The sequence below is a fragment of the Pongo pygmaeus genome, chromosome 1 (assembly GCF_028885625.2).
Source record: "Pongo pygmaeus isolate AG05252 chromosome 1, NHGRI_mPonPyg2-v2.0_pri, whole genome shotgun sequence".
In the NCBI taxonomy this organism is placed as follows: domain Eukaryota; kingdom Metazoa; phylum Chordata; class Mammalia; order Primates; family Hominidae; genus Pongo; species Pongo pygmaeus.
In genome coordinates this window covers 58,834,846-59,121,057 of record NC_072373.2, presented here as the reverse complement: position 1 = coordinate 59,121,057, position 286,212 = coordinate 58,834,846, and the positions used below count along the sequence as shown (strand labels likewise).

General features: G+C 34.2%; 1 long non-coding RNA gene across 1 annotated transcript; it reads left to right on the top strand.

The window, feature by feature from the left end:
* The first annotated feature begins 51,906 nt into the window (after positions 1-51,906).
* On the top strand, positions 51,907-217,172 carry LOC129021290 (uncharacterized). The gene is made up of 5 exons (XR_008496020.1): positions 51,907-52,054; positions 156,286-156,358; positions 207,986-208,035; positions 209,973-210,063; positions 215,333-217,172. It is a non-coding gene; the product is annotated as an uncharacterized LOC129021290 (long non-coding RNA).
* Positions 217,173-286,212: the final 69,040 nt, after the last annotated feature.

Genomic DNA, 286,212 nt, shown 5'->3' with positions numbered 1-286,212 from the left:
CATCTGCAATAATTGAGACAAATTGTGTCAGTTTGTCAAATCCGCATAGCTAATAAGTATTTGATGGATTTTAACTTAGAAATCTCAGCTTCATATCCTATTATTTTACCTAAACCTACACATCAACTGTTTTTATCAAGAGCAAGTTGGCTTTACAATTCTATTCTTAACAGTTTAATCTTCCTAAAATAAACTATTGGAGTAGATGTTTTAAAAAATATATTTTATTAATGGAATTATTTTTTATTAAATATTTTTAAAGCCACCAAAAATTATACCTATGTCAGGAAAAAATACCTGGATTGCAAAATAATTTGGATATATTGTTTGATTTTTAAAGGAAAGAATGCCTAGGTTACTTGCTCAGATGTGGCTGTTTTCTTTTAATTTCTGAATTCTGGTGAAATAGCCACCTAACTGCTGGACTTTTTACTGTACCAAGAATTCATGCTGATTATAACAGCCAAGCTATAGATGTGTGGAGTGAGAGAGGAAAGATCTGCTAAACTCAATCAGAATCGATTTCTGAAAAATACTCAACAGTAAGTGATAAAATTATTGAAACTACTTAGTTATAAGGTGTAGTACCTAACTAGTGGATGGTTTACCCAGATATGTTTTTCCTTGCCCATTTCTTAGTGTGACCATCCCCTATTTCTAGATGTAATGCTACAGCAGTAGTTCTGGGAAGCCTAGATAGCAAAATACAGATCCAAGGGAGGCATAACAGGTCCAGAGACCAGGTTCCCATGTACACTGCGCCAATCTGTGTCCTCTGCTTGGAATTTGTATGTTGGAATGTGAACATTTAGCCTCAGAATAGCTAGTTTCTTGAGTGGAAGAAATGTAAATTTGCAAGATGTTGGAGGCTACTTTTCAACATGTATTCTTGGAAACAGAGATATCAGTCTGCAGCAAAACAAGGAATTATTGTTTTCAGTTTCATTTTCTATTGTTATCACAGTATCCACTGTGGTCTCTCTATGTCCTTGCCCTTGTATTATGCTTAAACACTTGTATAATTATAAAGCTTCCTTTTTTTGATCAAGCTGGAGTTGGTTTCTGTTAATGTAAACTATGATGCCAAACTCTTATATTAATACTGTAGCTTTCAGGGAACAACAAGCTGTTCATGATCAACTATATCAGAAATAAAGTTGGAATGTGAATTTTAAAACTTTCAGAAAGATCAAACCCCTGTATTCTTTGGGATGTAAGGAATTAAGAAGAATCATAAAGATTAATGCTTATGCAAGGCATTTATAGGAACTGAAATTGTAAAAAAAATTAAAGTCTGTTCTGATAATAGGAAACACTGGTTTATTAAAATTACATTGTTCTTCCATGTGTGGAAAAGCCCCTGAAATTACATTCATACTCTGTATTAGGCAAATGAATAAGTAATGGATCCCATGAGAGAAGTCATGTTCTATCAAATATTAGGAAGAGTTATAGAAAGTGTAATGTACAGGTTTTGAGAGATATATTTTTATGTTATTTTGGATTCACCACTGAGATAAGCCTAAAAAGTCTTTGAAACTGAAAAGTAAAGAGGTTGATGGAAAACATCTGAAATTACGACCTTTATCTGATCACATCTGACACAATGGCATAATGTGAGATTGTCCTCAAATTGTCAAATGGACTAGTATCTGTGAGTGATTTCACAGTAACATTGATTTTTAATTTTTTTGGGTACATAGTAGGTGGATATATTAATGGGTTACATAAGACATTTTGATACAGACATGCAATGCATGATAATCACATCAGAATAAATGGGGTATCCATCACTTCAAGCATTTATCTTTTGTGTTATGAAAAAATCCAATTATACTCTTATAGTTATTTAAAAATGTATGATTAAATCATTTTTGACTATAGTCATCCTGTTGTGCTGGCAAATACTAGGTCTTACTCATTCTTTCTATTTTTTGTACACATTAACCAGTTCGATGAGTGAAAGAAACAATTTTGTAAAATTCTTGACCTTGTATTGAAAGGGAAAATATTGTTGCAAATATAACATCAAAAGTTATAATTAACTATAGGAAAATAAAGGAAGTTTGAATGGATATATATATATATATATAGTCTATGTTAAGCGTGCATGCACGTGTGTGTATGTCTATGTGTGTCCTTGTGTGTGCTTAAGTATATATATACACATATATATACTTATATATATATGTATGTGTTTGTGTGTGTGTGTGTGTGTGTGTGTGTGTGTTGGTTTGAACAATGGCTTGCAACAGTGTTCCAAAAGTAGTTGAAAGATGTACCAATTGAAAAGGGAACACTGTTGATTTGCAGGTGGAAGGTAATTGTGAGCAGAATCCTGATATTTAGTAAAACAAAACTGATGATAAAATGCCAATTTTCTGGGCATGATGAGAAGCTGGATTTAATTAGTTCCATATATGCCTGGTAGGATTGAGAAAATGATTGGTGGTTGAATAATGAAATTCTTGTTCCCGTGACTAGGGTAATTTGGGGTGAGCACTCTCTCATCTTAAAATGAGCAGGTAGAACTGGAAAATCTGTGGAATATTAGCTTGGCAAAGCTCCAAACTCCATCTGAATCAGGTTAAGAATTGGTGAAAGTGTAATACTCATACCCTGTAAGTCACAGAATAACTATGATAGGCAAAAAAGATTCACCAGAGAGTAAAAGAACCATATACATTTGCAGCCAGTCTGAGATTTGAATTCGGATTAAGACATTTGAATTAAAAGCCTATGTAAAAGATGTAAACATGATCACTTAATCTTACCTGAAACTAATTTTTGAAGTTGTTACTGTGAATTAAAAAAGGAATCTCATTTCTTAGTCACCAAAGAGTTTGTGAAGATTTTTCTTAACTCAATTGGACCTCATATTTCTCACACTGAACACTTTAGAGGTGAAATAAGACACTATGAGAGGGACTATTACCCAGAATGCAAGGGTGAGGGCATTGCCCCTCATAAACAGACCTATACACATTACTCTTGGCTTTCCAGAGAGAGCATAATTCATGTGTATTAATGTTGATTCCATTGTAGAAACCACTGTCTATAAAGGATCATCATTGTGAGAGACATAGCCCGATATTACAGCTGGATACTGTTTTGGAAACCATTTTTCGAACACTCATTTCAGAAAATAATTTGTACATCATAATCTTTGCTAAGCCTGCAAAAATTTCACTAGGAGAAGAGAAAAGCAACATAGGAGAAAAAAATGCTTTTCCTAAACAGGAAAAGACAACCTGCTATTGCATCTGTATCTGTACTGTTGTTAATTGGCAGATTTTTATCATAGGAGTATAACTACACTTTTGCTAGAATAATGTACATTAGGCAGTTAGGTAAGAAAGTAAAAGTCCAGGAATAATTTGTGTATTAGTCAGGGCTTTCTAGAGGAGCAGGACTAATAGGACAGAGGTATATACGAAAGGGAGTTTATTAAGGAGTATTGATTCACATGATCATGCGCTGAAGTCCCACAATAGGCCGTCTGCAAGCTGAGGAGCAAGGAAACCAGCTCCAGCCCCAAAACCTCAAAAGTAGAGAAGTCGGCGGTACAGCCTTCAGTCTATGGCTGAAGGCCTGAGAGCCCTGGCAAACCACTGGTAGAAGTCCAAGAGTCCAAAAGTTGAAGGACTTGGAGTCCGTTGTTCCAGGGTAGGAAGCATCCAGCGCAGGAGAAAGATGAAGGCTGGAAAACTCAGCCAATCTAGTTTTTCCATGTTCTTCTGCCTGCTTTTATTCTAGCTGTGCTGGCAGCTAACTAGATGCCCCCCTAGATTGAGGGTGGATCTTCCTTTCCCAGTCTGGCAGCATCCTCACAGACACACCCAGAAACAATACTTTACATCCTGCAATCCAATCAAATTGACATTCAGTATTAACCATCACAGTTGGTATGTAAGAAATAGAAGGATAAATAATTGTTCTATTAGAAATATAAAATGATAGTAATTGTAATTAGTTCAACCTTGGGATGCTACTGAAAAGAGAGTGGAGGTTGAAGGCCAAGATCTTGGGAAAGAAAAGAGTTACCTGGATGACACTCAAGAAGACAGCGTTGCAAAGGGCCTATGGTGAGAGAGCCACAAGTATGAGTCTCAGGGCCTGGTATTGTATTAATATTCAGTACTACGCTTAATCATGTTGACTAATCTTACCTTTGAGTTAAGGGTGGAGCTTAATTACGTGTGAATGAAACATATTCTGCTTTATATGCCACAGTGACCATTGTGAAGTTCTTTCAGTGATGCTGAAATAACTTGATCATCTATTGGCGTACACCAAAATGTCATGTTTGGATATTCTTTGATAATATAGAAAAAACTCTGAATGGTAGCATAAATGATGAATTAAGAAAGAATTTTATAATTTCTAATACTTAATTCATTTATGCATTTTGTCAACCAGTAAATAAATGAGTGATAAAAATAAACTTTATTTTCAATGTTAATCAACCTGATTTTAAATTCATAAGGACATAGATTATTACATTAGTGTATATTATTTAATCAAAGATTTACAGTTTCACAAAAATATCTAAGAATATTTAAAGATTATATAATAAGTGTCTGACTAATCAAAATTCAGAAACTAATATGAGTCACATGGAAAATAATGTAAATGAAAAATGTAATATAAACTTGAGTCTACAAATGAATAAAATATGAAGAAAACAATTAACTATAACTTTTTAAAATGTGAGAGTTAAAAATCAAAATGAAAATATACCCAGTAGAAATGTTGAGAAAGGGAAGTAATTTACATTGGGGAAGGAATTTGAAAGCAGAATCATACACAATAGAATACTATTCAGCCATAAAAATGAAGAAAATTCTATCACTTTTCACAGTGTGGATGAACCTGGAGGACATTACAGCAAGTGAAATAAGTCAGGCACGAAAGATAAATGTCACATAATCCCACTTGTATGTGGAATCTTAAAAAGTTAAATATAAAGAAGTAGCAAATAGAATAGTGGTTACCATCGTCTAGGGGAATGGGGGATGGGAAGTTGTTGGTCAAAGGGTACAGAATTTCAGTTAGACAGGAGTAATAAGTTTTGAGATCTATTGCACAACATGGTGACTATATTTAAAAAGAAACTACTATATATTTAAAAATAACTAAAATAGTTATGCCTTACCACAAAAAATGATAATGAGGTAGTGAATATATTAATTTGCTTTAATCATTCCACGTTGTATACATATATCAAATCATACATTGTACCCAATAAATATAATTATAATTTTTCAATTAAAATAATATTAATAAATTTTTTAAAAGAAAAAGGAGAGATGGTAAAATGTATAAAACTAAAGATTATCATCTTATGTCCTCAAAACACTTTATTATTTTAAAAAAATTTTTGAGTTTCTTTAATAAAAATTTTTTTTTTTTTTTTTTTTTTGAGATGGAGTCTCGCTCTGTCGCCCAGGCTGGAGTGCAGTGGCGCGATCTTGGCTCGCTGCAAGCTCCGCCTCCCGGGTTCACGCCATTCTCCTGCCTCAGCCTCCCGAGTAGCTGGGACTAAAGCGCCCGGCTAATTTTTTTTTGTATTTTTTAGTAAAGACGGGGTTTCATCGTATTAGCCATGATGGTCTCGATCTCCTGACCTCGTGATCCGACGGCCTTGGCCTCCCAAAGTGCTGGGAGTACAATTCACATATTCATGGGGTATGTGTGATATTTTGTTACATGTCTAGAGTGTGTAATGATCAAGTCACGGTATTTGGGAAATTAATAACCTCGAATATTATTTTTCATGTGTTGGAAACAATTCAAGTCCTCTCTTCTAGCAATTTTAAAACGTATAGTACATTGTTGTTAACTATAGTCACCCTACTCTGCTTTCAGACAGTACAGCGTATATCTTCTAACTGTACATTTGTAATCATTAACAGTCTCTCTTTATCCCTCACTCCTACTCACACAGCCTTCCCAGCCTTAAGTATCTATCCTTCTTTAACTTCATGAGATCAACGTTTTTAGTTCCTTCATATGAGTGAGAACATGCGGTATTTGTCATTCTGTGCCTGATTTATTTCACTTAACATTATGACCTTCAGTTCTATCCATGTTGCTGCAAATAACATAATTTCATTCATTTTATGGCTGAATATTATTCTATTGTGTATATGTAACACATTTTCTTCATTCATCTGTTGATGTACACTTAGGCTGATTCTATGTCTTTGCTATTGTGAATAGTGCTGCAATAAACATGTGAGTGCAGGTATCCCTTTGATATACTTATTGTTTTTTCCTTTGGGTAAATATCTAGTAGTGGGATTGCTGGGTCATATGGTAGTTGTATTTTTAGTTTTTTGAGAAATACCATAGCGTTTTCTAGAATGGCTATACTAATTTACATTCTCATCAACAGTATATAATAGTATTCTTTTCTCCTCATCCTTGCCAGCATCTGTTATGTATTTTTGTCTTTTTAATACAATCTGAAAAGAAACCAGAGTATTGTCTTTTTAATGTCATTATTATTATTATTATGGCTACTAGGTTGTGAATTGCTTAATTCATCCATACATATTTACCACATACTTTAATTGCAAGTTTTGAATAACAATTACAAAATGCAAAAAACCTGGGGATATAATCATCCTTCCTATTGTATTAAAGAAAAAATATGAATACAGCAGTAGAATGTCTTGTTTATCTTAGATTGATTTCTGCTTCTAAATAAAAATCTTATTCATAAGTCTTCCTTAATAAAATATGATTAAACTTCACATAATAGTTGTTTGTATTAATCCTATTTGGGCTTTCTTTTCTTTCGAATTTGATTCTGAAATGCTCAACTTTTAATTCTAACACTGAGATTTGTCTTCTAGCCATCTAACATTTTCGTATTTATGTGTGTTTTATTAAGGTTATTATAGTTGAAAAACAAAAGAGAGTAAAAAGGGGAAGACTTTCCATTCAGAAATTACTTTACATGTGGTTTGTGATAGCTCTTTGTATAAAAAGATGAATAATAATAATAATAATAAACACATCAAATTCAGCTATGTGGGAGCAATTAAAAGACATAACCACTATAAAAATTTGTGCCTCTCTCTTTGGTATTATCTTCAGAAATGTTCTTATAAAAACTTACATATAATATCTGAAGATAGACAATAACAGTATTATTTAAGTTAATTTAACTTTGAACTGAAATCTATAATTTCAGCAAACTTTAGCATATTCCAGGTGCTTTTCTGTATGCATACAGGATACAAATATGTAAATAAAAGTTTTACCTTCTAAAAGATCACTTTAAAAACTAGTAAACTGCCATAGAAATACTCATTAATACATTTAATTAAAAATAATATTAATACTAATACATATATTTGTGATACATTTGAACTGAAGCATTTAAAACAATATAGTTGAAAATTTTCTTCTTGTTCCAATGCCCTATGTACATACAAGTGTCAGCTGTTATTGTAGAGATCACTCATTTTTTAAAGGATATATTATCTTTGTGTAATAATTTATTTTAGAAAATTATCAGTTTGATTAACTTAATACAATTCATTTTCAGACATGAATAATTTATAACAATTTCACTGACTGGATAGAGTTCATTAAATTATATTGATCCTGTGGCATAATTGTATATGGCATGATTAATGCATGAAGTTAAATTATCAGTTATTAAACAAAGACTACTGACATCATGTCTTTCATAATTAAGAGAGTGCTCCAATACATAATGTGGGGGTAAATGATGAGAATAACTAGATAATTGAAAGCTAACTATTATTAGAAACTGTACAGTAATTGAGAGTTAATAGTTCAATACACAATGGTTTCCAATTATGTTCTTATTTCTATTTTATTCACTCTCTTGGCCAGCTGATCTAAGTTAGTGCTAATTAATTGGAAAGAATCCTTTATTTTGAAATCAGTTGCATAAGGCATTGAAAGAAAAGAAACAAACCCTTAGTGATTATTTATCTGAATGAAAACAATATGATCACATATAACATCTAACATATGATGGCATTTAATGAGAAATACTTTTTTTCTTTGTTTCTGTTTCATTGTTATGGATTTGTGCTTACGTGACAAGAAAGAATAAGGAATTTGAAAATAAAGTATTTCCTATTACAAAAAATATATTGTTTATTACTGTGAGGAAAATTTGATCAAGTAAAGCATTGCTAATATCTTTATGTTGCTCTTTCTGTAGTTCCACATTCTAACTATAAATTATTTGATATAAAACTACAAAGTCATATTTATCTTTGTAACTTCATAGCCTAAGAAAAAGTGCTTTTAACAAAAGTAAGCAATAAATAAAAATTTGAATAAAATAATAAAATAGCAAGAGGAAGAATGTATAAATAAATGAATGACCTATGAAATATGTATTTTGGCTTAAGTGAATAAATTGTAATCATTTTAAATGCACGAAAATATTTATTTCAAAAAGTAGTTTACTTTCAAATCTAGATTGAATGTGAGAAAATTTAAGGATAAATTTATTTCAAACCTGGAGTAAAAATGACATCAATAATAGCTCACGTTTTTTGAATGCTTGCCATGTACCAGTTACTCTTTTAAGAGCCTAATGCATAATCAGGTTTAATTCTGGATATGAATCTATAAGGAAAATGCAAATTTAATTTAGCTTTATGCTAATATTAAAATTTACAGATTCTTCAAACACACATCTAAGCTTTGCTTACCTCCTTCATTCCTACGATTATTTAGTTACTATGCCAATAAATTTCACTTTAGCTATCTAATACTCTACTTTTAGTTATTTTAGTAGATATTACAAAGTTTTTAAAACAGATGGAATGGCAACAATCTACCAAGTAAGCACACCAAATAAACATCTAATTTAAGTTGAGTGATTTGGGCATAGAAAACATTTTGCTTTGTATATAAAATACCAGTAAGTTCTTTTATTATATTTATTATATTCATTCTTTTTTTTTTGTAAAGTCAGTACTTAAATGAAACCAAGATATAAATTTCAAGGTTTTGTACTCAAAAGACTTCCTAAATATTCTTGCATCTATTGGAACGTTTGTATATTTGACCTGAAATAATTCATAGCAATTTATTTTATTTTATGGACATTTCATTAAGTTTGAGTAGAACATTCTGGTCTTTGCTTAGCAGATTGCTCTCCCAAGCCCTTCTTTGCCAAAGTATTCACATTGATTAATTCTGTTTTGTAAATGACATGCTAAAGTTCTTTTGTGATTATATAACCTGGGTTCAGCTTAAGAAAGGTAAAAACTAGTTTATCAGTCTGTGTTTTAGAAATTTCCTTTACAGAAAATTGCTTCATCGCTTCTCGACCTGCATTGAAAAGAAACCATATACCATGCCAGCTTTTACTGTTTAGAAAGTAAATATGTAATGGTGTAAAATTACAATGAAAAAGTTACGAGTTTGTACTGGACAGAATGATCTTTCATAGAAATACTGTATTTTCTGGTATTGCCAATCTTCCTTCCTAGGTAAGAAAATAGTTTAGCTAATGAAAAATAAGCAATTCCATCTGCTTCAGATGAAATGGCTTAGGGGAGTAATGCTGGAGAGAATGAAGCTTGCATGTGTTTGTGTATATAAGGAACAGGAGCTGAGGGAGACGCTCTTAAGAATACGGATTACAATGCAATATATGGGGGTCACCATGTAATTTTGCTTGTTTAGTTGATGTTTTGAGACCCAACATAAAGTCCCACTGCACATCTCCAGTAATAATAAGCAGAAAAATGGACGCCTGGAAAGAATAAATTCTAAGTACAGAAGGGGTCATGATTAATCTCTCCTTAGCTACACTCATGCTGATGAAGTTTGCATAGATTTTGAGACTCTTTTGTCTTGAAATAAGGGAATGGGTTTTGTTTCCATTTGTAAGTGTCTTCAAAAAAAATGCTTTCTTCAATTGAACTATATTAATGGAAGAGTTAAAATTGAAATTGGCTGACATTATTTAAGTTAATCCAGAAACTACTCACAACTTCTATGTATGTATGCATCCATATGTATGTCTGCACATGCATCTACCTCCACTCCTATGCCTATATGTATACTGTTGTATGTATACATTTACGTACACATGTATCTGTATTAGGCTATTCTCACATTGCTATAAAGGAATACCTGAGACTGGGTACTTTATTAAAAAAAAAGATGTTTAATTGGCTCACAGTTCAGAAAGCTTTACAGAAAACACAGTATCAATGTCTACTTGGCTTCTGGGTAGGCTTCAGGAAACTTACAGTCATGGCAAAAAGCAAAGGGAGGGGGCAGGCACATCACATGGCAAAAGCAGGAGCAAGGAAGGGGCACGGGGAGGTGTTACACACTTTGAAATGACCAGATCTCAGGAGAACTCATTATCATAATAGTACCAAGAGGAACAGTGCTAAACATTCATGAGAAATTCATGATCCAGTCACCTTCCATCAGACCCCACCTCCAACACTGGGGATTACATTTCAACATGAGACTTGGGTGAGACATCCAAATCATATCATTATCTATTGGTCTGCTTATATATCTATCTAGCATCATATTTTTTTTGTATTGGGAAATGCAGTGTAAAATTTTTCAACTTTTCATTACTGTAATTAGACTAAGACTTTAGTTGCTCCGAAAGAGACTGAAAAAAATGCATATACAAACAAATAAAATTTAAGCAAAGTGAACTCATAATGCTTGGTTAGTCTGCTGAAATCATCAAATATCTCTTATAGGACAATAGTGTGTTTTAATCCTTTAGTGTTTTGATTATTTAATGTATTGAATGGGTCAACTAATCTACCAAAATGGCAGCTTACTGAGCTTGAGGAAGAAATGTATCATCCTTCTGTTGATCCTTTGTCCCCTAGACAAATTGTCTTCTATTATGGTTTTGAGTACATCAAAGAGTGTTTTAAATATTATTCTTGGGATAAAATAAAGAAACAAAGCACTGGGTACAACATTGGTCTTTCAGTATTATCCAGCCTTTTTGGTCCTGGAATAAGACCATGCGGAAAGGCAAGCCCAGTTTAATGCCTATGTGACGTAGTTGAATTTCTACTGGGCTCTAACTTTGCTTATCTTTAAAAAACAGGAAGGCATGCAGACAGAACTTCTTCCTCAGGAGAACCAGGTAAAAACTGGTTAGAACTAAGATGATTGACTGAATGGCCTCAAATTGACCTCAGATTTCATTATATCCTAAATTTCATGCTAAATGACCCTTCCTTTAATGTCATCACAGTTGACAATCACCATGATAAGGACTGGAGGAAACCATAAACGGGCAAAAGGAAGGCAGTACTCTGGTTCTGAGAAGTTTGCTGCCCATTCCCAGAAAGGACATGAATATTTCCCTTGTTTTTAATGTGCAACCCTTTCATTAGAAGAAAAAAAAACTCTTTTTTTAAAACAGGCAATGACTAATATGGGAATTCTGTTCTTACAATAAATAAAATGGAAAGGTAAAGAGAAGTGGAACAGTACCCTTTGGAGGAGGACAAAGACGCCCAAACCTGAACACAAAAACCAACTCCTGGATTCTGTACGCTTTGGATTCTCAGCAGCCATTCCTATTTCCCCAGGATGAGGGAACCTAAGGCAGGCAGTAAGTGGTGCACACAGCCCCTCACCCTCAGAATGTCTATAGCCTTGAGGAGGGAATAAGAGTTTGAGTTCTCAGGAATGACCACCTGAGGCCAGGGAATCCTTTGTGAGGGCAAAACCAGCTGGTGACAGGCTCCAATGGGCTTCAAGACAGATCAAGGGTTTGCAGATGTCATTTCTGAGCTCTACTTTTACCTCTGGTCCCACACACCTGCCAAATACAAGTCTCTGCACCTGGGACATTTTCCAGAAGCCTCTTTATCTGAGGACTTCTACTCTCAGTCCCCTTCATCTTTGGCTTCCCCAGATAATCTGTTCCTGAAGACTCTACTGCTGACTGCTAATTCTTCTGAAGCTACCACATCTAGTTTGGTGATGGGCTCTAAACTTCCTTCCTCTTTTATGGAATCATAAATGGGCTTGGAGCCAGACCCCACCCCACCCCGGCCCCGGAAAGCTCCCTCCCCAAGCTTGCATCTTCATGGAGGTGCATAAGGGCGTGACCAGGTTGCCAGGACTGCCCAGCTTGGGCAGGCCCTGGATTCTGCATGCTTCCAGTGGGTTTTGCAAATTTCTTCGAACCAGAAGCCAGAGTCACTTGGGCCATGGGGCTCAGGGCCTGGTAGAGCCTAAGTGTCCTTACCAAGTGCCTGAGTTGGCACTAAGTGGCACACGGTGGCCTAGAGGGGTCTCAGAGGGAGACAGAGCTGCCTCACATCCACCAACACACAGTTTCTTGGAATGTTGAAATTTGGGTTTTCCCACGCACATTCAAAAAGGCACTACAAGTTCCTCCTGTTGCTCAAAAGACACTGCTCCCTCCTCCCAGGTCCTGCTGAAGTGGCATCGTTGTCTGGGGTAAATGCCCAAGGTTCGTCGTCTCATGCCAAGGAAACTGAGTACATGGACACACAAGAAGTGGGTTTAAGAGCAGAGGTTTGATAGGCAAAAGAAAGAGAAAGGAGAATAGCTCTCTCTCTTTTGAGAGAGAGGGGTGCCCAAGTGGGACTTCAGGGTTCTGGGGGAATGCATCAGGTTTCATAGACTGGCTTGAGGAGGCGGTGTCTAATTTACATGGGACCCAAACATTGGTTGGACCAGGTGTGATGTTTATATAGCATGCAAAGAAGCTGGTCATCCCTCCCTAATCTTATTATGCAAATGGTTTTCTACTTGGACGGTAACCATGTCCTGTGCTCCTTACTGTACATGTGGTTGGCAAGGAAAAGAGAAAATGGAGCCACCATGTTGAACATGCCTTGCCCCAGGTAGCCTTTTCCTATTGGCTCAGCTGCGATCATTCACCCATGCAAGCTTCTAGCTTGCCTTTCTATGTCTTCAGCTCAATATAGGCTGCTCTTTGTTAGAAAAGAAAATGATTTGGGGGCTGTTTTTCATTGAAAGGAAAACCTTACTGAGGACTTCCTTACCCTCACTATCTGCCTAAATAATTTCTTTTAAACTCCCATATCGCTACAAGTAAAAATCTTACATTTGAACCCAATCACCTCTCACAGAACAAAAAGTTGGTTTGTGAACCACACTTCTACTCCTCCATTCTCTGGTCATTGAATAAAGCCACAGTTCTTGCCCCTCATTTTCAGTTTTATGTGTTGGCTTCATGACACTGGACTGAAAAGAATCCCATCTTTGGGGAGAAAAACGACTCAGTCAGTGAAATAACCGGCATCCTAGATGGGACCCTGGACTACATAGTCCACCTCCTTGTTTGGAAAGCCTTCTTACCTCTGTGGAGACTTGGCAGCTGGCATTTGACGGCATTAGCAAGCAAAGGATGCACATTCCTTTTGATTCTCAGTGTCAGCGATCAACTTTGGGAAAGGTAACCTCTTGTTATTGTCAGATCATAAGTACGCAGGCAAAGGATTGTGCTGGAAAGGACCCCTTGTGCTACGGATGGTGGAGACGCTTGCCAAAAATGACGATTGTAATGAGGATGCTTGGCACTGGATCACAGTCTCTTCCTCAGTAAAGAGCAGCTACCTACAAGAGTGCTTGAAAGTGTGAGAGAGGGACCAGCAGTTCTGTCCTGAGTAGAGCGTCCATTGGAAGTCTTTGAAAGAGGGAGAAAGGAACGAAATGACTTACAGTCTGGACCGCAGGATCAGGAGACTCCCTACTGCTAAATGTGTGCATGTGTCCTTCCCTGTTTATTCCTCGTAGTGTGTGTCTTCTTATGCCAGTAAAAACCTCCTCTGTGCCAATTTTCTTGCACCAGAGGAGCTTGAGTTTCTCTCTTCTCAAAAATAACCCCTCCTGCCTCTACCTCTGTTCCCTGCCAAAGATCAAAATGGCCTTGGCTGCTCTTCCAAGAAGAGAATAATCCAGAGACTGTGGGGCTTAAGGAACCACTTTTGTTTTGGGGGACTGGATGAAATCTCCATCATGAAGTTAAGGCACGTAGAGGAGACTGTCAGAGACAGGGTTCCGGGGACTCCTGGCTGGCCTTCAGGAAGGCATTGGGACATCTGGGTGTGACAATCAGTATTGGTTTTATGCACCGTAAGGACAATGCACAGTTCAAATGGTTAATTTGCTACTATAGAATTAAGTAGAGTTGTCTAAAGCCCTCTATCTTCCTCTCTTTTCTTCTCTGCCTGGTTTGAATCTGTTGTTACCAAGCTGCTGGTGCTGAGGTAAGACTTATTAGAATTATTATTTATGGTTTACCTGAAATGTACACACTGGAAACTTGTTTGAAACTGAAGAAAAAGTAAAGAAACGCTTTTAAAAACTGAACTACCATACTGACTGCTGTACCCAAACTTTGGTCAAAAGCCTTCCTTGGATTATCTGTTGAGGCAAACAAAGTTTAACCATGTGAATAGGTTCCAGTTTTGTCAGAAAAATAATTTAGATCTAGATATATTTTATAAAATGGTGAGTTTTATTGCTATATCATGTCTAAAATCAAAGATCAAAGTTACTGGATTATAGTTTGTGTGTATATACATGTTTAGATGTATTTATGTGCACGTACGTGCATCATGCTATGTTGTTTCTAGCATGCTACCAAATTGGAGTATAAGTAAATGAGCACTCATAAGTTAAGCCCAAATGCTTTTCAAATTCATGTGAATTTAGTAATCTTTGGCAAATAAAATAGCTTTACAGTTATTGGTAAAATAAAACTAAAAATGTCTTCATAATTGTTAGCATACTTTTTTTCTGGGCTTACTGATTATTTTATATTTGCTTTTGCTAGATATTTTAAGGTGTGAGGATTTGGCTTGAAGATTATAAGATTCTAAACCAAGCCAAAAACAAAATAATCTTTAGGCTTTTTATTTTTTGACAAATAAGACTAATAATATTGCTGGTTCAATAAAAAACAACTTAATCTTCTGGGTTAGTGGTAAAGATACCTAACTGTTTAACTTTAAGGTCTTACTTAGGTTAACACTTGAAGTTCACAGGCTATAAGGAATAGTAAATAGAAAAATAACTTGAAATGATGACTAGCTTTGTGTAATATTTCAGTTTTCAGAAGTAATGTAGATAAACTGTTAAAAATAGAAGAATTGTATAAAGATAAATGGGATAAATTCTTGTAGGTAATTTTTTGTGTAATTTAAAATCTTAAAATTATTTTGAATTAATTAATAGATCCTAGTTAGATTTCCAACTAAAAAGCAAATGTGATATGGAAAACCATGTTTCTAAAAACTATAGAAGGATTTCATCTACAAAATACTAATATGCAGTAAACAGTTCAAGATTTTTTACTTCTGAGGTTTTCACTAAAATTTAAGGTTACTAAGAATAATAATTCTAGTGAATATATAATTCAGTAAGTTATGTTTTAATTAAAAAATTAAAAATTATATGTAGTTTGAAGGTTATTTAAAAGTTATTTATAAAACAATGTAGAATAAACACTAAGTAGGAGACAGAAAGACAAAGAAAGTTATGGATATAAAGATATGCTTTGGGCAAGAAAAGTTATGAAGAAAAGAGAATAATTTTGCATGAGAAAGGATCTCATATGGTAAACTGTTGTTCCGAACCCAAATGACTGGTATTTAGAAAACAGGTAGTATCAGACCAGTTAAAAAGTTCAAATATGTTGTAAATAGTCTGTGTAAATTGTGATAAGTTTCAAGACAAATTTTCAGCGGGGCATGGTGGCTTATGCCTATAATCCCAGCACTTTGGGAGGCCGAGGTGGGTGGATCTCTTGAGGCCAGGAGTGTGAGACCAGCCTTGACAGCACTGTGAAACTCCATCGCTACCAAAAAATACAAAAATTAGTTGGGTATGGTGGCATGCTCCTGTAGACCCAGCTGCTCAGGAGGCTGAGGCAGAAGAATTGCTCGAACCTAGGAGGTGGAGGTTGCAGTGAATCAAGATCATGCCACTACATTGCAGGCTGGGTGACAGAGTGAGATCCTATTTCAAAAAAAAAAAAAAAAAAAAGAAAGAAATTTTGTACGTAATCAGGTTGGCCATAATTGAAAGAAAATTATAATAGTCTTTCTAAATTTTGTTCCTCTGTGTTAGAACAAGGTTTACTTCAGATATTGATTTGCTCTTAACAAAATTATAAGAGGATTTCACCAATTTTTAAATTCCATAACCTTTTACATACAGCTCCCTTATCTCCAATAACCTCTGCTATCAACACACTCTCTCCCTGCCAATCACTCTCAGACTCCTCAGAGGAAATCAGTCTGGACAATACCTGGGGCAGAATATCTTACCAGCCTTCCTCTTTGATGCTCCACCAGTAGGTTCCCAATGGGGAAAGAGGAATGGTTACTGTACATGTTCCCTTTGCAACTTCAGATCTTTATAACCGGAAACCTCATTCTAAAGAACAGAAAGAGAACCTGAGGAGTTTCAAAACCTCATTCAGACCCAAGACCCCCACTGGGAAGACATTCATTTCCATTTGAATATTTGAACATTCTCCTCCCTAGAACAGAAAGAAATCTCTGTTATGAGAAGGAATAGGGAAGAAGCAAACCAAGCCCATAGGTACAAGGGAAACAATCCTGCTGAGAGTGCAGGGAATGAGGCTGTGACAGACCTTGACCCCCTTTGGGACTCTAACATAGGGATGGGGAAGGCAAGACTCAGGCACTATCAACCGCTATTGTTAAAGAGAATAGAGGCTACAGGGAAAAGACCCACTAACTGGCATAAACTAAAAGAGATTAACTGAGGACCCCAGGAAAGACCGTCTATTTTCCTAGAAAGATTGAGGAAAAATATAAGGATGTATACTCCTCTTAATTCTGATTCAGAAGACGAAGAGGCAATTCTAAAATCTGATTTTTTCTTTCAGAGCATATCAGACATTAGACCTAAACTCCAAAAAATAGATTTAGAGCTTGATGCTCCCATCTCCACACTAGAAGACTTGGCCATAAGGTGTTTAACAACTGATATAAGGAAGAAGAATGTAAAGACAAAAAGGCCAAGCAGAAAGCCCACAAACTGGCTGCTGCCCTCTAGTGCCAATCAGATAACTCACGGGATATCTATTTATGAAGAACCACAGCTCTGCTGAGAGACCCTCAGCTCCCCTAGCCAACAGAAATGATCTCAAAGACCTAAGAGACTAGGATCAAATGAATGTTCCCTCTGTAGGAAGAAAGGTCACTGGAAAAGGGACTATATCCTACACCTCCACAGGGAGGAAAAAGTGGGATTTTACCACCCAGGGACTTCACAGTGCAGATAATCTGAGTAGAAGAAAAAGTTGATGGGGCCTGGAGGCTTCTCAATTTGCCTTCTAGGCACCCCCATGAAGCCCTGGCTGACACAGGACACAGGGGATAAGTCTGTTGTTGACTTCTTGGTCAACACACGGGCCACACACTCAGTTTTGAACACCTCCAGGGGTAAACTTACCCACAAAAAATGCAGGATTATAGGAGTATTGAGAAAGGCATAAAATAGCCCCTTTACTGAGCCCCTAAAATTAAACTAGCTCAAATGAAAGCCACTAAAAGTGGTAACCCCAATGATTAATGAGATTAGAAATCAAGGACTCCTGAGGGCCTGCCAATCTTCCTGTAACACCCCCATTCTTTCTATTGAAAAGCCACATGGGGAGTAGGGGATAGTGCAGGATCTCCGGATGGTCAATGATGCCATGGAGGATGTTCACGTCGTAGTGCCCAATCCATACACTCTACTGGCTACTATACTGCCAGGTAGAATCTGGTATACTGTACTACATTTAAAAGATACCTTTTTCTGCATTCCTCTGGTGCCTGAGTCACAGGAGATTTTTGCCTTTGAATGGCGTGATGGTGGTACACAACAGAAACAGCAGATCTGTTGAATAGTACTGCCACAAGATCTCAAAAAAGTCCCCATCTTGTTTGGCGGAGCATTACTGGGAAACCTTCAGGACATAACATTGATCAGGAATCTTTGTTAAAATATGTTGATGACATTCTTCTTGCTAGACTGTCTTAGGAGCTGTCAGACTTATAATACATACTCAAATTACTTTAAGTCACTTGGCTTCAAGAGGCCACCTGGTTTCAAGAACAATGCTGAAATCTCTAAAATTAGGGTTGCTTATTGGATTACAGGATTCACAATTTAAAAAAATGGAAGGAGGAATTTACCCAAAAAGATAATGGAGGCTATGCTTAGCCCAGTTCCTCTCCCATCAGAGGCAGCTACAGAATTTTCTGGGCATGGCAGAATTCTGCCATATCTGGATATCCAATTTGGGGGTTATAGATAAGCCCCAATATAAGCAACTAAAAGGGAAAGATAATAATTCCTTTAAATGGACTGAGATATTGCCATAGGCCTTCACAGGCTGCTTCCTGTACCTTCCCTGAGATAGCTAGACTTTTCTAGGTCTTTCCACCTTCCAGGAAAAGCAGAGGACAGCTCTAGGTGTGCTCACACAACACATAGTCTCCAGGGAAATCAAAGTTTTTAAATAATTTCCTATCCTCCTGTCACCTGAGAAATAAATGGGTGACTTGGCTTATCCCAGTTGGCATTGAGATAGTAGGTGGTCTCCTAGCCCCCTGCAGAGGGTTTGCCTACCTTAAGGTTGTTCTCCAAAATTTCAAAACAGTTATAGAAACTTTAACCTATAAGACTGGTGATGCCCTTACCCACCTCAAAGTCTTTCTGCACTCATTAGCCAATATCATGCTTCATAACCATCTGGTTCCTTTGGCCCATAGTTAACATTATCTCTTTATTTCCTCTTCTAGAGATATCAGCCTCTTCATTGTTCTTAATGGAAGTCTAACCTGAATGCCAGAGAAAACTGGTATGTCCAACTTGACAACATTGGGAAGAAGTATGTAAAAAAGGAAATACAATAAAAGGCTGAACTCTGCCTACTTAGAAGACCTCTGGCTGGGTGCAGTGGCTCACGCCTGTAATCCCACCACTTTGGAAGGCCGAGGCCAGTGGATCACAAGGTCAGGAACTTGAGACTAGCCTGGCCAACATAGTGAAACCCCGTCTCTACTAAAAATACAAAAATTAGCCAGGTGTGGTGGTGGGAGCCTGTCGTCCCAGCTACTCAGGAGGATGAGGCAGAAGAATCGCTTGAACCTGGGAGGCAGAGATTGCAGTGAGCTGAGATCACACCACTGCACTCCAGCCAGGGTGACAGAGCAAGACTCCATCTCAAAAAGAAAAAAGACCCCCTCGTTTTTTCTTAGCAGATCTTATGTGGTAATGGTTTAAAACATCATCTAAAAATCCCCATGCTTTTTGTAGTTTGCTCATGGAATAAAGCAAATCTGAATAAATAAATAAGAACCATATTCTGCCATGAGAAGAGTAGACTTGCATCCTATTATGTTCTTCTGAAAATAACTTTTTAAATGTACTTAATGGTTTGCAACTGTCACCTTATGAAGCAATGATGTGAAATCAACTACAGCTCTCTGAAAGCAAACTGACATGTTAGTTTGTATTTCTAATAGTAACAAGAAATGTATTTAGAGGATCATTTATACATGATAGTAAATAATATGCTACTCAATGCAAACTATAGAAATGTAGCTAATCAAACATAGAAATTTTGTTCCCCAGAGAGAAAGAGGGAAATAAAGACAAAAGAGATTTATAGATTTATAACTAAATATTTTATTTCTGGTGGTGTTGTAAATTATGTTTTTGCTTTTTAAATTTTGAATGCTAATTATTCATTGCTAATATATAAACATCCAAATGATTTTACATATTGACTGTATCCTGCAATTGTGGTAAACTCATATAGTTCTAGGAGTCTTTTGTAGGTTCTTCAGAATTTCCTCCATAAACAATAATGCAACCTATGATTGGAGGCATTTTTGTTTCTTCTTTTCAAATATATAAGCCTCTTCTTTTATTTATTGCTGCATGGGCTAGGACTTCCATATGCTAAATAGGAATAATGAAAGTAGATATCTTAGCATTTTACTCAATCTTACAGGGAAATAATTTAGCTTTTCACCTGCAGATGTGATGTTAGCTATGGTTTTAGGTAGCTTTTTGTTTATAAGGTTCAGAAAGTTCCCTTTTATTCCTAGTTTGCGGAGTGTCCTATTGAAATGACTATATTGCTTTTCTGTCTTATTACACTAAAATGATAAATTTTATTAATTTTCAAATGTTGAATCAGCCTTCCACTTATGGAATGAACTATACCCCAAAATGATGTATTGTTATTTTTATTTATTATAGTACTTTAATTGCTAAATTATGTTGAAGATTTTTACATCTATATTCATAAGAGATATTTGTCAGTAATTCCTTCTTTTAATATATTTGTCTGGTTTGTAACTGAGTAATGCTAGCTTCATAAATGAGTTGAATAGCCATCTATCCTATTTTCTGGAAGAAATTGAATGTAATTGGTATTATTTTTTATCTAAATAATTGGTAGAATTCTTCACTTAAACCAGCTAGAACTGGAATTTTGTTATTAAATAGGTTTTGACTAAGAATATAAGTTTTCTAATAGATATAGGACTATTGACACTATCTAATTCTTCATTAGTCAATTTTGGTAGTTTGCATGTTACAAGGAATTGGTCTATTTCATTTAAATTAGTGTTATTCTTGCCTGCTTCTTAATTTAAGAATTTTGTTTTTAATCCAGTAGGTTCCAGGTGTTATTTCTGAACCCTCCCACATGGTTCTGGTTCTTTTCTCCCAGAAAATAACCACAATTGTTACTTCACAGGATTCTTTCCACCTTTTCTGTGAGTTCTCAATGCAGATTGTGGAAAAGCAGCCTTAACGAGCACAGGGACACCACATTTTTTCTCCATGCCTCCCCCTAATTATTCTCTGTTATTCTTCCAGCCAGAACATGGCTATCACCAGTTAGTCAACTATTCTAGATGGATACCTCTTTTTGCTGTTGTTTCTTTATACAAAATGAGCATGGTCCTTTCTCAATGACTTCATTTCCTTAATTAGTTTGGAAAAGTAATGAATTTGAAATTAATCTGACTGCTTTTCATGGAGAAGAAAGGAGCAACACTCCTTCTATCTCCTTACTTCCTAGAGTAGAAGCTAGATCCGAAAATACTCTTAAACTATTAAAAATCAACATAATGATTTCAAAGTAAATGCAGAAAATTTATCCAATATATTTTTTAAATCTCCTCATATAAGCAGAAAAATATTTTTTCACAATATCTTATAAACATTTGTTTCTACCCTTAATATAAGTCTTGGAGACTAACCACAAAAATTTAGCAAAGATATGCTAGAACATTAGGCTAGAAAGAAGATACTTTCTGCTAATTTTGGAAGATGTCTGTTGCTGTCTTTGGACTTTCATGACTCCACTACATAAGAGAACAGATGAAGTCACAGAATAGTCACTTCTCTGTCTAGAGAATCATGTACAGATGCTATCAGTACAGAACAATGAGGAGAAATGTATATTTTATAAACATAACCTGCCTAAGTTGGGGCATAGGAGAATAAGAGAGTGAGCTATGTTTTCCTCTTTGATTATTTTTAACTGATAAATAAAATTAATATTAACATCTTGATGATAACATTTAATTGGTTAGCTCTAAATAAGTGAGGGAGAGAATTTAGTTCATTACCAGAATTGAGCCTTATTCTGAACCAAACATCAGCAGAAGTTATGGCCCTCTTAGGTGAGCACCACTGAGAGCAGATGTATGCATTAAAACCATAAGGTTAGGGAAAGCCTCATTAAGGTACATGAGTCCCCAAACCAAGACTGAGGCAAGGCATCAGATAACCCTGGATTTCTTCAGAATCATTCACTCTCTACCTCTTATTATTCTGGCTTATTCTAGACTCAATTTTCCATCTACAGAATTAACACAAAACAATGCCTCTTCCTTCCTCTAGAAAACTCACCTGAAGTAAATCTCAAACAATACTGAAATCCTTTCTGGAAACTGTTTAAGAGACAAGATTTTATAAACAAAGGTTGATTTAAAGAAAATATAATTTCACAAACGTAAGCTAAAGCCTATCAAGATGAAAACCAAGCTCAGAGAAAGAGTCATTTTATAAGTTTACAATTGATAAAATGATCAGAAAAAAATTGAGGGGAGAAACTCAGACCTGAAATTATAATATAGTAGTAATCTGCAACTGCTTTGTCCTGGAGAAGATACAATGAAAACAAGAAGATTATTGACTTCTTAATAAGAAGGTTTAAATTCAAGTTTATGATTCCATATGAAGGAAATACACATGTTCTTTAAAACAGAGAGCTTTGTATCTTCCCTGCTCCCTACCCACCATCCAACAAGGAACCATCCATGTAGATCCATTATTGTTCTTTCTACTCCAAGAAGAAAATCTCCAGGAACTTCATCATACAGGATGTCCTTGCTTCTGGCTTTCAGTTTTCTTTGACTGATGTGAGGCACTGGCAATAGATGTGGATGTAGTAGACAGAAGTATGGCTTTGCATCTACCCTTCTTCCTTGATTGGTTGTGGGTCTGGCACGGCCTGTGTTCTACAGTCAAAACTCCTCTTGGGTAGTTCCTTGTCTACATTTTCAGCCTTCACTGGGTGCAGGTAGCAGCTAACTTGGGGCCCTCTACTTTCTCCTTTGGAATTGCAGTGATAACTGCTTTGCACTGTTGCTCATCCTCAGGTGCCTTTCCATCTTTCTTCATCAACCTTGCCTACATCTCTGAAAATAACCATTTCTTTATAATATTTTCAGTTAAACCCTTTGGAGCATACTTTATGATTCTTTTTGGGAACTGGGCTGAAACAGCCATCAAGTGTCAGAGCCTGAATTCAAACCCAAGTTGTGTGGCTAGAGAGCTTGTTCTCTTAAGGATAGCTATGTAAGCACAGGAGATGCCATTTTACTTTAACTTGAGGCCCAATGGACTCAGTCTCTAACATGTGTGTTTGAATTTTTTTCTTCTCTTTAGTGTGTTTATCACTTGATTTCTCAGAGAACACTTTCTGCTTACAATATTTCTTAATGTAAGTGCCAATTGATGCTGCAATTCTCTATCTTTTTATCTCACCCATCTTACCCAAGAACTCTGGATATACGTTATTGCCAGAGCCAGCTTACTCTGGTGATGGGAGTGTCATTTAAAATCTTTTGATTGTAAGAATAAATTTTCTTCCTGGAGTGTAAATAACAATGGATTTCCCATTGTACACTGGGTAATGTGCTTTCATATCCCCTGGAAGCAGCAGTTCCCAATTTTTAACCAACAGGCTACAGGATCGGAAGCCTTTACAGTCAGCTTTAAACAACATTTGTTCTTGATCTAACAGGTATATTTTTAGCTCTCTGCTCATAACTCAGGAAGAGGAGTTAAATTTCTGCTTTAAAATTGCTGGTAGTAAATTTAAGCACACTAAACTTTCCATGACACCTCTGATTTTTATGTCACCATTATCTTTATAGCCTGGCCTTTGAAGGGACTGATAACTCTAAGAGACTTTGCCCTCTTTTGCCAGAGCATATGCTTAAAGAGATATGAGGTGAGGTGTTTTAAAATAAAAATATAAACTCTATTACAATGTGTATAGATATTTATGGTATAAACTATACTATAACAACATTGTTAAATTCATATTTTATAAACATACACATATGTATAAACAGGACTCTCTTCAAAATTGGGAAAATAATCAGCCAATATAATAAGGTTAAAGGATACACTTAGTATTTTGAAACTACTGTAAATGGGTTAAGTTTGAAGTTTGGGTGCTAGAGAATGCTGTTACTTCTATGAGACTGTGAATGCATGGATCATGTCTTAATGCTGACACCTACTACTGCCACACAATTTAGATAATGATAGCAAAAAGAAGATAACTTGCAAATTCATTATGCCTGCTCAAATATTCTTGTCAGCTTTAGGTTTCAAGACTAATGATGGCTGGGCACGGTGGCTCACGCCTGTAATCTAGCACTTTGGGAGGCCTAGGCGGGCAGATTGCCTGAGGTTGAGAGTTCAAGAACAGCCTGGCCAGCATGGTGAAACCCCCTCTGTTCTTTTTTATTTATTTATTTTATTTATTTTTTAATTTAATTTTATTATTATTATACTTTAAGTTTTAGGGTACATGTGCACAATGTGCAGGTTAGTTACATATGTATATGTGTGCCATGCTGGTGTGCTGCACCATTAACTCATCATTTAGCATTATGTATATCTCCTAATGCTATCCCTCCCTCCTCCCCCCACCCCACAACAGTCCCCATAGTGTGATGTTCCCCTTCCTGTGTCCATGTGTTCTCATTGTTCAATTCCCATCTATGAGTGAGAACATGCGGTGTTTGGTTTTTTGTTCTTGCGATAGTTTACTGAGAATGATGATTTCCAATTTCATCCATGTCCCTACAAAGGACATGAACTCATCATTTTTTATGGCTGCATAGTATTCCATGGTGTATATGTGCCACATCTTCTTAATCCAGTCTATCATTGTTGGACATTTGGGTTGGTTCCAAGTCTTTGCTATTGTGAATAGTGCCACAATAAACATATGTGTGCATGTGTCTTTATAGCAGCATGATTTATAGTCCTTTGGGTATATACCCAGTAATGGGATGGCTGGGTCAAATGGTATTTCTAGTTCTAGATCCTTGAGGAATCGCCACACTGACTTCCACAATGGTTGAACTAGTTTACAGTCCCATCAACAGTGTAAAAGTTTTCCTATTTCTCCACATCGTTTCCAGCACCTGTTGTTTCCTGACTTTTTTAATGATCACCATTCTAACTGGTGTGAGATGGTATCTCATTGTGGTTTTGATTTGTATTTCTCTGATGGCCAGTGATGGTGAGCATTTTTTCATGTGTTTTTTGGCTGCATAAATGTCTTCTTTTGAGAAATGTCTGTTCATGTCCTTCGCCCACTTTTTGATGGGGTTGTTTGTTTTTTTCTTGTAAATTTGTTTGAGTTCATTGTAGATTCTGGATATTAGCCCTTTGAAATCCCGTCTGTTCTAAAAATAGAAAAATTAGCCGGGTGTTGTGGCCGGTGCCTGTAATCCCAGCTACTCGGGAAGCTGAGGCAGGAGAATTGCTTGAACCCAGGAGGCAGAGGTTGCAGTGAGCAGAGAATGGGCCATTGCACTCCAGCCTGGGCAACAGAGTGAGACTCCAACTCCATCTCAAAAAAAAAAAAAATTTAAAAAGACTAAGGATGGCCCTTTACTCTGTCCTCAGTGCTGCCCCAGGTTCATGTTTCCCTGCATTTTATAGATTGCTAACGTTGAGAGGGGTGGTATGGCCTTGAGGAGGCCTTACGACATAGCATTATAATTTTTCTTTTAGAACAAGTAATATCACTCAATTATAAATGCCACCTAATCAAAACATAAGTTCTGACAATTCAGATTCTAACCTCTCCACCACTGGTGTAGATTTACTGAGTGGAAGGGAATATGCTAACAAAGAGTTAGTTCCAGGTCTCCAAACAAAGAGAAACTGTTCTCCTCTTAATACATTCATTTCGACTAGTTAACAACATAAAGAGCTGAATGTTCCACCACAAAACTTGGGTTGTTTTATGGAACTTCAATAAAAATGTTTCAGGAAGCATTTCTCTAGGGGGGGAAAAAAAGCAGTCTGGTTATTGTAGGCATAGATTAAGAAATGTGTAGTTTGTTATTTTATGTTTTTTGTAGTTTCTATGTAAAATTTGTTTTCTTGACAATAAATTTGGAAAGCATCGTGAATTATATAAATAATTTACATAATATTACTGTCTGAAATTTGAAAATCAAAATCACTTCTAATTTTTATTTTAAAGCTAGACTTATATTAATCATAGCAACTATTTGTGTTTGCGGAATAATCCTTAACTATTATTGAATTGTGAGATGTATTTATAAGTTATGCCATTAAGCTGAATCTAAGCTGAAAGTTTTTTTCTGACACAGAGCAAGTAGTATGATAATATGTTTAAAATTGTGACTTGAGAAGGGTTGTGTGTGTGTGTGTAGTAGGGGGGAGAGAGAGAAGAAAGATAATTTTTACTAAGAAAATGATAAAAATAATGTCAGACAGTAGAATAAACATGATTTGACAATGATATCAGAAGCTACAAGGGACATCAATAAAGAAAAAGAGAATGTCCATGATGAAGATACTGTGAGTTGCCACTCTCCCCACTATTTCAATTTAGCACTTTGGAATAAAACTCTTCTCCTTACCTGAGATTCATAAGAAATATTTTACCCAAACAAAAATGACATTTAATGGAAAATGTTTATGAGCATTAAAATACAAACTATTTATAATATCAGAGATTATATTAAAATAATTACAATTATCAACCTTTATTATTTTAAGTAATTATGGATATTTTTTATTTTATATATATATAAAATATTAAGTGTATTATTATTGTAATTTTAAAGACAGTCTTTATGTAATTACAAACTAGCATGCTATGCCAAACACTGTGAAATTAATTACTGAATGAAATATTTATAAACATCCCCAAATTATTAGTATATTTCAATAATTTATACTTCATGAAATTTTCCATATATTGCTTTGTACTTATCATAACAACTGTGTTAGCTATTCAAAACAGAAAGACAGTCTTTAGAAGGTTCATTGAGTTTTCCAATATCTCACAGCTTGAGGATGATTTGGCTAATATCCCAACCTCTGTCACCTACTTTAATGGCACATGATACTGCATCACACCATATGACAAAACATATATATTTAGTGATAGTATCACTAAGCACACATCATTTAGGACACAAGAAAAGTGATGGTGCTTAATGATGCGATGCAAATTCAACAAATCCACATGAAAAAATAGCATAATTTCAGGCATCATTTTATTATCAGGATTTACATTCAGAAAATACTTATGAAGGAACTTACTACATGTTGGCTCCATTGCAGTTATTAGAAATGCCATAAAACAAATCAAATACACAAGTATCTGCCTTATAGAATGCATATTTTATTGGAAGAAAAAGGCACCGGAGGAAAGATAAGTCAACGTATTATACTGGATAGTTGTACGTGATAAGAATAAATCATAATAAAGCAGGGAACAGGAAGCTTAAATATAACAGAGTGACCAGGACCTTGCTAAAAGGTTTGAGTGAACACTCGAAGGGATGACACCTGATGAATGAATCAGTATTCAACTGGAGAAAAATTACCAGTAGGTGAAAAATATTGAGATACTTATTGCAAGATATTGGGTTATGAACTGTGAGGGCTGGCTAAGAAAACCTGGAATAAATAGAGCAGGCCATCAGGAAGGGCATTGCAGAACTCTTGGGTATGAGAGCTACACTTGTTATCCAAAGACCAAATTTATTTTTCTGGGAAGCCTCCATTCTGTTCTTAAAGTGTTTCAACTTGTTAAATCAGACCACTTAGATTATTGAGGATAATCTCTCTTATTTGAAGTCAGCATGTTATGGGCTTTAATCACATTTAGAAAATATATTCACAGCAACCTTAGATTAGTGTTTGATTGGGTAACTGGGAACTGTAGTCTCACCACGTTGATGGACAATATTGACCATCACACTGGGGGAAAAATTTCTAGGCTGAGGAATGGGTTAGTGACAAAATTCTGAAGGAAGACGTCTAGCTTATTCCTGGAACAAGAGGGCCATGTGTTTTGGATGATGTTTTAGTAAGTCCATGCTGCTACAACAAAATATTATAGATTGGGTTCTTTATAAACATCGTAAAAAATGAAATTTACTCCTCACAGTTCTGGAGGCTGGTTGGAGTCTGGTGAGAACCTATTTCCAAGTTGCAGACTGATGATTTCTTGTTGTACCCTCATGTGGCACAAAGAGAATGAGAGAGCTCTCTGGGGCCCCTTTTATAGGGGCACTAATCCTATTCTTGAGAGATCCACTCTCCTGACCTAATCACCTCCCAAAGTTTCTACCTCCTAATACCATCACACTGTGGCTTGGATTTCAACATGAATTTTGTGGAGACACAAACCTTCAGTACATTGCAGATCAAATGAGTGACATGGAGAATGGTGGGAAATTAAGTAAGAGGGAAAACTAAATGGCTCGATGAATGTAGGGTCTTGTGAGTTATAGTAAGAAGTTGGGTTTACGCTCTCAGGTTAGACATTGCAGGGTGCTGAGAAGAACTGATATGATCTGAATTATACTTTATGTTCTCATGCTGGCTTTGCTGTTCAGATTAGACAAGGACAAATGCATTGGGAGGCTAGACAATAACTCATGATAGCAGTGAGAGTGATGTGGAGTTTAAATATTCAAATTGTATTTTGAAAGCAGAGCCATAAATATTTGCTGATGGGCTGCATAAGAAATATGAGAAAAGTGTAAAAATAAAAGTCATTCCAATATTTTGGCTATAGTAACCATTAGCAAAGAAGGGCAAGACTTTATGAACTTTATTTAGCAAAAGTCAGAAGCTCAGTTTTGCGTTTGTAGCATGTCAGATGCCTATTAACTATCTAAATTAAGATGCTAGATTGGTGGTTGTATATATAGGTCTGGAGTTCAAAGACTGTATCCCAGTTGAGATTCATCAGCTTATAAATAGGGTTTAAAGTTGTCAGTGTGAATGAGAAAACAGTAAGAAAAGTAAGACATTAATGTATATATTTTAGATTTTTAACTTGTCCTATTTTTTAAACCTTTTATGGCTTCTAATTGATTTTCAAGGTATCATACACACATAGTAATTTGAAATGCTCTATATTGTATAAAATGACATAAAAATCACTCATAATCTCACCACTCAGGTCATGAATAATATTAAATTTTGACATGGTTTCTTACAAATTCTCTCTATACATTTTATTTCTTCAATGCCTTGAGATCATAGAATATATGAATTTTTCTAATAATTATTATTTTGCTTAAAATTACATTTAAATATTACCTTTAATAGCTGTATAATACTCTATTGTATGTAATAGTTAACTCTTCAATGTTTTTATTTACTTTTTTATTTCTTCTGTGAAATGAATATAGTTGCAATGATTATTCATTCATAGCTATAAAAGTTTAATTATAGTTATATAGTATAATGGATTGTTATATAAATTTAGTCACAATTTTCACCTACTCAGTAACTGACAGAAGAGTTTGATAGTCTATTTTACGGTCTTGTTAATCTGAAATTCTAGTTTATAAATGAAGATCAATATTTTAAAGGTGTGTTAAGTAACAAAAGCACACACAAACCAGAAATGTGTGTGTTGTAAATGAAAAGAAATAATCTCTTTTCAGCAAAACTAGGCAATCGAAAGTGATTAGAATAGCCTGTTCACTGCAGCAGAATGATAGAGACTCTGTGTAATTTAGATGGCCTACTTCCTAGAAATAAATGAGAAAAGCTGGTTAAATATGTGTGTCACCTAAGATAGGGGAAATGATGTTTAGACACTTTTTTATCTTCCTATTTCATGAGAAGAAAGGTTCTCAAACATCCTCAAACCTATTCTCACTAGACATGCATCTAAGGCCTAATTCTCAAAATACCAATTTCTGAGCTTTAACCTACCAAAGAATCTTCCATCCCTAGTGAGCAATTTCTACTTTTGCAAAATGGCAGAAAATGTCACATTTGACAACTACTTACAAAACTTAGTTTCACTCAAAAGAGGGCTATTTGTGGAAGAAATTCAAACACATACTGCGACCTGTTAAAGTCTAAAATGAGATTGAAAACAAGTCTTTTTGAGCTGCTTGAGATCTTTTCACTCTATTGCCCTTTGGTTTCCTACATCATTATTGTTTTGGTTTTGCTGAATACTATTTCTTTCCTCATCTAATGCTGGTTCCTGCCACTTTGATCCTTGCATAAAAGCATCCAGTCTATGATGAGTCAGTTTAATTTGGTACTTTATCCAGGAAATCCTTTTTTTCAAATTTTAAATTGTATTTTAGAGTCTTACTTATATGATGGCATTGGTATTTTCTCATCAACTTGTGGGATTGTTTTAATGGGGCTGTTGCTGAATAAGTGGCAGGTGAGCAAATAATTGCTTCCAAAATAATTTCCTATAATCTACCTATACATAAGGGGTATGATATTTCCTTGATGATACCAACTGTTCTGAAAATAAACAAATGCAAACAAATGTGAACATTATTAATATCTAATTGCAAATAATACATATCAAAACTAAAGCCTGGGAAGTCATTTTAATGCAAATATCAGTAAAGCCAAAAAATCAAGACTCATGGATTTAAATAAGAAATCAGTTTAGAGAGATATATATTCTCTAGCAAAATTTTCTTCAGGAGAAAATGAAATACTTATGTTAGATACCATACATGTTAGCTCTCTTATTAGTTTATCTACACTGTTAGCAATACAATCTGGTTTAAAATGAGAAAACTTCTAAATCTGTCATTTGGTAAAACCACCTCAATTTCAACTGAAATACTCTCAAAAAGCTAAGGTGAAAACCAGAAAAGACCAAAATAAGGCCAATTATCCCAGCAAACAAGGTAGGTACACAGACTAAGTTAAATTTTCATGGGCTTGGATGATAGTTGATTCATAATATTAGTATAATTTAATTCATCTAGTATAGTACAGTGCTACATAAGACTCATATTTTATGGGGAAAAATGCTAGGTTTTTTAAGAAAAATCTTTTTGTTTCAAAAATGAAAACTTTTTTTTTATTAAAATAGGCTTGTCTCCTTTGAAGACGCAAATCTTAACAGGAGAACCTAGAGTTTATTGATAATGTTATTAAAAGCAGAACAAGGAACGGTTCATGAAAGAGAAAGACAGAAGCTAGCTATAAGAAAGGAAATAGCAGATTCAAGGGTCTGAATTTAGTTTATAAATTTGAATGAATTTTTTACATCAGCTGGTCAAATTTGTATTACTTTTAAATGGGGGAATTAGATTTGATACCTTCTAAGTCTTTACAGTTCTCAGGTTTAGTAATTCCATGAAAACTGGTAGATGTTTGATATGATATGGATCTGTGTGCCTGCCCAAATCTCATTTCAAATTGCAATTCCCAGTGTTGGGGCTGGGACATGGTAGGAGGTGATTGGATCATGGAGCCAGTTTCTCATGAATAGTTTAACACCACTCTCCTTTGTGCTGTTCTCCTGATGGTGAATTAGTTCTCATAAGATCTGGTTGCTGAAAAATATGTAGCCCACCCCCCACTCTATTCCTCTTGATCTGGCCCTGTGAAGTCCCGGCTTTCCCTTTGCCTTCTGCCATCATTGTAAGTTCCTGAGGCCTCCCAGAAGCAGAAGCCCATATGCTTCCTATACAGCCTGCAGAACCATGAGCCAATTACACCTTTTTTCTCTTTAAATTACCCAGTCTCAGGTATGTCTTTATAGCAATATGAGAACAGGCCAATACAATCCTGTGTTATTCAAATATCCAATGAAGAGGGGGTGAGATAGAGATGATGATGGTGGGTATTAAAGAGCTGGGATGTAGGTCAAGGAGCAGTGTTCCTTTCATGGAATCTGCCTTATATATTAACAAGCCAATCTATTGCTAGTGTTCTGAATATTGTAACCCACTATGTAAATGGCAGTTATTAGCAGAGCATTTAGTCATCTTTGGAGTCTAAAATTATATATACATATATGTGTGTATATATATGTGTGTATATATATGTATATGTGTATATATATATATATTTTTTTGAGATGGAGTTTTGCTCTTGTTCCCCAACCTGGAGTGCAATGGTGCAATCTCAGCTCACTGCAACTGCTGCCTCCTGGGTTCAAGTGATTCTCCTGCTTCAGCCTCCCAAGTAGCTGGGATTACAGGTACCCGCCACCTCGCTTAGTTATTTTTTTGTCTTTTTAGTAGAGACGGGGTTTCACCATGTTGGCTAGGCTGGTCGGGAACTCCTGACCTCAGGTGATCCACCTGCCTCGGCCTCCCTAAGTGCTGGCATTACACATGTAAGCCACTGTGCCGTGATTAAAATTATGTTTTTATTGCTTAAAAGTGCTTTGAACTTATTATTTCTGTGGTATTTAAACATCAAGGATTATAGCCATTGAGAAAGAAAGTTCAAACTAGAACCAAGCTAAGTACAGATAAATAAAAGAATTGAAGTTCAAATACTGGTTCTGATGATTAGTAAACATAAAATCTTCAGCAAATTACTTTCTCTTTGTAGACCTCATTATCCTCACCTATAAAATAGGAATAATAAGATTTGTATTAGAGAAGTACTGTGAAACTCACATGAGATATTTATGAAAACATTTTCACAAGTGCATATAGATGCATGCTTCTTAAATTCTCTTAAATTCTCAACTTTCCTCTGACCTTCACCATCTTGTCCATTTGTCATAGATATCTGTTAAATCTACTTCACAAATATCTCTCACATCTCATCTTTTTCTTCGCCATAGTTTAGTTTGAGCCTTCATTATTTATTTTAAACTGAGAATGTAAACTAACAACATTATATACCCACTTCTGGGTATATATCCAAGAGAAATAAAATTACTATCTTGAGGAGATATTTGTACTTCCATATTCACTGCAGCATTATTTACAGTAGCCAAGATATGGAAACAGCCAAAGTTTCCATTGATGGATATATTTGTGTGTGTATGTGTGTGTGTGTGTATTTATGCACATATGCATACATGCATACATATAGATGCACATGCATACATCATAATTTCTTTATCCATTTTACATATTGTGGTACATATGTAATGGAATACTATTCAGTCTATAAGAAGAAAGAGATTCTGCTGTTTGCAACAACATAGAACTGGTAGTACACTGTGCTAAGTGAAATAAGCCAGAATCAGAAAGGCAAATACTGTATGATTTCACTTACATGTAGAATTTTTTCAAAAAAGACTGGGTGTAGTGGCTCATGCCTAGAATCTCAGCACTTTCGGAGAGTAAAACAGGAGGATCGCTTGAGTACAGGAGTAAACAACATCAGGAGACCTCCCCCTGACATTGAGACATATTTGTAGACTCTCTATGAAGTGAGTATCATTCTCACAGAAATTTGTGAAAAATTAAAGACATGAAAGTTATGTAAGTTGTCCATAGTCCTTTAGGTTAGAGAAAACAATGAAATTTAGAGCATGCATTTTGTTTTACCTTTGAAAATATTTATCATCTTGTATATAAATTTCAGTAGAACTTCAGTAAAGTTCATCATTAGTATGTGAGATCAAAATCTTACATGAAGAACAGCTTACTATTAAAATACTTTGGTTTTATTTAACATTAGAGATGGGGAAATATCTAAGAAGCTACTGTATGCTTTTTTTGCTTCCACTGGTTGCTCTTGAGTATTTGCCAGATTTTCAAAACGATCATCAAAAGTTAGCATTACTTTTTTTTTAGAGTAAAACTTTTATTTAACTACTGACTACTGATTTTCAAGTTTCTGTTAGTTTCCATATAACTACATGCACAGTTGTCAGATGTTTAAAGCAATCGAACCTAAATTGATGAGACTTTAAAAATATTTGAACATGCTGACTACTGTGGTTATTTCATGTCAAAAAAAAAAAAAAAAAAAAAGAAAGAAATCTGCCCAATCTAGTCAAAGGAGAGAGAAAAGCAAAAGCAAGAAGATATTTTGATATTTCTCCAAAATAATGAGGGTGAAAATGAACACCTACTTCAAAACAAGAAGTATATTTTTAAATTAAACCTTATCGCTTCAGCACAACCATATTGGCTACTGACTTTAGAGCAAATAGTTTATTTATATATTAGAGCTGTAATGTAAAAAAGATAAGAATAAAAATCGGAAGACATAATAATCCTAGCCTCTGCATGCTCTAAAGAATTAGCCAGCCAGGCGCGGTGGCTCACGCCTGTAATCCCAGCACTTTGGGAGGCTGAGGCGGGTGAATGACAAGGTCAGGAGATTGAGACCATCCTAGCTAACACGGTGAAACCCCGTCTCTACAAAAAAATACAAAAAATTAGCCGGGCGTGGTGGCGGGCGGTAGTCCCAGCTACTGCTCAGTCCCAGCAGGCTGAGGCAGGAGAATGTCTTGATCCCGGGAGGCAGAGCTTGCAGTGAGCCAAGATGGCGCCACTGCACTCCAGCCAGGGTGACAGAGAGAGACTCCGTCTCAAAAAAAAAAAAAAAAAAAAAATTGTCCATTACCTAGTAGGAGATGGAGATACTCACAAATATATTCTTTATTGTTAAATCATGAGAAAACTAAAACAAAATATTACCAAAAAGATTAAATTAAGCTTCTAGAAAATTCCTTAGATTATACATCTAATACAGTTTTAGTTTACATAAATAGAGCTGAACTTATTTTTACATGTAAATATTATATTACTGTAACTAAGAAGAGAAGTCATTAAACAAAGTTGTAATTTCTGATGAAATTCCAGTTGCAAACTCATCACTCAGGAAACTCTGAATCATAAATTAGACCCCATAGTGTCCTACCTAGAGGAAAAGGACCTGGGTTTTATAATCCCAAAACTGTCAGTAATTGTCTATAATCACTCTTGGAGAAATAAATATGGGTACAAGATTTTCTAAGCATTTTTGGGTTTTCATACGTAGGCAGTTCCAGTGCTCAAAGGCATTCATGTAAAGAAATGTATAAGTGCAAGCTCTTAGCTTAAAGCACACAGAAGCTTGCAGAGGGGCCCTGAGCTGAGAAAGTGATCCAAGGGGAATGGGGGTGGAGGAAGAGGGCACAAAAAATGGTCACTGTAGAAATGTTCCATTAAAACACTTTTTTCTATAACAACCCTATTACTAATCATAGGTGACTGAAAGAGCATTTTTAAATATTGCATTGGAAGAAAAAAGATATTTAACCTACATAAGATATTTAACCCAAGGTTAAAATATCCTCCATAATCAAGGATTGAAATATACATTATTTACTTACTTTAAGTGCAAATTCTGTCAATGAAGTTCCTGGATACTGCATATAGATTGGCCTGAACAACTACTGGAAAATCATTGAAGACACAGTTAATGTGGACGAGGATCTATGTGGCACTTCTAACAAAGGCATTTAGAGTATTCTTGAAGGCACTCTATGTAAAGTTGACCATGATAAATTTGTGATGTTATGTTTTTCAGAAATTATTCTAGTCAGCCAGGCACTGTGGCTCATGCCTGTAATTCTAGCACTTTGGGAGGCCGAGGTGGGTGGATTACTTGAGGTCAGGAGTTTAAGACAAGCCTGGCCAACATGGTGAAACCTCATCTCTACTAAAAATATAAAACAATTAGGCAAATCTGGTGCTGCATGCCTGTAATCCCAGCTACTTGGGAGGCTGCAGTGAAAGGATTACTTCAACCTGGGAGGAGGATGTTGCAGTCAAGATCGCACCAGTGCACTCCAGCCTGGGTGACAGAGTGAGACTCTGTTTCAAAAAAAAACAAATTTTTTTCTGGTCGTCAGAAATACGGACCTTGCTTGATTTAAAGGAAAAAAAATACATGATTTTAGTAACTTCATACAAACTATTCTAATTATGGCTTTTCTGATAATGTAACATGAAAGCAATTTGAAGTAGCAGTCCATGATTTTCATTACTAGCAGATGAACCATGATTATATTTTTCTTAGAGAAGGTATGAAATCATTTATTTATTCATCAAATAATTCATAAATGCAAAACATGTATTAAGCAACTTGCTAGGTCTGCAATTTCATGCTACTTTTTAGTTTTGCTATTTTTTTTGCTATGTGTAAGATTTTTAGTTTGATGTAGTTTTACATTTATTTTTGATTCTGTTGCTTGTGCTTTTGCTGTCATATCCCAAGAAGTTATTGTCTGTACTTAGGGACTAATGTCAAAGAGATTTTCCCTATATTTTCTTTTATTTGAAGACTGGGCAGCAAACAGACACATGAAAAAATACACATAATCACTGGCCATCACAGAAATGCAAATCAAAACCACAATGAGATGCCATCTCACCCCAGTTAGAATGACGATCATTAAAAAGTCGGGAAACAACAGGTGCTGGAGAGGATGTGGAGAAATAGGAACACTTTTACATTGTTGGTGGGACTGTAAACTAGTTCAACCATTGTGGAAGACAGTGTGTTGATTCCTCAAGGATCTAGAACTAGAAATACCATTTAACCCAGCCTTCCCATTACTGAGTATATACCCAAAGGATTATAAATCATGCTGGTATAAAGACACATGCACATGTATGTTTATTGCGGCACTATTCACAATAGCAAAGACTTGGAACCAACCCAAATGTCCATCAATGATAGACTGGATTAAGAAAATGTGGCACATATATACCATGGGATACTATGCAGCCATAAAAAAGGATGAGTTCATGTCCTTTGTAGGGACATGGATGAAGCTGGAAACCATCATTCTGAGCAAACTATCGTGAAGACGGAAAACCAAACACTGCATGTTCTCACTCATAGGTGGGAATTGAACAATGAAAACACTTGGACACAGGGTGGGGAATATCACACACTGGGACCTGTCGTCGGGTAGGGGGAGGGGGGAGGGATAGCATTAGGAGATATACCTAACGTAAATGACGAGTTAATGGGTGCAGCACACAAACATGTCACATGTATACATATGTAACTAACCTGCACGTTGTGCAAATGTACCCTAGAACTTAAAGTATAATAATAATAATAATAATAATAATAATAAAACCGAAGTGTTTTTGTTTTTTTAAAGACAAAATTGAAAAGTCTTTGGTTAGGCTAACCATGAGACAAAAAAGAGAACTCCAATAAATAAAATGATAAATAAATAAAACAGGAGCCATTGTAAGAGATACCACAGAAATGTAAGGGATTATAAGAAACTATTATAAACAACTAAATGTCAACATATTAGACAACTTAGAAGAAATGAATAAATTCATTGAAATGTACAAGCTACCAAGACTGACTGATGAAGAATCAGCACATTTTAACCAATGATAAGTAAAGTGATTGAATCTTAAATCAAATACCTCCCAACAATAAAAAGCCCAGGACCAGATGCCTTCACTGGTGAATTCTACCAACTGTTTAAAGAAGAATTAATGCCAATCCTTCTCAAAAACTTTCACAATCCTGAAGAGGAAAAAATGCTTCCAAACTCACCTCATGAAAGGTATTTACGTCATGAAGGCTCCTCTCTCATGAATGGATTAATGCCCAATATAAAAAAGCTGGAGGCTTACTCTCTCTCGTGAGCTCTCTCATCAAGAAATGCCTGCTGCCACATTATGATGCAGCAAGAAGGTCCTCACCAGATGTGGCCCCTCAATCTTGGATGTCCCAGCCTCTGAAACTGTGAATCAAATGAACTTCTACTGTTTTTATATTACACAATCTCCAGTTTTCTGGTACCGCTGCAAAAAAATGAATTATGACACATATGTCTGTCAAAAACCCATGTCTCTGCTGCTGTCACTGCCACAGAAATGAACTCATTTTACTTCTGCTTTCTAAAATTATCTAAGTACCTTTCATTGGCAGAATTTGAATAACATATAGAAACACAAAGGTAACATAGAATGGAGTAAAATCAGATCACAAATAAACACTATGCAGCAAAGGGGAAAGAAACTTTAGAGAAGTCAAGAAGTCGGAGGATTTATCTAGAGATTTAGGATCTAGGCCATTGGTGACACTAGCCACAACAATTTCAGGATGGATGAGTGAAGAAATCACATTTCAGTGGTGAATTGAAGGTGATAACAGACTCACAGAGAATAGATGCTTACGTCAGGAGACTTTGCCCTAATGAGAAATAGAGGAGATATTTAATAATTAGTATTACAAATGGGACATGAAATTGAGTGACGTGTGTTCCCCTACTTTATTCATTATTTCTCTCTCCCTGACTTTCTCTCTTCTCTCTTTCTCTCTGTCACCCTCTCATAAGTTAGCAAGAATGTGCAAAAATATTTATTAAGTAAAATAAATCATATCTAGTGGGAAAAGAGGGAAGTTCAAGAGACTCTGGAAGAAAGGGATGAAAGATAGGGCAATATCCCTGAACAATTTAGAAGATAAAAATTAATGGTGAAATTGGCCAGTAGAGAAAACTACTCTTGGCTTTTTTTTTTTTTTTTCTCCTTAGCAATGCTACTAATCTCTCCTACCTCACTCTGCCTGTAAGCATTGCTTACTTTGTTGAATTCTGTTAGTGGAAAGAGTTCTGGCTCATTTTACATTTTAATACAGAAGTATTTTCGATCGATTTTCTTCTGAAAAAAGCCTCAATATTCTGTAGAATTTAGTGTATTATATGGGAGTCCTGTGTTTAATTATTGATCATCCCACTTTTCCCCCGTTTTAAAAATCACATGGCTCCCTCTGATACTGAAAATGGTCTCTTTTTTTGTTTGTTAATTGTTTTTCTATTTTGTTTCTACTATTTGTAGATTAAAATAGTATACTAGTTCTATGCAACTGCTATAATGAAGACTATATTTCAGAAATATAACTATTTCTTTCAATCAATACCTAAATCCTAATCCCTTTAAAAAGGAGTTTTCTGGTAGATTCCTGTCACCTACCAAAAATTTAGAAGTTTGGTTTTACAATTACATTAAAAAGAGTATTAATCCAGTCTTTCTCTTCACCTTATGGAAATACACTAGATAAATAGTAATAGTTATTGGCACGTATCTTCTTTTGTAGTATGTATTCTTATGAACTTTATATTTTATTTCTACATAGGCTTTTTCAGTGTCATGATTCCAGAAATATTTATGTAGCTTTAATTTCTTAATGAAAATATAGTTTGGAGTATGGAAAGCCATCTGACTTAGCATGAGAAATCATAGTCCTTGATGCACCTATAACTACATCTATGACTTCAAACATATCGCTTTATTTCTATGGAATTCAGTTTTTCACTATTTAAATGATAATAATACTTACTTGATTTTTCTTAAAAGTTGGTTATTTCTATGGACAGTAGATGAAATTTGTGATTGAGGACCCTAGCAAAACTCTCTGTTAATTCCACCCATGTAGAAGAAAATTAAACAAGCATCATCAGGTCATGGGCTGAATGAAACATCTTTCTGGGTTACTGAAGAGATGAGGAAGACATATTGTCTTGTGACACCCAGGGACAGGCTTTACTTTCTCTCTGAATGAGAATGTAGCCTTGCTGATATTACACTGGTTTCAGAGAAAGGAAAGCCAGATATTTGAAAATGCTTAAATGAAAATAACATATTTTCCCAACATTTCTTCTGATAAAGTGTTGTAAGCCCATATTTACAAGATATGACACTGTGTAAGAAATATTATGTTGTTTTATCAACTCTGATAATTTCTCTCCATGGAGAAATGATCACATAGTTAGGGAAAATGGCTACCAGGAAGAAGGAACTTCAGTTATATCTTCTCCTCTATGTCATCACCATACTAGCTTTATTTATTTTTTAATCTGTGGCTTAATAAGTTGGCTGTAACTGTATTTGTTTTCTTTCTGCCAAAGCATAAATTGCTTGAAATGCTGCAGCCAGAAGTGATATAATAGAAATAGACTTTGAAAAATTAAAAATGTTTGGTACACATTCAAAGCAAAGCATATACTCTTAGGGCTGGAAGATATTCAAGAAGATTCAAGAGTGAGGTGGGGGCACTGGGGAGATGTTGGTCAATGAACACACAATTTCAGTTGGGCAGGAGTGATAAGTTCAAGGTATCTATTGTGCATCATGATGACCACAGTTAATAACAATACATTGTACACTTTAAAAATTGCTAAGTGGGTAGATTTGAAGTGTTCTCACCATGAAAAAACGGTAAGTATGTAAGGTAATTTATATGTCAAGCAACTTAATTTAGCCATTTCACAATATCCATATACCAAAACATCATGTTGTTCACCATGAATACATATAATACTTGTCAATTAAAAAATAAATAAAAATAAAAAATTTGAGATATCAGTTTTTTAGTATTTTTGCATGGCATTGATATTTGGAAATTCATCTAGATACGTCATATTTTGAAAAACGGTACTTACTGTATCAGTAATGAAAACATAATATTGTAAAGAAAAATGTTTTTAGCTGAGATTTACATTCCAACTAAAAAATTCCTTTTATATAGAAAGGCACATCAAGATGTGCCTTTTAAACTGTTATCTGGTAAGCCTCTGTTTCTCCCCTGCAGATAAAACTCAATAAATACAATTGAGAATGTCACTTGTGGGTGTACATGTTGAGAATTAATGGTGTAATGATAGGGCAGTGGATTGAATTTGCTCATATGCATTAAGAAAATCTAAGATTCAATCCTCAGAGGCCATTGGGATGGATCCATAGGGATGCGATGAATTACCGCCTGGTCTGAATATTTTTATTTTCTCACTGGTGTTCTGGATTCCCAAAGATTTCACGGTCCTAGAAAAATCAGCATGTTCTACTAGCACCTCAAACTAAAAGTCTCTGTAGAAAATCTAGGCATTGACATGCCATTCTGTAAATAGAAGGTACAGGTCCATTTGAAGAAGTTGCCAAAGCACTCATGTCAGGGATAAGAATAGGATTTGTCAGCAGAGATAAATTTGAAGCAGAACTTTTATTGCAGCTTTGGAGTATACTCTAGGAGAGTTAAGAATTTTGTGACAGATTTGAGAATATGGGAACTTCTAAATTCAAAATAGAATGTCGAACTGAAATTAGCTCCATATACTATTGAGTGTTAAAAATGCTTGTCACAGGAAATTGTTCAAGTTAATGTGATGATAGTTTAGACATGTCCATTAGCCTACCCACACCACTGGTTCAGCTATGATTTGAATTAAAATGCTCCTGTGTGAATACATACACAGAACATTTGAAAGCAATATTTCCCTATTTTTTCTTTACTTCTGCAAAAATTCTGAATATGATTTTAGAATGGCTGTGTTCCCTAAGGGTGTCAAAATGCAACAGAGTACTTTATGGCTTATGTTTATTTTTTCTTTCTTTATGATAAATTATAGAATTACATTATTGAATTCATTAGCAAATTTGTCTAGATATAGAATATAAAGTGTGCTTTTGTCAACATTAAACCAATATATTATTGGCAATAATATGCATTAATATTGCTGTGAACTTACGCAATTAGAATGAGTCAAGTTACTCTACACATATTAACTATGTACTATAAATGTTCTATGCTATATCTATTTTATTTTAATAGAAGCTGAACTCAATAAAAAAGATATTACATGAATTTCTAAGGGAAGACCAAATTAATTTTTCTTCTTTTTTTTTTTTTCAGAGACACAGTCTCATTCTCATGTAGGCTGGAGTGCAGTGTCCCCATCATAGTTCACCACAGCCTCAAACTCCTGGGCTCAAGTGGTCTTCCCGCCTTAGCTTCTAAAGTAGATAGGACTACAAGCCCATGCCACCACACGTGGCTAACTTCAGGAATTATTTGTAGAGATGAAGTATCACTATGTTGCTCAGGCTGATCTTGAACTCTTGGCCTCAAGTGGTCCTCCTGTCTCGGCCTCCCAAAGCACTAGGAATACAGGTGTGAATCACTCCTCCTGGCTTGATTTTTGATTTGGAAATTAAACTGTTCTAGAACTTTTAGGAGTAGTTGTTCTTGCTTTTTAAAAATACATATTTTTGAGTTTTCTAAACACATTGTTATGTTAAATCAATTTTTATATTTGGCATTATTTTAGAAGTACTTAAAAAAACAGACCATATTTACACACAAATTAATATTTACAAGAACGTATGCTCCATGAATGTGGAGTGTATAAGTTTAAATCAAACCTTTGACCCTGAACTTAAACTGTCTGTCACAGTTTTCTCCTCCTTAAAATGGGATTAATCAAATACACACATAATATTTTTGTGAAGATTAATTTATATGTTAGTCTGTTTTCATGCTGCTAATAAAGACATACCCAAGATGTGCCAATTTACAAAGAAAGAGGCTGAATTAGACTTAAAGTTCCATGTGGCTGCAGAGGCCTCACAATCATGGCAGAAGGCAAGGAGGAGCAAGTCACATCTTATGTGGAAGGTGCCAGGGCCAAAAAAGAGAGCTTGTTCAGGGAAACTTCTCCTTGTAAAACCATCAGATCTCGTGAGACTTATTCACTATTAGGATAACAGCATGGGAAAAACCTGCCCCCATGATTCAGTTACTTCCCACTGGGTCCCTCCTACAGCATGTGGGAATTCAAGATGATGTTAGGGTTGGGATACAGACAAACTGTATCATTCCATCCCTGGCCCCTCCCAAACCCCATGTCCTTAACATCTTAAAACCAATCATGCCTTCCCAGAAGTCCCCCAAAAGCCTTAACTCATTTCAGCATTCACTCAAAAGTCCACAGTCCAAAGTCTCATCTGAGACAAAGGCAAGTCTCTTTTGCCTATGAGCCTGTAAAACCAAAACCAAGCTAGTTACTTCTGAAATACAATGAGGGTACAGACATTGGGTAAACAGAGCCATTCCAAACTGGAGAAATTGACCAAAACAAAGGGACTGTAGGCCCCATGCAAGTCCGAAATCCAGCAGGGCAGTCAAATCTTAAAGTTCCGAAATGATCCCCATTGACTCCACATCGCACATCCATGTCATTCTGATACAAGAGGTAGGTTCCCATGGTCTTGGGCAGCTCTGCTTCTGTGGCTTTGCGGGGTACAGCCTCCCTCCTGGCTGCCTTCACATGCTGCCCTTTAGTGTCTGCGGCGTTTCCAGGTGCATGGTGCAAGCTGTCAGTGGATCTACAATTCTGGGGTCTAGAAGGCAATGGCCCTCTTCTCACAGTGCCACTAGGTGGTGTCCCAGTTGAGACTCTGTGTGGGAGCTCCAACCCCACATTTCCCTTCTGCAGTGCCCTAGCAGAGATTCTCCATGAGGGCCCCACCCCTGCAACAAACTTTTGCCTGGGGAATCTAGGCATTTCCATACATCTTCTGAAATCTAGGCAGACGGTCCCAAACCTCAATTCTTGACTTCTGTGCACCCGCAGGCTCAACAACACATGGAAGCTGCCAAGGCTTTGGACTTCCACCATCTGAAGCAACAGCCTGAACTGTACCATGGTCACTTTTAGTCATGGCTGGAGTGGCTGGGACACAGGGCACCAAGTTCTTAGAATGCACACAGCACAGGGACCCTGGGCCTGGTTAATAAAACCATTTTCTCCTAGGCTTCTGGACCTGTGATGGGAGAGGCTGCCATGAAGACCTCTGACATGCCCATTTTCCCCATTGTCATGGGAATTAACATTTGGCTCCTTCTTACTTATGCAAATTTCTGCAGCTGGCTTCAATTTCTTCTCAGATTTTTTTTTTTTTTTTTCCCTACCACATTGTCAGGCTGCAAATATTCTGAACTTTTATGCTCTTCTTCCCTTATAAAACTGAATGCCTTTAACAGCTCTCAAGTCACCTCTTGAATGCCTTGCTGCTTAGAAATTTCTTCCTCCAGATACTAAATCATCTCTCCCAAGTTCAAAGTTCCACAATTCTCTAGGGCAGGGGCAAAATGCTGCCAGTCTCTTTGCTAAAACATAGCAAGAGCCATCTTTGCTCCAGTTCCCAACAAGTTCCTCATCTCCATCTGAGACCACCTCAGCGTGGACCTTTGTTTTCAGGATGCTTATAAAGGCATACCCGAGACTTGGCAATTTATAAAATAAAGAGGTTTAATTGGACTTACACTTCCACATGGCTGGGGAAGGCTCATAATCATGTCAGAAGGCAAGCAGGATTCAGTCACATCTTATGTGGAAGGTGGCAGGCAAAAAAAAAAAAAAAAAAAGAGAGCTTATGCAAGGAAACTCCTCTTTATAGAACCATCAGATCTCATGAGACTTATTCACTATCACAGTAACAGCACAGGAAAGACCTGCGTCCATGATTCAATTACCTCTCACCAGGTCCCTCTCACCACATGTGGGATTCAAGATGAGATTTGGGTGGGGACGCAGAAAAACCATATCAACTTAGTTTCGAAAAAAAATGTTTACCCAGTACTTAGTATATAGTACGTGTTTTAAAAAGTTGTTAATCTTAAAAACAGGAAGAGTGTATGGCATATAATTTTTATTTAGTATTTATTTGTTGAGAAATATTTAGGTTGGTGCAAAAGTAATTGCAGATTTGGTTCCTGAATTTTACATCATTATCACTAGGCTGAGGCAAATCTTTATTAATCAAAATAGGAAATATGATAATCAACATAATTTTTGCCAGAGAGAAATAAATTTGTTTAATCCTGTAGCGTAAAATTCATGCTTTGAGATTCAACAAACGTTTGGAAAGCATTTTCTGCATCTTGCTGGTTGTGGAAGTGTTTTCCATGCAAAAAGTGGAGATGTTTGAAGAAGTGATAGTTGGTTGGCGAACAGCCAGGTGAATATGGCAGATAAGGCAAAACTTCTTAGCTCAATTCATTCAACTTTTGAAGCACTGGTTGTGCAACGTGCAGTCAGGCGTTGTTATGGAGAAGACTTAGGCCCTTTCTGTTGACCCGGCCTTGCAGTTTGCGTTGCATATCATCAATTTGCTGAGTGTACTTCTCAGATGGTTTCACCAGAACTCAGAAAGCTGTAGTGGACCAGATTGGCAACAGACCACCAAACAGTGACCATGACCTTTTTTTTAGTGCAAGTTTGTCTTTGGGAGGTGCTTTGCAGCTTCTTCTCAGTCCAACTATTAACCTGGTCATTGCTGGTTGTCATATAAAGTCCACTTTTCATCATGCATCACAATTCGATCGAGCAATGGTTCATTGTTGTATAGAATAAGAGAAGATGACACTACAAAACGACATTTTTTCTTTTCTTTTTTTTTTTTTACTCAGCTCACGAGGCATCCATTTATCAAGTTTTTTTACCTTTCCAATTTGCTTCAAATGCCAAATGACCGTAGAATGGCCTACATTTATTTCTTAGGCAATTTCGTATAGTCGTAAGAGGATCAGCGTTGATTATTGTTCTCAATTGGTCCTTGTCAACTTCCAATGGCCGGCCACTACGTTCCTCATCTTCAAGGCTCTTGTCTCCTTTGCAAAACTTCCTGAAGCACCACTGCACTGTAGGTTCCTTAGTAGTTCTTGGGCCAAATGTGATGTTGATGTTGTGAGGTGTCTCTGCTGCTTTACAACCCATTTTAAACTCGAATAAGAAAATCGCTCAAATTTGCTTTTTGTCTAACGTTATTTCCTTAGTCTAAAATAAACATGAAGTAAACAGCAAGTAATAGTAATGTCATTAGCAAAAAAACCATGAAGCAAGAAATGCACATTAAAAGGATGTATAACATAATCACATTTATTTAAGAATGTATTCCAATATCAAATGGCAAATTCCAACAGAAAAACCACAATTACTTTTGTACCAACCTAATAATAAACAAACTACCATTATATTAGATTTTTATCTATTTCAGAAATATCAGATCATAAATATTCTGTAGCACAAATGGTTAATAGAATCTAATTATATCTGTTGAACTTACATTTCCCGATGAATTAAACTTTATTATTCTGTTTTAATATTTTTATTAGGAATATATATATATATGTGTATATATATATATGCGTAATCAAACGTTTTTCAGGTGAGCTGACTGCTCACCTGTCCTTGCATCTGTGTCTTTGCTATGGGCCCATAATGGATGTGTTTTCACCACCTCTTCGACGTAGGGCTTGGTCATATGACTTGCTTCGGCGATGGCATATGGGCAAAGTGAGAGGAGGCGTCAACTCTTAAGTGTTTCAGCTTTCCATGAAAAAACACAGCCTGTGCAGCCTGATGATCTAAGGATTAAGAAAAGCATGTGAAGCAGAGCTGCCCCAGCTGCCCACTAATCTAGAAGATACAGTAGAAGACACCAGTCTTCATTGCCCAAATGTCCCCTGGGTCAGGCCTGTCCTAACTGAGCCCTGCTGACCCATACATTCATTAGAAGAAACTTTTTTTTTTTTTTAATATATCAAGCTTTGGGGAGGTTTTTTACTTGGTGAGGTGTCTTACTTGGTATTGATAAAAATGTTTTCTAAATCTTATGTTCATAGGAAAAACATGATTAAATTGTAGTCTATAAAACACATTTTGTTTTCATACCTTCAAATGTCTGGCAAAATTTTTAAAGATGAAATAAATTGATTACAAAAAAGGGTGTGTCATAAAAATCAATGCACACTTAGAAAATTAAGTACTTTGTAGTTTAAAATAGATTTATTTATCACGAATGTGTTTTTTTTTTCTAACCAACATTTAACAGATAAGAACTTCTAGGCCATCTTTATACATTAAATATCTAGATAGAATTAATATATTCATTGGAACATGAGCTCCTTTAAAATATACTGAAAGCTTAGGAACTCACAGAGATGCCTCTCAGAGTATCAAGTAGAAAATACAGAACTTGAATAAGTTAAATAGAGGTAAGCTTCACCAGGGAAAATACTGCATGTATTTGACGCTCAGATGCTGCTTCTTTATAAAGAGGATGAAAACACATTATCTAACTTATCTTCTTTTTTAAATCTGAGAAGTTGGAAAGGATCTACCCTGTAGTCCACTTCTCTTCTGAACCTGAAAGAAGAAAGAAGTTTTCTTAATAACTGAAATAGATAAGGGTTGATACAAAAGCTAAATCTGGAATGTTACAAGTGTGTAGGATTCTTACAGTCATTTTTCTGCATCTACATTTACATTCTTACATTCTTGGGTGGTAAAAAGGAAGCATGAAAGGCCACTGCCAGTTAATAAACTTGGCTTGAATGTTTACCCTGTCGATCTCAAAGGAGTTTTGTGAGAATCAAAGATCATGTATGTAATTTTTTTAAAATGTATTTAACTGAAGGAAGAAGAATTCTTCAATTGGACATTTATCATATTTTCATCAAAACACAAAAGTCATGTTATTTTGAAAATAATTTCAGGTCTAAAATACCAATGTAATGTTTAGAGCCACCTTCATCAAAACCATTTATTGAACTATTTTACCTTAATGCATAACATGTAATGCATATGCCTAATAAGATTGTGATTGCTAGGAAGATCTTTATATTTTCTCAATGCTCTAGAATATCTTAGATTATGTCAAATCACTTACTAAAATTCAAAGAATGAAATGAATATGTTTATTTACCTAAAATGTAAAAGTTGTCTATAAAATTTCTCAGTAGGTAATGTGTGGAGGGCAGTGTGCAACAGAAAGAGGAGGCCATGAGGTGAGCCTCGGGGCAGGGCACAGCTGAGATGCTGTTGCTGGTCTAGTGCTTGCTATCTCTGTGATACTGGCACAGTAGCTAAAGACTCGTCTTTATTTTTTATTTATTTTTTATTTTTATTTTTTTCCTTTTATTATTATTATTATTATTATACTTTAGGCTCTATGTTACATGTGCGCAATGTGCAGGTTAGTTACATATGTATACATGTGCCATGCTGGTGCGCTGCACCCACCAACTCGTCATCTAGCATTAGGTATATCTCCCAATGCCATCCCTCCCCCCTCCCCCCACCCCACAACAGTCCCCGAAGTGTGATGTTCCCCTTCCTGTGTCCATGTGTTCTCATTGTTCAAGACTCATCTTTAATGAGAATAAAAATGTCATTACCTCACACAGATGTGAGGTATAGGTGAGGTAATTGAATTTAAGCCTAGCATTGCTTAACAAGTGTTATTTGCATTTCTCAATAAAACAGTAAACGCCAATACAGTATTAAAATACTTGAAAATCTCTGGAAACATAGGTAGTAGAAACTCTTTAGGCCTTTTGCATTTGGTGTTCTCCCGTCTACTGTAAAACCTTTTCCCCAGGTGGTCATATGGCTTCCTACTTTTCATCAGTGAAGCTTGTGTTTAAATATGATTGTTGATTAATAGAGTCCTTTCCTGAGCAAACTTCAAGATAACTGTTGCCTGGGCTCAGTGGCTCATGCCTGTAATCCCAACGTTTTGGGAGGCTGAGGGAGGAGGATACCTTAATACCAGCAAATGGAGATAAACATTGCAACATGGTGAAACCATGGTGCAATTTGATAGTGAAATCCAGTGTCTATCAAAAATTAAAAAAAAAAAAATTAGCCAGGCACGGTGATCCGTGCCTGTGGCTCCAGCTATTTAGGAGGCTGAGGCTGGAGAATCGCTTGAACTTGAGGTCAAGGCTGCAGTAAGCCTTGTTCACTCCAGCCTAGGTGACACAGTGAGAACCTGTCACAAAAAACAAACAAACAAAACAAAACAAAACAAAAAATCGTTCTCTTCTTAGAACTATTCTCTAGTTAACTATCACCTCTCATATTCCTCTTAGAATTAATCACCATGTGAATCAATTTCCTTGGTTAGCATTTATTGTAGTATATATACTTAGCTGTATGTATGTAATATATATTATGTATATATGTAGCTACATTCTCGCTAAAATATCTTTTTAAGAAATTGTTTATGGATCACATTTGATAAAGAGGATCAAAATATTACATTAAATTGCTATTTTAACTTAAGGCAAAATATTTTCATGACTTTTTTTGTAAGATTGTCTTAGCTAGGGCTGCCATCACAAAATACCATAGACTGGGTGACTTAAACAGCAGAGATTTATTTCTCACAATTTTGGAGGCTGGAAGTCTAGTCAATGTGCCACCGGATTCAGTGCCTGGTGAAGGCTCTTCCTGGCTTGCAGATGTCCAACTTCTTGCTATGTCCTCACATTTCCTTTTCTCACTAGGTGCACTGAGCAAGGGGAAGGTCTTGGGGGAGAGAGGGTAGGGGAGAGAGAGAGAAAGAGAAAGAGAGATCTCTTCCACTTAGTAAGCCACGAGTCCCATTATGTGGGTCCCACCTCCATGACCTCATCTAACTCTAACCACCTCCTAAAGCCCCCATCTCCAAACACCATCACGCTGGGGGTGAGGGGTTCAACATATGAATTTGAAGAAGACACAATCTTTCAGTCCATAACAAAGATGAAAATATTTTCACAAGTTATTTTGTGTGTGTGTGTGTGTGTATATAAAAGCAATATACCTTCACAAGTTTTTTGGGTAAAACCTCAGTCACTAGTGCATTAAATACTACTTTAATTTCTACTGTTATATACTGCAATTTTCAATGTCTATGATTTTGCCAACTATTAATTCTAGAGTTTTAATTGAAGGGACATTTAAAACATTAAAATAATTTAAATTTTATTTTTATTGCATTGGCATTTCCTGGATGGTAATAATTTTATATTTTAAAAATTGGGAGAAACTATTTATTATAGAGCTGACAGTCCACAGGTGGACAATTCATAGGAATTATAAAAGACTCAACTATCCACTTGATTTATTTTATTCTTAAACACTTAATCAGACTTTTGTAACTAGAATGAAACGCTAAGGAAAATTAAACTCCATTAATTATTTCAAGACCAATTTAGTGATCACTTCTACTAAAGAATTATCTCAAGAGCATACAAAACAGTCAGATAAGTGTAATTCAAATTTTTATAAAATTTATCTAGAGATCATCTTTCAAAATAAAAATAAACATGATTTATAATTTTGAATGCATAAAATAAAATTCAATATATTAACAATATTAATGTCATTTATTTGATGAAAAATTAAGACACTGGTTTTCACAATATTCTGTTTAATTGAAATTCCATTTGTTCTTATAATCCCATATTTTTGCAAATTCTCATAAAACTTAAATTTCAATTTTACAAAATCAGACAATTGTAATGACAAAATTGTACAATAGAAAATATATGAAAAGAATAGAGTCTATGGGCCGGACGTGGTGGCTAACACTTGTAATCCCAGCACTTGGGGATGCCAAGGTGGACGGATCACATGAGGCCATGAGTTCGAGACCAGCCTGGACAACATGGTGAAACCTCGTCTCTACTAAAAATACATGAAAATAGCCCAGTGTGGTGGCAGGCGCCTGTAATCCCAGCTACTTGGGAGGCTGAGGCAGGAGAATCACTTGAGCCCATTAGGCGGAGGTGTCAGTGAGCTGAGATCGTCAGTGAACTGAGATCGTGCCACTGCACTCCAGCCTGGGTTACAAGAGTGAAACTCTGTCTCAACAGGCCCTGGTGTGTGATGTTCCCCTTCCTGTGTCCATGTGTTCTCATTGTTGTGGGGTAGGGGGAGGGGGAAGGGATAGCATTTGGAGATATACCTAATGTTAAATGACGAGTTACTGGGTGCAGCACACCAACATATCATATGTATACACATGTAACTAACCTGCACATTGTGCACATGTACCCTAAAACTTAAAGTATAATAAAAAATTTAAAAAAACTCTCAAAATAAAATAAAATAAAATAATAGAGTCCATGACACATCCTATGCTAGACAAGTGACATCCAATATCATTTGTAAAAAAATCTAAAAAAGGAATTTCAGCTTTTTAAAGATATAATTGAACAGAAAGTAAATTCTTAATATAAAATCATTAGAGGTACAAAATTGTCATATATACAGAATTGTTGAATGAATGAGAGAAAAGAAAGAGAAGCCTGGTTTTATTTTCTCTTAGAAAGACTTGAGGTGTAATTAAAACACAGCAAAATTCAGATAAGGTATCTGAATTAATTAACGACATAGGGAATCAAGTAGGAAATATATTGAATATAAGGTCAGGAGGGATCCAAAATCCTTATTTTTAAAATTCTTGAATAGTATAAATGAATTAAAATGTGGCTCTGGATCTATTTTCTCTTTTAGGATCACAGAGAAGAGCGTATTTCCTCATAATCCTATGTCTAAGAAAGCTTTTTTTTTTTTTTTAGACGGAATCTCACTGTCGGGCTGGAGTTCAACGGCACAATCTCAGCTCACTGAAACCTCTGCCTCCCAGGTGCAAGCAATTCTCTTGCCTCAGACCTCAGGCTCCTGAGTAGATGGGATTTCAGGCACCTGCCACCATGCCTGGTTAATTTTGTAATTTTAGTAGAGACAGGTTTTCACCATGTTGGCCAGGCTGGTCTCAAACTTCTGGCCTCAAGTGATCCGCCTGCCTCGGCCTCCCAAAGTGCTGGGATTACAGACGTGAGCCACCACGCCCGACCTAAAGCATATTTTAAAAGGTTATTTGAAAATAATGTTTAATATACAAAAAAATGGCAAAAATAAATAATGCAAAGAGCACCTGTGTCCTCTTACTCAGATTTACCCAATGTTAACATTTGGACGAGTTGCTAAGTTAACATTTATGCTCTCTCACTCTTCTTTTCTATCCTAGCATGTGTCTTTTATTTCTCTTTATCCAAAATGAACCTTTGAGAATGAGTCGCAGGTAACATGTTTCTCTAAATATTTTCATATGTATTTCCTAAGAATAAACACATTCAGTTGCATAATTACAGAATAGTTATCAACTTCAGTATGTTTACTATTGGTATAGTACTGTAATCTGCCATTACATTCTAATTTTGTTAGCTTGTCCATTAATAGCTTTTTCTCCCCTCCAGTGCAATGTCCAGGCTAGATTACATATGACATTAAGTTGTCATATATCTCAAGTGTATTTTAACCTGAAGTATTTCCAAGGCCATTTTATCGACAATGACATTTTCAGTTATAGTTCTCCAAATCCACTCCCCCTTATTTAATAATAAAAACAAATCTTCAATTTGATTTTGTTTGATACAATCTCATGATTTAAACAAGTTTATATATTTTCAGCCAGAATACTATAAAAGGTATGTTGTGTGCTTTTCAGAACATCACTTCATGAAGCATGTGATGTCTGCCTGTTGCTCATCAGTGATATTAATTTCAGTTGCTTGTTTTTCTTTTGTAGTTACTGTTCGTTTCCTTGTAGTCTGTGGAAACACACTTTAAGTTCATGCAAATATCTCCCGCTCTCTTTCTTTTTTTTTTTTTTTTTTTGCTCAGAACTTCCCTCCCCAAGTTTTTAACCATTCGTGACTATACTTCTTTCACCAGCCTTTAATTTGCCAAAAAAACAAATAATTTTATTAATATCAAAACCTGCAATTAGGTTTGCACCAACCTAATATTTAAATGGCATCACTTAATCTGCATTTATCAAGAAGCACTCAGCATTTCAAGGTAAGAAATAGTATTCCTGTCTCATTTATGCATGTATATATTTAGGATTTCTGAAGATTTAAGAATTCTTTTTTACTCAAGTGTTTACAATTGATTGCTGTCTTTATTTTCATGCTCAAATTGTCCCATGTCTGTACTTTAGGACTAGCTATTATCCTTAGGACAGGTAATATCATTTCTTTTAGTATTTTCTTACTTTTGGACATATTTCAAGTTTTTTTTGGTCTCTACTCTACTCTGACTGGAATCTACCACTCTTTGTGGAGCCGTGGTTTCTTTTTAAAAATGATATTAAGGCCGGGCACAGTGGCTCATACCTGTAATCCCAGCACTTTGGGAGGCCGAGGCGGGCGATCGCCTGAGGTCAGGACTTCGAGGCCATCCTGGTAAACATGGTGAAACCCCGTCTCTACTAAAAATATAGAAATTAGGCTGGTGTGGTGCCACATGCCTGTAGTCCCAGCCACTCAAGAGGCTGAAGCAGGAGAATTGCTTGAACACGGGAGCAGAGGTTTCAGTGAGCCGAGATTGCACCGTTGCACTCTAGTCGGGGTAACAAGAGTAAGACTTCCTCTCAAAAAAAAAAAAATAAAAAGATATTAGAAAATAAGACCTGAGCATATGCTCCCATTGTTACTGGAGTGTCTTAGCATCTAGGCTTTTTACCAGATAGTAGAAGAAAATGTGTGCATATACTTTTATATATATGTACATAAACATACATACATATGTGCATAGAGACACATAAATAACTATAAATGCATGTACACATATATATGGATATTTTAGAATCATGAGTTCACGCCTATCCCACCAATTTCAGTCTATCCCCATGGAGTTCTTGTTGCCTTTCTCTATTTCATGTGTGTATATCTCTTCTTTCTCGGTGAAAACCCAACTTTAGACAAAATCAACACATTTACTTGTTAGATCAATTTGATAAGACATCTGAAATGTTTTCAGAGCTGTTTCATTCATATGAATACAAACATATATATATATATACATATATATACACACACAAATTAGAGATTTGTCATCTCCTGATTACCTAAGACTGAAGGCATATAGTTAAATATTTTATTCATAGATTAAAGTACTTTTTCTTATTTCCTTTTTCTTTTTTTTCCGTCTGTTACTTTTTTCAGTGTAGCTATTCTTTTTGAAATATAATTACAGTGTTTGTTCCAGCTTATTTTTTCCCTTCTCATTCTAGTTGATTTAATTTTCCTTTAAAAATACATACGACATAATTTAAAAGTCAAAACATGGAAAAAGTTTAACCCAAAAAATTGTTACTCTTTCTCATATATCGTTCACCCTTATTTTCAACCTTTGCAGGTATTTGACTTCATTGTTTTCTGGTTTTTCCTTCCTGTGTATCCTTTTGTAATGGTCATAAAGGTATGTATGGATGGGTGTATGCACATATGTGTATGTTTATGTAAGTGTGTGTGAATATGTGTGGATGTTTATCTTCATATATAACTATATATTTCCCCCCATTTTCTGACAGAATATTTAGTACACTGTACATGTCCTTTGCATTTTGGACTTAACAATATCTCCTAAAACTCACTCCAAATCATTCACGGAGATCTTCTTTCTTCTTTTTCATAGCCAGGCTGAACTCTACACTTAATACACTACAATAGATTCTAGTGATTTTCTATACCTGGACATTTACATAGTTTCACATATTTTGTGATTACTTGTAAATGATGCTTCAGTGACTATCTTGTCCGTATCTAATTTTCATCATTAGAGATGTTTTCCAGGGTAAATTATTGGAAGTGGAGTAGGTGGGATGAAAAGTAGCTGTCTACCTCTTATGGGCTAAATTGTTACTCTGCAAAGTTTATATGCGGGAGCACAACCCCAAGTACCTCAGAATATGACTATATTAGGGCTTTCAAAGAGGTGATAAAGTTAACATGGGGCCCTTAGAGTGGAGCACAGAGTAACACAAAAAGTGTACACACAGAGAGAAATGACCACTTGGGACACAGTGAGAAGATGGCCACCTTCTAGCCAAAAAAGAGAGGACTCAGAGAAACTAAATCGCTGACACCTTGATCTTGGACTTGTAGCTTACAGAACAGTAATAGAAGAATTTTTTGTTGATTAAGCTATCCACTCTGCAATATTTTGTTATGGTGTCCCAGCAGATTAATACATTACCTATGCAGATATGTTAAGTAATATTAAATTGCCTTCCACAGGAGTTATACTATTTTGCATTTCCACAAACTTTAAATGAGATTATTTCTTTTCCTTCGACTTCACTAAACAGTGGATTGTCAAGATTTTCACTTTTGCCCATCTAATGAGTAGGAAATAGTACTCTAGGCAGTGTTAATTTGCATTTATCTTATTAATAAAGTTGAAAGTCTTTTTATATGTTTGAGTCAGTCTTATATTATTTGTTAGAATTGTTTGTAACCTTTGTTGATATTGCTACATATTTATTCTTTTTACCCTTTGATGTTTAAAAATTCTTTTAATATTATGGATATTAGCCTTTACCTGTGCAAAAAGTCACAAATATTTTCTCATAGTTCATCATTTGTCTTTGAAATCACTTGTGCTGTTTTTGCTTTGCGAAAGTTTTCTTTTGTATTTATATAATCAAATATATCAATAGTTTCTTTTATTACATCTGAATTTACCATCATAGTTAGAAGGTCTTTTCCCAGATTGTAGAAAAATTAGCCAATAATTATTTTTAGTATTTTTATAAACTTATTTTTCTTTTAAGATCTCTGATAAACACATTTGGAGTTTACTCCTTCATTTTTTTTGTGACGTGGGATGAATCATATTTCATCTTTTTCCAGACATTTATGCACTTATATCCCAATATCATGTATTAAGAAGACTATCTCTGCTTTAGTAATTTGGTATATCAGCTTTATAATGCACATAGATTTTTATATGTTGTTCTAGAATTTCTATTATATATATTTTTTTAAATTTTACTTTTAATTTTTTTGGTGCCTAGTAGGTATATATTTTTATGGGGTACATGGGATATTTTGATACAGGCATACAATGTGTAATAATCATGTTAGGGTAAACAGGGTATCCAATACCTCAAGCAATTATTCTTTATATTACTAACAATCTAATTGTACTCTTAGTTACTTAAAAGTATATGATAGTATTATTGACTATATTCACTTTATTGTGCTATCAAATAGTAGATCTTATTCATTCTTTCTGTTTTTTTAGTACCCCTTACCCATATCCACATCCCCTGACCCCATACTACACTTCCCAGCCATTGTAAACCACCATATTCCTCTCATTGTCTATGAGTTCAATTGTTTTCATTTTAGGTCCCACAAATAAATGAGAACATGCATAGTTTGTGTTTCTGTGCTTGCTTTATTTTACCTAACATAATGGCTTCCATTCTATCCATGTTGTTGCAAATGACAGGATTTAATTCTTTTTTATGGTGAGTAGTACTGCATTGTGTGTATGTATCACATTTTCTTTATCCATTCATCTGTTGATGGAAACTTAGGTCACTTCTAAATTTTAGCTATTGTGAAGAGGGTTACCAGCATTTGTTACTGTCTGTTTTCTTGGATAAAAGCCATTTTAACTGGAGTGAGATGCTATCTCATGGTAGTTATGATTGGCATTTCTCTGATGATAAACGATGATAAGCACCTTTTCATATACCTGTTTATCATTTGTATGTCATTTGAGAAGTGTCTATTCAGATATTTTGCCCAGTTTAAAAATCAGATTATTAGATTTTTTCTAATAGAGTTGTTTGAGTTCTTCATATATTCTGGTTATTAATCTCTTGTCATATGGGTAGTTTGGAAATACTCCCATTCTGTGGGTTGTCTCTTCACTTTGTTGACTGTATCTTTTGCTATGTAGAAGCTTTTTTAACTTGATGTGATTCAATTTGTCCATTTTTGCTTTGGCTACCTGTGCATGTGGGATATTACTCAAGAAGTCCTTGCCCACTCCAATGTAATGAAGAATTTACTCAATGTTTTATTTTACGTTCATAGTTTGAGATCTTAGATTTAAGTCTTTAAACTATTTTACTTAGACTTCTGGATATGGTGAGAAACACGGATTTAGTTTCATTCTTCTGCATATATATATATCAATCTTTTTCCAGGGGCATTTATTGAAGACACCGTCATTTTCCCATTGTATATTCCTGACACCATTGTCTAACATGAGTTCACTGTAGATGTATGGGTTTGTTTCTGGGTATTGTTTTCTGTTGCATTGATCTATGTGTCTGTTTTTATGCCAGTACCATGCTGTTTTGGTTACTATAGCTCTGTAGTGTAATTTGAAGTCATGTAATGTGATTTCCCCAGTTTTGTTGCTTTTGCCCATTATAACTTTGGTTATTCTGGGTCTTTTATGGTTACATATAAATTTTACAATGTTATTTCTACTTTATTGAAGAATGTCATTGGTATTCTGATAGGGATTAAAGTGAATCTGCAGATTGCTTGGGTGGTATGGACATTTTTAACAATATTGATTCTTTCAATCCATGAACATAGAATACCTCTCCATTTTTTTTTTTTTTTGCGTTCACTTTAACTTCTCTCGCCAATGTTTCAGTTTTCACTATAGGAATCTTTAAATTCTTTGATTAAGTTGATCTCTAGGTATTTAATTGTATTTTCAGCTATTATAAATGCTATTACTTTCTTGATTTCCTTCTCAGATTGTTTTCTATCGGCATATAGAAATGCTACTGACTTTATATGTTAATTTTGTACCCTTCAACCTTACTGAATTTGCTTATCAGTTCTAATAGTTTTTTCGTGGATTATTTAGGTTTTTCCAAGTATAAAATCATATAATCTGAAAACAAGGATACTTTGACTTTTTCCTTTTCAATTGGGATGCCCTTTATCTCTTTCTCTTACGTGATTGCTCTGTCTAGAACTTTCAGTGCTATGTTGAATAACAGTGATGAAAGTGGACATAATTGTCATGTTTCAAATCTTAGAAGAAAGCCTTTCAGTTTTCCTCATTCAGTATGATACTAGCTTTGGGTCTGTCAGGTATGGCTTTTATTATGTTGAGGTATGTGTTCATTCTCTACTGTAAAAAAACCCAGGTTTTTTTACAGTTTTTTAAATATATATTTTTATTATATTTTAAGTTCTAGAGTTTTTATCATGATAGGATGTTTAACTTTATCAAATAATTTTTCAACATCAATTAAAATGATCATATTGTTTTCTGTCCTTTATTCTGTTGATATAATATATCACACAGATTGATACGCCTATGTTGAACTATCCTTGCATCCTTGGGATAATTCCAACTTGGTCATGATGAAGAATCTTTTAATGTATTTTTGAATTTTGTTTGCTAGTATTTTGTTAAGGATTTTTGCATAAACGTTCAACAGAGATATTGGCCTATAGTTTTTTGTTTTATGTGTCCTTGTCTAGTTTTGATATCAGGGTAATACTGGCATCATAGAATGGGTTTGAAAGTATTCCTTCTGCCTCTATTTTTTGGAATAGTTTGTGTAGGATTGGCATATGTTATTTAAATATTTGATAAAATTCAGCAGTGAAACCATTGGGTCCTTGCCTTTTATTTGCTGGAGTCGTTTTATTATGGATTTGATCTCACTACTTGTCATTGGATTGTTCAGGTTTGGATTTCTTCACAGTTCACTTGTATGTGTCGAGGAATTTATCCATTTCCTCTTTAGAGACTAATTTGAGCAACGGTATGCCAATTTATTGGCATATAGTGTAGCCTCTAATGATCACTTGAAATTTTGCACTAACAGCACTAATGTCTGTTTTCATCTCTTATTTATTTGGGTCTTTTCTCTCTCTCTCTCTCTCTCTCTCATTTATTTTCTTCTTAAAAAGATGAGTTTTCAATTAGTTGATCTTTGGTATTTTTCTTTGTTTCAATGTTATTTATGTCCACTTGGTTCTTTATTATTTCTTTTCTTCAACTAACTTGGCATTTGGTTTGCTCTTGCTTTTCTGGTTCTTTCAGATGAACGTTAGGTTGGCTATTAGGTTTTTTCTTTTTTCTTTTTTTTTTTTTTTTTTGGTGTAGGCACTTATAAACTTCCCTCTTTCTACTGCTTTAGTGGTATCCCATGTATTTTGGTACGTAGTGTTTTCATTATAATTTTTTTTAGACATTTAAAAAATTTTTCTTCTTAATCTGTTCATTGACCCACTGGTCATTTAGGTTTATACCATTTAATTTTCTTGTGTTTTATAGTTTCCAAAATTTTTCTTGTTGTTAATTTCTAGTTTTATTCCATTGTGGTCAGAGAAAATACTTGATGTTATTTCAATATTTTTGAATATCTTAAGACGTGTTTTATGGTTGAAAATATCACCTATCATTGAAAATTAGCCATGTGATGAGGAGAAGAATGTTTATTCTGTAGCCATTTGATGAAATATTCTGTAAATATCTACTAAGTCCATTTGGCCTACAGTGCACATTAAGTCTGATGATTTTCTGTCCAGATGATCTGTCCAATACTGAAAGTGGGATGCTGAAGTCTCCAAATATTATTGTATTTGGATCTTTCTCTCTCTTTAGCTCTAATGATATTTGCTTTGTATGCCTAGGTGTTCCAAGTGTTGGTTGCACATAGATTTACCATTGTTATATCATCTTGTTGTATTGATCCCTTTATCATTATATAATAGCCTTCATAGTTTTTATCTTGAAATCTATGTTGTTCGTTATAAGCATAGCTACTCCTGCTCCTTTTGGGTTTCTAATTGCATAGAATATCTTCTTTCCGTCCCTTTATTTTCAGTCTGTGTGTCCTTATAGGCGAAGTGTGTTTCTTGAGGCAACAGATAAATGGCTCTTTTTTGTTGTTGTTGTTCATTTAGCCACCCACTCAATGTCTTTTGATTGGAGGATTCAATCCATTTAAATTCAATGTTGCTTTGGATAAGTAAGGACTTACTCCTCTTATTTTCTTCTTTGCTTTTTGGTTGTTTTCTGGTCTTCTTTCTCTCCCTTATTTTCTTCCTTCCTGTCTTCCTTTTAGTAAAGGTAATTTTTTTTCAGGTGTTATGTTTTAATTTATTTATATTATTTTTTGTATCTGTTGTATTTTTTTTTATTTGAGGTAACCATGAGGCTTGCAAATACTATTTTATAACCTATTATTCAAACTGATGACAAATCAACACTGATTGCATAAATAAACAAACAAGCAAAATGAAAACAAATAAAAACTCCATATTTTAAACTCACCTCCCCGCATTTTAGCATTTTGTTGTTTCTTTTTATGTCTTACTGTGCTGTCTTAAAAAGTTGTTGTATTAATAGTTAATGTTTTTGATTAGTTTATCTTTCATCTTCCTACTCAAGATATGAGTGATTTAAACACCACAATTACTGTATTATAATTTTCTGTATTTTTATCTGCACTTACTATTACCCATGACTTTTACACCTTTAAATAATTTCTTGTTGCTCCATCTTTTCTTTCAGACTGAAGAACTCCCTTTAGCATTGTTTTGTAGGACAGGCCTGGTGTTTATGAAATCCCTCAGCTTTTGTTTGTCTGTGAAAGTCTTCATTTCTCCTTCATGTTCGAAGAATTTTTTTTGCCAGATATTCTATTGTAAGGTAAATGTATTATTTTTTCCTTCAGCACTTTAAATGTGTCATGTCACTGTCTTCCGACCTGTAAAGTTTCCACTGAAAAGTCTCCTGCCAGAAGTACTGGAGCTCCATTCTATGTTATTTGTTTTGTTTTGTTTTGTTTCCTTTTGTTGCTTTTAGGATCCTTTCTTTCTCTTTGACTTTTGGGAGTTTGATTATTAAATGCCTTGACATAGTCTTCTTCGGGTTAAATCTGCTTGGTGTTCTATAATCTTCTCGTACTTCAATATTGATATTTTTCTCTAGTTTTGGGAAGTTTTATGTTATTATTCCTTTGAATAATCTTTCTAACCCCGTTTCTTTCTCTACCTCCACTTTAAGGTTAATAACTATTACATTTGCCCTTTTAAGGCTATGTTTTTAAATCCTGTAGGTGTACTTCATTGTTTCTTGTTCTTTTTTTTTTGTCTCCTCTGATTGTGTATGTTCATAGAGATTGTCTTTAAATTTCCTGATTCTTTCTCCTGCTTGATCAGTTCTTCTATTAAGAGACCCTATATGTTCATCACATTTCTCAACTCCAGAATTTCTACTTGACTCTTTCTAATTATTTAAATCCCTTTGTTAAATTTATCAGATAAAATTCTCAATTCCTTCTCTGTGTTTTCCTGGATTTCTTTGCATTTCCTCAAAACAGCTATTTGAATTATCTATCTGTAAGGTAACATATCTCTGCTTTCCGGGATTGGTCCATTGTGCCTTATTTAATTCATTTGGTAAGATTATCTTTTTCTGGATGGTGTTCATGGTTGTGGATGTTTGCTGGTGGCTGGATATTGAAGAGTTAGGCATTTATTGTAGTCTTCACAGTCTTGGCTTGTTTGTACCCTTCCTTCTTAGGAAGGCTTTGCAGGTATTTGCAGGGACTTGGGTGTTGTGATTTAAGTTTTTGGTCACTGCAGCTGTATCTGCAGTAGAGGGCACCTCAAGCCCATTAATTTTGCAGTTCTTGCAGACTTGTAGAGGTACTACCTTGGTGGTCTTGGATACAATCTGGAAGAATTCTCTGGATAACCAGGCAGAGGCTCTTGTTCTATTCCCTTACTTTCTCCCGCAAAATGGAAACTCTCTCTCTGTGTGCCAACCTGCCTGGAGCTGGGTGTGGGGTGACAAAATTACCCCTGTGACCACCACCACTAGGACTGTGCTGGGTCAGACCTGAGGTCAGTAAAGCACTGAGTCTCGCCCAAAGCCCATTGTAACCACTGTTTGGCTACTAGCTGTGTTTGCTGAAGACCCTAGGGCTGTATGATCAGCTGGTACTAAAAGCTATTCAGATGTCTTTATGTCCTTCCCTCATGGCAGCAAGTTACTTGGGGTCCTGGGCAAATCCAGAGATGCTCTCTGAGAGCCAGTACCTGAAGTCAGAAACCCAAATAAAACACATGATGTGCTATTTCACTGCAGCTCAGCTGACATCAAAATCACAATACAAAGTTCTTCCAACTCTTCCCTCCCATTTCCTCGGGCAGTGAAGTCTCCACTTGTGTCTATCACCACTTCAGGCCCATGTGGACTACTGCCAAGGTACTGCTGATGTTTGCTTAGGGCCCAAGGTCTCTTCAGTCAGGTTGTGGTGAATGTTGCTAGGCCTGCTATCATTGGGCAGAACTCAACCCCTGTTCACAGAGGAAGCATTTATGCCAGCCCTAATGAGCGAGGACTCACCTATCCCAGTGGCTGGAACTAAAGTTTTAGCAAACCTCATTTCCATGAGCTACAGTGCTCTGGGGTTCTAAATAAACTTGAAAGGCTGTCTAGGCCACAAGGACTGCAACTGCTAGGCAAGTTCTAGTGCCGTACTGGGCTTGGAGCCAGTAAACTTGTGGGGCATATGACACAGTGACACATTCACTCTTCAGGGCAGTGGGCTAGTCTCTGGCCCAGAGTAGGTTCAGAAACGCTGTCCAAGAGCCAAGGCCTGGAATTGGGGGCCCCAAGAGCCCACTTAGTATTATTTCTCACTGTGGCCAATCTGGCACCTAAACTGTAAGACAAAGTTCCCTTTATTCTTCCCTCTTATTTTCTCAAGAAGAAGGGGTGTTTCCTAATAGCCACCAGAGCTGTGAATATGCTGGGTCACGCTTGAAGCTTACACACCTCCAAGTCTCACCCAAGGCCCACGGTTTGTACTAACTAATTACAACTGCTGATTATTCAAGACCCAAGAGCTCTTCAGTCAGGTGATAAATCCCACCAAGACTGAGTCCTTCCTTTCAAGGCAGTTATGTCCCTTCTGGCTCAGAATGTATCTAGAAACATTGTTTGGGAGCTAGAACCTGAAATAGGGTCCTCACAACTCTGCCCAGTGCCCTCTACTATTGTGGCTGAAGTAATATCCAAGTTGCAAAACAAAGTCCTCTTTACTCTACCTTCTCCTCTCCTCAAGCAGAAGGAAGGGCTATCTTTCAGAGCTGTGTTCTGATTTGCCGGGGTTGGGGGAGGAGTGGTGCAAGCCCTTTTTTAACTGTCACTTCTCAAGTCTCACTGGGTTACATGCCCCACAAGTTCACTGGCTCCACGCCCAGTATGACACTATGACTTGTCTAGGAGTTGCAGTCCTTGTGGCCTAGACAGCCTTTCAAGCTTATTTAGAATCCCAGAGCACTGTAGCTCATGGCAACGAGGTTTGCCAAAACTTAAGTTCCAACTTCTTGGATAGGTTGATCCTCTCTGGTTAGAGCTGGCATAAATGCTCCCTCTGTGGGCTCCCTCCACATTTTGCCCCATGATAATAGCACTGAGTTCCCGCAATTGCTGAACTCTTTGTCGCCTAAGTGCACAGATTCTCTCTGCATGCTAATGGGCCACTGCTAGAGGATGAGGAAGTTGTGATGTAAGTGCTTCAAGACTGTTTTTCCTACCCTCTTCAGTGCCATGTCCAGCAGTATGAAATTAAAACCAGGTATGCTGATTGCTCACCTGATTTTTGGTTCTTAGGAAGGTGCTATTTTGTGTAGATAGCTGTCAAATTTGATGTTCCTACGGGGAAGACAACTGGTGAAGGCCTCTATTTGGCCACCTTTCTCCCTCCCCTCCGTCTCTATCATATTCTTTCGGTATCTGAAATGAAAATACTTGCTGATATATAGTTAGAAGACACATTCTGTTTCTCTGCCAGTGTAAATGGTATGCTTTATTTTCTAGTCCATCATTTGTAATTTTCTGAGACAGGAATTAGAATAATTTCCTTTGCATACACAGTCATAAATTAGAAATTATACAAATGATTTTAATTTATTTTACTTTTAAATATTCTTTTTACATGTGTTTAACAAGAGGAGAAAATGTTCTTATACACAGAAGCATGGCAAGGCATATGTCAGAAGATCTAAAAATATTTTATTTTTATGGTTTTAATACAAATATTTTAAAATGTCTTTGTTAGACATTTCATGTTTGAAAGAAATACATTAGTTCTGCAGATCCCTTTTACTAAATATAAAATAATCAGAACAGAAAAGTAAACTTTTTTCTCAATATTTGATTTGAAATTTATAATAAATATGAAACTGCTCTTAGTAATTCTAATTAATGTATCTTTCTATTGGTTATATCATAAACCATATATTTGCAAACAATACCACTTCAAACTCAATTTAATCACCATCCATAATAGTTACCACAGGCAGTAGTCATTTTAATATTCTACTAGAACCGTATTATCATTTGCACAATCTACTCCCATAATAATTATTTGAAAGTAAATAACTATGAAATTCTAAAACAACTTCAATGACCTTAATCATTTTATTATCACAAGTTGTAATCTTATAATACAAAGATCTAATGGTTTACCTTTGCCTTACTCATGAAAATAATGAAACAATCTATTTTTATTATACATATGAAAGTATCAATTTGATATTTAAAATACATCTAATATTAATATATTATGCAGTATGTCCAGTTTTTTTAAAATGCTACTATACGTGATATTTGCCTCAGAGGTAAGGAATAGAACATATTAAATTAATGTCTTGACCCATAATTTATCACAAACTCCATATGTCAAGTATATAGTGTACCTTATTTTTATTAAGTCAAAATTGATTTAATTGAATTATGTCTTTTTATTTGTAACCAATTATCATCCAGTCAAATAATTTTGGTTAAAAATTACTAATATAACTACTCTGGTATATAAGAATTAGTTTTCTTTACATCAAGTGTAAGCCTTGTCAATATGAGTTGGAAGCACGGATAGGCATCTTAATAATTTTTAACACAGATTCGAGTCAGTTGACTAGTATAACACTTTTCTATATTCAAACCTGCAGTTTACCTATGGCATTTCTATACATAAAAAAGTCTTACCAGGATTCTTAATGGTAAAACTTCATCCATTGTCTTATCAATTCATTTGATCAAATTTGACCTTACTTCTTTGTTTATTTCAGAATAGTACTTGTTCTTTACTTATAATGACTTAATCTAAATTATATGTTAAGTGATTATAAAGGAAGAAATCTGATTCCATTTTGGGTTTCTTTCTTGTCCTGTCATCTACAGGCATAGCAAAAGTCTTACAAGCTTAATAACTTAAATATTCTCCACTAAATACCTTATTTCTCCCCAAACCATTAGTTCTCCTTTCTGTGGATGTGTGGTTCTCTTTTCAAGAAGAAAGCATGAAATCTTCCTGAAGATAAACTTGTTTTGTAGTGTTTATAAAATTCTGGTCTAAGGGCCAGTACATTATTAAATCCAGATTTCTGATCTGTGTTTGTTTTCAAAACAAATAATAGTTTTACTAAAATTCAATCGGGTCTGAATATCAGCTTCTACCTCATACATTTTTCAAATCTCTGCTAAATATATTTTTGTCTAGGAGTATTTTTTCACTTTGATATCTACTAAGCCAGTCAGTTGTTTCTTTCTTACCCTTTTATATCAAACCTCTCTTAAAAATTTAACTAGCAACTTGCTTGAAAATGGATTTACTAGAAAGCAGTTTCACATAACATATCAATTCATATGACTAAAGTGTAAACTATAGTTCACTTCTGAATCAGTGGGCTTTAATCATCATTTGTATTTGTTAGTCGACAGCAAAATGTGTTAGAAGTTAGCATTTTCATTTGAAAAATCAGGTTAATATAAATTATTACTATTGATTAAACTTAATGAATAAAAGTAAACAGAAAAAACTTTAACAACTATGTTTAATCGTATATCATGTTTGTTAATATTTATAATTTCATGATAAAATAATCCCATTATATATTCTAGTCATATTAATAGCATAGATTTTATAAATGTTATTTTTAAAAAGAGCTATTTTATGAATACAGGAATTTAAGATATTATTCTCATCTTTTTTTTATAAGAAACAAATGTTCATACTTTCTAAGACTCCTAAACAAAGAGTTATAGCATAGAAATACTTACTGCCCTAAAACTATCCTATGGTGAATTACATATGTAACAACAACAAAAAACATTTTAAAAGTTTTGATATAAACCTCTGGGCTCTTGCATTGTTTATATTTATCCAAAGATGATTTCTAGAAACAATTTTAGTCAGCTTTTTAAAATTTAATATATTGTTGTAAAGAGAGGCAAAGACATGAAGTAATGGACTATTTATACTCTCATGGTTGACTTTAACCAACACATTTCAAATAAGATATTTATTTAGGTTTTACAAAAAAAATCATAATTTCAAATGACACTCTTACTATGACACATTATTTAAAAAATTCAGATAAGAGTAGTTTGACCAAGTAGAAAGAGAATAGGGCTATGGTGGCCTTTAAAAGAGCTTCACAGAATTCCAAGGACTACCAGGAGCACAGCTTGGAAACCAGCACTGAAGGCAATTATTACTTTGGATAAAATAGTTTCAAAGCTAAGCTTTTGTTAAACTAATTGGTTGTGCCAACTTTTTACATAGCTAGGAAACAGTTTAAATTGTCATTTTCATTGTTGAAGTTTTTCATTTTGAAATAAAGTATTTATGGAAATAGAATAAATATAGCATATTTACCACATATATCATATTGCATATTTTCCATATAGCAATGCACTATATAATGTCTTTTAATAAGAACTTTATATTAATATATGAATAAGAACTTTATATTAATATATGAATAAGAACTTTAAATTCAGCTTCAAAACCGTGATATATTTACCAGATTCAACATGTCAAATAGTTGAGTAATAACTGTCATAGTCCAGTCTTTGTGCAAAGCAGTGTGGTGATTTCTCAAAAAACTTAAAACAGATTTGCTATTCCACTTATTAATCCCATTTTTGGCTACATATCCAAAGGAATATAAATCCTTCTACCATAAAGACACCTGCATGCATATGTTCATCACAGCACTATTCACAATAGTAAAGACATGGAGTCAACCTAAATGCCCATCAATAGTAGGCTGGATAAAAAAAAAATGTAGTATATATACACCACGGAATATTATGCAGCCACAAAAAAGAACAAGATCTTGTTCTTTGCAGCCACATGGGTAGAGCTGAAGGCCGTTATCCCAAGCAAAATAGTGCAGAAACAGAAACCGAAAACCAAATACTACGTGTTCTCACTTATAATTGGGAGTTAAATATTGAGTACACGTTGACACATGTGCACTTGGAGGGTGGAGGGTGAGAGGAGGGAGAGGATCACAAAACTACCTCTCAGGTACTATGCTTATTACCTGGGAAAGTAAATAACCTGTACACTGAACACCTGTGACACACAATCTACCAATCTAAAAAACCTGCACATGTACCACTGAACCTAAAGTAAAAGTTAAAAAAAGAAAAGAAAACTGTAAAGTTTGTTTGCCACTCTTCCTTTTGGGGCGAGGAGGTGTAGGGAGTAAATAAATGGACACAGGTAAATGAGATTTTATTCTTACTCTTCAGAATGATTCAGTGGTAAAAAACATTTCTTATGAGAATCTAGAAAGTTTTCTTTGAGGCTGTAGGATTCAATTTGCCTTTGAGTTTTAGAAGAATTTTAATAAATATATATGGCTAAGTAAATGTGCTCCAGGGTAAAGGAAAGGTGGAATGAATACAGGGACATATGAAGAGTAAAGAAGATGTTGAGGACAAATAGGTAGATTAATATAACTGGAATTAAAGGTCTGCTGGGGTAGTAGAACCTGTTCGCTAACATTTGAGAAAGGAAGGTGTCAGATGTGTATTAGTTAAATGCCAGGTTGACTTTGAAATGTTGGAAATCAATGAAGAAAAAATCTAAATAATTTAGTTTAAGGTCAGGAAATGATCAATGCTAAGCTGTGTTTACATTATTTCTACAGCAGCTTATATAGGGGGTAGGAAAGAAAAGATATCAAGCTATGAAAATACAGTAAAAGTGTTACTGGAAGCAATCAAATACTATGTTGGAAATTCAACTTCCATGAATTACACATTTCCTCTCTGACACCCAATAGAGCATTCCTGTGATACACTACTTCAAATTCTACTTTAAAATAGATCTGGTTTTAAAGTCTATGTGGTCCTAGCTGTGTTAACTCCTGTATTTAGTTAGAAAGAATGAATAATACCTACTATTCTATAGCATAATAGAATAACTATAGTCAATAGTAATTGTACATTTAAAAATAACTTTGATTGTAATTGGATTGTTTGTGACTCAAAGAATAAATGCTTGAGGAAATGAATAACCCATTCTCCATGATGTACTTATTTCATATTGCATGCCTGTATCAAAACATCTCGTGTATCCCATCAATATATACACCTACTATGTACCCATAGGAATTTTAAAAAGTAAAACTGAGCATTAAAATTAAAAATTTTAATCACTCGTATCTCACTTGTATCAGCAAAACAGGGACAATTTTAACATCTCTGAGTTGCATGTGACTGCAATGCAGGTAGTACTCAATGCCAAACTACTGTTCTCTTTCTGATAAAGCTCATATATGGAAGTTCCATCCATGTAATGAAGGGGAACCTTGTCACATAGACCTTCTTTGGAAATAGCATTATAATACAAAGACAGAAAAAAAGGGTACAAGGGCTAAATTTCATTTAGTTTTATATTCATTTAGTATTTCTTAAAATTTTTATTGCTTTTTTAAAATTTTACAAAGTTATACCAAAGGAAAATATATTTCATTTGCCCTATTTACAATTTTACTATGTTATCTCATAATAATACAAACGGGAACTTGCAATCTCAAAGGTAGATTCATAATTGACTTTTCCTATTTAGACCAATATTGTTCTATCCCTGGACTTTATTTTTCTCATGTAGCTCACTTTTATTTCACTTAATAAATAATAATATTGTCACTAGAATCTGCCTGGCAGCACTATATATACAAAATAGTGAAAGTACTCATCTGTATAGTAACAGAAAGTAGATCAAAGTCGACAAAATATTTAATTGACAAAAAAATCAGCCACCATTTTCCAATTGTCACTAAAAAGTAAATTTTACTGACATTCCTTTCAGCTTTCTTTGATAAATAGAAAAACCAAGCGAGATCTTAGGAGCAAATGTAACCAATCAGGGAAGCACTGTATATCTTCTTAGATGGATCTTTGTAAACTTTGTTTATCTGGAGAAGTGCAATTTATCTACTCTCCTTCACCTAATTTTTCATTCTTTTTGACAACTAATATTAAGGATTGCTCTTCTTTCATTCCTACTTGTAATTGCTTGTTTTACTGTTTAAAAAATTTATATTAAAAGGGAGAATATTGAAACTTGTTTGTACTTGACATGATGTGTAGATGAATCTACACTTTACTTCATGGCTGGTATACAGTAAGAATAACAGAAAAATCCCACTTTTTTTCTTCCACTATTTCCATATTCCTATTCACGTAATTGTGTGTATATATATATATATACACACACACATATACATATTCTTATTCATGTAATTGTGTGTATATATGTATATATGTATGTATATACACACACACACACACACACACACACACATAGCTTGCTATACTCTGAGAGTAGCTCCGCTTTAAACAAGTAATAGAAAAATGAATCAGGAGCCTACACATGGCTAAATTTGTGCATATACAAGAAAACTTGTCAAACAAAATAAAATTATATAAACATCAAAATTCAGACATCTACTTTAATTATTTAACTAAAATAAACTTTATCACAAAATAACCAGATATAGTCAAATATATAAAGTCTTATGAAGCATAAGCCTTTTATTATACCAGTGTAAGCATTCTTAAATAATTAGCTGAGTTTTAGAAAATATTCATGTGATCACTCTTTAATGCTGCTCTCATTAGATGATTAGCTATGACCTCACAGAGAAAGACACCCACTTATTGTGACAACTATTCAATCTCTGCATTTTGTTGCAATAAAAGGACAACTAGACCAAGTATTTACACTTCATAGCCAGGTACACGCCTGGATGCCTGTACTTCCCATATGCCCTGGGCCATGACAATTACCATCAATAATGGCACCTAGTTGCCTGCCCAGCTACCTGCTGTCCACAACCTCCTGGCCAGGACTGGGACACTCAAGAGCAGTGGGCAAAAGCTACAATATAGCCCACCACTGCCCTGATATTACATTGGTTTACTCATTGATCGCTAAGGTCTACCAACAGCTGCTCTCATCACCATTACCTATTTTTTAAAAAACAACAACTACGAGAGCAGCAAACTATTAGGTGACTTGCAGACTTAATAAATAGATAATTTCATGTATATCATTTATTCATGTTAATGTTAATGAATTCTATCTTTCATTCTGTCTTTCAATTTGATGAAATAAAATTGAGTACATTAAAATATTTTCTAACCCTTAAAATCCCCTGAGAATTTTATTTATTATTATTTCTATTATAAACCAAATCTAACTCATAGTATATTAGGTAGCCATTAACAAAAGTTACCTTAACCTTCCACAACTTGAACTAATGTCTTTGTATTATCAACTTAATTTTAGATTTTTGCAACCATTAGTAAACTTTGCAAACAGAATTAAAAGTACTTAAACATCTAAACACTAAACACTGTTCTGTAGCTATTTTCAACCTAGTGGCAGATACTAGCCTTGTATGTAAATGAAAATTATGAAAGGAAAGGGGCATCCCAGATTGGCTAAGCAGAGAAGTGAAATGGTAGGCAACTGTCTTATAAGTCAATGTTTAAACCTTCTAAACTATGCACATGATGAACTAAACTGTAATTCTGATATGTTTACAATATTTACTTCTCCTTTGTATAAAAGACAATATGGGAAAATTTGTAAATGACAATACATCTGTATTCCACTAGTTATTTTTCATTTGATGTGTATTGTTGATTTCCTTCCAGAATCTAGAAATTATATGCCTACATTTCTGACTAAATATGTTCTCTGTCTTTGGTTTGTTTTCCTCATTAGTATTCTTAATACTAGTTATTATAAAAAAATTCCTGCCACATGAAATAAATATTTAGAAGTAATTCAACTACCTTTATTTTGCTATTCCATATAGTTTTTTTTCTAAACCTGAGGCAAGAGCTTTTAATTTGAATTAGAAGCTATAACTGAAGACTCACTTATTAATATAAAGCCTAGAAATGTCTGAGGAATTAGCAATTGTTTTGATTAAACTATATTCTTGCAGATGAATAAATGAATAATTTTAGAGTCAATCATCCTACACAAAATACTATTATAATAATACTTTAAAGTCACACCTGCCACCAATGATTTCTAGGAAAAAAGTTTTATTCTTCAAAAGAAAATTTCTTATTTTTTCTTACAATATCAATGAAATCTACTTTGAAACACTCTGTCATATTATATAATACCTATCCTGAGATCACCTAGTTTGACAATGTGTAATTAAATAAAACGAATACATTGTGATATTTTCCTTCAAAAATGGGGCAAGATACTTGCTGGGAATCTTTTTAGCAAGGCATTCACTAAATTAAAGTGCTATGCGATAAAATGGTATTCATTATTTCAGAAATACGTGACTAAAATTTGATCTGTTATTCTTTTTACTATAAAGAAATGTATGTACTAGATAACACACCACTAAAGCCAATTAAAAATAACTAAGAATAAAAGTATGTGTCGGTTATCAATTATTAGTATGAGTCAAATAGTGGAACAATAGCAAAAAGAAAACCACATTATGAATTAATATTTTGATTGAATTTAATTATGAGTCTTCTCAGTGTTTACTTCACTCTCTCAGCTATAAGTCTGACTGCATGGTCAACTTTACCACTTAATTGTGAACAAAGATTCTTACTCTATAATACTTATCATTCATGCATAGTCTCATTTAATCCATGTGACACCATTCTGATGTAGTTATTAATATATCTGTTTTAAGGTTGAAAAGACTGAAGATTTTGATAGAATAACATTTTCTCCATGAACACAAAACTAGTAAATAGTAAAACTAATTCAAATTCGATCTATCTGACCCTAGGGACCATATCAGAGATCAATATTGGAGTATATGGGAGGTGCTTAAAATTTTATTTTAATATAATTTCAGATAATGTAAGAAAAGAAAATGAATACATTTTATTTTATTTTATTATGGAGACTATTAACATGATTACAAAAGGCAATTTAAGTAAAATAAATTAATGTAGTTGAGGTTGTAGTTTGTTGAAATGTTAATAACTAAAATAGTAAAAAACAAATTGGGAAACAGTATATTCATACATTACCTAACAATGGAGATAGCCTCTGAGAAATGTGTTGTTAGGTAATTTTGTTGTTGTGTGAACATCACAGAGGGCACTTACAGAATCCTAGATGCTATAGCCTACTACACACGTATGCTATACGGTCTAGCCTATGGCTCTTAGGCTACAAACCTACACAGAATGTTACTGTACTGATGCTGTGGCCAAATGGAACACAATGGTAAGTATTTGTGTACCCTCTATATTTTTACTATAGAAAAGGTTTAGTAGAAACATAGAATAAAAGATAAAAAATAGTACACATACATAAGACGCTTACCAATGAATAGAGCTTGTGGAACTAGAACTTGCTCTGGGTGAGTCAGTGAGTAAGTAAGTGGTGAGTGAATGTGAAGGCCTAGGACATTATTGTACACTTCTGTAGGCTTCATAAACACTGTACGCTTAGGCTACACTACATTTATCTAAAAATATTCTTTCTTCAACGGTAAATTAACCTTAGTTTACTGTAAGATTTTTACTTTATACGCTCTTTAATTTTTAAAAATTGTTGGACTCTTGTAATAACTTTTAGCTTAAAACACAAACACATTTTATAGCTGTACAAAAATGTTTTCTTTCTTTATACCTTTATTCTATAAGCTTTTTCTACTATTAATTTTAATTTTTTTATTTTTGAAACTTTTTGTTAAAAGTGAAGACACAAACACTCACATTAGGCTAGGCTTACACAGGGTCGAGATAATCAGTATTACCACTGGAAGGTATCTTGTCCCACTGGAAGATATTCAGGGGCAATAAGACACATAGAGCTGTCATGTCCCATGATAATAATGACTCCTTCGAGAATACCTCCTGAAGAACCTACCTGAGTCTGTTTTACAGTTGTATTTTTTTTTGTAAGTAGAAGGATTACATTCTAAGATAATGACAAAAAGTGTAGTTCAATATGTACATAAACCTGTACCATAGCCATTTATTATCAGTACCATGTAGTGTATATATTGTATGTACTATACTTCTATACAACTGACAGTGAGTAGGTTTGTTTACACAAGTATCACTACAAATGTGTGAGTAATGCATTGCACTAGGACATTATGACAGCTACAATGACACTAGGTAATGGAATATATTTAGCTTCATTGTAATCTTATATGCAGTATATCCTTGACTGTAATGTTATTATGGGTCAGATGATTGTATATTGTTTTATTGTAAGAAGCAGGAGTTTTTCAGTAGTAGATTTTATGTTTAGTTTATTTTTCATAAAAAATATAATTGTTAGGATTCCATCTGTTGAATCTCCCAAGTTTATGGAATTGGAAAAAAATTAAATGCAAATATCTGGTTTCTACTGAAATATCTCTCATGTCTGTGGTGCTGTCTTGTTGAATCAAAAGTTTGCCGAGATTTGGTGAGCTCTGATGCCGTAAAATCTACTCCACAAACCAGCACTCGAATCCTTCTGCAACATTCCAGATTTTTACTGCATGAACAACTTCATAGTTTTTTAGAAGGATTTTTCTCATAAGTCGTGTGCAATGTCTCAAGCTTGTAATTTCAGCAACTCAGGAGGCTGAAGCATGAGGATTTCTTGAGCCCAGGATCCCAAGACTGCTGTGAGCTATGATTGTCCCACTGTACTCCAGCCCAGGCAACAGAGCAGAACTTCAACTCTAAAATAAAATAAAATAAAATAAAATATTGTTCTCCTTTTGAAAATCTTTGTAGCCAAATTTTTGTGTGTAGTCCTCTGAAATAATCATTTAGTTTTTTTGTATTGTTCTTCATTTTGACCCGTGTCTTTGAAGTCTGGTCTTCCCTTTATAGGATTTAATTTAATGTGTCTGAAAGGTTTTATCATGTCTCTATAATTTCTCGTATTTACAGACCAATGCCTAAAGTCCCACTCCTTTTTTCATATAACACAGCCTATTCTCATCGATCAGTTACTTTCTTTCGATAGGCTATTTAATGCCATGCAAGATCCAACTATTATTTTTTGTGCACTTACAAAATGTCAACAGAGATGCTGGTTCATTTCATATTCTAGGTCTTTTTTTTTGTATCCAATCTCAACAGGAAAAACATTTTAGAATTTTTAACCAAGTCCCCCTTAAATATAACATCAAGAAAATTTATGCTTATGTTGGTAGTATCAAAATTTTTAAGGATTCCTTCATAACTTTATTTTTGGAAACTGGGAAATATGCTTTAAAACTTAGAAAACTAAACAACTAACACATGAATAAATTATCTACATTAAGATTTAGGTTGATTAAAATATCAATACATAATTTAGTCATGTTATTAGAGACTGTCAGAAAAATTAATGTGTCATTTGGCTGCGTAAAAAGGTGCATCTTCCGAATGACAAGGGTGATTCCATCTCCTCGTTTTATACATTTCGCAATAAACTCAACATATTATGTACTTTTCTTGATATCATGTCTTAAGGAGTTCAGAGAAATTCTGAGAGATAAATTTCAAGGGACTGCATGTCAGGAAGAATAAAATCTCCATTTAACTTCAAAAAGTAAAAAATAAGTTGAAACACAAAATACATTTTTAATGATGTATATATTTGAAAAGTGTGTACATTTTGCATTGTGTATATGTGTGTGGCTGGATCTATACACGTGCATTTGTGTGTGTCAAACCTAAAATAGAAACAATAATATCAGTGAAAGATATTCTATAACTTAGCATCTGTGAAAGACAAACTCTTAAAAAGCCTGATAAATCTGTTATCATATCTCACAACACCAGAATAATATTTCCTTTACTTTAACAAGACTTAAAATTCTTTAAGATTCCATTATTCTCAATCTTCAACCTGATTTTTTCAATGAGAAAAACAAGTTATTTTGTCCAAAAGTCAATATTATTGCTTCAAAAAGCAACCAACAGAAATCTAGAATCTGCAATTTCGGATCATATTATTTAGTATAAGGTATCTAAGGTCAATCAGACAGGAAATATATTAGCCCAGTGATATGGTTTGGCTGTGTCCTCACCCAAATCTCATCTTGAATGGTAGCTCCCATAATTCCCATGTGTCATGGGAGGGAACCTAATGGGACGAATTGCATCTTGGGGGCAGATCTTTCCCGTGATATTCTTATGATAGTGAATAAGTCTCATGGTATCTGATGGTTTTATAAAAGGGAGTTTCCCTGCACAAGGTCTCTTCTCTTGTCTGCCACCACAGGATACGTGCCTTTCACCTTCCACCGTGATTGTGAGGGCTACCCAACCACGTGGAACTGTGAGTCCACTAAATCTCTTTCTTTTGTAAATTTCCCAGTCTTGAGTATGTCTTTATCAGCAACATGAAAACAGAGTAATAAACCCAGTTATTTTGTACATTACTGAAATTCTTTCTGTTCAAGGTCATAAAATTCGTTCTTACTAGTGGTCCCTACTGCTTTCCCTGAATGACAAGAATCTGGGAACTAATTATATCATTAACAGAAAGCTAGGTTATTAAATTCGTCAGCATTTTTAATTAAAAAAAGGTATTGGTAACTAAGTGTAATTAAGTGTCACAAGTCAATGTTTGCCTCCATTTTTTACAGTTTCTAGTGAAATATTTTAAAATAGTTTTAAAACAAGTTACTGTAATGTATTACATTGCCAGTTACCTTATGAAGCAATAGGTCTCAGAAGTCAATTTAAATATGTTCGCAGTTGGCCACATGGTGACAAACCCTCTTTTAATGTCTAGTTTAATCAATTTTTTTTCCCAAACTAGTAAAACATTCTTTCTCAAAACAAGTATTTTCTATATGGTTAAGTGCTATATAGCCTGACATAAACTTTTTTCCAAATTCTATATGTCATATGACTTTTTTGAAAGGTGAGAAAAAAAATTTCTGTGATCAAAGACATCTAAAAGCAGCATATATATTTTCTTGGCAATTCACCTTTCTTATAAATATATAAATTAGCACAGAAATCATGAAACAAAAAATGTTTAACTTTATTTAATCTATTTATTCCAAATTTGTGTAATAATATGATTTTTTAAAAAAATTATGGTGCAAAAGCAGCATCCAGAGAAGTCATATTTCAAAATATTTAGTTAAAAAATACTTGCATAGTCAATAAAATGTTGAGATTATATTTTAAAATCAGACAAATCATATTTCAAAACATTCAGTTTTGAATGCCTACATAGTCAATATGAATTTGATATTATATTGAAAAACTATCATGGAAGTAAGTAGTTTTACCCTATTTACAGAAATTAAAAAAATAATTTATTAAAAAAGATTACTACTGGTGTCCTAAATAATACAGAATGCCCTAAATTTTAGAGTTCTCAATTATTAAAATTTATTATTTGCTAACATTCCCAATTTAAAATATTTCATTTAGTATTCTATTAATGTTGCCCATCTACTGTATACATTTAAAATCTTTGCATAAGTTCTCCATTCAAAGTGAAAAAAGTATAGCTTTCAAAATATGCCAATAGTGTAAAATATCAAAGTGAAAATAAAATGGAACAGAAATTTATAATTCTAAAGAAAACATAAGGATTTTCTCAAATATGTTTTTAAACTACCATTCTATATTGAGAATTACAACACCATTGTCAATTAATTTAGATAACTCAGTATGAAAACAGAAAATGTGTGTTCATACAAAAAAAATTGTAAAGTGTAACAAATTTGGATAGGTTTCCCCAAAATTCCCCTCCCTCCCTTCCTTCCTTTCTTCATTCTTTCCTTCCTTCTTTCCTTCCTTCCCTGCTTCCTTCGTTCCCTCCTTCCTTCCATCCCTCCTTCCTTCCTTCCTTTCTTTCCTTCCTTCCTCCCCCTTTTCCTCTTGCCTTTCTTTTCTTTTTTCTTTTCTTTCTCTTTTCTTTTTCTTTTTTCTTTCTTTCTCTCTCTTTCTTATTTCATCCTTTCCTTCTTTCCTTTGTCTCATCCTCTTTGTCTCTTCTCTCTCCCTTCTTTTTTTCTTCCTTCCTTTCTCCTTTCTTCTTTCCTTCATTTTTTCCTTCCTTACTTCTTTCCTCCCTTCTTTTTATTTTCTTGTTTCCTTTCTTTCTGTTTTTTAAATCAATGACGTACACACAATTCTAAAGCAGTGTTAACACACAACCATTGGGAAACTAATAAACTACTAAATTGACATCATTTCTGATATCTGATAAATTGTTATACATTGGAAAATGAGGTAGAAGCAGAAGTTTAAATGCTATTTAAATTCAGTAGTTTAGAAAAGACAAAAAAAATGGATAATCACTTAACATACTGCTTAACACTCTTACCAAAATATTAAAATTTTCTCCATTCAAAGAATTATCTATTATCAGGACTGCTTTAAAAATTACGTTTACTTAGGCTATACAGATTAACAGCTTTAGTAACATTTCTAAATATAATAATTCTGGTTATACGATCTTTAAAAACAGTCTTTAAAATCCAATTTTTAAAACAGTTCTAAAAAGAACAAAGCTGGAGTACTCACACGTCCTGATTTCAAGATTTACTTCAAAACTATAGTTTCAAGACAGTGTGGCACTGGTAAGAAAAATAGTTGCAAACTATATCTTTTTTTTTTTTTTTTTTTTTTGAGATGGAGTCTCACTCTGTCACCCAGGCTGGAGTGCAGTGGCATGATTTCAGCTCACTGCAAGCTCTGCCTCTTGGGTTCACACCATTCTCCTGCCTCAGCCTCCCGAATAGCTGGGACTACAGGCGCCCACCACCACGCCCGGCTAATGTTTGTATTTTTAGTAGAAACAGGGTTTCACCGTGTTAGCCAGGATGGTCTTGATCTCCTGACCTCGTGATCTGCCTGCCTCAGCCTCCCAAAGTGCTGGGATTACAGGCGTGAGCCACCGCAAACTAAATCTTAATTTCCTCTCACTTCCTCCTAAAATTCCTAAGAAACAAGAATACTACCTGGTGCAAACAATCTTTGGAAAAACAGAGCTATAGAACAACTTCTCAAATGCAAAATAACTTCTAACGCTGTGGAAATAGAAGATAACTTCTTCAACTTGGTAGAGACCATCAACAAATACCCCTCAGCTAAGATCATACATAATGTCAAAATACTGAAAGCTTTCCCTGTAAGATCAGAAAGCAAACATGATGAATATTCTTGCCACTCCTGTTTAACATTGTACTGGAGGTTCTAGCCAGGGTAATTTGGAATGAAAAATAAACAAAATTAAAATGCACCTGTGTTGGAACAGATGAAGTAAACTATCACTTTTTATGAATGACATAAACTTATATAGAGAAAATACTGGTGTCCACCAAAAAAAAAAAAAAAAAAGGAAAAGAGAAAGAAAAAGAAAAAGAAACTACAGGATTATGAGAGCTAGTAAATAAGTTTAGAGAGGTTACAGGACACAAGATCGATATACAAAAATCAACTGTATTATACACGAACAATAAAAAGTTTAATAAAGAATTTAAGAAAACAATTCCACTCACAATAATATAAAAAATTAAATACATAGGACTAAAGTTAAATAAATTTCACAAACTATAACCTGTAAAATACAAAATATTTTTGAAATAAATGAAAGAACTAAATAAATAGAATGACAAGTAATGCTTATGAATTGCAAGACTTAATGTTGTTAAGATGGTGATTTCTCCAAATTTAACTACACATTTAACACAATCTCTGTCAAAATTGGTGATAGCTTCTTTGCTCATATTGACAGGTTGATCCTAAAATTCATGTGGATATCAAAAAATCCAGAAAAAAACATATAGAATAAAAGAAATAAAGTACATTTATACTTCCTGCCATATAATATTTCTTCAGAGCTACAGTGTCCACGCAGTGTGATATTGGCAAAATGATAGTCATATAGATCAACAGAGTAAGTTTCAAATTCCAGAAATAAACCCGTACATCAATGGTCAATTGATTTTCAACAGGGGTGCCATGACCATTCAATGAGGACAGAATTGTCTGTTCAACAAATGGTGCCAGGTCAAATGTATATCAACGTGCAAACAAACTTGGACCTCTACCTAATATCACATACAAAAGTTAACACGAAATAAATGTCATGAGCAAAAAGCTAAAGCTATAAAACTTTTAAAATATAACTTAGGTATATATCCTTGTTACATTAAATTAGACAGTGGTTTATTTCCTATGGCACTTAAAGCATAAGAAGTCGAAGAAAACGTAAATTGGAAAATTGGACCTCATCAAAATTAAATTTTGTGTTTCAAAGGATGTTGTCAAGAAAGGGAAAAGACAACCCACATCTTTGGTTGAACATTTGGAAAATATTTTCAGATTATCTGAAACCTCTTCGTACTGGCATAAAAACAGACAAATGGACCAATGGAACAGAATGGAGAGCTCAGAAATAAATCTGCACATTCATGGTCAATTAATCTTCTACAGTGGGACCAAAAACCCACAATAGAGAAAGGACAGTCTCTTCAATAAACAGTGCTGAAAAGATGATATCCACATGGAGAACAAAATTGAACACATCTCTTACAATATGCAAAAATCAACTCAACATGGATTAAAGACTTAAATATAAGGCCCAAAACTTCAAAAATTCTAGAAGAAAACATTTTCAAAAAGCTTTTTGACATTGGTCTGGACAATGACTTTTTGGATATAACACAAAAAGCAGAGGCAACAAAAATAAAAATAAACAGGATTACATCCAACTAAAAAGATTTTACACAGCAGAAGAAACAATCAACAGACTGAAGAAGGAAGCCACAGATTGAGAGGAAATATTTGCAACCCATATGTCTGATAAGGGATTACTATTCAAAATACAAAAGGAACTCCAAAAATTCAAAGGGAGAAAACAAATAACCCAATTAAAACAATGGGCAAAGGACTTCAATAGATATTTCTCAAAAGAAGATATACAAATGTCCAACCAGTATATGAAAAATTGCTCAACACTACTAATCCTTAGATAAATGCAAATAAAAATCACAATGAGACATTATCTCAAATGTGCTAAATGTTTGTTATCAAAAAGACAAAAGATAACAAGTGTTAAAGAGAATGTAGAGAAAGGGAACCTTTCCATATGGTTGGGGGGAATGTAGTTTTGTACAACATTTATGAAAAACAGTGTGAAAGTTTGTTGAAAAACTAAAAATAGAACTACCTAATTAGCAATTTCACTTCTGGGTAAATATACAAAGGAATCAAAATCAGTATGCTGAAGAAATATCTGCACTCCCATATTCATTACTACATTATTCATATTTGCCGAGATGTGGAATCATCCTAAGTGTATACTGACTGGTGAACGAATAAAGAAAAAAATTATATATACATCACAGTGGAATACTATTCAGCCTTATGAAAGAAAGAAATCCTGTCAGTTGTAACATCAGTGATCAGTGAATCTAGAAGGTATTAAACTAAGTAAAATAAACCAGGCACAGAACAACAAATACTGCATGATCCCACTTATATGTGGAATCTAAAAAAGTTGAACTCACAGAATCAAGAGTATAGAACACTGATTGTTAGAGGCTGGTGGAGGTAGGGGGTGATGGGAAAACGTTGGTCAAAGGGTAAAAGTTTTTACAAGATGAGTAGTGTCAAGATGTGTTGCATATTATGTGACTATAGCTAATAATAATGCAACGACCAATGTAGTGTATACTTGAAAATCTCTGAGGGTATACCTTAAATACTCTCACTACAAAAAATGGTATGTGAGTTAGTGGATTTATTAATTAGTTTGAGTTAATCATTTCACAATTTATACCTATATCAAAATATCACATTGTAGACCATAAATACATATGATTTTTGTCAATTATACCTTAATAAAGCCAGAAAGGTATACTAAATATAATTAATTATAATGAAAAAAATCCTAAAACTTCACATTTTTTTCACCCAAAATTGGGTCATTAATATTTACTGTCCTGAAGTAATACAAACTTGTCAGTATTCCTTCAACATAGTGACAACAGTATTTCCTAAAATTGTTTCTGGAAAACAAATGGGTTAAACATTATATAGTTTTAAAAATATTAATTGCTGCACAAATGTTAAGTATTATCAATGTACTTTCATATCTATTAAAATGTTGGTAACATTGCTTCTATAAAGACAAACACCGAAATTATAAGTGATAATGGACATTGTACACCATATCAAGTAAGTAGAAATAAACGTATTTCTTTGTATTAAAAAAAGTTTTCCGTGACTACCTTCTCCCCTCATGATAACGTGTGTTAGAGGAAGACTCAAGACTCATTGGTAGCACTTCTGAATCCTCATATCATTTTTAATTCGTCTACTAAATTTTACAGTTTTCTTTTTACATTAGGAAAACACAAAGATAATCTGAATTTTAAAAAGTTAACGTTGAAAGGTTAAACACAGAAATAGGTAATGGGTTACAACAGGATTTTGAAGAATATTGTTGGTCAAGATAAGCATCTTCAATTATAAAGTGCCAGTATGGACAGTGATACTATTTAACTCCATAGTTGTGAAGTCCGCTGGTTTGCAGCAGCATTTCTAGTTAAGTAATTTTACAGCAGGTGGCATGTTATTCATATGTGTTGGGCATCCAGAACAAACTAAGATTGCAATAGTCTAAATAGAAAGACCCACAAGGCTTCAACAACAAGATAGAAAAACAGGGTTCGCTTGAGTGAAAAACATCTTCACTGTCACAGCTGGAAAACTTGAAGTGAATAGAGATACTATTTCAGGATCTGTCTTAAACTCCTCTGCATTACTCCACAGTGAGCCAAAAATAATAAACTGGTGAAAAGCAAAGAGTAGGATAATTGAAGTCATTATTTTGAGCATATCTTAAGTAGATATCATTATTCCCCCATTAAGTTATAAGAAAGTTTAATGAAGAAAAAAGCCTAAGAGGAAAAAATAAACTTGGCAAAGCAGAGAGAAAAAGACTCAGGTGAGGAGGCATGATTTTGCAAATGTGCCATTATTACATTCTGTTAGCATATCACAAATTATTCAATGATTGCTCATGACGATTAAAATAATCTTACGTATTTTCCCCTTTGAGACATACATCACTGATGAACACCTGGGATCTGAATGGATTTAAAGCGAATCTTTCTGAAATCCAAAAGAGCAATCTATCTTAAAAAGACATACACTAAATATGAAAGTGCCATGTAGCATTTTAATACACTCACAATTTCATACAGTAGCCAATAAATTAATAACTTCACTGGGACATTGGAGAGAATCTAAGTGGTAAGAGTCTCATATACCTTCTACGTAACCAAACTGTGACTTAACTGAAATGTTGATGACCATATACTACTGTGAGAAAGAGTTACAGCAAGATAGCTGATTGTTTAAATAGAATTAAATGTGATTTTGCATAAGTAAGTATTCTGCAAGTGTTAAATACTTGAATATTAAGAATATTAAGAATGACAGAGGAAAATAAAGTACTCCATTATGGAATATGTAGCAGGTTTGATCACCATTTTTGTGATGTTATTGGCAAACTTTTTCTCTAAAATATTAGAAGACAGGAAATATAATTATTTTAAAAATCGAATAAATAGAAATGTACTTTATATGAAACATTAAATACAAGATTTATTATTTAATAAACTAAAAATGGTTATGGTAAGTGCAAGTCAAACCAAGATCAGTTTATTCCTAACAAGCAATCTGGACTCCATTAGTTAAATATCCACTACCCATATCCAGTATAAATACAAAACAAAAAGCGATATCCTGAATCCTCAAGACTGCCTGACCTTGGGATTTGACAAGCCTGGCCTTGTGTATAGACAGGTTGTTGAATAATTAATGAATTTTATTTTAAGAACTTGCTTTTCCTGAATCATAAAATATTTTATGGGGCCTCAGGAAAAATTATAGCCATAACTTATACGATTGGTTTCACTTTACTTTCTTGTGTGTTTTGTTCTTTATGTGTTTCTCATTCATATATTCCATATTTTACAGAAAATCTGGCAGACTACTAGCTTTAATTTCTATTAATATTGTTACAATAATTAAAACATTATTTTAATGATATAAAAGTGTAAAGTATCTATTGTTTCTCTTTCTGAAAGGGTAAAAGTACACCTATCACTTTTCAAAATACTGTTACCACACTCATTTCCAAATTATACTGGGATACTATGGAAGTCTAAAATAATATAAAATTACCCTTCAAATATTTTAGGATTAATGAAAATATTAATTAAATTTAACTCTTCATATACTGTTTGCTATAATGGTCAAATATTAACTGCGAAGTCACTCACTAAAACAAGGTCACTCTAAAAACAAACGTAATCCCATAAACAAGGGATTATGCACTATCCCATACATAATCCGAATTAAATGTCATCAAAAATATTAACTCTATTTATTACTTTTAAAAAATGTATTTTAAATGATTAATAGCATATATAAATAGGGTAAAATTTTTATGATACATGTACACATGTGAAATGATTAATTCAGGCTAATTAACATATATGTCACCTCCCATACTTATAATTTCTTTGTGATGAGAACATTTAAAATCCACTGTTTTAGCAATTTTGAAATATGCAATACATTACTATTAACTATAGTCACTATGCCATGCAATAAATTAATAGCACTTATTTATCTGTTCTAACTGAGACTTTGTACCTTTTGACTCAAATCTCTACTTCTGTCATCCACCGCTTTCCCCAGCCACTGTTAACTACTATTCCGTACTCTTACTTCTACAAATTCAACTGTTCCCAATTCTGTATATAGGTGAGATCATGAACTATTTGTCTTTCTGTGACTGTATGACTGGCTTATTTCACTTATCATAATATCCTCTGTGTTCATCCATGTTGTTGCAAATGACTTGATTTCCTTTTATTTAAAGGCTGAATAACACTTATTTATTTTTTTTTTTTTGAGACAGTCTTACTCTGTCTTCCAGGCTGGAGTGCACCTCCCCGGCTTAAGGGAAACTCCCACCTCAGCCTCCCAAGTAGCTTGTGCCACCATACCTGGCTGAATGTTTTGCCGTGTTGCCCAGGCTGGTCTTGAACTTATGGGCTCAAGTGATCTACCTGCCAAAGTGCTGAATAGTCTTTATGGTATGCTGTTGAATTCAGTTTGCGAGTATTTGTTGAGAATTTTCGAATTTATGTTTATCAGGAATATTGGCTTGTAATCTGTGTTTTTTCTTGTTGTGTTCTCGTCTAGTTTTAGTATCAGGGTAATAGTGGCCTCATAGGATAAGTAAGGGAGGATTCTCCCCCCTTCAATATTAATAGACTTAAGGGAGAGATAGACTCCAAAACAGTAATAGTAGGGGACTTTAACATCCCATTTTCAGCAATGGTTAGATCATTGAGACAAAATTTCAACAAAGAAACAGTGAAGTTAAAATACACCCTAGACCAAATGGACCTAACAGACATCTACAGAACATTTCGCCCAACAGCTAGAGAATATGCATTCTTTTCAACAGTACATGGAATAATTCCAGGATAGATAATAATGGCAGGCCACAAAACAAGTCTTAACAAATTTTTAAAAACTTAAATCATATCAAGTATCCATTCTAATCACAGTGTAAGAAAACTAGGAATCAATAACAAGAAAAGTTTAGAAAATTCTACGAACTTACAGAAATTAAACAACATGCTCCTGAACAACCAATGGATCAAGAAAGAAATTAAGAAGGAAATTTAAACATTTCTTGCAATAAGTAATGGTAAAAACATACCAAAACTTACAGTAACCAGCAAAATCAGTGTTAAGAGGAACGTTTATAGAAATTAACATCTACATAAAAGTATAAATATTTCAAATAAGCAACTTGCAATGCAAGAATTTAGAGAAATAAGATAAACCAGACTCAAGAAGAAAAGAAATAATGAGGATTATAGCAGAAAGAAATAAAGGTTTGAAAAACAGTACAAAAATCAACAAAAAAGAGTTGGTTTTTAAAAAGATAAACTTTACAAAACTTTTGTAGGCTAAAAAAAGAGAGTAGAGTAAAATAAATATAATCAGAGACAAAAAAAGGCATTACAAATAATATTTGTACCTCACCATAACTATATGCTACCTCTCTATAACTATATTTTTATATAAATTAAAGGAACTTTATTTTATATAACATTCCTTAAACTCTAGATTATTTTGTAGAAAAAGATTGATAATGAGAATTAAATCACAATATGGTTGTTTACATTATAATATAAATGACTTCAGCTTTTAGAATTAATAAACAGCTAAGTTTCTTATTATATGAGATTAATATAAGTAATAATTGTATCTATATATAGTAGCAGCTTTTTCAACCTCTTAAATTTATTTGTTTAAACATACTCTTTAAAATGAAAATATTCCTTTATAGGTTATATTTATTTTGTCCTGGATACAAAGTCTTTCCTTAATATATGTTCATAATGACATATCCCTATGTTATTCTTCTAGAGCATTAATTATGGTATAGTTTATTATCCATCTAGAATTGTTACAGTATAGTTTATTATCCATCTAGAATTGTTATGGTATAATTTATTATCCATCTAGAATTGTTATGTTATAGTTTATTGTCCATCTAGAACTGTTTTGTGTATATGACATGATACGAGTCAAGATTCTTTTTATGTTTCGTATCAATGGTCAACTCATCTAGTGCTATATTTTTTGAAAATATAATTCTTTTCTCAACACATTTTATTGTCAACTTGGTCATAAAACAAGTGGCCATGCATGAGTAAGTCTCTTGGACTCTTTATTTTAATAAAAAATGAGCAAGTTTTGAAAGACTATATATATGTGTATATATATATATATATACACACACATATATATATGCAAAGATGCATATATGTATATACACGATTTTCCCTTTTGAATACCCAGGTGGCCTATAAATCATAGAAATATGTTTAATCTCAATTACTAATTATCTAACTTATTGTCTAATTAATGAATGCAAATTAAAACTAGAAAGAGATGCCTTGAATAACCACGGTGGGAGAAAATGACAATAAAAAGTATTGGTTGGGAATATGGAGCAATAGAAACTCTTATGTAAAGCTAAGGATAACGTGAATGCACACAACCTCTTTGGCAAACTCTTCGTCAGTTATCACAAAATTTAAAAATACAGTTATTCCTCCTTATTTGCAGGGGATACGTTTCAAGACCCTCAGTGGGTGCCTGAAACCATGGGTAGTACCAAGTCCTATATATTCCTTTTTTTTCCATCTTATAAGCCTAGTGACAATTAAGTGACCAAAAAGTCCTAGCACATACAGTGTGGATATGCTTTACAAAGGGATGACTCACATCCTGAGAGGGACCGATAAAGACGGTATGAGATTTAATCATGTTATTTGGAATATATGCAACTTACAATTTATAAATTGTTTATTTCTGGAATTTTCCATTTAATTTTTCCAGACTGTGGTTGATCACTGATAATTGAAACCGTGGAAGGCAAAAATCATAAATAAGGGGGTCTTCTGTATCTAACCTCCATTATTCAACATTTTACTTCTACAGATATACTCAACAGAAATGCATATACATATATATATTTAAAAACAGATGTACACAAAATGATTATAACAGCATTTTATTTAATATAACAAAACTAAACCAAGCGAAATATCGTTAGTATTCAAAAGATAATTAAGTTATGATATACTTATTCAATAAAAATGCATACAATAACATGGGTAGATTCCCCAAATATAAGAACGAGCAAACAAGCCAAACAAAAGAAAACATACAGTTTTTGAATTCAGTTTATTAACATTGTAAAACAGAAATAATAGGGCCAGGGGCGGTGGCTCACAACCGCAATCTCAGCACTTTGGGAGGCCGAGGAGGGCGGATCATGAGGTCAGGAGTTGAAGACCAGCCTGGCCAATATGGTGAAACGCCGTCGCTACTAAAAATACAAAAATCAGCCGGGCGTGGTGGCTCATGCCTGTAGTCCCAGCTATTCCGGAGGCAGCAGAAGAATCGCTTGAACCTGGGAGGCGGAGGTTGCAGTGAGACGAGATCGCGCCACTACACTCCAGCCTGGGCAACATAGCGAGACTCTGTCTCAAAAATAATAATGATAATAATCAATGATAATTCAATTTAGTTTTCCTTTGTGATTTTTAAGGACTGGATTGTTGCTATGAGGAGTTACTGTTGTGCTTATAACATTCTATTTCTTAATCAGGCTATTAGTTATTTGGGGTTACTTCATCTTAAGAAATTCATCGATTTGTGCATCTTTATCAATGTTACATTAAATAAAATGTTCACTTTTGAAATTCCATTTGATTATTTGGTGGACAATCATCCTGAGCCCCAAAGAGAACCTTCTGTGCAACTGAAACACAAGACCCTGCTTTCCACTTTTTGTCATGATGATGGTTTATTGCCCAGAATTTATATCACAATCTATCACATTCAACCATGTGTCTAAAAGGTTTTAATAAGCATTTCTAGGTCTTTTGTTGCATCTGGGTTCTTAGGTTATTGAGCTGGCTCTTTTTCAAGTAACAGAAGTGCCCAGAATATGTCTGGTTCTGTTTTCTTTGTTTTTATTTTTTTATTTTTTCCAAATTTCACTTAAATGTACACATTTTGTGCTATTTTCAGCTCAGTAAAATTTCCCTCAATTTTGAGTTTGATTTTAGTTTTTATAGCAATCACTCCTTTGAAACACCTGTAATTTGCAGATGGATCTTTGTTTCTTCAGCTCTTCTCTCCTTGTTTTCAGCTCTTCAGCTTTTTCAGTACACTCATACTCTCAGGTGTGCTCTTAACATCAGCATTAAAATTCCCACAAGCTCCTGGTACTCTTTACTGCCTCCCATTTTATTTCACTTTTATGTCTTTGCTGTGATTTGAATCCTTCAATCTCATGTAGATTTCTCTTTTTCATGGGCTGTCCTTTTCATGTGACATTTTTCCTATGTCATTTTAAATTTTTCCGTCAAGTTGAAAAATTTTTATTTAAAATCTTAAATTCCTAGCCTGTATTACCACTAGGATTATTTTTAAATCTCTCTCCACAACTACATCACCTATTTTAAAGGACCTAAACCTACCAGGAGCTAACGTAATATAGTCTCGCTAGTCAAGCCTAACTTTCTGCTTCTGACATGTGAGACTTTTCTCTGAATGTGGAAATATGGTGAGTAATACAAAACTTGGTCTCTAGCATTAGGCAAATAGTGGCAGAGTGATTGTTTCCAAACTTCTTACTGATCAGCAGGAATACTGCTGTTTTCATAAATCAAAGCATTATTTGCTCGTTTAAAATCAATTTAGCTCTTTCTTTTCTTAACTATGTGTAAACATCAGATTTAGGCAATTAGGTTTGATTTTTTTAAATTATTTTTTAACTGATGTAAGTTTTTATCTTTTAGGTATATCGTTTAAAAGATATCAAGTACAAATTTAAATTTAGAAGGTTACTAGTAAAACGTAAGACAAATTTTTCTGACCACAATTTACGTTTTCATTTAAAGTAATTATACTTATTGGATTGAATTTATTTTAGACATCATTAGGCAAGTAAGAAGGATTTACTCCATAGCTCACAACATAACTCCTTTATGTTGTTTCGTAATATAAAATACATTTTCCTTAAATTCTTAATATTTTTCTCAATATTTAGAAATATGCATATACTTTGTTATTTAATAAAATTCATTTTCAAGACTCTCAGTTCTTGAATGACTTAATGTTTCATTAATTATAAAAGTTGCATGTACCTAGAAAAAATAATATAGGATAGAAATTCATGAAATGAGAATTAGAAGTATTATAAGAAGTTTTATAAATTTAGCTGACCATCAGAAATAGAGAGTCTAGAACATTTAATGCATGCATTAGCTAGAAAAAAAAGAAAAAAATAATAAAACAAACAAAAACACTTTAAATTTTAGCATTTGGCAACGTCGAAATTGACTTCTATCTAAATGAGGCTTTGTACTAACATCTGTTTTTACTCCATAAATATAAACAACTACAATTTGTCACCATAAATATTTTTAAAAAATTAAAAGTGAACTATTAAATTGCCTTTTATAGTGCCATTTCTGCATAAATGTTACGATTGATTTTTTCCTGGAAATAATTCATTATTAGAATGATCAGACTTATTATTCACGAAGCAATAAATCTGAAAATAAAATAAGCTGAATATACTTACAACCTATAATAAAACGGCAACACTTAGGAAGTAGTATAGACACACGGAATCCTGACAGTCTTCCTTAGAATAAAAAAGACTTGGGCTCAAGGCATCAGTCATGATCTGTGTAGCCTCAATAAGTTACTGAAAGTGTTCGGGTCCCAGTTTTCCTCTGTTAAATGAGGTTAGTGATATCTGTATTGTGATGGTAATATAATTCTTGTGAAGCGCAATGAACAGCGTCTATCACATAAGGCAATACTAAATGGTAGATATGCTTTTGAAATCACTAAATGGATTTAAGATTGACGAATAGTATGGTACAGAGGTGTGTTTCCCTATATGGAGTTACAAAGCCTTTTCATATAAGTTTCATAGAATATATAAACAAGAAAATACTGGGCTTAAATAATTTTAAACTGCTATTTATAATTTAAAACAAATTCTCTTTTATATATTATTTGTGTTTAATTTTTAAAAGAGAAAGTATGTACAGTTTTTTTTCACCAACTTTTATTATGAGGCACTTCTATTAATGTCAACCAGAACAGTGTCTATATAATTTTGAGAAATTCTGGTGTGCAGGAATGGATAGGAAGCCAATCTTGTGCAAAATTAGGCTGGTAATTTCAGCTCAGTGACATTTTAAAAATCACTGATCATTGTAAAGTCTAATTTGTTTTGTTATCTAAAAATGAATATAATGCAACTATCTAAAGAGTTAAATAATACTTTATAGCATACAGAACACAAAAGGTACTTAGTAAAAGTTAGTTCCAGTCACCATTTTTTTCTTTTATGTAACAAAGCTTCTTTTATTTTGTCTCTTTGTCATGTAGAACAAAAAAAAAGGGGGGGGGGAATTGAAGAGCAAAATAATATCAAATGGGGGCATTTGGTCTGTATGTTAAAAAATATTGCTTTGGACTCTCTGGAAGATGATAAAAATATGCTCACAACTTACTTAAACATATTATTTTTATATTTTGACAACAAGAATTATGCTATACACTATAATTTTAATGGAGCATTTAAAAGAGAAATGTTACTAAGTTTATATCTAAAATGCACATGTTCACATTTCTATTTTTGTTTGCTTTTCTTCCAAGAAGCTACATCTATTTGAGTAGCCGTCACCCCACATCTGTTAATCTTAGCACAAATTGCTATCTCTTATATATGAGATTGCATTGCCAACATTTTAATAATCAAACTTGTCTTTCCCTCAGATAAACACCAGAAAAACCATAAGGTAGAATGGCACATTTCATAAGAAGTTTTAAAATTGTAAAGATAATCAGTCCCCCAACCTTAATTAAATAGAATTAACCCAACTGTAGGCTGTCTGGCTTTGTTTGGGCTTTTCATTATGTATGGAGACTTAGCTATCATTCCCCCTTCAAGGAAGATCTTCATCTATAATCATTTGGGATACAAGAATTTCTGTGTCTGCTCCAAAGTCAATTCCCCTGCTGTCAACCCCCTGGCTTCAAAGCATTACTCATAGGCCCACCTCAGGCATCTCTTTACTCTCTTGAAAACCCAAGAAAGCTGCCCTCCTAGGATAAATTGCAAAGATTGTCTCACTGGCCTCAGGCTTCAAAGTGGACAGGGGGTGAGAAATAAAGATTTCTCTCTTAAATGTTCAATTCTAAACTTGTCAGTGTCTACTTCTTATTTCCTTCAAATTACCACTAACGTAAATATATTATGTGTAAAGTTGTCTTTAAAATTTTGAAAGAAATAGGTTATTATATATCATATTATGAGAAAAAATAAATTTGAGTGTTTTACAGATATTTTTCTTGGCATTCCATGCTCAGATATACATTCTCATTATGTTTCTGGAGTCAGTTTTCTTTGTACAGGCGCTTCTCCAAATTTCAAGATAATCTCTCCTTAGATTTCTGGTAGGAAATGTTCTCATTGTGTCTTATGCTGAAGAGACCAGAAACCTTGTTTCACTTCTTTGCCTCACTGAACCAGTTTAGAGAGATTGAGTTTTCATAATAAAAAGCTTATAAGGATGTTTTCCTAAGTAACAGATGATCAAATTCATATTATATTTCATAAAGGACAAGTTATTTAAATTCTCTAAGCTTCAATTTCTCAGATACAAAATAGGAATAATTACTCATCTCCAAAGTGGTGTTGAAAATTGAGTGAACTGATGCGTGTAAGGTCTTAGAATAGTCCACGCTGTATGGTAAGCTGTTTATCTTAGTCACTGTTGTTATTGGTGTTCACTCTGTCATTCATTCATTTGACAAATATATATTGAGTGCCAGCTCTGTGTCAGGTGCTCCTAAGAAAACTGGAGAATAAGAGGAAAAAGATTGAGGCCCTGACCCATAGGAGCCTAAAGCCTGGTGGGACAGAAATAAAAATAAAATAATATCAGGTAGTGGTATTACTTTGAAAGGATATGAAGGCAGATGCAAGGCTAAAACATGCCAAACAGCAGAGTCATTAGATAGTCAGGGAGAACCCATTGAAGAAGATGTCATTTGGGTAGAAATCTGAATGATGAGGCAAAGCAATTCCAGTGCAAAGGTCTATGTGAAAAGTGTTTCAGGCATAAGGGACTGTAGGGATGAACATTCTGAAGCTTGAACAAACTTGGCTTGTCTCAGGAACAACAAAAAAGGTTCACGTGCCTAGGGCAGAATAAGCAATGGATGATCAGAGATGAGGTCATAGAGCAGCTATCAAAAGTGGTAGTGATAAATATTCATTTTTTTCAATGTCATGGAATAACTAGAGGGTTTTTAATATGGAGTTATTGAACTCAGATTTTCAGAATATCTCTGGCAGTTATGAAGAGAATAGACTTTGGGGTATTGTGGTATAGAAGTAGGTTTGTGAATTGGGCTAATTCTAGTTTCTCGGGGAAATAAGATGGTAGGTAATCCATTGAAAGTGAGAAGAATTAGTTGAATATTTAAGTACAGAATAAAAATGTTGAAATAATTAACTTAAATACAACTCACCGGAGATACATGTTAAGTATTCTGTGTATCTTTAAGGGCCTGGTCAGAATGGTTATGAAGTTTTCTCCAGCCATGCTTACCTATACCATGGGTTTCAGAACAATGTATGCTCAGAGGAAGTAAAGAGTAAGGTTTTTTTTCCAGGTGTCTATAAGTGAGAGAGGTAAGGTAAATTAACTTAAGGGTGAATTCAATCAAATTATAATAATGTTGGGCTTTGGTAATGAGAAAAGAGACCTCATGAGAAAGAAGCAACAATAATTTCATGAGGTCAGTCGATTTAAAAGTGCTGATTGAAGTAAAATAATTATTGGAGAAACATTATTAGATTATGTCTGCTGAAAAGTTTGAAGGTGGTGGTCAACAAATGAGATGCTGAAACTGGGATTTTAAAAAAATGTGACACAATTATTAGCAATAACAAAACTTAGGAAATGAAAAAGTTAATGGAAATCCATGGAGGAGTGTTATCTGCAGAAGTGCAAAAAGCAGTACTAAAGCAAATGGCTTCAATTGTAGTCATTTAAAATTACATCTCCTCACTTCTCTTCTTCACTATTATCTCAAAGATAAATGTTATGCTAAAGACACATGTTTAGAAGATGCACTTTTAGAGATGAGTGAAATTTTAGATGTTTTCTAGTTCAATCCTTTATTATACACACAAAAAATCTGAAATTTAGAAGTTGTGGACAGAGTGGTGTCCAATTATTGTTCTCAACATTTTCCCTTAACAAAACCGTACAATAGTCTTTAGTAACAATATCTGTGGGCTGAAGCGCTCAGGTTTCCAGCTGCCCTACTAAGTAGGGTAGCAATGTGAGGCATTTCTAGCCTGTAATATACAAGTAGAAATAGCAGAATGGGAAATCTGTTAAAAAGCATTGACCCAGCAGGCATGTATCCTTTGGCTTTTTTCATTTATTTCTTTTCTCTGCCTAGAATTCAGAATAAAATATTTAATTTTTTAACTAAGAGGATTGAATTCATATACTAAGGAGATCAGAGCATAAAGATGGAAGGCATCTGAATTCCTGATGGGTTTTGAAGAATATGTGCACCAACTCTTTCTCTAGATTTCTTATTATATATGGAAAGTATAACCTGTGGGGTGGTTAGCAAGGGAGAGGAAATATACATTCTCTCCACAAAGGTTAAATTATTCTCTTAGTATAGCTGTGTTCTTTTCTATCTTTTGGTTATGAACTAGTCAGCTCTACTGTCAGTTAATTCATCTTCTATGGGAGTTTTTTTTTTTTTTTTTTTAAAGCTCACAAAAAAGGAAACAGCTTACAACTTTCTAAATGTTAAATGTTTTGTCCCATTTGCTCTGAGTCACAAAACAGCAAGCAATAGCGTAACCAAATCTTGTGCCATAGCGTAAAATGAGATTCCACCTTTTTGACTTATAGTAAGTAGGTCTTTCCTGCCTAAATTTTCTTTCTCTACATAGATCATTTTAAATTTGAAGTTGTTAACTACATGCAGCACACTACTAACAGGCTCTGAATTCATTAACAGGAATAACATAAGCTGCCTCTTACAAAATCACTCGAGTTACTTAAATAAGTAGATTAGTTTTTCTTATGTATCAAGAAGTCTTGGTACAGATTAAAGCAAAATAAATCTGATTTTACCTACTCATTCACAGCAAATAATAATAGGAATTACATGAGGAAATCATTCAAGGCAGTTCATAAAGTAACTTTGCTTCTTTAAGTCTAACAGGATAACCTGTTGCTCTGGTCTACTAAGATGAAGTTTTTTTTTTTCTTTTTCTTTTTCTTTTTTTTTTTTTGAGACGGAGTCTCGCTCTGTCGCCCAGGCTGGAGTGCAGTGCCGCGATCTCGGCTCACTGCAAGCTCCGCCTCCCGGGTTCATGCCATTCTCCTGCCTCAGCCTCCAGAGTAGCTGGGACTACAGGCGCCCGCCACCATGCACGGCTAATTGTTTTGTATTTTTAGTAGAGATGGGTTTCACCGTGTTAGCCAGGATGGTCTCGATCTCCTGACCTCGTGACAAAGTGCTGGGATTACAGGCGTGAGCCACCATGCCTGGCCTAAGATGAAGTTTTACGTGAGGTAGTATAATCATGGGAGTGACAAGAGTTAAATAAACTCTACTGTATAACATACAGTAAAGTAGTTATGTATTAGGTTATACATAACATAGCCTAATCAAGGGAATGACATTCCACCATCTTCATTTTATTGGCCAGAAGCGAGTTGCTAGTTCCATTGACAGCCAAGGGCATGGCTTACTGCCCTTGACTCAGGTCACTTTGCTGTGTGTCTGTCACACCATATATGCTATTTTAAGAATCAAAAATTATACTGGATTTCAATCACTCTCAGAAGACAGGATTGAAACAACAGAATCTGCATTTGTAATTTATATTTCTTTAAATATTTAATTCCTAAAGCAATTAACTTGTGATTTCTGTTCTGAGGTATGTTCAATGTTACTCTCAGATATATTTTTAAAACTTTAATTTTGTATTAGCTCATTTAAAAAATATATCTACATTCTACTTATAAGAATGTAGTGTATTATGTTTTTAATATCAAAAACGAATTTTTGTGCAGCAAACCACCATGGCGCGTGTCTACCTGTGTAAAAAACCTGCATGTTCAACACATGTATCCCAGAACTTAAAGTAAAATAAAATAAAATAAACAGGAATTTTATGTAATCTGGTAACCAAAGCAAAACACTGTACATGGATCTACTTCCTTTCTCATATGAAATCACTTGAAATGGAAGTAAAAATTTGCAGAAAAAAGTTATGATGATACTGGCTAATAATGAAGAAATTCCCTGAAGATAATAAAGCCAATTGATTTAAATTAACAGAGAAACCAGAACAAACAAAACTATAGTGCTGGACATAAGTGGAAAGTATATTACCTTTGTTAAAATTATCTTCTTGACATGCAATGAGGAAATTGTGTTTCCAAAGAAGCTTCCAAACTCACATGAAATATGTGTAGCATCAACTAATACTAAGAATAATGTGTAAGTCCAGCCCCTTTTGGTAGACCATCTCACACATACTAAGACTTAGCAGCAGGTTCCTCTTCCCACTTCCCTCCCATTTCCAATCCACAGGCTAACTCTTCGTATTTGCTTTGTAAATAAAACTGGAAGATTTATCGGGAAATTTGAATGACAGCCCTAGAAAGAGACAGAGCAGAGCCTGATGCAATACTGGACCTCAAGGACACCAAGAAAATCAAATAAACACACAAAAGAAAAAACTTCAGTATTTCCATACTGAGAATAAATGTGCTTTAAGGCATTTCTCTGAGAGCTGGGAAGGAGGAGAGAGCTCCTGGTAACTAATGGTTCCTGGAAAGAGTTGGCAGCTTCCCTCAACGGCACAAGTAACCTGGCTTCACTTTTAGAACATTACCTGCAATCTTAACAGTGGACTACTGTTTTTGGAGATTTTCTCCTTTGGAAATTAGCACTTGAGTTGCACATTTTACTCTCAGGGATTTACACAGATTCTGACTCATAAGAGAGATCCCAAAATATTCATCAACATTTAAATATTTAAGGAAAATCAGTAACTATAAATTGAAAAAAGTATAAATTTTAAAAAAGAACAATTACCACTAAAGAAACAATGCAGAATCAGAACACTATTTAAAAAAAATAACAGTTCATAAAATAATAATTTTGCTAAAAGAAAATAATAAAAATTTCTGATGTCTATAATCAAAAACTTTCAAACTCAGAACTAAAACTTTTAAGGAGTGAAGTGTCATATCTAAATACAACAGGTAACAAGATAGAAAAATAAAAATGTATAACATGAAATTGGTAGCAAAAATAAGGAGTGTCATAATTATAATACTAATAATAAACATTGAAGATGAATCTATTAAGTGAGTGCAACACATATCTTTTATATTTACAAAAGAGAAGTCCACCATGAACACAACAGTTGAGCATACTGAGGCATTAAAAACTTTCACTTAAATATTTAAGTCAGAACTTACAGAAATATATTAAAAAATGAATTTACTTCATAAAACTTTCACAAATCAACAGAAAATAATTAAGATATAAGCAAGAATACAGATAATTAGGATAACATAATCAATACTTAGTATAATAGAAATAGATATAATATTGGTTAAAATCAAGTTTAATTATTTTCAAATATTTGTTGTATTAGGGTTCTCTAGAGATACAGAACTAATAGAATATATATATCAGAGTCTATTAAAGAGTATTAATCCACACAATCACAAAGTCCCATAATAGGCCATCTACAAGCTATGGAGCAAGGGAGCCAGTCTGAATCCCAAAGCTGGAGAACTTAAAGTCCGATGTTCAAGGGTGGGAAGCATCCAGTATTGGAGAAAGATGTAGGCTGGGAGGCTAGGCCAGTCTAGTCTTTTCACATTCTTCTGCCTGCTTTTAATTCTGGCCACACTGGCAACTGATTAGATTATGCCCATTCAGATTAAAGATGGGTCTGCCTTTCTCAGCCCATTGACTTAAATGTTAATTTCCTTTGATAACACCTTCACAGACACACCCAGGATCAATACTTTGCATCCTTCAATCCAATCAAGTTGACACTCAGTATTAACCATCACGAGTCCACCTCATGTCACCTTGACCCATACACATCTCCTGAGATCATACATAATCTTCAAATAAAGACGATCTTTAATTTTAATCTTTAATACAATCTTTAATACATAATCTTCAAATAAGGTGATCATTATGCCTGACACAATACAACAATTCTTCATACAACCAGAAATGCATCAATCCCCCATCTAAATGCTATTACATAAAGTTAACAGCACTTAAATGCTGATACGAAGTCAACAAATCTTATGTCACACAGTAAAGGAAAAAGGAAATAAAATGAGGGTATTGTCTTAGTACAAGTGTATACATGCACGAACATGTTTTTAACAAAAGAAAACTACCTTCTTCTACTACCCATTCTGTATTCCCTTTGCCTTCAGCAAGCACCTCAGCAGGTTGTGGTTTTCTTCCTGGTGGAGTGACACAAACCTTCCTTCATGAAGGGTCTAGGACATTTGTTGTCTTGCCTGGATAAAGCTGTTGTTGAGTTTCCCATTGACCTTAATCACAGGGAATGGTTATACTAAGAGTTGTGCCAAGGGATCTCCTGTATTCCATGCGTAATCTTCCTTACCTCTGTTGTGGAGTAGTAGAGTGATTTCATCTTGATAGTCCAGGTCAGTCACCTCAGCAAACACTGTAATTCCCTTCATAGCCTGTTGGCCTAAAGGTAGGCGGAGCCCAAAGTGTCCAGGTAGCAATCTTAACTTCCAGTTTAAAGGAATTGTTGTTTTGTCTCCTGGGGAACTAAGACTAAGACCTGAAGGCTAGTAGAACATGATGTCGTGGGAATAGGAAGCAACAATGTTGCTAGTGGGTCATTAGTGGTGATAGTGAATGGTGCCACTTATATTTCCACCCCTTGATTCCTGGACCGGTGAATCCTGGCTATGGGAGAAACTGTACCATATACTGAATGGTGATTCAGTGCATACATGGCCTTCTGGAGAACTTTGCCCTCGTCATGCAAAGTATTGTCACCTAGTTGGCATTGTAATTGTGACTTCAAAAGGCCATTCCACCATTCAATATATCCAGCTGCTTCGGGATGATGAAGAATATGGTAAGACCAGTGAATGCCATGAGCATAAGCCCACTGCTGCAGTTCTTTAGCCATAAAGTGAGTGCCTTGATCAGAGGCAATGCTTTGTGGAATACTACGATGGTAGATAAGGCACTGCGTGGGTCCATGGATGGCAGTCTTGGCAGAAGTATTGCATGCAGGATAGGCAAACCCATATCCAGAGTAAGTATATATTCCAGTGAGAACAAACCTCTGCCCTTTCCATGATGGAAGAGGTCCAATATAATCACCCTGCCACCAAGTAGCTGGCTGATCATCCCAAGGAATGGTACCATATCAAGGGCTCAGTGTTGGTATCTGCTGCTGGCCAATTGGGCACTCAGCAGTGGCTGTAGCCAGGTTAGCCTTGGTGAGTGGAAGTCCATTTTGCTGAGCCTATGCATAACCTCCATCCCTGACATCATGTCTGCTTTGTTCATGGGTCCTTTGGGTGATGACCGAGGTTGGGGAAAGAGCCTGAGTGGTGTCCACAAAATAAGTCATCCTATCCATTGATTACTATAATTATCCTCTGCTGAGGTCACCCTTTGGTGAGCACTCACATGGGATACAAATATCTTCACAGTTTTGACCACTCAGAGAGGTCCATCCACACACCTCTTCCCCAAACTTCTTTGTCACCAATTTTCTGATCATGCCTCTTCCAAGTCCCTGACCATCCAGCCAAACCATTGGCTACAGCCCATAAATCAGTATATAATCACATAACTGGTCATTTCTCCTTCCTTGCAAAGTGCACAACCAGTGCACTCCTCAGGTTCTGCTAACTGGGAAGATTCCCCTTCACTGTTGTTGCTCAGGGGTGTCCTAAAAAGGGGCTATAGTGCTGCAGCTGTCCACATTTGGGTGGTGCCTGCATAACGTCCAGAACCATCTGTGAACCAGGCCCTAGTCTTCTCTTCTTCTGTCAACTAATCATAGGGAACTTCCCATGAGCCCATAGATACAGGCTGGGAAAGAGAAGGCAGGGTGGCAGGAGTGGAGACCAGGGCATTTGAGCCACTTCCTCATGTAACTCACTTGTGCCTTCAGGACCTGCTCAAGCCTGATCACATATATGCCACTTCATTTGATGATGGAAAGCTGCTGTGCATGACACACTGTATGGCTAGATGGGTTAGAAAGTGCCCAGTTCATAATAAGCAGTTCAGGTCGCATGGTGATTTGATGACCCATAGTCAAACATTCATTTTCCACCAAAGCCCATTAACAGGCCAAGAGCTGTCTCTTAAAAGGAGAGTAGTTATCTGCAGAAGGCAGGGCCTTGCTCCAAAATCCTAGAGGCCTCCACTGTGATTCACCTATGAGGGCCTGCTAGAGGCTCCAAACAACAACTTATCTGCCACTGACACCTCAAGCACCATTAGATCTGCTGGATCATATGGGCCAAGTGGCAGAGCACTTTGCACAGCAACCTGGACCTGTTGCAGAGCCTTCTCCTGTCTGGAACCCAGTCAAAACTGAAAGCCTTTCAGGTCACTCAATAAATGGGCCATAGTAACACACCCAAATAAGGAATGTGTTGCCTTCCAAATCTAAATAGTCCCACTAGGCTCTGTGTTTCTTTCTTGGTTGTAGGAGGGGCCACACACAGCAACTTATCCTTCACCTTGGAAGAAATGTCTCGACAGACCTCACACCACTGGACCCCTAAAAATTCTACTGTGGTAAAAGTTCCCTGAATTTTTATGTGAATTTATTACCCATTCTCTGACATGGAAATGTCTCACCAATAAGTCCAGTGTGTTTGTTACTTCTTCCTCACTGGATCCAATCAGCATAATATGATCCATGTAATGGACCAGTGTGATACCCTGTTGAAGCAAAAAGGGATCAAGGTCTCTTGGAAAAAGATTATGACACAAATCATAAGTTGATATAACCCTGAGGTAGGACAGTAAAGGTATATTGCTGGCCTTGCTAGCTGAAGGCAAATTGCTTCTGGTGGGCCTTATGAACAGAAATGAAGAAAAAGGAATTTGCCAAATCAATGGCTGCATACCAGGCACCAGGTGATGTGTTAATTAGCTCAAGCAATGAAACCAGATCTGGTACAGATCTGTCATTCTCCAAGATCCATCTGTCTTCTGCACAGTTCAAATAGGAAAGTTTAACAGGTATGTGGTGGCAGTCACCACCCCTGCATCTTTCAGGTCTTTATGGTGGCACTAATCTCCACAATCCCTCCAGTGATGAGATATTGTTTTTGATTTACTATTTTTCTATGTAGAGGCAGCTCTAATGGTTTCAATTTGTTCTTTCCCACCATAATAGCCCTCACCCTACCAATCAGCGAGCCAATGTGGGGGTATGCCAGCTGCTAAATATGCCTATGCCAGTCATGTATTCTGGCACTGGGGGAATAACCACAGGATGAGTCCGGGGACCTATTGGACCCACTGTAAGTCAGACCTGAGCTGAAACTCCATAAATTACCTGACCTCCATAAGCCCCTACTGTAACTGGAGGACCACAATGATGTTTAGATCCCCTTGAATCAACGTCAGCTCACAGCCAATGTCCAGTAGTCCCCAAAATATCTGATCATTTCCCTTTTCCCAATGTACAGTTACCCTGGTAAAAGGTTGGAGGTCTCCTTGAGGAAGAATGGGAAAAACAGTAACAGCATAAATTGTCTGTAGTGTAGTGGGGTCCATTCTCAAGGGAATCCAGCCTTCCCTTTATTCAAGGAGTTGTGTGTCTGTAAACTGGCTCAAGTCTGGAAATTGATTGAGGGGCTGTAATTCCCTGTTTTTAGAATTCAGATTTGTCTCTTTTCCACTCGATCTGGCTGGTTTCTGCTTATATAGATTAAATAGGAATGCAGTAGGCTTCCTCTTGATTTCACTTCTGGGAACACTGTGATTAATTAGCCAGTGCAAGAGCTCTGCATGAGTCTGATTATTCTGAATGCTACTTTGCCATTTCTGTCCATCACAGTAGCTACACCCACCTTGCCTTTGATGGTTGAGTGCTGCCACTTGGACACTGCCACCTTGGGATCCAATTATTCCCATGGCATTTAAATTTTGTAGTTGAGTGACTGTGGTTCCCACTATTAAATCTGACATACAGAGAAGAGCAATTACAGGGCTCTTCAAAGATGCAGTTGCTGCCCTCAGAAATCTATTTCATAATGCATTGGTCAAGGGTATATCTTCTGGAGCCTCCCAGCTTGGATGAGCAGGTCTAAAGTGATTAATCCACTCCACCATCCCAATCTCCCTAAGCCTTGAGATCCCTTCCTCTACATTAAACCAAGAGAGATCAGGAATTTCCAGCTCACTCACAGTGGGCCATCTTTTAACTAATATTTCAGCTAACCAAGCAAATAAATAATTAGCACCTTTTTTAACTCCCCGAGCTGCAACATTAAATGCAGAATCCCTACTTAATGGATCCAAATCAATTAATTCAGCCTGATCTGACTCTATGTTTCTTCCACCATCTTCCCACATCATTAATATCCATTCCCATGCTTGTTCTCCATATTTCTGCTTATATAAATTAGAAAATTCAAGCAGTTCTTTTCAAGTGTAGCACACCTCATCATAAGTCACACTCTCGACCTCATCTCTATGGGCCCACTGGGACTTTAGTTACAGCTCTAGAGGTGAACAGGGATGTTGGGGGTGGCTTCTGAGGAGAACCAACATTACCTTGCCTGGCAATTGCCTCAGGGAAGGCCATCACTGTTGCCTCAGACATCATAGGGTTTATCTTCTCAGACAAATGTGGAAAGGCTGATGGCAGCATGGGTCAAGGAGGGAATGTTGCCACTATTGGAGATGGGAAAGATATTTCTTCTGGCAAAAAATGTTCATCAGAGTTTACAAGTTCAGTGTTCCCCAGCTTCATCAGGTTCCTCCCAAATGTCCCCATTCTAAGTTGCAGGGTTCCATTCTTTTCCAATCAATGCCCTCAGTTTAACAGTAGACACCTGGTGAGGGTGTGCATGCACCTTTCATTGCAGGTCAGCCACTTGAATGATAAACGCTTGTGTCTGATTTTCCACATTTTCAGCTCTTTCTCTACAGGCAATAAGACTCTCACTCAGGGCAATCTTAGCAGATTTGATGCTTAGTATCTGCTTCCAAGGCCGGGAGTTAGAACCCCTGAGTTCATCATTTTCTTCCATTAATTTGTCTAGAGAACTTAGAAGGAACAACCAACTTCATTATGTTCCTTTGTTCTCCATATATAGTCAAAGGTATTATGTATAGAGTCACTAAACTCCTTACCTCTCATGAATAGTGAATCAGAAGTGTCATATGCACTTATTTTGCATAACTCTCTAAACAGGTTATGCCAAGGACTATCAGTGTTCTGCATTCTATTAGTAGAGTCCTTGGCATTTGAGGTCTAATCATAATAAGCAGCCTACTCCAGAAATTCCCAAATCAATGAAGAATTCCATCCTTAATATTCTGTTCCTTTAGAACCACTCTTGTTAAAAAAATCTGTATTAGGGTTCTCTACAAATACAGAACTAGTAGGATAGGTATATAAAGAAGAGTTTATTAAGGATTATTAGCTCATATGATCATAAGGTTCCACAATAGGCTGTCTGCAAGTTGTGGAGCAAGGAAGACAGTCCCAGTCCCAAAGCTAAAGAACTTCAAATCCAATGTTTGAAGGCAAGAATCATTCAGCACAGGAGAAAGATGTAGGCTGGGAGGCTAAGCCAGTTTAGTCTTTTCACATTCTTTTCCCTGAGTTTTATTCTGGTGGCAGTGGCAGCTAATTAGATTGTGCCCTCCCGGATTAAGGGTGGGTCTGCCTTTACCAGCCCTCTGACTCGAATGTTAACCTCTTTGGCAACACCCTCACAGACACACCCAGGATCAATACTTTGCATCCTTCAATCCAATCAAGTTGGCACTCAGTATTAAGCATCACACTTGTGAAAAAGTTACTAACAAAATGGTCAAATACTAAGTTCCAAAGGCGACTAGGAGGACTCCCATTTTGCTAACAGTCTGTCAGGATGAATATTGTTTTTATATGTTTTATATCCTCACATGATTTTCTTTTATTCTCATGTTTTTTTCTGGAAGCATGCATTCCTTTATTGTTTATGCAATTTATGTTTGCATTATAATAAGAAGAATGAGACTCTGGGGAATAGGGTTAAAAAGAAAAGAAAAGTTGTTCCCAGGAGGATATTGAGGATATTGCCTTTTTCAATTTGATTGCTTTCCTTTGAGGCATAATAGGTATTACCTCAGGCTTTATTAAGAGATTATTATTTAGATATGTCAATTTAGCTCTGTTAATTTGACAATAAAGATACATTTTTGGACTTTTCCTCAATAGAATTAATACTGAACTAAATGAAGATTACTAAGAATATTAAATATTTAAATTTGAATGATACTTTCACAATTGAATTCATGATCTCCAAAGCAATGGCCTGGCATAAACCCTGCTTCTTAGAAGCTAGTTGCCTCATAAGTTTGGTGCAGAACCATATTTGAATACAAAATTGTTTTTCACATATTTTTTAACATCATGATTAACAATTTGATTTCAATGAGTTCTTAATGTAGATAAAAAGAACTCTAAATATCAAAATAAATAAAAATAGAAACTAATTACAACAAAAACCTAAATTTGCTCAGCAAAATCACTGGGCTCTGAGCATAGAAAATGTGGTTTTCTTAGACATGACAAATGTGCTTTTTTGTTTGTATCTTGTTTTCTTTTACCCTAATTACTAATAAGATGCTTATTTTTACAGAGTTTTGAGTATATAAACACAATTAATTTAGCCTAATTCCTTAATAAAAATGTGAGCATGTGGAAATGTTTAGACTTATTTCTAGAAGAAACACTGAAGGTATTTGAAACTCTTAGTAAAATTAAAATGCACATTCAAAGTTGATAAAAATGTTATGCTTATAAAGTTCACATTCAGAAAAGACTAGTAACTTTTTATGTGATGTAAACATTAACTAAAAGTAACATTGGGGAGCCTTATATATTACGCAAAATACAGAGAAGTTAAGGTCTTGGAAATTGATATGGTTTGGCTCTGTGTCTCCACCCAAATCTCATCTCTAATTGTAACCCCCACCTGTGGAGGGAGGGGCCTGGTAGGAGGCGATTGGTTTAAGGTGGCAGTTTCTCCCATGCTGTTCTAGTGATAATGAGTTCTCACGAGATCTGATGGTTTAAAAATGAGAGAGCCTTTCTTGTCTTGCTTCCCCTTCACCTTCTGCCATGATTGTAAGTCTTCTGAGGCCTCCTCAGTTATGCAGAACTGTGAGTCAAATAAACCTCTTTCCATTATAAGTTACCCAGTCTCAGGTATTGTTTATAGCAGTGTAAAAGCATTTTAATACAGAAATTAAAAATGAAAAAACTAAGAATTTGTATGTGTAGCTTCTTCAAAAAACACTATGAAGTTTATGTTAATAGTTTTTACTTTTTTTTTTTTTTTTTTTTTTTTATGACGGACTCTTGCTCTGTCACCCAGGCTGGAATGCAGTGGCACAATCTCGGCTCACTGCAACCACCTCCTCCCTGGTTCAAGTGATTCTCCTTCCTCAGCTTCCTTAGTAGCTGGGACTACAGGTGCATGCTACCATGCCCAGCTAATTTTTGTATTTTCAGTAGAGACAGGGTTTTACCATATTGGGCAGGCTGGTCTCAAACTCCTGACCTCAGGTGATCTGCCCACCTTGGCCTCACAAAATGCTGGGATTACAGGCATGAGCCACCCAAACCTATCAGTTTTTACAAGTTTTAACTCAATAAGGAATTGGAATGAAAAAAAGTGGAATAAAAGTGTTGTTAAACAACTTTACAGTTTATTACTTTACCTTAATATAGGCACATTTCTTATTATAGCATGATTTTACCAACATTAAAATTCACTTCTGTTTGCTTTTTAACTTTGGCTCCCTCATTACATTGCTACTCTAAAGCAGGGCAAATACTATGCCTTCAGCACTTGTGGTTTGTGCCTTCAGCACATATAGATAGCACTGACTATATGTTGATTGAATAGAGAAGTGGATTAACCAATTGCCTAATTTCTAATAAGCCTTAACCCCTCACTTGAACATGACTGATCAGCATCAAAATATAATATAATTATTGGAGTGCATATTATTCGTTAGGCATTGTGATATGCAATATCTGTTAATCTTCAAAAATACATTGAAATAATTATTGTTATCTGCAGTTTGTTGGCACAGAGGGTTAAGTGCCTTGCCACTTGACACATCCAGTATATATTCTAAGCAACATGATTTAGAGTGCATACTCTTACCACCGTATTGTTGACTCTTTCTCTTTCTACTAAACTTTCTGGGAGGGTTTAAAACTTTTTTGATAGTGGAAGGTCAACATGTGAGTAATTTATGATTTTTGTGATCCAAAGCCTATTTATGTGGCTACTGTGAAAATTATTTCTGCCATTTGACAATAAAATATTTCTTCCAGATGGAAATGTTAGCAGGTAGAACAGGTGAGCCAAGTTGATATGCAACTACTTGAGTTAGCATACTTTACAGAATATAATAGCATTAATTATAAGACACATCTCAATTTCAGAGGTGTTAAAAACGTAGAAAAACATACGTTTATAGTTGACTAAATGCAGTGTTATCTATATTCATTTTGACTGAATTAAGTAAAAAGACCTTTAGGTTTTGTATGTAAAAACCTTATAAGAACACATTTAGACGTTATTTTTTATATTCATCCTTGTCTAAGATTTATTTATTTATCTGTCAAGATAAATAAGTAGTTATTCAAACTCCTTTCCCTTTTCTCTATAAAATGCTTCTTATCAGGGCACTGCATTACTACTCAAGATTGAAAATTATGGTAGCTAAGAATATGGTGGTGGTGAAGATACAGAGGGTGGAAAGAGTTTGAAATCCATTTATGAAGTGGGATTGATAGAAACTGACTGTGGATAAAATATAGGTTTTATTATTTGAGTGATGAAGGTGATTGTGTCTTTACATGTTATCCTAATGGAGAGCAAAGTACTAGTAATCTGTTTCCATATATTTTATATGGAAGCACACAACTGCTATTTATATTCATTTGTTTCTCTTCACTTGTCTTATCCTAATTAGGTCGTAGACATTGACTTTTGCAAGAGTCTCTTTACTTATGTTTTGCTTTATTTGCCTTTTCTCATGTAAGTGTGTCTAATAATGAAAAGTAAGATGTTAATTTAATCCCCTAATACTGTTCTCCCTCTGCTAGTTTAGACTAATGGTATTTGTTCATTTTAAAACTGTGTAAAAATTTCTGATAACTATATATTGAATACCTTTCATTAAGTTCTTAAAATGATATTTTTAACCGATACAAAATAGAAGAAAAATCAGATTTCTTATTATTAATAGCTACTATCTACGTTTTTAGGGAATAAAAATAAATTGCAGAAGGAATTTAGAACCATATTGTATAAATGAAGGAATGTTTGGCTTTTTTAAAAGTAAGGAAGCCATTAGAAAGAAGCTCCAAGTAATTAAAAAAAAAAAAAAAACAATAATAAAGACAAGGTCTCACTACCTTCCTCAGGCTGGTTTCGAAACCCAGGCTCAAGGAATCTGCCCTCCTTGGCCTCCCAAAGTGCTGGAATTTCAGGCATGAGTCACCGGGTCAGGCCAGCAAGTAATGTTTTATTTTATGATACTTAATAAATGATACTTATTCTTCAAGAGGAAAATGAATAATAAAAATGATATTGTGTGAGAATTTATTAGGTACTTCTTTGGTTTCTCTGCCTGTTTTAAGCATTGTGTTTTCCTTACTATTGATTGTTTCAAAAAATTATTTGTATCACATTTCACATTTTACGTTTTAGAGAAAAATATCAATAATTAGATGTAAAAGTACATCTTTTTACACAATGAACAATTCTTACACTTATATCCAAAAGTTTTCAGTTTTCAATATTTCACAAGTATTTACTCGTTAAAACGAGCTATGTGCTTTATATGTTTGTCTCCTAGAGACACTGTCTTCTCTGAACAAAGAAAAATATCCCAAGGCTATGAACCACCTTTCCATAATTATACTAATGACGTTGAATTTCCTAATGCGTTCAATCATAAAATCAGCTCCTGACTACGAGCTACCTTCAAATGAGAAACCAGTTTTCATAGCTACAAGGCAGTTCAGACAACAATAATAAATATTATAGGAGCTGGTCAAAATTTAAATTCAGCATGAAACTTTACAATTTTATATATTTCCCGCTGCTCTCTAGGAAATCTCTGTTCACTTGCAATATTGAAAAAGCAGAAAAAGAAAAGTTAGGGATTCTGTTCACTAGAACAAATTAGAAAAAGATTTGTTTTTTCTTTTCCCGTTTAGTTTGACAAATGCTAATTTTGTGTTTATGCTTAAGCATTGTTTCACGCCATGCTATTAATTTTCAATTATACAAATTCAGGTCATATTGCCATAGTCAGAAACACAGCGTTAGTAATCAGTGTCCTGCTAAGTAACCAGGGACTTATACATAATATTGCTCTTTAGTCAGGAAGTCCACATGATAGTTCATCGAAAACACACAGGAGCAAGATTTCAACATGTATTCTTTTTACAACTTTCACTGGACACCTTATTCAAGCACTGAACTAGATTCAGAGAATACAAATTGATTAACATGTTGTCTTTCCCTGCAGGCATTTATAATTTATTAAGTACTTGTAACTCCTCTAAGTCCAGGTAAACAAGCAGGCTCCAGAGCTCTGGAAAAAACGGGAGCTAGTGAAGCAGCACTGATGAGAAATAATTGTGACTTCTTATCCCAGAGCAAAAGTATTTTGGTTTCTGCACCTGTTTTCTTATCTGTTGCTGTGGGCATCCTACGAATCACAGAAATTCATTGAAATGGAGGAGGTGAGAAGTCCATAGTGAATCCTGAGGCTCACTGAAATAGGAACAGAGATGTTAAAGGTACCTCTTGAATACAGTTGTAGTTCTACAAAATGATATTTGAGTATCTGTAAAAAATGAAAAAGAAAATAAATGTATAATAATTTTAATCAAATTCATATCATCACACAATAACAACATTATAGTTTTTCACATTAGTGCTACACACAAGTGTATGGCTATTTGATAACAAACATGAAGAAAGTACAAGAGAGTAAAAATGTCAGCTTTTTAATTTCTTTCTTTTTTAACTTTTCTGCACAAGCTGAAACTTTATTTTGCAAAGTAGGGAAATGGATGCAACGGGTACTTGGACTTGGAATTAGAAGACCTGAGTTAAAATTCTGCATCTAGGTTTTGCTGAATGTTGAAATTTTGGCAAGAAATTTTGAGCTTCGGTGTCTTCATTCATAATATATGAGAAGTGGTACACAACTAATTGAAAGTGTTATATGAATTTAGAGAAATAATGGGTGCTAGGAAATTGCCATCGGCTGATGCCTACAATTGAAAATGGAAGCTCTGCACCTAGGGAGATAGGACAGCTACTGAGAAGGGAGCAGCCTTTCAGACAGAATCTAAACCATGCTACATCTAATATAATAGTTTTGTCTTGCTATTGTAACAAATTAACGTAAACTTTGTGGTTAAAACAATACAAGTCTATTATCTTATAGTTCTGGAGATCATAAATCTGAAAATGGGTCTCACTGACCTAAAACCAAGATGTATTCCTTTCTGGAAGTTCTAGGAAAGAAACTTATCCCCCCCCCACCAAATTTTTGGCTTTCAAAGATGCCAAATTCTATTGTTCATGACACCATTTCTTCATTTTCAAAGCCGGCAAAATTGGCTGAGTCCTTCTCACACTATCGTCTCTCTGGTTCTCTCTTCTGCCACTCTCTTCTACTTATAATAGCCTTGTGATATTAAGCTCATCAGATAACCCAGGATGATCTCCTTCTGCTTAGGTCAATTTACTAACAACGTTAATTTCATCTGCAAAATCATCATTTGTCATATAAAATGAGAGGTTGCAGAGGTTAGGATGTGGGTATCATTTGGGAGCCATTATTCTGCCTACCACACCACCTGTGGAGTCAGTGATTGAATCTGTAATGTTCTTGGGAACAAGCTGAGAAGGAGCTCTAAAACTCCTTGTGAACTTCGACTTAGATTCAGGTACTACAAGGCAGGAAATTACATAGTTACACATAATAAACAATACATAATTTAAAATGAAATTATAACCAAGCAAATATATCTAAACTCCAAAATAAATTTATTTCTAAGACAATCAACAAAATTAGTTATTAGTACATTAAATCATATTAATTTTACATAGCACTCAGATAAAGATTTAAAATAAACTATATTTAGGATGTTCAGATAGGGGCATGGGATATAATAAGTATTCACTAAAATAGACATTATATTAACAAAAAATTACAACAGGCAGAGCTGTAACGAGAATAAGTCAGTACAAAAATAATCTAAGAAATTTTCAAAATAAAAATGGCAGACATTGACATTTAAAAAGAAAAAATAAAAGCACTCAAGAGACCAAATAATTTTAAAGGCTAGACATTGTTAAAGAAAGGAGTATTGACTAGGAAGGCAATATTGATAAATTCTCCCAGAATATAACATAGAGAGAAAAATAAATAAAATATATGAAAATCATCACTAATTAATACACATGGAATGGTACTGAAAATAAAGCTGATAATGTGATACTTCAGAAGAAACCTGAAGGAAGCAATAGAGGCGAAGACAACAATCACAGATGCCTTGATATGGCAGAACTTCATATACACGCAGAGTGAGATAATCATATGGCTGAACAGAGAGACCAAGGGGGAGAACAGTTGGCAGATATTACTAGAGAGATAAGAAGGCCAAGATTATGTAGATTTCAGTACACATTATAAGGACATTGGGTTATCAATAGAGAAAGAACTTAATTGTGCAATGTGTTTGAAGTTTTCACTGAGAAGTGATAGTTTATTTTTTTACATTTCATTGTTCAAATCAAGACATATATCCAAAAATTAATTCCAAGTATAGAGTTCATTTTTATCATTTACAGATAGGAGAATGAAAATTGTTAAAGAATAGCATTTGTTATTACCACAATTACTAAGCAATAAATTTAATACGACTGGTCTGTACATATTAATATCAGAAGTCAGTCAATATGTACATGAGTTACCTGAGTTACATGAGGAAATTAGAAGAAAAACAAACATAAATGAGTAAATACAAACATATATATAAATAAGCAGATTAATTATAAATAGATTAAAATAAGATCTATGGAATAAATGTTGACATTATTTTGGAAAATTTTGCTACAAAGAGTGGTTTGTTTTCTTAGTTTTTCTTTATTATGTTTCTGAAATAAGACTGCAGTGACTTTTTTAGCAGCGCCCATCTCAGAAGTATTTTCTTTCACAGCTTATGTGTTTGATTTAGATTAAAAATAAAGATAACCAAACACAAGGTTACATAGAGTTTCTCCTATATTTTCTTCTAGGAGTTTTATAGTTTTTCATTTTACACTTAAGTCTGATTCATTTTGACAATCATGTTATATACACATGAAGACTGTTGTATTTCTTCCTTTTCAGCCTGTATATTTTTCACTTCTTTTAGCTTTTCTGTTTCACTAGCTAAAACATTTATTGCAATTTTAAATAAGGAGGAATATCAGAAAGAACATCCTTGCCTTTTTTGCAAACTTAGAGTGAAAGTATTTAACTCATCATTAGGTATGATATTAACTGTAGCATTTTATATTTTCTTATATTGGGTTCAAGGAGTTCCCAATATATTCCTAGTTTTTTGGGAGTTTTTATTATTAATGTATCTTAAATTTTGCCCACTACTTTTTCTCCATCTATTGATATAGCATATCATTTATTTTAGTTTAATGAGATTAATCTTATATTTATCAAATTTTGAATGGTTAAGTAGTATTGCATTTCTGAAATGACTCCACTTGGCATGCTATTTAATCCTTTTGAAGTACTGCAAGATTCTGTTTGTTAATACTGGGTTAAGGAACTTTACCTCTATATTCATGAGAAATATTGATTTTTAGTTTCTTTTCTTGTAATGTGCTTATCTGGTTTAGGTATTTGGGTAATGTCAGCTTATAAAAAGGTTTAGGAATTGTTCCCTCTGTATTTTCTGAAAGATATTATAAAAAATTGCTATTATTTTTTCTTAAATGTTTGAGAAAATTAACCAATATTTAAGCATTATGTTTTTTTGGGGGAAGATTGTTTGTTCTTAATTTCTTTAATATGTATAAAGCTATTCAGGTTATCTCTTTTTTCCTTGAGTAAGGTTTGGTACTTTTTATCATTGAACCAGTCATTTTTATCTATGTTATCAAAAGTTCAGGCATAGAATTATTTATAGTATTACCATACAACCCTTGTAATTTCTACGGATCAGAAGTCCCCACCTTTTTTTCTGATATGGGTAATTGTGTGTGTGTGTGTGTGTGTATTTGTTCTTCTTATTATTTTAGTTTATCAGTTTAATTTAACTTATCAAAGTATTAGCTTTTGTTTCGTTGATTGTCTCTATTGTTTTGCTGTTACAATATCATCACTTCCTCCTTTTTAAAAACATTTTCTTTCTTCTACAAGCTTTGGGATATATTTGCTACTCTTTCTGTAGTTTTCTTAGGTGGAGGCTTAGGTCGTTGATTTTAGGTCTTTCTTTTTCTACAGATTTTGACTGTGAATTTCAGGATTCACTTGTCTCCCCAGAGTTTGTAGTGAGGTTTGCACTGCAACCTCAGTTCTGTAATGGATTCAGGAAAACTCACTGATTTCCAGTGATATTCAAGTTATGTGAGGATATTCAAGTTCTGTGTATATCACAGGTGAAAGCAGAGGTCTCTTCTTTAAAAAAAAATGAAGTCAAGCTTACGTCCAAACTGATAATAGCACCTTTGAAATGTCTAACCAAGTGCAGTTGTAGAGAGCATATGGGAAGCTGATACTGAAGGCAAATTATATTCAATATTTTGAAGTAAAAACGTAATGTCTTCAGAAAATTAGAAAGGGACATCTATATTACTGGATGGTAAATACTGGAGTAAAAGAATGAAGGATATTTGAGTATGAAGCCTATTCTTAATGTTCATATCAAAGGCATTCATTTATTATCTGTTCATAACCAAAGACTTCTAACTTGAAAGAAATGCATTAGCTACCTGTAAGACAACTGTTATCTGTTGAAAGACTGCAGAAAGGATAGTAATCTATTCCCCATGCTAGCTGTCATGCCACTTTAATACCATAATATTAAATTTATTTTATTAGTTTTATAAATCAAATAATTAGGTATGAAAGTTCTGCTGTCTAGAATCTTCAGATAACTTTATTTCAGATTTTATAAATTACTTAAGTAAACTTTCTTTAACAACTGCTATTGCTTCCTAATACAGAGTTCACTGACTTCCATTTCACCACTTCTTGAAACATGTAAGCATTTTAAATATTTATTTGCATATAACATTTTTATGAATTCAGGGTATAAAAACATATATTGCTATTTTCTGGACATTTATTACTTTCAGATCATTTCTTGTGGCTTTCTCTGCTTTAATTTTAAAATTTACATCACAATTATTTACCAAAAAGTGTTTATAAAATACTTGCTTATACTTCATGTATTTCAGGTAATTAATACTGGGTACTAGAAAGACAAATTAAATGTGGCCTCAACTTTTATCTTTGTATGTATCCATCTTGTTGTATGATCTATCAAGCTTCTTACTACCATAAATATGTCCCATGGTTGTGATCTTATAATTAACAGTTATTAATAATATAAGGACTGTAAAATAAGAAAAAACAAGCCTGCTAGTATTTAATGTAATAAGTAGTCTAAAAGTATGGGCCTGAGCTCTTCTTTCCTGATTAAATTCTGTGGAGCTTTAGAGTGTAACTATAAGGGTAATTGTTCTCGATTAACTATTCTCTACTTTATTTATCCAAATGCAGTTTTTCTCAGTCGTTTGCTCTTGATTCCTTTTTGGTCTAGTCAGGAGACCAGAAGTTTGACTGTTAAAAAGCGGAATAATACTACCATTTTACAGAATGTGATCGAATTTGTGCAGGTTATTGGTTGGCACGTTTAGAGGAAGTGATTCATTTTGAGCAATCCCAAGACTGATAATTACTATATTTTTAGTAAAACATGTATTTAATTAAATTACAATGTATATTTATTTTAAAATAAAAAAAGTGAAACACCTCTACATAATTATGTTAAAGATCAACTCTACAGAAGCTTGATAATAAAAATAAACATGTATTGAGCAATTCATTAAAGTGCCTTCAGAAGCACTGAGAATTTTCTGTCTTATCTCATGGAAACGCTTTAATAATCCTATGACTTAGAGACTATATTAACTTCATTTTATTGCTCAGGAATTTAAGGCTCAACGATATAATTAACTTTCCCCAAATCAGAAAACAAACAAGTGTTTGAACCATGATTCACAATCAAGCACTGTGATTTGAAAATCCTCATTTTAACCATCACTTTCTACTGCCTCCCAATACCTTTTTTATAATGTCCCCTCGGAAACATATAAGAAGGTAACTTACAGCATGATATTTTGCTGGTCAGTTTTATGGCAAGTTTTGTGCCATGGTTTAGTACAGTGACACCCTCAGGAGCTATTATGTCTTCTAGGACCATTTCTTCCTATATTAAATGGCTCCTATTCTCTGTAGAATATGCTACTAATCTTGGCCTATATTTTTAGAACTTCATAAGACTTTACTGGAGTAAGTTACTTAGTTTTCCAAAATATGATCTATGTAATAGTAATCCCAAATAAATATTCTGCCATAAAATGATAAATAAAGCACTATCAAATGGAAAATAAATACAGCTTTTAACTTGTATTTTATGATAACAGATATTCTCTAACTTTCTCCTTTACAGTTGGTTAAATTATTTATTTGTATTTTTTAAAGAGTATTTAAAATGTATCTGACAAACATTAAGCAGAGAAGTACTCACTTTCCAATATCATTACAGGCTTCTGTATAAATTTCCTTGATTTCATTCCTTCATTTGCATCATAAGCAACCACTATTCTGAATTTGGTTTAGATTATTCTGATGCATTTCTCATATTACATATATATATGTATTCTTAAACAATCTATACTTTTATTTTTCTCCTTTATATATGACGTAAATTAAATAATGGCAATTATGTTCTGCAACTTATTTATATCACTCTATAACATTTATGAGATACATTCAATTTACATACAACTTATTTATTCACATATATCCAAAGGTGGATAGTATTCCTTTGTGTAGATATGCTAAGTATATTTATCTATTCTCAAGTTAATATATATATTTTATATTAAAGACAATGCTGCTCTAAATATTCTTTCACAATTTTTTGTACATATATGCAAAGTTTTCTCTGTTTTATATTACTGATTTGTTTTTCATATGACTGGCTTAATTAATAATTAGAAAGTGTCTCAGCAAAAATGTTTATACCAATTATAGGGAGTCTCACTTCACCCTCTCGGTCACTCTTTAACCTTTTTTTTTTTGCGGGAGCGGGGAGGATGGAGATTTTTGTCAGTTCACAACATATTCACTGGTCTAGTTACAGCCATGGAATAGCTCAGTATTAGAGAGTTGCAATGAATGCTTGAGTAAGTCTTCTTACTTAGTTAGTCCATTATTGATCTACACATAAACCACTTGTTTCAATTTGATCTTTGTTACACTAATGATGATATCTTGATCCTCTCTTAAATGCCCCTTTAACTTAAATATTTAAATTACTTAGGAAGGGAAAGAAATTTAGCCGTAAAACATGCATATATAGATAAAAAAGAATGACCAATATTTCAAGGGCAATTATGTCTTATTGACAACATATCACATTACTCTAAGGTCTCTGTTTTTTTGGTTGCTAGGAATTATGTAATTATTTTCTGGTGTAGCATCAATCTGGCTGCTTTGCATTACCTGACTGGGGAATTTCCTTAGAGGAAAAAAACATAAATGTAGTGGGATTACCTTCTTTTGAGGCAATTTCTTTCTTTTCTGGGTTACTTTACATTGCCTTTAAATAGTTGTTTTATAAAAAAATGTGGAGGATTAATCAAAAGAATATTCTGTACATTATATACTTTAGCTAAAGTTCTTGCCTATTTTTACTGGTTTGACTGTTTTGCTGGATGAAATTATATAAAGAGCATTACTGTCTTGCATTATTTCTTCTATCATTTGGTCAAAACAACTGGCTTTGTTATCTCTGTTGTGGGTATGAGCACTTTCATAGAAAAAGATTTATGTGTTCCATATTTAGCATGACTAAAATAGTTTTTCACTTGGAGTCACCTTTATTTAACTATGTTTCAATTATTAACGTATTTATACTTAGGTCTCTCTGTTGATAATAAATGTCAGATAAAAGACAGAGCATTTATGATAGCTAATGCATTCAAATTTAGCAGTTTCCTCTGTTTTGGCAAACTTTTGTTCTTTAAACACATATTTTCACTAGTATATAATACTGGTGTCGGCAATAAAGAATCTTGAAAGTAACTACCATACATGGATCACTTGAGTGGTTGTTATTTAAGTAATTTTTTTGTTGTTTTGTCTGAGGACTAGAGCTTTATGTCTCCCTTGCTCTATCTTTCCAGTTTTAACATTACTCATAAGATGAGTCTGGCTAATTGTCAAGAAAAAAAAGCATGATGTACCCCAATGCAAAGAACACCCACAAAGTTGCCTTGAAGAACTGACACTGTCTAAAGTAGACATTTTCTTACTTTGTGAAGAATTTACCTGGGAGGGGAGGTCTTCGTAACTTTTTTTGTAGTTGTTATGGGTAAAGCCTGGCTTGTTCTTTTACTTATATTGATTTTATTTGTAGCCCAACTGTTGTCAGTTTACTCCATAACTTAACCAGTAGAAACTCTAGCTTATGTGACTGTATAGAGAGTATGGGTAAATTATATTGTAGCAACAAATATAATTACTTTATCTTTGTTTTATTTAACTCACAATGTACACATATCTGTCATCCCTAGAGGGATCTGTCCCGTACTGTTCCAATTAGGGAGGTTCTGTTCCCATGTTCCGAGAATTATTGACTCAATAATAAAAGCAAAGGCACCAAATTGCATACTAGATCTTAAAGGCTTCTTCCAGAAGTGACACACATCATTGGCTATGGAAAGTTATGTAGAAGGAAGTGGAAAAGGATATCCACCACAAGCCCAGAGGACAACAAATGGAATAACTATGAACTACCCTAATCACTGCAGCATTGAATGAAATGTCTTAACATACCTCATTAATGCATTCTTCTTTATTTTTTCATTTGTAAAGAGATGCTTGAGAATCCTTCCTACTATCATTTGTACAAGTTGGAGTGGATAGCATAAGCCTTTGTTGTAATTGATGGACAAAACCATTTGGAGTCTGAAACACTATTAAGTTTGTTTCTGAGGGTAAACGTGTATGATTATTTTTATAAGCTGGTAAAGATAAATACTAACAAACATTAACAAATTTTATATTCCTCGTAAAATCAGTCTGAGTATAGTACTATGAAAGTAGAGTAATGCTTTTTTTTTGTTGTTGAGGGGTAACATGACCACATAGCTTTTATTTTGATTGGTTTGTGGCCAGTGTAACTGATTTTCAATTGAATATATATGATATTCTTAAAGTGAAATTTATCAGAAACCCACCAATGGAAGATGAAGTAGCTGTGTTCTTTAAATAACAAAACTTTCATAAAATTTACATAATCTTGCTTTATTGCAATAAGGTATTCGGATAAGCTCAGGTTCATTTTAGAAGAAAATATTAGAAATAAAAAGTTAAGTTTTAGAGATAAATATCAGTATAACTTGTGGAAATGTTTCCAAGCCACTGTAATGAATAGAGCTAGAATGATGAAATAATAAGATATATTAATATTTCCTTGGTTTTCTCCCACATTAGATTTTAGCAATTATTTAATTTATAATCCATTATAAAGCAGCTAACCTAACCGAAAATTCTGAATTCTAACAAAGCTAACATGATAATCTATAAGTCTAATAAGCACGAGTGGATAAATCTACTTGATATATAACAGGATGTAACATTGTATATAACTCTTGGTTATAGGAGAGCACATTTATTGATGTTTAATTAAGAACCACTATGCTGGAAGAGCTCTTAAATATAACTTTACTATGCCCAGAAATAAACTTATTACCATCTTTTGTTTTCCTTTGTTAAACAACCAGATGTCACATCTCCTTCATGCCCACCTAATTACCAAAAATACAACTGGATATACTGATACATAAAAAATAATGTGCTTAAATCACAATATTTTTAAAACTTTGTTTTATGTTTCTTTTTTAATATATTTTAAGTTCTGGGGTACATGTGCAAAAAGTGCAGCTTTTTACATAGGTATACGCGGGCCATGGTGGTTTGCGGCACCCATCAACCCGTCATCTACATTAGGTATTTCTCCTAATGCTATCCCTCCCCTAGTCCCTCACCCTCCCACAGGCCCTGGTGTGTGATGTTCCCCTCCCTGTGTCCATGTGTTCTCATTGATCAACTCCCATTTATGAGTGAGAACATGTGGTGTTTGGTTTTCTGTTCTTGTGTTAGTTTGTTGAGAATGAGGATTTCCAGCTTCATACATGTCCTTGCAAAGAACATGAACTCATCCTTTTGTTCCCTTTGAAAACTGGCATAAGACAAGGATGCCCTCTCTCGCCACTCCTATTCAACATAGTATTGGAAGTTCTGGCCAGGGCAATCAGGCAAGAGAAAGAAATAAACAGTATTCAAATAGGAAGAGTGGAAGTCAAATTGTCTCTGTTTGCAGATGACATGATTGTATATTTAGAAAACACCATCTCAGCCCCACATCTCCTTAATCTGATAAGCAACTTCAGCAAAGTCTCAGGATACAAAATCAATGTGCAAAAATCACAAGCATTCGTATACACCAATAATAGACAGAGAGCCAAATCATGAGTGAACTCCCATTCACAATTGATACTAAGAGAATAAAATACCTAAAAATAAAACTTAAAAGGGATGTGAAGGACCTCTTCAAGGAGAACTACAAACCACCGCTCAAGTAAATAAGAGAGGAAGCAAACAAATGGAAAAACATTCCATGCTCATGGATAGGAAGAATCAACATTGTGAAAATGGCCATACTACCCAAAGTAATTTATGGATTCAATACTATCCCCATCAAGCTACCATTGACTTTCTTCACAGAATTGGAAAAAACTTTTAAATCTGTAGTTTTAAATCTTGTAAAATCAATTATGTATGCCATAAGAAACTATAACCATGGTGCTGGTACCAAAACAGAGATATAGACCAATGGAACAGAACAGAGGCCTCAGAAATAGTGCCACACAACTACCACCATTTGATCTTTGACAAACCTAACAAAAACAAGCAATGGGGAAATAACTCCCTATTTAATAAATGGTGTTTGGAAAACTGGCTAGCCATATGCAGAAAACAGGAATTGGATCCCTTCCTTACACTTTTTACAAAAATTAACTCAAGATGGACAAAATAGTTAAATGTAAGACCTAAAACCATAAAAATCCCAGAAGAAAACCTAGGCAATACAATTCAGGACATAGGAATAGGCAAAGACTTCATGACTAAAATACCAAAAGAAATGTCAACAAAAGCCAAAATTGATTAATGGGATCTAATTAAACTGAAGAGCTTCTGCACAGCAAAAGAAACTGTCGTCTGAGTGAACAGACAACATACAGAATGGGAGAAAATGTTTGCGATCTATCTATCCAGAAAAGGGCTAATATCCAGAACCTACAAAGAATTGAAACAAATTTACAAGGAAAAAAACCCAAAAACCCCATCAAAAAGTGGGCTAAGGATATGAACAAACACTTCTCAAAAGAAGACACTTATACAGCCAACAAACACATGAAAAAAACTCATCATCACTGGTCATTAGAGAAATGCAAATCAAAACCACAACGAGATACCAACTCATGCCAGTTAGAATGGTGATCACAAAAAAGTCAGAAAACAACATTTGCTGGAGAGGATGTGGAGAAATAGGAATGTTTTTACACTGTTGGTGGGAGGGTAAATTAGTTCAACCATTGTGGGAGACAGTGTGGCGATTCCTCAAGGATCTAGAACCAGAAATACCATTTGACCCAGCAATCCCATTACTGGGTATATACCCAAATGATTATAAGTCATTCTACTATAAAGACACATGCACATGTATGTTTATTGCAGCACTGTTCACAATAGCAAAGACTTGGAACCAACCCAAATTCCCATCAATGATAGACTGGATAAAGAAAATGTGGCACATATATACCATGGAATACTATGCAGCCATAAAAAAGGATGAGTTTATGTGTTTTGCAGGGACATGTATGAAGCTGGAAATCATTACTCTTAGCAAACTAATACAGGAACAGAAAACCAAACACAGCATGTTCTCACTCATAAATGGGAGTTGATCAATGAGAACACATGGACACAGGGAAGGGAACATCACACACCAGGGCCTGTCAGGGGATGGGAGGCTAGGGGATGGATAGCATTAGGAGAAATACCTAATGTAGATAACAGGTTGATGGGTGCAGCAAACCAGCATGGCATGTGTATACCTATGTAACAAACCTGCACATTCTGCACATGGATCCCAGAACTTAAAGTATAATAAAAAAAAAAAGAATTAAATACATTGCTAACTTCTTTGGTGTTATGGAATCAAAATGTTTGCAAATAGAAGATACCTGATTGGAATTTTCATGCTGAGACAATGTAGCTTTATTTTTTTTTCCCTTGGCTCCAAATTTCTAAATTTGGCTCAGAATGTATAGGTTTAGGACTTTTCGCACAATGACACTGTAATGCCTGCTAGGTGTCATTATACATTTGTTAAACCCCATAGAGTGTACAACACAAAAATAAATACTGAAGTCAACTTTGGACTTTAATTAATAATAATTTAGCAATATTGGATCATGAATTATAAGAAATGTACCATACAAATGCAAATATTAATAAAGGAGAAACTGGAGGGTAGTATAAGGAAACTCTGTACTTTTTGCTCACTTTTTCTATAACCCTGAAACTTCCCCTCAAAATCTACCAGGTAATTTTTTTAAATGAGACAAAAATTTTACACTAGAAGTTTTGCATTAATCACTTGTGGTCTACAGGTGATTAACTACAATTTAATAGAAGGCAAAATACTTATACCTTACTTTAAGGATATTGAAAATCCAAAAGTTTTTTCTACTTTCACACTCAACAATCAACACCATTACCCTGATCACCAAAATATCTGTGTGGATTTTTCTCCATCAGCAACCAGTCAGTTCTGCAGGGGACACCATCTCGGTATCCTTTTATACTATTCAATTATAACTCTGTCACTTCAGATGCCAGTCACAAGCACAGATTATAACCTGTGCATTTGGCTGACTGACTATAAATCAGGATTCCCACAATTATCTCCTTAGGTTTGATTAACTTGCTAGAGCAGTTCACAAGACTCAGTGAAACACTTACTTACATTGACTGGTTTATCAAAAGGATATTACATAGGATACCAATAAACAACAGATGAAGACATGAATAGTGTGAGGTGTGGGAGAAGGGGCAGGGAAGGTCTTCCATGCCCTCCCTGGAGCACCATCCTCTAGGAACCTCCACATGTTCAGCTGTTTAGAAGCCCTTGAAATACTGTCCTTTTGGGTTTTTATGAAAGCTTAATTAAATAAGCATGATCGGTTAAGTTATTGGCTATGAATGGAATGGTCAACTTTAACTTCAGCTTCTCTCTCTTACTTGAAGGTTAGAAGGTATGGCTGACCCAACATTCTAATCATACCATAGCATTTCCTGTGACCAGCCCTCATCCTGAAGCTATCAAAGGGCTGTCAGTGACCATTCATCTTACTAGCATACAAAAGACACTCTTATCACTCTGAAGATTACACATATTCTCAGAGCTATATGTAAAGAAAAGGGGAAGAAGACTAGATATATTTATATATAAATATCTGAGTTAATTAATCAGGTTCATATATATGTATATATATATACATATATATGAAGCATGATGATCACACTTTCTTTCCACTATTTCTATTGGTTTCCATCTTATTATCTTCATATTTAGAATTTGACGGTTGTAATTCTGAAGCTGAAAATCATTGAAGAATATCTAGCTATCTGTAAATAAAATCATTTTCTAGGTACGAGTCAATCACAACCTGGTGAGATTACAAGTGATAGATATGTTTTTTCAGCATTTGATTAATTTAAGTAAAACTGTTTGCTTTGTCTCTTTACCAAAATAAAATCTCTGTCTTAAGACACAGGGAAAAATAAACTTATAAATAAAAATAGTATTTTGAAAAAATAATTATTCATTTATATAAATTTATTTTAAAAGACATAGTTTTAAATATTGAAGCTATAAAATAAAAACTAAAGCATATTCATAATTTAATTTAAGCTTTGATAGTTAATATTGAATTTTATAATGTATAGATTCTTATAAAATATTATCTTTTGAATGTGAGTTCTTGCAAATATATATCCAAGTTTCATATTAAAAAACATATAATCAAATCTGAGGTTTTCTGGAACTTATGAAAAATTGTATAATTCATCAGCATAAGCACTTTTTATCACATTTTCTTCAGTTTATATGATTGAGAGTGAAATGTTTCAGATAACTCAATTTTTACTTATTTATCTTAAGCTTTAGAAACAATAGCAATACAGCTTCCTAAAATGTGTTATTTGAGACAGAGAGGACAACAGTATTAATATATGTTGAATAAAGACATAGATGATTATATACACATATATACGATTAAACTGGAATCATAAAGGTAAAAAGTTTTTTGTAAAGTGACTAAATAATTTTTTCTTATGGCCTATTTAACTAGGTAAAATTGGAAAAAAAAAAGTAGTTTAATGGAATTCATCCATTATAGTTCATTCTTTAAGGTAATAAAGGTCAAAATTAGAGCAATCTCAACCAAGCTAATTTAAAAAATTACTTTCAATTGTCTACATTTAAGAAAATGGCGATATTTGAAGAATAGGGATAAATGAAGCTGGTCTGATAGAAAATTTAATCACCCTTTGATAGATTGCAAATTTTATTTTCTATGCCTAGTTACAAGTTGTCTTTTGTCATAATGGCTTGAAAGCTGAATAAGACCTAATTGAATGAAGATTGCTTCACCATAAGGGCTTTTCAAAAGTGAACAGGCTGCAATAATATTTTAATGTTCATGATTCAAACTACATTGAATGTTAAAGTCTTACTACAATGTTTTGAAATGAAATATTTTAATTTTTGTAATTTTGGGTTTTCTCCATAAATTTACATCCACTCCCACATGAACAAGCTTAAAAACTATGCAAGGTATGTCCGTATGTTCATCTATTCATACGTAGGATATTTAATACTGCCAGAGCAAACAAGGTTATAAATCAGTCTGTGGTATATACTAACTTTATAAACTATAAAAATGCAGTACATATTATGATGGATACTAACATCTAATAAAAAAATTTTGTGGACTACATTTCAGTATCTGACTTACAGATAAAAAAAGCATAGTTCACTGATATCTTTGTACTATCATTTAGAAGCACCTGTACACTAACATTTTCAGCGTTATTCTTTTGGTTTTTAATTATTTTATAAAATCTAATGGTAGTTAATTGTATAATAAACATTTCTGTAACAGGTAACTCTTAATCTAATGCTTTAAAATACATAAATCTAAAATTTTATATGAAATAACTACATCTTTTCTTACTAATTTATATAACTAATTCATTATAGAAGTAATACTTTTGCTATTAATCTACATGTTTTATTGATCTGCATCCTAATTGATGAATGGTATATTGATCAGTATCTTTTGATTACATAGGCCAAATTGTCTTACACTGATGTTATTTAAGTTAAAGTCTTATAAAAATATTATTTGTATGGCCCTCATTATCATTGAAGTTTGTTGATATTCTCATATAAAACAAAACAATTATTTTTAAGAGTTAGATACAACTGCAACACAGCATTACTATTATAATAGTACCATTTGTGCACATATTTTTAATAATGATATTGATATTGGAGGTGAGATGATATCAATACCAGTGATAGTTATTTAAACATTACTTGAATTATTGAACATTTTTCTCAGTGGTTATTATATGTTCTCTCATATAGGTACCATTATTGTTCATATTTTATAAGTGAGAAAACTATAGCTTATGGATATTAAGTAACTAATATGATTTGGCTTTGTGTCCCCACCCAAATCTCAACTTGAATGTTAATAATCTCCACGTGTCAAAGGTGGGACCAAGTGGAGATATTTGGATCATGGGGGCAGTTTCCCTCATACTGTTCTCATGATAGTTGAGTTCTCACAATATCTGATGGTTTTATACAGGGCTTTCCCCTTCACTCAATAATAATTCTCTCTCCTGCCGCCCTGAGAAAAGGTGCCTTCCACCATGATTGTAAGTTTCCTGAGGCCTCCTCAGCCACGTGGAACTGTGAGACAATTTCATCTCTTTTCTTTATAAATGACCCAGTCTTGGGCAATTCTTCATAGCATTGTAAGAACAGACTACTACAGTAAATTGGTACTGCAGAAGTGGGGTGCTGCTATAAAGATACCCCAAAATGTGAAAACAGCTTTGGAACTGGGTAACAGGCAGAGGTTGCAACAGTTTAGAGGGCTCAGAAGACAGGGAAATGTGCGGAAGTTTGGAACTTCCTAGAGACTTGGAGGGCTTAGAAGAAGGGAAGATGTGGGAAAGTTTGGAACTTCCTAGTGCCTTATTGAATGGCTTTGACCAAAATGCTGATAGTGATATGGACAATGAAGTCCAGGCTGAGGTGGTCCTAGATGAAGATAAGAAACTTGTTGGGAACTGGAATAAAGGTCACTCTTGCTGTGTTTTAGCAAAGAGACTGGTGGAATTTTGCCCCGACCCTTGAGATCTGTGGAACTTTTAACTTCAGAGAGATGATTTAGGGTATTTGGCATAAGATTTTCTAAGTGGCAAAGCGTTCAAGAGGAAGCAGATCATAAAAGTTCAGAAAATTTGCAGAAAACCCATTTTCTGAGGAGAAATTCAAGCCAGCTGCAGAAATCTGCATAAGTAACAAGGAGCCAAATGTTAGTCACCAAGACAATGAAATAAGTGTCTCCAGGACATGTCAGGGACTTTTGTGGTAGCCCATCCCATCAGAGGCCTGGTGGCTTTGGGGGAAAATAGGGTTTTGTGAACCAAATCTAGGTCCTCCCTGCTATGTGCAGCCTAGGGACTTGGTGGCCTGCATCCCAGCCGCTCCAGCCATGGCTAAAAGGGGTCAAGGTACAGCTTGGTCTGTGGCTTCAGAGGGTGCAAGCCCCAAGCCTTTGCAGCTTCCATGTGTTGTTGGTCCTGCAGGTGCACAGAACACAAGAATTGAGGTTTGGGAACCTCCATCTAGAATTCAGAGGATGTATGGAAATGCCCGGATGTCCAGGCAGAAATTTGCTGCAGAGACAGAGCCCTCATGGGGAATCTCTGCTACGGCAGTGCAGAAGGGAAATGTCGTGTTGGAGCCCCCACACAGGGTCTCCACTGGAGCACAGCCTAGTAAATCTGTGAGAGGAGGGCCACCGTCCTCCAGACCCCAGAATGGTAGATCCACTGACAGCTTGCACCGTGAGCCTGGAAAAGCCACAGACAGGCAATGCCAGCCTGTGAATACAGCTGGGCGGGGTGCTGTGCCCTGGAAAGCCACAAGGACGGAGCTGTCCAAGGCCATGGGAACCCACCTCTTGCAACAGCATGACCTGGATGTGAGACATGGAGTCAAAGGGTATCGTTTTGGAACTTTTAGGGTTTAATGACTTTCCTATTGGATTTTGGACTTGCACGGAGCCTGTAGCCCCTTTGCATTGTGCAATTTCTCACATTTGGAACAGATATATTTACCCAATGCCTGTACCCTCATTGTATCTAAGAAGTAAGTAACTTGCTTTTGATTTTACAGGCTCATAGGCAGAAGAGACTTGGATAGTCGCAGATGAGACATTGTACTTGGACTTTTGGGTTAATGCTGGAATGAATTAAGGATTTGAGGGACTCGTGGAAAGGCATGATTGTGTTTTTAAATGTGAGGACGTGAGATTTTGGAGGGGCAGGGACAGAATGATATGGTTTGGCTCTGTGTCTCTACCCAAATTTCACCTTTGATTGTAATAATCTCCACATGTCAAGGGTGGGACGAGATAGAGATAATGGAATCATGGGTCAGTTTCTCCCATGCTGTTCTCATGGTAGTGAGGGAGTTCCCATGAGATCTGATAAGTTTATTGGTTTTATACGGGGCTTACCCCTTCACTCAGCACTCATTCTCTCTCCTGCCACGGCGGAAGTGGTGTTTTCCTCCGTGATTCTAAGTTTCCTCAGGCCTCCCCAGCCATGCAGAACTCTGAGTCAATTAAACCTCTTTCCTTTATAAATTTACCCAGTTTGGGGGATTTCTTCATAACAGTGTGAGAACGAACTGAAACAGAAACTTTTCCATGCAGGCCATCGTCTCTAGCACAACCTTTTAAACACATCATCACACAATCGTTTTAAAAATTGGGAACTATGATACTTTTTTATTTAATATTTTATAATACCAAACTCTTGCTGTTGTTTTACATTATCTTTATTTTTTGTAGAGAATTCTGCGCTAAATTCTTTGTAATATCCTTTATGATATTTTTGCTGGGTCACTTTTTTAAAATATCCTTATTATTTCCATTTGACACTTTATTAGATACCTTCGGATATATAGGAAATAGACAAAGTAATGTAATAAATACTCATGTGGTATCACCTAGATTAAGCAATAATTATGTCATGATAAATTAATTCATTTATATTTCTCTCCACCCTCATATTATTTTACAGCTAATTTCAGATATGTTATTTTATCCATATATATTCTATTATATTTATCTATCATCTATCAATTTATCTTTTATTTACAATACCACCATCACACAAAAAAGCATTTTTTTGTTAAAAACTTCAAATATCTAATTTTGAAAATTCTAATTAAATAAATCATGTATACATATGTATGTATGTATATAAATCTTAACACAGTTTTCATTTTGATTGCAATTCTTAAAAATATTCACACATTGTGATTGGCTGACATTTCTTGTGGCTCTTTTGATCTATAGGTTCTCTTTCCATGTCATTGTTTTGTTTTGCTTTTAGTAATTTATTTTGGAAGAAATTGCGTTATTTTTACTATGGAATTTCCCACAACCTGAATTTTGTGGTTCCCATCTATGCTGTGCAGTATCAGTTTTGTTTCTGAAAATGTTTAATTGTAGTTAAAAGATTGATCAAATTCAATTTCAGAGGTTGGTGTTATGTTCTTTCATCAGGCGACATGTAGCATGTACATACCTCTCTTTTCTGATGTGAGTGGCCATTGATGTTCAATGCTTGGATTTATTGATTCATTGAAAACTTCAGAATAAAGTCATAATATTTTAATTCCCTTATTTGTTTTCAATTTGGTAGGTAGAATTCTTCAATAGAGCAATTATGCCTCATCGAATTTTTCATTACACTGATACTTAGTTTGTGTCGAAAGCAAAGAATAAATGCTTGATTCTTTAACTCAATTTTATAGATTTAAAATAATGAGTTGGTTTACTAGACATTTGAAAAGAAAAGAACATAAAATGTGAATATATATACACACACATATGTATACTCACATGTTTATGAGCTGTGGTTTAGATTTGCAGTGTAAGTGCAGTATAAGTTAAACTCATGTATGTATATGAGTTCATTTTTAGCTTTCACATATGAGTGATAACACATAGCATTTGTCTTTTTCTGAAATAATAAATTTATTGTGAGCAGATGTGCACTGTAAGGCATGTTGAAGGAGTTCCTAAAACAAAAGAAACATGTATCTGATCATCGTTTGTATTTATCCAAAAATGAAAAAGCATTAGAAATTTAAAAATAATTGAGAATAAAAGAACTTTTTTCTTATTTTTAATTTACTTAGAAGCACACCCATTGTCATAATGTATTCTGGGTTTTAAATAATGCATGTAGAAATAAAATGTAGGCCACAATATAAAATATAGTGGAAAATATGAAGTATATTTTCATAAGATTCTTACACCAGACATGGAAAGTAGTATCTAGTACTGTATACCAATATTTAAAATTAAATAGTATAATTAAGGATACTCAATTTAAATGCCAGGAAAAGAGCAACATAAAATAATACAGAAAACATACATCTAATAGAAAATAATTTTCAGAATGGTAGATTTCATTCCAACTACATTACAATTACATTAAATGTAAAGAGTCTCAAGACCACAGTAAAAAATCAGAGATCTTTAGATTTCATTTAACAATAGCGGAATCCTACTATAAAATGTCTACAGGAACTTTACTTTAAATATAAAGACAGATTGTTACCAGTAAAAGGTTGAAAACAGAAGGTGTATCTTATCAATAGTAATCAAAAGAGAGCTGTACTGCCTATGTTCATTACACAATATAGACTAAAGTCTATATAAATAAAATTTCCAATGATAAAAGAAGACATTGCCTAGTGATAAGTGGAGGGAATTCTTAGCCTGTGTTGCAAACTAGGAAAGCTTTCTTATATTCTCTTCCTTCTTGTTTTCCCCAAAGAAATAAGAGTAAACTGATTAATAAGGTTTTTGATTACTACATTTTCCATATTTATTCTATGATGAGATATATTAAAAAATCACAATAATGTAAAAATTTCCTTCCTAAGCCTCTCTGGAGATAATCCAATGTCAATTCAACATTAATATTGTTTAGAACATATTTTTTAAACGGGAAATGTGATAGATACGAAGAGAAAGAAGTAAGTCAGAGAAGTATGACTGGCTCACTATGTATGTTGCAAGTTTCTACATTACAAATTATGACATATACTTAAATACTACTCCAAACTATGAGACAGTATATATAACTGGATCTTCCTAATACATGTAGAAAATACAATATCACATTATTTTTCTTATGGGAGATGTTTTTCACTTTTTTCAGAGAATCAGGCTGACTAGGACACTAAGGAAACTTAAACCAAGATTTTTCTTTTCTCTTTCCTTTTTTAAAAATGTATACCGTTTTTTGTATCACCAACCTCCAACCAACTTCAGAGACAATTGGTTTTCTACTGCCAATCAAAATATTGCACTTTGTGCTAAATTTTGTTGTTATAAATATATAAAATATGTGTTATTGACTTTGGAACAGTTTTGAAAGGTCAAGTTTCATCTGTTTATGGTGTTACCATCCCCACTATACACTTGAGGGAGATTCTCTCTTGCTGATATTGAACAGAATAAAAATATGAGAGACAGGCAGTTTTAGGAGGAGGAAGATGAGTAGCATTTATTTTCTTTGGGTCTCTCCCTTTTTTTCCCCTCAAAATTTGACTATTTCAATTTTTCACAAACTCAATAATGGAACAAAGTTTCTTAATTTGTGGAATATTTATACGCTTAACATTGTTTAATGTGATCTCTGCTGCCATGTGTAGCAGCATTAAATATAGATTTTAGAAACCACCAGACTTCAAATCTTAGATTTGTCACGGTGTCACTTTGGAAAATTATACTCTTGGTTCTCTGTTTCTTAATCTATAAAATGAGAAGATGATAGTATGATTTAAAAGGGATGTTGTGGGAACTCAATGAGTACACATATATAAAATACCACATAGAATGGAATTAAGCTTAGAGTCCCACATAAGCACTCAATAAATGTGAACTATTGCTATCATGCTTAACACTGGTGAGCTCAACTGGGAAAATAGCTAGGAAAAACTTGATAGGTAGTAAATTTCTGGTGAGTACCTTGATTAAAAATGGAAGTAGGGATTCCTTATGGCTTCCTTCAACAGGCTGCACAAACATACCTATGAATAAATAAATTTTGATTTTAAACACAGTAGTTTAATCAAGATCTTATAATAGCATAGTCCTCTTTGAGAGGCAGAGTGGTAGGAGTGTTTTGGGGGGATACGATGTCTCCCATTTTCATTAATAGAAGTTTCCCTCCCTCTACTATTTACTCATTTATATAGCTGTAGAAAAGATTTATCTCATAAAGACAGGGACTATTTCTCAGATACAGGGATAGTGAAAAAAAAAGAAGCAAAACAATCATTATTTAAGATAATAAAATTGATAAACTAGAATACCTCAAAAATGAAACCATTTGATTATAAAACAGTTTACTTATATGTCAAGATGTAAGTTAAACATATTAAAAAGCGAAGCATTAGCTTCATATGCATCACTAAATTCCAAGGAATAATATAATGGAAATTACCTCATCTACCAAACGACTAAAATACAGCATAGTATTTCTAAAACAAAAGGATGCTACTTAACTAAAGAAAAATAAACCAAAAATTTTTCAAAGCAAAAAATACTTTGAATAAGGGTTTGAATAACTGGAAAGATGTATCCTTTAGGAAAGGAAAAAGAGGGAGGGAAAGGAAAAGGAGGAAGTGGAGGAAGAGAAGAAGAAGGTAAGAAGGAGAAAATATCTTTTTGTATAAATCAATATTTAGTTAGGAGACAAAAAGTACACAGTAATTAGAAGACAGGAACTTTTATATAAAGAAATATTAACCATATTCCTGAGATTGGTTATTAAGACTGAATAAAAGAAAAAAAAAAAAGGATTCTAAAAATTTCTCCAAGGCTTAAGAAAGGAAAACAGTTGGAAGGAAGCTCTCTTCCTCAAAACTGTAATTCAGCCATCATTGGAGGGTATGTTACTGCAGCCTACTAAATGGCAGAGAAGTTGCAGGATTGCCTTGGTGGTCTGAATGTATACACAGTGTTGGACTGAGCCCGGTGAGGAGGGAGCTGTGGACAGGGATTGAACCTAGAAGCTCCTCATTAGTGTGACATCCGACTGAGGCTGAAGCATGGGTAACTGTGGTTGGGTCTGTCAATCAAAACATCACCCACTGGGATGCTATCTGACTAAAGGTAATGGACAAGGAGCTGGAGACTGGCCAGCAAACATAAAGCCCTTATGAGGATGCTGGCAGGTCAAAGCTGGCAGTCAGAAATCCTCAATCAGCTCATTGTAAATAGTTGAGTTTGGTCAACGGGGAACTGTAGACCAGGACTGGCAAGGAGGTAACCGTCTGTTGGGTGTCACTGGGTCAAAACAGGCAAAAGGAGACCTGCAAGCCAGGAAACCCCATCTGGGAAGCTGGGTGGCAAAGGGTGATGAGGCAGAGAACCCAGAGGGTAAGTGGCAAGCTATAAGCTGAGCACTGCTGGGGTCTCTGTTAATTGGTGGGTACTTTACAACACAGGAACAAGCCAACAAAGCATACACAAAATGGAAAGAAAACTTCTCTTCTTATCTTTTCCAGGGTCCTTCTATCACTCTTTACTGACAAAGCTTAGCATTGTGATAACTGACAAAGGAGAAATGCTGTAGTATCATAAGCAGGAGAAGCAAAGGTCAGCTTGGAGCTGGGAGGCAATAAATTAATTAATAGGCACAATTTTGAGTGTCAATTATGTTCAAATTGATTTGTAGATTTAAAGCAATTGCAACTAAATCCAAATTTGATTTTGAGAGAATTTGTCAAAAATATATTCGTGTAAATCTGAAATGACAGGTTTAAATAAGAGTTCAAGGAGCCCCAAAACTCTGCAAATGGGATGCGGTGCAATCCTGGTAATCAGGGCTCCAGGCTTCTTCAACCAGAGCAGCTCTGCTTTCATCCGCTCTATACTTTTGAGTGCTGCACAGGCTTAGTTTGAAGGACTCTGCTATCAAATGAAAGCATTTGAAAAACATATTCTGCAAAGTCTAAGCAGTGGAAAAATAAGATAAAAAAGAAAAATAAGGTATTAGAGTTAGCAATCATTAACATTTACAATTACTCTAGGCTAAATATTCAAATATTTATTCAAATATAAATAGATTGCCATGGAAAACTGATTGCTTATTATAGACACAATTATAATAAACAATTTGATGTATGTTACAAGTGGCAACTCAAATCAAAAGAAAAATGTTTATTTTTCAACAAAGGGTGTTGGTATGCTTGAAAAAGCTATTCTAAAAACAAAGTGTCAATTTATATTCTTACATCACTTATAAAAATAAATTCCAGATGGAGTAAAGAGTAAAAAACAAATTTAAAAACCCTATGAAAGTTTAAAAAATGGATAGTTTTTAACTACCTAGAATGTGGGTAGAATTTATAACATCAGAAGAAATAGATGCACATACTAGGCAAATATGTACATATGTCCCCAAATATTAAACATTTTTAACATCAAAATGTGAGTAAATAAGCAAACTCTTTTTGCAGCTCCAAAAAAGAAAAGGTCTATATATTTCAAGTGATTTCCATAAAAACAAAGGTGGCAAATCACGGATAATTCTAAAACCAAAATAAATAAGTGATTATTACTAGACTCCTCACAAAGAACTGTTAGAAGTGACTAACAGAGATGCTAATAAAACTTTATAATGATAATCAAAATAATTATAATTAAATCAGTATTCCTAAGTATATAAAATATCCTAACTTAATTACCTAGGAAAATCTACTGTTCTAAATGCTCGCTACATTAGGTGCAGTAATTAATTTCTGTCAAAAATCTAGCTGAGATGAATATACAAGCATGTAACTATTAAAATTATTTCAGAAAGTTGAATGGAAAATGCTGGTCCTCAACTATAAAAAATATAGTACTCTAAAGTTATCAAATGTGGAGGGACATTTTGCTACATTTCTACTGAAGAATTTCACAAGCATGAAAGATTTATAGGCCAATGTCAAGGAAATTTCGCTAGAGTTAGATGGAACTGAACCTGGAATAAAACATGGGTTTGTAGTCGTAGAGTAGTAACCAAGATATACCAAGAGGAATAAATAGCACTAGCAAAGGTTATAAGACAGGAGAGTAAAGCTATAATTTGGCTATGGTAAAAAGAAGACAGAAAATATGAATTCTGGAGCAGATTACAGAGTGCTTTGTAAAGTCAGTCTAGAGGATGTAGATTTTACTATAGTAAGCCTAATGCAACATCAATATGTCTGATGAATCTCATGGGAAAGAGACTAGAAATAGATTACAAATGAGAAGGTTGACGTAGTTTAAGTTAGAGTTAATATATGCCTATAAAAATACAGTGAAAATTTTTATGTGAAGAAATAAACTTATGAGTAAAACCTTTTCTAATTGATTAGAATCAAGGGGAAAGGGAGAGTAGATGTTAACAAAAATTCCAATCATTTTTCAATCTTTTGTGGCAAAAAAAAAAAAGCCAGTAACTATGGCAAGGAATACTAAAGGGGTGTTGATATTAAGGACAAATAATGGGTTTGATTTTAGACTTGCAGTGGAATGGGGAAACAAAATAATTAAGTAAAACTTTTTATAAGTAATGGTCTGATCAAGGACCCAGGAGGGAGGTTAAGAATATGTAGGCTCAGTACGCAGGGGTTAAAATTAGGTACTAAACTGAAATTTATTATTTATTCATCTTCCTACAAAGAAACATTTTTAAAAAGGAATTTCTTTCTTTCTTTCTTTCTTTTCTTTCTTTCTTTCTTTCTTTCTTTCTTTTTCTTTCTTTCTTTCTTTTCTTTCTTTCTTTCCTTTCCTTCCTTTCTTCCTTCCTTCCTTCCTTCCTTCTTTCCTTCCTTCCTTCCTCTATCTCTCTCTCTTTCTTTCTTTTCTTTGATTACGGAGTCTCGCTCTGTCACCAGGCTGGTGTTCAGTGCCATGATCTCGGCTCACTGCAACCTCCGCCTCCCAGGTTCAAGCGATTCTCCTGCCTCAACTTCCTGAGTAGCTGGGACTACAGCTTCCTGAGTAGCTGGGACTACACCACACCCAACTAATTTTTGTACTTTTAGTAGAGACAGGGTTTCACAATGTCGGCCAGGATGGTCTCGATCTCTTGACCTCATGATCCGCCAGACTCGGCCTCCCAAAGTGCTGGGATTACAGGCATGAGCCACTGTGCCTAGCCTAAGAAAGGAATTTCATGTAGTGTCCATTTAGACCTCTGAAATTAGTCAGAGAAAACAAAATAATTTTAAGAGTATTTTGTGTATTAAGGTTGGTGGGAAAAGCTGGCAGGGAATTCCTACAATTGTCTTTCTCATAAACCCATTCTCTCTCTCTCTCTCTCTGCTTTCTCTCTCCAATTCAGCCTAGCTTAACCTTGGGAAATTAATTCCTCATTTATCCAAATTTTTACCTGGCTCACTGCTATGGGCTAAATGTTTGTGTTTCCCAAAAATTAAGTAGTGGTACCAGCTAAAATATACCTAGGTATTATTCTAGCCTTGGAAACCAATTAAGATATTATTAGTGGTCTAAACTAAAATTTTTCATAAGAGGAATCTGTTGGTGACAGATACTATTCGAGGTCATGGACCTTACTATACCTGCCACATAATCGTATTCTAAATTGTTTATTGGAGAAAGTCATTTCCTAGGAAGACAAGATGTGCAAAGTAGAAATTCTACTCCCTTTCCAGGATTCTCTCTCCTGTGGTGATTCCCACCCTATACCCTAATGGCATAAAGTCTTTCCTGCTCTCCCTTATCTGTAATTGACATATCCAAGTATCTTATCTCCCAGTTTCCTTTCAAAACTCAACCAGAGGAATGCAGGACTAAATTATTGTTCATTAGATGATGTTGTTATTACAGTATGGGGGCCAGGGTGATTCAGAGGTCAGAAAGTTCAAAGACAATAGACGGACTTGGAGAATAGAAGCCATTTATAGGCAGGAATTTGTAGAAATGTGAAGCGAATTGGAGAAGATGGGTGACCTTGTATTGGTCACAGAAAGCAAACTGTTGAAGAATGGAGTTAGACCCTGAGGAGAAACTCAAGACTGTTCTCAACACTCCAGCAGCACATAACTCCACATATCGATCAGCAGCAGTGCGATCATTTAACAGCATTCTAAAAATCAATGTGCTAGTTTTTAAGGTGTCTATCAAGCTATAAAGTAAGGAGCAATGCTTTCAGCTCTTTTGATTTGTTTTCATCACCTTTGCTTGCATTGCCTTGTCCTGAATTGCCCTTTTCTTCTTATTTTCTTTCCCATTCATTTCCTTTTCTTTAGTGCTTGAGTGGGTACAGATATTTCTGTGCGTATGTGTTTGTGTCTTTCAAGATGTCCCTGTTATTTTTTCTGTAGGACTTCTTAGGACAGACATTAAGGTTGATACTTGCCTTTGAGAGCAGCCTAGTCCTCCTTCTGTTTGTATAACCCTATCGTTTACTATTCTGCTCTGTCACTGAAATTCATAATGGATTTTCAGTACAAATATTGCTTTGTGGCTTTGGGGATAGAAGTAGATTGATTGGAATTAATCATTGCTAATAAATAGCAACTGAAACAATTTTAAGTGTTCCTAACTACTTCTGGAAGAAACTACCAAACAATGCAGATACTCAATATATATTTGATTAAATAGATATGAGCTGTTTTCTCTATAGAGAATAGTTTACAAAAACTTTTGTAGAAAATAAAACATACATCATTTTATTATTTAATGTCAAGAAACGCTGTTGTTCTGTTGAAATAATATATGATTTTAATGGATTTCTTTCCTTCTTTATTTTTCTCTTTATTCCATCCCTCCCTCCCTTCCTTCCTTCTTCCTTCCTTCCCTTCTTCTCTACCTCCCCTCCTCCCTCTCTTTCTCTCACACTTCCTTCCTCCCTTTTTCCCTCCCTTCCTCCTTCTCTTCTTTCCTTTCTTTCTTTAACTGTCTTTCTTTCTCTTTCTCTCTACATCCACCAATCCTTTTCATACTTCTGTTTTACCTGTGCTGGGTGTGTGTGTATATTTTATGCAATTTTATTACATGTGTTCATATATTCACCACCACACTTAAGATATAGAAAATCACCCTCACTATTTGAGTTTGTTTGGCATCCTATAACAAAATACCATAACTGAGTAGCTTATACACAGCGTAAGTTTATTACTTACAGTTCTGGAGGCTGAGCAGTCCAAGATCAGGGTGTCTGCATGGTTGAGTTCTGGTGAGGGCCCTCTGCTGGATTGCAGACTGCTGATTGTTTTCTCTGCCCTCACAGCTCTCTTGGGCCTCTTTTATAAGGGGAACAATCTCATTCATGAGTGCAGAGCCTTCATAGCCTAATCACCTCGCAAAGGCCCCACTTTCTAATACTATCACCTTGGTGATCAGGACTAACATATGAATTTGTGGCGACATAAACTCTCAGACCATGGCAATCCCCGTAAATATTCCTCTTATTTATTTTTATAACAACCACCTCCTTTCTGTATACTTACTCAAACACTAATCTTTTCTAAATGTTATCTAAATGAAATCATACAGTATGTAATAGTATGCAACTTTTAGGAATTGGCTTTAAAAACTCAGCATAATTTTCTTGAGATTAATTAACATTTTTGTGCAGATCACTAATTCATTCATTTTTATTGCTGGGTAGTATTCCGTGGTATGGATGTACCACAGTTTATAGATTTATCTGTTGAAAGACATCTGGGTAGTTTACTTTATATGCCGCTATGAAGAAAGCTATTAAGAACATTGGTATGCAGGCTTTTTTGTGAATGAATAGAACGTTTCCTTTCTCTTAGATAAATGCCCAAGAGTTCAATAGGTGAGCCTTACAGAAGTTGGATGTTTAGTTTTATAAGACATGACTACAATATTTTACAGAATGCTTATGCCCTTTTTACTTACCCATCAGAAATGTATGAGTAATCAAGCGTCTTCACATCCTTGCTTCATTTAGTGTTATCACCAATTTTATTTTAGCAATTCAGGTAAGTTTGTAGAATTACATCACATTATGGGTCTAAGGTGCATTTCACTAATGGCTGATAACATTGAATGGGTTTTCCAGCTGCTCATTTACCATCTGTATATTCTGTTTGGTGTAATGTCTCTTCATAAATTTTTCCCAGATTCTACTTGATTTGTTTTATAATATGGAGTTTTCACAATTCTTTATATTTTCTAGGAATTAGTACATTATTAGATATAGTGTTTGCAAATATTTTATACCTGCGTATAGTTTTTCTTTTTATCTTCTTATTGGGATCTTTTATAAAGCAAAAGTTTTTAATTTTGATGAAGTTCAATTTTTTCTTGTATGGATTGTGTTTTGGTGTCAAGTCTAATGACTTTTTGCCTAGCTATAGATCCCAAAGCTGTTCTCCTATGATATTTTTTTTCTCTGAGAGTTTTAGAGCTTAACATTTTACATTAGGCTCATAATCAATTTTGAGTTATATATTTTTTTCCTCTGGTTGCAGTGCCCAGAAATTTCAATATATATTGAATGAGATTGATGGGACAGGACATCTTTGCCTTGTTTCCAAACTTAGGGGGAAAGCACTTAGTCTCTTACTATTTAGTACGATGTTGTGATGTTAGCTATAGTTTTGTTTTATTTACTTATTTTTTTTTTTGTAGATACTCTTTACCAAGGGGAGGTACTTCCCCTCTATTTCTAACTTATTGAGAGTTTTTACCATAATGTGTGTTGGATTTTGTTCAAATGTCTTTTCTGCCTCAATCAATATAATGTTATAATTTTTCTTCCTTAGCCTTTTTTGAGTATTTTTTCAAATGTTGAGTCAGTCTTGCAAATCTGCAATAAATCTTTTTTTTAATTTTATTATTATTATACTTTAAGTTTTAGGTTACATGTGCACAAAGTGCAGGTTTGTTACATATGTATACATGTGCCATGTTGGTGTACTGCACCCATTAACTCCTCATTTAACATTAGGTATACCTCCTAATGCTCTCCCTCCCCCCTCCCCCCACCCCACAACAGTCCCCGGAATGTGATATTCTCCTTCCTGTGTCCGTGTGTTCTCATTATTCAATTCCCAGCTATGAGTGAGAACATGGGGTGTTTGGTTTTTTGTCCTTGCGATAGTTTGCTGAGAATGATGGTTTCCAGTTTCATCCACGTCCCTACAAAGGACATGAACTCATCAATAAATCTTAAGTCATTTATATGTTGATGTATAGTCATTTTATATCTTGATGTATTTAATTTGCTAATATTTTGTTGATAATGTTTTATGTCTAGATTAATAAAATATATTGACTTGTAGCTATTACTGTTGTTTGATTTTGGTATTGACATTGTTTTTGATTGTATAAAATTAGTTGAGAGGAGTTTCTTTCTATTCTCTTTTCTTCGGTAGACTGTACAAAATTCATCTTAATTCTTCAAATATTTGGTAGAATTATCCACTGAAACAATCTGGACCTGGATATTTATTTTTCAGGAGCATTTGATTTCTTTAAAAGTTATAGGACTATTTGCATTGTTTATTTTGGTTGTGTTTTGGTTGTGTTTTGGTTGTTTATAGATTTTAAGGAATTCATCTTCCATTTTATAACTGTAGGATTTGTAATAAAATAGCCTCTTTCATTTAAAATTTTGATGATTTGTGTCTTCTTTCTTTTTATGTTTTGCCCTAAAGATTTTTGTTTTTAAATCATTCTTATCAGTATTGTTATAAGTTTGTCAATTATATTTTATTTTATTGAAGAGTCAGCTTCTTTCCTTCGTTTTCATATTTTCAATTTATGGATTTTTTTGCTATTGGTTTTCTTTTTATCTGCCTCCTTTGGGACTATTATACGCTTCTTGTTTCTCGAGTTAGAAACTTACATTATTGAGGTTTTTTTTTTTTTGTTACATATACACTTAGGACTGTGATATCATTCTTAGTAATGATTTAGCTGTGTGCCACCAATTATGATATTATATATTTTTTCTTTTTTAAAAATTTTACTTTAAGTTCTGAGATACATGTGCTGGACGTGCAGGTTTGTTACACAGGTATATATGTGCCATGGTGGTTTGCTACACCTATTGATCCATCATATAGGTTTTAAGCCCCGTATGCATTAGGTATTTGTTCTAATGCTCTCCCTCCCTTTTCCCCCCACCCCCCTGACAGACCCCAGAGTGTAGTGTTCCCCTCCTTGTGTCTATGTGTTCTCATTGTTCAACTTCCACATACGCTTGCGAACGTGTGGTGTTTGATTTTCTGTTTCTGTGTTAGTTTGTGAAGATGATGGTTTCCAGCTCCATCCATGTCCCTGCAAAGGACATAAACTCATTCTTTTTTATGGCCGCATCGTATTCCACATGTATATGTACCACATTTTCTTTTTCCAGTCTATCATTGATGGGCATTTGGGTTGGTTCCAAGTCTTTGCTATTGTAAATAGAGCTGCAATAAACATACATGAGCATGTGTCTTTATAGCAGCATGATTTATAATCCTTTGGGTATATACCCAGTAATGGGATTTCTGGGTCAAATAGTATTTCTGGTTCTAGATCCTTGAGGAATCGCCACACTGTCTTCCACAATGGTTGAACTAATTTACCCTCCCACCAACAGTGTAAAAGTGTTCCTATTTCTATGCATCCTCACCAGCATCTGTTGTTTCCAGAATTTTTAATGATCACCATCCTAACTGGCATGAGATTGTATCTCATTGTGGTTTTGATTTGCATTTCTCTAATGACCAGTGATGATGAGCTTTTTTTTCATATGTTTGTTGGCTGTATAAATGTCTTCTTTTAAGAAGTGTCTGCTCATATCCTTTGCCTACTTTTTGATGGGGTTGTTTGTTTTTTTTCTTGTAAATTTGTTTGAGTTCCTGGTAGATTCTGGATTTAGACCTTTGTCAGATGGATACATTGGTATTTTCATTTCAACTCAGTTCTCTGTGTTATTTTTATATTTCCTTTGAGACTTTCTCTTTGGCAGCTAGATTATTTAAAAATGTGTTGTTTAATTTTCAAACATTTTACGATTTTTAAAAATCTTTCTGTTATTGTTTTCCAGTTTGATTCCATTGTGGTCAGATAATAAATTCTGTATAATTTCAATTATTTTCAATGTGTTCACTGTTTTTATAGTCTAGGATAGTCCATCTTGGTGAATGCCAGACATGCTTGAAAAGAAAAAGGGTGTTTGCTATTGTTTAGTGAGGTGGTTTATATACATTGATTATATCTTATTTGATTGTGTTGTTTAGCTCTTCTCTATTACAGTAGGAGACTTTGCATCTTTTGTTTTGCTGGCAGTCACCCTGTTTGGTTCAGCACACAGGTTCCTGTTCTACTTTTTGGGCTGTGACTTCAAATAAAATTTAGTTCTCTGCAGCTTTGCATTGTTAGTTTTATCTGCTGGGTTTATTGGTGTAGCTGGAAGACCAATGCTCCTTGATCCTGATTGCTGAGAGGTCACAAGGATTTTCTCCAGGAGAAGCAACCTGGTGGTTCAAAATGAGAGAAGAGGTTCTCAGTCCTTTAGAACTCCTGGGAGTGTCCCTCTTGAAAGTGCTACCTGGCTATTTGGTGACACTAGGTGAAGGAGGGGAGTCTTGGGCTCCTGGAGATAAAGGTATTTTCTGCTTCTCGTGCAGAATCTCCCTGTCCAGTACCACTAGTCTAAGGCTGCCTCTTGGTAGAGATGTAGTGCCTCAGGCCCCCAGGTAAGCAATGGGTTTCTCCTATTATCTGATTGTCTATGATTCCTGATCAATTCTCTTTGCCTTGCATTGTCAGTGGAATACTCATTTCATTTAGCAAGGGATGTGTTTAACTCAATCACTATCTGTTGCTAGGTTAGGGTTCAGGAAACATCAGGCCTGGATTGTTTTCTGTTGAGTGGGAAATGAAAGGCCTCTGACACTTTGCTATTCGTCCAGTTCTGGAGAGAACGAAACCAATTGGTTTTCCTACTTCCACCTTTCAGAATTCTCCTTTGGTTGCATTATTTCCTGGGTTTATAGTTTTAATTAATGAGGTAGGGCAGAAAGCAATGATTCTATATCATTTTACCTGGACCATAAGTGCAATATCTCGTTTCTTTTTTGTTGTTGTTGTTGATGTGCTAGTTTTTAAGTTTGCCTCCTTAGATTTATTTATTGGCATTGTAATCTGGAATAGTTTGATTTAAAAAATACATCTAACTCCAGAAATGTAATATTCTCAATTCCATGAAAGAAAACCATATTAACAGTAAAATTATCTTGCAATGAGATCTTTTCACTACTTCAATAGTTAATGCTTTCTGGATAGAGTCCAAAGTGCCATGGACCAAGGGGTCCATTTCTGTGTACTTACAAATACAGTTGCATATGCATATTTTTGATGTCCTGCATATTACCTTTTTTTCTATATAAGAAATCATTTTGTTAGGGTTCTGTTCAGAATTTAAGTGTTATTAATTATCCTTACTCTTGAAATTGTGGTTTGAAATAGTAAGCAGGCCTTTGGGTGTTGTGAACAGTGTGAACCATGAAAATGACTGTAAGAGATGAATTGCTAATTTTAAAATTAAAAGCCTTGCCTGAAGAAGGTGATATGAAGCAAGAATTGGCTATATGAAATGACTGCTACAAGAACTAAGAAAAATCTTAACAGAATACGGTCTTGGTGGAACTGGAAAGTGGAAGAAAAACTCATAAACTTTTAGAATAGTTTTTGGCAAAGCATCAACTGATGAAATGTTTCATGCTATACATGGCATGGCAAATGAGGTAGATATAGCTGTCATAAATATGCTTTGAACTATGAGACATAAACCAAAGTCTGTAATTACATGGAATAAACATACATTTTTCATTTCTTTAAGAATAAATTCAGAAAGCATGTTTCAGATTCTTTGCAGACTTTTTAAATAATTCAGTTTTAGTGCATATGAAATTTAAAAATTCAGCAAAGTTTAATGCTAAATTTTATGTCTAAATATGTGCAAAAATTTTGCATTTTGAGATGTTCTTTTATTCAGATAAAAGTGTTTACATATAGGTTACTTGTTTGTCAAGTTAAACATTGGACTAGAATTGTCTGTTTGAAAATACCTGAGGGTCTTCGCTAAGCCATGTTGTTTCACCACAGTATATGATCAGTCTCAGAATTATCAAAAGTTTAGTAAAATATTATTTCTATTGCAAAACCTCTGAGGAAACATGACTACATTTGCTATATTTTCAAATTAGATTGAAACTACAAAGGCTGTCAGTGAATGCTTATTAAATAGTTACTAAAATATTGATGTGTTTACATTATATTGAATACCTAAAAGCATAATATGACTGCCAAAGTTCACATAAAAACTAATACGTGTAAACATAAAACAATAAGAAAAATAAATCTAAGCATAAAATTTTATGTATATACATATACATACATACACATACATGTTTTTCCATTTTGGTGTACTTACAAATGCAATTGCATATGCATATTTATGATGCGAACATTTATAACATTAATACTAAAACAACAGTATTTGTGTGTATACAGATATTGAGGAAGTATAATCTTGTGGAAAGAGCACAGATTTACAGTCAGATAAATTTATATTTGAATTTATGAGTGTTATTAAAGATTAAATAAGATGATAAATGTAAAATACCTAATATATTACCTGATATATAGTAAGTACTCATATATACTCTATGTCTGTTTACAAGCATGCAACTTTCCCAATCACAAAACTAACAAAATAAAACATGAGATATTCAATAATCTAGAGTGCTAAAGATTATAAAAACTTGGCTATTCTGGAGAGCTATTTAGAATAGTTGTACCCTTGTACTAAATTATTCCACTTAAAGACATTTTTCTTAAAAACAGAAACAGATTTCATACACAGATTTATATGCATAAATGTTTATCATAGCATAGTAATTTGAATAAAAATGAAAATAGCCAAAATGCAGAGAAGTAGATACTTAAATATGTATGATAGTTTTATATCCTGCTATATTATACAGTCATTAACATTGCACTTATGCAGAATTTCATATAGCATGGTAAATCAATAAAGCAAAAAATATATAAATGTACTTTCCCAATCCTACCAAAAATATTCTTAAAAAATAAATGGAAAGGATCATTCTGTTATTTAAGGTTACAAAATTATACTATTTGTGTGATACTGCCTTAGTCATTGATGTGGTTTGGTTGTGTCCCCACCCAAATCTCATCTAGAATTCCTACGTTTGTGGAAGGGACCTGGTGGGGGACAATCGAATCATGGGGACAGGTCTTTCCTGTGCTGTTCTTGTGATAGTGAATAAGTCTCATGAGATCTGATGGTTGTATAAGAAGGAGTTTCCCTGCATCAACTCTCTTTTTGCCTGCTGCCATCCATGTAAGATGTGACTTGGTCCTCCTTGGCTTCAACCATGATTGTGAAGCCTCCCCAGCCGTGTGGAATTGTATGTCCATTAAACCTCTTTCTTTTGTAAATTGCCTGGTCTTGGGTTTGTCTTATCAGCAGCATAAAAATGGACTAATACAATCATCAAGATCAAATTATAGTCACTTGGTAGAATTCTTTAGATTTCGGTGGTTCATATTTTCTCTAAACTTTGTTAGTGGCATAATAAGAAATAAGGTATTAACAGATTAGATTTTATTGAAAATTTTTGTTTAAAAAATGTATAATATACAAGAAATCTACAAGCCTCTCTAAAAAGAGAGTTTCAGGCACATGAACTACAGTTGAAGGGATATTTTTACTGTCGTTTGGTCATGCAATCAAATTACATCACAAAAGCTGCTCTTTACTTCCGTCTTTCAAAGACTGACCTTAATTACAGAAAATACAAAATAAATTACTCATATATACAATATAATGGATGATATAAAAATTAAAACATTAAATCCCCTCTTTGTCTGCTTCTCCCACTTCCTAAGAATGCTTACGTGTTTTAGCTTTACGTGGTCTTGCTATTTTTTAATTCTCTCTATTTAGTTAAACAAGAAAGAGAAAAGAGCAGAAGTGAGCCTAAAACCAGCGTGGTTTGGTGCGGTGGCTCAAGCCCATAATCCCAGCCCTCTGGGGGGCCGAGGCAGGTGGAATGTGTGAGCTCAGGAGTTCAAGACAGTGGGCAACATGGGGAAAACTCGTCTCTACAAAAAATTAGCCAGGCATGGTGGCATGTACTTGTAGTCCTCAGTACTCAGGTACTCAGGAGGCTAAGGTGGGAGGATCGCTTGAGCCCAGGGAGTTCAAGGCTACAGTGAGCAAAGATAGTGCCACTGTACTCCAGCCTGGGTGATAGAGAGAGACCCTGTCTCTAAATAAACAAATAAATAAATATACAGTGTGACAGTGTGAATAATTCTAAAATATGTTGAACTAGGCATTGAAATAGGCATGAGGTTGTAAAACAAAGTGGGATGAATAAGTCTTAGAGAACTAGTGTATAATAAAAATACTGCATTGTATACTTAAAAATTTGCTAAAAGGGTAGATTTTTTGTTAAGTGTTATTGCAAAATAATAATAACTAACAGGGTAAAGGAAACTTTTAGAGATGATGGATAGGTTTATGGCAAAGATTATAGTGATGGTTGCTTAACTGCATATTTATCACCAAAATCACTAAATTATATGTATTAATTATGTACAGATTTTGTATGTCAAAAAATTAAATATCAAATGAGAAATTGGTGAACTCACTTTAATAGGGTTAAATTGCCATGAAATATTTGAATCATAAATGCTTACACAGCAAAAAATTTATTAATATTCAGCTATCCTGGAGAAAATCATTGAGAAATTTATTATGTCAAGCATGAGGCAAAATTTGAGTATATTATGATAATCAAATAGCAAACTATCTTTTTTATAGTGTTTACACTATATTGAGAAAGACAAACTTTAAACAACCAATCATAAATATGTCTTAAGCCTATTTGAATATAGAATCCTTAAGATTACATAGTCAGGACAAGTTAACTCATTTTCCTTCTAAATAAACAGCTTTAGTGTTTCATTCGGAGTATGACTGTTGGTGATAGATGCTCTCAGTTTCTGTTTTTTCTAAAAAATACATGTATTCTGTCTATACCTTTATCTTCAAGAGTTGACTAGTGGCAATGACAATCCCAAATCACTTTAATCCAAGCACAAATTGAGATTTGCTGCTAGTCTTCAGTTCCTGTGTGGTCTGACATATCTGATTTACACGGATATTTGGGTGGAGCCCCTTAGGTCCTAGTCCAAAATCTAGGTTTTAGCAGAGCCCAGTTTTTATTTTTTATTTATTTTTTTTCAGTCTTTTGGTTTCCTCCTTTTTCTATATCTTGACCCAAAAGTGCTTTGTTCCTTTTTAACTCCATAATGCTGACAAGCAGATGTGTTTGAACTCTTTGCCCAGTTTTAATAGATATTTTCAGTGGAAGGATTTGTCCAAACTAACTAGTCTGCCAGTATAGATAAATCATAAAAGTTTTCAAACTTAACATAAAACTCCTAAATCTATCCATTAGGTATACCAAAAAACCCTGCATTTTAGATGTTCCTCCTTCAGTATAATTTCCAGCTATAAGCATAGCAAGTAGTATAAAAACAACAACAAAACAACAACAAAAAACAATGCAATGCTTTGATGAAATCGTAATTTTGATGTCTATTCCTTCATGATGACTAGGATTTCCAAAGACAAATACTGTGAAGCGTCTTCTTCTAAGTGATAATGTTCTGCTCTTTATTACATTTTGTGTTTTATAATACACATAGAATTAAATACAAAACAATAGCACAAAGGGAAGGAGAATAAAGTTATCCTAATTTAATGCCATATTTTACATTGTAACATACTAATTATTTCCAAATAGATTGTGATAACTTCAGGAACTTTATTTCAATGATACAAATAGATGTAGCAAAAAGCCAAAAGAGGAAATAAAATAGATATTAAACAAAATACCAGTTAAACCAAAGGAAGTCTGGAAATGAAAGTAAACGAGGAAAAGTATAAAAGATATTTTAAAATACATTGAAGAGACACTGCTAATATAAAGGCACAGTTTTAAAATAAAAAGATGGGGAAAGGTCAAGCATAGTAATATTAAGGATGAGAGCTATTGTGGTTTTGTTAATATCAGACAAAATTTATTTTAAGACAAGAAATATTATAAGAGATAAAGAGGGGTTTTTCATGTAGATGTAAGTAAGAAAGAAGCTTTCTCATAAATGAGTTGTTCATACAAGCGTGGATCTTTCTCTGCTGTCTATATTCTGTTCCACTGCGAATCTATTTCTCTTTTGTTTCTATGTTACGTTGAGTTATCTCTTTCTATACCTGTATAATGAGTGTGGATTACACAGTGGTACAATCTTCCATAGTTGTTTTTCTTCAAAGCTTTTGGCTATTCTTGGTATTTTTCAATTTTAGTAAATTCTTGAATCAATTTGTATAGTTCCCACCAAAAAAGTGCTAAAATTTTGAATTGCATTACATGTAATATAAATATTAAATATAAGTAAGTAATATCACATAAGTAACATTTTTATAATATTGAGTTTTCCAATACATTAAGGTGACATTCTACTTCATTGTTTTGGTCTTCTGTAATTTCTTTTGATATTTATTTTACTTTCAGAGTACAGGCCACTCACATATTTCATTGGATTTATTCTTGCATATTTGGTGTTTCTGAATATTCATTTTTAAAATGTTTTTATGTGTACATTGATAAATAATTAATTTTTGTATATAAAATTTTTATCCAGTGAGATTGCCATATTTCCTTACCAATTTAAATGGCTTATCAGATTTTTAGGTTTTCTAACTATTCTTGGCTGATTTTGCTATGACCTCCAGTAAAACATTGAATAACAGTGAGAATAATCAGTTTTCTCATATGTCTTCATTTCAGGAGGAAGACTTATATGACTTTATTATTAGGCATGTAAGCATTTCATATTAAGAATAATATGATTATTAAGGTTAAGAATAATTCCATTTCATTCCTAGCAAACTAGAATATATTTTGATGAATAGCTGTCCAATTTTATCCATTGTTTTGCCTCTATTGGGATAATCAAATATTATTTTCTATTATGAATTAATGTGATACATAGGTAAATTGATTTGTAAAAGTTATACCAATATTACTTTTCTAAAATAAACACAATTTATTCATATTACATTCTTTTTACTTTTCATTGAATATAGTTGGTAATATTTTGTTTAATTTTATTTTTTCATCAATTACAAAAGAGAAATTTTTCTATGATAAAATGTTCTGGAATGACATGGTCTGCTTTTGTTATTAAGGAGTCAGGTTTGTGAATTTAGTTTTGGGCCTGTTGAATTTGGAGCTTCTGTGGGGTTTGCATGTGTCTAGTGAACAGATAGAAATAGATGGTTCTAGAGCTCAGAATGATTTGCATTAGAGCTGTACATTTTGAAGTTGTTGGCATCTAGGTGCTACTTACGGCCAAGGGAACAAATAAGACCACACAGGAAAATCAGACTGAGTGGGAAGAAGGTGAGGACAAAGCCTGGGGAGCTGCAATATTTTTAATGTTGGGGAGCAAAGGAGCCTGAGAGCAATTGGAGAATAGAGGAGTCAGAGGCATAAGAGCTCCTCTAGGGAAAATGGTTACATGGGATCCAAGTTAGCTTGAGTTCCAAGAAAAAAAAACGGTGACCAACAAAACCAAATATCATGGAGGAAACTGTCAAGTGGGAGGAAGGGTCCTTGGTGAACACGGTACCAGCAGTGTTCAGGAAACAAAAATGCCTGAGTCCTAATAGGGATGCGAAGGAGTGCAGGAGGCTGTGGCCATGCTTTCTGAGTTCTTCAGTATTTTTCTTATCACGAGTATATGTTATTTTTATTTAAAGCATATATATGTGTGTGTGTTTAAAACATATATGTGTGTGTGTATACGTGTGTATATATATATCACCTCTTTGAAAACGTTTAAATAATGCCTTATTTTCATCTCCATTTCTGCTAAGCCAGGCTCCCCAAAGTTATAAACTAGCCCATCTCTGCTTCCTTAGCTCCTGTTTATCTATCTTACTACCTATCCTTTCATTTTTTTTTGTTTCCATCAGAGAGATTGGAGCACTTGTTTTTCTTTTAAATTTCAACTTTTATTTTAGATACAGGGGAGTTCATGTGCAGGTTTGTTAAATGGGTATATCGCACCCAGGTGGTAAGCACAGTATCCAATATGTAGTTTTCCAACCCACGTTCCACTCCCTCCTTACCCCCTCTAGTAGTCTGCAGTGTCTATTGTTTCCATGTCAGGTCCATGTGTGCCCAGTTTTTAGCCCCCCTTATAAGTGAGAATATGCAGCATTTCGTTTTCCATTACTGTGCTAATTCGTTTAGCAAGAATTTATTTTTTAGAGTTCTTTTAGTTTCATAGCAAAACTGGATGAAAAGTACAGAGTTTCCATATACTCTCTACCCCTTCACCAACCTTCCGTACTGTCTACACCCTGTATCAGAGTGGCACATTTGTTACAATCTGTGCACTTACATTAACACATTGTCACTCAAATTTCATAGCTTACATCAAAGTTTACTCAGAGTATTGTACTTTCTACGGCTTTTGACGGATGTATTATGACATGAATCCACATAGATATAGTATCACATAGAATAGTTCCACTGCCCTAAACATCTCCCGAAATCTACCTACTTCTCTCTCCCTTCCCCTTAACTCCTAGCAACCACTAATCTCTTTACTGTATGGTTTTGCCTTTTCCAGAAGGTTATTTAGTTGAAATTATAGAGTACGCAGACTTTTCAGGCTTGCTTCTTTCACTTTATAATACATATTTTCATTTCCTCCATGCCTTTTCGTGGTTTAATAGAGTGCTTCCTTTGGTGCTGAATAATATTTTAGTTTTTGGATATATTACAGTTTATTTGCCCACTGGAGTGCATCTTGATTGCTTCCAAGTTTTAGAAATTATAAATAAATCTATAAACATCCAAATGCAGAATTTTGTATCGACATAAATTTTCAACTTCTTTGGTAAATGCCAAGGAGTATGATGGCTGGATCATAATGTAAGAGTATGTTTTGTTTTATAAAACACTGCCAAGTTGTCTTCCAAACTGATTCTACTATTCTACATTCCCAATAGCAATGAAAGAGAGTTCCTGTTGCTCCACTTCCTCACTAGTGTTAGGTCTTAGCGTTCTGGATTGTGGCCATTCAAATAAGCATTTCTCTGATTATATATAATGTGGAGCATCTTTTTATATGATTATGTGCCTTCTGTGTATCTTCTTTGATGAGGTGTTTGTTAAGATCTTTGGCCCATTTTTAATTGGCTTGTTTGATTTCTTATTAAGTTTTAAGTATTTTTTGTATATTTTGCATATTTTGGATAACTTTCTCAGTTATGCCCTTTGTGAATATATTCTCCCAGTGTGTGGCTTATCTTTTCATCCTCTTAACATTGTCTTTTACAAAATTAAGACTTTTAGTGTTAATGAATTATGTCCTTCATAGGTTGTCAATTATTAGAAGTCCTAAATCAAAGTACCAGAAGATTCAGTATCTGATGAGGGCCCAGTTTTGGTTTATAGATGGTGCCTTCTCACTGTGTTGTCAGAAGGTGGAAGGTTGAAAGTCAGTTTTTTGGGACCACATTTGTAAGGCACTAATCCCATTTGTAAGGGCTGTGACCACATGATGTAATCATCTCCCAAAAGGTCCACTTCCCAATACAATTACATTGGTAATTGAGCTTTGAAATATCTCTGTGTCTAATTAATATAGCTATTCTTACTTAAAAAATTAGTGTTAGTATGATTTATCTGTCTCCATACATTTACCTTTAATCTATATGTATCCTTATTATTTAAAGTGGGTTTCTTATAAATGCCATATAGTTGGGTCTTTTCCATTGTTGTTTCAGTTGACAGCCTCTGTCTTTGGTGCACTGAAACTACCGATATTCAAAATGATTACTGATATAGCTGAATGAATATCTTACATAGTTGTTTCTATTTTTTATTTGTTGTCCTTGTTTTTGTTTAAATTTTTATTTTTCACTCTTTTTCTGCCTTTGGTGCTTTTAATGGAGCATATTATATGATATTATTTGCTCTCCTTTTTTTCTTAGTATATCAATTAGACTTTGTGCTTTTTTTTAGTTGTTTAGTGATTGTCCTAGAGTTTACAATATACATTCATAAATAATTCAAACTCACTTCCAAATAACACTATACCATTTACTGCTTCAAGGGGAGAATGAGTACCTTAAAACAACAAAATAATCCTAACTTCTCTTTCTTGCCTCTTGCATAATTGCTACCATTCATTTTACAAATATATATAAACACATATAAACATATGTATTATATGTACATATGTAGTTAAATACATTGCTGCTATTATTTTGAATAAATTATTATATGTTAGATCTACTGACTATAAGAATAAAAGTTTATATTTTATCATTATTTATTCCTTCAACACTTTCTCTTTGTTCATGTAGACATGAATTTCTGGCCTAAGTTATTTTCCTTCTTTTTAAGTAACTTATTTTAACATTCCTTGCAGGCAGGTCTACTGGCAACAAATCCCCTCAAACTTTACTTGTTTGAGAAAATATTTCTTCTTTACTTTGAAGGATAATTTCACAATGTACAGAATTATAGCGTTTTTATTTTCTCAAGACTTTAAATATTTCAATTTACTCTCTTCTTACACATCTCTGAAAAATCAGATGCTTCTCTATTAAGTAAGGCATTTCCCTCCATCCTCCCTGGCTTCTTTCAGGATGTTTTTCTACTTCTTTGACTTTCTATAGTTCAAAAATAATATGCCTAGATGTAGTTTTGGGGGCATAAATCCTGTTTGGAGTTCTGTGAGCCTCCTAAAGCTGTGGTTGTGTGTCTGATATTAATTTGAGGAACTTCTTTTTAATTTTGTTTCTGGTATTTCCATTAGATGCATCATACATATTTGGAGTTGTCCTACAGTTTTTGGATATTCTAGTTTATGTTTTTTATTCTGTGTTCTCTTTCCTTTATAGCTTGGGAGGTTTTTATTGATGCCTCTTAAGCACAGGGATTCTTTACTTACCTGTGTCCAGTCTATTAATAAGTCCATAAAAGGGATTCTTAATTTTTGTTACAGTGTTTTTGATCCCTAACACTTTGTTGTTGTTGCTGTTGTTGTTCTAGGATTTCCATCTCTCTGCTCACATTACCCATATGTTATTACCATCTGTTATTAGGAGCTATCTACTTTATCCATTAAAGCCTTTTTCATTTTAATCATAATTATTTTAAATTCTATGCCTGGTAATTCAAACAACCTTGCTTGTCTTGTTTTGATGGCTTCTGTGTCTCTGCAAATGGTGGTTTTTTTTGTTTGTTTGTTTTTTTGCCTTTCAATATACCTCATAATTTGTTTCTTGATGGCCAAACATGATATACTGGGTACTGAGCTATTGTACCTTGGTCTTTAGTAATGTGGTGGTAAGGTGTGGGGTGAGAAGAGGCATCCTATGACTAAGTCTCAGGCTTTTAATAAGATTTTGCCTCTGGATTGTGATCTTTATATGTTTCTAATGTTTTTCTTCCCCGTAAGTTGGTACAGAGCGGCTAAAGCTATCTAGAATTTGGTATTTCACTTCCTCCAGGCCTGGTAGGCTTTAATAAGACTCCAGCAGGTTAGGCTTTGGTAAACTAGTTTCTCCTAGACAGACCTTGATAAGAACAGAGTGCTTTGGCATATTTCAAAATAATCTCTTTTTCCCCTGTCTGTGTTGGAAGCGCAAGAACATTTTTCTGCAAAATTCACTGTGAGAACCTAGTTAATTTCCTGGAGGTAAAACTCAGAAAAGCGTGATGGTCAACCTCTGATGAGGTCCTCCTGGAGTTTTTAACTCTCAGACTTGTTTACTGTGAGCCTCTAGCAGTTCATAAATTAAAGTTCAGGTTTTTCTACCCCAGCACTGGTTCCCACAGAGGTTTCTGCTCCCACATGTGCTTCTCTGTATTCGCCTGTCTCTTCAGTTTTGGGAATAGCAGTTTGCCTCATGAACTTATTTCTCTTATGAATTTAAGAAAAGTTGCAGATTTTTCAGCTTTTATCTCATTGGTAGTATAGAAAGGCAACTTCCAAGCTCCTTACATTTGGAACTGGGAATCGGAAGTTGTTCATGTCTTTTTAACACTGAATATACCAGTGTTTGGATGCATCACATTTCATTCAACCATTCACCTACTTAAAGACGTTTTATTTGCTTCCAAGTTTTGGCAATTATAAATAGAGCTTCTGTAAACATCCATGGGCAGGTATTTGTGTGGACTTAAGTTTTCAACTTATATGGGTAACTACTGACAAATATGGCCGTAGATTGTATGGTGAGAGTATATTTAGTTTAGTGTGAAACTGCCACTCTGTCTTCCAAAGAGGCTACTTTATCACTGTTCTTGATTTTGTCCAATCTAATATGTGAATAGTGGTATCTTGTTGTTTTAAATTTAATTGAAACTTAAACAAGCTTCAACATAAATATTATCAATTTAGCTATTTGTCAACTATTTTAATATTAAAATATTATTCAGATTTATTTTATAAGCAATTCTCATAATTTTCAATCAGGTAAACACCTCATCTCAACATTTCATGCAGGTGAAAATAACTTAACCATACATTATTATTTGATTTTGATTTCAATCCCTATCCTTGTTATTGCCTTACCACAGAATAAGATAATGTAAAATATAAAGTTTGATTCCTAATACTGTGAGTTTTCAGATAAATTTAATTTTTATTGTCAATTGATGATGTATTCTTTCCACAAACTATAAGTATATTAATATATTAGCAAGATTTTTACCAAATGTAACACTTAAATCTTGTACAAGGACCAGACTTCTATGACCTTAATATGTCATTTTATGCTTACTAGCATTATATATGTCACTTATTGCTTAAGATTAGACTAGCAATGATGTTCTCATGTACAAGAACCCACTACTTTGCTAAGTTGTTTTCCAATCATTTATTACAAATGAATTTTAATTTTAAAAAATATTGAAATTCTAAGAATGTCAATTCCACATTTGCTGGAATATGAGTCTTTTTACAAAATGTTGTGATTTAATAAAAATGAAACTAACAGCTTTAACTTAATGGTATCAAGCCAACATGAAAATATTACTTTATTTACACAAGTATTCTCAATTTGTAATGGTAAAAGTTAAAATATGATCAATGACATTATTAAAACTTATTTTGTTGTATGAGCTTTTATGAGAAAAAGAAGAGACAAATCATGTTATAAATAACATTTGAAAAGCTATTCATCAGAGGAGTAAAACAAATGTTTAAATTCTAATAAGTTATACATCTTTGTTTTCATGTTAGAGGCAGAATGTTTGAAAAAATAAACTAAATACATTGAAAGCTTTTCCAGATGTGAAATTTTTCCTTCTACTCTTAAGATAACTCACTTTCATTTAGAAGATTTGCCATCCTTCCAATTTTACCCAAAGCAGCTCTTCAGAAACTGTTTGTCAATTTGGCTGTATATTCTGGGAAATATCCTTTTAATATTATATAGTTTTTTTCCTCTAACTCATTCATAATATGTTCATTCTCAAACTTTACACAAATGTTTTGGCATGTATAGTATGTATATATTTTATATATGAATAAATATTACTTATATATTAAAATATAGAAATAATATATTTATGTCACTATATAAATCTGTATTTTGTCTCTGTATATAAATATATAGATATATTTTTATATCCATAAATCATTATATTTATATCTATATAAAATTTACATATTAATATAAAATATATCTATTTATCGATAATATTAGTATACTTTATATATAGTATTTCTATATATAATGTAGAAATTTATATATAAATATCTATACATATAGAAATATGATATATAAAATAAGGAAGTACTATAGATAAGTAATATTTATACAATTAAATATAATGTTTAAATTTATAAATATTATATTTATAAAATGTGAAATATATTTATATTCATGTGTTATATTTATAAATATAGAAATACTATCTTTATATGTACCATTCTATATTTTTCTACATACAGTATTCTATATTCTATGTAGTATTCCTATTAAAATAAATACTATATATAAAAAAGATACTATATACAATATAGACTACTATATACTATGAAAATATAGAACACTATATATAAAGATGGTATTTCTATATTTTAATATAAAAATTATATTAAATAAAATATAATTTATTATCTGGTAACAAATAACTTCCTTTCTTCCTCTCCCATTTACCCTGCTCAGGCTCTAATAACCGTAATTCTTCTGTAGAATTCTTTGACCTTAATTTTTAGCTCTTACATATTAGTGAGAACATGCAATATTTGTCTTTAAGTGGCTGCCTTATTTGACTTAACATAATGTTCTCCAGTTTTATACATGTTACTGTGAATGACATGATTTTATTTTCTTTTATGGCAGAGTAGAACTCCATTTTATACATTTCTTTATTCATTAATCTGTTGATGGACATTTAGGTTGATTCCATATATTGACTACAGTGAATAGTGCTGCAATAAACATGAGGGTGCAGATATCTCTTTGATATACTTATTTCCTTTCTTTTGGATAAATACCCAATAGTAGAATTGTGGGATCATATGGTAGTTCTAATTTAATTTTTTTACAAATCTCCACACTGTTTTCCATAATAGCAGTACTTATTTACATTCACACCAACAGTACATAAGTTCCTCTTCCTCTTCATTCTTAGCAGCATTTATTTATTGTCTTTTAGATAATAGCCGTTCTATCTATGATGAGATGATATCTCAATGAGGTTTTGATTTGCGTTTCCCTGATGATTAGTGATATTGATCATTTTTCATAATATATTCATTTTTAAGTATTTAAGATATAGAAAAATTCTATTGGAAGTTTTGTATTATCATGACAGTGCTTTAAGTCAGTAGCCAGAAAGAATTTCTTTATATTATATTTTATCCCTAATCATTTTATAATTCAACTGCTTCATATGACTATTTATTTACAAGAATTTAGTTTAGGTATATAATTATTATATAATGAATATGTCTCCGTAATTATTTGAATAATTAATTTTAAAAATCCTAAGTAAACTTTAAGATACAGTCTATTAATATTACTTTTTTGTTAATGGATTTGTTTTCCTTCTCATTTTCAATGATTAGTGAATCATTCACAATATGATATAAATTGATCTTAAATATATAAACTATTTTTTTCTTTGAGGTAAACACTATTAAACTAGCACAAATATCTTTGTTTTAAATGTAAATAGACAGATTATTTTTATAAAAGTAAAACAAATGAATAATCAGTACCTCTACAGTGATTTTTTAAACTCTATTTATCTTAACCTCATATTTTTATCCAAAATAAATATACTTCTTTAATATTATACTTTATTTAAGGGTCAAGATTTATGACTTAATCTTACATCTTTTTTCCTATGTTGTTTGACTCAGAACTAAGCAAACAGGTGCCTTTTAATGTTAGTTGAATTAAATTAAATTGATTTATACAATATCTATTTTGAAATATTCAAAATGTATTTTAATTTTAAAGAATAGTCCATAAAATGTATTCCATATTATTATAAAAATTTCTAAGAGGAAATAAATAAGCCAAAAATGAATATTTGTTAATTTACTCCATATGAATTAATGATCTTTGCTGTAATGAAATTGAGCAAAATATTTATTTTGGAATTTTATAGCTTAAAAATCATATAAAGCAAAGAAACTATAATCATGAGAGTTTAAAAATGGACTTTATCTCTAAGTAGATTTGGACATACTTCTGATAATTTTTACATCACTGAAAAAGTGCTGCAGACCAAAAATTTAAAGCATGATGTTAAAATTAGTTAATTTGCCCCTTTGTGTTTTCAGTTTGGGCATTTTGTATACTTATTTAATGATATGCCAATTTTCTTACAAATTTGATTTCTATTGGCTTGATACCACCTTGTTAATCACCTATGAATAGATTTTCTCATAAAATGTTTCCTTTCATGGTATGCAAACATCTACTTATGAAATTTAGTTGAAAACCTATTAAAAGAAATATTATCTAAAGAACATCTGCATTTTCAAGATTCAGTTTAAATAGTAATTCTTCCTAATCTCCTTAATAACATGAAATATCTTCCTTATTTGAACAACCTCATTATGCTTCTATTTTAGTGGTTGTCAGTTACATAATGCTATATAACATAATTCAGATGGGAAACACTTTGGTGGAAGAAACAGCTTAGTTTTAAACTCATTGTGTATCAAAACTTTTTGTACATATTAGGTATTACAAGTATTTATTAGATAACAATGCTCACAAAATAACCTAAACATAATTTTTATAAATAAATATTGACCTCCTTTTAAATATTTTATTGTTAATTTCCCAGGTAATAAAACTAAGCAAAAAAGGTCAAACAAATCAGATGGAGCAGAAATAATATACATAATTTTTTACAAATTTGTGAAAACTATTACTTGCTTTCTACCAATTTCATATTTTTCTTTGACTTATTTGACTCATTTTAGTTTATAATTGTCACAATTTATGATGGTCTGTCCAAAATAGATCATTTTTTCCCCTCAAAATAAATTTTATCACAAGAAGAAATATCCTTGACTTTAAAAATTTTGAGATTTTTTTTCTGTCATGAACATTTTCTCTCATGAAAACGAAACTGAATTTTTGATGTTTGCAGTTCTCGAAAAGTAAGATGTTTCTGCTACCACTGGCAATCTTCTAACAGGTCCAATATTCAGAATGAGTGCCCACATTATGCATTCAAATCACTTATTTGCATACTCAAAGAGATACTTGTACATGAAAACAGATAATTGCAAATCTAAATATCCATTGGCATGTGAAAATATGCCATTTGCATATGCAGCTTAAATGTCTGTTTCTGAACATGATGTTAATGTGCAGTATCTGTTACTTTGTTGATGTGTTGCTCTTCACTCTTTGAATCTTCCTTTGTTCTTTGTTCTAACAGAAGTTAGAATATAGTATTTTGCTCTAGCATTTTTGCTGACACTTATTATTTTTCTATTATATGAACCATACTTTTTTAATCCCATCAATGTATTTTGTGCTATTGCAGAATAAATGCCTCAACATGAATCACCGCCTAAATCTTGTTAATCTTTACCTCGTCTTCCTCTTAAAATTCATTGTTTTGTTTGTGTTTGTTCATTTTTCTTCAAATTAAATTTCCGCAAATTAAATTGCTTATCAACTGAAAAAATATATTCCAAATAGAAAAACATTACTTCATGAATTGAACCTCTTACCTCTGCATGACTCTTTTGCGATACCCTTCATTCTGCAAGTCTTCAAGAAGAGAAATTATAATATAGCTTCCCCACAGATTTACCTATTCACTCTTCTACGAATCCCCAAATGACATTTTTTATCATTCTGTAATTAAATACTATATTTTATTTGTCTCTTCAAAACCATTATTTTTCACCTTGATTCCTTTTATTCAATCGGCAAATGTATTTTGAGTACCTCCTGTATCAGAGGCTCTTGTAGGTGCTTGTAATACATCAGTGAACCAAACCAAGATTCCTGCTACCTTCTGGTGGAGAAGACAGACAATCAAGAATAAACATCATACATGAATTAATTGTGTAGTATATTAGAAGAGAGTAAATGCTCAGAAAATAAAAAAAAATGGAGCAGATTGAGTGCGATCAGACGAATTAGGGCTGGGGGAGAGAAATAGATGAATTTTTAAAACAATGGACAGAGAAAGCCAAATTGAGATGGTGATATATAAGCAAAGTTGAAGAAAGTTAGAGAAAAGGATATATAGAAGAAAACATTCCAAGCACAGAGAAGACACAGGCAAAAACCAATATTGGAGAGAATGATTGGCATGACAGAAACAGCAGAAGGCCAGTGTGATCGGTGAAAAGTGAGAAGAGGAGTAGGATATGAATTCTGGGATAAGTTGTTGCCTCCTTTTTATTTTTATTTTTTAACTTTTTTGCTTCCCTTAGTCAAAATATCCTACAAAAATTACATCATTATACTCACTATGCCTCATTCTTCTTCCTCTCATTTTCACTTAAAATTATTTCATTCAGGCCTTCTCCTCGACAATGCCACAGAAACTACTCATCAAATTAAGCAATGAATTCCACATAGATATAGCCAAATGTCAGTTCTGACTCAGTTCTCATCTTACATAAATTATCAGCCCTCTTTCTTCTTGAATCTCTTGCCTCATTTGGCTGACTTACTTCTTACGTTGCTGGTCTCTCCTTCACAGGACATTTGCTGTGGTATCGCTTTAAAATGGAATCTTGATGGAAAGCAGATTAGTGGGTTCAGGGAAATAGATGGGTTGAAAACAACATTTCAAGTTCTTGAAGCTTTCAAGAACCTTTCCAATGGAAAGGTAGAAAAGAGCCTTCTAGGGATGATGGAAAAATTTTGTATTTTGGTTGTGGTTGTGGTAACATGTTATGTGTTTGCAAAAAGTAATCAAAAAACCTACATGAAGTGGGAGTATCTTACTGCATTAAAATATCCTCTTCATAAAGTAAATCATTAAAAAATACTAAAGAATCATAATAAGCCACAGAAAGAGATCTACATTTGTGTAGTGCAACTGATTGTAAAAAATGTACCATGCAAATCAGCAAAGAAATTAAAAATATATATAATATAGTTATTGATTTTATATAATTACAAATACATGAATAATATAATTTTAATATTTTATATAATTTTAGATGAAAAATTTATTGAATTAATTTATAAATTTGGTTATATATGATTTATCTCTCTAGACTTTATAAAGAACTCATAATAGTTCAAAAACATATCAATGGATGTTCAGCATTATTAGTTCTCAATTAAATAATGCAAAATAAAATTTCAATTAGCTACAACTAATGGGATGGCCAAATTTTCAAATAAGAAAATCTGATTATATGTGTTGGTAAGAATATGGAGGGTGGGACTTATACATTATTGGTAGGAATATAAATATTTCATCGACTTTGTAAAATAATTTGGTGGTATTCATGCTGCTAAAAGCAGTAAGGGTATGAGTTTCTAAGGGTGAAATGGCAACTGGACAGTTTTGCTCATTTATTTATTTTTTACCATTCAATGATGGTTATGTAGGTACCTTTTGTTTACGAATGTTCGTCTAGCCTGGATAGTCATAGTTTGTGTAGTTTGTTGGACATTCTACTTTAGTAAAAAAAAATACGGCAGGTACAATTTTGAAAAATATGCTCGTTATCCATATTGTCAAACTTCTTTATAAAAAGGAATAAAGACATACTAGTTCTAATAGCAACATATAATTATATTATGTCACTGCATATATTAGCACAGTTTTAACATTTTTAAAAGTTACCAATTAAAAAATTAAAAAGTAACATTTTAGGTTGCATTTATGATTACTAAAGAAATAAAAAATGATTATATATGTCGCTTAAATGCAACCTAGTATACTTTGATAAAAATGTAAGTGGAAGTTTTGTACATAAATTCTTCCCTTTTTTGGTGGCGATGAAATATCATTTATTCCATATGAACTGACTAAATTCTTTATCTAAGATAGTCACACACGTTTATTCGTTTCTGATGGAAATAAATAGTCCTTCAATTGCTATAAAGTGCATGCAGATTGTTTCTTTTGCTCAGAGAGATACAATTTGTTTTCAATTATTTCCAGCATTTTGCACACTACTGCAAGAAAACGATTAAGGGAATGTTTCAAGAGTGTTTGCTGATATTTCTGTGACATCTTAAATGTGATTAGATAAGAGGCAGTTTTTAAACGTAATGACATAGTGTGTGAGATATCTTGGCTGCTACAGGGGTCTTTTTTAAACAAGTGTTCACAGTCACCTCATTTACATTGATTTTTTAAAAAGTATTGGATATGGAAAGTAGAGTTTATATTGAAGTGGGAAAAAAATGAAGGCTATAAATTTTGTTTAAAAACAGAGAATTTTCCATTCAAAATAGATATTCTTGTTCTCTTAATCTGTAGAGAGATTAGAAACAAAAGTAATGATTTTATTACACACATTATTTTATATAGCATGATCTAAAGCCCATGGATCACAAAAATAAAAAAAATGCTTAATTTCCATGGCATACAGTTTTTAAAAGCAAAGATTAGTTTACAATGGAAATTAAAAAAAGCGAAACAAATGATGTTTTAGAGAGATGCTTCAAGAAAGATTCAATGCATTCTTCTTTGAAGGCTATAGTTTTCTTGAGATAGATAAGAGCAAAATAACCACAGCATTATTGTTATTTCTATCTCTAACCATTTTCAAATAGATTAATTTAATCTATTTGATATGGAACATGATTGCATGAATTTTGAAGATGTTTACTGAAATCTTTTCTATAGAAATGCATAGTCTCATGCTTGTACTTGGTTAGAGCAACTATATAAACAGTAAACTGTGTTTATTTCCTTTCATTGTTCAATTCTGATTATTTAAAATAAATATTAGGAACCACTGCTACTATTAGGCACACAGGTGTGTAGTTAATGCTTGCTTTATGGTTAATATCCCAAATGTCCTCTGCCATACTGAAAAACTAATGTAAATTTATATGCCACAGATAAGATATGGATCAACAGGTTTATAATCCCATCTGTGCATCTCACCGGCTACATAATCTTAAAAAACATAATTATGCTCTCTATACATCCTTGTCTCACCTGTAAGATAGACATACTAGTAACAGTCTCAGAGAGTTGTGATGAGGACAGAATTAAATAATATAAAGCAATAGCACACTTCCTGGTAAGACTTAGCTAAGATTCCTAGATAATTTTATTACTATTTTTATTATTATGATTGTTAGAGATGAAGTTTTGCTCTTATTGCCCAGGCTGCAGTACAGTGGTGCAATCTCAGCTCACAGCAACCTCTGCCTCCCAGGTTCAAGTGATTCTCCTGCTTCAGCCTCCCAAGTAGCTGGGACTACAGGCATGCTCCACCATACCTGGCTAATTTTTGTATTTTTAGTAGAGACGGGGTTTCACCATGTTGGCCAGGCTGGTCTTGAGCTCCTGACCTCTGGTGATCCATCCACCTTGGCCTACCAAAGTGCTGGGATTACAGGCATGAGCCACCGTGCCTGGCTTAATAATTTTATCATTAATCTATCATATTTATTGTAGATTATTTAAATTATATATACATGTTTATTTTATATCTTTCGTCTATGCACCTACATAAACATCACTTATCATACAGGTTATGTAAATATAAATTTGTTTCAACATCGTCTATCAGTAAGACATCTTGCCATTAAGGCCTTTCCTCTTAATTCAGAATCCCTTTACATGACAGTGGAAAGGATAACTTATTTTGCAAAGAATATATATAAAAAAGATATATTTTTTACCAGAAATATTTGTTTGTTAACTATCGTGGAAGAACTGATTGCACTGCTAATGAAGAAATAATTATGATATAGTTGTCAAAAAGTTTCAGGCCTGCTTGGTTACCTTATACAGTCTTAATTCTTGTTCCTTCATACGTATTGACAGCCCTAGTTAATATTTATCTTTCACTTGGCGCCTAGCAACTTTTGATCCTGCTGGAAATGAGTAAGGGTTCTAGGTGACAATTCTCTTTATAGTATTTGTTGTTCACTCACCATTTTTTTAAACCGAGTTTCTCTAAGAAAATATTAATATTCTCTATGAAAAATAAAAAATATTTATGATGTCTTCAGATGAACTCATAAAAGGTGCACAATTTAAGAATTCAACTATGAACTGTACTTACTAATTTGGAAATATCCTCTAAAGTTCCCAACTAGATAAAAATTTAATTGGTCTACTTTAAATTAGTGCATTGGTTTTGTAATAATTATTCAGTGTTTTGCTCTAAATATTCCACAATTCAAACTTTTTATGATTTTTTTCCACTCAGTTTATTTTTGTAAATAAATCTATAAAAGATATTCTCACTCCTGGGCTTCATAAGAAAGGTTTAGAATATTGTGTTAAGGGTAGGACACTGTAAATTATATTAAATAATCAAACAGATTCAATGTATTTTCTGTTCTAAACCTGACTTTAGTTCATGATAAATCTATTTTCATTAAAATTTCAAGGGAATAAAAATGTAAAAACAAAATATAACAAAAAAAGAAAAAGAAAATATAACAATACAATTTGTAATATGACCAAACCAGTCACCACGTTTGAATGTATATATGACTTATAGGTCTATTAAAAGTTATTTATTTTATAGTGTAAATATAAGTTGTCATTTTTCTTTATTTTTTATAGATGAGCTTTTATACACATATGTTTGATTATTTTTGTTATTAGCCTGTTTAATAAATATGTGAAATAATATTGTTTAACAATGAACAATGAATCTATTTTTATGAGTTGACCTAATTCAACAGCAATCAAAATGAGCAAAGATTAGTAAATCCAGATATAATAGACATGACTAAAAGTATTAAACATGACTATAACTTACATTCCCAAAATGTTTGTTTGTTGTTTGATCCTTTAAAAGAGTTATCTAGAGCAGTAGCTTTCAAACTTTCTTTGTGGTTTTTGACTCAAAATGCAAAAAGATCTGACATATTCTTATAACTATATACACTCAACTAGACCCATAACTTATCAGGCAATACTCACGTGGACTAAGTTGAGATCACTTTATAAATAATTAGAATGGTTTCTTTTTATACCTCATAATTTGTTCAACGGAAATCAAAGAAAGGAATTGACATACTCATCTAAAAAGTAAAGGTCTTATATGTGCCTTATTCTTTTCTTCGTTCCTCCCTTCCTCCCTTCCTCCCTCCCTCCCTCCCTCCCTCCCTTCCTCCCTTCCTCCCTCCCTTCCTCCCTTCCTTCCTTACTTCCTTCCTTCCTTCCCTCCCTCAAACATACTCTTTCTTCTCGAAAGAATTTAAGAATATGCTGTTACTGCAAGGTATTTTTCTTTATATTAAGCACATAGAGAGGATATATTCATACATATGAACATTTCATATATATATGTATATATGTATATGTATGTATATATGTGTGTGTGTGTATATATATATATATAGATAGATATATATAGAGAGATTATTTCTGCCTAAAAAGATTCATAGTAAAAAAGATACTTGTATGTGATGTTATGATATAGATCATATAATAATTAACATATTCCGGGATATGGAAGGGGTAGAAAATTAGGGAAAAGTGGAGAGGAGGTACACATTATGAGTTGAAAATAATTAGGCAAATGAAAAGCATAGGTGAAGGAGTATCTATGAATAGGAGGTGAGGAGTAATACACACATAACTTTGTAATTGTGAAACCGAGCAGGGAAGTTACCAAGCAATTAAAGGTAAGTGATACAAAGAGGTCAATAAAAAGAATAAAATATCCCATAAGTGAGGACTGTATTAAAGACTTCTGACTTTGTAGGTATAGAAAATCATGAAAAGTATTTTTTAATTGTCATATTTTCAAATAAATACAGGTAAGCAACTGAAATTACTAAAAACTTATTAAGGAGGGTTATTGTATAATTCCACAATATGGCAAGAACATTTTAATATTTTAGAGTGTTAATAATCAGTGTTTTTCAAGATAGATTGATATACTAAATAGATAAGATGAATAAATGGACACATTTAGAAATACACTTTCAAAATTAAGAACATACATATATACACACCCACACATATGTATTTTTGTAAACCTCTTTTGAAAGAGTAATATATTAGTTGCTAAAAGTAGTATTTTGTTAGATGTATGGCCTACCTACAGGAAAGTGCACAGATTATTAGTGTGTAGATTAATGAATGTCCCAAGGAAATGCACACTCAAATATCTATCACAGATAAAACTTATGAGATACCACCACTACTCCAGAAACCCCCTTCCAACTCATTTATATTCATTTCCTCCTGCAATCCCACTGAACATAATCACCTGAACATGAGCAACACTATAACTGCTCTGCCCACCATCTCCCTCCTCCACTCCTACTTTCTTGACAATACTGGGGATGTTGGAAGACAATTGCTTGATCTAGTGATCTTTTCTTTTGTTTCTGGTTCTTCAAGATTAGAACATGCCTAGACAGCTCACCGTGTTGTTCAAGACCTGACTGATTTCTTTTCATTTTCAGTCTCTTTGTCTATGTCAGACTTACTTATACACAGATCAGCCATCTGCCCTCAGCTTTGGAAGGTGCAACAGCTCCCGCCACACCTACTCATCTATGAATGACTCAGTTCTCTGTGGAATTCAGTTCTTTTAAATCTTTCTTTTGTATGATTCCCTAGGTTATTGTATTACTTTGCTAGGGCTGCAATAACAAAGTACCACAGACTGTGTGGCTTGATCAATAAAAATTTATTTTTTCACCATTCTGGAGACTAGATATCTACGATAAACGTGTTGGTAGAGTTTTTTTTCTTTTAAGTCTCTCTCCTTGGCTTGTAGATGGCCATCTTCTCCCTGTGTCTTCACATGGTCTTTCTCTGCTTGTATCTGTGCCCTAATCACCTTTTCCTTTAAGCGCACCAGCAATATTGAATTAGGACCAACTCAATGATCTCATTTCAACTGAATTACTTCTTTAAAGACCCTGTCTCCACATAGAGACACACTTTCATGTAGTGGGGGTTAGGACGTCAGCATATGAATTTCAGGGATACTCATTTCAGCCCATAACCATTATATATTTTTAAACTATTTTTATTTTCCATGGGTGTTTGTGTGTGTGTGTTGTTTGTTTGTTGTTGTTATTACTGTGAGAACAAAGAACTTTCGTGTCCCCTTAACTGGAAGTGGAAGTGAGAATCAAAAACCTAGTTCTCTTTTGTGGAATCCAGTTTTTGCTGCAATTTTCTCTTTTTGTTCTCCATTTTCTTCATCATGTTAATCATATATGGATTGTTTTGGGGTTATTTCTACTGTGTGTTATTTGGGGTTATTTCTACTGTGTGTTATTTGGGGTTATTTCTACTCATTCATTGGTGTTTGGTTTTATCTCCTGACGTGCAAGGTTTAAATTAAGTCTGGATGCTCTATATGAAAAATTACAGAGTTAATTCAAGGTTCTGGATTTTTAGCTTCTGGTCTCAGTAAGAGAGGCAAACTTCTTCAATTGAATCATCACTTGAGCTATATTAAGACTCAGTTTTAATCTCCCTAAGGGCTTGTTTCTTGATCGTTTTCCTTCATCATAGAATTAGCTATTTAATGTTATCAGTGGAATGACCAGTCTTTCCTCTTAGGAATTCCTGACTTTCTGATATCTTTGTTGCTAACAGACCTTCAAATAGATTTTTATATTTTCTCATTTTTTTTAGCTGTTCTCAGGGATGTGATAAAAACTATTAATACATACCCTTGGCTAGAAGTAAAGGTCTGCTAAAAATTTAGTTGTACACATAAACCTTCTATAAATTAATGATAATTCTTGTTTTACGTTTAAAAATGAATGCTTGATGATAACTTTTGTATCTTAAACAGAGTTAAGTTTAAATAATTTTTTACAACACAAACCAGTGAATATTATCCAGATAAAAGAGTGTTAAGTATAAAGAATGTGTAAAAATATGAAAATGCTTAAATTATTAAGTAGGAACAATCACATCATTGATTACATAGTATGCTTGTTATTGGAAAAAATAGTTTTAAAACTGTCTTGACAAAAGAAAACCAAATACCACATAGTCTCACTTATAGGTGGGAGTTAAATAATGAGAGCACATGGACATATAAAGAGGAACAAGGCACACCAGTGCTCGTTGAAAGCTGGAGGGTGGGAGGACGGAGAGGATCAGGAAAAATAATAGGTACTAGGTTGGATACCTGGGTGATGAAATGATCTGTATGACAAACCCCCATGACACAAGTTTACCTGTGTAACAGACCTGCACATGTACCTCTGAACTTAAAAATGAATTTTAAAAAAACCTGTCTTGACTGTACTGGGAAGTATACAATTCTGTTTTTGACAAGAACAGGTGTATATATTATTGACAACTGAGACTTCTTTTATTTTAAAAGTTTTAATTTAAAATAAACAGACTTTATTTCCATACCTTTGGAAAAATGTTGCCACACTATATTATTAAAAAATGTTCACAGGTAGAAAATTAATATAAAACAGCACAACGATCGCCTTATTTTATAGCAATGCTTTCTAATTTTAATTAGCCTGTTATAAACTTCTCAAACTCTTCTCAGTGTGTATGCACACATACACATGTACACACACATATACTTCTTATGGACACTGTTGAAATGTCTTCTGTCTAATGAATATTTTCATTGAGCCTATAGATAATTGGGTAATGTTTATGCATATTTGTTGTTTTGTCATTTACAGTAGAATATGACCCATATGTTTTAGGGTTTTTAGAATTATCATCCATCCTTTAAGTTCTCAGCTGTATCTTCACCCAGGTAACCCCAATTATTTCCAGCTAGATTACTTTTGAAAATGTTTGCTTTGGCTCACCACATTTAATTTATATTTTATTCAATAGATTTATATTTTAAATATACCACCAGTAAAATGATTTGGCTCTAAACAATTTTTATACCTTATATATCCCTGTATTTCACAATGCTATAAGTCCATTAATTCACATTTTAGAAAACACTAAAAGGTATGCCTTTTTTCAGTTTATTATGCTTTCCACCATTTCTTGTTTCCATAAATTTGTTATGGTCCCTCTTATGGTGCTGCAGCATTGCATATTAACTAACTAGTGATGGCAAGAAACTCACATGCAAAAATGAATGTGCACATTTCTGGATAAAGTTTCCTATTTAATAAAAATACAAAAAATAATACCCGGTAAGAAATGCAAGCAAAGAAGGAATACTGTGCAGCTCACCTGAGACTTCCTGAGCCCCACAAGCCACTCAATGGGAATACTTTCAGGAATAGATTATGAACATGGGTCTTGTCAGATACGAGAAACTTCGTTTTATACTGAGAAAAATCCCTGAGGCTTACACACATATTAAGGAGAAAGTTAAACCAACAATTTGCTTTCATTTCTTTCATTAAAACAGTGTTTACAGAAATATGCATCCTGTATGTATTGACCTTAAATCAGTGGCAGTAAGATCATAATATCAGCATTGAGGCAGGTGGGAGCAGAATCAGAGTGCAAGCATTCCTGAGCAGTGCCCTGCTTCCAGCAGTCCAGTGTTCCCAAAAGCATATTTCTCTACAGGTGCGGGTTATATTGGGGTCTCAGGCAGATACATTTTTCCCTCATAGTTACTTATTTCTTTCATCAAACACGTGTGAATAACTGTACGTCTACAGGAAAAGATGCCCTCTCACTTTTAGTGAAAAAATCAAGTCTATCTAAATTTTGCATTTCCATTTTTAAAAAAGACATAGTATACTGTAGGAAAATATTTGTCTGATATAAAGGAAACAAGAGCAAGTCCCATGATAAATGGAAAATGTATCTAAGTCTAATCACTAGAGAGAAACCACACAGTAATTTGAACAGGGGAGGTTTCATACAAAGAATTACTAACTGTAGCATGGGATTGCAGTAACAACAAATCACATTCAAACAGTGTGCTGGCCAAAGGAAACATATTTGTGAGCCAAATCTTGCTGATTTTGAAATCTCTGCTTGGAATACTGTTATAATATCTTAACAGAATATCTGAGCATAGTTCAGATTCTAATGCTACCCTACTAAAACACTTACATTTGATTTAAACAGCATTCTGAATGATGTGTGTAAGCCTCCATAACTTGGAATGTGGACTATTATATTCTATGCCTCACCATCCTTTCTTCACCTCTTCCTTTATAAGTATCTTAACTCTGTTTTATGAGGATTGTAACTATTTCTTTACTGAAGACCCCGCCAGTACTTTGTGAAGACATGGTTTGAGTTACTGAATTTAATTAGTACCATTCTTCAGTGATAGGTTACTTTGCAGTCCAAACATTTGAGTTGCTAACAGTATTTTTAAAAATATTAAGAGCATAATGTCAGTAATGGTCTCTTTTGAAAATATCGTTAAAATCACTTACTGAAACATCTTTTATTATTTATTAGATGTATAGTTTTAATTATTGAAGGTCAAAATATTATTGAAAGTGTATTGCTTGTGTATAAAGCAAAAAAAATTGAGATTGTAAAAAAATGCCGTTAGAAAATATAATTATTTAACATATGCATAGTAATACTATTTAGTTTGTCATACAGGAGTTGTCATGACTGATTTAGATGTCCCTCTTCAGTCCTCTCTGAGATCCCAATATATTACACAACCTTAGCACTTCTTACACTACACTGTAATTTTTGGTTTATTTCTCTGTCTTCTGATCAAGATGACACACTTCTTAGGAGCAGGGAAAACTTAAAGTTTGTTTTTGTTTTAAAATATCTATACTGTAGCCAAAATTAAAAATCAATTGATTAATACATGCACAGTTGAATAGTGAAAAAATTTCTTTCTATTTATGACTGCTCCTGTACACCCATTTATAATAATTATATTTAACAAAGATAATTAGAAGAAATATATAAATGTATTAAAATAACTTAAAAAGTTTAATTTTAATGTTATTTATATTATATAAGAACCCATCCATATTATTTTTGAAATATTTTACATTATATATACAGATTCAATTTTTAAAGTTTTTTAAAATCAAATAATTCAACATTTCAAACAGTGTAGATGTCTTCAAAATGGCAGAAACTTGAAATACTATTTTAAGACACAATTTGAAATACTTTAGCTTAATAGGTATTGCATTCTGTGGGAAGTAACGCTACATAAAATAATTCCTATATTAAAATTATAAATATTGTCAATGTAATTCACTCTTGACATTGAAGTGTAAATTAGTAACTCAGTGTTGTATTTTTAAAAGCCTTTCTGGGTCTCCCATTTCCCATCCTACATTAACAAACACAGAAATAACTACTTTTAACATCTTAGGTACTTATTTTTATGTTTATCTTCATATTCATCAGTACACATTTCTTGATTTATAAATTTTGAGTACCTACAAATTTTCTCTAATAAAATTTGAGAACCTGTGTCATTCCCTGTTCCCTAATACAGCAAGGTAAAACTATATACTAAATAAAATTAGATTATTGTTAAGTTGTCCTCAAAGGCTGCGTGTCAGTATTTTATCTGAGCTCCATTTTATTCTATAGTTTCTAATCCACAGTTTTAAAACCTACAATTTTAAGAGCTATTACAACTTCAGGTGATTCCTGGGATTTGTGTATGGCTCAAATAGTTCTATCAATGTGCTATTAGAAATGCTTTTCACCTTTTCTTCTTCTTTTTATTTTTTTCTCAACCATTCAGCAGCTGATTGTTAAATTGTATTTTGGTTGTTTTTCTTAATTGTTGGTAACTTCAGTCTGCCACAGCAACAGAAATTCCATTTGTTCTGCTTAGACCATTACAGCTGTATAGAATGCCTTCAGTTGAAATCCACATCAGCCGAAGAAATGTATCTTATGGCCCTAAGAATTCTGCATCCTCTTTCATACATGATAAAAGGAATAAAAATTGAGAAGAATCAAAAACCTTTGTTATGGTTTCTAAAAAATCAGTGTGAGTAATATTATAATTTAATTATAAACAAGGCAAATACGTATAAAAGATGACACCATTCATTATTCTATTAACTATGTAATTATAAAGGACTGTCAAGTTTTTCTAACGATAACTGAAACTCAACTCTAAATTTAATAAAGGTTATTTAAAAAGAGAACTTTATAAATTGTTTAAAAAAAACTCATCCAGAAAATAATTATCATAATTTAGGCTTATACTATATTTCAAATAACATCCTGGAATGTATTTTAGTATTGCTATGGACTGAATTGTGTCTCCCCAAAATTGATATGTTGAAGTCCCAACCCCAATATAATGGTATTTGTTGATGCGGCCCTGGGAAGGTAATTAGATTTAGATGAGGTTGTTCTGCCTGCATGACGAGATTTAATGCCTTTATAAGAAGAGATGCTAGGGAGTTGCTCTCTCTCTCTCTCTCTCTCTCTCTCTCTGCTATAGAAGCAAACACACAGAAAAGCAGCCATCTGTAAGCCAGAAAGACAACCCTTGGCTGACATCTCGAGTATAGAATTTCCAGTACCATAATTGTGAGAAATAAATTCCTGTTGTTTATGCCACCATGCGGCCTGAGCTATGTCAGCCTAAGCTGAATTATACAAGCTTATGTGCACAGATGTATAACATATGTCTATTTATATTACGTTTAATAATTTTTGTTGTTAACATTTGCTTACCCTATATTCTTTTTTTAAAATTTTCCATTAATGCTTAACATTTTATTTCAGCAAAAATACAAAGATTATGTTCCATCATTAATCATTGTGACATCTTTTAAGTGTCTACATCTTATTTATTAAAATTAGATCTTGACGATCTTTTCAAGAAATAATTTACTGTACAATGTGTAAACAGTTTGTAACATTCTACAATGCTTATTTCTCTACCAAAAATATGCCCAGTGTACTGATGTTATATACAAATTAATACAAATATCCAAATCTTTTAAAAATTTAAGCCATATAATAAATATGATATCAAGTGCATTGGATAGCCTAGTGAAAAAACTGGAAAAGGAAAGGATTTCCAAAACTGAAACTCGTAATTCATATTAATAAGAAAATTTGAGATATTTGTTTTATTAGTTTTAGAAAAACTGACAAAACAATAACATGCAACTGTATTATTCTGAGTTTATAGGATAATTTGATATAACTTAGTTGTACACATTTCTTTTTCCTTTTTTTTTTTTTTTTTTTTTTTGAGATGGAGTCTTACTCTGTCACAAGGCTGTAGTGCAGTGGTGCAATCTCGGCTTACTGCAACATCCGCCTTCTGGGTTCAAGCGATTCTCCTGCCTCAGCCTCCTGAGTAGCTGGGACTACAGGTGCGCACCACCACACCCAGCTAATTTTTGTATTTTTAGTAGAGACAGGGTTTCACCATGTTGGCCAGGCTGGTCTCAAACTCTTGACCTTGTGATCCGCACACCTTGGCCTCCCATAGTGCTGGGATTACAGGCATGAGCCACCGCTCCTGGCCAGTTGTACACATTTCTTATTCCTAATAAGTGATTTCTTTCATAAGAAAATTCCCATCTAGTATTCTAGATCCTATCATTCTAAAACCTTGATTTAGGGTTCATTAATATTCATTCAAAATATATTAACTTTGTAAATTTTGCCATCACTAACATAAACAGTAGTTTATGTTTATATAAAATTAGCTGAACAAAACCCTCACTAGTAAAATTTAAAGGAAGTTCTCTAAGCCCGTCTAAATTATTAACCCACCTTTGGAAAAAATGATGAATGTCATTAGTTAAAGATATTCTATTTGGCATGTGCATTACATTTGATATACCCATTTTATTTTTGCTGGATTTTCATGCAACGCTGCTGCCAAACTGCTTACATAAATCCATAGATAAGCTGTTTTCTAGTAATTCCCAAAGCTACTAATGGTGTGTCAATTCTAGGGATAGGACAGTAAGTGTCAGGGTTGGTTGCAACATATAATTATGTATTATTCATCCAGAAGCTAATTGTACCATCCAGTTGGAAAACAAGAACACTGAGAATCCCCAGAGCCTATAGAGACTTAATAATCCTTATTTTTACAGCAATTCAATCGAATTTCTAATGTCACCTAACAGTTCTGGCTAGGTTTTCAATATGGCAATTTTTTCTTACATTTGCTTCTAAACTCCATGACAGATATGTATGGAGCATATGTAAGAAAAAATTGCCATATTGATACCTGGTTTTCCTTTGAGTATGTCTTCAGTGATCTAGATATGGACAAATTGCTCCTCTTTACTAACATTCTAAGACTTGGTAGTTCAGCGGAGCAATAGTCAAGCAAAGTTACAAAGGTTCATATTGCATGCTAGCAGGGTGGATATTCACTAGACAGAAGAGCAATCTGTGGATTTAGTAAGAAGGATCATTCTCTGTGAATAGTGATGTCTAGATTTGAGACAACATTTTATATAGTCAGCAGATTCTTTGGAAAAATTGAAGTGTTTTATTTTAAAATCTGAATCGAGATGATAAAATAAAGAAAAACGTATATAAATCTTTTTACAACCATAATCTTAGTATTTTCCCCAAATTAGGAATGTGTGCAGTACCCTTCTGCCACATTTTTAAAAAAAATTTCCCATCTGTTCATCTTGGAAAACTCAAATATCTCAGCCATACCTAACATGCCACAGGCTCACATTTCGTGATTGCAGGTGAAATACTTCCTATGGTGATATCAACACTTTTCTGCTGCCCAGTGCCAATTCTTATTCTCACCACATTTCAAGAAATATTGTGCTCCTACCTTTAATCAGTTTGAAATTCCTAAGGTTGAACCAACTGGTAGGAAATTTAAGACCAGTGGAAATGTATGTATTTCGATACTCTATATTTGGACAGTATCAAGAAATACTGTGCCGTGTTGTGTCAATATTTTTTCTAGCACTTCATTCTAAATCATAATAGCTATAAAATATTTGATGAGTTTAAAAATATATAAAAAATAAAGCTTTATCTTGAAAATTTGGTAATTATATATGCAAACAGAATATATAGATTGAAATGTTCATCAGAAAAGTTATTTTAAAGACTATTTCCTAGGTCTCTAGGAATATATCAGTTTCTTCCTCTACATATTTAGCCACTCTTATTTGTTGCAGATAGTATGACTATTGCATTTATCTTTGGATATATTCATTATTAGATAGCATGCTACATATGATTGTAGATTTTTATTAGAAAATATGTGTAATTATTTTAGAAATAATGGTTATGGTATTTAAACATTTATTTTTTTAATTGTTAATTTTATTCAGACTTACTCAGGGACTGAAACTGAGCTCTACCAATGTAAACACCAAAAAGTGCGGAACAGGGGGGACGCCGGAATCTAAAATAGGGAGAAGGGAAATATAGGTGTTAGAGACAAAAGAAACTGGCATGTTTGGATACTTATTCAAAGTGGTCTCAGGCTTGTTCTAAATGTGATCTCAATGAAAAAGAAAAATTTTTCTGCTTCTTTTGAGCACCAAATCTATGATTAAGAATTTGCTCCTTTGGGTTCTAGCCTAATCCTGTAATATTTTTCAGCTGTTTGAGGGCACAACTGGAACGGGTTAAAACACAAAGTTAAAAATACAGTCTGATTTTGGTGTTCTGAATTCTGAATTTACTAATGCCTCCCTAGACTGTAGCTAGGTTGAACATAATTGACATTCCATCAAAATATATTTGGTGCATTTCATATTTGCTCTTTCACATATATAAATATATCATAGTTTCTGGGAATTGCATTAAATGTATGTAAAGATATCTACAATGTTCCTTATGTTCTGGGAGATTTATGAAACTATATGAAACATAATTTAAATGTTTATTTTTATATGTACTTTTACTGGATTTGATTATATGTTGTCTTTATTACATAATTAATAAACAATATAGATCAAAATGGGAACAATTGCTCTCTGAAACATGTTTCCATTTTAGTAAGACACTATACATTTTTAGGGACATCATTCATATCTAGAACTCTCTCCACAGAGAATTGCCACAAAATTCTCCTTAAAGATAGTTTATTTCTTCTCTACAAAACACCATGATAACATTTTCATTTCTATGTTTATTCAAAATTATGATGATTAAATGATCCTGAATGTAGTAGAATATAGTGAAAATCAATAGGGTGAAATTCTTCATAATCATCAGGAAATGAGCAAAACATGTGATAACCACATAATCATCAAAATAGATCAAAATATATTATCAAAAATCAAAATAGAAAAGAATATATAGTCTCATGATACACAATTTCCTTGTTATTTTTAAGTTCATGCATAAGTGTAAATGATTGTTCTTTGCTTGTTTTGTTTTTATTTCAGTGCACTTATATGATACTCATATAATTAAAATTATGAAAAAAGATCTATAAATGTAGGTTAATATAAGTAATCACTTTTTAGTGAGTTTTTGCACACACAATTTTTCCAATTACAGTTGTCACAGTTCCGATTTTTATATGTTCATTCTAACGTTATTGGTTACTCTGGCAATTGGTTCCTAAATATGTTAAATTAGAAGCATTATTTTCTGTCAAATTCTATCAGTTATCATTCTTCAGTCTTTAAGATATTGTAAGATATTAAGACGACTGGCCTTTCTAGCTCAGTAGCTCAAATAAAAGGGAAGAGTGCTTTTTTTTTCCAGTGGAAAGCATTTGAGAGTGGGAATAATTCCAACAAATGCAGCTGAAGTGCTTATCCAGTTGTCAGTTTGATTCTATATCATTTTGTTTGTTTTTTATAACTATGTTTATAGATTGTTAGCATTTGAAAGCACTCTACTTGCTAGGAATTTGATAAGTGATTAAAAATTTGGCAAATGTTTTCTCCAAGAGCTTCTAAATAGATTCTATAAACAAAGCCAAACAAAGTGAGGTGCAGTGTGAATGCTGATTTACCCTAATCGTTTCACAGTATTTAATGAGTACAGTAAGAGATATGTTTAGGGTATTTTTTCCTTTCCATGAGGCATTGGGAAATATATGAGTATATAGCTGTCTTTCCACAAGAGGGCTTCATCTTTCAAATCAGCATTATCATACTTACTTGGAACTATGCCCAGAAAAGTCTATTGCTTGTTAGTTTATTGAATCAAGAAGAGTTTCTACTGAAATATTTGATAACTCTTCTGGAGAAGAATTTGTGGAAACGTAGATTTGTGTATATGTGTATATTTAGGGAAAATATAGGCCTACATGTTCAAATATTATTTACATACGTATGTTTGAATTATTGACACACATATGATTATAATTTTGTAATCCTATTATTCTACAAGAGATTCTTTTTTCTGAAGAAAATTTTTAGACAACTGTACTAGTTAGGGTTCTCAAGAGAAACAAAGCCAAAAGGATCTATATATCTTATAAATCTCTCTCCCTCTGCGTGTATGTATTTGTTTATGTACATACATGTGTATATATGTGTATAGATATACAAGCACATATGTGTATGTATGTCTATTTATCTACAAAGAGATTCATTATAATGAATTTGCTAATGCATTTATAGAGACTGAGAAGTACAATAATCTGTTGTCTGCGGGTTGAAGACTCAGGAAAGCTGACGGTGCAGTTCCAGTCTGAGTATAAAGTCCTAATTACTATGAGTGCTGATGGTGGTGTAAGTACCAATCCAAGGGTGGAAGAAGACCAATGACTAAGCTCAAACAGGCAGAGACAATACATTATACCTTCTTTTGCCTTTTTGATCTATTCTGATTAGATGATGTCCACCCACATTGAGAAGGACAATCTACTCTACTCCTATACTCAGCCTACTGATTCAAATGCTAATCTTATCAGAAACGCCCTCACAGACACACCCAGAAATCATGTTTGATCAAATAGGTAAGCATCCTGTTCTTAAACCAATCTGGATGACACAAAATTTAATCATCACAGAAGTTCATTTTCAGTTTTTATATACCAGAATTTTTAAGGTAAATTTTTGACTCTAAGATGTTTCTCTCCATATCACTCAACAATCATTTTTTATTTTACATTATATTCACTAGTATATTATTTTTTAAAATTATCCATATCACTTGTTAGTCAGTCAGTTATCCATTATTTAACTTGATGGTTATACAATTATCATTAAAACAGTATGTTCCAAGACTTTTCTAAAAAAATTGTTTATCTCGTATACTGCATGATTACGTTAGATGTTTATTATAATGTGGATAACTACTATGTGTTAAAACTAGGATTCAAATTCTCGTTTTGTGGGCCAATTTATTTAAAATTATTTACAGAAAGAAGCAAGCATTTGAATAATGTTTGTGTAGGAAAATAAGAAAAATGATTTAGATTTTTGCCCGGTTTACAGGGTTAATTAGAGAATCAGAAACAAATTGAACATACATGTTGATGTTATAAATTGCATTAATATAATTTAACACCACTTGTACACCATGTATACAGGTTTGGAAAAATATTAAAAATTTAAAGAAGTGCTTTTCATAGGATAACTATGACTACAATTTTATTTTAGTAACATCTATCTATATATTTCATATAAGTTGTCTATAAAATGTTATAATTTGGCTTTGTATATGGATTTTCCAAAGCTACTATACAATAAGATTGAAAGAAAATTTAATTTTTATAAGAAGTGCTATTAAGTTTTTGAAACAGAAGAATATGTAATATTGATGGTTAATATTGAATGTCAACTTGATTGGATCAAAGGATGCAAAGTATTGTTCCTGGGCGTGTTTGTAAGGGTGTTGTTAAGCAGATTAACATTTGAGTCAGAGGACTGGGAGAGACAGACCCATTCTCAGTCAGGGTGGGCACCATCTAATCAGCTGCCAGGGTGGCTAGAATAAAGCAGACAGGAGAAGATGGAAGAGAAGACTTGCCGGGTCTTCTAGCCTTCATCTTTCTCCCATGCTGGATGCTTCCTGCCCTTGAACATCAGACTCCTAGTTCTTCAGTTTTTGGATTCTTGGACTTACACCAGTGGTTTACCAGGATCTCTTGGGCCTTGGCAACAGACAGAAGGCTGCGCTGTAGGCTTCTCTACTTTTGAGGTTTGAATCACCACTGGCTTCCTTGCTCCTCAACTTGCAGATGGCCTATCAAGGGACTTTACCTTGTGTTCGTTTGAGTCAATTCTCCTTAATAAACTCTCTTTCATATTACACATATATCCTATTAGTTCTGTCCCTTTAGAGAACTCTAACCAATACAGTAATACTTGTAAGGATACATGAAACTATATTTTTGCTTGTGAACAACCAAACTAGGAATCCTAATTTACAAACTATTGCTTGAATCTTGAAATGCCATATAATTTTGAAGCCACAGTGATGACTCTTTTGTGTTATAGATAGCATTAACTCACTGATTTCTTTGCCATCACATTTACAATCTTCTACTCCAGTCAAACATGCACATGGCAGTCAGACTAATCAAGTCATCCTATCAGTCTTCTCTTCTTTACCTGCTGACTTTTTCTTGTCATGCTCAGAATAAAATCCAAACACCTTATGTGATCCATGGAACTCTACATGATCTAGCCTCTGCCTGTCATGTTCATTTCTTTCTCTGCCAATTTCTTTCTTGTTAACTCTGGTCCAACCATGGCTGCTTTTGTCTAAGAAAGCATATTGACCACTTGAAGTGAAATGTGCCTAATCAAGATTAAGATGGAAGTGTAAATGCACAATTTCAAAGACTTTATACAAAAAAAAGTAAAATAGCGCAATAATAATTTTTGTATTGAGTGCATGTTAAAATGGTAATATTTCATGTTAAACAAAAATATATGATTAAGATTAATTTTACCTGTTTTAGAACATGTATCTTTAAAGTGGCTACTAAAACATATACAATTACATATGTGATTCATATATGTGGCTTATATTATGTGTCTCTTCTAGAGTGTTATAGTAGAGGATTGAAAAGTAATTGCCAAATTAATTAACCAGCTATATTTTCCAAGGAAATTGTGAAGAAAAAAAGGCTTTGATTGTTTTCAATTGGGAAAATCTTACCAAATGTTATTAGGAAATACTCTTTTCCATGTTCATAACTCTTTGCTGTGTTACTTCTCCATTTTAGGATGTCTACTTTTAACTGTTTTATGTGAAGTGAAATTTTGACACTAGAGAATGGTACACACTATTAATTTCAGCTCTGGGAAAGAATAAAGACATAAGATAAATGTTCATTGTAGAGAAATAAAGTGCTCATTGCATGGAATATATCCATAAGGAGCCAGTTTAAGCAAACTGGGGGAAATATCAAAGAAAAAATACACTAGGGAAGTCTTTGCCTCATTTATGTATGAGATTTTTAAAAAATTATACTCAGATATCGTTAGATTTAATTTCTGTGCCACAAAGTCTCTCTGTAATCTAGATTAGGATTTAGGACAAATTGACAAAAATGTTGAGAGAACATATAATACCTGTTCTCGATCAGTAGAGAGGCTTTGCTAGAGAACAGGTATGATATGTTCTTGTTTCACAACGTTGCCAATATCAAAATGTTATTTCCATTGCAAATATACATCAGATTTCCCAGCCAATGTTATTTTCAATATAGCGTCAGACTATAATTTGTGTATGTCTTTTTCTGGGATACAAAAACCTCTGTCAATCTGTACCTTATAGATTTAAGGAACACATGTGATGTTTATTGAATACCTCGTCTCGAAAAAATTCCTTTGAAAAGTCTATCAACTGCTTACTTTAAAGTTGTTTTTATTTATTCATTTTTATAAGTTTGTATTGATAATAAATGTACATATTTTGGGGGTACATATGATTAGGTAACACATTCTTATAATATGTAAAGATGGAATCAGAGTTATTGGGATATCCATCAACTTCAATATTTATCTTTTCTTAAATCTAGGAAAACTTAAATTCTCTTCTAACTATTTTGAAATGTACAATAGATTAATGTTAACTCTAGTCCCCCTACTGATCTATCCAGTCATTTTTTAATGACAACTTTTAAGGCAGAAGTATTCAACGTAACTTTGTTTACTTTCTTTGGTTCTATACTGAATATTTAGTATATGCTGAATGAATATTTTAAATTCCATTAAGAATTTACATAGTGCACACTTAAGAATTTACTTAGCGTAGGCTTATGCATACTTTCATTGCTTTTAATCCAAATGACAAAGCTATGAAATTGGGACCAGTACAAAAAAATTATATTTTATATTATAGTTTTAGTGACAGTATTTAAGGCACAATTATTCACAGTGTAAATTCATAATTTCCCAATAATTTATGGGCAATTTACACCACTAGTCATAATTTTCACGAGACATTTTTGAATTTTTAAAATGGAAAATTGATTGATTGATAAATAATAATTTAAATATTCTATTACCTTTTATACCAATTAAACATTTATTTCATTTCAAAAATATTTTAACTTGTTAATGTTAAGTGATATTTATTGAGAATATAGTGCTTGTTCCACTTTGAAATTATTACTACTATTATTATTATTATTATTTTATGTTTTGCAACTTATCAGGACTTATAGTCCTGGGGAGGGAAACATAAGATTCATTGACTATCTAAATATTCTGTGCCAGGCAACCAGAAAACATCTCACTGAAGTTTCACAACCGCACTATTAGGTGTAAATTATAACCATCATTAAAATATATATAAAGAAAACTGATGCTAAGAGGGGCTAAGTAACTTAGCCAAGTATAAACCTCTCACTGGCAAGTAACAACAGCAATTTGCGTAACTAACACTTACTGAATATTGAATTATGTGCCAGACAAACACCTAAGTGGTTTACAACCGTGATTCTCATAACAAACTTTGCAGTTGTATTCCGTTATCATTACCTCTTTAAAAATAAAGAAATCAAGAGGCGAAGAGGGTAGAGCAACTTGCTGCAGGACACACAGCAAAGCTAGGGTTATTACAAAGTTAGCAAGATCAAAGCCTATGCTTTGGATTGAACATTATGACTTGTAACAGCTAGCGTAAAATGGTCCATGACTTTCAATTCATGTTTTGTAAGGCTCTGTTCCTATTTTGAATCTGGTCTTGCCCTATTATTCACTTTAACCAGTAGAATGTGGTGGAAGTGATACCATACAAGATCAAGATTTGAGCCTGAGTCTTAAGATAAGTCTGGCAGTTTCCACTTTTGTGCTTTAGTGAGTCTTGAGATGCCATATAGGTCTAGCTGTCTTTCAGGAGGGATCATGTGGAAAGACAATCTGGACAGGCCACATGGGGAAGAAGAATACCAGAGAGTAGAAAGAGAGAGAGAAAGACCCAGCTGATCAAGTTATTACTTATTGGGAAGGTGCGATTTCTCAGACAGTTTAAAAAGTAGTTTAATAAGATATCTCATTTTATTCTTTACTCCAGTACTATAGAATATATTTTATCTTGCTTTTACATGAGGACTCTGGGAAGACAGGAGACTTGCCTAAGTTCTTTTAGTGAGTAAGTGGCAGGACATAGATTTGAACTTGGGTATTAATATATACCTAGGACAGTGTTACATCAAAAGTCAGGAATGATAATTTTTGTATGTGGCAAACTATAAAATTCAAAGTTAGGAAAACTAACAGGAGGACTTCATTACACATGAGGAAATATGAAAATAACATTAATTCAGAATAAGTTAGAAAGAGGTGCGAGAGTTGGGGTTTGGCTAGTAACTTAAAGGATAGATAACAGAAATATACAAAGAAAAAGAGTTAAAAAGAACTTCTTATTTCAATAATATGGGAAGGCCTATCAACAAGGAAGAAGGCTTTCAATAAAAATTGCAACGATTATAAAATGTATCATCTTTGAATAGGAACAATTAAAATTATATAACACCAGCAGAGTTGGAGAGTGTGTGCTTGTGTGTGAAAATTTATTACCTTTGTCTTACTTGTAGTCTTATGTCATTGTATTCATTTAGTAACCATTTATTGGTTCAATAAGTAATTGTTGAGCATTTACTACACATAATCCATAATGCGGGCTGATTGGGGAAAAAATGTAGGTAGAATAGTAATGCTTCTTGTCATCAGTGAGTTTATGGTCAGAAGGGGCACAGAAATAAAAATTATAAATGTACTAAAAATTAAAATTAATTGCTAGTTTTATAAATTGAAGGAAAAAATCATGAATAGTTGAAGAATAGTACAAAAAAACACTTTAAATTTAACATCTTCAGAAGGCATCCCTTGGTAGATGATTAATCTAAGATTTGGAAACAGAAGGCTGAGAAGCTACCTATACCAGGCTTCAAGAAAGTGCATGTATAAAGCTCCTGAGGCAGACAAGAACGTGGTGTGTTTGAGAACCTCAAAAGGACAGAGCAAGCGCAGCAAATGTAAAACACAGCAAGAAAAGCTTCGGTGAGATTAGATAAATGTTAAGGATTATTTATGTTAAAAGTAGAAACCCCAACTTTGTAAGCATAATGGAAGTTTTTAAAAGGTTGTAAGGAAGGAGTGACCCAATTCACATAAAATAATTTAAAACAATATTCAAGCTACTCATCAGAGAGTGGACTGAGGTGGAAAGATTAGAAAGGGAGTTTAGTTAAAAGGATATAACGGTAGTGAAGGTGAGGGAGGATGGAAACTTTATTAGAATAGTAGCAACTGATAGAAAAAAGGAGGCACAAGCATTGCCTAAATAAGGTCCAAATAAAATATAGTATTATATTTAATCAAGTCATCCAAATATTCACAGAATAAAATAAGCTAAGCAGCTCAAGAATTATTCCAATTAGAAGGCCTGAGGTCATTCGAATTTAAAAATAAATTCATAGATATTTGTGGGATAATTTTTCTCTTTTTCTTGCCAGTACACAGGAAATTAAATAAAGAACAATATTATTTATTATGTTTTATTTATTTTCACAGTCTTTACCATGCATCAGTGTTATACATAATAACAGAGTCATTGCATTAGAAATATGAAACTAATGCTCATTAAAAGTTACAATTTAAGCTAAGCATGGTGGAGCGTGCCTGTAATCACAGCTAATCAGGAGGCTGAGGCAGGAGGATCACTTCAGTTCAGGAATTTGAGGTTGCAGTGAACTGTGATCACATCACTGCACTCCAGCTTAGACAGCAGAATGAGACTGTGTCACTAGGAAAAAAAAAAGTTTAAAATACAAAGTTTTAGTTTTTTTTAAAAAAAATTTGCTTAGCTTGTTTTACAAGCTACATAATGACCTCATCTGGGGGTTAAATCATTCTATGTGATTGTAGCATTTGATATTTGCTTAAAATTCTAAAACTATGGAGTATTACTCTTTCCTCATTTTGAAAATATTATCTTTAATATGTTTTGCTCAACTATATCTATGATTCTTATTTACTTTAAAGGTTATGATTGTTCATGATCAACTTTCCTCCTTAATAAAATTCATCTTATTCTAAGAAAGAGGCTTTAAAAGCTGAGTAGCACACTCTTTTTATTATTCTCATCACAATGGAGGTGGTGAAATGCCACTCTATTACCATTATAGGACCAGGTGAGTCTATTGAACTTGCATGATAGGGACAGTATGTGCCTGATGAAATGCTTCAACTTCCAGTTAGTGAAATTTTGTTCAATCAATACAAAGTGCTGAGGTGACACATCCTGCTTTATATTGTGCAGGGTATTTTTAAGTAGTCAACTATGATATTCAATGTCAAGATACTATAGTGATGTATTTAAGTTTAAAAATGCCTTATCGACTTTAAGTGCTATAAATTTACCTTTTGAGTTATACATTTGACTTCACAGAAGTTTGGCAGAGTCTCACCGTTCTTCCAGCAAATATTAAGAGTTAGTTCTTTTTAACAGTCTATTTCAGTTAAATCTTTTCAAAGACCTTTCAAGCACGATAACAGTATAATTCAGGTAATGCTGTTTTATATGTGTAAAGACATCACAGGTCAATTACAATTATATTATCAAAATTCTCCATATTTTCAGCAAAAAAAAGGCAAGGCAGAGAAGTTAAGATGATATTTAAATGTGAAAATATTATAAGCAAGGAAAGATGGGACAATTAGATACTTCTGTTAAATAAATCCAAAATTAGGAGAAATATAACTAAAATGTATAAACAAAATAGCATATACTTAAACTTGTTTGTTATACAAACAATATGTTAATTCTATGCCAAAATCCACATGAAAAGAGAGGAAAGGAAGAAGAAAAAAGAAAAAAGAGAGAAAAAAATAATGTTTAATCTAAAGTATCTTCAAAAAGAACTCAATATGAATCTTTTATTCTACTATAGGGGAAGTCAGTCTAAAACCTAAAGCAATTTCATAGAAGTCATATCTCTTAAACTAGTGTAACTTAAATTCTGTCAACAGCATCTCTAGAATAAAGCTCTTATTAAATTTATGTTTTATGCACTGACATTCCCTTTACCTCAACAATGTCAGCCTTGTGGTAGAAACAAAAGAAAAACAAATTAGACTATTGTTACCAAAAAAGAGAATGAACTTGAAGTAATATTAAAATATATATGTGTATATATATATATGTGTGTATATATATATATGTGTGTATATATGTGTGTATATATATGTGTGTATATATATGTGTATATATATATATTTTTTTTCTTGAGACGGAGTTTTGCTCTTGTTGCTAAAGTGCAAAAAAGAGAATGAACTTGAAGTAATATTAAAATACATATGTGTATATATATGTGTGTGTATATATATGTGTATATTTTTATATATATATATATTTTTTTTTTTTTTCTTGAGACGGAGTTTTGCTCTTGTTGCTAAATTGCAATGGCACGGTCCTGGCTCACTGCAACCTCTACCTCCCAGGTTCCAGTGATTCTCCTGCCACAGTCTCCCGTGTAGCTGGAATTACCACCACGCCCAGCTAATTTTGTATTTTTAGCAGAGACGGGGTTTTACCATGTGCGCCAGGCTGGTCTCGAACTCCTGACCTCAAGTGATCCACCTGCCTCGGCCTCCCAAAGTTCTGGGATTAGAGGCATGAGCCACTGCACCCAGCCAAAAATATATTTTTTAAAGAGAGTACATTTGATTGATATTGAAGAAATTATTGCCTGCATTTTCTTGAACTACCAATGCATATATTGACTACACTGAAAGAAAAAAAAAACCTTTGTTATTATTATTATTACTTCTTGAGATGGAGTCTCACTCAGTTGTCCAGGCTGGAGTGCAGTGGCATGATCTCGGCTCACTGCAAGCTCCACCTCCCTGGTTCACGCCATTCTTCTGCCTCAGCCTCCCGAGTAGCTGGGACTACAGGTGCATGCCACTACGCCCGGCTAATTTTTTTTGTATTTTTAGTAGAGACAGAGTTTCACCATGTTAGCCAGGATGGTCTCAATCTCCTGACCTCATGATCCGCCCTTCTCAGCCTCCCATATTGCTGGGATTACAGGCGTGAGCCACTGCGCCCGGCCAAACTTTGTATGACTTAAAATTTTTAAACTTTGTATTTTTAATGATTTAAAACTATATTAAAACAATATATAATTTTAATTAAATTTTAAAAGTCAAGATGAATGCAAGATAAGGCCACACCCCATTGATAATGAGAAGTGATAGCTTTAAATACATGTAGGCTTCTATTTAGAAATATTAACCAAACATCTCTTTACATGCAGGTTCTATGAGGTATTAACTTTCATTCTGTACACAAGAGATTGAGCAATTACTGTGTTAGGTATCAGAACAAGAGCATTGTTTTGTCATTTCTTTAATCTTCTCAATGAGCTTATTAAATAGATTTTATCAGGAATATTTATAAAGAGAGAAAATAAGGCTTAGAGAGGTTAAATAAATTGCCCAAGTTCAGTCAGTTAAAAAGCGACAAAGACAGTTTCCCTCCCAAATTCTGCTCTGAGCCTCTAGCAGATACATGAGATAAAAGGATATTTTTCCTTTATAAAATAAATTTTTCAATGCAGAATTTTTTAATTGCAGAGAAACACAGCAACACTAATGTAGTTTTTCGGTTCATTATATCCTGTAATAATGAGAGCAGTTCAGCAAGGTAATTGATGGTATTTCCTGCAGATCATTACCACAGAATTAACCACATATCATGGAACTTTTATTAATGATTACAAATATCTCAATCACATATTTCTGAACACAAAAGCATCTAATACCATCTACCCTTTCGGAAAATGGTACATGAAGAAGAACATCTAAGAGTCCAAAATATTTCAAAGGTAACCTTATAGGTTTCCCATAAACATCTAGCGAGTACTCTTTCTTGTGCAATCATTACACTAAAAGGACCTTCTCAATTTTTTGAATGACTGACAGCAATGCCTATTATGTCTTACAGCTTTGAAATGTGAGGTAAATGCCTGAGTAAACATCATAATGCAATACAGAATGCATTACATTTTCTTCCTGCAGATGTGATGTCTTCTTTTATCTTGCCATAACTTCTTCTTTCAGACAAGAGAGCCAACAGGTAATTCTATTCCTATTTTGCTACTGAAAGGAGACAGCAAACTGGAACTGAAAAGCGAAGTTTAACTTCTTTTACTAAAATCACCAATTTATTTTCATTGCCTGTGTTTGGATGAACAAGATACTTAGAGAAATCAATGAGATATCTTTAGTCATTGTTATGTCTCTCATTGTTTTCATCTCAAGGTATCATCAAGTGTGTGTCTATGCCTCAACATAATAAAATTATATCCACATCTCATATGAAATTACACATTTACTTTGCCCATAACTAAATACTTCAGTGCCCAGTATCTAAAATTGCATTTCAAGTACTAATGTGAATTGACTCATTCTAAAATCTAATTAACTTTGAGAGTTTCACCTTTTTATTTTCTGGCATCTCCCTAGGTTTTGAGGCCCTTTTCACTTACCTGCTATTTGAGCACTTCAATATAATCTTATTTTTTTCCATTTTCAAATATCATACAATCATGATTTCCATGTGCCACTGTTTTAGTACATTTTGTGTGGCTATAAAGGAATACCTGAGGCTGCGTAACTTGTAAATAAATCGGTTTATTTGGCTTACGGTTTTGCAAGCTGTACAAGAAGCTTGTGTTGCTTCCAGTGAGAGCCTTGATCTACTCTTTCATGGCAGGAGGTGAAGGGGGAGTGAGCACATCACATGGTGAGAGAGGGAGCAAGAGAGGTGCCATGCTGTTTTTAACCTACTATCTTTCACATAAACTAATAAAGTTAGAATTCACTCATTCCCATGGCTTGGGCATCAAGCCATTCATGAGGGATCCACCCCCTTCAGCCAAACACCTCCCAGTAGGCCTGATCTCAACACTGGAGATCACATTTCAACAAGAGATTTGGAGGGAACAAATATCCAAACCCTATCAATCACTATCCTGCTATTTAGCATTCATGATTCCATTTTCTAAAACAAAAATCCTAATCTCATTGGAAACATGCTTTTAAAGCAAATTGGGAAGCAGTTGTTTCTTGCTATCATAATTTTAAATTGATGACTCTCCTCACCAATGAGACTTGACTTCCTCAGCTATAATTTAAAAGGTCCTAGAGAAAGACTGTTACTGAACTCAATTGCATCAGAAAATCACTATCTCTAACACAACTAGCAATGTATATAAAGAAGAGGTGGCTGGACAGATGATTTAACTTTTGTTTTTTTTATCAATTAAGACTTTTTTAAGCTCCAAAGGACAAAAAGCTCAACAAAAACTTGCTTAAAAGATGGCAGGAAGTGTACATGGGAGGAAAACAGATATTGACATATAAAACTTCAAAGTTCATGAGTATATAGTGCAGGCTTCAGTACCACTTAATTCAGGGTTTAAAATGATGTCACCCTCACCTTATCTGTCTTCATCAGTATATCTCCCTTCAAGTTTGTTTAATTTTAAGACCTCATGTGGTATTTAAGGTGGTGGTAGCAGACCCAGATTTTTCATGTGGTCAGCATCAAGTTCAGTGGGGAGATCGATGACTCTCTGAAGCAGTATTCCCAAGTAAAGTCCCAGGAATTATTTTCCTCTGCTTGGGCTATGCGTCTGTCCCTAAAGAAATCCACTTGGCTTAGGAAAATGTGATGCACTGCCTGGCTTTGGTCTTTGTCACCTCTAACACCTGGAATCACTGAGTAGTTCCTCGCACAGGCCACTGGAATAAGAATAAGAAATCGAGTTGCCCCGGACTGCTACTTTTAGATGAGTGGCAGTAGATCCCCAAGTTCAAACATATTTTCTTCTTATATAAACATGTTGAAAATATGTCCATTTTTATAATTCAATGGTACAACATACATGTCTAAACTTACTTGCCTTTGTCACCAAAACATGCAACAAAAGATCTCTTCCACCTATTAAGTCCAGATCCAAACCCTGGATCCCAGAGTTTTTTAAATGTCTTTCTATTGAGCCTAGATGCGCTTCATAAGGCTCAATAATGAGTTTACTTACACCACATTAAGTAAGAATGATGAATAGAGAACTGAATACGTGCAGCAGAGGAAAAAAAAGCAGAGATTTGTATTTAGGAAGAGAAAGTAGAGACAACACAGAGTAATATATTACATAATTAAATTTAATAGAGCTTTGCTGGAATTTCTTGAATGAAATAATTAATTTTAATATTGTAGTGCATTATTGCACCCTTGAGCTTTGTAGAAACCCTTATTTGTAAGTACTTTGCTACTAAAGAAATTAGTCCCTGATATATCTCTTCTGGCTGAAATATTAGTGATTTTTCATCAAATCCCTAAAGCTTTTGTTCCTATTCATTTGATTTGGGGTGGGAACTTTCAGTCATTATTTCATGTATATTTAAGAAAAAAATCAGAATTATTTTTACTCATTTAAATACATTGTTATTTATATTTTATGTCATTTTTAATTTATAATAATTATGTACAGAAAAATGGCCTTTCACCCATTGTTGTTTTGTGATGATTTCACATTTATACTCTAAAATGAAGCCCAACTTCGTAGTATAGAATAAATTGAACTCACACAAAGAAGTTCACCTTACTCTGCCTGAGGAAGTTCTGAGGCTCTAAAATGCACTTCAGCTCAGTTTACGCTTCTGGGGTTACTGACTAATACATCATTATATACAACATTTTAGTGCCTTAAGAGAACAACATGCTGTTTTTGCAAGATAAACCAGACTAGTATAAGAAAGCTCTTGTTAGATTACATAGTGAAGTTCAGAAAACAAAATGATTACAAGTTAACTTAAAAACTTCCCACCCACTGTTTTCTACAAAGAGACTCCGTTGTGTTTTAATCTTTATTTTTTATTTTTATTTTTTTAACAGTCTCACTTTGTCACCCAGGCTGGAGTCAGCGGTGCAGTCCCTGCTCACTGCAACCTCCACCTTTCAGGTTTGAGCCATTCTCGTGCCTCAGCCATCCAGTAGCTGGAATTACAGGCACGCACCACCCACTTGGCTAATTTTTGTGGTTTAGTAGAGAGAGGGTTTTGCTATGTTGGCCAGGCTGATCTTGAACTCCCGGTCTCAAGTGAGCCACCTGCCTCAGCCTCCCAAAGTGCTTGAGCCACCATGCCTGGCTAAGTGTTTTTATCATTTTTGATTTTGTTGTTTTGGAGTTTTAGAAAAAGCTAAGAATGACAAGGTAGATTAGAATAACTTATAATGTATTCTTATTTATTAACCTCAACAAATTCCACCAATGCTGTGAGGCATATATTTTTATTTTGAAAGTATGTGCAGAGAATTAGATTTAGTCTTAGCAACTCTGACTCATGTTTATATAAAATGTGAAACACTGTGCACTGATTTCTGCCAGTACTAATGCACACACACTATATATCAGAAATATTAAGAAAAAGCATGGGATCTATTTGATTTCAAAGAAAAACAAAGATAGTTGTTTCAAAATTTGTCCACTAATATTTGGAAGAAAGACATAGCAAGACTGATTTTAGTGGGGTTGAAATTCAAGAAGGGTAAGAATGAAAAATTTTGATGGAAGAAATCAAGATGTTCTAATATTCACAGGATTCCCGAGTGCACTATACAAGTAGAAGAATTGGGACTTTTGTGACATTACACTATTGGCATTGCCCATAGATGAATCTCACTGTACTTGAACAATTTAATCTTGATCTGGGAGAGATTTTTATGGCTTAAATTATGAAAGATTCTACACGTACACTTTTCTTCTGTTTGAATAAACAAAAAGTCTGCAAAAGACATGAGTTATACACAAACTATTTAAGTCCCTTACAAGTATATTTGATTAACCTTAATGCCATTTTGTACTAATAAGAAATGAGATACATATTTTAATTATTTTAGGAACATTTTTTATGTCCTAGCTTTTATTTCAGAAGAATGAAGCAATATTATAATTGGATATTTAAGCTATCATATATATGATTGTTTTCATTTGCATGATGCTATAAAGGACAGGTTACGTATTTGTGTTTTGCCATCTTTTCTCTTTCTTTTTTTGTGTGTTGTTTTCTACAATAACTTAAAGATAAGAAATAACACATATGTAGAATTTGACATCTGTCCCAATATTGAGAACGGCAGTATTGCAGAAGCTATTTAGCCATTCTTTACTTCAATGTCTTGTTAGGCAAGACTTTAGTCCCTATATAAAGTATACTGATAAACAACTACAGCAAAATAAATGCCTGTGTCTAGTAGTCTTCATTTTAGAAATCCTGTATAATCCTATTTTTACAATTTGAGATGTACATTTATAAGTTTGAGACATAATTAATTCCCTGTATGTCTATGCCAGTTTTATTTTAACACAATTCCATGGTAAGTACATGAATGAAATGTAAATGTGAAAAGAGTAATATCAATAGATATTAATTTGAATAATTTGGAAAAAATATTTTTCATGTCAAGGTACTAAAAATTAGCTGCTTGAAATTGTGTTCTGTTAATCAACTTTAAGAAAAACATAAATAATTATAAAAATTAATAGGTTATTAAGTCATTTACCATGGATGCTAAAAGTTGACCTGTATTCATTTTTTAATTGTCCTAATCTGTTATTTTTTCTTCTCTTCAGTTCTAGTTGTTTTTCTCCATTGAGAACTAATGGAATTTCATTAGCTGTCTTAGAATTTGTGGGCACTTTTGTCTTCTAATGAATGAAAACAAACTGTTTTATATTCCTTTTTTCTTTCGGATGGATCTTTAGAACTAGATCTATATATGACACATATATATATGTATAATGTATACACATATTATAAATACATTTAATTGGAGAGGTAGAGTAGGAAGACAGATAAATTGGTTTTGATTTCAGAGAAAATATCAAGGCATATGGCATATATACGGAAAATACAACATATAGAACACAATGTAAGCCATTGGTCTGAATGAGATTATCCAGAGAATGAGAATATAAAGAGAAGGGAAAGGAATATTAAACTGTCAGCGGCCACTGATAAGGAATAATAGAAGAAACTACCAAAAAAAAATTTAATAACACTTCTTCAATATGGAAAGAAAGCTGTAGTCAGAATGTTACAAGTGTCTAGAAAAGCTAATGTGGTTTCTATTATGGTCTGCCATTTCTAAATAAAGAGCACATCCAGAAAGATGCACTGTACTTGATGCCACTAAGAGGTTAGTAAGATAAGGGCTAAGAGTTGGCTGTTGGATTTAGCCATATAGATTTCATTAATGACTTTGATGAGAGTGATTTCACTGAAGTTTGGGAAATCAAGAGAATAAGTTCAAAAGATAACAAAGGAGAATATTTTGAGAGCGCTTAGAGATAGTAAAATTATTTTCAAGAAGCTTTGCCAGAGGTTTAAAGTAAAAAAGCAGTAGCTAGATAGGAATATACACTCAATGAAAGGTATTCTTAAAAAGAACAATATGCCCAGCACTTTGGGAGGCTGAGGCGAGAGGATTACGAGGTCAGGAAATCGAGACCATCCTGGCTACTGGCTAACACGGTGAAACCCCGTCTCTACTAAAAAAAAAAATAATAATTTTTTATATATATATATATAAAAAATTTGCCGAACATGGTGGCGGGTGCCTGTAGTCCTAGCTACTACGGAGGCTGAGGCAGGAGAATGGCGTGAACCCGGGAGGTGGAGCTTGCAGCGAGTAGGGATCGCGCCACTGCACTCCAGCCTGGGCGACACAGCGAGACTCTGTCTCAAAAAACAAAACAAAAAAAAGATCAATATGGTAGTTTGTTATGTTGTGGTGGTTTGTTAACAATTTTGTGTTAGTTTTTTTTTTTTGGAAGTATAATTTCTGTCACAAACATAAACACAGGTTTTCTTTGTTTTGTTTTTAATTTCTCAAGTGTATGCAGTGTTGTATTTGGTTTCTAAGTTTTCATAATTTTTTAGGATGAAAATTTGCATTTCTTGCCTATTGGTAGTAAAAGACACATTTAAATATTTATAGGTGGAACATAAATTTGTTTTAAAAACAGTATTGTCTAATTTTTAATATACTTATTTAAACAAAATTAGATAACATTCACAGATATACTTAATATTACTATAAGGTCAGTTTTTTGCAGAATTTGAAGAGAAATGTGACATATTTTGATTTATTTTGTAAATTAAATTTAATTTGAGAAAAAGTCTTTTGGATGCAATTCTATACTACACACAAAAAATGCTACCAATTAAAATATAATGTCTATCCTTATAAATTGTGTTATATAAACAGAAATTGTGCTAAGTGACATCAGAATTTTAAAAATATCTAAGACATTAAATTTCTTGTTTGTAAATTGTACTCATTATTTTTTTTTTCCAATTAAGCCTTTCTTTTTCTCAGAAGTAAACCAAAACAACATTTTTTTCATGGTCTGTGTGTTGTAAGACACATACACAAAGGCAAGGGTTCAATGTTTATAAACAACATATTAAAATGTGAAGGTTTTTTATGTAAACCTCCTTAAAGAGTTAAGTATCCATGCCTGGTAGTTTGCATATTTTCACCATTTATCCCCTGCAAAAATTACTTTAATCTTTTGCTTTTAAAAAGAGGATTGAAGATTTTAGGAATTAATTGCAATAATTCTTTTGTCTTTCTTAAGTTTTGTTTATATTGTTCATAATATAGAATCCTAAAAATTGCATTTCCGAAGCCTGGTGCAGTGCCTCACGCCTCTAATCCCAGCACTTTGGGAGGCCGAGGCCGGCGGATCACGAGGCCAGGAGATCAAGATTATCCTGGCTAACACTGTGAGACCTCGTCTCTACTAAAAATACAAAAAAAATTAGCCGGGTGTGGTGGCGGGCGCCTGTAGTCCCAGCTATTCGGGAGGCTGAGGCAGGAGAATGGTGTGAACCCAGGAGGCAGAATTTGCAGTGAGCTGAGATAATGCCACTGCACTCTAGTCTGGGCAACAGAGTGAGACTCTGTCTCAAATAAAAAAAATTAAAAAAATTGCATTTCCACTTGTGGATTAAGAAAGGGAACCATTTGTTGTTGAGAATAGCTGTATCTTTTGTTCTTTTGAAACCTGAGTTCTCAAATGACCCGTCTCTATATTCTCTCTTCTAATGCTTATGGAGGCTAAGACTTAAAGTCAAGCATATAACTGGTAACATTCTGCTTATCAGCTCTAACCCAAGCACTCCTGTAGTGATTCACTTCCCTAAAGCAGTTGAAATTTTAAAAATAACGTTTGGCTCTTGGAGAAGAAACCCCAGGCAAGAGCTTCACCTGGGAAAAAGAATTTATTCTTTATTATTCCTTTATGAAGGCATATCCAGCACTTAAAATATATTGTTCCAGGAGTATTTCTATATTGCTTTGTTTTTATTTTTTCTATGCTTTTTGAAACAAAGACACATAGAAGAAAGAGAAAACTACAATTTGAAAAATAAAACGTTATTCAAATCACAACAGAAAGTAAAACCATCAGAATAAACTCCTCTTAGTCATAGTATTTTTCTTATCAATCACTTGGATTCCTGTTAATCCAGTGAACTGTAAGGTTTGTTATAGATTCCTGTCAATTCAAGTTGATTATTTTAAACCTGGTTATTTTCAGTGAGTCTTGTTGTTAGTGGTGTTTTAATTTTGTTTACAATTTCAATATTATTCATAGACAGGGCTGATCATCACTTATGACTCTGAGGCAGCAGGAATCTGTCTGTCTTTCACATCTGCATAGTGGAAGTTTTAAAGATTTGAGAGTAAAATTTTCTTCTTATGCGTCTATTTCACTTAGGCTTCTGGAAAACTATTAAATTGAAAATATTAATAGAAGGCAATAAACTCAAAGTAAATTTCATCTAGCATTTTAAGGGAATTAATAGACGATTAAATGCAAATGATGAGCTAAATTTCTAACCAAAAGGGAAGTCAGCTCTTGCTTCTGGAATGGCAGAATGGAGCACTAACAAGAAATTTTGTAAAATGTGGAGGACATACTTGTGACTGGAAAGAGTCCACCATTTGGTCTGCATCCACCCTAATTGTAAATTTATAAAATAGATAGAAATAGGAATAATTGAATTCTCTTGAGGAATGTGTAATTTCTTTACACATATTATTTTGTTTTTTTAATATGCAAGTGGTAAGAGATAAAAACATTTTTAAATGTATTTTTTATAATTCAGGAATAAAATAAACATTCTGACAACAATTTAATTTAACACTTATTTTCTTAGAAATTAAATAGAGATAAATTTTACTAGTCACATTTTATGGTTGTTAATCATGTAGAATAAGAGATGTGTATGAGTGCAAATTTGACAAGAGGTGAAATTGGAAGCTTAATTTTAGGTGTCAACTTGACTGAATAGTAGTCTATTTAAAATGGCTGCTAATAAATAATTCATCTAAAATATATAGCATATTATATGACAAAAATAAATATTAGGTAACAAAGATACAGCATAAAGTTTTAGACAGTCTATTTGCCCTCACTTGTCTCCCAGACCACTTGAATAAATACTTATAGATATATGACAATGGTAACGATGAAGAAGAGGAAGAGGTAGAGGAAGAGGAGGAAAATAGACAATGATAGATGAGTGTGTGTGGGAACATTAAAGAATGAATATAAACAAAAAGACAAAATCATGTATCTCAGTATTGATTTGAGTCTTGCATTCATAGGCTGTAGTTGAGAAGACTTAATGTGTTAGGTCTTGCAAAATATTAGGACTCAGATAGAAAACAAAGATACTAGACAGGAAGTAGAGTACAGTGATTATGAGCTCAAATTTTGGGGCAGACTGCTCAAGTTTGAATATAGATTTTGGTAACTCTAATTTCTGTGGCCTTAAGTAAGTTATTTAACTCCTCATGTTTAAAATATGGGCTGTATTAACTGTGCCTACCTCATAGGTGGTTATAGTATGAACCAAGTAGATACATGCAAAGCACTTAGAACAACACCTATCTAAGTGTTTACACTTGTTCTAGGTTTCAGGGAAGGATGGTATAGAATTATGTTATGGCACAGTACTGCCATGTTCTAGAAAGTTCTTTCACTGTGTCTTCAAAACTTATTTTTTTCCTAGCTTATGAAAATTACCATTTTGTTGTATTATCTTAAAACACTTCATTATTTTCATTCATTCCATCATTTTTCATTGTGTTGCAATATGCATTGTTTTATTTTTATTTTCACATTTACACTCAATCCTCACTTATTTCCACACATTTATTGGATAATTAAATATAGGCACTAGTGTTAATAGCTTTGCTACTACATATGCTGAAGTGAATTGTGTTAGAGGAATCTTCTCTTGCTTGTTGATGCAAAGGTCGCCTAATATAGTAAATATGATATCTGTGAAATGTCCATGATTCATTAAAGTGAGAAAACTTCAGTACTTTGAAGGAATTAAATGTCTTCTGAAATTATCTTAAAGCAATGCCATTCTGTTTTTATTGACACATTGTTTTAAAGGTGACAGAATTTATTGACACTTTTAGTTGTTTACTTTAAAAAAGCTAAACTAAATTTATTTAAACAGGTTGATAAATACATTTGGCTTTTAACATATACTCTGTTATTTTTCAAGTCTGGAGGACTTATAAATGCATTCACATAATAAAGGACTTGGAAAACTAAACATTCTATTCATTATCACATTCCACATTATCAGACTTAATAATTATACTAGATTATATAATTGTTTGCTATATTCATGGCATTGAGCTAAATTGCTTTTGTGTATTATTTATCTAAGTACTCACAGCAAACTTTGAGGTAGACTCTACTGTTGACTAAATTTAAAAATATAAAATTCCGTTTCTTTATTGTATGTAATTATTTTTTCTGCATATATCCTGGCCACAATGTAAAGCAGTTGAAAATTGAGATCCTGATTTAAATTGAGATCCTGTTCTGTAATCTACCTTTGCCTCATGTTGTGCTAAAAACCAGCAAATGGTCACCAATTATTAGATACCAGGTACAAATTTTAAGCTTAAAATGAGATTTAAATAAACTTGTCAAATATTTAAATACATAGTTTACAACTTGAAGTTTAGGGTAAAATATTAAATGATATAGTGTCAAAAATAATAATGATGATTTGTTCTGCTAAAAGTTAAAACCAAATATTGCTAATTCTCCAAGTTTATTTGAAAGTAGGCATTACTCTAAGTAAATGGCAGGTATTAAAATCTGTTTTTAATGTAATCTCGTAAAATTTGAACTCAGGGTTTGGGATATGGAGGGGAGAATTATAGGTAATATATAAACAATTTTTTAGCAAAGGTATTATGAGTATTTATTTCCATGTGAGATAACAGTTGCGTCTCCTTTGAAATTAGGGCCTGCCTTTCTAAATCTCACTAGGAAATAACCTATAAAGTTTAAATTTTTGACCAAAAAAAGAAACCCACCACTGACATGTTTAGATTAAAAATGTATTTTAAAAATAATGCTTGTCAACCTTTATAGAAAGTAATCATAGAGCCAGTGCTTCATGAAATTTAACTATTTGCCATAAAAAAATGTTGCACTTCATTTCCAGGAATCTGTGTTTTTTCTAAGTCTCTACTTGTTCCCTAGAAAAGCAGGGGTTTTAAATTAGATTATTTTATTGATTTAGTAATTTCTATAACAAATCACTTTGTTGATTTAGATGCAAGTTCACCTCGTAATTTAAATGAAAGTATGATTCCAAATGATTTCTGATGTTCCTTTTAGCTTTAAAATTCTAATTTGTAGTTTCCAAATGTACTTTATTATCTGATGACTTGTTATTATCTGAGGGCTGTTTACTAAATAATGTTTAATAATGTGATCAATAATATTTGGGATAAAGGTGTCTGAAAGCATTTCACTTTGAATATGATAAAAAAGAACCAATTAAAATGAAACTCCTTCATTTTGGGAAAAATATACTGAAAGATTCTATCATAACTATTATGTAGAAGATATTTTGTCATCTAAACATATTAAAATTATTTTAATATTTATACAAAACATTATTTACCAAGCCTTTAGATAATACATACTTTGGAAACTACAAATAGTTAAATAGAATTTTGGAGGTAGGAGAAACCTCAGAAATCATCTAGAATCATACTTCCATTTAAATTATGACCTTAATTAGCATTATTAAAATTATTTTATTGTATGCATTTGTTTTACGAAAAGATATATACATCTTTATATTAGCAAGAAAATAATATAAATACATTTTGGTTTCATTGCTATCATAGCTCTCTTACAGTATTTAAAGGGTTAATTGAGAGACTAATGAATAAAATAATTTTTCTGTTAATGCTTTTATTTAGACTCATCTAGGACACATAAGCTAAGACATGCAATATTCTACCATCTCATTAAGCTTATGTTATAGAAATGAGAGAACCTAGTGATTATATGCCCTTGTAACACTAAAAGGAAAATCTGAATCTTAAGTAGTAATTAAGAAAACAAAAACTACATTTTAAACAAAGCATCTCTTATTTAGGCATGCCATTTTCTCTTTTCTTTTGTGAAAAAAATAACCTTGAATTTAATTGTATGTTATAATTGTACATCATTCTTTTGGGAACTGTTTAAACTATTCCTCTAATTCTCTTTGTATTTCTCTTTACTTTTATCCATACTATTTTTTAACAATACATTATTACTGATTCTGTAATTAAGATATTTCTGTTTTTCCTTGAAAATGGCTAAATAGCTTAGCCTCATTCTGAACTGTTGGGGAGTGGGAATGGAGGTTTTCTGGGAGTGTTTTTTTTTAATCTTTTCAGTTTTTGCTTTGGAACAGAAAATAAACCCTAAATCCATTCAGTAGTCTTTTCCTTCTGCAAGCAAGCACAGACTTGCATAGAGAAAGAGCATTGCAAAGACAATGTACCTTATGCAGAAACCAGTGCTTCAGATGAAGGTTAATGGTTTGAATTGCAAGAATACCAGTCTACAGACTGTAATTAGGAGTCTCTGATGAAAGCCTGAATTATGATATGAAAAAAAATCTGCTTGTTCATATTAATGTTTGTCTTTCACTCTTTCTATGTACCTTTTCTGTTTTAATGGCACATTTATCAAAATCTCATATGCTTATTAATCTTAGGTTACAGGAAAAATATAAGTTCATACTGCATTTCAATAAAGGCATTTTATCCCCTTCTTAGGTTCTTTCAGACAAAAGAAGGAACCAATGATACATTATGTCCTAAATGTTGCTTGTTTTTTTGTCAATGGAAATTATACAAAGGTCAACTTTTTCTCTGATTTCTAAGAAGTACCTATTTTACTCAATTTCACAACTAAATGTATTTATGGAGTATTGGTTAATACCACTGGAAATATTACAGAAAGATTGAATCAAAGAAATAACTATACCATGACCTATATACTTGTGTGTTATATTGTTGTTCCAAATAGCATTATTCTAAATTCTCATGAGCAAGATGATAAATTTTGGGGTAGATGTGGTAAGCAAGACTTTTAGATCGTCCCCAAGGTTACAGGTCCCATGTAAATGTCCTGTGTGATCACCTCCCCCGGAGTGGGGAAAAAACCTGTGAATATATGAGATATCATTTTTGTGATTAGGTAACTAACTAGTTGACTTTGAGTTAATAAAAAATGAAGGTTGGCTTGGATCTGGCTTAATCAAAGACAGCTTTAAAAGATGAAGCATCAGTTATATGCATTGTAGCCTAAAGAGAGCAACATTGATTTTAGAAATTTCCTATGGGAGGAGTGATTAGACATGGTGTGAAAATGTGAGCAGCCTCTGGGAACTGAAAGTGGTTTCCAGCTGACTGCTAGACAAAAAACAGGGACTTCAGTCATTTCAGACATACTATCACAAGGAAATGAATTTTGTTAATAATTTGAATGAGGTTGGAAGTGGATCTTTCCCAGGTCGAGCCACTTAGAACCACAGCTTGTCTAACACCACAGTATGGTCAAGACCTCATTACAGTCTTGTGAGACGCTGAGCAGTTAACACACATCTCAAATCTTGACCCATGAAAATTGTTAGATTATTAATGAGTATTGTTTTAAGCCTCTATGATTATGGTAAGTTGGTATGCAATAATAGTAAATTAAAATAATGTGGGTATTTCACTATCTAAATATTCAGCAAATTATATTTATATAATTAGGTGAAAGAGAAAATCTATATATTAGAAAACTATAACCTTTGATATAAGCTAAATTAAATAATTTAAGACAGCCCTGAAATTAAATTTCTGAAACCATTTAGCTGTTTAGAAATAATTTGGGACTTAATTGTATTCATTATTATTAAGATCACTTAAATATTATTTATAAAATATAATATATTTAAAAAATCACAATTCTGGGATTTACTTTTTTCCTGCTTCACCAAACCTGTTTCTCCTACGATTGTTTCTTTGTTAGTTAATAAAAAATAGTATTCTACCGGTGGTTCATGCCAGAAACTTTGACATTTTGTACTTCTCTTATTATTTTACCCCACATGAAATCATCAGCAAACTCTCTTAGCTGTTTCTTCAAAATTCCTTGAATCTGACCCCTCCTAACCATGACCCATGCCAGGCACTCTGATGGAAACCTTAAGTCTTACCCCATTTTTCACCTGTGTTATGCCTCTAATAGGTTACTGTCGCCTCTTTATGTGAAAGATACATCTTATTCTTTCTCCTTTCAAAATGTTCCAATGACACCTGGTTTCCCCATAATGACAGCCAAAGAAAGACCTTCCAATAGAACCTATTTTGTCTGGCCTTCCTTTACCTTTCTGCATCACCTTTGACTATTTTTTCTGCTCTAAGCTTCTTGGTTCTGTTGCTTTTTTTCAATTTTCCTAACATACCCCTCAGTTCTTTACCCTTGTTCTTTTTTCCCCTCCATCTGAAGCACTATATTTCAATCTTTACCAAATAGGACCTTCTCAGTGAAGGCTTTCTTTTTCTTCTCTGTAACACCCTTGTCAATCTTCTCTTCTTTCCTTGCTTAATTTATTTCCATAGCAGTTATTGTTTTCTAATATATTCCATCTTAATCTAAAATTATAATAGTGGGTATTTTGGTTTTGCTTCGGAATAAAAAGATTTCTAATTTTTAGTAGATTAATTATTGATAATCATGCCTTCCAGTGTTTAACTAGACCTGCCATATATTATGTTTAGTGTGCCTACTAAAGCAAAAGAAGTTGCTTTATGGTAGTACAATTCTTCTCACTTTCTCCTGAGTACTGCTTTGCTCACTAATAATTTTTTTCCTGTTCTTTTCTTTTATTATATCAGTAACACTGGTTTTCTATTTTCATATATTTAAGATAAATCTTATGTTATTCAATCTGTCCATCAAAGACCAAATTCCTAAACTGCTCCCTTTTATTGAATTGTATATGAAACAATGTGTATGACTTTAGATATGGGCGTAACTAAGGTATTTTAGAATGAGTAAATTATATTGCATTAATTCTATAAGTTGTAATATCTAAACACACATTTCAAAGCAAGAACTGTTTGGGGGGTTTTCTTTCCTATGAAAGAAATGTTCCAGATAGAAAATAACATTGAGAAAAAATCACTGTGCTTAATGTTCAAAAATCTTTTATCTTATTTTATTTTTATGATAATCTTATAGTGAAGAGGGCTTGGCATCTTTAATAAGAATATATAATATAAAAAAACACAGTGGACATTTTGGTGTATTTGATAACCAGAAATTTTAGTAACTACTTCAAGTATCAGGATATTTGTGTAATGTGACAAGAATGAAAAGACTATATGAAAAAAATTTGAAATTCAATTTTATTTTGGTATATATTTTATCAGTCATACACCATTAAAACTTGAGATTGGTTCTTCTGCTGAATATATATCTTCTGTAATGTTGAATTACCTAGTATATTATTTTTTAAAGGAAGAAATGTCAAAAATGTGCTAAGAGATTAAAATATTCTTTTCTAAGAAGCCTCAGGATTTGGAGGTGTCTTGGGGCTCCTCAACAAATTATTCTGTGGCCATAGGGACAGCTCAGACACCTCAGCCTCACACATGAGGTGAATGGTATAACAGCATGTTTTAGACAAATAGTGAAAAATGACAAGTGCTATGATGACATCCAGGTTTCTTACGTGACCTGGGATAGTTCATTTTGTGCTGCCAATCCCAGATATGCTGCTGTACGCATAGAAGTGAGTGGGAGAGGAGAGTTGTGCTCCATTGCCCAAGAATTTGAATGATTTCTTCATTCAAAACAGTAGGAAAATGTCTGCTTGCCTGGATTAGCAGCCTGAGCCACCCCACCATTGCCAGGCAGAGACTGTGGTGAAGCGGGGCCCTTCACACTCCATGCCCCGGCAGATCTCCAAGCATTCAGAGCACCTGCTTTCCTGGGTTAGCAGCCTGAGCTGCTTCACCCCTCCTGTGCAGAGATCATGGTGCAGTAGGGCCCCCTCTGCTTCATGCCCAGGCAGATCTACATGCATTCCAAGCAGCTGCTAGGCTGAATCAGCAGTCTGAACAACTCTGCCCTTCCTGTGCAAAGATTGTGATGCAGCAGGGCCCTCACCATTCCATACTCAGGCACATCCCCAGGAAGTTGGAATACCCATTCACCTGGATCAACGGGCTAAGCCTCCACACCTTTCATGTGCAAAGATTGTGGTGCAGCATGGCTATCTACACCTGACACCCTGCCATATCTCCAGGTATCTTGAACACCCATTATCCTGGAATAAATTTTAGGCTGCCCCTCCTCCCTATGCAGAGAACTTGGGGCTGAGGAGGATTCTCGGCTCCACACTTAGTCACACCTCTGGGTGCTTGGTGGCCACTCACTGGATTCTCCCTCAGCACTAGTGTTTGTGCCTGCCATTGTAGGACCTGTAGGTGGGCCTGCATGGTCCTTCCTCATCCATCTTTTCCCCACTCAGTGGCTGAGCACACAGCTCAGGTTACTTTGCACTTCATGGCTTAACCCATTGTCTGAGGCAACAGAGAGCTTCTCCTGGTAAACAAGGATCAAGTATATACCCAGCCCCATTATCCATAGTTGACTCTTACCTATAAGCACAATCTATTGGCTTGTAGGTCAAACTACACAACCCAGTAAAAAACTGGTGACAGAAGTGCATAGGGCCATAGAAGCAAAGCCAAAAGACCCTACTCAGCATTCTCTACAGTCACTCCCTGAAGGAAGACAAGGAACTGAAAAGAAATACAATAATATCACAGAGAAAAAGGCAAGGACATGATTTGCTATCCACATGAAAATAATTGCAAAAATTGGAAGTCCCAGTGTCTTCAGATGAGGAGCCAATGCAAGAATTCTAGCACTGTGAAAAATATGAATGTAGTGACATCACCAAAGGGTCACACTAGCTCTCTCCACCAACAGTTCCTACCAAACTGGAAAGTCAGAAGTGACAGAGAAAGAATTCAAAGCAGGGATTTCAAAGAAGCTTTACAAGATCCATGACAATGCTGAAAAACCACACACAAAAAACTTCCAAATCACCCAAGGAAATGAAGGAAGAGATAAACATCTTAAAAGTAAATTAATCAGAGCTTCTGAAATTGAAAACCTCACTTAAGGAAGTTCAAAATACAATTGAAATCTATATCAATAGACCAGACCAAGAAAAAAAAGTAATTTCCCAACTTAAAGGCCAGTCTTTCAAACTAACCCAGTCACACAAAAATAACAAAAAGGAATTTAAGAATATGAACGGTCGTTGAGAAATATGAGATGATGTAAAGTGATCAAATCTACAAATTACTGGCGTTACTGAGAGAGAAGGAGAAAAAGCAAACAACCTGGAAAACATATTTGAGGAAATGATTCAAGAAAACTCTTCTAATCTTGGTGGAGGTAGACATATTGATACAAAAGATTCAGAGAACACATGCAAGATAACTACACAAAACATATCTCACCAGGGCATATAGTCACGAAACTCTCCAAAGTCAGCACTAAAGAAAAAAAAATATTAAAGACTCTTAGAGAAAATGGGCAGATTACGTACAAAGGGAACACAATCATACTAACAGTGGATGTTTCAGTAGAAACCTTACTAGCAAGGAGAGATTGGAGGTCTATTTTTGGCATTCTTAAAGAGAAAAAAAATTGAATCGTCCCACCAAACTAAGTTTATCCCAGGAAACTAAGTTGCATAAGAGAAGGAGAAATAAAATATTTCCCAGGCAACTAAGTGCTAGGGAATTTCTTACCACTAGATCAACCTTACAAGAAAACTTTAAGGGAGTTCTACATATGGAAATGAAAGAATGATACTTGCTACCACAAAAACACACTTTATTACATAGCCCACAGACCCTGTAAAGCAACCACACTATAGAAACTGCAAAGCAACCAGCCAACAACTTCACAATAGCATCAAAACTGCACATATCAATATTAACTTTCAGTGTACATAGTATAAACACCCCCACTTAAAAGACACAGAGTGGCAAGTGGGGTTAAAAAAAATACCTCATCAACCTGCTATTTTCAAGAGACACATCTCATGGCTATGCAACACTCATAGGCTAAAAGTAAAAGATAGAGAAAGATCTATCATTCAAATGGAAAACAAAAATGAGCAGGAGTTGCTATTCTTATATCAGATAAATCAGACTTTAAATGAACAACAGTAAAAAAGTGCAACAAAGAGCATTACATAATGATAAAAGGTTCAATTCAACAAGAAGACTTTACTATCTGAAATATATATTTACTCAACAGTAAAGCACACAGATTCATAAAACAAGTACTTGTAGACCTAAGAAAATACTTAGTGACACAATAATAGAGGGGGGTCCTCAACACTGCATTAACAGTGTTAGATCAACCATTGAGGCAGAAAACTGCAAAGATATTCTGGACTTTAAATTCAGCATTTGACTAATTGAACCTAATAGACATCTACAGAATGCCCTACCCATCAACCATAGAACATACGCTCTTCTTATCTCAAACAAAATATACTCTAAGATTGACTACATGCCATAAAGCAGGTCTCAATAAATTCAAAAAATTGAAATAATACCAATCATACTTTCAGACCACAGTGGAAAAAAAAATTAAAACAATGAAGATTTCTTAAAAGTGCACAATTACATGGAAATAAAACAATTTGCTGCCAAATGATAGGTAAATAATGATATTAAGGCAAAAGTCAAAAAAATCATTTGATATAAATGAAAACAGAGATACAACATACAAAAATCTATTGGATGCCAGGAAAGTGGTGCTGACAGTAATGTTTATAGTGCTAAATGCCTACATTGAAATGCTAGAAGGATGTCAAAATACTGATCTAACATAATACTTAGAAAAACAATTTATTGAGAACTACAAAACACTGCTGAAAGAAATCATAGACAACACAAACAAATGCAAAAATATTCCATCATCATGAAGTGGAAGAATCAATATCATTAAAATGACCATAATGCCCAAAGTAATTTACAGATTCAATGCTGTTTCTATCAAACTACCCATGTCATTTTTTACAGAATTAAAAAAAAGCTATAAAATTTATATGGAACCAAAAAATAGCCCAAGTAGACAATGCAGGCATAAGCAAAAAGAACAAAGCTGGAGGAATCACATGGCCCAACTTCAAACTATACTATGAAGCTACAGTAATTAAAACAGCATGGTATTAGTACACATACAGACATATAGACCAATGAAACAGAATACAGAACCCAAAAATAAAGTTGCATACCTATAGCCACCTGATCTTTGACAAAGTCAACAAAAATAAGCAACGGGGAAAGAATTCCCTGTTAATAAATACTGCTGGAATACCTGGCTAACCATATGAAGAAGAATGAATCTGGACTCTTACCTTTCACCACATACAAAAATTAACTCAAGATGGATTAAAGACTTAAATATAAGACCTTAAACTATAATAATCCTAGAAAAAAACCTGGGAAATATCATTCTGGACATCAGCTTTTACAAAGAATTTATGACTAAGTCCTCAAAAGCAATTGCAACAAAAGCAAACATTGAAAAATGGGACCTAATTAAGCTAAAGAGCTTCTGCACAGCAAAAGATACTATCAACAGAGTAAACAGACAACCTATAGAATGGGGTAAAATATCCACAAAGTATGTATCTGACAAAGGTCTATATTCAGAATCTATAAGGAACTTAAACAATTCAACAAACAAAAGCCAAATAACCCCATTAAGAAGTGGACAAATGAGAAGTGAACAGACACTGCTCATCAAAATACATGTAAGTCAACAACTAACATATGAAAAAAAAATGCTCCACATCACTAATTGTCAGAGAAATGCAAATCAAAACTACAATGAGATACCACCTCACACCAGTCAGAATGGTTCTTATAAAACCGTCAAGAAACAACAGATGCTGATAAGGCTGCTAATAAAAGGAAACACTTACACACTTTTGGTGTGATTATAAATTTGTTCAGCCACTTTTCTCAGAAGTTTGTGGATTTCCTCAAGAGCTTAAAACAGAGCTACCATTTGACCGATTGGATGTAAACCCAGTCGTCTTACTACTGGGTTTAAACCCAAAAGAAAGTAAATTGTTCTACTAAAAAGACACATGTGCTCATATATTCATCACGGAACTATTCACAATAGCAAAGACATAGGCTGAACTTTGGTGTCATCAAGGGTGGATTGGATAAAGAAAATGTGGTATATATACATCATGGAATACTAAGCAGTCACAACAAAGAATGAAATCATATTTTTGCAGCAACATGGATGCAACTGGAGGCCATCATTCTAAGCAAATTAATGCACGGTCAGAAAACCAAATACTGCATATTGTCACTTATAAGTAGACGCTAAACACTGGGTACATATGAACATACAGATGGGAACAATAGACACCAGGGACTATTGGAGTGGGTAGAGAGGGAGGAGAGCAAGGGCTGAAAAGCTACCTATTGGGTGCTATTCTCACTACCTGAGTGACGGGATCATGCATACTCCAAACTGCATCATCATGCAAAATACCGATGTTAGAAATCTGCAATGTACTCTTCAAATCTACAATAAAATTTGAAATATTTTTAAAAACACAAAAAGCAAGCAAAAAAAAAACAGTGGAAAAGGAAAAATAACAAAAAAGGCTAAGTGATAATTGCAGAGCCATTTTCAGACTTAGGTAATAGCAGTTTACCTTAAAGCATGTTTATTAAATTAATAATTAAATATTATGCAATTGCACACTTCTTTAATTTGCAGAAGAAAAGAAAGATGTGGATACATCTCTGAGATAAAGCTGCCCTACATTTCCTTACCCTGAAAATAGACCCAGCCTGCTAATACCAATCAATGTCTTTGGGTTCACCAGAGTCAATTTGATTATGCCCTTTGCTCTGTTTATTATTGTTGTCATAAGAAGCTACAGTCATCTTGGTCATCCATCATCTTCTCCATCCTCTACACTCCATATAGTTCATCTCCTTTCCATCCCTTCTCTTGCCTTTCCATGACTCTGGAAGCCCTTCAACATTCCACCAATATGGAAACACTTCGTATCCTCAACTTTGGCTCTAAAAGCCTTCTTCACATTATATCTTGCCTTTTCTCATAGGATACTGATAATCCTGCCCCTTCTTAAGAAGAGTTATTTTTCTCTTTCCTACAGCCTCCAGGTCAGGGTGGCTGTAAGAGGGTGGGTGACTTTTTAGTACCTCATTGCAACTTCATATTTTTTTTCACTTTCCTTTCGAACTTCCCGTGTTGAAGTCTATGTCATCATGTTGTATCACACTTTACACCTCATTGTTTCTGTGTCATGTACTAACAGCAAAGGGCCTTTATTTTTGCTTCTGTCTTCATATTACTCTTATTATTCTTATTTAGTCTTAATTATTGGCAATTTCTATAGAACTATAGAAATCCTCACACACCACAAACTCTAATTTTCATGAATTTATCTCCACCCATTATCTTGTTATCTCCTCTGTCTCAATGATTCATCTATTCTCAGGGTTATAACCTCTATATATGTATTATAATATTCTCATTTTTTGCACTCATTTTTCTAATTACTTCCAACTTCTTTCCAGGTGACTTCTTTTGGCATTACAGAATCCTTCAAAACGATCAGGGCCCATAATATGTGTATTCATCAATGTTTTCACTAACTTCTATGCTTTCTCTTTCTTGCTTATGCATTTTCCATTTCACGGTCATTCATTTTAACCACACTCATATACCCTCAAACATTCTTGCATTTTTTCATGTAGCTGTGCTTTCTTGCCCAAATAATAACACTGACCAAACTAAGCATTTATTTACTCTTTTCTTGCACTAATGTAGGTGAAAGTAACTGGACAAAAACTCCAAATCATAATGACTCGTCTCACTTCAAATGATGAATATAACCTCAATAGACCTGTAGCACTGCCTAAGGGCAATAATTTGTTTCTCTCAAGCATATTTCTTTCTCTTAGAAAACCAATTCATCTTTTTCTTTATCTCTTTTAAACTTTCCATACTTTCTTTCCCAACCTTATTCTCAGATGATGACCTTGCTTACTAAAAGCCTTGAAGTGATCATAATAAAAATTTCTATAGATTTTCATCACCACATTTACCCACAACTTCTAAAATCTACACTTGTATCTTTTTTTACTTACTTTTTCCAGTCACCTTACAAAGGATCAACTAACATCCTTTTACATAAAATGTATTTCTGCACATTCCCGCTTTCCAAATTAAGGATACAAATACAATAGTTTCTTCTTCTTCTAATATGCATCATTAATTTTTCCTCCTTCAGTGTAGAATTCTCTTGCTTTTTATCTCTCTTCTTTTTAAAAAAATGTATTATTTCATTTCTTATTCATGCTATGTCCCCATAGCTCTCTTTCATTTGTAGCAAAGACCCTCGAAATAGTTTATTTTGATTGTTTCCAGTTGTTCTCCCCATTCCCCATTCTTTCTTAAATGCAATATAATCAATCTTCATCTCCAACTCTATTAGAACCACTATTTTAAGTTCACCAGTTATCTCCAGCCTGTCTTCTAGGACTCAATATTTGTCCCTCTTTTACATCTACACTAGTTATCATATCTAATTTTATAATTTTGATATCATTTGATCTAAAGACTGACAACTTTATTCCTAGGAATTTTAAACTCATATCCAACTGCTTACAGATATCTCAGTTTTAACATGTTCCAAATATAATTTTTTTCCTCCAAACCCATCTCATTCATGGTCCATTTTAGGTAATATTAACTCCATCTTGCAAGTCCTCAGGCCAAACAAGCAGAAGATACTGTTGACTTCTCTTATTAAATTGTTAATTGGCTTACACGAATTCTTACAGGGTGACCAGATATCTTAGTTTTCCTGAGATTGAGGGGTTTCTTGAGAGAAAGGAATTTCAGTGCTTAAACAAGTGCAGTAGCAGGCAAATTGTCACAGTTGTTCACACTAGAGGATCTGTTTCCTATGACCTCTCTGATATCATTTCCCACTAATCTCTATTTCACACGCTGTACCCCAGCAATGATGAACTCTTTGCATTCTGTCAAATATGTCAAATAGTTTTACACCTTAAGAACTTTGTACTAGCTCTTCTGTTGCATTCGATGCTATTTTCAGTGGCTAACTCCTTTATTTCCTTCAAGCTTGCTCAAATTCCCACTTTTCAATGGTCCTCTCTGACCATCCAGTTTGAATGATTTCCACTCTTCTTCCTTCTTTCTAATTCTAACTCACTGCCTTGGACCTTGAGCGTAAGTGACAGGCATGATCAAAAGTTGTTTGGAGGAAAAAGTGGTAACAAATTTTGTTATGTAATTTGCAATGTGGAAAATAAAGTTGTGTCTATTTTTCTTGCTTAACTATATGAGTTTAATCAAAACTAGCTTAGATATTTTATGGGCTATAAAAGTGACCTCTGCATTAATTATATTTAATCTAAGAAGTTTTTATATTTCACGTATATCAATTTACTGTAACATTTCTGTGTTGATTCCACATGTGTTTAAGGAAAGAAAAAGAGAACTCAATTTTAATAACAACCATAGCCATATATTAAAACTTCTTAAATTTTTTACAGGTTTAATTCCAGTGATTGAGCATTTCTTAAAATAGTATTGTGTTATTGTTTTCCAAATCTTCTTTCAAGCTAATGATAGTTATTCCACAGGTCCTTACGAGGGACCTCTTGATCTAACTAGATGGTTTCCATGGATATTTAGAAAGCAAATGAAACATTTTAAGTGGCAATTAAAGTTAACAAATGTGGTGACAATAATTCACAACCAAACTGAAGTGACAGCAACATGAAAAGCCATGAAAAAATTTAAACATATAGAAGCAGTGATGAAAATATCTGCATCGCAACCTGAACAAAGGCGAGGACAAGATTTTAACAAATTTCTATGTTTCCCAATTCTAAAGATATTAAACATTAAAAAACTATATCCTAGAATCACTGAAGTGTTATATGCTGAAAACAACTTCTGGGATCAATTTTTTTTAATAAAATGTGAATTAATCAATATTGTCTAGCTAATTTGCTGCAAAATTCCTCACATCCTTTGATATGTTAATTCACATTGCGAAGCTGCAAGAGAGGAATTTATTTTGCTGAGTTTCACAAATTTGCCTGTCTAGGGATTTCTGTTTTCTTTCTCTCATACCTTTTTATTTTTATTTTTTGAGCAATCAAATAACTAGTATTTAAGGAATATACTAGTTTTTATTCTCTGTTGTTCTAATGTTAAGGAAGAAAAATTACCATTTATTCATTTCCTGTGTATTCTTAAGCCATATAAACTCTTAAGATACTAGTAGTGGTAAATAATAAGAGCAAAGGATTGAATAGGAACCCCTTTCTAAGTATTTTATTTTTTCTCCTGGAGAATGCTCACTGATTCTTAGAGATACCCTCCTCTAATTTTAAAATCATTTAAAAAATCTTCTCCTGAGAGGAGCTTTAAATTGTGATCATGCAAAGATAATGAAACACACCATTTATTTAGTAATGGGTGTGCCAGAATTGCTGTTCAATCTACTGGAAGAGTAATAGAGTTTGAATACTTGTGGTTGAAGGAGATAAATTAAAGAGAAGTAAATTTATCTGTGTGCAAGACATTAGTATGTATTTCCTGTTCTGACAGAGAATATTGGTTTAATTGATATAACTTTATTTTACTGAAGAAATAGATCATACTAAATGTCATTACAAAAAAAATCAAATTGAATATTTTAATTATTGTCACAAAAAGATGGAAAGCTCTTTCCTAAAGCACCAAAGCTGAATAAAGTGGGAGTGGAGTATCACCAAAATATTACTGGAGACAGCCAAGAGCCACCAGATATACACCTCAGAGGGGATATAATATGCTCAAATATCCCAGACAAGCAGAAGACGTAGGAATTACAGAAGCCATAGAACAAATGACCTTAGTACAGTGACCTTAGTAAGAGATTATGCCTTTATCATTCCTTACTGGTTAACAGTGGTGTTTTTCCCTGTAATATAAGGTTTTGTTTTTGTTTTTTAATTGTGCTGTTTTGACCCAGTATTGAGGCCAGTTTGTTCCCATTCTACAACAGCCTCTCCCCTTATTGGGCTCTCAACCCCAGACTACTATGCCCTTGCCCTATTTGCCCCAAGGCCAGGTTCCAGGCAACTTAAATTATTAAATTATCAAATTAGCCAATTCATAGGGAGCCCAGAAAACCTAGCTAACCCTACCCTGATGTCCATGGATGAGCTTCCCCAACAGCTCCAACTTATTGTTACTCTGTCCCTAGGTTGCAATCCTTGTGTGGCCCTGCCTGGAAGCCTTCTCTCATTCAGAGCTGTAAGTAACAATAAAAATCCTGTCTTTCATCTATTGAGTGTTGATGTTTGTATTATGCCATCAAAAGACTCTTAAAATCTTATAAAGCTTTCCCCACTGCCTAGTCAAAGAGGTGGGCTCCAAAACAAATATTTTTGAAGATAATGTGACGGATGGAAAGCCAGGCCATTCATTTCCAATGTATTATTATTATTCAATGGATTTGCTGATCAGTCTTCTCTAGGAATTTGAGCAAGTGGAAAAAAATTCTAAAAAATATGACAAGCAAAAAGAAGACAAAACAACAAACCAGCTGATAGTTTCCTGCTTTGGTCAGGCAATAGGTGTGTTTCCTATAGTTTAGGTGGAAAATTAGCTAAATGTAATTAACTTTTTGGTTCCCTACCAGAATTTGAGAGGTCAGTTTCTCAATGGGAAACTCCAACAGGAAAAGGCTTGCATAGACCACAGAGACGGGTGCTGACTAGGAAATTGGTCAGTTCATGAATTTTTCGTGTCAAGGAATCAGGCCACAGAAGGGAGACTGTATTCTGCCCCACAGAATCATATATATTTTTTACCAGAAAGCCAAGAGAGCACTAAAGCATCATCAATTGAGAAAATCATTGTTTGTATATTTCTTTGGTATGGGTTAAATTGTGTATTTAGGAAAATATATGTTGCAGTTCTAATACCCGGTACTTCTGGATGTGTGTGACTTTATTTGTAAATGAGGTCACTGTAGGTGTAATTAGTTAAGGTGAGACCACCGGGGAGGAGGATGAGTCTTTAATCCAATATAATTAATGTACTTATAAGGAGACACTGAGACCCCTGGGAGAATACCTCATGATGGTGTAACCAGAGAGTGGACTGTTGCCTCTAAAAGTTAAGAAAATAACAATGAATGCTGGTTGTCACCCAAAACTAGAAGTGAGGCAAGGAACAGATCCTCCTTCACAGCCCTCAGAAGGAACCAATTCCACCAACACCTTTGCCTCAGACATCAAACTTCCACAATAGTTTGCAAGAGTGAATTTGAGACGGGAGGAGTTCCCTCATCCCTTCGCAGGGCATGTGACAGAGGTGTGGCTCCACTCTTAGGTGGCCCACTGCTCAAACCCCTGGGGGGAGCATGCAGACAGGCAGGTCTACGGAGTGTTTTGGGGCTCAGACCCCATGGCGGTGTTTAGGGTTGACTGTTTACAGCTCCTGAAGCCCCAGTAGGCCTGTGTTACAGTGTGCACTCTCAGTTTTGCCATCTGCAGGCAGCTTGCGTTAATCAGCTCAATTACACCCTCTGCCTTATTGCAAGGACAAAGGCCTTTCTGTATCCTGGGTTCTTGCCCTAGTGTGCCAGAAAAAATCAGATCACATGTGAGCTTGGAGGATGGGTACAAGGTTTTATTGAGTGATGGAAGTAGCTCTCAGTGAGATGGATGAGGAGGCCAGCAGGGGAATGGAGTGGAAAGATAGTCTTCCCCTGGAGTCAGGCCACCGAGTGGCCAGCTCTCCTCTGACTGCCCCCAACAGAATTCCATGTCCCGCCATCTGATGGCCTGCCAGCATCTCCTGGTGTCTATCAGTGAGCTCTTTTGTTCTTCTGCTCCTCTCGAGGTCCAGTTGCTTGTGTCTGCCCACTAGGGTTTCAGAATTTGTATGGGCACAGGATGGGGGGCGTGGTGGGCCAGGGTGATCTTGGAAAGTGCAACATTTGGGCATGAAAAGAGGAGTGCTTCTCCTCACTTAGGTTCTTGGGCACAGGCCCGAGCGTGGAGCCCCCGCCAGAGACCCCGCTCTTCTCTATCCAGCACTTCCCTGCCATGCTCCCGTATCAAATTTCAGTTGTTTTAAGCTACACTGCTTGTGGTACACTGCTTAACAAAGTTGCTTTGTTAAGGCAACTTTAGGAAATTAATACATTCTCCAATTTTTTCATTCCCCACTCTTAACTCTAGAGTAGATACAGGAAGAAGACTGAAAGAAGAGTAAGAGTGAAAATATGCATGGAAGCCTCTAAGCCTCCAGGTACTAGAAGCAGACAGAGAGGTAAGGTTCGATTGCATAGGTAATGGAGGTTTTAAATTGGGATGATTGATCTAGAAATTGCATACGCTATATTTTACACCCTTATGTCAATTTTCATTGCAAATTATCTGTTTTAATGAGATAAACTTCAAATAGTATTAATGGGTTTAAAAAGAAATTAAGCAGATATTTGTTGGAAGCTACTGGAGAAAAATAAATGTCATTCACATATGCACTCCAACAAGTTCTGAGTGCTCAATAAATGTGTCACACAGACTAGACCGAGAGTAAATGGATCTAAGTGGGCATCCTGTTCGGCCTAAGTTCAGCCACCTGGAAACTACCCTTAGCACTTGCCCCAATTATCACTAAAGAAACAAAAAATAATTTCAAGCTTAATTAATAATTCATAAGATTTACATTATATGTCTTGGAACTTTATGTCCTATAACATTCAGGAAAATAAAATAAAATTATTTCATCACTGGCTTATAGTCATGTCACCTCTGTTTTCCCCTTCCCTTTTAAGACAAATTTCTTCACCTTTCTGTACTGTCCTAAGAAAATATACCATGCATATTCTATTCAGCAAAATTGAAATTCTGTTAGTTGAACTTAAAATCCTTTAAAAGCAGCTCAGCAACCATCTACTGATAAGTAACTACGCTTCTCAAGTGAGGTATCAAATTTTTCAACCAAATACATGGGTCTCTTGGAAGATTTTAGTCTTTGCATAAGCAAAACACAGTGTGGTTTTCTGTCCAATTATGTAAGCTGTAGTTAGAAAATTCTCATATATACATGCTGAAAGAATATTCTCATATATGTATACTCATATATATAATGTATTAAGAACATTCTCATATGCTGAAAGAACATAGAATATAAACATGTAAATATGTTTTTTATGTTTATCATGAAACATATATAATACATTATTATATGTTACATATGTAATGTATTATATATTATGTTACATATATAATTTATTACATATCATATAGCATATTACATATACTATATAGTAATGCATTATATATGTAACATATATAACACATTATTATACTATATATGATGTGTATGTATAGTATATATTTTATTGTATATACTACATGCACAAATTACAGGACAGTATGTTAATTGTTATTGGAGATAAATGCAAATAAGACAGCATAAAGCATTGTAACTATAGGAAAAAAATATAATTCCCATAATTATAAATGTAACTGAAGACAGAATGTTATGCAAGGTTTGTGAGTGCTAATTAATAGCATTATTTTCAACTACAAGTATTTAACCAACAGAGAAATTCACTCTGGAGTTAGTTAGAAAATAAAATATCAGTTGTTTCTTTTTCTTGTTTTCCTGACAAAGCTAAATTAGAGGATGGAATAAAAATGGGCCTGCTGCTTTTTTCTACCAACTCACCTCACTCCATTTCAAGATCTTAAGATCTTTTGGACTGCCAAGCTGAAATTCCCTGGGAAAAATATTTCCCACCAAATCCAATAAATAAACCAATAAATAAAATCTACCTATGAGCAAATGGGACTTCAAGTCTATGAAATGGAAAATTATAAAACAGTGAACAGATCTCCATTCCTTATTGCAATCATGTAGTCTTCTAGTCTAGGGCCATGCACCAAAACCATTTTAGATTTAACCCCTGACTTGTTGTCTTCAAGCTGATATATTCCAGTGGCAAGAATTCTTAGTTCCACTAAGAATGGCTAAGATGTAATAAATATTCAATAAATACTAACTGGGGGTTGTGCACCAAGGAAAAAGACTTATTTATATAGACTCAATTGAAAAGTCTAGAATTTGAATTTGCTCTTCGAAATTCCCAGAAGGCCTCTTAAGAGCCACAGACTCAGCAAGTGAACAAGATTCTTACCATCCTCAGGGCTGTCAAGAATAATAAAATGTAGAACTTGGAAATTCAGAGATTAAGCTGTAAGGCTAATCTACACAGAGGACTAACATGAGCAAACATATGAGCAGGGCAATTCTGGTACTGGCAGCACTTAAGTTTAGGATATAAATGGAGATAAGTGTAAGAAAGTAGGACAAATGGCTTTTTAGTATAATTTGAATATTATCTGATGACAAATTTTAATTTAAGATAATTTCGTTTGTGTATTAAAATGTTTAAAATAGTTTAATAATCTATTTTACTACCATTATTAAACGTTTAATTATTCTGTTAATAATGTTTTTAATATTTGCTTATAGTATTACTTAATTATTTTTCTAGGCAGGTTAACTTAGTTCAATTATCCATTAATTAGAAGCAGAAATAAAAGTTAATATTTAAATCTTCCATTTTCAACCAATACCACATTCTTTTACCCACATTTTTTAAGATCTCTTCTTCATCAGCGAGACGAGGGCATGAGCTTCATATCCATATCCTTCCCAACACTGTTCAGGTCAGAATTTGCCAATGAAAGGCACTAATGCAGGATTAGGAAGGTAGAAAAAAATGGATAAGCCATTATTTTTCAGAGGTAGTTGTGATCAGACATAAGCTTCTTGGCAAGCTGTGGAGATCCACCCATGTTGTCATTGCCTAATTTCTCTCTGAACATTTAGAAAGATTCTGCATAGAACCTACAGAATGGGAGAGAATATTTGCAAACTATGCACATGACAAAGGTCTAATATCTAGACTCTATAAGGAACTTAAATTGACAAGCAAAAAACAAACAACCCCATTAAAAAGTGGGCAAAGGACATGGACATTTTTCAAAAGAAGACATAGACATGCCTAACAAGTAAATAAAAAAACATGCTCAACATCACTGATAATTAGAGACATGCAAAGCAAAACCACAATGAGATACCATCTTACACCAGTCAGAATGGCTATTATTAAAAGGTCAAAAAATAAATGCTGGCAAGGTTGTGGAGAAAAGAGACCGCTTCTACACAGCTGGTGGAAATGTAAATTAGTTCAGCCTTTGTGGAAAGCAGTTTACTGATTTCTCAAAGAACCCAAAGGCAGAAATACTCAACCCAGCAATCTGATTATTGGGTATAAACCCAAAGAAATATAAATCAGTCTACCATAAAGATATATGGATATGTATGTTCATTGCAGCACTGTTCACAATAGCAAAGATATGGAAACAGCCTAAATGCCTGTCAACGATAGACTGAGTAAAGAAAATGTGGTACATATATATCATAGAAGACTATGCAGCCATAAAAAATAATGAGATCTTATCTTTTGCAGCAACATGGATGAAGCTGGAGGCCATTATTCTAAGCAAACTAAGACAGGATCAGAAAATCAAATACCAAATGTTTTTATTTGTAAATGGCAGCTAAACTTTGAAAGCAAATGGACACAATGAAGGGAACAATAGACACCAAGGCCTACTTGAAGGTCGGGGGCAGGAGGAGGGAGAGAATCAAAATACAACCTATCAAGTACTATGTTTATTATCTGTGTGACAAAGCTATCTGTACACCAAACCCCTGTGACACACAATTTATTTACATGACAAACCTACACATTTATCCCTGAACCTAAAATAAAAGTTTTTTTTGTTTGTTTTTTTTTTTAAATGAAGAAATGTAGCAGTTTCTCAGGGAGTTGTTGGTAACAACATGCTTCTAAACTCTTGGCTGAGATAGTAATGGTGAACTTTCTGAACTTTGATTTCTCAGTTCTTCCAATATTTTTCTAAATCTCAAAGTCCAATTAAATTCCATTCCTGCTCAAAATTGACAGGTCATATTATAATTAGAAAACGGACAAGAACATGTTCTGGTTCACTCCAGCCTGGGGCCCTCCTGACCTGGGGCTGCCCAGGTGCTGAACAACTACCCTTGGCACCCAGGCAAACCAGACACTGGTAGTAGCTGGAACCCTGGGGGACTGTCCTGCCCACTTTGGCCCTGTCCTGCCCACTGTGGCCCTGGAAGGTGAGTTAAGTGCTTTCTTGACTATGTACATGGCCTGGCTCAGCTCTCAGTATATAAATTCGCAGACCGATATGAATGGGTAACAGTGGAAAATGGTATTGGAACGGTGGGAGTTGGAAGGTTTGCACAGGAAACTTTGGGAGATGTTTATTACAGTCTGCCTGAAATTGAGACGAAATTAAACAAATAAAATGGATTTTGGACATTGGAAAGTGTGAAAGCTGCTACTGAACTTTGTTCTCTTCTATCAAGAGAAGCAACCAAAATTAAAGAAGCTCTTGCAGAAAATCCAGCACTTGTCAACAAATCTTGTTATGAATAGGGTTGGCTGATCAAGGTGACACCGAGTAACCGTTAAAAACTAGATGGATTAATGAATGAAGATATATATAAGAAATATGTGAAATCAACCAAGGAGTAAAAATGGTATGCTTACACAAATACCAAAAGTTTGCTGTGAGTGTTTACCTACTCACATGCATATATAGTGTAAGGCCTATATTTAGCAGTTCATCCTTTATTAAAGTAAAATTTTACCAATAACAAACACATAAGTGATTAACTGTTACTTTCTCTAGTAAAGCAATCTTCATTTATCCTCTTCAGCTCTACCACCTAGAAGACATAGGACTTGAGCACATGAACTAAGTTACTGAGTATTTAGCACAGTAACAAGACAACGATTAATGCTCAGAATAAGAGGATACATTTATAACCATCAGTTCTTCAACGGCTCTTTAAATGCTTTTATATTTCTTTGTTGTGTTTATGGGACAAATAAATAGTTAGCACTCTAAATGAGATAGCAGCAAGCCATATGTATTCCTGCTCACTGAAGCTAGAGTACATTTTAAAGTATAAATATAACCATGTATCTTCTTGTCCGAAAATTCTTCATTGGCTCCCTTTCTTCAAGATGAAGTTAAACCATCTTACTAAAGGCTTCTGGCTTGGATGCTTTGTCTTCCTCCCCTGCTTCATCTCTTTACTCTTTTCAGTAAAACATATCTATTAGGCTGACTTTCTAGTTGAAGGCAGTAGAATCCATTCAAACTAGTTTAAAACAGAAAAGGAAGTTGCTTTATTTTTGCAAAACGGCCCCCTAATATGCACAAATGGTAGTAGAAAACAGTAGGAAAAAAGTAAACCATAATTTTTTTCCTCTTAACATTCACAGAAAATAACTAAAAATGGATCAAAGATCTAAATATAAAAACTAAAACTGTAAAACTTCATGAAGAAAATATGAGAAAATATTTGCAAATGCTTCAGATACGACACAAAAGTAGAAACAATGAAAGAGTAATATTGATACTTGACATCTACAAATGCTAAAATGAACAAATTTCTTTTTTAGGTCAATGATACAAAAATGGAAAGACCAGAAACAGACTGGAAGAAAATATTTGCAAAACATGTATCAGGAAAAGGTTGTGTATCCTATATATATAGCTAATTTTTGAACTCTTTTGTAAGATAACCTGATTAAAAAGAAATGTGCAAAAATGTGAGCAGCATTTCACCAAATATGGTGTGTGTGTGTGTATGTGTGTGTGATGCATAAGCATGTGGAAATATACCCAAAATTGTTAATCATTTGAGAAATACAAACTAAACCATAAGAATACACCATCACATAGTTGTTAAGATGGCTAAAATTACAAAGTTTGTTAATACCTTGAGTTGTTAAAAGTGTGGATCAACTGGACCTCTCATTCATTGTTGGTGGGAATATAAAATGCTACAATCAACTGGGAAATAAATAGTTCAGCAGTTTCCTATTAAGTTAATGATACAGTTATTAACAGTCAGTGATTAAACTCCTAGATATCCACCCAGCAGATATGAAAAATATCCATACAAAGCTTATATCCACACAAAACTTACATTCCCCACAATGGAAAAAAAGAATCTCTGCTTTTGATCTAGTTGTTAGAGAAAGTTTGTATAAAAATGCTTTAACTTAAAGCTTGATTGGCAGGAAGAAGCAAGCCATGCCAAATCTAGGAAAAATATTAAACACTAAACGAGTAGCTGGCACAAAAGCTCTAAGATAGTAACAAATGTGGCTAGAAAGAAAGCTAATATTTCTTTAGAAGAATGAACGAATATAGTTATGGCAGGCAGTGAAATTTTCAAGAAATATGGAAGCCATACCAAAGAAAATTCTAAAGCCCAGTTGTAGAATTAAAAATCAACCATCAGTATTTTCCAACAACAGTGTAACTAAAAATATTATAAGCAACAAACAACAGTATTCTGACTTCATAAATATCCAAATTGTGTGTTTATATTATAATTCCTTCTCTATGTATACCATGTAAAACCTCCTTGTACCTTAAAAGAGAGTGATGTTAATATCAATACTGGCAGAAATAACTTGACTGGTATATAATTAATTGTCCAATCTACCTGGGCTTGGTGGCTCACACCTGTAATCCCAGCACTTTGGGAGGCTGAGGCAGGTGGATTACTTGAGCCCAGGAATTCAAGACCAGTCTGGGCAACATGACTAAACCCCGTTTCTACAAAATTTACAAAAATTAGCCTAGCTGGACATGGTGGTGCATGCTTGTAGTTCCAGCTACTCAGGAGATTGAGGTGGAAAAATCAACTGAGCCCAGGAAGTTGAAGCTGTAATGAGTCGTGATTGCTCTACTGTACTTCACCTTGAACAACAGAGTGAGAACCTGTCTCAAAAAAAAAAAATTGTTCAATCTAATGCCACATTATATTTTGCTTTATATTTGGGATATATTTTATTTCATAGTTTATTATTTTTCCATTCATGAGTTCTAATAGTTTTCTCCTTGATCTAAGGTTAATCCACTTTTACCATATTCTTATCATCTAGCACATAGAACTTCCCTTTTTGTCAAAGCACTCTAATTACTGCTTTTTATTTATTTCAGAATGAATGTTTTCTATATGCCTGCTGCAATGCATATCTTTTCCTGTGACTTGTTTTCCTTGAACTCATGGATTAGAGCTTCTCTTCTATATTTTTTGTTTGCAATTTTCTTCCTTATTTGTTATAATTCACCTTCAATTAACTTGTTTGGCTAAAGTATATGAAAACAAAACCTTTGGAATTCTTGCACATGCAAAAATGTTACTATGATGCTCTCACATATGTTTGTATAATATGTATAATTGCTTATTATACATATTAATTAAAGATTCAAAATTGCTTTCTATAAGAAGCTTGATTCACTGTCCCCTAGCCTCCTATTTGGCTTAGGAAAATTCATGCTCTTGATGCTAATATAGTTTTGGCAGATAACATCACATTTCTGGTTAAATTTAAGTCAAAGACAGTTATTAATAAAGAATCTTAAAATGTGAATAATGAAGAAATTTTCTCTGATCAGAAACAACTATCTCTATTATCTCATTCTAACAGTTATTGGCTGTTATTTAACCTGACTCAACTTTTCAAAATAAACCCTAATAAATAAACATTATTGTGTATTCAAACTAAAGCAATTCATATAGTTTTTCCCTACAACAATAAAAAGTGAGACAAAGCCTTCTGTAAAATATACTTCTGAACAAGTCAGCACAAAATAAACATATCCTGAATTTCCATCTTCTTAAAACTGGATACTTCATATTTTCATGTCATCATTAACCTTGATGACAAAGCTAAGGATAGATGTTTGCAATTTCGGTTAGGGGTTGTTACTTCTAAATCTCAAGCAGTCAAGCATGAACACATGTTAACTTTGGGAAACTTAACCAAATGATTCAAACTCCACTGGTAATGAATGATGTAAAGGCAAAGTGGCTCTTCACAAAAAGCAGGGAAGCATCCAGCTCTCCACATACTGATCCTGTGTTCTACTCCTAGGCATTCTGTTGCGTCTGCTCTGGGTGAAGCCTATTCCCCAAATAATAGGAGTAGCCAAATAATAGGAGATGCCTTTTAGATTGGTTAATAGGTAACACATACAGTTAAATAGAAGGAATAAGTGCTAGTGTTTAACAGCAGAGTAGGATGACTATAGTTAACAGTAATGTATTAATCTTTCAAAATACCCAGAAAAGAGGACTTGCAATGTTCCCACCGTATAGAAATGATACATACTAGAGGTAAAGGATACTCTAAATGTCTTGACTTGATCATTACACAGTCTATGCATGTAACAAAATATCACATGTAACCCATAAATATGTACAAATATTAGATATCAATAAAAATAAATAAAATATAAAATAGTAGAATTTTCAAGAATAACTTTTTTAAGAAAATAGGGACAATGTAACATATTTACTTTGAGTTATAATTTTTGTGAAGAGTTGTTTTTATTAAAAAATATTTCAAGTTATTTAACTAATTTTTATTCATTTCTGACTGTATTCACAAATGTTACAAGTCTGCATGAAAGTTGTTAATAATTACATGTCTCTTGTTCCAGAATTACAAACAACTAATAAAATTTTGCTGGGAATCTCACAAGCTCAAATGTAAGAATTTTTGTATTTTTACTTTCAGAGAACCTACTAAATAGGCTAAATAGAAACCTTCAGTTTATAAAATTTTAAAGTGCTCTCTCCAAATCCTGCAGAGGTATATCACAAATGATGGTGGAAGCTGATATTACAATGAAAAGCAAATTCAGTTGTTATAATTACTAATTTTCTCTTTATTGGGAAAGTAAAAATGCATGCATTATGCCCCTACACACATATATTTACAATTTCAAAAATTAATTTAAGATAATGATAGAAATTACAGAATTCACTTACTAAGGACAATTAAATAAAACCAAAACCAAAAAAATAACAAATACAGTAATATCCGTGATAGGATAAAGTTATATATGTCTAGCCCATTAGCGAGCAACACAGTTTTCATTTTAAAAATATGCTACCTTAGAAAAACAAAATATGAACAGAGCCAGATTTTACTTATATATCTTGATCAAAGTAATTGCTTTCATATAGATAAAGCAAGTTTTAAAGTAATGAAAGAGAAAAATAATTTCCTAGCTATAATTTGTGTAAATACATGTGAACTTCAATTGATCAAACAATATTTCTACTTAAGCCTTTCTATGCTGAGCAAAACTTCAGCGTATCTATTGCTACATTATTCTTTCCAATAAAAATTTTAAGTAAATTTGGTAGTTTTCTTAAAATAATTTTTGTAGGATATTTCCCATAGTGTAATGCTTCAAATGGTGATAAAAATCATGATTTTTTATGGAAGGTTGAGATAAAGAAGAAAAATGATGTACTTAGGTGCAAAAGAGGGCGACAAAGCTAATGGACAAAAAAGCATAAGTGACCTCTCAAATCTACAGATGGTGTTCCTCTAGAATCTTCATAAATCACTCATTATTTTGAAGTTTTAATATAGGAAGGTGGCTATCACACACTCAAATGACTCCATAATAGGTTTTCTCTTTCTAGCCGCAATAGCTCATTCAAAAATTACACATGCCAACCAATTTAGAAAAAGTATACATATTATTCCTCTTAAAATTACTATAAATAGATATAGTCTTTACTATAACTATATATCTGTACATTTTATACGGACAACTTAGGGAACTACTAGACTCAGGTAAATTCATCACGTGCATGTTTAGAAGTTTATTCGGCCTCTCAAAGTGCTGAGATTACAGTTGTGAGGCCATTTTCATTTCTAAGAGCAACACTAAACAGGTTGGATCTCTCCTTTGAGTAGTTCATAAAAAGTAAAATTGTCCTTTATTTTTTATCTTTAATATAACTGTGATCAATTTTTATGACACTGTCCTCAATGACCCTGCCACATTTTGAGCAGCCTATGATTTTTTTTTACTACTTATGATGCAAACCTCATTTTCTTTTTGTGTTTCTATTTTCCCACCAATCCTTGCCAGTTTGCTGTTTATCTGTTCCTGACAGCATTTTGTTTCTGAGTCCTTTGATCTTTTGACATTAGCAGTATATCAGAAAAGCCAGATTTCATTTGAGTATTTTTTAAATTGTATGGAAGACGCTGTATTGCACTGTGATGTGTTCATTTTTTTAATGTTCTTCTTTTGCCTTTTCTTAGTCTAATTATTTTCCCTTTATTTTTATTCTTCATGCATTTTTGGATTTGCCCAGTGTCTGTTGTGATTCTTAATCATATTATAAGTTATTCCTGTACAAGTTATTTGTGAAATATTGTGAATTCATTATCTGTTTATATTGGGCATGCATTAGGGTTGAGCTGTAATCTATAGGAAACTTTCTTATCAACTGCCATATCTGCAGATATAACTCACAGGCAATCTTGCAAGGTATTTTTTAGGCTCAGTAAACTCCATATCATATAGAATTTGTGTTCTTAATTTAGTCTTTCCTTTTTCTGTTTTCTGACAGAAAACAATTATTGAGCTTTTTGCGACATATTTTCCCTGACACTGTATCTTTATCTTTTTTTTTTTATTTTCAAAGGTGGTTTTGTCACTACATAATCAAGATTCAAGCACATTCTCTCTCCCACTAATGTGTCAAACATTGATCTTGTTCCAAAATAAGGGCTTATTGGTTTTACACCTAAGAGTTAACCATCTGCTTTGATAACTTTTGCCCTTTCTCTTTCCAAAGTCTGAATGCTTTTAGCTCTTTCCAAAGCCTAATGAACTCGTAAGTATATACCTTATCCCAATCCGATTTTACCCAAACTATAAGCCAAACTTTACATGTTGTATTCAAAGAGTATAGATGTTCCTTAATTACATATAAAATATTTTGTCAATCACTTTGTTATTTGGGTTGGCTTCAGAAAGAAAGACAAAGAGAATGCTCCACATACTGTATTATCTTAATTCAGTGATGTCAAACATTTTTTAAATAAATAATTTGCTATTCATTTAAAGTTAAAAGAAATGGGGCGTGACATCAGCAAGAGGGCAGGATAGGAGTCCCCAGGCTTCACTCCCTCTTAGATCCAATGGCAAGAGAAATGGATTTCTTTGATTGCACAGCCCCTCTCACAAATTGGCATTGAACCACACATAGAAAATTAGCCTGGATCCATGGTTTGTACAGTGGGAAAAGTGTGTTGGAGACAGACATCAGCTTCTCCACCATTCTGGGACCCTTCACAGAACACTTCACTCCTGTCTCATCCCACAGGAAACATTGGGATACTGACAGGGTTAGATTAACTGTGGTCAGTTAGAACCAAAGGATGAAGGTGCAGTTCACAGTGACCAGTGTGCAGACCATGGCAATTTCTCTGCACTTGAACCAACAGACGTTCCACACCAGAGAAACTAGCCAACATCATACTGCAGGAAACATAGTCCACAGGTCTTTCAGGCATCAATCTGTAACCATCTTCCAGCTATTCCCAGGTTGAGCAGCAACTGCAGGTCAGTGATTACCTGCGGAGTGCGCATTTACCCTGCCTAAACCCAGACAGAAATAAGTAAACCAACTAAGTCTCCCTTTAAATCTTCCCCAGACTGGCTGGCAACTGCAGGTCAACAATTACCCGTGGAGAGAGAATTTTGTCCCACCCAACCCTAGCTGCTGAGTGGTGACTGTAACAAACCTTGCTGCTCTGCTTAAGTCTACCTCAGGCTAGGAAGCAAGCCCAACACCATGCATAGCAATGAGCGCAGCCATTGATTTTACTCACCCCCGTGTGGCTGAGAAGCAACCCCAGAGACCTCACCCACCCTGATGCCCAGCACATAGCTCTGCTCAAATACAGATTTTAAATAAAAATATTATCTAGCTAGAGGAAATAACTTACAGCTCTGCTGAATTAAAGACAATTACAGAGACTAGCCAGCAGCTCCACATGATGGCAGAGTCCAGCTACTGGTCTCATTAGAGTGTGAAGCACAGTTAATAGTACCATTTGACCTCAGAGCTCACAAGCAACCCAGTCTAACAAGAGGACTCCGTAGTAAGGTCTGCTGTCCAGACTTGCTACCAGCCAGCCCATCCGTGATCCCAGGCTAGACTAAATAGTAAAGGTTTATCGCCTCCAAAAGACACTTGCAAAAAATGGAAGAAGTGGCTACCTCCTCAACATAAATAAACAGGGATTATTTTTCAAAATTAGGGAAATACGACAACAACAAAATAAACTAATGAAGCTCCAACAAAGTGCCTAGATGAAATGGAGATCTATAAGATTACTGACAAAGGATCCATAATGGTCATCTTAAAGAATTTCAGTGAATGCTACAAAAATACAGATCGAAAGTTAAATACAATTTAAAGAAAAGGGAAGAGCAAAAGGTTGGAAGGGCGCAGCCAAGTGATAAAAATGAGTATCAGTAAAACTCCTACAGGTACAGTCAGGGGTTCTGTTCCTCTGCTTTGTTGAGTGGTAACTCTTTTGAGCTCTTTTTAAGAAACATTGAAATCATACATTCTATTGAACATTTGTGTCAGAACACTGTGATTAAGAATAAAGTTTCAGTTATCATGGTATAACTGGATTGGATTTAGAGAAACAAAGAAAATGAAGTGAGAAATAGCTGAGTAATGTTTGCCACTTGCCAAGAAATTGAATGATAAACAGAGAGGCACTGGATTTCCTCACATGCTCAGGATGAAGCTTTGAGCCAATTTTATGGGACTATTAAATACATGGTAAATGATGGGTTATATTTAGCTGAAGTATTACTAGTTGAATAAAAATTAATAACTAACAACCTCCATCATTACTATATTTTTTCTTCTGTGGTTACTTGAGATCATTGTTAAAAAATACAGTACCCATTTCTGGCATTTCTTCCAAATGACCTTCAATATGTACTTACAAATATTTTAGTTTTTGTGTTTAGACATCTACTCTTATCTAAATGCTCATTCACATGCTCACACAATTCTGCTAATTTTTGAATACATAGAGCATTCTTCTGTTTCAAATAGAACTCCTTAATCATAAAGCAGTAATTTCACTAGAAATCCAGCCATTTGGGAGAAATATTTAACTACCTGTTTTGATTTTTAAAGATGATATTATGACCGATGACCTGTTAGTATAGCATTGGTGAGGAAATACTAATTGCTTTTTTTTCTTTCAATTTTTTTTCTCCTGTATGGTACCAAATATATATCATGATAAGTTTGCTTTTCTGTAAAATGTTATCTTTCATAATAAGCAGTTGACAGTATTATTTCATCATTCTCTCTTACCCTCCACAAAAAATTGAATACTTTTTTATTGGATATACACACACATCTGCAACTAGAGACATTTCAATCAGTCAAATTAAAATCTACTTCTTCTTAGACAAAACATTATTGTAATATTTTCCAAAATCATGTTCTCCACAACAAATTTAATTTGTCCAACCACCCTTATTTTTCTTCAGGGTATCTATAATGTTTTCCCAAATGTGCTACTGATTAGATTTTTTTTTCTTTATTTCTAGAGCATGGAAATGTGTCTCTTTTCAAGAAGGTGTTTACATTTTTCAATAATTACTTAATTTTTTAACAGTTTCTTTCCTCTTGGGTATTATTTTACTCACTATTTTTTTAATCACCAATGTGCCCTTCTGTATAGAATTAGATACCTTACACTTTTGTTTCCTTGAGTACTACATTTTTTTTTGGAAAATTAAACGATAAACATAAGCCGAAGTCCTATTGCACACTGGTACAAGAGAAGAACCTTCTGAATAAGTTAGTTCAAAAAACCCAATATTCTAGGTCATTATATGGACAGAGAAAGTATTTAAATATTTTTATTACATTAACTATAAGACAAAATATATATGGTTAAAGATCGTAAGATTCCTGACAGCTTGGTGGCATATAACTAGGTTTCTTCGAAAACAAGAAAATTTGCTTAAAAATTTTAGTAGGAATCGGCAATCCAGGCCCCAGCTGTGCCCAAACCTCACTTGCCGGTAAGGGACTGAGATGACTGGGGCACTCGTAAAGAGCTTCAGAAGGATAGTACTGAGGGGAAGACATAGAAGCTGGGCTGAAGGAGGAGGAAGCTGGGAACCCTGCATGGGGCTGCCTGGCACCAGAACTCATTCCTTACTCCTGACTATGGGGGAATAGGTTAGTTGAACTGGCAAGAGCAACCTGCTCTCATCATGGGCTTCTAGAATTGCAGAAGGAGGAAACCCCTTGACCACCACAGACACTCAGGTTGACAGGGAGAGCTGCTTAAAGTGGTATGGGCAGTACACTAGCTGATGAGGAGCCTACACGATTTGGTGAGAGAGCTTCTATAGTGGAGCATGGGCAGGGATACTCATACCCATGGACTCAATTTGCTCTTGAAGGATATTTTAGTCCCAGGGGAACTGGTGGACCTGAACTCTGGAAAGTGGTCTTGCCCATCAGACTGGCTTGTCTGACCTGAGAACCCCCTGGGCTGCTGACGTCTCCTGGCCCCACCTACTTGAAGGACAGCCTTGGTTACCCTGGGGGCCTGCATCATAGCTACTGCACTGGAGGACCATGCCTGACCAGCAGACAGCTCCAGCGGGGTGGCCCCGACCATACACTAGCCCACTGGCTCCTTGATAACACTGCAGCTTCCTCCAGTCCCACAGCCACCCCAAACATCACTTTTCCAGTACATGTGTGTATGGCAGGTTTTGCCTTTCTTGCCCCACCAGTGCCCATGTGTGCCCAGCCCCCTGCCCTGACACTGCTGTGGTGGGAATGCACTCCACTCTTCTTCCCGCTGCCAGACCACCATTGCAGTCAAAGTCTTGACAGATACAGAGCCAGCAAGCCCCACTTCTGCCAGCACCCTGTCTTTGCGCCAAAAATACAGGGAATGCACAAAGAACAGCGGACCCTTCCTCATCATGACCCACCTCGCCTGCCTATGGCACACTGAGAGTGTACAGAGACTTGAACCCACCAGAACCCCACCCCCGTCCCAATACCACCATCACTAGTGCAACCATGCAGGCCCTCTTCTCCTTACCCCCCCAACCTGTGCTACCTCCACCACTGTGGTGAACATCAGCACAGAGGCAGGCACGCTGACACCTACTAGCACCCTGCTGCAGCCAACATGTACACCCTATTGTGTTGCCACTGCCACTGCCACTGCATCAGGCATGTGCAAAAGAGGATGGACCCTCCTGCCATCGCACTATGAAACGCACTACTCTGATGGGCTGACAGTAACCTTCAGAGTATAGTTACTCCTGGTCCCGAAACTCCTCTGCACCCGAGTGCCTTGGATTCTTAACTTAGAGGAGTCAAAGGACAAAGTCGTGGCCTGATACAAGTTTCTCAGAGTTAGAGAATGGAGTCGAGGAGAATGGGCATTGGCCCCCTAAAATCTTCAAGATACGAAGCTCTTCAGGTCAACCTACCTTTTACCACAATCGAACACTCAAGGTCATGACATAGGATAAAATAAAATAAAAATCCAAACGTCAGCAACTTCAAATAATGAAGAAACATCAGCTCACCAAAATGAAAAAGAATCCACACAACAACTGACAATTCAAAAAGCCAGCATGCATTCTTTCCTCCAAATGCCTGCGCTACCTCTCCAGAAATGGTTCTGAACTTGGCTGAGATGGCAGAAATGAAAGAAATACAATTCATAATATAGATAGGCTGAAGATCATTGAGATGCAGGAGTGCATTGAAAAATAAAATGACACAGGAGCTGACAGACAAAATAGACAGTATAGAAAATCATGTAGCCAACCTGATAGAGCTGAAAAATACATGACAATACACTACAAGAATTTCATAATACAATCACAAGTATTAACAGCAGAATAGAGCAACCAGAGGAAAGAATTTCGAAGCTTGAAGACTGGCTTTCTCAAATAAGACAGATGAGAATGGAGAAAAAAGAATAAAAAGGAACAAACAAAACCTCCAAGAAATATGTGATTATGTAAAGAGACCAAATTTATGACCCACTGGTGTCCCTGAAAGAGATTGGGAGAGTTTAAGCAACTTGGAGAACATATTTCAGGATCCTATCCATGAGAAATTCTCCAACCTAGCTACAGAGGCCAACATTCAAATTCAGGAAATGCAGAGAACCCCAGTAGGATAATTCACAAGCAGATCACCCTAAGACACATAATCATCAGATTCTCCAAGGTTGAAACGAAAAAAAAAAGTTAAAGGCAGCTAGAGAGAAGGGTCAGGCCACCTTCACAGGGAAGCCCATTAGACCAATAGCAGACCTCTCAGCAGAAACCTTACAAGCCAGAAGAGATTTGGGGTCAATATTCAACATTCTAAAAGAAATCCAATTCCAACCAAGAACTCATTTCTGGCTAAACTAAGTTTCATAAGCAAAAGAGAATGCGCTCCTTTTCAGACAAGCAGATGCTAAGGGAATATAAGAGCTTCTAAAAGAAGCTCTAAATATGAAAAGAAAAGACTGTTACCAGCCACTGAAAAAAACACTGAAATACACAGACACCATAAAGGAACCACACAAACAAGGCTACATAATAACCAGCTAACATCATGATGTCAGGATCAAATCTACACATGTCAATACTAACCGTGAATGTAAATAGGCTAAATGTCCCAGCTAAAAGGCACAAAGTGGCAAGATGGATAAGTTATAAATAAGACCCATTAGTATACTGTCTTCAAGAGACCCATCAAACATGCAGTGACAACAATAGGCTCAAAATAAAGAGATGGAAAAAATCTATTAAGCAAATGGAAAACAGAAAAAAAAATGGGCTGCAATTCTAAATTTCAGATGAAATAGACTTTAAACCAACAAAGATCAAAAAAGACAAAGAAGGGCATTACATAATGACAAACAGTTCAATTCATTGAGAAGACTGAATTATCCAAGATATACATGCACCCAACACAGTAGCACCCAAATTAATAAAGGTCTTAGAGGCTTTTAAAAAGACTTACACTCTCACACAATAATAGTGAGAGATTTCAACACCCCAGTGACAGTATGAGACAGATCATTGAGGCAGAAAAATAACAAAGATATTCAGCACCTGAACTCAGCACTGGATCAAATGGACCTAACAGACATCTACAGAACTTTCTAAACAAAAACAACAAAGATTCTTCTCATCACTATGTGGCACATATTCTAAAATTGACCACATAATTAGATGCAAAACACTCTTTAGCAAATGCAAAAGAACTGAAATAATAAGAAGCACTCTCTCAAACCACAGCAGTAAAATTAGAAATTAAGACTAAAAAGTTTATTCAAAATTATATAATTACATGGAAAGTAAATAACCAGCTCCTGAATGACTTTTGGGTAAATAATAAAATGAAGGCAGAAATCAAGAAATTCTTTGAAACAAATGAGAACAAAGATAAAACATACCAGAATCTCTGGAACACAGCTAAGGCAGTGTTAAGAGGAAAATTAATGGTACTAAATAGCCACATCAAAAAGTTAGAAAGATCCCAATTTGGCAACCAGACATCACAACTAAAAGAACTAGTGAACCAAGAGGAAACCAATCCCAAAGCTAGCAGATGATGAGAAATAGCCAAATAAGAGCTGAACTGAAGGAGATAGAGACACAAGAAACCATTTAAAAAATTAACAATTACAGGAGTTGATTTATTTAAAAAAATAATAAAATAGATAGACCTCTAGGTCTATAGAGAAAATCCGTATGAACACAATTACAAACAACCAAAGAGATATTAGCACTGACCCCAGAAACATAAAAATAGGTATCAGAAAATATTATGTACACCTCTATGCACACAAGCTAGAAAATCTAGAAGAAATGGATAAATTCCTGGACAAATATGTCCTCCCAAGACTGAGCCAGAAAGTAATTGAATCCCTGAACAGACCAACAATGAACTCTAAAATTCAATCAGTAATAAATAGCCTACCAATCAGAAATGCTTACAACCAGAGGAATTTACAGCTGAATTCTACCACATGTATAAGAAAGAGTTATTATTGTTCGTACCGAAACTATTCCAGAAAATTGAAGAGGAGGAACTCCTTTCTACCTCATTCCATGAGCCAGCATCATTCTGAAATCAAAATCTGGCAGAGACACAATAAAACAACAACAACAAAAAACAACTTGAGGCTAATATCCTTGATGAACATTGATGCAAAAATCCTCAACAAAATACTAGTGAACTGAATCTAACAACACATCAAACACTCTATTCATCATAATCAAGTAGGCTTTATCACTGGGATGCCAAGTTGTTTCAACATATGCAAATCAATAAACATGATCCAACGCATAAATAGAACTAAAAACAAAAACCACATAATCTTCTCAATAGATGCAGAAAATCCTTTCAATAAAAGTCAACACCTCTTCATATTAAAAACTCTCAATAAATTAGTTATTGAAGGAACATACCTCAAAATAGTAAGAGCTATCTATGAAAAACCCACAGCCAACATCATAATAAATGGGAAAAAGCTGGAAGTGTTCCCTTTGAAAATTGGCACAAAGATGTCTCTCTCCACTTCCTAGTATTGGAAGCCCTAACCAGTGCAATCAGGCAAGAGAAAGATATAAAAGGCATTCAAATAGGAAGAGAAATCCAAACTATCACTGTTTGCGGACAACATAATCCTATATCTAGAAAACCCCATAGTCTCAGCCCAAAAACTCCTTCAACTGATAAGCAACTTTAGCAAAATTTCCAGACACAAAATTTATGTACGAAAATCACTAGCATTCCTGTACAACAACAGCAGTCAATCCAAGAGCCAAATCAGAAGCAAAATCCCATTCACAATGGCCACAATAAGAATAGAACACCTAGGAATACAGCTAACCAGGGAGGTGAAAGATCTCTAAAGCGAGAACTACAAAACACTGCTCAGGGATGATACAAACAAATGGAAAAACATTCCATGCTCGTGAATAGAAAGATTCAATATTGTTAAAATTGCCATACTGACCAAAACAATTTATAGATTCAATTCTATTCCTATCGAACTACAAAGGACTTTTTCACAGAACTAAAAATAAAAACTATTTTAAAACTCATATGGAAAATAAAAGAGTCTGAATAATCAAAGCAATACTAAGAAAAAAAATGCTGAAAGCATCATGCTACCCAACTTCAAACTATACTACAGTACCAAAACAGCATGGTACTGGTACAAAAACAAACACATAGACCAATGTAACAGAATAGAATGGCTAGAAATAAGGCTGCACACTTATAACCATCTGATCTTTGACAAAGCTGACAAAAACAAGCAATGGGGAAAGAATCCTTATTCAATAAATGCTGCTGGAATAACTGGCTAGCATATGCAGAAGATTGAAACTGTCCCACTTCCCTGTAACATACACAAAAATCAACTCAATATGAATTAAAGACTTTAATGTAAAACCTACACCTTAAAAACCTGGAGGACAACCTAGGCAATACCATTCTGGATGTATGAACAGGCAAAGCTTTCAGGATGAAGATGCCCAAAGCAAGTTCAACAAAAAGAAAATTGGCAAATGGGATCTATTTAAACTAAAGAGCTTTTGCACAGCAGAAGAAACTATCAATAGTGTAAACTGACAGCACACAGAATGGGAGGAAATTTTTGCAACTGTTCATCTGACAAAGGTCTAATATCCAGAATCTGTAAGAAATTTAAACACATTTACAAGAAAAAACAAACAACCCTGTTAAAAAGTGGGCAAAGGACGTGAACAGACACTTTTAAAAAGAAGACATACATGCAGCCAACAAACGTATGAAAAAATTTCAATATCATTGATCATTAGAGAAAAGCAAATCAAATCCACGTGAGATACCACCTTACACCAGGCAGAATAGCTATTATTAAAAAGCCAAAAACTAACAGGTGCTGTCAAAGTTGCAAAGAAAATGGAACACTTATACACTGTTGGTGGGAGTTTAATTCAGCTATTCTGAAAAACAGTGTGGCAATTCTTCAAAAACCTGAAAATACAACTACCATTTGACTCAGCAATACCATTACTGGTTATATACCAAAAGAAATAAAAATTGTGTATGTTTATTGCAGCACTATTCACAATAGCAAATACATTGGATCAACCTAAATGCCCATCAATGGTAGACTGGATAAAGAAAATGTGGTACATATATACCATGGAATACTATGCAGCCATAAAAAAGAATGAGATTATGTCCTTTGCAGGAATATGGATGGAACTGGGGGCCATCATTCTTAGCAAACTAACAGAGGAACAGAAAACTAGATATCACATATTCTTCTTTAAAACTAGGAGCTAAACTGTGAGAACACATGGCCACATAGAGAGGAACAATAGACACTGGGGTCCATCAGAGGGTGGAGGGTGGGAGGAGGGAAAGGATCAGGAAAAAATAATGGATAATAGGCTTAATACCAGGGTGACAAAAAATCTGTTCACCAAACTCCCATGACACAAGTTTACCTATATAACAAACCTGAACCTGTACCCCGAACTTAAAATAAAAGTAAAAAAAAAAAAAAATAGTAGGAATCAATTTCTCTCCAAAACTAAGTTTTAAGTGACATTACCAAAATATGTCTATCTCAAATCATGCTTGTGTTAATTTTTCTTTTATAATTTTATTTTATTAAAAACATCTTAAAAGCTTTCATCTTTTCTGAAATGTTCTTTCTTAGAGTAATTTTTTTTTTAGTAAGCACACAACTGGAACTGGTTTGTGCGCCATAACAAAAGCCTACCCTACAGGCAACAATAAGCATAGACTCAGCTAATATACCATCAAGTGAAGATGTTCAAGTTTACTATTGTCTTTTCTATTCTTTCTTCCCTTAGGTTCAAATCACTTGCTTTGTCTGCTCAAAGATTCGCTGTAAGAGGCTATTACATTGGATTCTTCTACTTAACTTTTCTAATTTTTTAATAGGCCAATTTATACAGGTGAGAGTAGTTAGTAATTGCCAGTCTCCAATCAGCAATTAGCTCCAATTAAGCCTTCCCAGCTGCTCATTCAGGCCTGTGCTGACTTCCCTCAGCCAATTTAAACAACCAAACATTGGTCACAATTTAGGCTAAAAATGTAAGGATCATTCATATCTCATCATTCTGATGTACAAACTATTTGATGACATCCAATTATCAATGCAAATTACTTATCTTGTGAGGTCTCTAATATATCCAGCTGTAGGTACATCAGTATCCAGGTGGCAAAACAAGACCGTAAAATATACTGGAGGCTGGTGTTACTATCCTTCAAATAACTAATAATATTTCTAAAAATCTATCCTAAGGAGAAAAATAATCTCAACACTTTTATACAAATGTATTAATTCCAGATTTTCTAATAATTGTGAAGCTTTAAAATAAAACACAAGTTTGAAGTGGGAGTATTTAAAAATAGTAAACATTGTCTTTTTAATACATTATAAAACTTTTGGGATAATATTTTACAAATATTTAATAATCCTAAAATTATCCTTAAATAATAAATATTGAATTAACTTCTAGGTGTTTTACAGTTTTACATTTTACATTTAGGTCTGTGATCCATTTTGAGTTAGTTTTTATGAAGGGCATAAGGTCTGTGCCTAGATTCATTTGTTTTGCAACAAATGAATCTAGGCACAGAAATGGATGGTTAGTTGTTAACAGCACTATTTGTTGAAAAGACCATCTATTCTTCATTGTATTGCCTTTATCCCTTTGTCAAAAATCAATTGACTATATGTGGATCTAATTTTTGGCTGCATGCTCTACTATTTAAAATATTTGATTATATGTGATAAACCTTAAAGTATTTAAATATTATAAATAAAATTTGATTTAGTATATTCTGTCTACCTACCTACATAGTACATATGTATTTACTAGTTAGAGAGTGTGTAATGAAATACAGTAATATATGTGTTGTTGTTCCTGCTAGATAGCAGAATTAGGGATGACTTAAATACCCACACCATATTTCTTTTCTTTTTAAAAGTATTTACTTTTAAAATAATAATTTAAAAAGATCAAAGAATTTCAGTACTCTAAACACTGAGCTTGGATGTACTTTGAGCTAGGAATAGACGGGGCTTGTCACATCTGGGTCTTTATTTAGACAAGCAGAATGAGATCCAAGGTCCTGCTTCTCTCACTGAAGCTATAGATCTTTTATTTAATCTTAGTAATTATTGTATTACAATTATATAATGTGCACAAATGAAAGCAAAGTTGTTTGAAAGTGTTTACATTTAAGAAAATATTTCACTCAATCTGGTCTCCCTACCCATAATTTCCATTAGCTAATGTTAAACAAATTCCATTCTATTAACTGTTTCTTCTGCTAAGTACATTTATAGCTCTAAATATTTTAACTCTACTTATATGCATTGGTTTTCTTTTTTAGTTTTAATGGGAAAAGATGTAAAATCAATAAAAATTGTAAATGAGAAGTCTGAAAAACTCTGGGCTGTTAAAAACCCAATTGAACCTCCTAGTCAAACTGGGACAGCCTAACTGATGACCTCTTTGTATATAAGCAATAGATAAGTCACAGTTGAAGAAATATTATTTATTTTTGTTATTACATGCTGATGAAATTATTCTTGATACATCTCTACTAATGTGGTTAGAAATTGTGATTTCCGAAATCACAGGTGACAAGTCTTAAAACATTCAAAAAATTGAAATATCAAGCATCTACTCCGACTATAATGGAATAAAACTAAAAATCAATAACAAGAGAAACTTTTGGAAACTATACAAACACACGAAAATCAAACATATACTCCTGAATGACCAGTGAGTGAATGTAAAAATTAAGGAGAAAATTTAACATTTTTCAAACAAATGATAATGGAAACAGAACACAGCAAAATCTATGGGATACACCAGAAGTAGTACTAAGAGGAAAGTTTATAGCTGTAAGCATGTATATCAAAAAGAAGAAAAACTTCAAATAAACCACCTAATAATACATCTTAAAGAACTAGAAAAGCAAGAGAAAACCATACCTAAAGTTAGCAGAAGGAAAGAAATAATAAAGATCAGAGCAAATGTGAATGAAACCGAACAAAGAAAACAATACAAAATATGAATGAAACAAAAAATTGGCTTTTTTAAAAGAAACACAATTGACAAATCTTTAGCCACACCAAGAAAGAGCAAAGACCAAAATAAATAAAATCAGAGATGAAAAAGGAGATATTACAACCAATATTGCAGAAATGTAAAGGATCATTAGTGGCTACTATGAGCAACTATATGCCAATAAATTTGAAAACCTAGAAGACATAGATAAATTTTTAAACATGTATAACCTACAAAGATTGAACCATAAAGAAATCCAAAACCTGAACAGACCAATAACAAGTAATCAAATTGAAACCGTAATAAAAAATTCTTCCATCAAAGAAAAGCCTGGGATCCAATGGCTTCACTACTGAATTTTACTAAACATTTAAAGACGAACTAATGCCAGTCCTACTCAAACAATGCTGGAAAATAGAAGAGGAAGTAGTACTTCCAACCTCATTCTCCAGGACAGTATTATTCTGATACCAAAAGCAAAGATACAGAAAAAAAAAAGGAGAAAAAACTGTAGGCCAATAATCCTAATGAACTTTGATGCAACAATCCTTAACAAAATACTAGCTTCAATAACACATTAAAAATATATTCATCATGACCAAGTGGGATTTATCCCTGAGATGAAAAAATGATTCAACATATACAAGCCAATCAATGTGATACATCTTGTCAACAGAATGAAAGATAAAAGCCATGTAATCATTTCAATTGATGCTGAAAGCATTTGATAGAGTGCAATATCCCTTCATGATAAAAACTCTCAAAAAAGTAGATATAAAATGAACATACCTCAACATAATAAAAGGTATACATGATAGACCCACAGCTAGTATCATGCTAAATGGCTAAAATCTCACAACCTTTCCTGTTAGACATGCAGCATGACAAGAATGCCCACTCTCACTACTGCTATTCATCATAGTACTGAAAGTTCTAGCAAGAGCCATGAGACAAGAGAAAGATATAAAGATCATCCAAATTGGAATGGAAGAAGTCAAATTATCTTTTTTTGCAAATGGTATAGTTTTGTATTTGGGAAAACCTAAAAACTCCACCAAAAGACTATTAGAACTGATAAACAAATTAAGTAAAGTTGCAAGATATAATATCACTATACAAAAATCAGTAGCATTTCAATATGCCAACAGCAAAATTCCGAAAAAGAAATCAAGAAAGTCATCACATTTACAATAGTTATAAACAAAATAAAATATCTGAAAATAAACTTAATCAAGGAAGTGAAAGATCTCTACAGTGAAAACTATAAAACATTGATACAAATAATTTAAGAACAAACACAAAAAACTGAAATATATTCCATGTTCATGAATTGGAATAATTAATATTGTTAAAATATTCATACTACCCAAAACAGTGTATAGATTAAATGCAATTCCTATTAAAATTCCAATGACAATCTTCACAGAGATAGAAAAAACAATCTTAAAATGTGTATGGAACCACAAAAGACCGAGAATATTCAAAGCCATCCTGAGCAAAAAGAACAAAACTGGAGGATTCACATTTTCTAATTTCAAATTATACTACAGAGCTGTAGTAACCAGCATGATACTGGCATAAAAACAGACACACACACCAATGGAACAGAATAGAGGACACAGAAATAAATTCACACATCTACAGTGAACTCATCTTTTCACAATGATGCCAAGAACATATATTGGGGAAATGATAGTTTCTTTAATAAATTGTGCTGCGAAACTGGATATCTATATGCAGAAGAATAAAACTACACCCCTCATTATATACAACTTTCAAACCAAAATAGATTGAAGATTTAAATCTAAGACCTCAAACTATAGAACTTCTAAAAGAAAACATTGGAGAAACTCTCCAGGACATTGGTCTAAGCACAGGCAACCACAACAAAAATGGACAAATAGGATCACATTAAGTTAAAAATCTTCTGCAGGGTGAGGAAAACAATCAAAAACCCACAGAAGAGGAAAAAATATTTTCAATCTATTCATTTGACAAGAGATTAATAACCAGGATATATAATGTTCTCAAACAATTCTATAGGAAAAAAATCTAATAATCTTATTTAAAAATTGGCAAAATATCTGAATAGACATTTCTCGAAAGAAGACATATGAATGGCAAGAGATATATGAAAAAATGCTTGATATCACTGTTCATCAGAGAAATGAGAATCAAAACTACAATCATCTTACCCCAGTTAAAATGACATTTTTTTTTTTTCCCAAAGGACAGGCAATAATGAATACTGGTGAGGTTTTTGAGAAAGGGAACTCTCATACACTGTTGGTGAGAATGTAAATTACATGTGCAATCATGTAAATGAAATGTAATGTACAATGTAAAAACAATGTACAACCACTGTGGTGACAGTTTGGAGTTTCCTCAAAAAATGAAAATAGAACCATCATATGATCCAGCAATTCCACTTCTGGGTATATACCCAAAATAAAGAAAATAAGTATATCAAAAATAGATCTACAGTCCCATGTTTATTGTAGCACTATTCACAATATCCAGTATTTGGAAGCAAGCTAAGTGTCCATCAGCAGAGAAATGGATAAAGAAAATATGGTACATATACACAACAGATACAATTCAACCCTAAAAATGAATGAGATCCTGTCATTTGGAACATGGATGGAACTGGAGGATATTATGTTAAGTGCAATAAGCCAGGCACAGAAAGACAAACATCACGTGTCCTCACTTATTTGTGGGAGCTAAAAAAAGAAAAGTGAAACTATTGAACTTATGGATATAGAGTAGAATGATAATTTCCAGAGGCTGGGAAGGTTAGTTGGAGGGTGGAAGGGTTAATTGGTTAATTGGTACAAAAATCTAGTTAGATAGAACAAATGATATCTAGTATTTGATAGCACAAGAAGGTGACTACAGTCAACAATAATTTATTGTATATTTTAAAATAACCTAAAAGAGTATTATTTGATTGTTTTTAGGACCTAGAAAGAATAAAGGCTTTGTTGATGGATACCCCATTTGCCCTGATGTGATTAATGTGCATTGTGTTTCTGTATCAAAATATCTTATGTATCGTATGAATATACATACCTACCATGTACCCATAAACATTAAAAATAAAAATTAATTTTAAAAATGGAAAAAAGAAATATTATTGAAATGCATAGTTACACATATTTTGAAATTAAACAACAAAGTTCTGAATAGCAAATGAGTCAAAGGGTAAGTCACAAAAATTATTTTCAAACAGTTTGAATTTACCAAAAAATAAAAATTTAACTTGCATAAATTTGAGAGATGCAACAAAAGCACTTAGTTAGAAATTTATAGCGTCGAATGCATAAACTCCATTAGAAAAGAAAAAATATCTCAAATCAATAATATAAGCTTTGCTTTAGGAATTTAGAGAAAATGGAGAAAATTAACCTTCAATTAAGCAGCAGAAAATAAATATAAATAATATTAGAGGTAAACAAAAATTGTATTTAATTTTTTATTAAATAAATAACAAAACAGAAATATAACAAATAAATTTTTGAGGCTATTATATGTTTACTAAGATTAAGAAAAGCAACTGCTAGCAAAAGTAACCAAATTAAAAACAAAAATAAAACAGAAAACACACATCACTTTCATAAATGAAAGGTAGGTTATCACTATTCATGTATTAAAGGAATTGTCATATTAAGAGAATTACCACACACAACTTGGTCCACTCAAATCTGACTATTTTAATAAAAGGTACACCTTTCTTGGAAAAAACAATTACAAAAATTCACACAAGAAAAGATAGGTAATCTGAATTGATTTATTAATATTATAGAAAATGATTCCATTATTAATAACATTTTAAGAAAGGAAGCACCTGATTCAGATTATTTGACTGTTGAATTTTACCTACACTAAATGAAGAAGTGATAACAATTCTTCACAATCTCTTCCGGAAAAAGAAAATAGAGGAAATGCTTACTAACTGATTCTTAAAGTCAATATTATTATAATATCCAAACCAGGTAAAGATATCATAAAAAAAAACAATTGGCCCATATGTCTCATTAATACTGATGCAAGGATGCTTAATAATGTATTAGCAAGTTGAATTCAACAATATATAAAAAGAGTTACACAAAAAAAAACTGAGTGTGATTTATTTCTGATATGCAATATTAGTTCCATATTTAAAAATCAGTGTAATCCACCACTGACGAACATGACAAAGAAGAATAATCATATGACAATACCAATTGACAGAGGAAAAAAATGGCAAATCCAACACTCAATCATGCAAAACAAACAAACAAGCAAAGAAACAAAACTCTCAGTAAACTGTGAGTAGAGAGAAGATTTCTCAGCTTTATAAAGATCATGAGCCCAGACATGGTGGCTCATGCCTGTAACCCCAGCATGGGATTGGGAGGACAAGGTGGGTGGATCACCTGAGGTCAGGAGTTTGAGACCAGACTGGCCAACATGGTGAAATCCCGTGGCTGCTAAAAATACAAAAATTAGCTGGGTGTGGTGGCACACACCTGTAATCCCAGCTACTCAGGAGGCTGAGGCACAACAATAATTTGAACCTGGGTGGCAGTGAGCCGAGATCACACCATTTTAGCCTAGATGACAGTGTGAGACTCTGAAGAAAAAGAAAGAAAAGAAAGAGAGAAGGAAGGAAGGAAGGAAGGAAGTTCAATAATATTCTGGAAGTCCTACATAGTACAATATAAGAAAAAAAATAAAGGTTACGTATTAGAAAGCAAGAAAAAAATACTTGCATTGTTTGCAGACAACATGAACATCAATGAGGAAAACTCCAAAGAAATGACAATAAGAAATTCTGGAGTGAATAACTGAGTATAGCAAGATCACAGGGTACAGGATTTAAATATAAAAGTCAATTGCTTTTGTATATGCCAGTAATGAATAATTATAATTTGATATTTAAAAATACATTACAACAGCACACGCAAAAGGAAATGGGTATAAGTCTTTCAAAATATGTACAGCATATACATGTAGAAAACTATAAAACTCTAATAAAAACAATACACAAAAATCTAAATAAATAGATAATAATTTATTCATGGATCAGAATACCCAATGTTGTTAAGATATCAACTCTTAACAATTATACATATGTTCAACAATATCTCTCTCTAAATCCCATCAAATTGTACTTTTCTTGGTATAGACATACTGGTTCTAAAGGTTATAAGAAAAGTCAAAAAACCTAGAATAATCAATACTACTTCGCTTAAGAAGAACAAAGAAGACACACTCTACCCAATCTCAAGGCATACCACAAAGCTAAGGCAAACAAGACAGCATGGTTCTGGTGAAAAGACAGATAAATAAAGCATTAAGACAGGAAAAAATGTTGAGACACAGCCCCACAGAAATACAGTCACCTGACAAAAAGGAAAGGCATTTCAATAAAAGAAGACTGATCATTTCACCAAATGGTGTTGGAATAATTGGGTGTCCTTATGCAAAACAAAACAGAGAAACAAAAAACTAGAAAAAGACCTTATACTTTTCACTAAAATTAATTCATAGTAGATTGTCAGATTAAATGTAAAACATAAAATTAAAAAAAATTGCAGAAGAAAATGTTGGTGGTCTTAGATTTGTATGAGCTTTTAAGTATATTTCTAGATGAATAACCCATGGCAGAAAAAATGAAGTGATAAACTAGATATTACTAAATTAAAAACTACTGCTCATAACGCATCTTAGTAGCAAAGGATGCTGTTTAAAAAATTTAAAATACAGACGCATAAGCTTTTTTCAAAACGAATATCCCATAAAGGACTTGAATCAAAAATATACAAAAAATATTGTAAAACTCAACAATTAGAAAACAAGCAACCCAATTTAAAAATGGGCAAAAATCTAAATAGACACTTCAGCTTACATAAACAAATAGAAAATAAACATACAAAGTCATACTGAACGTCACTTGTCATTAGAGAATTGCACATTAAAACTCTAGTGAAAGTTCAGTATATGCCTGTTAGAATGGTTAAATAATAAAATAACACACTGACAATACCAGTCTTTGGCAAGAATGTAGAACTACAGGGACTCTCATTCATTGCTGGTGGAGATGCAAAATGGTACCATAACCTTGGACAACAGTTTGGCACTGTCTTCTAAAGTAAAACATGTTCTTACGATACAATTCAATATTCATGTTCCTAGGTATGTATCCAACTGATTTTTTAAAATTTATATCTATGTAAAACCTGCATGCAAATGTGTATAGATGCTTTATTAATGGTATCCAAAAACTGGAAGTAACAAAGATAGCCTTCAATATGTTAATGGACAAACAAACTGTGGCACAGCCATAAAATAAAATGTTATTCTGCAGTAAAAAAAATAATGAGTCTCAAGCCACAAAAAGACATGGATGAACCTTAATTGTGTATTGCTAAATGAAAGACTCCAGTTTAAAACAGATGTTAATTGTACAGTTCCAATGATGTAACATTCTGGAATAGGCAGACTGTGGCAATGGTAAAAATATCAGTGGTAACCAGGAGTTAGGCAGAAAAGAGAAGGTTGAGAAGCACAGGGAAACTTTTAAGAAGGCAAAATTATTCTTTATGGTACTATAATGGTGGATACAATATATTACGCATTTCTTAAAACCCATAGTATATTACAAGTTAAAGATTGAGCTTTAATTATGCAAATTTTAAAGTCAGGAAGTTGAATATCCCAGAAAGGAATGTAGACTGTGACAAGAAAATCTATGTGTATTACAAATTTATGAAACTACTGATCTCTAAGTAACTGGAAATAAGTGGAGTCTGTAAAACTTTAGGATAAAAGGAAACCTGAACAGAAGTATGAAACTCTAGGTGATCAAGTTGCTTTCCAGGAGATTTCAGCCTAACAATTCTGAGGCTGCCAAAGCTGCATACTGGAATGGAACAATGAAGTAAATGAATGTCAAGTGAAACAGCTAAAATAATTCACATAGTAACGGATTACTTGGAGACCACAGAATAAACTTACGTTTAGCTTAATATGAATAGAGATGCTTACATATAAAACTATTTATTGATGTATGCATATGCACGAGTTCGTATACCCACATAGAGTTCCTTTTTCTTTAGACTGAGAAGATATAAGAATACTCCAAAAACAATGAACACAATAGCACCCAGTTCTTGGTTTCTAATACCATTTTCTAATAAAAGGAAATAGGGCTTCTTAGAGAAATGGCTGATTATAAGACTGCACTGGAAACTAGATGAAACTAGAGCACCTTGTAGTACCGGAATGTAAGAAAATGATAAATAAAATACCCATATTAATAAGGTTATGTCACAAAGACACAGGAACCAATTGAAAATTCACCCAATGGTTAACAATAGAACAATCTGAGCAATAACAACAGCAAATTAAAATTGTGGCAAAAAGAGAACTCTCATACACTGTTGGTGAGAATGTAAATTAGTATAACCTTTACAGTAAACAGCATGAAGATTTCTCAAAGGACTAAAAATAGAACTACCATTTGATCTAGCCATCACACTACTGGGTATCTACTCAAAAGAAAAGAAACTGCTATATAAAAAAGATATTTGCACGCATATGTTTATCACAGCACTATTCACAATAGTGGAGACATAAAATCACCCTAAATTGCCATCAACACATGGTTGGCTGAAGAAAAAGTGATACATATGCACAAGGGAATAGTATTTGGCCATAAAAAAGGATGAAATCATGTGTTTTGCAGCAACATGGATAGAACGGGAGGTTATCTTACGTGACAAAAGTCAGACGCAGAAAGATGAATACTGCATGTTCTCACTTATAAGAGAAAGCTAAATAATGTGTACACTTGGATATAGAGTGTGGAACAATAGACTATGGAGATTCAGAAGTGTGAGGGAGTGAGAGTGGTGTGGATGAAGAGAAATTACTAATGGGTACGAAGTACATTATTTGGGCAATGGATAGCCTAAAAACCCTGACTTCACCACTATTCAAACTACATATGTAACCAAATTGCACTTGTTCCCCTAAAATTATACAAATTAAGATATAATTTTAAAATAGTATTAGATTTGTATCCCAAAGTGTAAAATAAATACTCATGAATTCATACTTATATAAATAAATGATTGAGTAAATACATAAATGAGGAAGACACAAGTCTGCTGTGTAGAGGAATTCCAAACAAGAGGAAATTTCACCCTTAAGGAGCTGGTGCATAATTGCATGCTCCTTTGTGTGGGCTGCAATTAGTGTCTTCCTTCCAGAAAGTACAATTTGTGGACAGAAAGAATAACTCTACAGTGGAGAAACCTGACAAACCCTGCCTCCACAAGGCAATCAAAACACCAACAGTGAAAATCACTGATATGTCTACAAAATACTGGTCTTGTACTCAAAATTGTCAAAGCTATCAAAGAGAAAGAAAACCTGGAGAACATGTCACCGCCAAACAGAGCCTGAGGAGTTATGATGACTAAATTTAATGTGGTATCTAGGATAGACCCTGAAACAGGAAATGAACATTAGCTTTAAACTATGGAATAAAACTGAAGAAATCTGAATAATGTATGAACTTTAGTTGAGAAAAATTCATTGATGCTTCACTAATTGTTTCAAATCAACCATACTAAAGTAAGATGCAATGTAAGATAATATCACAGAGACTGGATGCAGTGTGTGTGATAACTCTGTGCTATCTTCACAAAAATATAAAATTGTTCTTTTTTATTTTTGTAAATTATTTTAACTGACAAGTTATACATGTTTATGGGGTACAGTGTGATATTTTGGTACATATTAATATATTCAGTGTGAAATGATCATATCAGGGAATTAGCATATCACCTAAAGCATTTATCATTTCCTTGTATTGGGAACATTCAAAATCCTCTCTTCTAGCTACTTGAAAATGCATAATGAATTATTGTTAAGTATACTCATCCTACAGTGCTATACAACACTAGAACTTATTCCTCCTATCTAGCTGTAGTTCGTGTGTGTTAACCAATCTGTTCCTATCCCTCCTACTACTACTACTCTTCCCAGCCTCTAGTAGCTGCCTCTATGAGATTAACTTTTAAACTTCCACATGAATGAGAAAATTTGGTATCTATTTTTCCGTGGCTGACTTATTTTTCCTAACATAGTGTCCTCCAGGTTCATTCACATTGCCTCAAATGACAGAATTTCATTCTTTTTTTGTGGATGAGTAATATTCCATTGTGCATATATATTACATTTTCTTTATTCATTTCTTGATAGATATTTAGATTGAGTCCATATCTTGCCTGTCATGCATACTGCTGCAATAAACATGGGGATGAAGATATCTCTTCGACATAATAATTTAATTTCTTTTGAATATGTACCCAGTACTGGGTAATGGGATTGCTGGATAATATGGTATTTCTACTTTAAAATTTTGAAGGAAATTTCATACTGTATTCTATAATGACTGTATTAGTTTACATTTCAAGCACAGTATATAAAATTCCCTTTTCTCTTTTTCTCATTCTTATCGCATTTTTTTTGTCTTTTTGATTATTGACATTCAAACGGGGTAAGATGCTGTCTTGGGATTTAGATTTGCATTTCATTGACAATGAGTGATGTTGAGCATATATGTCTATTTTTATGCCAGTGCCATGCCAATTTGGTTACTATAGCTTTGTGGTATATTTTGGAGTCAGATAGTGTGATGATTCCAGTTTTATTCATTTTGCCCAGAATTGCTTTGGCATTTAAGAGTCTTTTGTGTTCCATGCAATTTTAGAACTGTTTCTTTTTTCTATTTCTGTGAAGAATAGTATTAGTAATTTCACAGGGATTGCATTGAATCTGTAAATAAAATTGTTCTAAAATTTTAATGCTTATTTTTATAAACAACTATCCTCAAGAAAGAAATGAAAAAATACAAAAACGTATCCTGAATCTTACAGTTCTAAGTAGTATTGCATCAAAACAAAAACATTTCTTCTCGTTATCATTTCATTTAGTTTTTGTAAAAATATTGAGAAGAACAAATACTAATGGCTAACTTAAAAACGTAGCAAAGGATAATAAGTAATAAATCCTTATTCTGGCCTCTTTTACACTGTATTGTTCCAAATAGACTAGAGCAGCATAAAAAAATCGTATTTGAACCTTATTATAATACAATTTTGCACACTTTTTAAAAAATTAATGCTTATTCAAATATACAATGAGATAAAACACCAACACATAGAATTAGGTGAATTAATATATTTTGCACATAATATTGATTAATACTGTTAGCATTGTTGCCAGAATTTTTCACTGATTTGGGGTTATTAGTCTGTTTTTGGCTGTAGTGCAAAATTTTTTCTTTAATTCTTTCTCTGCTTTTTTCTCACATAAAACACATGTATTGAACTTTGTGTTCCTATCATTTTTCACAATGAAGAACACCATTCAAAATCATGCTTGACAGGATAAAACTTTTGCCTATAACAATACAGATTATTCTCTATGTAAATAAAAGTAGATATATTCTTTTCTGAGTGGACATTTAGCTGAGGTCCTGACATTTGTGGGTATGTGTGTTTTATTTGCATTGATGTTGAAAGAATGCACAGACATAAAGTTTTATATTCCAACATATTAATGGAAATTATAATTACATTTCTACACTATCAATTTAAATACTAAATGTGTTGCTTAAAAATAATTTTTAAAGTTCAACAATTCCATAATTATTGTGGCCAGGGTACAGTTATAGTAGATAATGCATATTTTAATCTGGTAATAGTTACATTGTCTTTTTTCCTAAAAATCTAAGTTTTACATTTGCATTTTTAAGGACTTTACAACCACTTACAGCCACATTTTGCTTGTCATGACTAATGAGACAATATGCATGTAATTATGCTGTTCATGGTAAATTCTTGTCAGTGTTTTATTATGTTCATCACCATATTTTGAGTGGCTACCATAATGCCTAAGCATGTAAGAATAAATGAATAATAGTTTAACAAAGGCATAAAAAAGTATTATTTTTTAAAAAATTATGTCAGTGAATGAATAAATTTGTGTTTATTTTTGAAACTTCAGTGTATTCATCTTAAAGAATATACAGTTTCAAATCTTGTTGGACATTTTGTTTTCTTCAATATCTTATGAGGACTCCTGAGCTTATTGTGACTGTATGAAGTTTGCAAAGTCAAATGAGAATTTCAAATATTCATTTAGGAGTGTTGTTGCTTCCAAGAGACTTTATAAATAATTATTCCTCCTACATTTGACAACCCAATTACAGAGAACAGTTTTCTGAGGCAGTAATGTAACTTTTTGGGGAGATTCCTATCACATTTGAAATTTCGGTAGAAAATTTAAATCATGTGACTACTAACAACTTGGGATTCAAACAATTAACAGGTTATTATATTCCAGGAATCAAAAATGGCTTTTAAATCTTTAAATTAATGGTACTTATGCAGGAAAGTAATGAATCTCTCCCAATCTCAAATCACATAACATGGTCCACATACCTTGGGCTGGTTTCCTCCAGCAAACTAAGCTTTCCTCCACATGAGTCTTTACAAAACATTATTTCTTTTCCTTAGCATACTCTTCTGCCAGCTCATTTTTTGCTGAACTTTTGCTCTCACTTCTGGACTACTTTATCAATTTTCACAATAATGTCATAGTACAAACCACCTAAAACCTAGTGCTTTACAACAACAAAAGTTATTTTTACACATGAGCCCTGGTGGACTCTGAGGGTACAGTGGCATGGGTTGGACTCAGCTAATCTTGGCTAGACTCATTCAGTTATTTGCAGAAGTTGACCCTTTGGCGTAGGCTGGTTGCTCTAGGGTGACCTAGCTGAAATGACTCCACTTGTTGCTCACATTCCTCCATTAGTCTGCTCTCAGTAGGTACTCATAGTGTTGTGAGGAGCTCAAAAAAGAAAAAAAAAATGTAAAAGCAAAAGTGCTTTATCAAGCTTCTGACTGGCCAAAATAATTCAATAATGAAGTCCAGAATTAGTGTGGGTGGATAGTGTCAAGTGGTATAGATATGAGATGGAATGAAAAATAGACTATTCTTGCAATGAATCTCTTACAATATCTATGTCCTATGTGCATTTCTGTCTGTATCAATGTCTGTATATTTATATGGATACATTTTAATTTGATTTCAAGTCCAAATAACAAAATGGCAAAAGCGGGTGTTTCTTTGCTTATATCAAAAAATTTTTAAAAGTTGACCTGTGCTTTGATTCTATGACAATAAAAATGTTAAATGTCACACAGTATAAAATATTTGTAACAATATTTTATCTTTTCAATTCAAATTTATTAGCTTATTGGACTTCTCTTTTCTATTTTCTATGCACCATTAAACATCAGACATCTCTTGTCTCATTCTCACCTAATTTTTTATCTTGTTGAAATCCCTAGAAAATTTGTTATATCCTTTTTATTGTCCATATGAATTAAACTGTCTTCTATTGTTATATTTCAGAAAATGTATCTTCTCTCTACCTCCCACTAGTATGAAATCTTAAATGCAAGACAATATCTAATTATTGGGAGGAGCCAAGATGGTCAAATAGAACAGTTCAGGTCTACAGCTCCCAGCGTGAGCGACGCAGAAGACGGGTGATTTCTGCATTTCCATCTGAGGTACTAGGTTCATCTCACTAGGGAGTGCCAGACAGTGGGCGCAGGTCAGTGGGTGCAGCGCACCATGCGCCAGCCGAAGCAGGGCGAGGCATTGGCTCACTCGGGAAGTGCAACGGATCAGGGAGTTCCCTTTCCTGGTCAAGGAAAGGGGTGACAGATGGCATCTGGAAAATCTGGCCACTCCCACCGGAATACTGCGCTTTTCCAACAGGCTTAGGAAACGGCACATGAGGAGATTATATCCCGCACCTGGCTCAGAGGGTCCTACGCCCACGGAGTCTCACTGATTGCTAGCACAGCAGTCTGAGATCAAACTGCAAGGTGGCAGCGAGGCTGGAGGAGGGGCGCCCACCATTGCCCAGGCTCGCTTAGGTAAACAAACCAGCTGGGAAGCTCGAATTGGGTGGAGCCCACCACAGCTCAAGGAGGCCTGCCTGCCTCTGTAGGCTCCACCTCTGGGGGCAGGGCACAGACAAACAGAAAGACAGCAGTAACCTCTGCAGACTTAAATGTCCCTGTCTGACAGCTTTGAGGAGAGCAGTGGTTCTCCCAGCACGCAGCTGGAGATCTGAGAACGGGCTGACTGCCTCCTCAAGTGGGTCCCTGAACCCTGACCCCCGAGCAGCCTAACTGGGAGGCACCCCCCAGCAGGGGCAGACTGACACCTCACAGGGCCGGCCAGGTACTCCAACAGACCTGCAGCTGAGGGTCCTGTCTGTTAGAAGGAAAACTAACAAACAGAAAGGACATCCACACCAAAAACCCATCTGTACATCACCATCATCAAAGGCCAAAAGTAGATAAAACCACAAAGATGGGGAAAAAACAGAGCAGAAAAACTAGAAACTCTAAAAAGCACACCGCCTCTCCTCCTCCAAAGGAACGCAGTTCCTCACCAGCAACGGAACAAAGCTGAACAGAGAATAACTTTGACGAGTTGAGAGAAGAAGTCTTCAGACGATCAAACTACTCCGAGCTACAGAAGGAAATTCAAACCAAAGGCAAAGAAGTTGAAAACTTTGAAAAAAATTTAGTCGAATGTATAACTACAATAACCAATAAGAGAAGTGCTTAAAGGAGCTGATGGAGCTGAAAGCCAAGGCTCGAGAACGACATGAAGAATGCAGAGGTCTCAAGAGCCGATGCAATCAACTGGAAGAAAGGGTATCAGCGATGGAAGATGAAATGAATGAAATGAAGCGAGAAGAGAAGTTTAGAGAAAAAAGAATAAAAGGAAACGAACAAAGCCTCCAAGAAATATGGGACTATGTGAAAAGACCAAATCTGCGTCTGATTGGTGTACCTGAAAGTGACGGGGAGAACGGGACCAAGTTGGAAAACACTCTGCAGGATATTATCCAGGAGAACTTCCCCAATCTAGCAAGGCAGGCCAACATTCAGATTCAGGAAATACAGAGAACGCCACAAAGATACTCCTCGAGAAGAGCAACTCCAAGACACATAATTGTCAGATTCACCAAAGTTGAAATGAAGGAAAAAATGTTAAGGGCAGCCAGAGAGAAAGGTCAGGTTACCCACAAAGGGAAGCCCATCAGAATGACAGCGGATCTCTCGGCAGAAACTCTACAAGCCAGAAGAGAGTGGGGGCCAATATTCAACATTCTTAAAGAAAAGAATTTTCAACCCAGAATTTCATATCCAGCCAAACTAAGCTTCATAAGTGAAGGAGAAATAAAATACTTTACAGACAAGCAAATGCTCAGAGATTTTGTCACCACCAGGCCTGCCCTAAAAGAACTCCTGAAGGAAGCACTAAACATGGAAAGGCACAACCTGTACCAGCTGCTGCAAAATCATGCCAAAATGTAAAGACCATCGAGACTAGGAAGAAACTGCATCAACTAACAAGCAAAATAACCAGCTAACATCACAATCACAGGATCAAATTCACACATAACAATATTAACTTTAAATGTAAATGGACTAAATGCTCCAATTAAAAGACACAGACTGGCAAATTGGATAAAGAGTCAAGACTCATCAGTGTGCTGTATTCAGGAAACCCATCTCACATGCAGAGACACACATAGCCTCAAAATAAAAGGATGGAGGAAGATCTACCAAGCAAATGGAAAGCAAAAAAAGGCAGGGGTTGCAATCCTAGTCTCAGATAAAACAGACTTTAAACCAACAATCACAAGAGACAAAGAAGGCCACTACATAATGGTAAAGGGATCAATTCAACAAGAAGAGCTAACTATCCTAAATATATATGCACCCAATACAGGAGCACCCAGATTCATAAAGCAAGTCCTTAGTGACCTACAAAGAGACTTAGACTCCCACACATTAATAATGGGAGACTTTAACACCCCACTGTCAACATTAGACAGATCAACGAGACAGAAAGTCAATAAGGATACCCAGGAATTGAACTCAGCTCTGCACCAAGTGGACCTAATAGACATCTACAGAACTCTCCACCCCAAATCAACAGAATATACATTTTTTTCAGCACCACACCACACCTATTCCAAAATTGACCATATACTTGGAAGTAAAGCTCTCCTCAATAAATGTAAAAGAACAGAAATTATAACAAACTATCTCTCAGATCACAGTGCAATCAAGGTAGAACTCAGGATTAAGAATCTCACTCAAAACCGCTCAACTACATGGAAACTGAACAACCTGCTGCTGAATGACTACTGGGTACATAACGAAATGAAGGCAGAAATAAAGATGTTCTTTGAAACCAATGAGAACAAAGACACAACATACCAGAATCTCTGGGATGCATTCAAAGCAGTGTGTAGAGGGAAATTTCTAGCACTAAATGCCCACAAGAGAAAGGAGGAAAGATCCAAAATTGACACCCTAACATCACAATTAAAAGAACTAGAAAAGCAAGAGCAAACACATTCAAAAGCTAGCAGAAGGCAAGAAATAACTAAAATCAGAGCAGAACTGAAGGAAATAGAGACACAAAAAACCCTTCAAAAAATTAATGAATCCAGGAGCTGGTTTTTAGAAAGGATCAACAAAATTGATAGACCGCTAGCAAGACTAATAAAGAAAAAAAGGGAGAAGAATCAAATAGATGCAATAAAAAATGATAAAAGGGATATCACCACTGATCCCACAGAAATACAAACTACCATCAGAGAATACTACAAACACCTCTACGCAAATAAACTAGAAAATCTAGAAGAAATGGATAAATTCCTCAACACATACACTCTCCCAAGACTAAACCAGGAAGAAGTTGAATCTCTGAATAGACCAATAACAAGATCTGAAATTGTGGCAATAATTAATAGCTTACCAACCAAAAACAGTCCAGGACCAGATGAATTCACAGCTGAATTCTACCAGAGGTACAAGGAGGAACTGGTACCATTACTTCTGAAACTATTCCAATCAATAGAAAAAGAGGGAATCCTCCCTAACTCATTTTATGAGGCCAGCATCATCCTGATACCAAAGCCGGGCAGAGACACAACCAAAAAAGAGAATTTTAGACCAATATCCTTGATGAACATTGATGCAAAAATCCTCAATAAAATACTGGCAAACAGAATCCAGCAGCACATCAAAAAGCTTATCCACCATGATCAAGTGGGCTTCATCCCTGGGATGCAAGGCTGGTTCAATATACGCAAATCAATAAATGTAATCCAGCATATAAACAGAACCAAAGACAAAAACCACATGATTATCTCAATAGATGCAGAAAAGGCCTTTGACAAAATTCAACAATACTTCATGCTAAAAACTCTCAATAAATTAGGTATTGATGGGACATATCTCAAAATAATAAGAGCTATATACGACAAACCCACAGCCAATATCATACTGAATGGGCAAAAACTGGAAGCATTCCCTTTGAAAACTGGCACAAGACAGGGATGCCCTCTCTCACCACCCCTATTCAACATAGTGTTGGAAGTTCTGGCCAGGGCAATTACGCAGGAGAAGGAAATAAAAGGTATTCAGTTAGGAAAAGAGGAAGTCAAATTGTCCCTGTTTGCAGATGACATGATTGTATATCTAGAAAACCCCATTGTCTCAGCCCAAAATCTCCTTAAGCTGATAAGCAAGTTCAGCAAAGTCTCAGGATACAAAATCAATGTACAAAAATCACAAGCATTCTTATACACCAATAACAGACAAACAGAGAGCCAAATCATGAGTGAACTTCCATTCACAATTGCTTCAAAGAGAATAAAATACCTAGGAATCCAACTTACAAGGGACATGAAGGACTTCTTCAAGGGGAACTACAAACCACTGCTCAAGGAAATAAAAGAGGATACAAACAAATGGAAGAATATTCCATGCTCATGGGTAGGAAGAATCAATATCGTGAAAATGGCCATAATGCCCAAGGTAATTTACAGATTCAATGCCATCCCCATCAAGCTACCAATGACTTTCTTCACAGAATTGGAAAAAACTACTTTAAAGTTCATATGGAACCAAAAAAGAGCCCGCATCGCCAAGTCAATCCTAAGCCAAAAGAGCAAAGCTGGATGCATCACACTACCTGACTTCAAACTATACCACAAGGCTACAGTAACCAAAACAGCATGGTACTGGTACCAAAACAGAGATATAGATCAATGGAACAGAACAGAGCCCTCAGAAATAACGCTGCATATCTACAACTATCTGATCTTTGGCAAACCTGAGAAAAACAAGCAATGGGGAAGAGATTCCCTATTTAATAAATGGTGCTGGGAAAACTAGCTAGCCATCTGTTGAAAGCTGAAACTGGATCCCTTCCTTACACTTTATACAAAAATCAATTCAAGATGGATTAAAGGCTTAAATGTTAGACCTAAAACCATAAAAACCCTAGAAGAAAACCTAGGCATTACCATTCAGGACATAGGCATGGGCAAGGACTTCATGTCTAAAACACCAAAAGCAATGGCAACAAAAGCCAAAATTGACAAATGGGATCTAATTCAACTAAAGAGCTTCTGCACAGCAAAAGCAACTACCATCAGAGTGAACAGGCAACCTACAAAATGGGAGAACATTTTCGCAACCTACTCATCTGACAAAGGGCTAATATCCAGAATCGACAATGAACTCAAACAAATTTACAAGAAAAAAACAAACAACCCCATCAAAAAGTGGGCAAAGGACATGAACAGACACTTCTCAAAAGAAGAGATTTATGCAGCCAAAAAACACATGAAAAAATGCTTACCATCACTGGCCATCAGAGAAATGCAAATCAAAACCACAATGAGATACCATCTCACACCAGTTAGAATGGCAATCATTAAAAAGTCAGGAAACAACAGGTGCTGGAGAGGATGTGGAGAAATAGGAGCACTTTTACACTGTTGATGGGACTGTAAACTAGTTCAACCATTGTGGAAGTCAGTGTGGCGATTCCTCAGGGATCTAGAACTAGAAATACCATTTGACCCAGCCATCCCATTACTGGATATATACCCAAAGGGCTATAAATCATGCTGCTATAAAGACACATGCACACATATGTTTATTGTGGCATTATTCACAATAGCAAAGACTTGGAACCAACCCAAATGTCCAACAATGATAGATTGGATTAAGAAGATGTGGCACATATACACCATGGAATACTATGCAGCCATAAAAAATCATGAGTTCATGTCCTTTGTAGGGACATGGATGAAATTGGAAATCATCATTCTCAGTAAACTATCGCAAGAACAAAAAACCAAACACCGCATGATCTCACTCATAGATGGGAATTGAACAATGAGAACACATGGACACAGGAAGGGGAACATCACACTATGGGGACTGTTGTGGGGTTGGGGGAGGGGGGAGGGATAGCATTGGGAGATATACCTAATGCTAGATGACGAGTTAGTGGGTGCAGCGCACCTGCATGGCACATGTATACATATGTAACTAACCTGCACATTGCGCACATGTACCCTAAAACCTAAAGTATAATAATAATAAATAATAAATAAATTAAAAAATAAAATAAAATAAAATAAAATGGCAAAATGAGAATATATATTGTAGTATTCATGGTTTACTTGAATAAAGCAAATGAAAGTTGTTCTTTTAAAATAAGAATAATATAGAATGTGTTTCCCCAAAAAATGTCCACCAGCGTTGTAAAAGCTTTTTTGAAAAAATAACTTTGAGATTATCTTTTAATATAAATTGTAGAATATGACAATAAATTCCTTTTCATATTAACCCAAGAAGTTTAGTAAAATATTGCATTATTTTGACTTATTATATATATTCCCTCTCTAAGTTTTGTTAGTTACTTTCACTTAGATAAAACCAAATATATACAACAATTTTATTATTTTGAAGTTGAACTTTATATTAGTAAAATGGCCCTACTTCCCAAAGGTATTTAGAGATTCAATGTTATTCCTATCAAACTACCAATAATATTTTTAACATAATTAGAAAAAAAAAATTTTTAATTCATTTGGAATTTAAAAAGAGCACAAATAGCCAAAGTAATCCTGAGCAAAAAGAGCAAAGCTAGAGGCATCACATTACCCAGCTTAAAACTATACTACAAGACCACAGTAACTAAAACAACATGGTACTGGTACAAAAACAGACTCATAGACCAATGGAACAGGTTAGAAAATACAGAAATAAAGCCTCACACCTACAAACATCTGATCTTCAACAAAGCTAACAAAGCCAAGGAATTTGGGAAATGACTCCCTGTTGAGTAAATGCTGCTGGAATAACTGACTAGCCATATGCGGAAGATTGAAGCTGGACTCCTACCTTTCACCATTTACAAAAATCAACTCAAGATGGATTAAACACTTAAATGTAAAGCCTAAAACTATAAAAACTCTGGATGATAACCTAGGAAATACCATTCTGGATATCAGCCCAGGCAAAGACTTCATGAGGAAGACTACAAAGCAATTGCAACAGAAACAAAAATTGAGTAGTGGGAACTAATTAAACTAAAGAGCTTCTGCACAGCAAAAACAAAAAACAACAACAACAACAAAAGACTACCAACAGAGTAAACAGACAACCTACAGAATGGGAGAAGATACTTGCAAACTATGTATTCAAAAAAGGTTGAATATTCAGAATCTATAAGGAACTCAAAACAAATTAAAAAGCAAAAACAAACAGCACCATTAGAAAATGGGAAAATGGGCAAATGGGCTGAGCATGGTGCCTCATGCCTGTAATCCCTGCACTTTGGGAGGTCGAGGCAGGCAGATTACCTGAGGTCAGGAGTTGGAGACCAGTCTGGCTAACATGGTGAAACTCCGTTTCTACTAAAAATGAAAAAAATTTGCCAGGTGTGGTGGCACACACCTATAATCCCAGCTACTCAGGAGGCTGAGGCAGGAGAATCGCTTGAACCAGGGAGGCAGAGGTTGCAGTGAGCCGAGATCACATCATTGCACTCCAGCTTGGGCAACAAGAGTGAAACCCCGTCACAAAAAAAAAAAAAAAGAAAAAAAAGAAAGGAAGGAAGGAAAAGAAAAAGGGGAAATGACATTAACAGACACTTCTCAAAAGAAGACATATGCGTGGCCAACAGCATACTAAAAAATGCTCAATATCACTAGTCAGTTGGAAAATGCAAGTCAAAACCACAATGAGACACCATCTCACACCGGTCAGAATGGCTATTACTAAAAAGTAAAAAAATAACAGATGTTGGACAGCTTGTGGACAAAAGGGAAACATACACTGTTGGAGGGAATGTTAATTCATTTAACCACTGGTGAGAGCAGTTTTGGAGATTTCTCGAATAACTTACAGAAGAAATACCATTTCATTTAGCAATCCCAATACTGAGTATATAACCAAAGGAATCTACATCGTGCTACCATAAAGACATATGCACGTGTGTGTTCATCACAGCACTATTCAGCATTTTACATGGAATCAACGTAGATGTTCATCACTGGTGGCCTCGATAAAGAAAATGTACATATACACTACAGAATACTACACAAGTATTAGAAAAAAATAGATCATGGCCTTTGAGGAACAGAAAATCAAATACCACATGTTCTCACTTAAAGGGGGAGCTAAACACTGAGTACATATGGATGCCAAGAACCCAACAATAGACACTGGGGCCTATTTGAAGGTGGAGGGTGCAAAGAGAGGTAGGATTGGAAAACTACCCCTTGGGTATTACACTGATTACCTGCATGATAAAATTATTTGTATAGCAAAAGCCCATGACACACAATTTACCTATGCAACAAACCTGCACACGTACCTCCTGAATCTAAAATAAAAGTTGGAAAGAAAATAAATAAATAAATATAAAGTTGAATTTCAGAATCACAAATATTTAATGGCTATAATAATAAAGATTAGAGTGACATGTTTTAAAATTCTGCCTTGTAATTTCCTGATGCAGTGAATTATAACAAATTTCCCTAAGTGTATGCTTCCCTTTAACACTATTATATAATTTATTGTAAGAGCCTTTAACAAAATAACTTTAATTTGTTTCATGGATGAAACTTATGAAAACTTCATGCTGCGTTTTATTTCTTAATGCATTATACTTATTAAAGTTAAATACCTGCTATAATACATTGAATAGGTGAGACATTTGAATAAAAAGAAAACAATAAAGTTGCCATCATTTATGAAACTCCAAAACATTGTATTATTTATTCATCATGTAGCTACCATCTAATAATTTTTAAATCTTTCTCATTTTATTATTTAATATGTAACACAAGTATTTTTACATGCTCAAACTTCAGATAATTGTCAAATTATTAATGTCAAACTCAAAGAATTGTCACTAAGTAAAGACATCATTATTACAACTTCCTAGATTGTTATAGATAATCAGCACCTCACAAGTCATGCTTTTCTTCATAATCACTATTGAACCAAACATATATCAACACAAATATGATTTATATGCTATCAACTTTCATATAAATGGAGCTATACATTCTCCATGGTATCCTGTTCTGGAATTAAAACATTGATTACTGGGTTGTTAGGAATAAAGTAGACCTTTACTTTGGTCTTCTTTTACTCATTAAAATATGTGAGATATCCATTAATGTTGCTGCAAGTAACAGCAGTTCGTTGACCTTTATTGTCCAGTTTTATGTATATCCTATAACGTAGTTATGCATTTTACCATTGATGGACATTTTCGTTGTTCCGGTGTGAGGCTATTATAACTATTGCTGTCATAAGTATTGTTTTACATGAATATATTTTTTGCATATATATATAGAGAGAGAGAGAGAGAGAGAATTTTATTAGAGGTATAGCTGGGACTGGAATCACTTGATCATAGGGCATGCCTGTATTCAACCTGGGAAGATAATACTAATCAACATTCCAAAAAGGTTGCGACAATTCACACTCCCCAAAACAGTGTGAAAGATACAGTTATTCCACACTCCCTCCAACTTTTGGTATTTTCAGCTTTTAAACGTTAGCTATCCTAGGGAGTGCATAGCTGTATCTTACTGTGGATTTTATTTACACTTTCCTAATGAGTAATGAATATATCTCTAGTTGTCTGCACTTTTTATCATTGATTTTTTTTCTGTGATTATTATTTGCAAAAGCCTAATAAATCAAAGTCCACAAGAGACAAGAACATAGTCTGACAAAGTTAGATTTACTGACCTGATAAAGCAAGATGGGAATTCCAGAGGAACTACAAAATCCCACTCCACAAGAGGGATTAGGGAAACCTCTTTTGTAAGCTTTGGCTTCTCACCAAATAATTCTTAGGAGGATCTAAGGAAAGTAAGAGTCAATTCTGATTCGTCTCTGTACCTGAGGTGGGTTTAGAAGCAGAGATTAACTATGGATTGGGTACTGTCATGAGGCAAGGACAGCTTAGTGATTAGGTATTACCAGTATTAGATGGGACTGGCAAAGTGGCTCTAAGATGTCATTGAGAAAAAAAAAAAAAAAGCATTAGGCATTAAAGAAAGGATTATTGCGGCATTTCACAGCTGCTGCAGGACTTTGGGACAAAGAGCACTTGCAGTTAATTTTGTGCTGGCTTTATCTGGGTCTGCCCTTCTGTAGTGATTAATAGTAAAGTTGCTTCTTCTGCTTTCAGTTCAAGTTGATTTTCACTCCTTCAGTTCTAGACAGGTTTTTACTCTTCATTATATATTCTGGATACTAGTCTTTGTTGCCTTATGCAATGAGACTATCATCTACCATCTTCTGACTTTCATTTTCTTTCTTTTAATAATGATTTCTGAGGAGCAGAGGTCATTAATTTTAATAAAGTAAAATTCATCAATGTTTACTTCAGCATTAACGTTTCCTTCCTCCTGTTTAAGAAATGTTTGCCTATGTAAAGTTCGCGATCATATTTTTCTATACTATCTTCTAGAAAACTTGTTACTTTATGTCTCACATGAAGTCTACAATTCATCTGGAATTGATTTTCATATACAGTATAAGATCCTAGGAAATGAGATTAATTTTTCCTTCTTTGCATATAGATAGTCAAATTGTCAAACTGCTTTTATTGAAAATATGATTCCCTTTTTTCTGGATTCCAATGGCTCTTTTTTGCACAAATCAGGTAAATATATATATATTCCTGTACAACATTCTTTTCCATGGGTCCACTTAGATATCTTTCTACCAATACTATGTAATTTTAATTACTGTAGCAATATTACAAGTTTTAGAGATTGGCAAATGTAAGTCCTCTAACCTTGTTCTCATCTTCAACTTTATTTTTAATTTTCTTTGTCAGTTTGCAATACACACACACACCCACACACACACACACCCCATAAATGAAACCCTACTTGGATGATGATTAAAATTGCATTGCATCTAATATATCAATTTAAGGATATTTCCTAATATAAAAATGATCAGTCGCCCTAAACTTCAAACATGTTATAGCTCTTTTCATTTGCCTTTAAAAATTTTCTTTTAATGATATCTTGTGACCCTATCTAGTGAACTTGCATATATTTATATTTATTCCTAAATTTTGAAAATTATAATTTTTATAACTGTGAGAATTTCATAGTAGATTTTGTAATCATTCATTGCTGGTATATAGAAGCACACTAATTATTGTGTATCGATCTTACATTCATATACCTTGCTTATTTATTAATTCTCATGGAGTTTTCATAGATTTCATTGACATTTCTTACAAACATAATTCTATCAGTGAGAAGGACACTTTATACCTTCTTCATGCTCCATCTTTTTACTTACATAAACTATTTTGGCCTTGAATAGAACTGGAGGTATTGCAATCAAAGTAAAACCTTCTTGCCTGTTTTATTTAATCTCAGGAAAAATATTTTCAATATTTAATAAGTGTAGTATTTTGTCTTTTTTGTGTATAATTGTCCTTTATATATGATATGCCTTTATATTTATAGTTCACTGTTAGTTTTTACCTTGAAATTATATTAAATATCACCAAATAATGTGTTTCTTCTAGTTTTTATCAACAAGAACTATCCACTAATTTGTTAAAATTATCTTAAATTTTACAAATGCCTCCCCTGCATGTATTCAAACTGTTAGTTTTATTTTTTTATGTTATTTTGATATTAGTTGGCTGATTTTAATCAACTTTGTTGAAGTATAATTTAATAAAATATTCTGCACACATGTATAATGGGCGTTTTAAATAATTTTGCCAATATATACTTCCTTCTAACCACAAAGACAATCAAATTTAGAATGTTTCTACCTTCCCAAAATGATGATAGATGATTGTTTAGATGCAAATTTTCCCTCACCCCAACCTCATACAATATGGATTCATTAATTTTTTGTGACCTTAGATTATTATGCATTATGTAGAATTTCAAATATACATGGAATCAGAAGGTGTGGATTCTTTGTTTCTACTTTCTTTGATTCAGCATACTACTTTTGAGATTCATCTGTGTTTTTACATTTATTCTTTTTTTGGACATTTTTATTACTAATATTCTAATTTATGCATATACCACAATTTGCTTATCCATTCACCATATATTTTTTGGACGGAATTGATGCATGCTTTCAATTTTTTAAATATATTTAGGGGGTACCAGTGCAGTTTTATTACATGGATATATTGTGTAGTGGTGAAGTCTGGGCTATTAATAAATCCATCATGTGAATGGTGTACATTGTACCTAATAGGTAATTTTTTATTGCTTATTATTCTCCCACCCTACCACATTTTGGAGTCTCCAGTGTCTATTATTCCCCACCGTATATTCATTTGTGCCCATGGTTTAGCTCACATCTTTAAGTGAAAACATGCCGTATTTGACTTTCTGTTTCTGAGCTATTTCAGTTAAGATAACGACCTTCAGTTCAATCAATGTTGCTGCAAAAGACAGGCTTTCATGCTATTTTAATGACTATTATTCCATGGGATATATATGCCACATTTTTTTCTTTTCTTAATTAACTTTTATTTTAGATACAGGGGTGCATGCACAGGTTTCTTCACGAGACTGTTGTGTGATTCTGAGGTTTGGTGTATGAATCACAAAAGAAGTGAGAATAGTACCTGGTAGGTGGTTTTTTAACCCACTACCTCCTCTCCTCATTCTAGTAGTGTACAATGTCTATTGTTTCTATATGTATATCCATGTGTGCTTAATGTTTAGCTGTCACATATAAGTGAGAATATGTGGTATTTGCTTTTCTGTTTCTGTGTTAATCTTCTTAAGATTATGGCCTTCAGCTCCATCCATATTGCTGCAAAGAACGTGATTTCGCTCTTTTTATGGCTGCATAGTATTTCGTGGTGTATATGTACCATATTTCCTTTATCCAATCTGCTGTTCATGGGCACCTGGGTTGATTCCGTGTATGCTACTGGGAATGGTGCAGTAATGAACACATGAGTACATGTGTCTTTTTCGTAAAATGATTTATTTCCCTTTGAGTGTATACCCAGTAATAATATTCCTGGGTCAAATTGTAGTGCTGTTTTAAGTTTCTTGAGAAATCTCCAGAAAGCTTTCCAAAGTGGCTGAACTAATAATCTGCATTCCCCCTAACAGTGTATGAGTGTTTTCTTTACCTTTCCCTTTTCCTTTTCTCAACATCTGTTATTTTTTAACTTTTTAATAATTGCTATTCTGACTAGTGTGAAATGGCATCTTATTGTGGTTTTGATTTTCATTTCTCTGATGATTAGTGATGCTGAACATTTTTTCAGTGTGTGTGTTGGTCACTTGTATGACTTCTTTTGAGAAGTGTCTTTTCATGTTCTTTGCCCGTTTTCTTCTGGGGGGGATATTTCTTTTTTTGCTTGTTGATTTGTTTAACTTCCTTATAGATTCTAGAAATTAGGGCTTTGTTTGATGTATTATTTGCAAATATCTTATCGCATTCTTTAGGTTGTCTATCTAGTCTGTTGATAGTTTCTTATGCTGTTCAGAAGCTCATTTGTTGAATTAGTTCCCACTTGTCAATTTTTATTTTTGTTGTAATTGACTTTGGGGACTTAATAAAATTCTTTTTGCTAAAGCCAATGTTGAGAAAAGTATTTCCTGGATTGTCTTCCAGGATTTTTATGGTATAAGGTCCTACATTTAAATTCTGATCCATTCTGAGTTAATTTGTGGAGGAGGAAAGGTAGGGGTCCAGCTTCAATCTTTTGTATATAGCTAGCCAGTTTCCCCAGCACCATTTATTCAATAGGGAGTCCTTTTCCCATTGCTTGTTTTTGTTGGACTTGTCGAAGATCAGATGGTTGTAGGTGCATGGCTTTATTCTGGGTATTCTTCTGTTCTCTTGGTCTATGTTTCTGTCTTATACACATACCAACTCTTTTCATTACTGTGGTCTTGTAGTATCGTTTGAAGTCAGGTAATGTGATGCCTCTGGCTTTCTTCTTTTTGCTTAGGATTGCTTAAGCTATGTAGGCTCATTTTGGGCTCTATATGAGTTTTAGAATAGTTTATCCTAATTCTGTGAAGAATGTCATTGGTAGTTTGATAGGGATAGCATTGAATCTGTAAATTGTTTTGGGCAGTATGGCCATTTTCACAATATTGATTCTTAAAATCCTTGAGCATGGAATATTTTTTCATTTATTTGTATTTTCTCTGATTTCTTTCAGCAGTGCTATATAATCCTCCTTGCAGAGATCTTTTATCTCTTTGTTTAGCTTTATTCCTAGGTGTTTCATTTTTTGTATGGCTATTCTATGGGTAACTGTGTTCTTGATTTCACTTTCAGCCTAGACATTGTTGGTGTATAGAAATGCTACTGATTTTTGTGCATTGATTTCATATACTGAAATTCTACTAAAGTCATTTACAAGTTATGGAAGTCTTTTGGGAGCATGTTTAGGATTTTCCGTATGGAGAATCATATCATCAGCAAACAGAGATAGTTTGACTTTTTCTTTTCCTATTTAGATGTCTTTTATTTCTTTCTATAGCCTGGTTGCTTCTGCTAGGACTTCAAGTACTATGCTGAATAAGAGTGGTGAGAGTGGGCATCCTTGTCTTGTTCCAGCTGTCAGTGGGAATGGTTTGAACTTTTGCTCATTTAGTATGCTGTTGACTGTGAGCTTGTCATTGATGGTGCTTACTTTCAAGTATGTTTTAGTAATGAAAGAATATTGAATTTTATTGAAAGCTTTTTCTGCATATATTGAGATGATCATATGGTTTTGATTTTAATTCTGTTTATGTGGTGAATCACATTTATTCATTTGCATATGTTCAACCAACCTTGTATCAAAGAAAGAAAGTCTACTCCATTGTGGTAAATTAAATTTTGATGTGTTGGTGAATTTGGTTTGGTAATGTCTTGATGAGGATTTTTGCGTCTATATTTATTAAGGCTATTGGTCTTAGGTTTACATTTTTTTACTGTGTTTCTGCCAGATTTTGGCATCAGACAGATGCCAGCTTCATAGAATTAGTTAGAGAGGAGCCCCTCTTCCTTTATTTTCTAAAAGAGTTTCTAAGGATTGGTATCCGTTCTTCTCTGTATGTCCTGTAAAATTTGGCTCTGAATACATCTGGTCCAGGGCTTTTATAAGTTGATAGATTCTCTACTATTAATTCAATGTCACACGTTGATATTGGTCTATTTATGGTTTCCATCTCTTCCTGATTTAATCTTTGGAATCTTGGGAGATTGTGTGCTTCTAGGGAATTTAGCCATTTCCTCTAGGTTTTCGAATTTATATGCATAGAGTTGTTCACAGTAGTAGTCTCTAGGGGTCTTCTGTATTTCTATGGGATGAGTTGTAATATTGTCTTTGTTCTTTCTGACTGTGCTTATTTGGATCCTCTCTTTCTTTGTTTTTGTTAATCTAGCTAGGGGTCTATTAGTCTTATTTATTATACCAAAGAATCAACTCTTAGTTTCATTGGTCTTTTGTATAGGTTTTTGCATCGTAATTTTATTAGGTTATTATCTAATTTTAGTTATTTATTTTCTTCTGCTAGCATTGGAATTAGTTTGTTATTTTTTCTAGTTCCTTTAGATGAAGTTAGATTATTAACTTGTGATCTTTCTAACTTCTTGGTGAAGGCATTTTAGGGCTATCATCTTTTCTCTTAATACTGCTTTGGCTGCATTCCAGAGATTTTGGCAAGTTTGGTCTTTATATTTACTAATTTCTTTTTTTTTTTTTTTACAAGAAGTTAATTTATTATAAGAAAAACAATGAAATAATTGTTAAAACAAATATTTTAAAACTTAATTACTATTTCTGTATTTTAGTCATTTTTTCCTTTAAGTAGGCTTGTGAAAACTTCAAATATTGATATTGAATTTTTGTGGTTCACTACCATGAGAAGCAATTCTATAAAATGTATGACAAATTTTTGTTTGTTATTTTATTCTTTCCTCTGGGATCAAATCATCAGCAAACAACACAACAAACTTTTTTTTTCTTCCTTTTTTAAATTTTATTATTATTATACTTTAAGTTTTAGGGTACATGTGCACAATGTGGAGGTTAGTTACATATGTATACATGTGTCATATTGGTGTGCTGCACCCATTAACTCGCCATTTAACATTAGGTATATCTCCTAATGTTATCCCTCCCCCCTCCCCACACCCCACAACAGTCCCCATAGTGTGGTGTTCCCCTTCCTGTGTCCCTGTGTTCTCATTGTTCAATTCCCACCTATGAGTGAGAACATGCGGTGTTTGGTTTTTTGTTCTTGCGATAGTTTACTGAGAATGATGATTTCCAATTTCATCCATGTCCCTACAAAGGACATGAACTCATGATTTTTTATGGCTGCATAGTATTCCATGGTGTATATGTGCCACATTTTCTTAATCCAGTCTATCATTGTTGGACATTTGGGTTGGTTCCAAGTCTTTGCTATTGTGAATAGTGCCGCAGTAAACATACGTGTGCATGTGTCTTTATAGCAGCATCAGCATGATTTATAGTCCTTTGGGTATACACCCAGTAATGGGATTGCTGGGTCAAATGGTATTTCTAGTTCTAGATCCCTTAATTTTTATATTCATCCAGGAGTTTTTCAGGCCGTGTTGTTTACTTTTCATGTATTTGTGTAGTTTTGAGAGATCTTCTTCTTGATATTGATTTCTATTTTTCTTTTACTGTGGTCTGAGAGTGTGCTTCCTATGATTTTATTGTTTTGGAATTTACAGAGACTTGCTTTATGACCAAGTGATGTATCTTGGATGTGTGTCCCTGCCCAAATCTCATATTAAAATGTAATTCCCAAACTGGAAGTGGGGCATTGTAGGAGGTGACTGAATCATGGGAGGCAGGGGCAGATTTTTCATGAATAGTTTACTACCTTCCCTCTTTACACCGTCCCCATGATAGTGAGTGAATTCTCCTAAGGTCTGGTCATTTAAAAGTGTGTAGCACCTCACTGTTTCACTCTTGTTCTAGCCATGTGATGTTCCTGCTCACTTGTCACCTTCTGCCATGATTGTAAGTTTCCTGAGGGCTCCCCAAAGCTGAGCAGACATCAGCGTTATTCCTCCTGTACAGCCTGCAGAACTGCGAGCCAATTAAACCTCTTTGTTTTTTATAAATTACCTAATATCAGCTATTTCTTCATAGAAATGTGAGAATGCACTAACACAGAAAATTTGAATTAAGGAGTGGGAAATTACTATAAAGATACCTGAAAACATGGAAGCAGCTTTGGAACTAGGTAACAGGCAGAAGTTGGAAGTCGTTGAAAGGCTCAGAATAAGATGGGAAAATAAGGGAAAGTTTAGAACTTCCTAGAGACCGATTAAATGGTTGTGACCAAAATGTTGATAGTGATAAGGACACTGAGGGCCAGGATGATGAGGTCTCAGATGTAAATAAAGAACTTATTGGAAACTGGAACAAAGGTAATTTTTGTTACGTCTTAGCAAGGAATATTACTGCATTGTGCACCTGTCCAAGGAACGTGTGGAACTTTGAACTTTCAGTGATGATTTAGGTATCTGGAAGAATAAATTTCTAAGCAGCAAAACATTCAAAATGTGGCCTGGATGCTTCTGACAGCCTTTGCTCAAAGCAGCATTAAAGAAATGACTTAAAGCTGGTACTCATATTTATTTATTTAGTTGGTTAGTTAGTTGGTTATTTTAACTTTTATTTTAAGTTCAGGAGTACATGTGCACATCTACTATGTGAGTAAACTCATGTCATGGGGGTTTTGTTGTACAGATTATTTCATCATTCAGTATTAAGCCTAATATTCATTATTTTCCCTGATCCTCTCCCTCCCACAAACCTCTGCCCTTTGGTAGGCCCCAGTGTCTGTTGTTCCCCTCTATGTGTTCATGTGTTCTCATCTTTTAGCTCCCACTTATAAGTAAGAACATGCAATATTTTGTTTTCTGTTTCTATGTTAGTTAGCAAAGGATAATGGCTTCCAGCTCCATGCATGTTCCTGCAAAGGCCATGATCTTATTTTTCATAGCTATGTGGTATTCCATGGTGTATAAGTACCACATTTTCTTTATCCAGTCTACCATTAATGGGCATTTAGGTTGATTTCATATCTTTGCTATTGTGAATAGTGCTGCAATGAACATACGTTTGCATGTGTCTTTATGATATAATTATTTATATTCCTCTGGGTATATACCAAGGAATGGGATTGCTGGGTCAAATGGTAGTTCTATTTATAGGTCCTTGAGGAATCACCACAGTTTTCCACAATAGTTGAACTAATTTACACTCCCACTAATAGTGTATAAACATTCCTTTTTTTCTACAACCTTGCCAGCACCTGTTATTTTTTAACTTTTTAATAATAGTCATTCTGACTGATGTGAGATTGTACATTGTCATTTTGATTTGTAATTTTCTATTGATTAGTGATATTGAGAGTTTTTTATTTGTTTCTTTGCCACATGTATATCTTCTTTTGAGAAGTGTCTGTTCATGTACTTTGTCCACTTTTTAATTTTTTGTTTTTGGAGATTTGTTTAATTTCCTTACAGATGCTGGATATTAGACCTTTGTCAGATGTATGGTTTGCAAATATTTTCTCCCATACTGTAGGATGTCTACTTACTCTGTGGATAGTTTCTTTTGCTGTACAGAAGCTCTTTAGCTTAATTTGATCCCATTTGTCCATTTTTACTTTTGTTGCTATTCTTTTTTATGTCTTTATAATGAAATCTTTGCCCATTACTATGTCCTGAATGACATTGTCTAGGTTGTCTTCCAGGATTCTTATAGTTTTGGGTTTTACATTTAAGTCTTTAATCCATTTTGAGTTGATTTTTCTTTATGGTGTAAGCAAGGGGTCCAGTTTCAATCTTCTGTGTATGGCTAGTCAGTTATCCCAACAGCATTTACTGAATAGGGAGCTCTTTTCTGATTGCTTTTTTTTTTTTCAGCTTTGTCAAAGATCAGATAGTTGCAGATGTCTGAACTGATTTCTGGGCTCTCTCTTCTGTCCCATTGGTCTACGTGTCTGTTTCTGTATGATTACCATGCTGTGTTGGTTACTGTAGCCCTGTAGTATGATTTGAAGTTGGATAGTGTGATACCTCTAGCTTTGTTATTTTTGCTTAGTATTGCTTTGATCATTAAGACTCTTTTTGTTTCTATATAAATTTTAAAATAGCTTTCTGCAATTCTGTAAAGAATACCATTGGTAGTTTGATAGCAATAGCATCGAATCTATGAATTGCTTTGGGCAGTGTGGCCATTTTAATAATATTGATTCTCCCTATATATGAGTGTGGAATATTCTTCCATTTGTTTGTGTCATTGCTGATTTCTCTGAGCAGTGTGGAATTTATATTTAAAACAAACACAAGGAATAAAAGTTTGGAAAATTTGTAGCCTGGTCATGTAGTAGAAAAGAAAAGCACATTTTCAGGGGAGGGATTCAAGCAGGCTGTGGAAATTTGCATAAGAAAAAGGAGCAAAGTGCTAATAGTCAAGACAACGGGGAAAAGGTCTCAAAGGCATTTCAGCAATCTAAGGTGCATCCCTTCTCATCACAGGCCCTGAGGCATAGGAGGATAGAATGGTTTCATGGCCAGTCGCAGGAACCCTCACCCCTCCACAGCCTTGTACATGGCCTTCTGTATCCTGGCCACTCCACCTCCAGCCATAGATCAAAAGGACCCAAGTACAGTTGGGGCCACAGCTCCAAAGCATGCAAACCATAATCCTTAGAAGCTTCCACATGGTGTTAAGCCTCCAGGTATACAGAGTGCAAGAGTGAATTAGGCTTGGGAATCTCTGCCTAGATTACAGAAGATGTATGTAAAAGCTTGTATGTCTAGGAAGAAGTGTGCTCTAGGGGCAGATCCCTCATATAGAACCTCTACTAAGGCAATCCAAAGGAAAATGTGGGGCCAGAACCCCCATCCCCACTGAGTTCCCACTGGGGCATTGTCTGGTTGAGCTATGAGAAAAGGGCCACCTCACTCCAGAGCCCATAATGGCAGATCTGCTGACAGCTTGCACTCTTTGCATGAAAGAGCTGCAGGCATTCAACAATCTGTGAAGGCAGCCTCTAGGGATGAACCCTGAAAAGCCACAGGAGTGGAGCCGTCCAAGGCCTTGGGAGCCTACCTCTCACATCAGTGTACCCAGGATTTGGGACATGGAACCAAATGATATTACTATAGATTTATAAATAAGATTTATTGAGAGCCCTGCTGGGTTTTGGACTTGTGTGGGACCTGTAGCCCCTTTCTTTTGGCCAAATTCTCCTTTTCAGAATGGGAATATTTACACAATGCTTGTACTCCCATGGTATTTTGGAAGTAACTAACTTCTTTTTTATTTTATAGGCTCATAGGTGGAAGAGACTTGCGTTGCCTCAGATGAGACTTTGAACTTTGAGCTTGTCACTTAGTGCTGGAATGCATTAAGATGTTGGGGATTATTTGGCAAGGCATGATTGTATTTTGAAGTGTGGGAAGGACATGACATTTGGGAGGGTCAAGGAGCAGAATGATATAGTTAGAATGTGTGTCCCTCCCTAGATCTCATATTGAAATGTAATCCCCAGTGTTGGAGGTGGGACCTGGTGGGAGGTGATTGATTCACGAAAGCAGATTTCTCATGAATGGTTTACCACAATCCCTCCTTGTACTGTCTTCATGATAGTGTATTAATCTATTTTCGTGCTGCTGATAAAGACATACCCATGGCTGGGCAATTTATAAAAGAAAGAGGTTTAATGGACTTACAATTCCACATGGCTGAGGAGGCCTCAAAATCATGCTAGAAGGCAAGGAGGAGCAAGTCACATCTTACGTGGGTGGCAGCAGGCAAAGAGAAAGCTTGTGCAGAGAAGCATCCCCTCACAGAATCATCAGATCTCATGAGACTTATTCACTATTAGGAGAACAGCATGGGAAAGACCTGCCCCCATGATTCAATTACCTACCACTGGGTCCCTACCACAATATGTGGGAATTCAAGGTGAGATTTGAGTGAGGACACAGCCAAACCATATCATTCTAACTCTGGCCCCTCCCAAATCTCATGTCCTCACATTTCAAAACGAATCATACCTTCTCAGCAGTCCCCCAAAGCCTTAACTCATTTCAGCATTAACTCAAAATCTACAGTCCAATGTGTCGTCTGAGACAAGGCAAGTCCCTTCTGCCTAACAGCCTGTAAAATCAAAAGCAAGATAGTTACTTCCTAGATACAATGGGGATAAAGGCATTGGGCAAATACAGCCATTCCAAATGGGAGATATTGGCCAAAACAAAGGGGCTACAGGCCCCATGCAAGTCTGAAACCCAGCAGGGCAGTCAAATATTAAAGCTCCAAAATGATTTCCTTTGACTCTATGTCTCACATCCAGGTCACGCTGATGCAAGAGGTGATTCCATGGCCTTGGGCAGCTCCACCCCTGTGGCTTTGCAGGGTACAGCACCCCCTCCTGGTTGCTTTCACAGGCTGGTGTTGAGTGTCTGCAGCTTTTCCAGGTTCACAGTGCAAGTGGACAGTGTATCTACCATTCTGGTGTCTGGGGAACTTTGGTCTTCTTCTTACAGCTCCACTAGGTGGTGCCCCAGTAGGGACTTTGTGTTGGGGCTCCAAACCAACATTTCCTTTCTGCACTGCACTAGCAGAGGTACTCCATGAGGGTCCCACCCCTGCAGCAAACTTCTGCCTGTGAATCCAGGCATTTCCATACATCCTCTGAAATCTAGGTGAAGGTTCCAAAACCTCAATTCTTGACTTCTGTGCACCTACAGGCTCAACACCACAGGGAAGCTGCCAAGGTTGGGGCTTCCACCCTCTGAAGCAACAGCCCAAGCTGGACCTTAGTCCCTTTTAGTAATGTCTGGAGCAGCTGGGACTTAAGGCACCAAGTCCCTAGACTGCACACAGCAGAATGACCCTGGACCTGGCCCAGGAAACTATATTTTTTCCTCCTAAACCTCCAGGCCTGTGATGAAAGGGGCTGCTGCAAAGGTTTCTGACATGCCCTGGAAACATTTTCCCCATTATCTCGATGATTAACATTCGACTTCTTGTTACTTATGCAAATTTCTTCAGCCAGCTTGAATTTCTCCTCAGAAAATGGGATTTTATTTTCTATCACATTGTCAAGATGCAAATTTTCCAAACTTCTATGCTCTATTTCTTTTTTAAATCTAAATGCCTTTAACAGCACCCAAGTCACATATTGAATGCTTTGCTTCTTGGAAATTTCTTCTGCCAGATAACCTAAAACATCTCTCTCAAGTTCAAAGTTCCACAAATTTGTAGAACAAAGGCAAAATGCCACCAGTCTCTATGCTAAAACATAACGAGTCACATTTGCTCCAGTTTCCAGCAAGTTTTTCATCTCCATCTGAGAACACCTCAGCCTGGATTTCATTGTCTATATCATTATCAGCATTTTCATCAAAGCCATTCAATAAGTCTCTAGGGAGTTCCAAACTTTCTTACATTTCCCTGTCTTATGAGCCCCCCAAACTGTTCCAACCTCTGCCTCTTACCCAGTTCCAAAGTTGCTTCCACATTTTCAGGTATCTTTTCAGGAGCACCCCGCTTGTGGTACAAATTTACTGTATGAGTCCATTTTCACATGCTGATAAAGACATACCCAAGACTGGGGAATTTACAAAAGAAAGAGGTTTAAGCCACTCAGTTCCACATGGCTGGGGAGAATCACAATCATGTCAGAAGGTGAAAGACATGCCTCACATGGTGGCAGAAAAGAGAAGAGAGCTTGTACAGGGAGATTTCCATTTTTAAAACCATGAGATCTCATGAGACTTATTCACTATCATGAGAACAGTATGGGAAAGACCTGCCCTTGTGATTCAATTACCTCCCACTGGGTTGCTCCCACAACACATGGGAATTCCAGATGATATTTGGGTGGGGACACAGTCAAGACATATCAGAAAGTTAGTGAGTTCCCATGATGTCTAGTCATTTAAAAGTGTATAGCACCTCCCACTCACTCTCAATCTCCTGCTCTGGCCATGTGATATTCCAGTTTCTCCTTCACTTTCTGCCAAGATTGTAAATTCTCTGAGTGCTCCCCAGAAGCTGAGAAGATGCCAGCATTATTCTCCCTGTACAGCCTGGAGAACTGTGAGCCAATTAAACCTCTTTGCCCTACAAATTACCCAGTCTCAGGTTTTACTCTGTAGTATTGTGAGAACAGACTAACACACTGAGAATGTGATACATATTAGATTATGTTTCATGTGTGGATAAGTAGAACGTATATTCTGTGGTTGTTGGGTGGAGTGTTCCATAGATGTCTATTAGGTCCAAGTGGTCAAGTGTCAAGTTTAAGTTGAAGGATTCTTTATTAGTTTTCTGCCTCCATGATCTGTCTAACACTCTCTGTGGGGTGTTGAAGTCTCACACTCTTACTGTATAGTTGTCTGTCTTTCTGTATGCCAACAGAAACTTGTTTTATGAATCTGGGTGCTTTAATGTTAGGGGCATATATATTTAGGATAATTAAGACTTGTTGGATTATACCCTTTATTATTATGCAATGCCCTTCATTGTCCTTCTTAATTTTATTGTCTTCAAGTCTGTTTTATTAGTTATAATAATAGCAACTCCTGCTCTTTTGTTTTCTATTTGCAATAATAGATCTTACTCCACCATTTTTGTGTGAGCCTGTGGGTGTCATTGCATGTGAGAGGGGTGTCTTGAACACAACACATGATTGGGTCTTTTTTTCTATCCTGCCACTCTCTGTCTTTTAAGTGAGGAGTTTAGCCCATTTACATTCAAGGTTAATATTGGCATGTGTGAATTTGATCCTGTCATCATGTTGTTAGTTGGATATTATGTAGGATTGATCATGTGGTTGCTTTATAGTGCCTGTGGGCTATGTGTTTTAGTGTGCTTTTGTAGTAGAAGGTGTCATTCTTTTGATTCTATATTTAGCACTCCCTTAAGGTCCTTTTGTGAGGCTTGTCTAGTGTAAACCTATACCCTCAGCATTTGCTTGTTTGAGAAAGATTTTATTAATATTTCTCCTTCACTTATGAAGCTTAGTTTGGCAGGATATGAAATGCTTGTTTGCAATTTCTTTTCTTTAAGGATGCTAAAAGTATGTCCCTAATCTCCTCTAACTTTTAAAATTTCTGCTCAGAGGTCTGCTGGTAGCCTCATAGGGTACCTTCTATTTAGCTGCCTTTAAGAATTTTTCTTCTTCATTGATCTTGGTGCATGTGATGACTATGTGCTTTGAGGATGGTTGTACTATATATAATCTGGCTGGGGTTCTCTGTATTTCTTTGATTTGCATGCCAATCTCTCTAGAGAGATTAGAAAAAATTTCATGGGTTATATCCTCAAATATATTTTCAAAGTTACTTACTCTTTCTCCTACTCTCTCAGGAATGTCAATAAGTCATAGATTTGGTCACTTTACATAATCCCGTATATCTTAGAGGTTATGTTCCTTTTTCTTAAGTGGTTTTTTTCTTTATTTTTATCTAAGTTGATTCAAAGACCTGGTCTTAAAGATGATTTTCTCAGCTTGATCTATTCTGCTGTTAATACTTGTGATTGAATCATGAAATTCCAGAGTGAATTTTTCAGCTCAGATATTTCAGTTTGTATCTTTTTTAAAAATGGCTATTCATGTTTCAACTCTTGAATCATTTTACTGAATTGCCTTGCTTCGTTAAATTGAGTTCCAACTTTCTCCTGAATCTTAAAGAGCTTCCTTGCCATCCAGAATCTGAATTTTATGTCCTTCATTTCAGACTGGCTAAAAACCATTGCTGGGGAGCTAGTAGGCTTGTTTGGAGGTAAGGAGACACTTTGGTTTTTTGAATTTCCAGAGTTCTTGTGCTTATTCTTTTCCATCTGGGAGGGTTTGTATTGCTTTAACTGTGGTGTAAATTGAATATGATCAGTTGGCTTCACTTCTGAAAGTTTTCAGATAGCTAAGCCTCTGTACAGGGTCTTTATTCATTGTTGAATTCTTGACCTTGGTTTTGCAGAAGGTGGAATCAGTCAAGTGTTTTTGAGTGTTGTCATTTGAACTGTGATCCAGTAGATGGCATTTGAAAACAATAGGCAATAGATAGGCCCTTAGCTGCTTGGCTCTTTTGTGTCTCCTGGTGTTTGCAGCTGTGTTCCATGGTGCAAGGGGGAGATAGAAGACTCCTCATCAAGTCCATTTCTGGGCAGTGGGCAAGCTACTTGTGATCACTAGCACTGTGCCAACAATTTTGTTGTTGTTATTTTGTTGTTATTGTTGTTTCTAGGTGTTTCATGCCATGGGACTCCCTTGGGAGGAGGTCCAATTAGGGAGATAGGTCACAGCATTTCTGGACCAGCTTTTTGGAAACAGACATGCCTAGGTCCCAAACAAGCCTATGAACTTGTAAAAATAACCCTTCTCAGTGCATGGGGCTATACAAGCTGCATGTTCTGGGCAGGCGGGAACATGATTTGCTTTATTATCGCACCCCTGTCCCAGGTCTCTTAACTTATTTGGTTCAGATAGAAACTGTCTTTTATCTTTAGGCTGCAATGCATTGAGGGCCATGGAAAACACCTGCCCTGTGGCTACCACCAAACTGGCCTTGAGGCAGGACCTCTTTCCTCAGCTCAAAACAGACAGCTCTGTGGTTTGCCTGTATTCTACTCAGGAACGCTGCTTCTCCATGCAGGGAGAGTTATTGGCCCCACCCTTCATGCAAGCCCAGGCCAGTGGGCCCACTGTCAGTGGAGGTGCAGCTGCTCCCAATAGTCCTGGAAAGGTTGTCTCTAGGCACACCAGTTCCAAGCTCCAGCAGGAATAGGGGTAGCTGCCTCCCCTGTTGTAGATATGCACTCCTCTCTCCAGATATGCTCCCAGGCACCAGTGCCACCTGTCTGCTGGGACATAACCACATTCCTTCCCTACAGAATCTAGCACCACACCTGCATCTTCTCGAGGAAGGGCACAGTAAACTTCTGCTCGCTAGCAGGGAGCTCTTGGGCAGAGAAGAGTATATGATCTGCTTTCCTTTGTCCCATGGGACACTTCAGTGCACTGCACTCTCCCTTCACCTAAAAGGAGCCCATCCTGAGAATCAGATATCTGGGAATCCTGTGGCTCCTCAGGGTCCCAGTGATTTGTGGTTGCTGCAGTCTGAGCAGGATCTGGGGAATGTTTGCAAGGATCTAGTGATGCAGACACACGGGCTGAGACTCCCTGGGCAGGATAAAGTTCCACAATGCTTGCACACCCAGTATGGCACTTGTGGCCTTGGCTCGGGTCTGGGTATTTTGTGAGTGAACCTGTGTAAGCCGGCCACATGGTGCTTTGTCCTCAATAATTTCCCACATCACCTCCCACAAAAGTGCTTTAGCTTACAAGGGAAGAGGGCCTCTCCAACAGTTCTGCAGTCAGCAGTCTGCCACAGGGACGAGGGAGCAAAAATCACTCCCACCCCCCTTTCACAAGGCTTCAAGCTCCCTGGGATTCAATCTCTGCAAAACTCTTGCTTCCTTGTATTTTGTGCCCCAGCTTCTTCCCGCAGATTCTCTGATAGGTTCTGGAATTCTTCCCTCAGTAGTCTACTTGGACCATGATTGCTCACTTGGAAGTTGGGTCTTTCTTAGAAGAACTGGCATCTGATGTCTCTAGTCAGCCATCATTTCCCAGCTTCTAGGGTGTCCTCTCCATTCACTATTAATTTACATTTAGTTTGCTTCTTGTCTTTCTTTGTTTGAGATGCTATAACAAAAACATCATAAACTGGGTGGCTTATAAACAACAGAAATTTATTTCTCACAGTTCTGGAGGCTGGGAAGTAAAAGATCAAGATAGATTTATTGTCTGGTGAGAGCCCATTTCCTAGACAGCAGTCTTTTTGCTATAATGTTACATGGCAGAAGGGGAAAGGGATCTCTCTGGGATCTTTTATAAAAGCATCACTCTCATGACCTTTTATAAAGGCTCCATCCTCATGATCTAATCACTTTCCAAAGGCCCCACCTCCCAACACCATCACCTTAGGGGTTAGGATTTCGATGTATGAACTTTAGGGGACATAAATAGTCAATTCACTGCATTTCTACTTGGGGCCATTATAAATCATGCTGCTGTGAACATTTGTGTAAAAATCTGTGAACATATATTTTTATTTATCTGAAATACCTAAGAGCAAAATTGTTGGTTCATATGTGGGTATATATTCAACTTTGTAAGAATCTACCAAAATGCTTTTCCAAGTATATGTATAATGTTATGGTCATCAGAACTACATGATAGTTAGAGTTGGTTAACACACTTACTGCAATGGATTGACTTTTCTGTGATTCAGCTATCCCACTCTTAGGCGTATACCCAAGAGAAATTCATAATGTCCTTGTGTGCAGCTTGTATGCTAATGATTTTAGTAGTATTTTTTGTAATAGCCAAAAGGTGGAAACAATGAAAACTTTCATGAAATGATTAATGAATTAACAAAATATTACATATCTATATATTATCATTAATCAATGAAAAGAATGAAGTGGTATACAAGCAACAACACAGATAAACCTTGAAAATAGACTAATTGAAAGAAGACACAAGACCATGTATCGTATGATCACATTTCTATGAAATTTTTAAAATAAGCATATTCATACAGACCAACAGTTGACTACTGGTTGCCAGGGGTATGAAATTTGAAGAGAACAGAATCTGCCTGTAATGGGTACAGGATTTCTATTTTGGAAGATAAAATATTCTAAAATTTTAGAGTTGCCAGAGTTGTACACCTCTGCGACTATCTTAAAAACCACTGAATTGTATGCCCTAAAAGAGTGTATTTTAAGATACATTGATTATATCACAATAAATATTTTATAAAATTAAATGTACACATCTGAAAGCCAAATTAGATCTGTATTTATATGTATCCAGAAAATCAATTCATGAATATAAATCCTTATCCCATTTTGATATGCATAATTATAGTATTACTAAGTTATAATCTGTTAGACAAAATATAATAACATGAGAAAATTATATCCTCTAACATTCTAGAATAAACTTCAGTAACTTGGCTTCTGAGGCCTCTTAAAATTCCATGACTACTTACATTCTAGAATCTTGGTAATTCAATTTTTTTTTGCAATTATTTTTACTACTCAAATAATTTTTTTTTATTTTACTATGCAAAATCAGTTTCTGTTATTTACAATGTAACTAATATCAAATTTTCTATAATGTATTTCTGACTTGCCTAGTCAACACTGCATGATATTTTCATCTATAGCTCCACGGTCATTGCCAATTTATCCCATAGCAATACCTCACTATTGCATATTCCCTGCACAGAGAGCTATAGTTGAGTAAGAACCATTTCAGTCCTCTACACCAAAGTCACACCAAAATGATCCATGCTTCAAGAATCTTTGATGTTAACCATTACATTTCTAAGTACAGCATTTCTGCCCTATGACAAGGTTGGAGTAAGTTTTCTGTATCAGTTATTTTCTGTGTCCAAATGTGATTCTCCTCAGATCACTGGCTTCTTACCTTAGCTTAGAATCACAAGCTTATACATTTCTTTCTTTCTTTGGTAATTTTATATTAAGAGATTTGTTGTCCACCTTTAACATTGTGCCTAAGTGGAGACCATCCAGTTCTAAGTCAACATTCAAGCCCAGGACACAGAATTTTGTATAGTACCCATATATTCTTTCTAGCTAAGACTGAATTTCCATGCAAATTAATCAGACCCCATCGCATGCCTTTAAGTCTTTGCCAACCAGAGATTTCAGGAAGTAGCAATCTTAAGACTGTAACATGACAACGTATTTTTCCATAGTCTCTTAAGAATATTTAAGGGAACACTCTAAATTTACTTAAAGGATTCACACAGGTTAGCTTCTCTTGATTAAAACAAAAGATAAACAGGAACATGCAGGAATTCAGACTGTTTTCCTCTCCCGTTATTCTTAGAACCTTCATCCCTAGATGTGTTTTGCTCATTGGGTTTTCCAAAATTATGTACTGCCATGTTTAACACTTTGATCTTAAATGAGAATAGACCAAAAGAAAATAAAATCGTCAGTTATTTTCCACACTGCATGATCTTTTATTTCTGCTCTAAACTTCAGTTTACTGAATATTTTCCCCTAGCTTTATAGAGGTATAATTGAAAAATTAAAATTATATATATTTAAGTTGTACAATATAATATTTTGATGTTTACGTTATATGTATACACTGTGCTATAAGTACCACAATCAAGCTAATTAACATATCCATCACCTCACATGATTACTTTTTTTTTTTTTTTTTTTTTTTTACTGTGTGGTAAGAACACACTTTACTGTGTGATGAAAGTATGCCAGGCAGTTAAATACACTTACCGTGCTGTACATTAAATCTCAAGAATTTATTCATCTTGTATAACTAAGACTTAGTGCCCTTTGATCAAATCTCTCCATTTCCTCCAGCCCCCTATATTCTGGTAACCCCTATTCTACTCTCTGCATTTTTAGATTTCACATATAAATTAGATCATGCACTATTTGTGTCTGTGTCTGGCTTATTTCACTTAGCATAATGTCATCCAGGTTCATCGATGTTTGCACACTCCAGTATTTCCTTCCTTCAATTTTGCATTGTGTATGCAGTGTTGGTATGTATGAGGGGATAAAAAGTCTGGTATATTTTCTTACCATATCATATTTTATTTATCCATTCACTCCACTGAATTTTTTTTTTGTTTGTTTTGAGACAGAGTCTCGTTCTGTTGCCCAGGTTGGAGTGCAGTGGTGTGATCTCGGCTCACTGCAACCTCCTCCTCCCGGGTTCAAACAATTCTCCCTCCTCAGCCTCCTGAGTAGCTGTGATTACAGGCAGCCGCCATCATGCCTGGATAATTTTGTAGTTTTAGTAGAGATGGGGTTTCACCATGTTGCCCAGGCTGGTCTTGAACTCCTGACTTCAGGTGATCCACCTGCCTTGGCCTCCCGAAGTTCTAGGATTAGAGGCGTGAACCACCGTGCCTGGTCTCGACTGAATTTTTAACCAGAGTATTATTGCATCCTCCCATGTGGCTGGCATTCCCTCTGGTACTAAACTGATTAATATTCCCCACCAATAATTTTAACTACAATTTGTTAAATTGTAGTTACTGTAGCTCTGTAGTATAATTTGAAGTGCAATCATTCATTCCAAGTTGGTTTTACCTTTACTGAAAATTGATTGGTTAAAAAAACACAAATATTATTGTTTTTATTTTAACATGCAATTACATTATAGATGAAGCTGAACATTTTCCATGTGCTTTTACTATTTTTAATTAAAGCAACTCTTTATTGAAAATCTACTATTGTTAGGGTTTATGCTAGGTGCCAGAAATATAAAATCATAAAAGCTACTTCTGACAGTTTATAGTTTTGTGAAAAATCATTTGCATTTAAATGTAGTATAACCATATAATTAGGTAAAAAACATACCCCAGGCCTCTGTGCATTTACATTTACCAAAACTTTTCAACTTAACAAAAAATTACTAAATTTATAACCATTAAAATTCAAGATTCATATATAGGTCAGACATAAATTATAATTGTAAGAATTACTGCAAACATAAATACTCATTTTTATGTTCCAAAGCCTGGACTATCTAATGGTAGTAAAATAATTATTACTGGCCAGAAAAGAGTGAATATTTGGGTTTAAAACCACTGACCTAGTTAATTCTAGATAACAAGTCAATTAAATCACTAATCTACTGTTGTATAAATAAGGTATGAATGATTAAAAGTATTTGCAGGCCTCTACTGATATATTGTTTGCTTATAAAGTCACAGAGAATATAAAAATCATTATATTAATTAAGCAATTAATACATTTTTTAATCAGATTTAAATGTAGGTACATGATCTATAAAAGGTAAGGTTAATTTCATTTAGTATGTGGCATGTATGATTTCTACTAGTAGTAGCCTATGGTTTTGTTATTTTAAATAAATTTGTGATAAAAATGCTAACACTTTTTTTGTCGTGAGATAAAATATTAAGGAACACTTTGTTAAAAGTTTTAAAAAAACTTTTTTTACAAATGCACTTTTTTTTTCTTTTATTATTATTATTATTATTATACTTTAGGTTTTCTGGTACATGTGCGCAATGTGCAGGTAAGTTACATATGTATACATGTGCCATGCTGGTGCACTGCACCCACCAACTCGTCATCTAGCATTAGGTATATCTCTCAATGCTATCCCTCCCCCCTCCCCCCACCCCACAACAGTCCCCGAAGGTACAAATGCACTTTTAAGGTTCCTTTCTGGTTTTGTTTTAAGTGAAACATCAATAATATAGTCATTTTCACATTTAAGAATCACATGGACTTTTTGCCCCTGACTTTACTGTAGAAAGTCAAAGGTGCTAGAAGGGTGACCCGCACTTCCTGCTGTTACACTTGAGCCAATGGCAATTATTTTCATTTTAAGTTTATAGGGCACCAGCATCTCAGTGTATATTTTGGCAGTTGAAACTTTGCCATTTAAAGGTTAGAATTTCTTTTGAGAGGAAAATAGAGAAGCACTTCCATCTTATAAGACATTTTTTAACTTTCCAAAATATGTGAAAATAGCATTAAATCATAAAACTCTTCAATTTAATGTAACACACTTTCATTGTTTTATTTAATAATGAACTTAATAACCTAATAATCTATGTCCATTATCAAATACTGAATATAAAAGAAATGGGCAAAAAATAAGAACAGAAAACTTGCAGAAGAAACTAAAAATGGTAACCATTATATAATGAGATACACAAAATTATTAGTAATCAGGAGAAAATGGAAATAAATATTGAGGTTTTATTTTATCTTTGTTGGGCTATCAACAATTCAAAAGCTGACTAGGTATTTCTAAGGATATTGATATTTAGAGTCATTCATGTGCATCAACTAAGAGTGGTTTTTAGAAATCAATAACAAAAATGTGCTTCGAACTGAAGAAAATGACTAATTTGATTTTTGCTTACTTGATATCCAGAAAAAAAGGTAAAAGAAGAAAAGTAAAACTAGTTAATTAGGAAATATACAATTATAAAGAAGGCATTATAGAACAAGATCATACCACTTGAATAAATTTGAAACAAAAACTTTCAGTTAATTTCTTTTCAACATGTGTTTTTGGCATCTCTATACATATCTTTCTATCTATATCTATGTCTATACCTATACCGACATCTATATCTGTGTCATGTTTTATCTATATTATGTATCAGTATATTTTTTAACTTCACATGTAGATTATCTATATATCCATGCCGGTCAAGATAGTGTTCTCCCATATTGTAATAGATTTAATTAGTTCTCTTTTGTTGATCAGTAGGTTGCACTGGTAATGTATGAGAGAACAGGCAGTCAACAATTTTGGTGGTTTCAGTGAGATCCAATAATAAAATCTTTGCCATCACTCAGAAACAGACTAGTCCCCTCAAGAACTTGGATTGCAGTGTTGAGGGTACTCTCAAACAATAGATCTGAACTCTGATTTCTTTACATTAAGCTCCCAAATGCTGAGTATGTTTTGTTTCCCACAAATTAGAAACCTCCTTTAGGAATTCATTATTGCCTGATTAGATTTGAAAAGATGTATCTTTGATGAAGGGCTGCTTCATCACTAAAACTACTGCTGTGATCACACCAGAAGCGCAGGATGGACCCCCATGCAAAATTTGGTTAAGATGTTGTGATTGAATACGACACACACAAGGTGATATCAAAGGTGTATTACTTAATGAGAATTTCCAGAGAGAAAATGTCAGATCTCCCAGGCTGCTCCATAAGTTGCTTGAGAGATCAGAGAAAGGAGACTGGCTTGGATTTTTTAATGTGGATAGACATGGGGTTGAGGGATAGGTAAGGGCTCGTGGGGCTTAAATCTCCCAGTGGTGCCTAAGATGGGCACACACAGGGAGAAGAGAAAGAGAGGAGTGAGGCTTAAAAGCTGTCAGCAGTTAAAGATCAAAATATGAAGTCGTACTCCTTATTACCACTAATGATTATTTCTCTGTCTTTACTTTTCCTTTTTTGTGTGCTTCTAAATTGAAGTCCCTAAGGAAATGGACAAGTGTAGTGTCAGATATGACATCTCTTGAACCTGCCATAATTGGGAAATCTATTACAAAAACTTATGGGAAGAGTCAGGAGACTCTTGAAACTCTATATCTCAGAGTCTGATACAGACCTGGGTACCAACAGGAACCCCCATGTGGGGCTCAGTTCCTAAAGGCTTTCCTCCACAGAACATAAAAAACGTATTTCCAAAAATAATTTTTTGAAAATGACTCTCAATCTACATCAATTTTTTTTGTTACCCCAGGCAACTGACTTAAGTTATATGTCTTTACTTACTTCTAGACTATGTCCCAGGTTTGTTTGAAAAGTCTATTCTAGAGGGCCAAGAAAAATAATCAATCACTGGAAAAGCTTATATTGAAATACTTCAGACAAAATGAAGCCTGTTTTGTATTCAAGGATGCCGGGTTTTTAAGAAGGGTTGAATTTTCCAGTGCTGCTACTACATGTTGATTATTTTGCACAAAGAAAACCAAATAAGAAGACATCTTGAGAACTGTAAACATCTTTGTAAGTGATATGTAACCATATTACAATGATCCAGTGTTGGTCTGGGGTCTATCACTTTTGGAAGCTGGAAGAGTGTTATTACCTAACCAACTTTTCAGTACCCTGCTTTTAATTAAAGCTTTGTGGAACTCAGAAGTAGAGCTCAAGTTATCTTTGTATTTTGCCACTGACTTTTCTTATGAGGACTATTTTATAAAGTGTATTTACATTTACTTAATTTTCCACTTTTGTTTTTCCATTCATTTCAGTGATTGTTATTGAGGCTTGCTCAGAGCTTCTCACCAGACCAATACTTTTGGCTTGGGAAAGGCCATAGCTTTTCTTGGCTTCTTTATGAATAAGATCCTCCTATGTGTTTGCCCATGCCTCTGACTAGCCTAGGCATCAATTGTCCCCATGGCTCTCAACTGAAGTCTGCCATTCAGGCATGAAAATAAGATAATAATGTGGCTCAGGAGAATGTGTTGGACTCAAGAGAGAGCCTCTGAGCAGATAAATGAAGGATCAACGACAGTTGCTTTTCCTTTATTCTATCAATAAACGTTTGGCAGGGAGATTTTATTCTTTTGTCCTAGAGATAAGCTGCCCAAAAAAAGTTATATGGCCCAAAGTTCAACCATCTAACATTTAAGTTTTTTTCATTCTGGCAGTTATTAATAATACTGCTCTGGCCTGATCTAAATATCTTACCCAGTAATTTTCAGATAACCTTTAAAGAGTGGATCTGTGTATGCTGGAAAATAGTAGCAGAGAGAAAATATCTTTGCTTCTGTTTAAATTTCAATGAAAAGTAATTATAATAACAAAATACAAATACCTGATTTTGTAGAATTGAAATGTTCCATTGCAATAAGCCTACAGATATGTGATTAACTCTGGTCAAAATTCTCGAACTGAGGCTGTGATAACTGAGTAGGCACACAGGAAAATGAAAGAGGTTAGGACTACAAATGACTCAGATGACAGAAACTGGGGTTTTTCTTTAGTATTTTCAAAGATGTTTATTACAAATTTGTTTGTAGAAAATGTGGGTTATATGTGAAATTTGAAAATAAAAACAGGCTGGGTGCTGTGGCTCACACCTGTAATCCCTGCACTTTGAGAGGCAGAGTTGGGTGGATCACCTGAATTCAGGAGATTGAGATCAGCCTGACCAACATGGTGAAACCCCATCTCTACTAAAATTATAAAAATTAGATGGGTGTGGTGGTGTACGCCTGTAATACCAGTTACTTAGGTGGCTGAGAAAGGAGAATCATTTGAACTAGGGAAATGGAGTGAGCCGAGATTGCACCACTGTACTCCAGCACTCCAGCCTAGTTCCTAGGTGACAGAGTGACAGAGTGAGACTGTATCTCAAAAAAAAAAAAAAAAAAAAAATTCCCAAACTTAAAAGTTTATTACACAATATAAGCTATCTTGCCAGTGCTATTAAGAGATGTAAAGTATCTTTTCCTTCTTTTCTTGGGCTTTAAATGTTAGCAAACAAACAATAAGAAAACCTAATTTTAAAATGTATCTTAAATGAGTATTCCTTAAAAATGATATGCTTTTAAAATATTTCTGAAATAATTATCACTATGATCTTATTTGATCTCTAAAACATGTTTTAACAGAAAGAAAGCAGAAGTTAATCTGTTTTACAAACGAGCAAACTGAACTTCAGGGAGATTTTTCACTTTATGAAGGTCGAAAGTAGTAGTGCTAGTTGGTCGTTGATTCTTAATATATCATCTATATGTGCTACAATTTATATTTTCCTGCTATCTTGGCATTTTAGGAGACAGAGATTATTTTGAGAAAAGAAACTTTTCTAAGAGTGTGAAATGCAAGAAAAGAGGTGCTTCTGTACTTGTAGAATATTCATGGTTGTGTTCCTATGTACCTCAATTTTCGTTATATATTTTCCATCTGTAATTTTTATGTGTGCAGTTTCATAGCAACAGTTATTTTTTGCTTTTGATCTTTCTCATGGAATTTTGAGGTTTACATGTTAGTTGTGTTTTTATGGAATAAATACATATATAAATATAATTCCTCAAATATTACATAACTTAAGCTTTTATTCCTCTAATGTTCTAATATTGATGCCTGTGAAGGAAGATATATTTATTATTCATTATGGTAATTATTCTTTATGAATTATTTCATTAATACTTTTACTCTATGACCCAGTTGTTGTTATAATCATGTTATTATATATTTTATTATATGGATAATAAAGTCTCATATTCAGTTGTGATTAATCCAGCAAAATGCACATAAAATATGAATTTGTTTTTATTTGCATTTTTAATTAGTTGTACTATCTCATTTGAGAAATATATTTCCAGAATTTTACTTAAAAATGAATGGGGAAATGAACAAAAACAGTCAATGAAAATTTCAAAGGTAGATCTTCAGCAAGGTCACTGTATGATACTTCTGAAGATATTAATTAATTTATCTGATAAAATATTCTCTTGTGGACAAAACCCAGTATGTAGGTGATATTTATGTCATATGATGAACTATATGACTATTTTGCTTTTTTGATTTCAAACAGGGAAAAATATATTCTGAAAAAAAATCATTGCCCTATGGAATCGTACAATGCTGTTATTGATTATACATATATATCTCTAACACACCCTATCATGTAAAAAATTTATACCTCTACCAATTTGATAAAAACAAATAAACATAAATTTAAGTTTATTTATGCTCTTTTCAAATGAAACTTGGATCATTGCAATCTTCTGATAATAATATTATAAAGGCACTTCATTTCACTTGTGTATGTAAATTAACATTCTGAAATTTCAAGGCCAGCTCCACTGGAGTCCCAACTTGTAGGAACAGTTAAATAGTAAGTTTGATAAATTGCTGGAGACTGAATGTGGACTAGCATGCTTGTTGCTACTGATCCCATGAATAGTAAAAGGATAATAAGTAAATATTATAAACTTTCTCTATTAGTGTGCTAGAACTTTCATAACAAAATACCATTCGGTGGCTTAAACAATAGCAATTTTTTTTTTTCCATTCTCGGAAGCTAGAAGTACAAGACTGAGATGTTGGCAGGTTTGGTTTCTTCTGAAAACTTTCTCCGTGGCTTGTGAATTGTTCCCATTTTGCTGTGTCTTCACATGGTTTTTCCTCTATGCAAGCTCATTCCTGGTATTTCTTCATTTGTTCACATTTATTCTTCTTAGAAGGACACCAGTCATATAGATTAAAATTCACACTATCTTAATCAACTATTTAAAGACCTTAACTACAAATACATTTCATTCTAGATACTATGGATTAGGACTACAACACACATATTTGGCTGGGCATGGGGGCTGATAATTCAGTCCTTTTATGCCCACAAATTTAATATCTTGGATTAAGTGGACCAATTACTTGAAAGACACAAACTACTAAAACTCACACCATGCAAAATCGATAAACTGATTAAGTCAACACATATTAAATAGATTCAATAATTAATACCTTGCCAAAAAGAAAGTGCCCACTCTAAATACTTTTGCTATTAAATTATGCCAAACATTTATGGAAGAAATTATACCAGTATTTCACAATATCATCCAGAATATATGAGGAACACTTTCTAACTTATTTTATTAGGCCAGCACTACCCTAATACTAAAATCAGGTAAACATAGGGGTTTTTGGGTTTTTTGTTTGTTTTTTTGAGACAGAGTCTCTTTCTGTGGCCCAGGCTGGAGTGCAGTGGCAAGATCTCGGCTCATTGCAACCTCCGCCTCACTGCAACCTCCACGATTCTCCTGCCTCAGCCTCCCGAGTAGCCGGTATTATAGGTGCACACCACCATGCCCAGCTGATTCTTGCATTTTTTAGTAGGGACAGGGTTACTCCATGTTGGCCAGGCTGGTCTTGAACACCTGACCTCAAGTGATCCGCCTACCTCGGCCTCCCAAAGTGCTGGGAACATGATTTTAAAAAAGAAAATGACAGACAATATCTTTCTTAAACAACATAGATTCAAAAATCCCTAACAAAATATTAGCAAATCAAATTTAACAATGTTTGAAAATGAATGATACACCATGACAAAGTGGAATTTATTCCAAGTATCTAATGCTACTTCAACATATGAAAAATGGCCAATGTAACCCACCATATCTCAGACTAACAGTAAGGATACTCCCTCTCATCACTCCTAATATCCCTTGATTGAAAGTCCTCGTTATTTTAAGGCAAAAGAAAACAGAAAGTACGAGATTGTAAAGGAAGGAGTAAAACTACCTTTATTTGTAGACGATATGATTTTACTAAGTAGAAAATTGCAAATAATTGGGAAAAAACTCCAAGAGCTAATAAGCAGCAAGGTCATAGGATACAAGATTACTATACAAAAGTCGGTTGCTATCTTATATACCAGCAATAAATAATTTAGGTTTGATATTAAAAACAAAATGTGATTTATGATAACACCAAAATGAAATATTTAGTATGAATCTAATAAAATGAGTAAAAAAAGAAATCCACACTTGGGAAACTACAAAACTCTGGTGAGAGAAATCAGGAAAAAATCTCAATTAATGGAGAGAGATTTCATGTTCATGGACTGGAGAACTCAATAGTGTTAAAATGTCAGTTCTTTCCAACTTGATTCATATATTCAAAACAATCATAGTGGCAGTTCCAACAAGCTTTTTTGTATCAACAAATTAACTGGAAGGTTTATATGGAAACAAGAGAAAGCCCTAAAATTTTCTGCACAATACTGAAGAAGAGAAAAGTAAGAGGACTGACACAACCAAATGCATGGTTTGGTTATAATTAAGCTATTATAATCAGTACACCATGATATTGATATATTTATCAAAAGGTTATATAAATGAGTGGAAAAGAATAGAGAACCCAGAAATAGATCTACAAAAATATAGTTAACTAATCGTTGAAAAAAGAGCAAAGGCAGTTCAATGGATAAAGTATAGTCTTTAGAACAAATGGTACTAAAAAGATTGGATGTTCATATCAAAAAAAATGAATGTAGGCACAAACCTTACACCTTTCACAAAAAGTAACTCAAAATAGTTAATATGCCCAAATATAAAACAGCACTATAAAACTAGCAGAGGAAAACATAGAAGAAAATTTATGTGACTCTGTGTTTGTGGTGTGTTTTTAGATATTAATACAACATCAAAAGAACTATCTATTAAAAAATTGATAAACTGGACTGTACTAAAAGTAAGATCTTTGGTTCTGTAAAGACATAGTGAAGCAAATCAAAAGAGAAGCCACAGACTAAAGAAAATATTTGCTTAAAACCTATCTGATAAGTGATTGTATCCAAATTCACAGAAATATTTAAATCTCAATAATAACGTGACTCAATTAAAAATGGACAAGATCTGAAGAGAATCCACACCAAATTTATGTGGATGACAAACAAGCATGTAAGAAGATATTCAGCATTATTTGTCATTAAATAATTTCAAATTAAAACAACAATAAAATACCACTATACATGTATTTTGAATGACTAAAAGCCATAAAATCTGGCAAATCGAATGCTGGAGAGGGTTGGAAGCAACAGAAGTTTTCATTCCCTCACAAAGAAAATGCAAAATTGTACAGCCAGATCGAAAGAATTTTTTTAAGTGTGTTAGAAAGCCAAATATAGCCATAACAATCTTGTTTCTAAGCATTTATGCAATTGATTTTAATACTTATGTCCTCATAAAAACCTGCAAGAAAAGTTTTTAACAGCTTTATTCATGATTGCAAAACTAGATGCAACTGAAATAGTCTTCAATAGGTGAATAAATTTTTAAATACTGTGATAAATCTATACAATAGAATATTATTTAGCAATAAAACATGTACTATCAAGCCACAAAAACTGGGTAAACCTAAAATGCATATTGATAAATGAAAGATGGCAGTCAGAAAAGGGTAAATACTGTATCATTCCAATTAGACGATATTTTGAAAAAGGCAGAACTAGAGAGAGTGAAAATATCGGTGGCAGGTTGAGATGTTGGGGGACGAGGACAGGGATGAACAGGTGAAGAACAGGGAATATGTAGGGGAGGGAAATTATTCTATATGATACTGTCATGGTGGAAAACATGACATTATCCAGTTGTTTAAATCCATAAACTTATAGCACAGGGTGAACCTTAATGTTCGCAAACAAAAAATATCATTTAGGAGACTGGAGAATCCTAGGAAGCAATGCAGACTTTGACAATAGAATGTAATGCTATTTATAAATATATGAAACAACCTCAGTGAGAAGGTGGGCGAGGGAGGTGGGTAACTGCTGAACTGAGTAACTTTGGAAATGAGAGACCTATGTAAGTCTAAAGGCAAAAGAAACATCACAAAAGCACTATACCGGCTAATGAAGTTTTTCCCATTGGGATACTGGTGGACAATCTTGATACTTCTTCCATACATGTATACTGGAATTGAACAATGAAGTGAACAGATGGTAAATCATGAGAATGAAGTTTCTATTTGTTGAAGTGGGTATTTACATAAAAGTAAGGGCAAGAGGCCAGAATAATTTATATAGTGATAGATGAGGTTTGGAAAAATCAGTAAGACACATCAATCAATAAAACATAGAGGTGAAGATCTTAGGCTTTTAGTGTAATATAGATATAGATTGTCAAATATGGAAATATTTATATGAAAATATATAAAGACAAATATATAGACATATATTTGAAAGGTGCTAAGAGGTCCTAAAAGAAATGACACCCCAGTGGAACTTGCACAGTTTGCATCCAGAACTTGTTTTCTAATATTATATTCCAATAAAAGAAACCAAAGCTCTTTGGATAAATGGCTCATTCTAGAGATGGGCCTAGAAATACACAAGATGAACACAGCTCATCCTGTCATGCTGGAAAATGAGGAGGTGTCCAAAAGCAAAAACAAACAAACAAAAAATGCCGATGGAGATATATCGACAGAACACAAGAGCCAACTGAAAGACCTCTCAATGGCCAATCCTGAAACAATTTGAGCAAGAAAATGAAAGTTGTGTTAGTGTAATACAAAATACAAAATATATGTTGATGAGAACATCATGACATAAATAAATTATTATAAGAACAAATAAATATATAAGAAGAAGAGATAAGACAGATCTCCCATGAAGAATATTTCCAAATGATTTTTGTAGATTCTCCATTATCAAGGAGAGGGAGTATTAGTC